Source organism: Lonchura striata, chromosome 8, assembly GCF_050655825.1.
Source record: "Lonchura striata isolate lonStrDom1 chromosome 8, ASM5065582v1, whole genome shotgun sequence".
Classification (NCBI taxonomy): domain Eukaryota; kingdom Metazoa; phylum Chordata; class Aves; order Passeriformes; family Estrildidae; genus Lonchura; species Lonchura striata.
The window spans coordinates 24,404,367-24,692,724 of record NC_140710.1 but is presented as its reverse complement, the minus strand read 5'-3'; the positions used below and the strand labels follow the sequence as shown (position 1 = coordinate 24,692,724).

The following is a 288,358-nucleotide window of genomic DNA, read 5'->3' as shown; positions in this document are numbered from 1 at the left end:
GCACTGTCCTGCTGGGCATTCAGGATCTGCAGGGTCCGCCCACCTGCCAAAGACACCAACCTTTAACAGCACTCACAGCACATTCATTCTTCCCAGTTATTTAAATACTTTTTCCAGCGTATTTCCAACCCTTTGGTCCAAAAGCTGCCCTTTGAAAAGCAGAAAAACTGACTGCTCACTACCATGTGCAACAAATGAGTGCATGATTCATGGCAGTGCTGTGGAGCAGTTCCTGTTGCTTATGGATTCTTGGGAAATTTGCTAACAAATTTCCTCAAGAAATCCATGCAGGGAATTTCTTGAAGATATTTAGCAAAGACTCATTCTTTCTCTGAACACTTGCAGTTAATAAGGTAAGGTATTCATACATCTACAGTAATCCAGTGTTCCCTCTAAAACTTGTTCCCATTTTCCACCTCCATAAATACTAGGGAAAAATGGAGTTCAGTGAGAAATTATTCTAGGGAGAAATTATTGTACTAACTAAAAATGGCAAGCTATTAATGACCTAGAAAATTCCCACCTCATTCTCTTTATTAATTTATATCTCTCTCCATCTAATTTCCACACTTAATTGGAAGTCATTTATATTCATCATTAGCTCATATGAATTTTCCCATAATTTTGCTTGATGGCACAAAAGGATAAATACATAATAAAACACAAATAAACAATCAGTTAATGTGAGGTACTTAAAAATATTGGAATGGGAAGTGCTAGGGAAGTTTAAGAAATCCCAGAATGGTTTGGGCTGGAAGGAACTTAAAGCTCATTCATGGGCAGGAGCATCTTCCACTAGCTCAACTTACTCCAAGCCCCATCCAACCTGGCCTTGGATACTTCCAGGGATGGGGCAGCCACAGCTTCTCTGGGCACCCTGTGTCAGTGCATTGCACTTCATAGAAATATATCCTTTGATTTTTTTAAAGAAGTCTGTACCAGAAAAACACTCAATAAAAGAATCAGGTGTTATTTCCCAATACAAAGAGAGTTTACCTGGCAGAATGCGGATGTTTCTGCTGGACTCTAAGGGATTCCCATCTTTCAGCCAGGTGATGGTGGCTGGGGGGTAGGAATAAGCTTCACAGACCAGTGAGGTGGGGCTGTTGAGGATAACAGTGATATCCTCTGCATTCCCTTGGCTGTCTGCTCCCACAATGCTTGGAGCCACTGGGAAGAACAAAATCAGTAACCAGAGGGAGGAAAGCACCTCTGAAAAGCCCACTTTCTGGTCCCTGTTCAGTCTAGGAATCTGGCTGCAGCCTCAGCTAGCTGGGAGTCCTACAAGTCCTACAAGGAGCACCAAAACCCATACCCAGACAACGTTCAGCTGGTTTTATGTTTTGTCCTGAAGTCAGCAGTGATCCCTAACCAGTGGAATTCACTCCCACCCATGCCTTTGTCAAGCACAGCTCCCCAGGAAGCCAGCCACCACTCCTTGAGCAGAGCTGCTGCTTGATGATCCTGGAAGGAGGGATTAGCCTAGGAACAAGGCTGTGGAAAACAAACTCACCATTGTTTGCACTTTGTTGTGCAATAACCCTCATGGAAAAAAAAAAACCCAAACAAAATGAGGAGTGCAGATGGTTTCAGCTTTTCTGAAGAGATCACAATCTGAAATGCTCTTCAGATGCTCCTTCCTTGAATCACAATAAGCCAAAGTGCTGTCCTGCCCATTCCATAGAGATGATATCCTATGAAGGCTCTCTATGTTCCAGCTCTGCTGTCTAAAGCACAGCACTGGTGTTTCTATTAAATCATTATCACTTACCAATTACTAAGATGCAAAATTCTAGACAGAGAGGCAACCTGTGCACTTGTGTCAAAAAAGCCCTACAGAATTCCAACAGGACTTTCTTCCCAAGTTGCCTGTTCCTCTGCAGGCAGCTGCTCACCAAGCACGTTGAGGCTGTAGGTTTTGCTCCTCTCCCCAGCAGCGTTGGATGCCAGACAGGTGTAGCGCCCCGTGTCCAGGAGCTGCGCCTCGGAGATCTGCAGGGATCGCCTGCTGGACAAGATCCTGGGATCTCCAGCCTCGGCCAGAGCCTGCCCATCCTTCAGCCACGTGACCTGTGGCATGGGGTTCCCTTGATGGAGTCGGGAAAATGGCAAACATGAGTTGGTGTATAACCTCTAGGATATACCAAGATTTCTGAGAAACAGGAAAATACAGTTTCAGGTGTGCTTTTCGTGTACATTCAAGGAGAGAAGGTTTGGAAAAGGCATTCTGAAGTCTCTGAACCACCTGAAGCGATATACACCTCCTCTGAAATTCCACAGGCCTTTGGAGAAGCAATATCGCAGCAACATCCCTCTTGGCTCATCTCATCCAACCTTTGGATCCCACTGAGCTGAAATCCCCTTAAAAACAGGGTGTGCAGCACCAGTAGTGATCTGACCATGGCTTTGATGAGCAAAGGTAAATCATAAACTGTTCTTTTACCTGTCACCTCACACGTCAGGGTAACTCCATGCTTCTCTTTCACTTTCACATCTTCCAGTGCATTTTCCCCCACAATCCCTGGAGGCACTGCAACAGGAAAGGACACAACATCAGCATGGTTTCAGCAACACTGAAACACAACAGGCTTCTTGAGGATGCTGCTAGGAGGGATGAGCCTGGGAACACAGGACTAGGAAAACAAATTCACAACTGTTTGTGCTTGCTTACTCAGTAACTGACATAAAAAAACAGGAGCAATACAGCAGATTCCCAACAAGTGGATGCTGTGCCACAGCTTATCAGTGTTCTCTGCAAATACAGCTAATTCCATGTGAGAATGAACCACTACATATGTCTAAAGGCAACTTGCTGTGGTACAAATTACATTTCTCTAGGGAAGTAGAAGATAAAACACCTAAAATAGCTATCCCCGTCCCCCCCCCACCCTCAAACAGCCAACCCAAGGCAAGGAAACTCCTACTGTATAGCTGACATGTTTCCAAATTATCCTGGTCAGTTTGTGCTTTTGGATGTGGTGGGCAGATTATGAGTATGCTGGGGAGTAGCTGTGCTGGTTAAAAGCTGTGATCAATTATTTCTTTCAAGGTAGATGCATTTGTAGATCAGGCCAAAAGAAACAGGCACTACAAGTCGAAATAGGCATGGAGAATAACAGGTTGAAAAGGAGACCTGTAGTTATTAGAAAGCAGCTCCATCTCCAGGAGATACAGGAAATTTTGTAACAAAAATGTCACAGTAAGGAGCCAGACTTATGTTTTAATAATCCTGCAAAATGCAAACCTTCAGCCTAGAGAGAAGACCTAAGAAGAAAGGAATTAAAATATACTTAACAGTTTATTTGTGATCTCGCTCATTGTTGGAAGCAAACATTTTATCAAAGTAAGAATCATGGAAATATGCAGAATTCATTGTCAACAGAGACAAGAATGTTACATCATATTTCTGATAACTAATGAAAGGTTTAAACTTGAGTGAAGAAAAGAGATGGGGGAAACAAAACTTAAAATCACGACGTTCAGGACTTAAGTCAGACCAGAAGTTACTACTATTGATAAACAAAGACAACAACTCGTTGCTTTCACTCCAAAATAATACAGTAAGTCATCAACACATCTCAATTTCAAAAATATGGCAAATTCAAACCAAAGCCTTTTTAAATATATAAATATTGTGCTTATTACACCAAGCTCTGCCTGCAAACTGCTGTGCCTATGATAATAATCCATAAAAATCCTGGCATGTCTGTGTACAGTCCCACTGACAGTGACTGGTGAGGATTCTCATTCCAGTAACTTTCTTCTAGAAAGACAAATTACTGGGGGGAGGGAAGAGAATACTAACAATGGAATTTTCCACTTGAAATCAGCTTCACTGAGCATTTTTCTTCAAGGAAAACAAAGCCTAATGCAATAGAGATTCCCAGAACCCTCAAGAACACCCTGCTTCTAAAACCCTCCAAAGAAAACAGTCAGACAATGAATGCTTTCCAGTGTTTATCCATCTCATCCATTCTACCACACTTACACTTCCATGAGCTCATCAAATAAACATGAACTGACTTGAATGGGAGTTATCATTTACTGGCTGAATATGCCCAAGTCAGCTGAAGGCAAGGGAAGATGAGGGTGAAAGAAAGGAAAGGAAGGAAAGGAAAGGAAACTGAGAACAAATTCGACACAGTAATGCTGAGAGAAAACTTGCACTGTGCCAGGTCTGACAGTTACTGATAAAAATAACAGTTATTAAATCAAGAAGCAGTGTTTTCTGGGGAAAACACTGATTTGCAAAACTAAGCAATGTGATAGAATAATACATTAATGGTTCCAAACAGCATCTAAAGAGCCTGCTGGACAACTCCTGGTCTAAAACATCAGTAGGACCACCCCCTATTGCATTGGTTTATAACCTCTGTCATACTAAAGGCTCTGCTGACTGAACATTTCCACTGCATTGGAGCTGGGATTGCTGATCCTGGAGAAGAGAAGGCTGTGGAAAGACTCTGGAGCCCCTTCTAGGACCTCAATGGGCTCCAGGAGAGCTGGAGAAGAACTTTGGACAAGGCTCTGGAGAGATAGGACGAGGAAGAATGGCTTCCTACTGCCAGAGGGAAAGGATAGATGGAATATTGGGAAGGAATATGTGAGGGTGGGGAGGTTGTGGCACAGGTTTCCATCCCTGAAAGTACCCACAGCCAGGCTGGACAGCACTTGGAGCAGCCTGGGATAGTGGTGCTCATGGCGGGAGGGTGGGAGTGGTTAGAATGAGGCAGGCTTTAAGGTCCCTTCCAACCTTCCAGGTTTCTATGATTCTGTGTAGAAGAACCTTATCTTTACAACCTAATTTTCTGTCTGTGGTATCAAATGCACTTTTTTCCCCTAATGATGCACGTTTTGGCATAATATTTTTTAAAATACCAGCAAAGTATACCGAATACCCTCCCTCTTACTGTATAAACCCCTCTCTTGTGCTGTTCCAAATCCAAGCAGGTACTCACCCAGAACAGAGAGGTAGAAGTCCTTCCTGGCCTCTCCTGCAGCGTTGGTCACCACACAGGTGTAATGTCCCTCGTCTGCCACGCCCACAGGGCTGAGCCGCAGTGTCCGGCCCCCTGAGACAGCCAAAACAGCATCAGAGTCCTGCTCTGCCCCCCAGCACCACCCCAGGGCTGGGCAGGGCACACACACCCTGCTCTGCCCCCCAGCACCACCCCAGGGCTGATCAGGGCACACACACCCTGCTCCACTGCACGGGATTCATGGATTGGCACTTAGGACATGGCAGGAATGCTGTGCTTGTAACACACACTGCTGGGCAGGAAATTAGGACAGCACACAGTGCTTGAGACAGCAGGGTTTTCAATCACAAGAGTGCTTTCCTGTACTGAGATTCTAGATGAGTATTCAGGAAAATTAATAATGCCTCATCAGTGCTTTTTATGTGTGTACACACAAAAACAAGCTTATTTCTATAAATACCTTGTATTATAAATACCCTTAAGGTATTTTCATATATATAGATAAGGAATAAAATTCCACTTCGCCCTTCTAGCATTTACATTAATTGTGCCATCAATAGTAATAGTAACAGCCGATAATAGCACTGGTTTACATGCAATGGTTTAAAAGAACAGATTCTTCTTGACTCTTTGTACAGACATGCTCATTTAAAAGGAAGATTTGCAAGTATATTTGACCAAAGATCAGGAATATCCCTGCTTTGCCATCACAGAGTAACTTCTCTTTCCTTTCTTTTTGGCACAGGAACAGCAGAACAGACATCAGGGAGCATTTGAGATTGAAGCCAAAGGTGGCAGCCAGCCTGTAGCTTTTCCCAGTTTCTGGTTAGCAGCTCTCCCATCAGCAACCATTCCCTAATCCACACTACACTCGCCCTAGGCAGCTCCTGTCTGTGGCTATCACTGTTGAGACACAGCCCAAAACGTGATGATCCTGGTCATGCACTTGGAGGAACAAACTGCTAAGCTGGTTAATGAATGTGGCTCTACCCAAGGAATCCTGCCTGCCAGAGGGAGCACTGGGAGACTGAGGGAGACTCAGGTCTTCCAGCCTCATGTCTGCCTCATCCCTTCTCCCATCCACCCCTGCACAAGGCCAAAACAGAAGTAGAAACCTGCCTGCAGGAGACTGTGGCCTTCCCTGGCATCACACACCAGAGCACACCCAGCTCTCCAGTGCTGAGGCAGATTTTCTACATTTGGCAAAACAAAAGCTCTTCTCCTTCCTAAAGCCCATGTACAGCTTAGGGCATGGGCTGCATGGGAAGCAGGAAGGGTACAGTGGATTTTTCTTTTCTTTTTCCCAGAAGATATGCAGGAAGGATCATCAAAAGCAAGCATCGGTATTTGGACAATGCTCTCAAGCACTGGGTGGGGTTGTTGGGGTATCCTGTGCAGGGCCAGGAGTTGGACTGGATGGTCCTTGTGGGTCCCTTCCAGCTCAGGATATTCTGTGATTCCATTATCTGAATTAACTGACTAAAAGCTGGCAGCAGTGTGTCCACACACTGAAATGATCTACAATGCCAAGTATGTTTTCAGTCAACAGAACCAATATCTTGGTTTGGCAAAGTATTTAACTCCAAAATTAGAGGAGGATTTTTGTTATTGTTGTTTTTTACAGTTTTACAAGCACAAATAAAGCTCCAAGTGGCCATGCTGGCTACAGTTCACTACCACAACATGTAGCTTTTTGAAGCACAAAGTTTGGAGGAAAACAAAGCCCTGAGCCCTGGCGTGTTTCCCCTCCCACACAATAAACATCTTTTTCTCTCTCCCTTCCTGACTCTCGATTAGGGAGGTGAGATTAGTGTGGGTGTAGAAAGCAACAGGCAGGACAGAACCAACCAAGCCCCGAAGATGTTAATTTTGTTGACGGTAACTTGAGACAGAAGGGAATGCAGAGCAGCTCCCAGAGCCAGGTTCAAACTGGGAAATAATCACACACCCACTTCCTTTTTCCACACACCATATGCAAAAATGGGAAAGCATAGGACAAAACTATGTGTAACATTAAAAGCTGCACTAATTAAAATATCCTGGAGCTTATCAGCTTCAAATGCAGTCTTAGCTGAGCTCTTAAACACCTTCCAGCTCTTTACCTGTCTGATAATCAGTTTTCTTAGGTTCATGATGCAGGCTTTGCAGGGTGGCTATCACAGTGTATTAGAAACTCCATCAAAACTTATTGCCATGAGATTTCTACTTGCCAGTGGCAAATCCAAGGTCAAAGAAACAACACAGTCAGAAATGCTTTTACATGCATTTACATGCCTCATTTCTTTGGTTTCATATACAGACCCATAGAAATTAGAGATGTGCTTTGGTTTTTGTAATTTGTTCTTTCAAAGACTTTTCCTCTTTAAATGGTAAAACAACTGTGAAGAGGAAGAGGTGGAGAAAAAATAAATAGGAGAGCCAATGAAGAGTATTTCTGGGCATGACAAATTGAGATGTTGCCATCTGCCCTCCAGCTTTTGTACCTGAGAGGATCCGCACCGAGCTGTTTAAGGTGATGGGCAACCCATTCTTAAGCCACGTGATTGTTGGCAAGGGGATTCCTGAGGCTTCACAAACCAGGGAGATGGGATTCTTCTCCACAGTACTGATGTTTTCAGGCAGCTGCAGGTAACCACCAATGCTTGGGGGAACTACAGCAAAGAGTAAGGAAAAGCCATACTTCAGAACAAATACCAATTCATTTTGCCCACAAAATGTTGTGTCATCCAAATATTAGTTTACTGAGGGTAAGCAGCAGGGTGGTCTTGGTTAAACCTTAATTTCTCTCTCCAACAACAGAATGTTTCCCATCATGACACTCACCCCAATATCACGTAAAATTGTACCTTATCCTGCTTATCTTGATCGACAAAGCCACTCAGGGTAGATTGATAGTTACAGAAAGAGGGCTACAATTTTAAAATACTCAGGAGTTATAAACCAAGATTTGGGCTTTTCCTAACACTGCAAGTAGAGCTGCATCCGCTGCAGCAGATCCAGGAGGTGCACTGAGCTCCACACCACTGGCACGCAGTGGTGGATTTCCATGTACCCCCACTCACCGTGGACGCTGAGGTCGTACTTCCTGTCGGCCAGGCCGGCGGCGTTGGTGGCCACGCAGACGTAGCGGCCGGTGTCGGACACCTGGGCACGCTCCAGCCGCAGGACACGGCCCCCGGCCAGCACCGCCACGTCCCTGCCGCTGCCCAGCGCCCGCCCGTCCTTCAGCCACGTCACCGCCGGCTCAGGAATGCCCTGAGCCTCGCACTCCAGGGATATTTCACTTCCCTGCGTGACAATGACCTCTGACGGGTGGGGACCACTGCTCGATATAGTTGGTCGAGCTAGGGAGGAACAAGGGACACAGTGTAAGAGTCAACTGGAAGCTGCACTTCAGAATCTTCACCTGCTGCTGAGTCAGTTTTTCAGAGCAGCAGGGCCAGTAAAAGGCAAATCAGCTCCTTTCCCTCTCTCTCACAGCATAAAATAAAAATGTTTTTTAAAATGTTAACTTACAGGCAATTTTTAAAATGCAAACAAGCAAAAAAATTAAATTAAAAAATACTGTCCCCACACTATCAATCCCTACAGATTTTGGAAGATTTTCTTCTCTGTGGGCTTGTTTAAAAATACCTTCTTTTGTTCCCAACAAAAATATAATAAAGTCTAAGGGAATGAAGGGAAATCTAATTTTTGTCAGTTGTCATCACTACTGCAGCTTGAGGGCAAGACTGAAGGGGTTACATCAGTGGATTGTGCAGTTTCAAAAGGGATATGCAATATCTTGGTCAAGCTACAGGTCCAAATTGCCAAAATTTTAATGACATAACACTCTCCTTGAACTACCTCTAAACTGTCCTACAGCCAGCACTCTGTCTCTGGAGACCCTGCAGCTCAACATCACTGCCCGGCTCACCTTCCCATAACATTACTGCACAACTGGTAAACCATGATCAGAGTTTTCCTGGCACTTACTGTACACTTGCAGGCTGTACTCTTTGGTGGCACTCCCAGCCACGTTTGAAGCAATGCAGGTGTAAGATGCAGCATCAGACCTGTCAGCAACTGCAACCTGGAGCTGTCTGCCCCCAGACAGCACCCGCACCCTTCCCGATGGCTCCGGCACCACAGGAGAGCCTGCAAAACACCTTCTGTCACATAAAACCACACAAGCTGCCAGGAGCAAATGAAAGTCATGTGGTGTGAAGTCTACTGGTTTAATCAAAAGGACTGACTTGCACATTTGCCCATTTTAGAAGTACTCTCTCAGTTTTCCCAGAGAGCAGGAACTCAGCACCAGTAGATCCTGAGGACTTTCTCAGTGTTTAGAAATTAATTTAGGTTTCACACTGTGTGCTGTGTGTCACAGGTTCTTCTTAGGAAATCCTCAGCAGAAACATGACAGCAAACTCCCATTGCATTCTCTGAGAGCTCAGATTATCCATTTTCATCTTTCCAACTGCAGGGAGACTTACTGACAGAAGGAATGCACCTGCCATGGATTCTTTTAGAAGTTTAATCTTCATTTCCCTCTTGTGCATTCCCTCTCTACAAAGTGCATCAAAAAAATATACTGCTGAAAAATATACTCTTCCTTTCTAACTGCTTTTCTAGACTTTCTAGCAGGTTTAAGTCTCCTTCCTGATATTAAGTGCACACACATTAGCCTTGCAGTGCATTTACATGTCATGGCTTCCAAGAGATAGGGTTTAAAAAGAACTTCCAAGACACAGGGATTAAAAAGAACTTCCTGTTCTCTGAATATGTTATGCATTGGAAAAAGTGTTCTGTAATTAAAACCTGCTCTTTCCATGAGCCGAAATTAATTAAAGCAAGTACATATTATATTGAATTGTTTTGCTTAGAAAAACACAAATATAAGTAAGATTTATTAATAACACAAGAATTAACACAGAGAAAAAGTAAATTCTCTTTATTTTGCCCTGTATTCTGTCTCCACGAGTGCTTAAAAGGTGCTGAAAATAGCTGGCTTTGTCTTCCAACTCCTAAAGAGGTGTTTGGCGATGTAACTTTAACCCCTAAAGCAAAAGGTGTGCAGACTACTCTTGAACAAGATGCGAGGGGAGAAAGGGTTTTGTGTATCCCCAAAGCAATTACAACTACACACATCTTCACCACTTGGCATGATGCCATGGCCGCAGATTTAAAACCAGCTCAGAGAATCTGTGATATGCAGTGGATCACAGGGCAGAAACTCAAATTCACACCAAGGAACTCCCAGTGACCCTGGCCTTGACATTTGGGACCCACTAACAAGTCTTAAAATCCCAGAATGGTTTGGGTTGGAAGGAACCTTAAAGATCATCTCATTCCACCTCTCTGCCATGGACCTGGACACCTTCCACTTGCTCAAAAGAGAATAATCTGCTCCTGGAGTTCATGTTACCCAATGCCAGGACTACACAGATATCTGCACACCTGAGCTCCTCAGAACACACCATCTAAAATGGACACAAAATGAAAAGCAAACCCACAGATCAGAGTTATCCCATTTGCTTTATAAAACAGACAATTGGCAGTTACCCACCATTCTTTTTCCAGGTGAGACTGGGTGGTGGGATGCCACTGGACTCACAGATGAGGCTAATCAAGCTCCCTTCAGTGACTGTCAGCTGAGAGCTGTAATCTGAGCCAGAAATACTTGGTGACACTGCAAAGAAAAGCCAAATAAGTGCAGCCTTTGAAACAACACATTATCAGACATCAGTAAACCCCAAATTACCCTCATTCAAATCTCTCCCATACAGCTCTGAAGCAATGACAAGGATTGTCTCCTCAATGCTAACCATGCCCTGGGTAGGGAACAATACACATGAGAATGACTGCATCCATCCTTTTGGGCTCCAAGGGCTGCTGCATGCACAGCCTTTATTTTGGGCTGCCTTTAATGGACTTCACTGAACAAAGATGGTTTGGGGAACTTTGTCAAGTGACTCCAACTCTAAGAGCTTGCCTCATTCATGGCCTCAGCTAATATACCCACAGAGATAATCACCAGTAACTTTTAAAATTCAGCCTACATTTTTACTTTGAATTTTTCCTGCATCAGCACACTGGCTGCCACATCCAAAGGCTATGGATCCCACTCCTCTGATCACCCTCCTGCAACAGAAGGATCACTTTGCTTTACAGCTCTGTGACTCTAAACCAGCTGCAGACAAAAGGGACCAGTGTTTTACGCTGATTCTCAAAGTCTTAAAGCACTTTGGTTCAATCCCTAGGGAAGGGCTAATTGCCTCTCAGGAATCAGGGAATGATCTTCATCAGATGAAAATAGAGTAGGTAGAGACCAAGAAAAAGCAGAGGAGATTGTAGGTTGAACTTGGCAAATAAAACCTCCCAGGTGAACAATTTATGCAGCACTTTTTAAATGCATGTGACAATAGCCAGCTTCTCCTGACACCTCCAGCTCTCCAGTAGCAACCAGGTGTGTGGGGTTTGAATCAACACTGCCAAGGGCCTTATGGTACTGCCTACTTTACCCTTTATTTGTCTTGCTTCCAGCCAGGACAAGCCTGTGTTATTCTCTTAATTTAACTCATTGGCTGGCTCGTGGGTCCACACTTAGCTCCAAGGATCTCACAAATTCTCAGAAGGATACATTTCATGGATTTAAAATGTCAAAATATGGCAAGGAGGACTTTGGATGCTGTGGCATAAATGGAAACTATAATTCTAAACAATTATCCACAGATGGCTTTCACAGGCAGCCTGTGGTTTCCATCAAGCTTATCCCATCAAAGCTGCTAACTAGCAAAGAATTATCCCTCCATTCAAATCCTACTGGAATGGTTCTACTGCACAAAGGAACAAATCTAAATCCCCCCAGCAAAGGTCCTGTGCAAAAATCTGGGAGAGAGAGAGGAGAGCAGAAGCTGACCTCCACAGTAACTGACCTCCATAGTAAATGGTATTTGCTTCAGCATAGGAAAATGGCATGGTACTACAACACTAACCTCTAACTCAAATGCCGTGAATCGATCTTTTAATAATGACAGTCATTAAATCTGAACTGAAAAATGTCATTTCAGTGTTACAAACCGTCATACGTAATTCTAGTCTTATGACTCCAAAGCAAGAAATTGATTTATAATAGTAAACCAGGGACATTTCAATTTGTACATGAGAAGAAAATGATGGTGCAGAAAACCCCCTCAAAAGCCATTATTAAAATAATGTCCTAAGCCACATTCATTATAGAGCCATAGAAAAAATTTATTAAAGTTGTTTTTATGATTCAGCACTAATAAGTTTGTAATGCAGCTTTTATTTATCTGAATTTCCAATGCTTCAGCATTTCAGTAAGTGGAAAGTTGGTATGTTACTTTAAATGGCATTAAAGCTATGGATCCAAACCCAGGTATTTATAATAGAATCATGATCACAGAATCTTGTGGGTTGGAAGGGACCTTAAAGATCATCATGTTCCAATCCCCTGCCATGAGAAGAGATGCCTTTCACTAGTTATAGATCTAACTGCTCTTACTCCTGCAAGCTCAAAGGTCTGTAGAGTAATTTGTGTTAATTTAGAAATAAATTAAAGCGATTTGAAAAATGTGTGCACTGTCCTGGGCATGTTCAACTACAGCAAATACAACAATATATCCCTGTATGTGCCTCAGCAACTGAGTGTTGATGAACTACAGAGGATTTCAGTGTCTCAGATCGTAATTCAGCCCTGAGCTTCATTCCCATTTCTGGAATAAGCTTAATAAATCTTACCCCAAATATTGACATTATAGTTCTTCTCAGTTTTCCCAGCAACATTGGTCGCTTCGCAAGTGTAGCGTCCGGTGTCCTGCACTTGAGCTCCTTCAATCTGGGGACAAAAGGAAAACCTTGATTTTTTCTTTGTACATAGTTATTAATGAAATGTCTAGGGAGAGGGGGCTCAGGTTTCAATTTTATTTTTACATATGTCTCCCAGAATATTATTAATAGACCACAGGTCTCTGCCATCCCTCCCTCCACACCCTCTGTTCTCTGCTGCCCCAGAGAGCCGTGCTGTCCCACCCCCACGGAGGGTGCAGCTGCCCAGGAGGGAGCCCCAGCTTGCTGCGTGCCCAGCTTACCCTCAGCACGCTGCCATCTGCAGAGATGCCCAGGCCTGGCTTCTCCAGCAAGGGCCGCCCGTCCCTGAGCCAGGCCAGGCGCGGCGGGGGCACGGCGCTGCCCTGGCACCGCAGCTCCAGCGCCTGGCCCAGCAGCACCGACACGTTCTGCTCCTCGCCCACGATGTCGGGGGGAACTGCACCAACACAAGCACACACTTGGTTACCTTGGAAAAGCCCTCTGAGACCACCAAGTCCAGCCATTCCCCAGCACGGTCCCCAGGAACAACATCCAAAGGTCTTAAATTCCCCCAGGGATGGCAACTCCATCCCTGCCCCAGGCAGATGTACCAGTGCCTGAGCATCCTTTCTGTGAAGAATTGTTCCTAATATCCAACCTGAACCTCCCCTGGCACAACCTGAGGCTGTTTCCTCTTGTCCTATTGCTCAAACCAAGGGACCTTTGGGCACTGAAGATTTCACAGAGCAAACATAATGTGGAGTTAAGGGACTTCACTGTGCAAAGACAAAATGACACACCTTCAGTTACGCATAACTTCAGTTTCCTTTATTCCACAAAAAACACAATAATGATTTTTGTTATTTACAGAATACCTTCCACACAAAATACACACTAGTGAGGTATCAGCTACAGTAAAAAAAACCCTTTAAATGTAGCTAGAAAGGAAAACGCCCAGTACATAAAAATGGGGGGGATGCATTCCTCCAAGAAGAAAAAAGAGCTGCTGAGTGAAAAAGCTCATTATAACATCATAAGATAACAATCAACCCCAGAAGCTGAAAATGTCTTAAGCTGCTCCAGACAGTGCCAAGAAGGATTCTTGACTTTAAGGAAAAGTCTGACCTACAGATAATTTGTCCAGAGATGGCCAAATACAGCTGACAGAATAAGAATTTACATGGTCAACAAGCAAATCAATGGGTTAATGACTTAATCAATAAATCATAATCTACAAGTAGCCCATGTATAAGGTCTGTGTGGGATCTACTAATTATTGCAGTTGTTGGCACTGAGCATTATATTCACATTTGTCCTGCAGTTCAGTGGTAACCTCATTTTTACACTATTATTTCCAAATCAGACAGTAGGAAAATCTCCTTTTGAAAAGAAAGTTTTCTGTGTAGAAACACAAAAACCCAAACCATTGGACACTTTAATTGAAACCCATTAGCTGTTCTTGAACAGTATCAGGATTTATGAAAACACATTTTTCTCCTCATTAAAAATATTGTGTTTCCACAACCAGAAAAACAAAAGTAACTGAGAAGGCAACTGAGAACTAAACCTTGAACACAGCAAGTCAGAAATTTTCCATAGGGAAAGTGTTCATGGCTGCAATCAAAAAGAACACAGGCAAAATACAACCCACCAAGAAGCTGACCAGGACCAAATATAAGAACCTTTATTGTCACATTTCCTTTGTCATTTAGTTTTGGGATCCATGACCCCAGACCCTGAGGGTCTGAGTGCACGGAACTTTGGGGGAGAGAAGGGAGGCAGTGGGACTGTCTGTGAGAGAAAGCACACTAGGTTAATCACACACAGGAGACCAGAATGTGTCCCAAAGTGGCACTCAGGGGACAGCAAGACAAGGTGGCCTAAAAAGACCAGGAACAATCAAGCTTTGTGTTTCTTGCCCAGGAAATTCAGAGGAGAACTGCTGATTTTGTTATTTTGCAAATAAGGAAACTGCTGATTTTCCCTCAATTATTTGCAAACTGATTTAATCAGTTTGTAAATAATTTAGGGAAAAGCTTTGTCCCTGTGGATAAGAAATACAGCAAGTGAAAAAAATCTGTTTATCTTTTTGTCATTCTAGAACTCACAAAGGTCCAGGTTCTTTATGAGTATTGTGGAACTTAGACTTGAAAGCTGATCCATTCTGGCAGAAGGCAAATTTATTTCCGAAGACTTTTCAACCAATTACTTTTCCTCTCAGCAAAATGAATTGAAATGTGCTCAAAAGGAAACTGGGTTTATGACACAGACACTAAAGCACTTATTTCTGAAGGAACAGGTTTTAAAATTAATCTAATTATGCTCATAGTAACTGTACATAACTGAGCTTGTTTCAACTCCTGTCTCAGTGCACATTTCCAACCAACCCAGCTCTAACTCTGCTCCAAATTACTTTCCTCCTGTGGCTTCTTAATTAGATTGCCCTTATGAGGTAAGTCTGAAGAGCAATATTACTTTTTGGTGACAGCCTCACTCAAGCTGGTCCTGCAGCTGAGCTCAACCCTGGCCAGCTTCTAATACAACACTAATTTTAAACATACACAACTCCTAACTCTTTTCATTTCCTCCAGCTAAAATGGACAGATGTTCCAGAAAATACAAGAGGAATAATAAATATATCTATGTCACTTTACACAGACATACACACCTGTCCTCAAACTCCAAAGGACACCTTCATATTCCTTGCTCTAGACATAACATGTTCCAGCCTATATTAACTTTGGCTCACTTGCCACAGCAGAGTCCTGGGTTTCTAACTGCCCCTTCTAGATGCAAAAGTTACCAGGACTTTAGTCAGGGGTACCCCAACCAAGGGAGACAATTCTGAAAGCCAAACTCAAGAACAAATAACTTGCCCAGCTGCCCCTTCTTAGAACTCATGCAAACTCCTAACTTTTCTTGCAAGGTTATCCACAGGGGATTGCCATAATGCCAGAGACTGGCAGAGTCCACTGACCTACTGAAAGCAGAAGCCAAACTACATTTGGAACCTCAATTGTAAATGCCTCTCTACACATGTGGTACTGTAACATTTCTAAAACAAATGTCAGGTTATTGCTCATCCTCATTTTGCTGTTGGACAAATCCTCTGAGGTGTCCAAGGGAACTCAAAACCAGCTACAGTCACACTCCCTGGCATCCCTGCTGGCACAGCACCCACAGACTCTGAGAACACAACATGGAGTGACCTTAGGGACCCTTCCAGTGCCTGAAGAGGCACCAAGAGAACTGCAGAGGGACTCTGGGCAGGGGTCTGGAGAGACAGGACAATTATAAGTGCCTTCCAGAGGCAAGGTTAGATGGGATATTGGGAAGGGATCCTTCCCTGTGAGAATGAAGAGACCCTGGGACAGAGTGCCCAGAGAAGCTGTGGCTGCCCCTGGATCCTTGGAAGCATCCAAGACCAGGCTGGATGGGGCTTGGCACAACCTGGGACAGTGGAAGGTGTCCCTGCCCATGGCAGGGGATGGCACTGGATGGCATTTAATGTCCCTTCCAACCCAAACCATTCTATGAATATGAAAAGGCATCTAATACAAGTTATAAAACATCCAGGATGAAATTCATACAAGTTACAAGAAAGCACAAGAATGTCCTGAGTTGGAAGGGACCTGCAGGGATCACCAAAATCCTGCACAGGACAGTCCCAACAATCCCACCAGGTATCTGAGAGCATTACCTGAATCAGAAGGGAGGATGAATTTACACAAGTTTGGGTAAAAAATTCAGGATTAACTCACTGACAACCTGGAAAACTGACAAACTATAAAACCACTTCTTTCCTGCTCTTTGAAGGAGACAGAGCTGACTGGCTGGACTCAACACAGTGTCACTATTTAGCACTAAGAGAATCCCCTCCATTTAGGGAGGCAGAGCAAGTCTTGGGAATGGCATGGGAACTGCAGCGCTGGATGGGGAACTCCCAGTACCTCTTTCTGGTGCAATAAAGACAACAGAGCACTGGGCCCAAGAATATCTCTCACTTGGCAAATCTATCTGCTTTTACACAAACACGTGTTTTATCATTTGTAAATGAGTTTTTATGCATTCAACTTGTAAATGCATTGCTGTAGTTACATTCCTTCAAGGATACACAGAAGGACACACCCAGACACTTTAGTAAATGAAGGTGGATGTGCATATGTGTTTTAACTTCCATACACAATCCACTCTTCCTCACCTGGCCTTCCATTACAGACTGGGACAATTTCTACTCAGCACTGCTCAGGGTCTGGGCCCAGTGTGTTAAATTAAAGCTTCAAGAAGAGCTCTCAGAACCAGAAGGAAGACATTTGTCACTCACCATAAACACGGAGGTCGATGTCCCTCTGGCTCTCCCCCGCAGCGTTGACTGCCACGCACGTGTATGTCCCCGTGTCACTGAGCTGGGCACTGGGCAGTGCCAGCACCCGGCCCCCCGACAGGACCTGCAGCAGGAGCACAGCACCTTCAGGCACACCCCAGTGTCAAACACAGGCGGGGGAACTCCCAGGGCTCATTTCACAATGGGACACTTGTTTTGCCACTGCTTCCCACCATCTCCCTGCACTCCAGTGTTCTCTTCTAATCCAGACTTGCAAAAGCAAAACTCTCACTTCGTGCCAGCCCCTGGGAATTCCTGGCATTCTCAAGACTTTGCAGGATCTGGACACCCCTCCCTCCCTCCCACCAGCTTTAAACATGCTGTTACACCTTTTGTCTGTGCCCTGATCTGTCCCCACAGAACACAGTTCCCCCTCTTCCCTTTCAAATTATGAAATCAACTTCCACAAACCAACCACGACCTCTCATTTTACCTCTTAAATATCTCCTTATATCAGAGGTTGGTTTTCTTTTCTGAATTACTGTTGTATGTAATGAGCTCCCAGATCTCTTCAGCAGAGGAATCTGGTCCAATTTCCCCTTCTTCCCAGTAAGCAGAAAATTTGTTGATGCAGATTTACTCAGTATGACACCAGGTGAAAGGACCACTTTATTTCAATATATCTCTATCTTCCACTTCACAAAGTACTGGAGCTAAACTCACACAACCCAGACTTAAAGGCCTTATATTATTATTCCAAATCCTCCAACTTATTCTCTTCCATTAAACAGCATTGACTTAAAAGCCTCCTCCCACAACAGGGACCACCATAGAGCAGGATCTGTCCCTGGTACCTGGAGGCCATTGGTGACGCTGGACACAGGGCTCCCATCCTTCAGCCATGTCAGGATAGGGGCAGGAATGCCTCTGGCTTCACACTCCAGTCTCACTGCATTATTGACCACTACTGTCACCATGTCACTGCTGCCAGAGATGGATGGGGGGACTGAAAAAAAAAATCCACAGAAAAAGGGCTGTAACAGCTACATAAGAGTATTAATCACAATGACATTAAATAGGCTGCATGGTTTTGGATGTTATTTCTCTTTTCTCATGTTATTCCTGCTGAACCCTTGTCATGTCTTTGCTCTGTGCCAGATCCTGCTCTTCCCTAGCATGAGCAGGCAGATAACTGCAGTGAAACTACTGTGAGCAAGGTATGTGGGACTGGGCCCACAGCCCAGAGGACAGCTGTGAAACCCAGGAAACACACCATAAAGCCAGAAAATATTCCCTCAAACTTTTCTACTATTCCATTTAGACCTTGTGGAAGACTTTAGGAGTGGTGGGGATTAAAGAAAAGAGTTTACCATATAAACCACATAAAGCAAATCCATACACAGAGTGATAAATTGCCCTAGCAGAGCATATGGAAACGTTTATCAGATTAGACTGCAAAACATCTGCCTCTCTGATGACACAAAACGTTGCAATGGAACATCTAAAGCACTTACTCGAGGCACACAGTCTAGCAAATGTTGTAGGGCTCAGGTAGAAAGGGAGACAAGAATCATTAAAAAAGGAAGATCTTTCATGTATTACGAGAATCAAAACTATTCTAGTTGCTCCTATCAATAATAACTTAGTGATAAAGTCTAGAAGTTAGTATCACACAAAAACTTAATATTTAAAGTCACTCCTGCAAAGAGATGAGAATGGTGTGTGCAACTCATACATATAGCCCTGTGTGAGGGAAGGAAACATGTAAAATTTTGCACTGCAAATAAGATTCATTAATAACACTATTAACAACACAAACTAGTGAATAAGACCAGTAATTGACCAAGGCAGGTGCTAATGGAAATCTAGAGCAGCTTTTCCATAAATGCAGCACAACTTTCAGTACTTGGCATTTGAGCCTGCTCTCCATTAAGAAGTCATTGCTTCCACTGGTAAAGGCAAAATTTTTAAGTTTTTTCTTCTCAAACTCATAAACTCTAAGGACAGTGGATGATGAACCTGTGGATGGCAAATTCCAGCACCTCTCTACTGTCAGCCTGGCAGGACACCAGCTGAATGAAACAGGTTCATGGACAGGAGGTCGATGCAATTAGCTCCTTTGATGCCACTAGTTGTGGCATCAACTAAAGTAACAGCATATACTTTGTTCTAGAAGGGGAAGCTCTGTGTCTTAGAAAATTTTAGTCCCCTAGAAAACTCTGGACATGTTTGCTGAAATTCTGCCACCCCTAAAAAGACACACGTGTACTGAGGAGTTACTTTCTATTTAACTAGAATAATGACCTTAGCTCTAAGAATTTCCTGACAATTAATCACTGGGTGGGGTTAATTGCCTTTGACTGTGTCTTGTGCCATCAGTTTTTCCCATGATGGTCATAAAATTCATGGAAATGCACTGCCCAAGTCATTTACTAACATTAATAGGAACTATATAGTGTGTGTGCATCTCAGGTGCCAAATTTGGGCCACACTTTTGTACAGAAGACTCCCCCAGAAAACCAGCTACATGCACATGCATGTATTGAAGATAAGAATTTGGACTCTGGCCATATTCAAAAGCCACTGAAATCACTGGAAAAGCTCCAATTGGGCTTTTGCTGGGTTCAGCAAACACCCACACTTCCACTTCATCTTCTTAGACACAGTTCTTTTTTCTTTAAAACTCTTGGATTATGAAAGAGCATTTGATCTGTGTTCTTTGTCTACTGTGAGCTTCGAAGTCACCTACAACAAACCCCAGCAACTTCCAGGCCCTCAAAACTGATCAAGTGATCCCTTAAACAGAATACCTCTTCCACAAATTCATCTTCCTAGAAATGCCTTCCCTTGGCACATTTTCCACATTCAAAACACTTATTCTAATGAGAAAACAGAAGAGTGAAGACCATGGAGTGCCAGGACAAGGGGGAATGAGTTTGCACTGCCAGAGGACAGGGTTAAAATGGGATATTGGGAAGGAATTCCTGGCTGTGAGGGTGGAGAGGATCCTGGAAGGAATTTCCAGAGAGGCTGTGGCTGCCCCTGGATCCCTGGAAGTGTCCCAGGCAGGTTGGATGGGACTTGGAACAATCTGGGATAGTAGAAGGTGTCTCTGCCTGTGGCAGGGGGTGACACTGGATGGGCTGTAAGGTCCCTTCCAACACAAACCACCCTGGGATTCTGTGTTCATATGATGAGTGACACCAAGTCTGTTAAGCAGACTGGAAAAGAAGGAAAACAAAGGTGGAGCTTGCATGTACTATTCCTAATTCACAATACAGGGCAAGAAGAAACAGCCTCAAGTTGTGCTGGGGGTAGGGAGGTTAATTTGAATATTAAGACAAGTTTCTTTATGGACAGTGGCACAGCTGTCCAGGGCAGTGGTGGGGTCCAAATCCCTGGAGGGATTTAAAAGCCGTGTGGATGGAGCACTTGGGGACATGGGTCAGGGGTGGCCTTGGCAGCACTGGGGGAAAAGCTGGACTCAATGCTCTCAGAAGTGCTCCCCAAGTTCCAGAAGTGACAGCTCCGTGGTTGTGCACTCACCATGGACCTGGAGGCTGTAGAGCAGCTCGGCCGTGCCCGCGGCGTTGGCAGCCAGGCACCTGTAGAGGCCGGAGTCGGCCACCTGCGCGGCCTCGATGCGCAGCACCTGTCCCCTGCCAGCCAGCGCCCGCCCGTCCTTGGACCACGACACGGCTGCGGGAGGAACGGGGACAAGTCACTGACAGCCCCGACAAACGCGGCACCACAGAGCTGTGACACGGCCTTGGCTTTCACACACACACACACCGACGTTTAACAGTCAGTGGCAGTGTTAGTCGTGATCAAGAATAGTAAAACGTGACAGAAGATCAGGAAATAGGAAGATTTGCTGACTATGCCCCGAAGTTCAACAGGAAATTTGACACTATCATCCACACCTCCCATATATTTATGGAAAAGTGTTCTGAAATTGAGAAATTATCACAAAAAGCAAATTACAGGAAATTTACTTATCTTATACCATGATAAAGAGCAGCTGTTTAAAACCACACAAAAATATGAAGGTGTCCCTACCTATGGCAGGGGGATGGAAGGAGATGAGCTTTCAGGTTCCTTCCAACCCAAACCATCCAGGAATGCTATAATATCCCTAGATATTATAGATATTTATAATAGGAGATAGATAGATAGAGGATTTATCCGGGGATTCGATAACATATATCAATTTTTTTTTACCTTCTACCTTAAATTAACATTACATTAAACTGAACTATGTGGAACAAAGAATCAAAACATAAGCAATCAAATCAAAGTGGAACTGGCAGATCAAAAATCTGAAAATAAAGAGCAGAAAACTTGGTGTTACTGTAGAAGAAAATTTTATATATATATCTATAATATCCCTAGATGATATAGATTTTTATAATAGGGGATAGATAGAGAATCTATCCAGGGATTTGATAACATATATCAATTTTTTTTTACCTTTTACCTTAAATTATCATTACATTAAACTGAACTATATGGAACAAAGAATCAAAACATAAGCAACCAAATTAAAGTGGAACTGGCAGATCAAAAATCTGAAAATAAAGAGCAGAAAACTTGGTGTTACTGCAGAAGAAAATTTTATAGGAAGTTGCCAACCAAGAAAATCTGCAGATTTTGCATCTCAGCCAAAAGATGGCACCATCCATGAGGAGAATGGGACATTGAGGCTCTGCTGGCACCACTTCACTAATGAGATTAAATTCCTGCTCAGGGAAGGATTATCTGTAATACACTGGGTTTTTGGAGAAAGACTCACACTCACACTAAGTGCTCTGGTCTGACTGATAGACAAGACTTGCACACAACTTCTCTCTTTTCCAGTGGGATGCTGTGCTCCTCAATTTCCTGAGTCATGTTGTATCTTGACAATAGGATGTGACATTGCATCACACCAGGGGTGACCAAGCTGTTTATTGCATAAATTATCTGAAATCCATTGTTTTAATTATTGATAATTAAAATAACTGAAAATTTGGAGGATAAAGGAGAAAAAAATTTAAAAGGAGCGTAAGATAGACATAAAATTCTTACGCTAAGATTTTACTACCTCAGTATTTTAATTTTTTCATGTAAGTATAAATTATTCTACAAAATAATACATTGTTGTGAATTAATTCTTAAAAAGGCACAAAATGAGAAGCTGGCTGCACATCTGAAATGTAATAATACCTTTTATCTGAAAATGTTGCTATAATCAGCATGAGAATAATTTGCTATATTAGATATAAGCTCTTAGTAACTATTCCCCCTGTTTTGCCCTACAATAATAGGGCAATTAATACAGCAAACTGCTCTCATAATTATTTATCATTTTATATCTTACCAGGTAACAAAATCCACACATTAAAAAAGTCCTAGACACGAGCATACTTGACAGGCAGAGCCAATCCATGAAATATTGCAGGTCTGCCCTACACTAACAAATACTGAAGTGACAGGAGATAAAAGTGAATGTGTTTAAAGCTCATTCAGTAGAAATCAAATAGGGCTTTTGCCCGTGGACAGGGCATCACAAGTGAATAGATTATCCTTGTGATGTCTTTTCACTCATTTATCAGTGGGGATCACTGAATTCCTCAATCCTTCCTCCATGTCAGCCCATCCATTGACATTTCCCATCACACAGTTTCTAGCTGGTTTAAAATCACACAATTAGGTCCACATTCAGCATATTCCTTACTTTCCAAAGACACATGAAAGTGAAACCCTTGATGAGAATGTTCCCCGAGGTGCACATGGATACCTGGCAAAGGGTTCCCAGACGCTCTGCATTCAAGATGAATTGGATTATTCACCACCACTGTTTCATTTAATATTTTTCCTGCATCTTCCAGACTGGGTGGTTCTGGGAAGAGACAAAAGCAGCAGGTTTCTGTTAATTCAGCCACCCAGCTAGCAGAGCACGTGATGACAAAGCCATCTACCCTTGGAGAAATTTTGGGCAATGAGTTGCACAAGCTTCAGCTGCTGAGTGACAAAGGAATTTCTCCACATTTCACCTCTGAAATGGGAATACTCTCTAATTATATAGTATCATTAGTGGTAAGAGAAATAAAACATTATTTTTGCTAATTTTATTTTTTTCCAGGAAAAATGGAACTTAAAAATTTGCAAGTAAATGGGTACACAACACAGAATAGCAGTTATTTCTTGTGGCAAGCTCCCCTCACTTCATCTGGTGATAGTAAACTGAGTAGTGTAGACAGCTTTTACATCCCTGAAGTTCCAAAATCTGAAACATGACAGAAATGCCAGATAATGACAGTTTGAACAAGAAGACTGATAGCAAAGGAGAGCTTTATGAGCATGGGATTCACAGTGAAGTTAGTTATGATGCAATGACCACAGTCTGAATGTGGCTCCTCTTTCTAAGTCCCATCCACAGAGACTCTGCAACCTCTCCTCGATTCAGTTGAATGTTTTCCAGTTACTGGTTTGGTTTGGCAATAAAAATCAATATAGCCATACTCTGTGAAAATATTGCCACAGTCTTTTCGTGCACCTCCTGAGGATTCTCACACCTCCTTTGAGGACTGGGTCACATCAGCAAAACATAACACTTCGTGACCACTTCTAAGCCAAAAATATGTAAACCATGGTGAGAGCATTTATTAAATTCACATGCAAATGACAGATTCTCAAGTCTCCCTGATTCTTTTCACACTGTTTTTAGCTGCAAAAGAAAATTCCTTTCAACAGGCAGAAAAATCCCCTCACAAGAAAACATTCCTTTCTCAGAAAAGTTATTCCTATAAAAATTTCCCATTTCCCGAGGTCACAGGGAATACTAATACCCACAAAAAGCTTGGATGAAATTAGTAATGCCAGTGGTAGTATATCACACATTGATTAAGAAACACAGAGTACCCTTCTGTGGGGTAGGTTAGAAGGAATGTGTTTGGCTTTTTGGGATGCCTCTGAGCAGCAGAGGTACCTGTAAAGCCATTAATTCATTTCTGTGTCCTTTGGTATTACAGGAGAGAGGCCAAACTCTGAAAAAGCCACTTTTTGCTCTCACTCCTTACCAACAGAGTGGGACAGAGAAAGGGAACTGAGAGATGGATGTGCAAGGAAAGCCAGGTGCCTGGGCTGCGTGGACAGCCCCGTTTGGGCGCGTTACCGTGCACGTGGAGCCGGGTGTGCTGCTGGGCCTCCCCCGCAGCGTTGGTGGCCACGCAGGTGTAGCGGGCAGCATCTCCGGGCAGGGCCTTGCCGAGCTGCAGGACACGGCCCGAGGCCTCCAGCTGTTCCCAAACACAGAGAGGAGTGTGTGACACCACTGCCCCAGCACAGCCACTCTGGGTGAGCGGACACGGCCGGTCTCATCCCCTCCCAACCCCGGCTTCATGGAATGAGGAAACTGCTGGCTCAGACATTTCACTGTCCCTGGGACAGCAGCATCAGGAGCTGTACAGGTGTGGAGACCTGGCTGGCGAGGGGCAGGCAGGCAAAGGAGACTGCAGGCAAGGTACAAAAAACTGCTCCAGCCATGGGAAATCAAAGCCACTGCAAGCACTCATCCCGGAACACGCGAGCACTGGGGAGGGTTCTTCATGGTAAGGCAGGATCTCACCAGGAGAAGGAAATTATAGGTAAGTGCTGCAGTGATCACAGAACTGCTCAGATAATCCCATCTCACAGGGATGAGTGGCTAGAGTCACCTCAAAATAAGCAGATAAGCATTTGACCTTGAAGGGCAAAGTACAACTGGAAGGAGAGATTCTGAATTTCCAGTCATGGACTCTCCTGATATGAGGTGTCTAGTGAGACTCAGCCTACTGAACACTCCTATTACCTGAGACACCACCCTAATCAGATAGAAAGCTCCTCACTCTGCAGGATGGCTCTTAAGCACTTTTGTATTACAGTGTGAGGGAAGCAAAAGGAAAAGAAGCACTAACACACATAACTTACGGCAATTACCTTCCATGGTTTGGATCCCATAAAAGAATCATGCTTACTCTGATATTTCCCCTGGCTGTGTTTACTGGCTGTCCATCCTTTAACCAGGTTATGGAAGGGCTGGGGATGCCACTAGCTATGCACTGCAGTGTCACAGGCTTGTGGAGCACAACTGCTCTCTCGGAAGGCCCAGCTGATTTAATGGTTGGAGGAACTGCAAAAAGCACCAGAAACAAAAACATTGTCTCATTTAAACATGTACATCTAAATGTACCGAAGCAGTATCCCAGAGGTAAGTGCAGCTTTACTTCTACTTCCAGATCTAGTGGAAGGCGTCCCTGCCATGGCTGGTGTCCAACCCAAACCATTCTATGATTCTATTTCATCTAATCTCCTCTCCAGTTTTACAACCTGCTAATGCAAATAAACACGTATAAAAAGTTTGAGCACCTTCCTGCCAGCAATTTGAAAAAAAAGCAGTCTGCTGCTTCCCGCCCACCTTGAGTAACCTACCATGCACTGTAACATCAAATTCCTTTTCATGCTCTCCAGCCTTGTTTGTGGCCACACATTTATAGCGGCCGCTGTCTGACACTTGAGCTTGAGAGATGACAAGTTTCTGTCCATTTAGTAAGACCTTGTGTCCAGCCTCCTCTCCAACTGGCTGACCATCTTTAAACCACCTACCAAAAAGAAAGTTCCATTTCAGTTGAAAAGAAAGGAAGATCAACAACAAAATTAAAATATCCACGATTCTATCAAACAGAATGCCTCAGTAACTCTGTCTGCATTTCTAAGGAAGTCTGGAAGTGTCAGGTTGAATTCCCCTTGTCTGAGTGCCATAGATTGAAGGGTTTATCAGAAGGGAGTATTGGGGAATAGCCACTAAAGACAGTGTCAGAAAGGTGACAGCAGATACCACCAGAGGCAGAGAGGAATCTCCAAAGCAAAAGCAATCATGAGTGGCAGAAGAAATGGCACATATAGTTGCATTAGCAAAGGACTTAAAAGTTTTGTCTGCTCTTGTTTTCTATCCTCATCTCCAGGACATGGACAGTGGCACAACAAACCTAACTACTTTAAAATGAAATCCTGATGTTGCCAAGTGAGTGCCTGATGGTGGAGTGGAGCCAGTTTGTCCTCTACTCATTAACCACCACTGATTAAAACAGGTGGCTCATTAAGCGCCCCTAATCAACCAGCAGATTTATTTATATTTTTTCTACTGTCATACCAGTGCCCTTACGTGATAGTTGGTGAGGGTGTCCCTCTTGCTGAACAGTCCAGCTCCAAAGGGCTGTGGAGAATCACAATGTAGCCCAAGAGCTCATCCCCACCTTCCACAAATGGTGGCACTGTAAGAGAGAAAAATCCACCAAGAGAAACATTTACACATCAGAAATATCAAACAAGTCTCTCCCAAATAGCACTGTTAAACACACATTGATTCATTATGAACAACTGTTCCTTTCTAAACGGAAATATCTGCCCAGTAACATTTTGTGGCTTCAAATCACTGCTCTCACTTTTTTACTGTTTATTGTTATTCTGTCAGAAGAACTTTGTGAATGGGTGGGAAGCAGGAAGTCTTTTGGCACCTTCTGCCAGCAGAAGGAGAAAACAAATGTGCAGAGGATCCTCTTCCAGGTCTTCTTCACCCTGCCTCATCCTCTGTGGGAAGGAAGCACTACCACACAGCTCCTCCCCTATCAAGACCAGTGACATTACCTGCAGAAGCAGAAGGGATGCTCTACATCTGTATTCAGTATTATGTTTAAGTGAGCAAAACATAAAAATCAGTTCTTTACAATTCTCTTTCATGTCAGGAGAAGACCTCAAGACATTCAGAAGGGACTGCTAAGATACAGACTGTGTAATCGATTAAATTACACAGTCAAGAAGAAAAAGAATTTTTTCACTAAAAGGTTCAAAACTTGCACAACACAAATTCAGAGAAAAATGTCCTCTCCCAGAGGCAACTACTAAGTGGTATTTCTAATGGATTTCTGTGATTTTCTTCTGTGAAGACAAATAAGAATAACTTTAGAGGTTTCTGAGAATATTTACCTACCACATTCACAAAAATCCTTCAAGAACTAACCTGAAATACAAGTCTTCAACTGTCGTGTAGCCCTGGACAGAAAAGTTGTGCAGTGCTAGTTCAGCTAGATACAGAGTATGACTAACTCATCTTAATATATTAATACCAACAAAACCATTGGTTTCATGGAACTTTGCTATCTTAGGTTTATGGGAACCTGATAAATCTGCAGCTCACACACCTAAGATTTCAACGTCATACTTGATTTCTTGTTCTCCAGCTATGCTTGTGGCCACACACCAGTACTGGCCCTGGTCAGCTTCAACGGTGTTCAGGATCTCCAGCTGCTTCCCCCCAGCCAGGACACGGAGCTTGTCACTTGCTTTCACAGGAACTCCATCTTTTAACCAGGTCAGGAGAGGGGGAGGGTTGCCAGCAGCCTTACACTCCAAAGTCAGGGAATTGCCAGTAACCACCTGCCTGCTCTGGGCTGTGTCAGCATCACCCTCGATTACTGGAGGAACTGCAGAAAGGAAGAAATATATTGCAAGACATTAATTCTGTAGCCAGAAAATGTATTAAGAGAAAATGGGTTTGTTCCACCCACTCTGGCTCCATCTGCCATCACGTCACGCACAATTTCATGTGAGAATTTGCTGCTGGGGCAAGGCAAGGCAGAGAAGTCAAATTATGTAGCTCAAAATTCAAAATTGACCAGCTGTATAAAAAGAAGATTTGCAGTACTTTGAGAAGGAAGAACTAAACAAGAAGGACTTAAAGCAGTACAGTAAAGATCCCATTCTGAGTGGTTCTTTCAAATAAGTATTGCTTAGCATGCAGATGTGAGATAGAGAATGGATATATATGGAAGAGAAATAGCTGAGTAGAACAAAGCATGGTATCAAGGCCAGTGAAGGGAGGGCAGGGCTAGACAGGGTATTGGGAAGGAATTGTTCCCTGTAAGGGTGGGCAGGCCCTGGCAGCTGTGGCTGCCACTGGATCCCTGGAAGACTCCAAGACCAGGATGGGTGGGGCTTGGAGCAGATCTGGGCTAGTGGAAAGTTTCCCTGCCCATGGCAGGGGTGGCACTGGATGGGCCTTATTTAAGGTCCCTTTCAACCCACACCATTTTATGATTCCACGAAGTCAAGAGCTGTCCGAGAGTCTCATAAAGCAGAGGGTCTAAATCTCCCTCTACACAGCCCCGCCAACAGAGGCCAGAATTTAATCACAGCCGCTGCAGGCAGCAGAGGCTGAAGATCTCTTCCACAGCCGTTCTGCAGGAGCAGTAAGGCAGCCCAGGAACTGTCCCTCACCATAGACATCCACATGGAAGAGCTTCTCTGCAGCCCCCGCAGCGCTGCTCACACGACACGAGTACTGGGCAGAGTCCGACACCTGTGCCCGCGGGATCTGCAGGAACTGGCCTCTGTCCACATACAGAGCCTGGGGGCTGGACATCACACGCTGCCCATCCTTGTACCAGGTGATGGTGGGCACAGGGATTCCCTTGGCTTCGCATTCCAGATTTACCAGGTTGTTGAGGAGCACTGATACCTCTGTGGTAATATTTCCTCCCTTAATACTGGGGGGCACTAGTTCAAAAGACAAAACAACAACATTAAAGCTTTAGACTACAAATATGTGCAGATTTGAATAAAACATTAGAATGCTGTAAGAATACAATATCCTCATCAGCCTTCCAACCCTTCCTGCTCTGTTTTCTTTGTTTCTTTAGCCAGCAGAGCTCAACTATCACCTGTACAGTCCTTCAAGGCACACAGGGTGGAAAGCATGAAGAGAACACAACAAAAAGGCCTCTAGGCTCCAACATGTATCAGGTTAGGACAGCTGGGCCTCCATGCCTCCTGCAATGCATTTGGGCAGCCCTCTTCCCTGGCTCCAAAGAAAGAGTAATCCCTGGATGCCTTGGGAGATGCATCCTCCCAGCAAGGATCCTGCTATTGAAAATACCAAACACACCCAAGAGCCTCCACAATCGCGGTGGGAACTGCTCCATGCTCCAAACTTTTGAGGATGAAGTCAGTTACTTTGAGACTAAGCATGAGCTTAATAGTCTTGCTTTATGCTCCTATTTTTGAAGTTTTTTGGCCCATAGTCATTTCCCTTGCTCTCTAGGCAGCAGGACTCGGATTTTTCTAGCAAACAAGCTCTTGTGTAAATCAGCCAATATAAAGAGTCCGTAAATCTCTATAGAAGCAATAAAAACACAGTGCAATTGGCAACGACTAAATTTATGGCTGCTGAAAGGACCAGACACATCTGGCAGACACATTGACTCCTCTGCTGCCAAACATGCTCAGTACATCCATGGATTCCTCTGACTTCCACAGTGGTCATTGAAAACACCACTGCAGAAATGCACAGCAAAGCACCTGTGAACGGATGGATCCCCACCTGAGACAGGTCCTGCAGTTAGCAAACCACAATGAAATATTTACTAATTAAACATCTTTTGTATCAAAAACCCCAAATCCACTGAATATGCTGAAACACACCCAGTTCAAAGGCGACTGCATGTGTCTATCAGAGATGAGGAATGGTTTTAATATGGTGTTTTGGAAAAATATCAAACCCAAAAGCAGGGCTAAACAGCTAAAACAAAGTAAGAACTAGCAAGCATTGAGGTTCCTCACTTACTCTGTGGGCTTCTGTTTGTCTAGCCAGGACTAATGAGAAATACAAAAGTAAAGAGAAGTTCCATTCTGCTGTCACAAATTCATCTTTCCAGAAGAACCTGAAATAAATCTACTCATCTGCGACAATTTTATCTGCATGGAGGTGGGGGAAGCTGTTTTATTCTTCTAATCTCAAAACAGCCACTACCCTCAATCCCCTGCAAGTCCTCCCAGTATTCTTTCTGTTCCTGACAGAATGGTGTGCAGCCAAATTCCAGTGTCTATGGGTGCTCTGTGCTTTACAAGTGTCCCAGGTGAGGGAAATAATGTACATTAAGTTCACAGAATCACACAAAACGTTCAGGAACAAATCCATAGCAAGGGAGGACTTGAGAGCTAACAGACTCAAATCCCTACCCTTCACACTCCAGGCACAAGAACTTCTGAGTCCCATGAAGTACAGGGTGTATCCTGGCAGCAGGTTAAGAAAAGTAAGACCAAATGTGTATTAAAATCAAAATCTTAATAATCTTCTCCTCCGTATGACAGATCAAAACAATGAAGACAATGTGATAATAAAAATTCAGTTGAAACTAACAGCAGAATTTGAGAACACCCTTCAAGATTTTTTGCTTTCACTAATTAGAAAAGAAGCATACAAACAACATTTCAAGGTGTTTTTTCAAGCCTGCAAAGACTGCATTCATACTTAAATTCATACATACAAATGCCTAAAAAGATCATTTTGCGAACACATAATTATTAAATCAAATTTACACACAAATTTTGTAGCATCAGAGACTTAATTTGTATTTGCCTGAGTATCTCCATTCAAAAAAAAAAAAACCTTAAGAGTAAAACAAGAGGATCTTCTGGGATCAGGCATTCCATAAACTTACCATGGACAATGAGCCTGACCTCCTTCACTTGTTTGCCAGCAGTGTTGGTGGCACTGCACTGGTAGCGACCCTTGTCAACCCTGCGAGCACTCTTGATGTGGAGAACTTGGTCTCTGTCCAGGAGCTCAACATTGGGATCACCCAAAAACAAGGGCCTGAAACAGAGACCATTTTGCTTCACAGAATTCTGCCCCCACCCTTTCAGCACTGATTTAAACTGACAGTAAAAAGAAGAGGTGATTTGGTGACAATAATTGTACCATTCCAGAGTGCCATTTAGCACTAAATTAATAGCATTAATCTCAAGAACCACCCTGCAGTGACAAGTTATTACCATTAACTCTACTCCTAACTTCTAAAATAAATCAAACCACAAAAAGTACTTTTCTGAGACCTCCAGGATGCCAGCATCAGAGCCAGAGTCACACACACACCTGACCTCAGCTCCTTTTCCTAATTTATTTAGTCATGCCAGGCTTTTGCTGATAACAAAATGTCAACTACTACACAGGAACAATATCCATAGCAAAGGGTAAGGAATTGTCACAGCAGAGTATCTGTGAGTCCTGACCAATGCCTATACTGAACTACATTATTAAACATTAAAAACACCCAGCACAGCTGGGTTTTCAGCTAATATTTAAGAATTCTTCTGGTGTGCTTTCCTGGAAGATGAGATGAGGAATGGAAAACATGCAGGCTATAAATGTTTTCAAACATATATATGTACATATAATGTTTCAAACCTTTAATGTATAGATGCAGAACTGCACAAGGCACTAGCCAGCAAAACATCTGATACGAGTTCTCTCTACCAGTGAAAAAATCATCCCAGCTAAACATCTGCATTTTAACTAATAATGTGTGTAAAATAATCCAGTCAGAGTAACGCACAGAATAAACTCAAAGAAATGGTTCTGCTTATCTTGCTTCAACCATCATCTTGCTCCAAAAACCCAAAATCTGCTCTGCAGGTGCCAATAATGGGGAAGTTCAGAAAGGACAGTGGGATGTTAAGTTTTGATTAAAGAATTTACCACCTCACACCACCCCAAATTCTGTGACACTAAGTTAACATGAAGTAGTTACACACTGCACCTCCTTCCTCTCTGCTCTAGGGGAGGAAGAAGCTGACACAAACCACAAAAGCTGCAATATACTCACTTGCCATCCTTGAACCAGTGAATGTCAGGAACAGGGAAGCCTTTGGCTCTGCATTCCAGATGGATTTCCTGGTTGAGGATGACTGCCACTTCACCAGGGCTATCGGCACCTATTATGCTCGGTGGAACTTTAAAAAGACAAACATTAAGGAAGGACTGGTATTTAACCTGGGAACCTCTGCCCTGTGACTGAAGGGAATGCAGCAGTGGATCTTACTATTCCCTTGAAACACCTTTAGTGTTCATTGCAGAGGGAATTCTGCAGATAACAACAGTGTGCCTATAGTGACAAGCACTTCCACACCTGCACTGGTGAACTGTACCAAGGAACACCCCTGTGTCACACTGCACACCCCAAACACAAAACAAAGCACCAAAGCCCAGGAATAAAAAGCAGTATTTTATCTGTGTTACTACAAGAACGGCAAGGTTTAAGCACTCAGTGCTTCAGCAGCCAATAATTCACGGGCAGTGAGTGGAACAATCTATTTATAATGATCTGAAATTTACTGGTTTCTTAAATATCAACTGTTTTTCCAATCACAAACTAAAACCCAAACCAAACAAAAATCAATCCCAAAGCCATGGAACTAACCAAGTATATGGAGGTTAAACAGCTTCTCAGAACTTCCTGCTACATTTATGGCTTTGCATGAATACTGTCCTGCGTCCTCAGTAGTAGCTTTCAGGAGCTTCAGTATCTTCCCATTGTGCAAAATCTGGAGAGCACTGCTTTCCACAACCTTAGAGGAACCCGAGACATTAGCCTTATGTGATCCAAGATACAGCAGCCAAGTATCACAGCTGGATTTTTATAAGAAAATGGTAGTTTTAGTGGAACGATAATCTGTTTCCCCTTTCAGTTTCAGCACTAATCTCCTGCCCTGCTGCAATGTATTCAATATGGTTTGTAGCTCAGCCTAGGGCAGGGAGTGGGGAAACTCCAACCAGCAGCAATGGCCAGCCCCAGGAGCAATGGCCAGCCCCAGGGAGTGCATAAAGGGATCTCTCCTCATCTTAAACTACGACTTATCAGCTACAAGTGGAAACAGAGGACTCAAGGATAATCCTGAGGAATTCAATCTACTCCAAAAGTTCTTATTTATCCATCTATAGAATGAAAAAATGGCAATATTGGTCCCCTCTGCAAGGATTGTCATCTACAATACTGGGGGATTGCCAAGATCAATTTGTAAGGGTATACTGAAAATAAAGAGTTTACATTTGACTTACAGAATGAATGGATAAGCCATATTTAGCTGCCTTTTTGTGCACGTGTTCTTAGAGCACTTGAATAAACATAAAGGCATTTACCTGTATTTAATTTGAATGAATTCTCATACCAAGCCCTCAGAACTCCACAGTTAGATTAATCCAACATACCTGGATATCATCCTTATACCAGGAGATGACTGGAAAGGGGTTACCAGTTACTTCACAGAAGAGACTTACAGGGTGATGCACAACCACAGATGTATTTGTCACCTTATCTTGGTCTCTAATTTCAGGAGGAACTGAAAGAAAGCTCAATATTATGATTTAAGTCTTCCTATTCCAGTGATTTCCCTGTTCTTCCTTTCCATCCCAGTCAGGGACCACTATAAATCAAAATTTCTCAAACTCTTCTCATTCCCTTCCCAACATTTCCATTTGTCTTCAGGCTCTGGACATAATCTCCCTGGTCCTTTCTTCTCTTTGCCAAAAACAGTTCTCTCTTGCTCAATAAAAGACTCCCATGGAAATTCACTCAAACACAAGCACCATCAACATTTTAAGAGAATAATCTTAATCTGAAATTTAATCTTGAAATCTAGTGTTATTTGTTTAGCATATGAAGGAAGCCTATTCCAGAGTCATCCGTCCTCTTCACTGGTCCAGTCATGCCCATGTACCCCATCTATCATTTGTCCCACTATGAATGCAGAGAGAATGGCCTTAAACTGTGGATTAGAAAGTTCCAATCCCACTGAGGAGCCCTGATTGTACGAGATGGAATTCCTACTCTTCTTAAAACAAGGATATAATCCTGCCCAAGCATTAGAACTGACCATCATGGGAAGTGAAAAAGGCTGGAATAAAAGTAGTTTGTAGGGTTTCTATTTCCTAACTAGGATTCTGGAAGAGGAAGAACATCAGCAAATAGAAAATCTCCTAGTCTGTGTTCACTCTGATAACTCTTCTCTCATTTGAAATGCAGATCTAGCTCTCAATCTGTAGCTTCGACGGTAGAAAGCTTCATTTGTTATTCGCATTAAAATTTTCAAGTAAAGCTGGGGTTTCTATTTATAAGATCCTTGAGCAAAACAAGGATGGTTTGTGCATAAAGTCACAGAGAACAGAAAAAAACAGGGGAAAAGAAAACTACAGAGAGTGTCAGAAAAATAGGAAGTACTCAGATTTTATAATTTAACAGCACAAGGGCAGCTTTGGGCCATGTGATTTGGAAGAAGAAAACAGAAGATACTTTCCCAAGGCAACTCCCCAAGGGCTGTATGTATTATTTACCATGGACTTTCAGGCTGTATCTCCTCTGTGTGCTCCCAGCCTCGTTGGCTGCCACGCAGACATAGTCCCCACTGTCTGAGGGTGTGAGGGCAGCTATGACCAGCAGGGTCCCATCCTCCAGCACCGAGAGCCCCGGCTCAGCCCCGGTCAGCTCCCGCCCGTTCCGCAGCCATTTGATGGCTGGCTTGGGAATACCTGCATGGAAAAGGGGAAATGGCCACAAATGCTTCACTCAGCTCAGAACAAGATTGATTCAAACAACTCCTGCTGCTTGCTGGAAGCCTTGCTGAAAGGACAACACATGGGGAGGCCAGCTGTTACAAGATGATTTTAACATTAAAAATCTTAATCCTAAACACTGTCAAATCCTTGTTGGCTAGCAATGACTTTCCACAGGACTTCCACACACAGTGGTTATTTAAATCACTATTACTTTGAATTTTTTCATATAAAGTATACATGGAAAATACTGTGTGAATTGGACATTTTTACAGCAGCATTGTGATCTGCAATGGTCAACAGATAAAGATCCTTTCATCACCAAGACACTCACCTTTTGCAGGGCATGGGAATGAAATGTGCTGGTTGGCCACTCTTTCTTGGAAAGGGCTGTTGAATGGAGGGTCCAGGTCCTCAATAGTGGGAGGCTCTGAGAGAAAATTAAACCCAAAAAACTGCTTGATCTCTGCTCCAAATATAAAAATACAGTCTGACAATACATAACACTCAGTCTCTCATTCACACAAGGTCACACTCCAATAACTCTCTTTACATTAACTGGAATGGGTACTGCACAAGTGGTTTTCATTTCAGTGGGAATATTTAGGAAGTAAGCAGTACAAAGAGGCATTCAAACTAGACAGAAAATAGTTCTCTTTAAATCTTGCTAAATTTATTTTGAAGGCAATGTTTCTGCATAATCTGAAAAATATTATTTTGGTTTTTTCTCCACACATATATCAGTGCTGCTGCCATCTTTGCTCTCAAGTCTCATTTTAAACTCCTCTGCAGACTGAGACTATATGAAGCATATTCTTTATAATTAAATAAAGTTACTGAGAGTTCTTTGTTGCCTGTAGGAAGCATTTCTCAGCATCTCTAATCCAAAGGGATCAGAATGTTGCCTTTAGACTTTTGCAAAGAAGAAACAATTCCTGCTTAGCTTAAGTCAGTTATGCTCCATTGACATCTGTCAGCCCTCAGGTGAGGACCTGCACTACGTATTTAAATTGGCACATTGACCACTTACCCTTTTACCATTTCAACATCATTTTTTAATTTAAAGAGAGTGTGCACACTTCTTTTTTTTATTCCTGCAACCTCTCCAAAGACTAGTTGCTCATTCTAACTCTCCTCAATTACCATCAGAACATAACATCTAAACCAGATGTGGCTTTTGCATCACGTAACAGTGGGAGAGAGAAAGCCCTGCCCTGCAAAGCCCCAAGCCCACACCACTGGCAGGGAGTCCCTGCCAGCCCGGGCCAGGGCAGAAGCATGGCCCCAAACAAGTACCTTGCACTTGTACCGTGACCTCTGCTGTGTCACTGCCGGCACTGTTGGTGGCCACACAGGTGTAGATGCCAGCATCAGAGAGCTGGGCACTGCTGATGCCCAGAGCTCCATCTGGGCTCTGCAGGAACTTCCCCCCATCTGTGGGCACAGCACTTGTGCCTCGGAACCAAGAGACCGATGGAGCAGGGATGCCCTGGGCACTGCAGGGAAGCTCCACTCGCTGCCCAGCCTGCACTTTCACAACTCGAGGCCCATGCTGGATCCTTGGAGGAACTGAGGAAGATAATTTCAGTTCACAGAAATGTTAAAGAAACAACATACAGGATCATTCTTCAGGCTGGGAGAGCTGGGGGTGTTAAACCTGGTGAAAATAAAGTTTCAGGGAGACCATAGTGTACCTTCCAGTGCCCAAGAGGGCTCCAGGAGAGCTGGAGAGAGACTTGGGACAAGGGGGAACTATTTTAAATTAAGAGAGGGTAGATTCAGACCAGGTATAAGAAAAAAAATTTTTATGGTGAGGGTGGTGAGGCCCTGGCTCAGGGTGCCCAGAGAAGCTGTGGCTGCCCCTGGATCTCTGGCAATGTCCAAGGCCAGGCTGGACAGGGCTTGGGGCACCCTGGGATAGTGGGAGATGTCCCTGCCCATGGCAGGGGTGGCAGTGGATGACCTTTAAAAATCACTTTCAATTCAAACCATTTTATGATCCTTTGAAATTCTTTTCCATTTTTATCATTTTAGAAAATGTTCCTTATTTACTGAAATCAAATGCCATCAGGTGACTACAAGAGCATGTTCTCTGCACAGAATAGGATGGGAGATACCCTAGTGCTGAATTTATTTGAACAAGCCACACTGCACAACTCCCATGAGCCCCACCATATTCTGAGCACACTGGAAGAGCTGTGAGTACTGCTTCTTCATAACACAAAACAATTTAAAAACATTTATGATAGAGTTAATCACATTTTCCTTTTGGAATTTTAATTTCCTTTCCCTAATCCCTGATCTTTGTACCTTTCCAAACACAAGTTCAGACAAGGGAGACAAAATATGACTGGAAGTGATTTTGCTGGTCCTACAGAATAATATAAACCCACCATAATTCTTTTGCCACAATATTTTTTTTCCTAAAAATTGTTGGCAATAAAAAGACTTTTAAAAAATGCCTGAAACAATAAAAAGTGACATTTTTCCAGCGTTGACATTGAGTGTTTAAGAGACAATGGTTGGGCAGGAGAGAGACAAAGGAGTGATATGGGATAAAGGTGAGGGGCACAGGTCCTGGCTCGAGCCACTGAACACCTTTATACATACCTATGTATTTGTGGGTGTTTATACAATATTTACTTTCCACAAAATCAATAACTCACCTATGAAGATAATACAACCTGAAAGAACAACAGCTGAGAGGATTTAATGTCAATTAGGAAAAAACTTTGGAAACCTCTTAAAGATGCTCAGTTCCATGTGGACACTTGCAGATGATGAACCCTGGAGTTCCAACTCACCATGTACACTGAGCTTCACTGACTGAGTCACGTTCCCAGCAATGTTTGTGGCAACACAGATATACATTCCACTGTCTGAGACTTGGGTCTCACTGATCTTCATTGACCCTGAGGGGAGGAAAGTGTGTCTGGAAAAGGAGAAGCAGATAAACTGTATAAATGTGTATGGAAAGCTGAATGACCTCTCCCTGCACACTGCTAATGTTTGCTATGAACTAAAACAACACCACTCTGACCATATTATGCAACTATGACTCAGGTTTACTCATTTTTTTCCTAACTGTTTATGAAGCCCCTATATTCAGAATACACAATATCTAATATTGTAAGAATACACAATAGCAAATATCTAAAATTTAAGATCCAAATTACAAAATTTGGTTCTAGCTATTTATAGGACTTACTAAAATATGATAGAGGCAGAGAAATTGAGCTTTTAGCCCCCCTTGTTAAAATGTTTTGCTCAGCTCAGGTCAGCAGGGTCAGAAAGTTAAAACGTTTATTACTGCTTCATGCTGGCAAAAAAGTGATGTTACATTGATTCAAGATGCAAGATAGGATTTTTGATTCAAAACTGCCAGTTCTGGTGTTTATAGGAATTGCTATTATTCCCCAGTAAATAATTAACAGCATTAAGTTCTCCCATAGTTCTGGTCACAGATCTGTAACACCAGAAACTACTTTGGCCAGCTAAGCCAAAATCTTCTGTAGGAGTCAAAGGTAATAGAGACAGGGAAAATAAGTGAGGAGGAAAGAAAAAATTACACTAAGGACCAACAAGAAGAAATTGAAGCCAGGCGTTCAAGGTAACATCCAGAATTGGTGGTAATTGGTGGAATCATCTGTCTTCCTTTCTGTGGCACTAATTAGGACAACGCTATCATGAGGACATAAATGGCAAATTTGGGGATTGCAATAATGGCTGGAAAGATGAATGAAAGTAAAATGTATTTTCTCCAGTGTAAAATCTGTCTGATACTACAATTCCTCCTCTGTGGCCTGTATCTTTCCAAAATTTTTGGCTCTTTTTTTATAAGCCCAAAAGACAAATTTCTGAAGCAACTTCTCCTCCTTGATTTTGTCCAGTAATTACATTTGCTTTCTGATAAAAGTTCCTTCATATCTGATTTCCCTCTCCCTTTGTTTACTGTTCACATTTTTAACAAGGTCTTTGGGTGGTCTCAAACAGTTCTGTTTGGACTAATCTGTAACTTTTGCTGACATCTGTAAACAATTTTATGGAATGGGCTGAGCTGGACTTCTGCTCCTCTGGACAACTTGGATTTCACCACAACAGCCATGAGCAAATACCCTAATTTATCAGTGTCTCCTGAGGTAAAACAAGGACAAGAGACAAAGAATGCAGATGTGTTAGCGCATGCAGCATGCTCACAGGACACAGCAGAAAATCCCTCATGGATTACTGATAACAAGCCAAATCCCTGCACATGAACCTCCTTCAGCAGACATGGTGGCAAAAGATCTGCTGAAGCTGTCACAGGCTCCCTGGAATGCCTCCAAGGTGCAGGTTTGGCCACAAGGGAAAGAGGACCTCCAGTACAACTCCTTAGCTCAGACACTGACAGATTCCATCCATGGGATCACTGGGAGACACCAGCAAGCACAGTGCCAGCCTTGCCATTCCCTGTTTTATGGATACAGCTGCTGCCTGGCCCTTCTGAGGGACCCTGAGGAGCAGAAAGCAGCACTGCAGCTGGTGACACCACCTGGCACTCCAAGAGGGAGCATCCAGGGAATAGTTACGGGCTCATCTCCCCTCTTGCTCTGTGCCACATTAAATGATAAGACAGAACTCCAACACTGTCCAACACAGTCCCCAGCTCTTCCTTCTCTAAAGCTGTCACCTCAACATTTTACAAGTATTTAATTCTGCTTTCACATGTTCAAAAGTCTCTGGTGAGTTTTTGGATCCAAAACACAGTACCCTTGTCAGCACACCCAAAAGTTTATCATCATCACCTGTATCCTACTGGCAGCCCAAACTTCATGTAAATCACAGACAGTCCTCCCCTGAGCATAAATATGAAGTACATAAGAAAAAATAGTTTTTGAACAATTATAATCATGCACAGATGATGTGAGTCTCTGGGAACCACCACAGTAAAAATACCCAGGATCTCTTTCCTCCTCACCTCCTGAGACTGGATATAAGCACATGCTGAAATAGGAGCTGTGCACCAGTGCACATGCTTAGCAAGCTCGGAAAAAAGTTTCAAGACTCAGTACAAGAGGTCAGGCAGGATAAAGAAACACAGTAACACCTTCTGAGCAATCCTGTGGCAGTCAGAAATCACACACACTTCCAAAATCCTGACAGTTCAAAGGCAATTTCAGTTTTATTTAGTTTTTCATCAAACATTGTTACCTTGGAGAGAATGGAGATATGAGCTGCATTTCTTTGGCCCAGGTAATTATGGGGGGTGGTAAGCTCCTCACTTCACATGGAAGTGTGACATCTTCCCCTGCAATTACTGAGACCTCTATGGGTTTATCATGTGCATTTCCTTGCTGGTCTCCAGGCCTGGACACTCTAGGTTTCACTATAACAAGGAACATGTTAAGAAGATGCAATGAACATACATATTTGTACAAATGTAACACCATACAACACCTCTTTTTTTATCAGGTATAAAACATCACAATCCTGTTTTAATGATCTGTCTGTAACAGAGATAAATCACTGCCATGCTGATGGACAGTGCCTGTAGCTCAGACACAGGCTGATGCCCACATGGAACACCACAAATACCAGGAAGCCTGGACTATCCATTCAAAAAGATGGACACAACAAATGGCTGTAATTCCTGTGTGTGCTGAGTTCTGTATTGCAGAGGTAGTTAGCAACCACTCCCTGAGCTGTTACACAACAGCCCCAGTAACTCCAAGCCATAAAAGCCTTGCAAAGCACATCTACACCTGAACCAAATTTTAATAACATTGGATTGATGATGACAGGAAGGCTTGGGACTGGTAGGATTAAGGGATCTTCATTCCTCTCCCAGCAGGAAATCCTACTCCCAAACAGATGTTTCCTATGCACTTCCATAAAGCTGAAATTATGCTCAGCCCAAGGTCCGTGACCTCGAGGTAAGAGGGATAAGGAGGCTTTAAGGGAATTATAATGGCTGAGGGACAGGCCTTTTGTGATCAGCCATGTATAAAAATGTTTGGGGATCCTAAAGCACTAACTAGAGAGGAGTTCCCATCCGTGTGTCTATCTGCCAATGCACTGGATGGGTGATAAGGATACTGCAGCTGAGCTGAGGTGACACCCACCATAGACAGTGAGCTGCACCTTCCTGGTGGCATAGCCAGCAGCATTGGTGGCAGTGCACACGTATTCCCCGCTCTCTTCTCCCCCTGGGGACACCACATACAGGCTTCCATCCGACCCTGCTGAGAACCTCGCGTTGCTGGGAAGGATTACCTCTCCTTTCTGAGGAAAGAAAAATAATTGAAGTCCACAGTGCCTGTATTTTCCAAAATAAGGCAAGTTACAATTATTTAACTCAATAGAAGCTGCTTTTATTTTTTCAAGGCTGAGATGAACAAAATGTTTTATATTAGCCAAGAAACTTGGCCCTAAAATTCCATTTACACAAACTAATTAACTAAAATTAACTTTTCACAGTCCTTGAGTATCACTTTCTAAGCACAAGGATTCTTACGCAGAAAACTTACTACATTTTACAGACTCAAAGTCTTAAAAGAAAATTTAAAAAATAATAGTCAAGAATAATAAAGATTTCAACTGAGCTCATTTTGACATTGATTTCTGATGTAAAAATGAATCTTGTATACATTACACAAACTTGTTCTTAGTCAGCTGCCTCCTTCCTGTCTGTAGTTGAATAAGTGATAAAATAAAGAAAAATAAATCCTCCCATATTCTCTTCCCTACCAAACTAACAGTTAACCATGTTCTATTCCTTCATTGAAACAAAGCTGCTCCCAATGTCCCAATCAGTTACATCTGCACAACTTCTGAGACCCAAAAGTGCCTTCACACCACATCATGTGAGCTGTAAAATACCCCAGATAACTGGTACTACCAAAAATTATACTGTTCAAGGAGGAAAAACCCCCTAAAAATGGCTTTAAGACAAAGTCCCTCAAAGACTGAGGTCCTCCTCAGTGCACATCTTGTCAAGGCCATGTCTGAAAAGTCATGGGTTAACCCCACAATGCCATTGATAATACACTTTCCTCAGAGAAAAAAGTCAGAGCTCCACAAGAAAAACGAACTCTCAGTCTGTGGCAGGCTGCCTAAACTCAAATTATCAACTCAGAACAGGAACAGGAACAATTTCTAAAGTGTAAAACCCATAAAGATACAGCGATAACCTAAGCCCTGCCAAAGAATAGAACACTGAGCTGCGTCAGGACCACGGCCAAAAGTTCTGCTCTAAGAAACAAAAGCAGCTCTGAACAAACAGAGATTTCCAGGTCCCTCACAAGTGCAGTTTTGGGCCATGTTCTTTGAATATAGTTTTTATGACAACTAAATTACGTGTTCAGCCCATTTTTCAGCCTGAACAGCTCAAAGGTGAGGGGTTACCTTAGACCAGACAATGGATGGCTTGGGAACTCCACTTGCTTTGCAGGGCAGTGTCACTGGGATTCCCTCGATGGTGCTGAATATCTGCTGTCCATGCTGAATGACAGGCACGACTACAAACACATACAAATATTAAAGACACACAGAAGACATTCCAACATGGAAAAACTATTATGATAAAGTCTTTATATTCAATTACTACTTCCAACAGGCAAGCAGTTTTCAGGCCTCTTCTCCAAGCCTAACATGGACAAGGAGCCACTTTCCAGCCTTTCAGGAGAGAATAAACCCCTGCTCACTACAGAGCCTGCCAGCCACAGGCTGCATTATGGACATACAGTTTTAAACTAACTGCAGGTATTTCACTGACTGAAATTATTTCAGAAAGTCTTTGTCACATTATCCTCTGATAACATTTTAGGCTTTGCTTCTCAAAATCAGTAACAGGAAGACAATAAAAACCTGAATTCCTTCACTCAGTTGAGCTGCCTTTCAATTAACAGAAAAATAAGGTAAGATTTAAGGGTACAATAGCAAAACCTAGATATTTCTATACACATAAAAATATATTCCTTTTTGTTCTCAAGCTCTGAAACATTCAAGAAAACTAGTGTTGACATGGAAGATCCTATGAGTACTTGCCTGCACTAAAAATTTATAGTCATTCTTTATATAAAAGGAGGTTTCAGCATCTTCAGGGCAGCTTAAAATAAATCTCCCATGATTAATTTAACATGTCAGAACATCTAATATGTGAGAAACCATGAAGTGATTGCGGCCTCACAGAGTTAACACAAATATGCTCAGCTGAAATACAGATGGCTTACCAAAATGCTAACACTTTGTCTCGCTGTCAGTGCAGTTTTTGGTAGGTTTTATTTAAAGAGAAAAAATAAGAGGGAGGAGAATGGGGATGACACCAAAAACAACAAACAAATTATGACTTCTACCAAACTCATAATTCATTTTCTTTCATTCTAATTCTCCCATGAGCTGCGCTTCCTTACCCCAGTTCTGAAACACTCAGACAGCACTTCTCATGGTTTTTCAGCAAACTCCCACTTGCAGCTGTTTGTTAATTAAACTAGACAAAGACTGCACAACCCAGCCTTTGAATGAGGATCTTTTGTGAACACAAAATAGTTTTATTTGATGTTACTTGAGAAGCAATCCTGATCACTCAGCTCCTCCCTGCGCAGCGGTCCCAATCTCCTGCTGTGTTACTTTACAAAGCAGCATCATGAGGGAAGAGGAAATGTGGGAAGCTGTAAGTGCAGCGAAGCAGTGAAAGCTGCAGTGGTGCTGCTCACCAAAGACGTGGACAGTGGTGGTGCTGTTGCTGGTGCCTGCCACGCTGCTGGCCATGCAGGTGTAATCCCCCCCGTCCTGCAGCCGAACCCGCTCCAGGTGCAGGCTCCCGTCGCTGCGCACGCTCACGTAGGGATTGGGAACCAGCTGCCAAAGGAGAGACGGAACCTTTCACTGGGAAAATACTCCCTGACAAGGTGCACTTGGGGATGCAGTATGGCTCTGCTTGGCTATGTCACATTGTTAAAAATTATGTGTTCCTGCAGAATTTTACTAGAGCTTTTCTTACTTTCCGTCTTTCATACAAAGCTAATTTTACTTAAGAGTTTCAGTAGCACCTCGTATTTACTGCTGGAGTGACAGTAAGAACTGCAAGAGACACTCGGCTCTGCCATAGCATATCCTGTGCTGCCCCTCCTGCTTTTAATGAAGCAAACCCAAATTTAGCTCAATTACTTCACTGTATTTTTATTGGTTATTCCAGTAATTGATAAGTGCAATGACTTGTTCTTCTTCCACAAGCAGACTGTTTTCCTTTACAGTTATCAAAACCTTCTAACTTCCATATCCATCAAATAGATTGGCTTTGAAACAAACCATTGTGAAAGAGAATTGCAACTTTCACCAAGGAGTAACCCTTGAAGAGTTATATATCCTACAGCAACATCAAACACCCTGAGCTTGGCAGCACAGCCCTCCCTCATAAAGAGTTGTTAGAAAGCAAATCTGTTCCAGTCACACTCAGAAGCAACTGAATTCTTCTCTAAATATAACTTACTCCAACACTTTCCTTGGAACACAGCATTTCCCAGCAGTTTACAATGACAGGAAACCAGCACTACTAGAGAGAGGAATTAGCAACTCAACAAGGAGGATCCTGCCCGTATTTCTTACAGTTTTGTGTGAGAAATGCTGGCAGAAATACTTCTTGCACAGCCTAAGGAAAAGCCAATGAATTCCCAGAGACACCTAAACTGAGCAAGAAACCTGAACAGGGGTCAGGTAGTACCAAGTTTTGCTTTGTGACAATGCATAAGGCATTTTGCTAGAATATTTTCATTCCAGTTGTGCAGAAAGGGTTTCAGAGAGAAATTAGGAACAAAGATAAAAACCAGCTTCATAGGGTAGTCAGAAATTTTAGTATTAAAGAAGTGAAGTTTCACTCACACAGCCAACCCAGGTGCAGTGTCTACAGCACCTTTCTAGAATCTCCAAGTGGTTTGGGTGAGAAGGGACCATAAAGATCACCTAGATGTGTCTGTAGGAGGTATAAACTGGCAATGGTACATTCCCAAGGGGGAAAGAAAACACTCATTCACACTCTGAGTAGAGCACCACTAGGAAAGGAGGATATGGAACAGGGATGCTGGTATTTAATTCAGCCCATCAGCAACAGGAAAAGGCAAGATGTTAAAACATCCTAAATCTACAGAAATTTTATGGTATGTTTATTTAAAAAAAACCACTTTTGTCATTCTAGTAAGTATATTCCACTAGCATTCCCACATTCAGAGTCCAAGGCTGAAGTTCATGAGCTGCAAAAACGCATAAAACTCCTTTGAAAGCAGGCAAAATAGATGATAAAAGGATAACTCACAAATACTGTGGTTCCAAGTTCTTTTCTAGACCTCCATATCCCCCACTGCCATCTCCTATTCCCTCATCTGTACATCTGGGTCAGAACTTTCCTGGCATGGGCAGTGATCACATTAAATTTGTAAATTAAACCAAGTTGTTATCATGCCTTGAGATGTCAGTTGTAGTTTTTCTCTGCCAATAAATCTCACAGGAAACAAAGTAGTCTTACCACCACATTGTTTTTAATCCACCTCCTGTCTGGAATGGGGTTCCCAGCAAGCAAAACACAAGGCAAAGTGAGCTGCTGGCCCTCAATGACATTGGCTGTGGCCGGGCTTGCTCCAATCAGAGGAGTGACTTTAACAAAAAGGGAGAATGAGAACAAATTACTAGGAATTTTTATACATTCATGTAAAATATTACATTAAATTAGTATTAAATTAAACACATGAAAAAAAGAGAAACAAATGTAGAGGTGGGAGTAGCACAGGAGAGATGGGAAGCTGGGGAAATACACCAACAGTGATCCTTGGCCTAAGGAAGGGAAGCAAATGGAAGATCCTGTTCAGCTGAATCTGGATCCAATCAAGGATTTCCCTGTGAACTCATGTTGCCCTGGCACCAAGTTGAGTCATCATTTTTCCTTACTTGCAAAATACCAAAGAACAGAAGTAGTGGGTTTGGAGAGGACAAAAAGTAAGTTACAATTTCCATTGGGCATAAAATTGTGAAGGATCAGAAGAGAGGTCACAGCCCAGCAGAAAATCTCCACATTCTGTGAAAAGCCAACAGCAAACATGACTGGGCACATGGCTGAGAAATTAAATTAAGTACTGGGCATTGAATAATACTTTTAAACAGGTAAAAAACATGTCTATTAAACCCTACCAGTATTACTGGCTCTTGCAATAGGCTTGAAGTTCAAAAATGGTTTATTTGATAGCAGAGAGACTCTGTTTTTATCTTCATGCAAATGCACACATTCCATTGCATTTATTGCCAGATGTCAAACTGAGATAACAACCAAGCCTCTAACAGCATGGATATTTGAATAAGAGTAGTGTTAGATGGGATATTGGGAAGGAATTCCTCCCTGTGAGGGTGGGCAGGGTGCCCACAGCAGCTGTGGCTGTCCCTGGATCCCTGGCAGTGTCCAAGGCCAGGTTGGACGGGGCTTGGAGCAACCTGGGACAGTGGAAGGTGTCCCTGCCCATGGCAGGGGTGGCACTGGATGGAGTGTAAGGTCCCTTCCAACTCTAACCGTTGTGGGATTCTGTGGTAAAGGCCAGGCATTTATTATCTTCTTGGATCACCAAGATTCCTTCCCACCTATTTCGACGCTAACACAACTGCGTTCATTGCTGCCTTTTTCATTAGGTTTGTTTTTTTTTTAAGATTAATTAAATGGCAGGAACTCCATCATTAGTATTCATCATTACTGTGATTTTTCATTCCTCAATAAATTTACTTAGGAATTAAAAAAAAACAAACCACAGGATAAATAATTTCTTTAAGGTCCAAGCTAAAAGTGCAGGTGGAATTAATTCCAGTTAGTGTAGCCAGTCAAAAAAACGTTCTAACTAGCAAAATCCACCGTAATCAATCACAATGGTCCATGTACATGTTTTCTAATTCAGTTTGTATGGATGACACATAGATACACCACACAGACAGGTCAGCATGTATGGACATAACCCTCAGGCATCCTCCGTGCTGCCCAAGCACCAACAGCTCCCACTGCCACGCACTGCTCTTACCCAGTCCTGTCACTGTGACCGTGGCTGGCCGGGACTGAATCCTTCCAAACTGGTTCTCAGCTTCACACACATAAGTCCCTTCATCACTGACCCACAGATCTACAGGGGGAGGAAAGAGCCAACTGCAGCATCTGAAATGATACTGCCCCTCCTGCCCCACATGACACTGTATTCTTGTCTCTCCCACCTTCAAACACTCAGTTTGAAACAGAGCATTCCTTTCCATCAGTCACCAAGTTCAGAATGAAAATATGGAAAAGAATTAAAATATAATTAAGAAAACAGAATAATATTGCTTAATACAAGAGTGACTGAAATGCTGTAAAATAATCAAAATCACAAATATACTTGTGAAGTTTTTGATTATTATCCAAATTACGACAGATCTAAAACACTGAGTTTGGAACCAATTCTCTATTAAAAAAAACCAAAACAAAAAATCCACAAGACCATAAAACAAAACAAACCCCAACTTCACCAAAACAAAAGAAAACCCACCAAAAAATGAAAATTTGTGGCTCCTCAGGATCAGAGACCATAGCCCATGTGTATTTCAACATAGATTAATAATAATTTGCATGAAGAAGAGTGAAGCTAATGACCACACACAACTGAATTCACAAGCTCACAGCAAAATAAACTGCATGTCAACAACGACGTCACTATCACAAACGCAATCTGTGATAAAAATGCAGTCTTTTTATATAGTTAACTTAATAGAATAATAAAGTGACTTAAATTTCTTGCAAATATCTTCGTTCCTGATGGAATTTTGTTCTTTTAACATTGAGACTACCTACTCTGGATGGCCAGTGCGCCTGTCCTGAGCTGGCTGCTGGAGCTGAGCACGAAGGGCCGGGAGAAGAGGGGAGCCCCATCCAGCCTCCTCCACGTGACCCTGGGCTCAGGGTAGCCCTGCACATAGCACGGAAGCGTCACATTGGAGCCCAGATCCGCGGATTCGTCACCCGGCTCCTGTGTGAAAACGGGCGGAGCTGGGGAGAGAGCATACACAGAAAGTGAGCGTTGTAACACAGCAATCCCAATCTCTAACACCACTGATGATCTCAATTTATGTCCCATTGTGCATAGGCTTTCTTCTAACATTCCCAACTCTAGAAACACTTCAAGTATCAGCGTCACTAAATTCCTTGTCTTCTGCAAGCAGCGCCATGTGTTCAGAAAGCAGATGTGCCTGACAGGAACATTTAATAGGATGCAATGTGTCAGGCCACAGACAGACGGAAAGAATTAGGGAAGGAGGAGAGGAAGGGCTAAATTACAATAACCTCACATAGTAACTCAACTTTCTGTAATTAATTCTCTATTTTAAAATTTTGTTAGGTTGCGGTTTGAACAGCTTCCTCCTCCTGTGGCTCTCTTCCTCCCTATAACTTTTATACTTTGCAAAAGAAGTAAGACTAGGCTAGAAACAGATGGGCATTAAGGTCCCTTCCAACCCAAACCATTCAGTGATTCCAAGCTGGAGTCCAAAAGGGACAAGGAAACTGCTTAACCAACATCACCAAAAGGTGTTCCCAGCACACACGCAGATCTGTTAGAAAGATTTGGGGAGCCAAGGCACCACTCCCTGATCAGTACAGAAACTCAACCATCTGAGTGTGTCCCATGCAGGTTTTAACTACTTACAGCCAACATCCAGAGTTATCTTGCCAGCAGCTCTCCCTGCCTCATTGGTGGCCACGCACGTGTAGTCACCAGCATCCAGGTCTTGTGTTTCCTGGATCTTCAGAAGACCCCGGTGAATATCAATAACAAGAAATGCTGATGCCCTCAACTCTAAGTCACCTAAGTCCAGATAGCAAAAGGCAGTATAACTATTTATATCAAATATATACCTATATTTATCAAAATTATCCCAACAAAACAGTGTCCAAGTATGAGTTAGTTCACAACAAAGCTGTATGAACTCAGCAGATGAGAACTCTGACTCCCACTCAACCAAGAGGAAAAGTTCATTACTACATTAAATCCATCTTTTTTTATTTATTGGTTCTACAAGGCAAGCACAAACCCAAGTATCTCTGGGTAGAGATCAGCATTAGGACAGTGTGTCAGGCAGCGTTTCTTCTTTTCTAATTAGAGGCTCCATGAAAACAGAACAATAAAGGCTACAGAAAAATGTTCTGTGATTTTTGTAGCATAAAGCTAAACATTTTCTGAAAGAACAAACCTTATGTAAACAGGCAAGAGGCTCAGCTTTGTTTTACTGTTATTATTGCCTATGCTACAGTGTGTTAATTCACCATATTTAAATAGAAGCAGGAATTTATGCCCTAGAGGTCAATGCCATTTCTTCTAGATATAGAGAATTTTACAAGTCTGTCACTGGTTGAATACAACATAATGCTCTTGAGAGAAATGAAGCCACTCTTGATCATTGTTCAAAATATTGCTGCTAAATAAATTACTCAATCACCAAGTAATGAGCACACCTTTAAACCATTTCACTTGGGGAGGTGGGATTCCAGTTGTTTTACATTCCATAACAGTCGTGTCTCCAAGACCAACCAGAATTTCACTCTGAACTACGGTCAATGTTGGACCTTCTACAAAGTAACAAGACAGAATAAAATGAGTTCTTCACCCAAATTACAGGTAATTTTAAGATATAAACATGAAAGACTCTCACTTGCTCTTGTTATATGGAAGAATGTTTGCATTAAAAGTCAAACAGACCTAAAAGTAGAAGATAAACACTGGGAAACAAGGAAAAGTAAAGTCTGGTCCAGAGCACCTGAATAATACACAGAATGTACATGAAATATAAGGACAAAATCAGAAAAGTTTCACCATGCAGAAAGTACAAACATGAAACATTCTCCTCCCTCAGCCAGATGTTGGTCATAAAACAGTTTAATACTCTGCTATCAATACTTTAACACAGTATTTTGATACAAAACCACAATTTCTCTTCTAAAGGACTCACTCAGGTTCCAGTCTATCCGATAGTAAGACCCTATTTTAGGGGATTTTTTTTTAACCTAAAAAGATTTTTAACCTAAAAATCTTTCTTTTTAGAAAGAGCACCAAGCTCCAAATACTATCTAACAATACTACTCAGGTTTGAACAGAAAACAAAAGGGCCATTTTTGAGCTGTATAACATATCTTCTGAGGTTTCTGAAATTTCTACCAGTATGTTCTGCAGGGTTCTACTTGTTTTAACTGCTCCTCTGTCCTGATGAGGAATTAGTTTATTTTTTAAATTTTAATACATCGTTTTTCTCGCTTACCGATGTATGTGAGGGTGGATGTCTGTTTCTCTGTCCCAGCTGAGTTACTTGCCAAACAACCATAAATTCCTGCATCTCTGGGAATTGCCTTTCTTATGATTAAGGTGCCTTCTGGGGTCATCCTATACCTGGGAACACACAAGGGACCAAACAAAATTATTAAAAAGAACAATAGTTATATCCACATTCCAAGCAGCCACAGCAGCATGAGCAGATGGTTTATAAATAGGTATTTCTGGGGTTTTTTCCTCATAATAAACACTATTAGTACTATTATATCTAGCACTACATTTTGTGAAAAGTACATAAATTAATCTTGTGAAAAACCTGGAAAAGAGAACTAAAGTGTTTCTTTGTTAGAGAAGAGGTAATTGCAATTAAAGAGTCATCAAAGTAAAGACTGAGGTACTATTTCCAAAACTCACAGACTCCTGTTGAAGTAGTAGACTATTTTGGCACTATTCAAACCTTCTTTCTCACATATGATATTAAAATAAATGGAGACAGCTTCAAGTCCCACCTGCTGGAGCCAATGATAAACATGTCATTGAGGGTCCACACCACCGTTGGCTTTGGGTAACCTGTGGCAGAACACCTGATGGACACTTCAGAACCTTCTGTAAAAGTCTGGTTCTTGGGTGAAATTACAAGCCTTGGAGGTTCTACCAAAATAAATTAAAAACAACAGTTAAAAATGTCTTCTTAGAAAGCACAGGTTATGATAAGAACTTCATTCCCATTTTCAAATAGCTCCATGGTGAGAAAACAACCAAATGAAGGTCAGAGCCCACTTGTTTTCACTGGCACAGTCAGAGTCACAGACTAAACCACCTTTATAAGGGGCACTATGTCAGAATTCAAGTATTGGTTTTCCTGAGATGGAGTTCAAAAAGCAGCAACAGAGTCAATTTTGACAAACACCAGACAACGAGCAATGTGGAAGGTGTCCCTACCCATGACAGGGGTCAGAACAAAATGAGCTTTAAGGTCCCTTCCAACACACACCATTCTTTGATTCTAAGAAATTTATTCAGACTACTGGACACTAAAGGCCACAAACCTTTATGTGGGTCAATTGTCAGAATGTAACCTGAGGATTAAGAATGAAAGTCACAATATATGTGCAGACACACAAGTGGAGGAGAAGCGAATCTACTGTGTTAACAATTGTAGAGGATGTTATGGATTTCAGGGGTGTTTTCACTAGAAAAGCAATTGGTGAACTCAGTAGAATTAATTCATTTTTAACCCAGAGAGGTTATGGACTCCTCACCTCTACAAGTGCCCAAGGCCAGCCTGGATAGGGCTTAGAGCAACCTGGGATAGTGGAAAGTGTTCCTGTCCATGGCAGATAGTGGCACTGGGTGAGCTTTAAGGTGTCTCCAACACAAACCATTCTGTGATTCTATAATCCTTAGATCTCCTCAGTAAAAAATTATCACCAAAGCAGTTCACTTGGGCAGCAGACACTTTCTATGGTATGTGTGACTTTGTCTTACAATGGCAAGAAGATCCACATCCATGGATAAAGTAAGTCAAGACATAAAACTGGCTGCTATGAAATAAGTATCACCGATCTTCATCCTCTGTATTTATGAATTCCTGGACAAACCACAGGACAAAAGCGTTAAGTCCAACTCTCCTGTTCATGAGAGTCCAAGAGGCTGAACACATGGAATGCAGAGGTACCTCACATCTAGGACTGCTCTGCACAGCCCTTCTTTCTCAGCTCCAGCAGGAATTACCTCATCCCACTGGCCCAGGTGACACTTGACACATTTCAGTGGCTGCTAAGGAACAGTGTGTTTAAGAGCCAGCACATGGCAGAAGTGGGCAGGAAGGGGCCAGAAATGGCTACAGAACTGTCCTCAAGTGATTCATGATGTGCACAGCTGGCTCAGCTATTTTTATTTGGTTTGAAATCCTGACAAGAGATGCTGCGGGTATTCTGCATGCTCTGCTCAAAGGAAGGTCTCCTCTCCTGCTGGGATTAGGAAACTGGCTCTGATGGCAATTACACATCATGCTTTGACAACACACTACTGTCCCTGCCAGTATTTTCACATGGTATTAACAGGTAAGCAGAAGATGAAAGAAATTTTAACTTATATTTGTAATAAAATTATTAGAAAAAAGTCAATATACACAGCTGTAACAATCAAGATATTGACCAAAATCAGTGAGGCCCCATTTGCCACCAATTAATCCTCTTGTTTTTCTGCCCAAATGCCAGGGACCAGGCAGGCACATAGAGGGGCTTTCTTGTCAGATCCATTTATTTTCCTTTGCTTTGTCCTCTGTATCTCAGAGGTGAAGATTTATAGATGAAAGGAGAAGCACAAGCTCCTTACAGTGCCCATCTCATTCAAGGCTGCACAGTGAAACCTTTTAAACAGCACAGATCATGTGTAAGGCTTCTCAAGAGACCCCACCTGGAGAGCTGCCCCCAGCTTTGGGCCTCCAACATCAGAAGGCCTCAGAGCTGATGGTGCAAGTCCAGAGGAGACCAAGGAGGGCTACCAGGGCTGGAGCCCCTCTGCTCTGAAGCCAGCCTGGGAGAGCTGGGGGTGTTCACATGGAGAAGAGGAGGCTCCAGGGAGACCTCGAGCCCCTCGCAGTGCCTAAAGAGGCTCCAAGAGAGCCAGAGAGGGACTTGGGACAAGGGCCTGGAGGGACAGAAAACCGGGGAAATGGCTTCCCACTGCCAGAGGGCAGGGTCAAATGGGATACTGGAAGGAATTGTTCCCTTTGAAGGTGGGCAGGCCCTGGCACAGGGTGCCCAGAGAAGCTGTGGCTGCCCCTGAATCCCTGCAAGTGTCCATGGCCAGGCTGGATGGGGCTTGGAGCAACCTAGGATAATGAAAGTTGTCCCTACCCAAGGAATGAGATGGGCTTTATGGTACATTCTAGGATTCTATGAATTAATATTCAATTCCATTTTATTTTATTTTATTCACAAGCCAAGTTAAAGATGTGCAGAAGAACATAAACAGAAAAGTTGTGAAATAGGTTCCTGTTTGGACAGCAAACAGGAGAGAGCCCTGAGTTGTATAGCATGAAGACAGATCAAAACATTCAAGGAATAAACAAAAAGAAGCCTTCAGCATCTATCAGCCAGTCACACTCATCTGTTTTGCTGGCGTCAGCTAAGGGAACCTCATTAAAAAGTAGTATCACCTTCACACATGATCTTGCCTTATTCACTTGCCAGTTGCCTTATTCAGCTACCAAATTCCCAGTGATCCCCTTCACAATCCCTTCTCAACCCCACAAGGTGCAGGGTGTGCTGTCCTGTAGCACCCCTTGTCCTGGTAGTCTGCAGAGGGGCACCCATGTTTTGCAAGTAAAGAAACTGAATCACAGAATGGCTTGGTTGGAAGGGACCTTGAAGATTATTTACTCTATCCCCTGCCATGTGCAGGGATACCTTCCACTAGACCAGACTGCTCCAAAGAACAGCCAAGAGAGAACAGAAGGCCCTAAACTGCTTTTCATTCTTCAGCACAGACACCTTGCATTTAATGAACTTCAAATTTGAAATATCAACTGAAGCAGAAATACTTCAGTTTTATTCCCTTCCCCATTTTCACAGTGTTTAAAGATCTCAGAGCAGTATAACAAGTTCCTCTCTGCCCATTATCACAGTGTGTATCCACAGATCTAAGTGAGCAATATTCACACAATCAGAGAGAGATCTGAAAGACCAGGATGTTTATTTCTGTATTGTATCTTTTCAAAAAAGAGGATAAAAAATTCAGACTTATGCCAAGAAGGCAATTCTCCTTTTATCCATCTGGGCAGTCTCTCCCCTGGAATTCTTCCAGATATTAGCACATTCATGCTGAAAAACACCACAGTCAAAACATCAAGCTTCCACCATATGCTACATTAATTGAGCATAAAAAATATGCAAATAGCAAGCTCATATTTCACCTAACAGGCTGTAATAAAATCAAAATTAAAATGTTTAAATGTTCATGGGATTTCAGTCATCAGTGAGAAACATATTGAAAAATGCATTGGCCAGGAGCATGAAACATTGGTGATCCTATCTCCAATCTCAGCTGCAACATAGTCCTTTAGACACCTGAAAAAGTAAGGAATCCCCTCAAATTCATTTATGTTTCCATACAAGACCAATCTGACGGGAGAACTTGAGCAACTCACACTACATAGCCACTCTTGCACAACTCCAAATTTGAGCACATACTGTTTAGTCCTAGCACTCAGTAGGCATCAAGACTCCTTAGGATTTATCAAACTGCATTCCAGGACCTTCCAGAGTGCTCTGGGCAGTACCCCCAGCCTACAGAGGCCCAAGTTTCACACAGGGCTGTCCCCTACCTGTGTCCTGGTTGTGGGGAGCAGTGAGAGGATGGGGACAGTGTGTTCTCCTGAGCACAGAGCACACAACAGGGACACAAAGTCAGCCCCACGAAGGCTCCAGGCTGTACTTGAACAGATTCTGGCAGAGGAGTCACACCAATGTTCCTTTTCAGAAACAGCAGCATCAAACCCAACACTTTCAAAACAAGGGTTTATTACAACACCCTTCAGCAGGAAAAGCAGATGCTGGGTAATTTTTAGAGCCAGCAGCATTTGTTCTCTGCCTTAACTCACCCCCAGAGAGAAAATGGGGATGAAAGCAGTGTTTATTCACTCATGATCAGAAATTCAGAGAGCTACATGAAGCTTGTCCAACAATAATAAAGGGCTTCAGGATTAATTTAATTTGACATTCTGAATAACTTACACAAAGCATGGACCCATCTCCATCAATTAACAAGACTTGAAATTTCCCCATGTTAATAATGACAAGCCCATAAAGCTGTAGCTCTTACACATGGCCACCCTTTACTCTTTACTGCCAAATAAAAACTGTTTTTTGAAAACCACTCCAGGTCCTAACAAGCACTGCAAGCTGTACATAACAATCACACACTGAGTAGCCTAGAAATCTGATGGAAATAATTTTTTCCAGAAAAATTAAAATTATCACAAGTATCAGTACTTGCAAACCCTTCAGCTTCTGCATGCAGCCATTGGGAAAGCTGGCACTACATTACTTTTTCCAAACAAATGAGGCAGGCACTACTGCAGAAAGCTGAATTCAGCTTCAACTTAATCTTTCCTATGTATTTATTCTGTTCTAAGCATCCTTAAAAAAAAAATACAGAAAACTGAACTCAGACTCAGCTAAGGTTGTCTGAGCTGTCCAAGAGGGTTCTTTAAAACATGTTTGAAAGCTGTTAGCACTACCAGGACCAGCCAAAATGTAACTCCCAACCATTTGATACAATCATTCCACATATATAAGGGATTTGAAACTTAATATTCTGTTGTGGCAGCAGTAAAACTCTGTTAGATTTACTAGGAAAAAAATAACACCAGAGCAATTTGGTTGGTGCATTAAAGCTCCCAGCTGAGCTACAGACATTAGGGAGAAAAACCTAAATCCCAGGAAAAGATGAACAAGGGAGGGAGGCATTTCTGTTGATACCTTTGACATGCTTGAATGAGTGTCTTGATAGAAAAATTCTGTACAATTCAAAACTACATTTTCCAAATGCATGGGGTTTGAGGCTTTTTCATTACTTTTTTCCTTCCAGCTTTGTTAAAAATTTAGGTTAAAGAAATCATAAGTTAGTTAGAAAATAAGTTATAACTCTGCTGTAGCAATCTAAGGGTAATTCAAACACATATTGAAAAACCACACTTCATTTTGCTGTATTTTGTACTAGGCCCTACACAAGTGGTTCCACATCTACTTATGCTACCTTGGAAACAAATATAGGAAAAACAACATCCCTTTAGTAACTTTTAAAACCCCACTTTCAACCTCTGTTTTGGAGCACATCAGGTCAACATATTCCATTCAAAATGTCTTTTTTCCATAATTCTAAGTTTTCTATTAGCTAACAAATTACTAGAATTATATCAGAAAAGTTAATTAATGATGGTACCCCCTTCTACACAGAACATGGCCCAGCAGCATCAGCAGCAGAACTCTGTTGGAATCACCTACAAGGGACAATAATTTTCTTTCTGTAAGATTTTGAGTTCTGTCTCTCTTCACCCATAGACAGGCATCAAAGAATCAAGGTTGAAACCTCCACACAATCAAGGCAAATAGAAAAAAAAAAAAAAAACATCCTGCAGGACTTCAAAATTACAAAAATATTTGCTCCAATACCAATTATCACATTTATATTTCTTTTGCTTTTAAATTTGTTCCTGGTATACAGCAAAAGCCCAGACCTAGATTTGTTTGGTCTAACTCATGCTGCCTTTTTTAGTTCTGACTGATTTTTCGTGAAATGGGATGTTTTTTTCATTAAACACGATGGTTTGGGTTGGAAGGGATATTAAAGCCCTTCTCGTTCCACCCCCTGCCATGGGCTGGGACAGGTTCCACCATCCCAGGTTGCTCTGAGCTCCATCCAGCCTCAGACACTTCCAGTGTTGGGCCTGTCCAAGGCTGTGACCAGCCTGTTCCAACAGCCGCCCTGCCAAGTGAGCTGCAGGCACGGCATCCCACGGTTACCTTGCACGGTGAGGAAGACAGCAGCCGTGGCAGATCCGCCCTCGTTGGCAGCCGTGCAGCTGTAGCTGCCCGCGTCCGACGGCCGGGCTGGCCTCACCTCCAGGGACAGGTTGGCGAGGACGCGGAGCCGCAGCGGGTCCTGCAGGCGCGCGTCGCGCCCGTGCCGCTGCCAGGTCAGGTTGTATTGCCCCGCGCTCAGCACCAGGCAGCTCAGCACCGCCCCGGCCCCGGGCACCACCGACACGTTGGCGGGCACCTGCAGCACGGGCGGGGGCTCTGCGGGAACGGACAACAGCGGCGTGAGACACGTGCCAGCCACCTCTCAGCATCTCTGCATTCCTGATAAACAACTCTAGGCACACTACAGAACAGAAAGAGTTATAGTATTTAAATATTTCATTATTTAGCTAATACGTTAAGGGTGAAAGAATAAATTTAACTGCATATTTAATTATGCAGGTTTAATATTTGGTTTTATCTCCCATTCTGAAGCCACAAACAGAACCCAGGGCAGCAGCCTCATTCTCTGATGCTGAGTTACCTGCCAGGAGTTCACATCACAAGGGCACACCTGGTCTAGATTCAAACTATCACATCCCATAGGATGAAAAATCACATCCTATATGAGAAGGGGCAGCTCTGTGTTTTTTGAGCACAGCCAACAAGGGATCAGTGTGACAGCAACACAATGAAGGGAAGGAGACAGGACCACCATAGGCCTCCAAGTCTAATCTCTGCCCCAGATGTGAGCCCACCTGGTGACATCTGAGCTATGCAGTCGATTTTTATAAGTTGTATATGGCAAAAAATGTTAGTAGGAAATTCTTCCAGCAGCAACAATGGAACCAAGTTACCACCATTAGTGTTAGCACCATTAGTGAGCTCTTTTCATGATGGATTCTATACAAAAATGTGGAAGGAGAAAACATCCATACTCTTATTTGATTAAAGACCTCATGAAATAGGGTAAGAAAAGGGGAGGTAATAAACACAGTATACAGATAGCCCTGACAGACAGACAGCAGACACAATGCCGACAGCCACTCCTCATGCTGACTGAAGGGCACCAGAAGTTATCAGCATCATTGCACAGAAAGGCCAGCCCAGGCTGTGCAGCTGGTAAGGACACAAACCCAAGGTCCCTGCTATGGTGGGGGTGAGGGACAGCTGGCAAACTCATGCAGGGAAGTGAATCAGAGAGCAGAGAAGGGAGGCATAGGCAGGAAGGGGCATAAAAGGGGCCTGTCCCCTGCAAAGCACCATCAGCCAGTGCCCTGTCTGCCCCAGCCCTGGCCAGCACAGCCTGTCCTCTCTCACTAGTAAATCCCTTCTTTAAGTCTCCCAGGGTAACCTCAGTCCTTGTCCCTTCTCTGTATCCCTGCAAATATTAAGTGCCAGCTACTGGGGGATCAGTGTGAGTAGACTGGGTGCCAGCTGCTGGAGCCACACCAGGGGTTTAGGAACCCCATGTCGTGGCACCAGCTCCTGGGGGGCCTGGGGTCCCAGCCCATCTCTTAGAGCCCACAGTGACCTCAGGCAGTGCCAAGCTAGTGCTCACCAGTTGTCCCTGGGTACATGGCATGAGCTCCGGCAGCCAGGCAGGAGGAATTCCTGCAGCTATGTACAGCATCCTTCAACTCTCACTTCCACTCAAATCTCTGGGAATTTCATTATCTTTTCCTGTGCATATTTTATGTTGTTACTCACAGTATTTCTTATCTCCTTTCTACCTGACCATCTGTACAGTTCTACCATGCTCCCAGAAGAAAGCAGATGCAGTAATATTATACCGAAATTAAACTTTGAAACCACAGATGGTTAAAATAGCAGCAGTCATTCTGCTCATCCTTGAGATATTACTGATCAAGGAGGCAACATTTCAAAAAAGAAAACTAATTATTTATGACTTTATGCATTCCCATTAAAAATATCACATATATTCTATTTGATTTTCCCCAGACTGGTTCTTGAACAAAGAAAGCTCTGCAATAAATAATACTTTGAGAGGGACGCTTGTGCAGAAATGAGACAGCTGTAAGAGCAAGACCAAATCTTTATCAGTACACACTAAAACACAACTATCCTAAAAAAAAACAAGATAATGGAGAATTAAAAAAGAAAAATCCGTATTTATTAAGGGTTAAAGTTACTCCTAAGCCCAGAACCAGCCATAAATCCTCCTCCTCAAGGTCTCCTGAGGGGTCTCAGATGAGGTTCACAAGCTCAGTGCTGGATCCCTGCATAGCACTGTGTGCTGGGTGTGCAGCTCTGCCTCCCTACAAATACAGTCCTGACAGCAACTGCCCCCATTGCCAAATCCAGACTTTAACCCATGCAGAGGAGAGTCAGGGAGAGCTACACTTGCTTACTGAATGGAATTTCTCTCCTGTACTTGTAGGTTTGGGGTGTTTGTGAGAAACAGTAAGTATTTACTGCTTTCCACAGGCTTACCATCAAATATGTTATCTAAACTCAGAAAAGAGAGGTGAGGCAGGACTGGAATCCCCACCTTTTGGCACCCAGTCTAGTGGGACAACACAAGTTTTGGACTACCCCAGCCACTGCCCACAGCAGTGCTCACACTCAGCCATCCCCCAGCACTTCACTGGCCCTTCAGTTAGGGTGCTGCACAAGCTAATGAGCCGTTTGACATTTTAAAGATTTAACAGGAGTGAAAGTCAAACTCAAGTGCTCACTTTCTGTGAAATGAGAAAATGTTGGCACAGCTCCAATACCTTTCACACAACAGCTGCCAGAAGGGATTATCTGTGCTATACTGTCTGTCAGCTGGGTAAACCAAGAACACTTGAAAAGATTGTTTACTTTGCTTCAAGAAGAAATTTCAAGTAATTTTCTTGCAAATATTTGTACACAAGGATTTCAAAGCATCTCCCTCCCATTAATCCTCTGCAGGGCTCTGAGCAGAACAAATTGTCATGTTTACACAGTGATTCGACTCCAGGCCATCTCTTGTGCTTTGTAAAGGAGGGGATATGGTATTTTCCCCCTTATTACTCTTGGCTTTCAAGTGCTACCAACATCACAAGAAAAAGGTCAGGATTCTCCTTAACATTTCTCTTTGATGAGGAGAAAAGTTGCAACTTCCAGACTGAGAATCTTTATGCCCACAATTGCTTGCCCTCCAAGCCATGGTCTGAAACAAGCATCTGGGAATATCCTTTCTGCTTGAAGGATTTTTGTGGCTAAAATATAAACTAGTGTTCTAGAACCAGGACTTGGGTAGGACAGATGTTCCTGTTCCTTTCTACTCAGTACTTTGTGTGAATAAAAGGATGCTCCTCTCCTCAAATTCATCCCTTGGTCCAAGAGGACTCTTTCTCTGCAAACTTTGCCTTGCACAGAATCAATGCAATCACGCTAGTTTCTAAGAATTTGCTCATAGTACAATGAAAGGAACATCTTTGCCTGGAAAAGGGAAGGTGAAGGGTTATGGAGCCACTCTCTTCAGCTATTGAGAGGATTGCTTTAGGGAACACACAATTAGAGTGTTCTCAGGGCACAGGAGAGCGAAAAGAAAGATGAGAGTCTTTGTTCATAACATGCAGCAGGGGAAATTCTGACCAGACATACAAAATATTTTCCTAGTGGGGGTAGTTAAGCACTGAAGGCTGCCCATGAACTTGTGAAATCTCCACCCTTAGGGACATTCAAAGACTGATTGGACAAGTTCCTGAAAAACATAGCCAAGCTTGGAAGCTAATTCTCTTTGAGCTGTGAATTGGACTAGGTGACTTCCAAAGGTGCTTCCAGCCTGAATTGGTTTGTGATTCTGTAACTCATAATCCACCTGGAGTGGCTACCTGGAGTAGCTACTGCAAAAGATAAGAGGCAAGACAACTTTAATTTCAAGCCATTAAATGAAACCCTGAGTTGAAATTGTTGTTCTGAGTTCTCCCATTCCTCCCTGTCACAGATGAACTGTTCCAGTGTTTTTCCAGCTCACCAGCAACAGCTTTCACTTGCTCCAAGACTCATATCTGATCAACACCAACACAAGGCTGTACAGAATGGATCTCTGCTACAAACCAGAAATTATTGTTCCCTCTCCCTGTCTGCATTGCAACTGTGAAAAATTAAGTGACAAAATTTGCTATAGTATGGGCAGGGATCTCATCCATCAGCCCACAGACAGAAATAGCCTACTGGTTATTCAAAATTATCTTTGTGATTAGCCCCATTTTTACCTTATTCATTTTACTTCCTCATCTTTATTACCTTGAAGAAATTCAAGGTAATAGGTGAGATTTCCAACAATTTACTGAATTTTGTATTGTATAAAAGCAGAAATTTGAACACAATTTTCTTACTTCCTTGTCTATCAGATAACACATACATACAATCAAGCCAACATATAATTATTATAAAGTGAAATAAAAATAAGAACAGTTGAAATCTGAGATTTAGGTTTTGGATTCTACAGGTCAGATCTACTCTGCAAGTCCAACTGATAGCAGGAACTAAAACCAAACCAACTTTGATATTTAAAACAGGTTTGCTGAATAAACCTCAGCTCACCTGTGCACAAGGGTGAGGAAAAAACACAGTAATTAAAAATACACTTAAAACTGGGAATATATTTTATTGGCCCCATGTGCCTTTCTTCAGTGTTTGAGGCCGTTATCCACCCCAGAAGGGCAGCGGGGACGCACCTGACACATCGAGGAACGTCTGCGCGCGTCCTGTCCCCGCAGTGCTGCTGGCCACGCACTCGTAAAAGCCCTCGTCGGACACAGACACCTGGGCGATGTCCCAGCTCATGCTGGATGATTCTCTGCAGGAGAAAAGGGCAACCACTGAATCCCTCAAGGAACCAAGAGCTACACCAGCTCGGTTTCCTGACTGTGGACACAGGAAAGTTCCACAATTATCAAGAGGCAAGACAGACCCTCTGATGAATCAAACTGGATGTCACTTTATGGATATTTTCTCTTAAGATTTTGCAGAACATCCCACTTGCACATCAAAAAACAAACCTTTAACAAGTCAGCAGTTGTCACACAATACCCAAATAACGTGTATTTGCTGTCAGTCCCTCAGCTGCCTGTGCTCTGTTGTAATTCCCACCTGAGAAGACACATTCCTTGATGCCAGCAAGTTTCTGTGCAGAGCCAGTGTGTGGTACCAAACCCATGACTCTTACCAGCAAAGGCAACAAGGTCTCATCCTCCCACCTGAGCTTCCCAAACTCACAGGTATAGCAATCCAGAGAACCACTGTAGGTTTTCTCTAGATCCCAGCAAGGCCAAGGCTGCTGGGCAGTAACACCATGCTGGTATCACACACAATGCAAAAGCAAGAAGAAAATAAAATTGTAGCTATGTAGGCTGCTTACAAGTGCTTCAATACAAACATTCTGAATTTCTCATGATAGAAAACCACATTTTATAAACTTCTGGTGCTGCAGACACACAAAGGATAACATAAATCAGGAAACCAGTGGTTCTGTAGTATCCCAGTGCTCCCCATGGTCTGTTGCTATGGCACATAAACAAAACTGATAAGCACCAAAATATCTGTAAGAGCTTTGGCAAGTCATTGCCACATTACAGGAAAACACTACATTAATGACCCCTTTGTTTGTCTGAATAGATTGATTTATCAGCCCTTAAAGGATACAGAAGGAACAAGAGACTTGGAATCTGCATAGAAGTTCAATGCTGTAGCATCATGAGACAGACAATCCAACCACACCACAAATGAAAACAGTGCATGGTGACCTTAAATGGCTTTCTACTTGCTCCCTCTTACTTCATACTTACTCTAGATAACCTAATATATCATATTTCAAATCTATGACATTTCCCAGTGCAATGCTGGCACATGGACATGGCAGCAACTGCCAGCACTAAAGAATAAGGTGGTGTTTCTTCCAAATAACGAGTGAGAAACTCCTTTATTTCATGGAAAGTATGTTAAAAGTGAGGTTAGGCAATCCTGTTCTGCTTCCTTCCTGACTCGTGCTACATGCCAGATGTCAAACGTGGAAGTCTTGAGAACAGAAGCACAAAGGGAAATGTGCCCAGGGGCATGGAACAGCTTGGCAAAACAAAGACTTGTGGTGGACTATTAAAGAAAAATTTAGAAATCAAACCAACACCAGCAGCAAGGACTAACACAGATTTCAGGGCATCTGCTCCACACATGGGCACTGGGTGAGGAGCTGTAACTGCACACAAATCACAGCACAAGTCATGGGATAATTCAGCACCTTCCAGCACCAACGTTATCTACCAAGTTAATTTTACTGTACATGCAATCTGCTCACTGGGCTGTTTGTCTGGGCAGCTGGGCAACTAAAAACATTCAAACTCCACAGCCCAGATGACCCCCTGGTTCTCAGTCATGCAGAGAGCACAGTGGTGCTTGGGTTGTATCGGACCTCACCTCCTGGACACCCCCACCACGCTGCTCCAGACCCAGCTGGGAGCTCACCAGCAGAAGGCTACAGCTCACAGGGAGAAACAAAACCTAGAATTTTACTTCCTAGCACATGGTTTGGAGGAATATATTCTGCATAGTTTACTAGACTTGAATAGCAACCACAAATAGCAGCTGATTATCAGTGAATTTTTTAATTATGATGATTGTTGTTTTGCTTAACTACATGAATTTCCTTTCTTATCAGAATTTAATGTCTTATTTTTGCTGGTTCTAATCTCTGCAGGATTAGTGGGATCTGCTAATAATAATACAGATAATATACAGACATTTTAGTGCTCAATTCCCACTGACACTGGAATGAGGTGCTCAACTACTGCTCTTAACCTCCTTTATCATGCTGCTAAAAAAATGCACTGGGATATAAAGCAAAACCCAAATTTTCTTACTACACTACCACAGGATGTAGAAAACAAAGCTGTTACAATTTGACAAAAATTTCTTCTTCCTAACATATATTACTCATTTAAAATTAGGAATTATTACTGCAGCTGATAGTACCTCTAGAACCAAAGTAAAAAAAATTTCAAATTTCAAAGTCTGTTCTCCTCATGAACCCTGAACCTGTAGTCATTCTAAGAGTATTTTCACATAGACAACTGTCACAATAGAAATATGATATTCAGCTCATAAACCATTTAAGTTTTGAAATAAATATTAGAAGAGTTGAGTAAAGACATCTCAACACAAAAACAAAACTCATTCAATGCAGAGGAGGACTACAGTTCAAATCTGCACTGAACTACTAAGCTGGACAAACCCTGCCTGGAACTTCACTACAAATAAGAGGCAAGCAAGCCAAGCTGAATTAGATCCTATTTAACTGTGACCAACAATATTTGGCTTGAGATATGTTTTGTTAAATTAACTTGGATGATGTGTTCATTCATCCGCTCTGTAACAGAAAAAAGGAAAACGCCGCCGAATCAGCAGTGCTGGATGCGTGAAGAACAAGGAGAAGTGTGGGGTTTGATACCTAAGGAATGGAAAACATTACACAGCAGCCCAAGTATGTGCTGTGCTGGGGCTGAATGTGTGTCAGTGGCACCTCATTAAAACCCAAACCACACCAAGCTGCAGCATTTCCCACTGCCAGCAGTGCACAAGGGAGCTGCAGGATGTGTTGACTTGGGTATGCCGTACCTGATGGGCAGTGCAGAATTTAGTCTTCAGTCTGCTCTTGAGGTGTTTTGGGCTGCACAGGAGACTGTTGACACTGTTTGCTAGTGCACACTTCCCTTTTGGTTTTAACTAACAGAATTAAAAGGGGTACTCTATGAGTATTTTAACTAATTAGCCTTTTTTAAAATTATCATTCTCTCACCCTACAGACAAAGGGCACACAATTCTTTTTCGATACAGAAACCTGAAGAGCCTCCTGGTATATCCCACATACATTTTGCTATTTTGAGAGATTTACTGAAAATGAAGGTTTCTACAGCAGGTCATAGGACGTGCTTCTTTGGCATCCATGAAAGGCATTAAAAATCACACTAATTAATGTATGCCCAGTCATCTATGCATCACTGGGGCCAGAGTGAGAAGTGTGTTTAATAAGCAAAGCTAGTTACCAATTTTACACAATGTTTAAATATATAAATTAAAACTATCTGCCTTCTAGACTTTAAGACCCAGTTTATCATAACTTCAGAGCACACATTTGAGGGGAATTTAGGCCAGAACTTTATAAATCCCATCACATGTCCAGAGCGTACACCCTCCTCTGTACATCATATATAGATGTAGCTCTCTCTATATATAAATAGCATCAATATCTCCATAAAATACAGCTTTCCTGATGAAGAGAACCAAAAATAATAGACTAGAAGTAACAGGATGTAGACAGCACATAGCAGCAAATAATAACAGAAATCATAAGCTGTAATTAGGAAATGAAGCAGCATTGTGAAATAAGGTCACTACTTACTTGAAGAACTGATCCACTCCCAGTTTTACTCCATTTTTAGTAAAACGCTGAGTAAAAGGTATAAGGCTGTCAACGTGGCAAGGAACAGAGCCTGGCTGTAAATAATATCCTGGAGTCTTCATGGGCATTGTAACTTTGGGGGCATCTGAAGAAAGAAAACATTCCCCAGAAAGTGTATCAGCAGCTACTAACACACATCAGATCCTTTCATAAAGGGAAGCTCAATTTCTGATAAAGCTCCACTTAGTAGGTATTGACCATCATGAACTAGAGACAGAACTTTGGAAGGAAACAGCACAGAAAGTACTTGCATAAGTTATAAAAGCATACAAGACCTCAATTTCAACTGACTCAGATGAGACAAATGAACAGTCAATTCAAGTTAAAGTCACTTACCAGGAATAATACTAGAAAACAAAACACTTGAAACTCTCTGAAAAAGATAACCATCCTTGTCATAGCCTGTTATTTTAACAAAAAAAGCTTCATCTGGTGGAATGAAGTCAGAAATATTCCACAGTCCATAGGGCTTTCTGTCAGGATAGTATTTCACAGGCAAGGTCTTAAGGAGTTCCCCTGTAATACTCAGAAGCTCCAGTCGGTCTACTCTAGCTGGAAGCAGGATCCCTGTGGTATTCAGCAGCATGAAGGTAGGAATCCCTAGAAAAACAGAAACACACTATTTTAAGTGCTAAAGAAAACAGATAATTAAAACTTGAAAGATTAAATTCCATCAGCATGGCTCACTACCCCATGAATGTACCATTCAGCTCCAGCCCTTACCTACTGAGTAAGGAAAGACTAAATTGTGCTCAGCTGAGCTGTGCTTATTAGCCATGAGGAGACCCAGCTGGGGAGAGTTTAAATTACTGATTTCCAACAGGTGTTTCTGAAAAAGCAGCTTCTTTATTAACTCCTCACCATGCCCCTAGGTCAAAGCCCTTTTCTGAAGCTCCAAAAATAACAGAAACAGTACTGCAATTTTGAGGTGTAGTTAAAAATATCTGTATTTATGTCACAAAGATATGAAGTCCCCTCCCCAGAGTTATCACAAAGCTCGTCATAGAGTTCTACTTGATTCTGGAGGCCTGAAGCTATTTAGGATGGACTGAAGTGGAAACAAACCTTGCACTGGCCTGCTGGATGTTTTCTTGAAGTCCAAGGTGGGCTTCCTGGAGAAGCCAGCCCGGAAATCGATGGTGCTGAGCCCTGTGATGCGCACGGAGTGCCTCCCGCTGCTCGAGGTCTGCAAAACAGCCAGCACAGGAATCAGCCCTGCAGGGACTGCAGAGGTGAGCCAGCCACCGAGCTCAGGGCTAACAACAGCACAGAGAGGAGCCACATGGCTAAAGTGCTACTGAAAAGCACCTTGAATAAAGCTTCGCTTTCAAACCCAGCCCTACAACTGTGGTGTCAGCAGAGAGAGCCAGTTTGTCTTGGAAGTAAATCACACCAACAAATCCACAAGTCCTTGCCACGTGCTAGTGCCTGCAATGGCAGTGGTCTGGGAGTTAGGACCTGACCATTTCAAACTCCACTAGAAAATGGTGAGTGAATCAGAACTTAACACAAAAATCTATGCATTAAAGATGCTTCACTTCCCCAGCCAATGGGAAACAGAGGGTGCACAGGTACCTCTCCCCTCTGGTCTATACCCTTGTACCCTCACCTTATCATTCTGCTACAACCAGCAAAAAACAAATCAGAACATCACCCTTGAACACCCTAAAGCTTCATGCTCTGAAGACTACAACTGATGCACAACTTTCATCTTGAAGACAAATCAAAGTAGTTATACGTTACTTCCTTTGATTCTATGCAGAGAAAGAAAGGTCAACTGCAACTTGCCAAAGCTGCACAGGAACCCATGGCTTTTCCTCCTTGCCTACTTCTACACCCTTCAGGTGTCTGGAAGCTTCCACTGAGCTTTCCTTGGAGTTTTACCCAATCCATTCTCAAATTCCTGCAACTCTCTGGGAAAGGTTACTCCAGAGTAACCCCCCCTGCCATCACTGCATGTAAGTATCAAATTAAACAGTTGTTTCTTCTAACTAACAGCCTTTGGACAGACATTAGACACCATGACAAATCGATGTCTATCTGATTAAAACAACATATTTCCTTCTATTTAGTTAGCCTTTCACATCAGAAATAGCACCACTAAAGCCTTTTTTATATAAGCCAGCTGCTAACAATATAAAGAAATATTTAATTGTGCCAAGCAACTCAAGGTATCAAGCGTTAATTGCTGGTTAAAATTTCACTAGATAAACTCTGTGATAAAGTTCTGGTTTTATAGCTTGGTGCATCTCTATAAGGAGTTTATGGTGTGAATAACATTTTCACAAAGCTTAAGTCTTAAAATCTTTGTGTAAATAAACCAAGCCAGTGACTAAAGCCGAGTAAACAATCCACAGAAAAATATACTAGAAAATCATCTCTCTTTATGAATTACTCAGACGTTTGGATATTTGCAAGTTTTAAGGCCACAATAACCTTATAAAATTTTACCATTTCCTAATAACAATAAACACATCTCTCACTGTCATGTCTAGGAGCTAGGGGTGTTTAGGCAAACACCAGGAATTAGTTTTATCACACAGGACTTCTTTCCAATTATTAACTTTAGTTCTCTTCCCATTATTTGTAGCTGAACATGGATTACAGAGACTATCTACATTAGTGTTTCCCCTCCCAGGCTGGATGAGTATAAGCAAAAGAGCAAGCACGTATTTGTGAAAGATGCTGGTTTTCAAACAACATCAAAAAATTGCCCAAAATACAGGTATCTATGAAGAAATACATAAAATTTAGATTTAAATATTTCAACTACATATTCAAGAGATTTTCTTCATTTCTTTTTCAAACCAAAATGCATCAATTTGAATGTTTTATCCATGCTTTCCACAGAGCTGGAGACAGTATTATGCTGAGCTTAGGAAAAAAAAACCTAAAAAACTCCGTACCCCCAAAAGGCTCCCAAGCCCTGCCTGCAGGAGCAGCCTGATGGCTGGGCAGGGCTGCTGTCCTGCAGCCAGGAGTGCATGCCACCTGTGGCAGCCTGTTGGGAACTGTTGGCTCTGCAGGTGTCCCACCCTGAGCCCAGGACTCCTCCCCAGCAGCCAGCACTTGGGTGCTGGCACACACCAGTGGCTCAGCTCACATCACACAGCCAGGAGCACACAGGGCTCTTCCTGCACTGCCCCTCTGGGCTGGAGAGCACTGGTTATTTGCTGCATTAATCCCTCACCCCAGAAGCCTCCAACAAGTGAGAGAAGTGAATCCCAAGGCACTGACTTGTAGGAAAAAGTCTCGGGATCCAATGTGGCTCATGTTACGTGTGCAGCAGGACCCAAAACTTTTTAATTTTTAACAGCCCAGTCTCTGTACTGGTTTTCAGCACTTTTGGTCACAGAACCATGGAATTGGAAAGAACCTTAAAAAGTCACCCAGTGCCATCCCCTGCCATGGGCAGGGACACCTCCCACTAGCCCAGGTTGCCCCAAGCCCTGTCCAGCCTGGCCTTGGACACTTCCAGGGATCCAGGAGCAGCCACAGCTTCTCTGGGCACCCTGCGCCAGGGCCTGCCCACCTTCACAGGGAACAATTCCTTCCCAACAGCCCATCCAGCCCTCCCCTCTGGCAGTTTAAAACCTTTCCCTCTTGTCCCATTACTATCTGCCCATATAAAAAGTCCATGGCTCTCGTTTGATAAGCCCCCAGTCCTAGACAGACATTCAAACAATTCTCCCCAGAGCTGCTGAGCTCAACATGCTTTTGTGGCTGCAGTTCTGCAGCAGGATCAGCAGCTTCCCCCAGGGCTGTGTGTGAATTGATGATCCTTTTCAAAGCACCTCTGTGCTTAGGGCAGGGACAATGCAGAGCAGGATCCATTCAGCACTGCCTATAAAGTGCCTCACCCGAGTGCCTTCCTCTCCAAAAATTCCTATAGAGTATTTATACTGCTACAATAGAATAGTTCAGTCAGAAAGGATCTACACCAATAGGATTGTTTCCACATCTATTTAGGAAAGCTGGGATCATGCAGCTTTACCTACATAAAGAGGTATACAACAATATTAAATACAAGATCACAGGACATTTACTGTAATACAGACTCAGCTGTAAGTATCTATGATAAATAACATAGCAAATCATTATCCAACACCCTTATATGCTACAGGACAACCATATAGAAGTTCTGCAATAACTTTACCTTAATTGTCCATGTTCCAGGCTCTGGATCTTTTACATTTACTACCTTTGCAGAGTTGTGGATATTTAGCAATTCATTCAGTCCTGATCCCTTACTGAGCTGCTTGCCTGAAAAAACAGAAACAGGAAGTAAATACAGGATGGAGTAAATACAGTATTGCTTTAAAAAACAGAGAGCAAATACAATATTGTGGTTTTGTACCAATGTATTTCTGATACTTGACACTCACTACTTAGCAGTCAATGACATTTACAACAAGTCAACATTCCCTGTAATTCTCTGACAGAATACTGAAAATGTTCATTTATATGTGGGTGATTGTGTGCAGGAATTGGCTCTCTAGAGATCGATTTTGCTCCCTAAAGGCAAGAAGAATCACCAGCCCTAGAACTCATCTGGCTCTTTTACAGCACAGGAAAGAGCAACTGGAGACAGGGATGTCCCAGTGCCCATTTTCAAAACCTACTAGACATGCCTTGAGTAATTTCAGTGAAACCCTGTAGATTTAGATGCATGGAGCTATCTATGAAAAAGGCCAAAAAGAGGTGGGGTCACAGCTTCAGTGCAGCCTGACACTTGCACCCAGGACTTTGTGTTGTCATGGCTTGAACACAGAACTTGAGCAAATCTCTTTCCTGTGAACAAGAATGCTTCAGTGCAGGACAGACCAGACCACGTAGCAGGAACCCATCCTGAGCATAAAATATTTCCTAGGCTACTCAAATTTAAGCTATGCTCTTAGGCAAAAGTCATTCTGAGTATACAAAATATGATCTGAATTTATTTCTTGAGTGCTGTTCCAAGTTCCTAAGGCATTAACATAATAATAAACAACAGATTTGTTCAAAATACCTTCAATTACAAATTAGCTCCAAATCTGTCACTGCGTTCTCTATCATACACTGCTCAGCTGGAGATGGGCAGGGGAGACAGGTCTGACTCTGAATGTTCTCAGTTCAAAAAAGCTAGACCGTGGTTGAACTTCCCTCACAAAAAATCCAACCACTGTGTACCTTAAATGATGGTTCAGGGAATACAAAAACAGATGAAAGGCAAAAATGTCCAGCAATCTGGAATGCAAGGACAAATAGTAACAAAGAAGATGGAGGTGAGATGAAGTGGACAGAATAAGGAAGTTTTCCAGTTTCCTCCAAGTGAAAAAAAAAATCACGGAATATTGGGAAAAAATAAAACATCAGAAAGGATTTTTCCTTCTCTTTTTTTCATTATCACAAAAGAAAGTATAAAGTACTTCACCTAAAGGATTATGAATCTCCATTGCTGGTGAGGGACCACTCAAGGACACTGTAACTTCCTTCAAACTGGGATCAAACGGGATCTGCCAAGTATTTATGGCCATGGACAGATGGTCTGTAGACAAGAGATGAACTTTGGAGGCTTGAACTGCTTCTTCAACCCATTTTAACACCTAGAACAGAAAAGAATAGTTGTTATTACACTATCAGCAGTACTGGCTGTTGAACTGTTTTCTGCTGAAATGCCTGTCTCTACTGTCTTGTAGAGATTCCATACTGATTTTTTTTTTAAATGTGAAAACTTAAAGGAAATGCAACTTTAATAGAAGATACTAGTAAAGCCATGGTCAGCATGGTGTTTAAAGGAGTACACAAGCACACCTGGATACATCTCTACACAACAACCACAGGTAAATTTTAAAAGGAATTAGGGACACAAACCTGTGGACATTTCTGCTCATCAATTATTAGTTGCATGAAGCAACAAGGAAAATTTTCACATCCAGATGTACTGAGTAATTGCTATCTCTGGACTTTTCCAATGTTTTTTTTCCCCTAAAACAAATTACTGTTGCCCAATACAAATTACTGTTAGGCACAGCACAGAGGTGGGACTGGAGGGGAACACATTTTAGAAAGTATGTCCCTGCAGGGCACAGAGGCTCCCACACAAGAAACAGGACAGCAGCCCATGGTGGAGCCCACAGTGAAGGAAGGGAAGAATGTGAGGAGGCAGAGCAGCCAAGAGAAACCCGTCTGTACTGACCACAACTCCATTCCTGATGGCACTAGGGAAGGGAGAAGGAATCAGGGGAGAAGTTGAGCTGAGCAAGTGGAGGCAAAGGTGTTCCTACCTGTCTTTGCTTCCCACCACCTGAAGGAATAGTTGAATATCTATTTTAATTGGCAGCAAATTAATTTTCTTTAAATCAACTTTGTCTTGCCCTCAACAACAGGTGATTACCCTGTCTTTATCTCAACTCAGAAGCCTCCTCAGCCAATTCCTCCTCTGCAAGGGGTGAATGAGTGGCTGAGAGGGAGCATGACTATTAGCCAAGGGAAACCCACCACAACCAACCCAACCTCCCCAGAAACACACCTGGTTTGTCAAACTATATGATTTTGCATCACCTCTGTACATCACAGAGCTGCAGCATAATTTTTAAATCCTACTGAAGTAATATTGGGTTTGTGTAACAACGTGAATGTGACTCACAGTAATACTGAACTGTGACTATAGGCTGCAGTAGACCGTGGTGGCATTGAGAAACATCTTGTAAAGGAAAGTCATCTTTTGGTTATGTCAGTTCAAGACTTAGAATCCAGCAATAAATTAACCTGATACGTTTCCCCTCAGTACTAGGGGCAAGTCCTTTGACCTAGGACCCAATTCAACACATTGCCCAAAAGATCCTTATTCCCCTGATTTATTGTGCATTACTTGCTTACTTTATCTTTTAAAAAATGGAAATATGCCATAGGTTTGTGTGTGAGATGACTTTGTGATAGAAACTAGATTCCAGCCTCCTATAAAAGTGTACTTGCTCTCATATGTTACAGTATGAATACCCAGCAACCTTTGTGCAAAGATGAAATAAGTTAAAATAAGTGAAGGGCATCATTGAAAACACATGGTGGGGGCATGTTTCATTAATCATTCCCTCTCCACTCTTAGGAACATCCCACCTGAGCCATGCTGAGCCCTCCCAGCACAGGGTGAGACAGCACTGACCAGGTGTCCCCTCGCCAAGGGTGTGCATGAGCAAGCTGCTTGGGCATGTTTGCAAAACAGCATACCCAAAAAATCACAGTAAAACTGCCTGTGCTGCTCAAAGCCTGCAGTGACATGGCCCAAGAGAGAACTGGGGTTTGTGCAACAGCTGGTGACACCAGCTAGGGAGCAACTTGTGTTTGCTTTAGACAAGCCTGGAACAGTTGTTCAAAAAGATCCAACTCATTTAAGTTCTACTTTAGCAATTATACATCTGGGCCCAAAAATGCTTCCAAAGAAATTCCAATGTTCTACTCCCAGTGAAATGAACACAACACTTTTTTGTATGAGGTATATAGAAAAGTTCCCATTTAATTCCAGGATCTCATCTCCACAGGTAAGTTTTTAAATGGATTGTAAAATTCAATTAACCCATATGAACTTCAGTTTCTGAGAGTTTTTCAAGATCAAAACCAAAAATGGAAGACAACAGAACAACCCAGCTGTCTGCAGTCTGGCAGCAGCTTGCTTGTGTAAGTTCAATAAGCAATTCTGGGAGATCCATTTCCCAACCCTGTCATTCCAAAGAGCTTTGCAATAATGCTGTAACACTGGTTTAGAAGTAGGTTTTTTCTCCTCTGGGACCTTTACAGAAAGCCCCCAGAAGAACAGCAGCTTTTGTTGTTCTGCCAAAACGTGACGTGATGAATTTTATTAGAGGGGGAAGGGCAAATAGAGCAATGATTTATAACTTTTCCCCAGAAAATTTGCTCTTGCAACCTGCCCCGCTGTCAGGTCATTTCTTGGAATGCATACTGAAACCTGGAAAATCTGTGCAGCATGGCCTCTATTCCCATTTGTTTATTCTGAGACTCAAGAATATTTCTCAAGCAGTCAAAGCAACGGGATTTCAGGTTAACTATTTCATTGCTTAAGTAAATTTACGTTCATACTTACACCCAAAGAGGAAAAATATTCTAATAATGTTTTTAAATGCGCATCAAAAAATATAATTGAGACAGTACATGAGAAAATAATACCATAAAAATAAAACATGAATTATATATATATAACATATATGAAAACCACACTAATGAAAAGTTTTGGTGTTGGATCTCAAGCTCTTCAAAGTTAGGAACCACAAGAACTAAGCCTGACTGCTTTCAACTCCCTTTCAATAGCCCTTCTGCAGTTGCTTTATGACAAAAAGCCTTAGGTACAGGATCCTGGTTTATTTTTTCCAGAGACTCCAAATTCCATAGAAAACAGAGAAAGACCAGCTGTAACTATTTGTTTTTCCTTTCTTTGTTTGGCATTCGCTGTACATTGTGTATCTTCAGAATAGAAGTATTCAGCTGCTTCTCCCATTAAACCATTCCTCCTTTTTCTATGAAAATGGATAATGCCTGTTTGGGACAAGGGAGAAGAAAAGGCAAGAAACAGAGGAATTCAAGAAACCTTCATTCTATACTGTAATTTTGAACTTTGACTTTGTCACTTCCATTGTATCCTTGAAAAGCAGTGGAGGGGTCTTTTACACCTTTAACTGCGTGAAACAAGATTTCAAATTGCTTCCTCTGCAGCATCATTCAAACACACACTGGTCATAGACAGCAGGCACCTGTAACACCAACCCAAGATGTGTTGGTGTAACCCTTGCATTGCTGTCACCTGAGAGGACTAAGAGCCAGCAGAAATGGGATGTTCTCGATTGGGCTTAGAGACCTCTATTTACAGCAGAACACTCACGAGTGAACACCACCAGACCCCATTCCCTGTGACCTTACAGATGATACCTTCTCTACAACAACAACGCCTTTTGCACCATCCCTTCTAAATGTTCTGTCACCAGTCTTGTCTTCAGTCTCCCTTCCCTTCAATCTCGTCTCATCCACAGCATCCCTTTCATTAACAGGCTTCTCATCCAATTCCAAACTCTTGTTTTCTCCACAGAGGTTCATCCAGCTTTCAAGTCACTCAGCAACACCCCCTTCTTCCATCAAAGTCAAAGTTGTGCCCCCATGTCATTCTCAGTTCTTCTCCCATCAATGTTCTGTATATGGAAGATCCATTTCTACTTATTTGAAAAATCAGAAAGATGTATTTTTAGGCAGCCTAAGGACAGGAATTTTTCCCTTCTTACAGAAAGGTTAGAAGTAAGAAAAATCAAGTGCTTCAACCCTAAAAGAAATGGAAAAAAGACCAGTCACCAGCTCAGTCCTTGTGAACTCCCAGCTCTATCCACAGTGATCAATCCAGTTCATCAGACACAGGAATGACTCATATTTGCCACAAACAATCAAAACGACCTGGAGACATGACCTGAACTGCCAATGACTAATAAATCCCCACTATTTTCCACTGCACCATATTCACACTCTCCTGATCATCACAGTTCATCTCAACACCCCCCTGGCATCAGTACAAACTTTTGGGCATCACAACCATTTACAGGAATTTCCTTACAGAAGGATAATTAGGTGTGGTGTAATGTAACTTCAGTTCAAGTCCAAATTAGTACCTTTTGGAAACTGGACACAGTTATGAAAATAGAGAATCTGCTCCTAACAGGGAATTTAACCCATGCTTAAGGAATATTCTCAATGCCATGAGAACAGAACCTGAGGGAAGGGCTGGAGCTGTGCCAGGGAGGGTAAGGCTGGAGATCAGGAAAAGGTTCTTCCCCCAGAGGGTGCTGGGCAGGCAATGGACAGACTCTCCAGGGAATGGGCACAGCCCCAAGGCTGCCAGAGCTCCAGGAGAGTTTGGACAATGCTCCCAGTGATGCACAGGGTGGGATTATTGGGGTGTCTGGGCACAGACAGGGGTTGAATTCAATCCTTGCAGATTCCAAAGATTCCCTCCAGCTCAGGATATTCTGTGATCCATTTAAATTCCAAGCAAGTATTGCAAATTAAGCCCTGAGTCCACAAAAGCAACCAGAGAAATCTCACCTAAAGAAACACTTTTCAAAACCAGGATTCCAATGCTTCGGTAAAGCACTTTGATAAAGGCTTTCCAAGACACTGGGAACAACATTTCAAAATATTACAATCCTATAATGGTTTGTGTTGGAAGGGACATTAAAGCCCATCTTGTCTTACTCCCCTGCTGTAGGCAGGGACACCTTCCAATAGGCCAAGTTTTTCAGAGCCCCAACACGGGCCTTGAACACTCCAAGGGATGGGGCCTTGATTCTCTAACAAGATAAATATTCTTATTTATCTAATACACAGAAATCACAGTGAGTTTGTAAAAATAGGACCTTCATCCCAGACTCTTTAGATGAGCTACCTTCAGCAGGTAAGTGGAGATACATATGTATTTCATGCTTTGCTGGACTGAACCCAACACAACTTTGTCAATCACCAATAATTTTGCCCAAGTTAACTGTAGTATTTGAAAACAGAACATGTTTTTCAGAAGTAAAAACAAAGGCACTAAATTTTCATAGTCCTCTCAGTACACAAGCATTGGATGTGTATCAAGTACTGTTTTGCTGTGTTTCCTCGTATCTATCTTAGAATATTGCTTCATTCTGCACTTAATGCTCAAAGGGCAAGAACAAGAGGAATGGTTTGAAACTTTATATACTAAAAATAACTTTGTTTGTGTTTTTTGGGGGGTAGAATAATCAAAATGTTTTAACAAAACAAGTTGTTGGTTTGGCAGGGTACTCGGCAGGGACTTTGTAGCTATTCCCTAATCCCCAATCCAGCATTGGCTGCCTCTAGGCCCACAACGGTGAGTGTGCTTCAGCATTTATAAACTGCATTCTTTACACATCATCGACTCCTCAGAGAAAAAGGAGGGCAAGCATGATTGTTTGATTGCAGCTGAATCCTGCCTGAGGGCTATCCCATAAACAGCTGATTAGATCTCTGTGAGATGTCCTGTTTGTTTGCATCCACCCACTGGTGGATGTGCTGCTTGGAATCAGTGCTGATCTAGAACTGAAACCACAGAGAAGGTTTTACTGGGGATGGCAGCAATTTGGTCAACTCATTTTCACAATCACTTGGTCCAGACACAGATTTATGTAAGGTCAACAATTACTAAAATTGCAGAGTCTTTTGGGTTTGGCTTTAACACAAATTGTTCAGCAGCTATTGTGGAAGACTTCTGAAAGTTATTTAGGGTTTACTTTTTTTTCTACCTTAGGCAATCTCTTACACTGTTTAAGCATCTCTTTCCAGTGGCCATAGACTGTGTTTTTGCCTCTCTCTCAAAAAAAAATCTGCCAAAATATCACCTACTAATTTCACCCTCTGGTCTTGTGCAGAGGTGGTGAGGCCCTGGCACAGGGTGCCCAGAGAAGCTGTGGCTGCCCCTGGATCCCTGGAAGTGCCCAAGGCCAGGCTGGATGGAGCTTGGAGCAGCCTGGGCTGGTGGAAGGTGTCCCTGCCCATGGCAGGAGGTGGAGTGAGATGATCTTCAAGATATCTTGCAACCCAGGACATCTTTTGACTTTACAATTATTTACTCAAAAGAAATGTTGAGATGAAGCTGGAAGGGGGTGAAAGCAGCTACTGAAACCCCCTGCTTAAAACTTTACCCGAAACTCCAAGGCAGTCTATCCTTTCAGGCAGAAGCTGGTGTTCTTAGAAACACAGAAGTGTCAAGTTCAGAAAGCAGCAGCAGGCAGGCAGGAAAGCAGCTTGTGCCAGCTCTACTCCAGAACACGGTGCTGTCTAGCAGATAAATGGCTTTATCTGTTCACTTCTACCTCTCAAAAGCAGAAGAAAACAAAACCACAACAATCCAACCAAACCTTTACCCTAAAACTGCAGTCCTGGAAAATAGCATTCCCCACTGGCAGTATCAGAGGGTCACAGAATTGGTTGGGCTGGAACGGCCCTTAAAGACCGTATCATTCCATGATGACCCCTTCTGTATAAAGAGATTTCATGGAGTGTCACAGAGAAGTTTTACCCTTTATATATAATAGCAAAATGCAGACCAGGAACCTTCCAAACAGGTCAATTCTTTTCTTCCAAATTTTAACCTAATTTTTGGAGGATAAATCTTTTGTGAAGTTTCTCCTTTTGATCACCTTCACATCACTACCAATAGCTTCTGTCATTCCCAATGAGAACTCCAATTTTTCTAGGCAACAGCTGTAGAAAAATGCAATTTATCTCCAACATTTATCATTGTCAGAATTTTAGGACAGAAAGAAGGAACAAACAAGGGTAAATTTTTATTAAAAAACTACAGCTAGTTATTGCCTACACTGGGAATTCAAAGGGGAATGTTTACAACATTTATAAACAATTCCAGCTCTCCAGATAAATACCATGTGATTTCACCTCTCTCCAAACTGTTTTCTCATGCACTTCCAAAGTTTCATTCCTGTCTGAGACTCACTGAAGTTCCCACAGCAAAGAGTCATTCATAGCTGTGGGTCAGAAACCACAGTTACCAGGAGGGCAGCAGGGGTGGTAGAAGTATCACAGTGAAAACCTCAATTTAAAAGTTACTTCCATGACCCTCTGAACAATGGAAACCTGAGAGTTCACACTATCTATCCTATATCCATTTTTGTCCAGGCTGAGTAACAGTCATTTGCCTGGTCACAGAATGCTTGTTTAAAGCTAAATGTGTGCTCTTGTTTTGAGCAGAAAAGCCACTAGGTTACACAGAGCCCAGAACCGCTCCTTTTCTTAAAGGCTCTTCTCCTGGAAGCCTTCTGGCACAGGCAGAGGGAAGTTGGGCAGGTTCTAGTAAGATGCGCCACTTCACACTTCCCTGTTGTCAATAAAAGTCACAATATTGCATCCTGATATAGAAGATGGAGAAAGGAAGGAAAGGAAAGGTGGAACAGAGTCCACATACTAAGACCAGAACATTTAGCAGTTCCTCTTCTGCTCCCTAACCCACCACCAGGTCTCTTAACAATTTACAGTATAACTCTTGCCTCATTTTCTTCATGGATTGCAAAACTCAAGCAAAGTTACCTCATTGACTTGCTTTTTGTCCAAGTGAAAAACTTGACCAGAACTTGTTGAAGCAATTTCTTCATAGACCTTGTAACCAATATGATCCCTGTCATCACAGTCTCCAGTCAGCACAAACACCACCTGGATTTAAAATAAACAGTAAATCATTGGACGCATGGTGCATAGGTGAGGAAAACACTGCCATGGCAGCATTAAGGCAAGACAACAGAAGAATGTGTCAGTCGAGATGGGTTTGTTACTCTGCATGGGCAGAGGCATCGCACTCAGTAATGATGGAAAAAACAGTGCAGAAGAAAAGGAATAGATGAAAATCCCTTTAAAAATCAATCAGCCCTGTCATCCACATAATACCTCTTTTAGAACAACAAAAAAAAAATCCACGTTAAGTGATAAGCTGCCAAAATCACATACACATTGGTAGAAGATTCAGTTGCATTATTTAATGCACAATAATAAAAGAATATTCCACTAAATTTTTCCTTACCCATATCAGTTAATTCTATTAAAAAAAAATAAATACTTAGAATGCAGTATTATGGTCCCTTCTGTAATAAGAGTTCACCAAGTTTCAGACAGGAGAATTCTACTCTTAGTCATCAAGAAAACAGAGCATTAAACACACAACCCAGGTGGGAATGCAAATCCCCTCAGTACCTGTGATTGTTTCTGTTGGATGAGTTGAAGCACTTCATGGGTCAGTCTGTAATCCTTGGATCGGGCATCAGTAAATACATAGATGAAAGAGCCAGGCAGGGAAATTTCTAGAGCAATCTTTATTGCCCCAATGCTCATCTCTGGACAGTCTCCACCACCCTGTTCACAAGTAGAAATAAAACATACTTTTTTTTCTTTTAAGAAGGAAAACTATACCAACTAAGTTACTTTCTTTTGGGACATTCAAGACAGATACTTCCTCAGCCTCTCATCATTTATTCACCTTTTCTGCCCTAAGGATTGTATGGTTTCTACAGAGTGCTGTAACACACTCAAAAGCAGCAACTGCAACAATTCCAGAGAAATAAAGTCAAAGGAAGAGCCCTGATGTTGGCTGGTGCCACGGTCACTCTTATCCATGTCCTGTTCAGTTCCAGCTTTTGTGACAGCTTCATTTCCCACATTTACATGGGGGACTTGTCAGCTCCCTTCCTGGCTGACAAGTCCCCTGCTCTGGTAGTCACGGAAGGTCAGGGGCACAGACAGATGGGAAATGGTCCCAGGCAGGCAGTGCCGAGCTCCAGGAGCACCTCTGGACACCAGAGCAGCAACAACCTGCCCTGGACTCCACCCTGGGTGGGACAGGGAGCTCAGCAGAGGGCACAGGTGCTGTGTTCCCACAGCTCTGCACTGCAGCAGCTGCAGAGCTGGAGGTTTTTCAGACCATGTGTTCAATCAAAATGCTTCCAAGTATGACTTTATCTTCATAGGAAAGGATTCATTTTTCTCACTGAATTAAGAACTTGGGAAAAATACTGTTTAAATAAAAGCTCACTAACTTACATAAAAATTAACTTGGCATATTGAAGACAGAACTTTCCAAAGAGCTGATACAAACTGTAAAACTTGCCCTGTCATCTACAATAGACTTCTGCATAGATTCAGTATTACATATAAAATTGATTCCTTTTACAATCAACATGCCTTCACACATATGTATATACAAATCTACACATGATAGGAAAGAATAAGGCAAAAAGAGAGCAGTCCTTCATACTTAAGAATTTTGTTCATCCTCAGTGAAATGTTCATGTTGGGAACAACACTGTATTGGTGAAGGACCAAAACAGAAATCAAAAAATGATTAGAAAGGACTGATAGGTCATCTTGGAGTAGAGAAAATGTAAACACTTTCTACAGGTTAATCTATCAGTATCCTTAACCAATTTCAAAGCAAGAATGTCAGTAAGTTTCTCATCTATGCTAAAGAATATGCATGTGGTCACTGTTTTTCCGCAAGTCATATAAGAACCATTGTTCTTTTTCAAAGTCAGTTCTCCTAAATGTAGCCTTAGTTTTATGGGAAAAGCAAGTGGCAGACTCCAGACAGCCTGAAATTCAAGAGAGAACTCTCCGAGAAGATTTTTGACACACGTCAGAACTTTATCTTGGCAATGCCTGTACAGTCCAATGGGACACATCAATATATCCAAATTCTTTCAGCAGAAGACTCTTCCATATAAAGCTTTAATTTGTGGGCAAAGTCAAAAAAATAGCTAATTTATACAGACATCTACTTGGAACAGGAAAATTTCTATTCCCACTTCAAGTCTACTTGATTACCATCTCATAATAATCTATATGGCAGCATCTGTTTTCTACATAGAACAAGAAAAGCACTACTGAGCTAAATGGTTGCTCTGAGAAGCATGGACTTTTTTATTCCTATAACATAGAATAATACTCTTAAAAGGCAGCTGGTAGAACAGCAAAACATCATCATGGAATGGTTTGGATTGGATTGGAAAAACTTTAAAAGCCCATCCAGTGTCATCCCTGCAATGGGCAGGGACACCTTCCACTAGTCCAGGTTGTTCCAAGTCCCATCCAGCCTGGTCTGGGACACTTCCAGGGATCCAGGGCCAGCCACAGCTTCTCTGGGCACCCTGTGCCAGGGGCTGTCCATCTTCACAGGCAGAATTGCTTCCTAACATTTAACAACAGTATTGTCTTTACTTAAATTTTAAAAAGTAGAAAATTTTCCACTCAGTATATTCAGTATTTCCTGCCCTTCTCTCCAAATTGAAATTAAATACAACTACCTTGTGAAGCTTTCTGGAAAAGCTGAGGTGAGTGAATCTCAGGAAGCTTTGTTTTCCCTTCAGTTTGAACAGGCCCACAGAAATACACAAAAAAAATCTGCTTAACAAAAAAACCAAAACGAAACAAAAAACAAACAAACAAAAACCCAAAAAAAACAACACTAAGGAGCCATTGCTGCCCAAGTCCACGTTCTTATCACATTGTCTGTAAGAATGATTCAAAGGTAATTACAGATTAAATATAAGTGATACCTCCTAAGTTGATCCTGTATCCAAGGAATATGTTCTTTATCACTCAGAATGTAAAAGAAAAGGGCAGAGTTTCTGCAGCCAAATGTACACAACCCAACTTTTACCTCATGTCAAATGTCAGCCAAACGATCCCCCAACTATTCTGTGACAGATGAATGGAAAAAAAGAGCCGGGCTTACCGTGATGTCCAGGGAGGACAAGTTGAGCATATTTTTATTTAATATGTTTTATACACAAGATGCCTTGAAATACTTATCTTCACCTTAATTTTAGCTTTGTTCATTAATGAGAATATTTGGTCCATGCCCTTTCTCAGAATGAACTCAGCTCAAAATTTCCTCTACCTTCACAACATTCACTCTTGCATCTTTTATCAGTCATTTTGGAAAAATACTGGTAACAAACCTGTAGAAAGTTCTTTGATTTCCTCTACTGCAAGATGACCTATCAGTCCTGTTCAAATAATTTTTTGATTTCTATTTTAGCCCTTCACCAATACAATGGATAAATACAAGTCAGTGAGAGCCTTCATATAGCAGAATGAGCATATCCTCAAAATAATTATGAAATATATGGTCATTAAAGAATGAAATTTAAAATTATTTAGACAGAAACTTTTAAACAACTTGATTAGAAATTAAGAGTTTGAAATTCCCAAAAGCTATACCTAAATCATCCACCTTTTAGAAAGAGCTGCAATTACTGTCAAGTACAACTGTTGAGGAAACAAGACATGAAAACTGGATGGAGTTTTAAAGCTTCAATTTCCTCATGAAGGAGAAAACTGCAATAGCTATTGTTTTCTCTGGATTTCAAACCTCCTGCCAAGTTTTTAAGTAATCTTCAAGCAATCCGTTCTTACAAGGATTATATCATTTGCCAGTTTCTGAGGGAGAGCCTGTCTGGCACTACTGACTCCAGCAAGGTTCACCACAGGTCAGAAGCATTTTCCTTGGTTAAAGACAGGACAATAGGAGCATATGTTCTGTCAGTAAGGATAACTCCACTCCAGTACTTCCTCCTTTCTTTCTATCACCCGAAGGAACAGCTGGAGCTGTTTCAGGGCAGAGTCAGGCTGGAGCTCAGGGAAAGGTTCTTCCCTCAAAGAGTGGTAAGCACTGCCCAGGCTCCCCAGGGAATGGGCTCGGCAACAAGGCTGCCAGAGCTCCAGGAGGGTTTGGACAATGCTCCCAGGGATGCACAGGGTGGGATTGTTGGGGTGTCTGGGCAGGGACAGGGGTTGTTCCTGTGGGTCCCTTCCCACTCAGGATATTCTGTGATTCTAAGAAGCCTTTGAATCACTAAGTGCCAAGTAATCCACAGCAGGGAAGGCAGTACCTGTGGAAAACCTGATGGGTCTTATTGCCCTCTTGTCTGAATGGTGTTCATGGAATATAATATCCATAACACAGCAGAAGTCCATAAAAGTGTCTGTGGACAAGTGGCTGGACTAATGACAATGCCAACTAAATGTTAGCATTACCTAACTATTCCTTCTTGTGTTATCAAACCAAGTCTCCACACAATGATGTGAACTAAGACAAAGGAATGAATCATAACCCTACGTTAGGATGAGCAAGAAGTTGACAGTTTGTGCAGGCAAAATGACAGAGGTAAGTGATCTACATCCTCATGAATGCTTGCAGCAGGAATATCAGCACAAGAGGAAGAATGGTGTGAGGAAACAGTCTTTGCTAGAACCACACAGGAAACAAGTTACTCACCTGAACATAAAGTTCCCTGAGTTCAAATTGAAATTTCTTGGGATCTGTGGTTATTGTCACTGGACCAATTTCTAGAATGAAATACAAAGAGAACTGAGTTATCCAAAGATACATGGTAGCAAAAAAATGAAACTAAAAGCATTGAACAGAAAGAAATAGTAGAGAATGATATTCCCAGTACTGAAACCAGATTTCAAATCTGGTAACTTTAATATTCCAGTATTACCAATGTTTATGTGCCTTAAACATTTATAGGCACATAAAGCCTTTCCTTTTTGATTCTGATCAAACATTTAATTGTTCTTAGTAATGAAAAGGGAAGAAAAATTCCAAGAACAAATGTTGCTGGACCAAGAAATAATGTATTTTTCCAGAAAGAGGTTCTTTAGACTGGAGAAAACAAGGCTTTAGGAAAATCTCACAGCAGCCTTCCAGCACCTAAAGGGGCTCAAGGAGAGTTGGAAAGGGACTTTGGACAAGGGCCTGGAGGAACAGGACAAGGGGAAATGGCTTCACATTTAAAAGATACTTGATAATAGGGAAGCAGCTCTTCCCTGTGAGGGTGGGAAGGCCATGCCACAGAGTTCTCAGAGAAGCTGTGGCTGCCCCTGCATCCCTAGAAGTTTCCAAGACCAGGGTGGTTGGGACATGGAATAACCTGGGCTAGTGGAAGGTATCCCTACCCATGGCAGAGGGTGAAACAAGATGAATTTAAGGTCCCTTGCAACCCAAACCATTTCACAATTTTGTGATTCTAGGTAAACATGAAGAACACGAAGAGGCCTCTCTGTACAAAACATACATACTTGGCTTTGCAATTTCACTCCTGTAAAAAAAAAAAAAAAAAAAAAAAAAAAAAAAAAAAAAAAAGAAAGAAAAGGCATTTGCCACATCTCTTCTCTGAAAAAAAAAATTGTAGCTCTGGAAATATCCCAGTGTGAGCTCTATCCCCAGTCTAGCTTATCTAGAGCAGCTGCCAGAATGAACCAAAGCAGAAACAACTTCATTCATAGCATTTGTCATGTCTGGCTACTGAGGAAGGGCAGGACATGCAAGTGAAGTTGCTTGGGGTATGCAACAGCAGCATGTATGTGAGCATTTCCCAATCCCGTGGAGCTGCCCCTCACACAGCTGCCTTCCTGATTGGTATCAAATGTGATTCCAGCCAGCTGGTTCCTATGCCATGATTTGCTGCCTGTTCACCTCAATCTGCCTTGGCACCAGTGCCCCCCATTCTTTGCTTGGCCCAGGCAGGCACTGCTGCCCTGGCCATGGGCACTTGCCCAGCTCAGCAAGCGCAGTCAGGGTGCTATGCCAAAAATCAATAAATAAACACACACACACACAAATGAAGAGATTTCTGCCAGTTGAGTGCTCCAAGGCACTGAAAGAGATCAGCTGAGTCCTGACAGACCAAATGGGGTACAATTCTGCTGTCAGGGTAAAAGCCAAGCATGAAATTGCAACGGTGCCAATTTAATACAGCTGCAGCTTACAGGGAAGTGCTGCCTCAGCAGACCTCACAGCACTTTCCAAGCTCTATAAAAGTTAATACACACTTATCTTCCATATAATGCAGACATTTTTCCTTTTTAAACAATCCAAAGGTTTATTTCACTGGAGTTACAACAACTGCCATCACCAAGGTCTACTCTAATCACACCAGTATTTGCTGGGCAAGCTCTATTTATGGATGTCTTTTGGTTTCATTTCTTTGCAAGTCACCCACGAGATCACACAAAACCTTTCCTTGAACATTAAACTGTCCCCAAGGCTTTTTTGTATGGCTGTGAGTCATTTATCTGTGAATGCCATGTACTAAAATGCTGCACTATCATTAAAAGAGCCATTATGTTCCTTCACATACCTCATCCTGCTGTGCTCCCGCTCCCCCTGGCACTATTTGCCTTTGGGTATCCTTTACAGCAAACACCTGTAATAAAGCTACCTCCAAGTTGTTTTGCTTCCAATCTCCCCCTTGCCAAGCTCTGTTCTAAAGCACATCACTGACTGGAGTTTATCCATACAGTAACCCCACTAGCTTCATTATTCCCATCCGTTGAGGGATTCAGTGTTTCAGTCTAGAGCGGTAAATCCTTTGGAAAGGCTTTCTTACCCTATAAAATAAAGATCTGAAAAGCAATACTCCTTCAGCTAAGCTAAAACAGCCCATCAGGTCAGATGGGCTGAGAACTTGGCCTTAGTCCCCCACAGGCAGCACGGGCTGACTCCAGCAGCACCAATGTCCAGAGGAGCCTGGCCAGATTCCTGCAGGATCAGAGTTCCAGCTGCTCTCTGCTGAGAGCTCAGCTGGGAAACAGCACCCGGGCCAAAGAGCGAGGCATGGTCAGCATCAAATGTTGTGGGCAGGAGAGAGCAGAGAACCCTGCAGGAACCGTGCAGGGCAGGTGTCCTCAGCTGATTCCACAACCCAGGCCATGTCTGAATGGTGATGCTGGTCCTCCTCATCACTTGAACACACACCAACTTGCCCTAAAAAACCCAGCAGCTGTCCTTCATGTACTGTTGTGCCACCAGCTTAAGTGACCTGCCTGTCAGAAAAGCTTTAGTAGCCTTCACCAGCTTCAGTTTATTTCATCCTCATTTGGTGACCTACAAGTACAGCCCAAATAAGGCTGTTTCACCAACACAGGTAAACACAGATCTTCAAAGTGTCCAAAATATAAAAAAGAAAGAGCAAGATGAGAAGTGATTTAAATTTACATAACAAGCATAGTTTAAACTGAATATTCACTCAGAAATTACACCCTGTAAACACACCAAGCAGAAGAAAATAATAAGCTTTTCACCTTCATTAGCTCTCTAAGCAAAGCTTGACATATGGAATACTCTTAACAGAATACACAGTCACAGAATGGGTTGCAAGGGACCTTAAAGCCCATCAAGTCCCACCCTCTGCCATGGGCAGGGACACCTTCCACTACCCCAGGTTTCTCCAAGCTCTGTCCAACATGTCCTTGGACACTTCCAGTGATGGGGAGGTGTGGTTTTCCATTCTCATGTTGCGATCTGAATCCATTTTTAGGGACTGATACGGGAATATTTGGAACTGGATCGTTGTGAGAGTCTCTCCATTGCTCACTACTCCAAAACTTTCATGATCACCCAGAGGGAGCTGTGCAAAGGTAAAAAAGCTGACACAGCCCCAGAATGGCAGCAAATCTTTTTGAGGCACCAACTCAATCCTCCGGCCTCACAAATACAGTGTAAATTTCAGCTCTTCCAGACTGACTCAGGAATCAACAGTCAGACTTGCACACCCACAAACTGGTACCAGCCGAAAGGAAACATTTTAAAGGAATGGCTGCACATCCCTGAGCAAAGCCTGGACTTCCAAAACTGAAATCACATAAGTCAACATAGCCACTGTGGCATCTAAGCTTGCACCTAAGCAATTAAACTATGACAACACATGACTGAGTAACACAGAGACCAAGGATTTTTATGCTTCCTTTCTGGGGCTAGTCTTGTAAAAACCATCTCATTGGTAAATAAGGAGAAAAACCCACAGCAACCTAATAAACTGGCCATTCCAAAAGGGTCTGCTGTTTTTCCATGGCTTTCTGCCACACCTCAAATGGCCACATGTTTATGTACAAGCTGAGCAGCAAGAATGTTGGGAAACCCACAGATTTCCCCATGACACACAATCGCACATAATTACCACTGACGGTGATTGCAAATTTGGCACTCCCCTAGTCCTGACCACGGAACACATCTGCACCAAATGTCTGCTTTGGACAGCTGGGTGCTTTAGGAGATCTAGCAAAGGAATATGGAAGTCTTCTGCCTACCTCTCATCAACTCGGAACACTGGATTTGTTTATTCCAGAAGGAATAAGAAAGCTCTAAGTGATATACATGGTAGCTGAAGGAATTTTGGCAGAGATGCTAAACCTTGTGGAGTGCTCTCACCCACAGAATTCCTTCTTCTAATTCACAGCAAGGATGCTTTCCTGATGCAAAGCCATATACAGAATTAAACTAACTAACTAAATAAAGCAAAGATATCCCCCCCAAAAGCCTCAAAATATTTGAATATTTCCAAAGAAATAAAAGTTTCAAAATTATGACACTACAAATGAAAAAGTAAAATAGAAAAAACCAAAATCCCAAAGCCTACCACAGTATAGCAACAAATCCCTGATATTCCAATCACAATATTAATGTCATATTATATATAATATCAAAATAATTACACTATGTTACATTATGCAACTACATTATATACTAATAAAAACTAATATTATAGTTAGTATATTTAGTTATCTCTTCATAACACAGGATACACAGAAAAAAACTGGGTGACAATTATCTTCCACATTCTTTTTTATTTATGAAGTGGACTGACAAGTCTAGCACTGGGCTGTGGTAATTCTGACAGTTTTTGATGTCAGAAGATTGATATTCACATACCCATATAAACAAATCCTCACTTTCCCATTGATACATGTGTGTATATATGTGTATATATGTATGTGTGTGAGTACACATATATCAAATAATTTTCACCACAAATGAAGCAATACTCAAGGATTACGAGTAATCAGATTAGACAGTTTAAATGCCTAAACCAAGATCCCTCCCAAAAAAAGCTGGTGTACAATTATTCCCTAAGAGCCATTTACTAAGGGTGCTGAGCACCAAGGTTTATCTGATTTAATGCTCTTCTCAGAGAAAGAAGAGAACTGTATCCAATCCATTGCAAGGCTCTGCTTATAATGCCTCTGAAGACCTTTAAAAACAGCCACTGCCAAGAACTCAGAGAATAAGAACAATGGTAGAGCTGCTCCAGCCAGGCTCCAGCCAGCTGTCCATCCTGAGGGCACAGAAGCAGAAACCTGCAATTTTCCAACAGCAAATTGGGTCCTGCAGGCTCTTCCCCTACAGATCCCTCATAAGCTGCCACTGGAAGTGCTTCACAGGGCTCTCCTTCTCCTTAAAGAGAGGGTCATCACACAGGTGAGACTACATAGAAGAAAACCACTTGTAACTGACATCTCAAATAATAGTGAATAGTTTTACTCATCACGCAGCTGACAAGTACATGCACACAGGATCAGAAGCTGTTTTATAGCATGATGTTTTAATGCACAAAAAATGCTGCTCCATTTTAACTGATTGCAAATTTCTGTTGTAGACTACCAAACCAAGAAGCTGACTCCACCACATAGTAAAAAAGACCAAACTTAAAGCCTTGTGCTTTGTGCTCTGAAGTGAAGGACACTCTCAACTCCCATTCAGATGATGGGAACTGTGTGATTAGAAACCTTTATGAATTTTTCCAGGAGCACAAGGCAGCACTAGAGATGCTGCCTACAGCCATGGCTAACACCCCATGGCTAATACACATCCCAATGGATTCAGGGAACACTGAGTAAGGCAAGATGCTTACCACTAGAACATGTAATAGGCTATTTAAAGTTTCCTCCTAAATGATATTTCCTCATAACTCAGCTGCTTTCAGATTCTAACCTGGCTATAATGAATTTTTTAAAAAGCCCAGAAACTGCAATGAGCAACTTTTACCAGAGAGAAATGAGCCAAACCAGCCCAGCAAGTTCACATTTCCTTACTACACTCACTTTTTTATTTCTTAAATCATTTTTCAGCCTTATGACTTATGACTACTAAGTCTAACAGGATACATGAAGGAGTCAGACTGCTCACAGTTGTTCACCCAGTTTTTCTTGAGTTGGCTGTTCACAGACAAGCCAGATTATCCTGGGAATTGCAGAGCCCTACTAAGCAGCCCAACCCAGCACCAGTGCAGCTGATGAAGCTCCATCCTCACAGATGGCAAGGGCCACCAACCTCATGCATCAAACTCTTCATCTCAGGACAGTGGCCAGAGCCTGGCTGAAATTCAGCGACCGAAGATGCAACACAAGTTCTACTTGCAATGTGCCTTAGCAAATGCCACATTTATGTTGTTATTTCCCATTGTTTTAATAGTTATGAGCTCATGACTTTTTTTTTTTAAGGAAAATAACAATGACAAAAAAAAGCATTATGCATGCTTCATTTCTTGGAAAAGAAAGCTCTCTTGGAGACCCAGAGTGGATAAAATCTATTATTCTCATCTTTTGTCTATTGCAACAAGCACCAAGTTTAGCTTACAAGCCTCAAGTTGTCTAAAAGTTATTAACCACATGCAGTAAGAAATAATAAAAATCAGGGACAGATTTGCCCAGCACACTGTTAACTCCACCTTCTGAGAACTACAGTCACAAACCACAGCGTGTGCAGAGTAACCTCCTCTACCCAGAGATGGTTAAAATAAATCCAGATTTGCTACAAACGCTCTCTTAAATGGGTGATGCACTGAACAGTCATGGAACTTCTCAAACCCTTTGCATGAGTGGCACATCACATTAACCAAGGAATCCTAATTTAAAAAACTACCCCCTTAGGCTGGAAATGAGAAAAAGATAGCTTCAATGCAACAGAAACACAGGCTGATTATTGCTCTGAGGAAGTAATCCATCTGAACATCTCCTCTAGCTCCACTGCAAGGCCAGAAATTGTTGTCTATTGCTAGTGCACAGCTATGGGCAAAGAGACCAGAAAACTTGAGTCCATGTGGTTCAGATTTAAAGTAATGACTTTAGTGGCTATTAAATGTCCCAAAAAAAATGACACAAAGCAAGTTTTTTTCCTTTCTGGGGACAAACAAATATAGTGAATGCTGAAATCTGGAGCAGCCCCACCTCAGGCTTTTGCAGAGCCTGGAGGTCTGTTCCCAGAGGGGCCACAGAGCTGTGTCTGAGCTGACTCTGCTGCCTCTGGCCAGCCCTCCGTGGATGGCTGCCCAAGTCCCAGCACACAGCCACGGCTGGCAACTCGGCTGACAGGCCCTGAGAGAGGCCAAGGGCTGAGCGAGCCACGGAGATTATGGCAACTCTTTACAACTAGGTGGTCCCTGACATCCAAGCCTTGAGCATGAGCTCCATCCCAGCACTGAGTATGTCCAGGACTGTGCTCTCCTGCATCTCCTGCGTGCCCAGAGCTTTGGGGTTTGTGCTTGCCTGTCCAGCACTGCCACTGCTGCAGGTATTCATGGGGCTGCTTTGCTTTTCCAACAACAAAAGGCACGAGCAGACACAAGGGGAGAAAGCTTTGAGCGATTTGCTTTACTCAGCCTACAGTAAAGGACAAACAGCTGATAAGGACTGCAGACACAGCTTTCTTACTGTCCAGCCTGGGAGCAGCGCTGGATCCCAGGGCTGGCCTGTGCTCCCAACTCCCACTGAACATCTGAGAAGGTCATCAGCTCACTTTCTGTTTGTGTTTATTTCCCCTTGTTAACAACAGGCTGAACAGAGTAAAACTCAGTTCATAATGCTCTTTAAATTCTTTCTCCAGACTGAACTCCAGTTCAGTCCAGGTCTATTTCTGTCTCATCTCTGGGTTTGTGTATTTTGGCATTGCTCCTTCTACACTTGTAACAGCACTGGATAAAGAACGTGCACTGAGGAATGAGGCAGGAACAAATGCAACTACCCATTTCACAGTGCTGCTTTGTGATTAATTACCTTACCATGCTGAAGTGAAATCAAGAGGGATTTAAAACACAATTTTAAATTCACAATTTATATTTAATATTGCACTACAAAATGAATTTTTTACTGTGACATCTAGTATGATTGATTTTGAGCTGCTGTCCACACTGCTGTCGGCCGGGAATATCTGAGCTCCACCATCGGGAGCCTCCTGGCACTGCAGGGTACCACAGCCTCGTCCGTAAAACTCCTCCTTCTTCATGGAACTCAGGCTCCCACCGTGTCTCCAAGTGTATCTCATCATAAGAGGGGTCCAGTGGCTGACTGGCAAAAAAAGTCACAGCTTCTTTTATTTTAAGGATAAATTAATTCAATTACAGTGGCTAATTAAAAGCTTCTTCTGCTTGGAAGATTATATTCCCAGATTGCTTCCTTCAAAGAGATTTGGAAGATCCTTGGAGAGAGCTACCTTACTGAAGCCAAGTTAACTTTCTGGTCTTGAGACATCAGCAAACTGAAAAGCAACTGGCTCTTTCCTGCTGAAAGTGCAGCTGCATTGCTTTCCCAAAGGATATGGAATTACTAATGCAATCAGAACCCACAGCTATAGAAAAGCAGACCCTGTAAGCAAATAAAGTCACCATCAGCAACCCGAACATCCTGGGAGCAGGATAACCCAGTCCTGCTCAGTCTGGGCTGAGGGGAAATATTCTACATCCCCATCATGTAGCACAAACCAAAGTTCCAAGGCAGGAACAGTACTTAACAGGGGTGATTACCCCCGAGTTATTAATAAAGCAGCAGTCAGTGTTTTCTTCAAGAAGCCATTTTCCCAACAAGCTTTATGGAGACCATGGCACTAATCCATCAGTTGTTAAAACTGCCAAGAGACCATGGGAACACAAGGACTTCCCAGAGTATGTTCTTATATTAAACCTATCCTGCTCTTTAATAAGCTTATGCTGGGGTTTGCCTTCACATGGTAAAAGATTATTTTAAATCATCAAAGAATCATAGGCTTAGGTGGGAAGGGATCTTAAAGTTCATCTTGGGGTCCATCACTTGGGCAGGGACATTTCCACTATCTAGATTGCTCCAAGCCCTGTCCAATCTGGTCTTGGACACTTCAGGGATGGTGCAGCTACAGCATCTCTGGGTATCCTGTGCCAGGGCTTCCCCACCCTCATAGGGAACAATTCCTTCCTAACACTTAATCAGTGCTGCCCTCTGGCAGTAGGAAGCCATTCCCTCTTGTCCTGTCTCTCCATCCCTTGTAAAAAGTCTCTCTCCATCTTTCCTGCCTGCTCCCCTCAGGCACTGGAAGGCCACAGTGAGGTCACCGCAGCACTTCTCATCTCCAGGCTGACCAATCCCAATGCTCTCAGCCTTCCCCATAGGAGAGGTGCTCCATCCCCCTGACCCCCATGGTGGCTCTCCATCTGACCATAGATGCACTATGGTGTATTTGGTTTAAATGGTTCTCTGGAGGTTTCTTTGGCTGGAGGGAGTTACATGGCCTGGGAAAAAAAACATCACTGTTGGATATGAAGCTCAGATAGAGTGTGGTAAGTTTTCCCTAAAAGAAACACAAAAAAGTAAAGACTGAGCTAGAATTCCTTCAGATGCAGACACAATCCTTGAAACACTAATTAAATTTTGCTCAGCAAAGTATCAGCAAACCACATAATTATTCAATTAGCCCAAAACAAAGGGAAAAGACAGACATTAAACACAGACCTACCTACACTTGCATAATTCAAGCACTACTAAATAGAGTCCCTTCAGTTTTCATACCAAACTACCTAATTCTCAATAGAACACAAGGAAGAAAAAAGTTTAATTTTGAAAATTCTAGAATAAAACCAAGGTTCTAGGAGATGATCTGTGTGTGCCTGCACACATATACATACATGTGCATGAACATCATGATTCAGATACTCAAAAAAGCTTTAGGATATATCCAGCTGCCATCCATTGAGAATGCAGATGTCCAAGCATAACAAAAATCAAGTTATCTGACGCCAGCTGCTGGGAGAAAGAAGTGTCACATTCAGTACAAAACTCAGATATTCTGCATGAGATTACTCTGTACCTAAAATATTCTTTTATTTCCTTTTTACTACTAGAAATGCATCTGCCTTCTTTCCAAGTAACTGACAGAGTTTTTACTGATTTCAGTTAGAACAGACTCCAGCACCCATCCAAGTATTCCACTATAAACTGAATTGCTAAAGGATTACCAATGTAAAACCATTAGAAACCCCAATCCTGTCCTTTCAGGCATTACAACTATAAATTCAAATCTCTGCATCATTCCAGCTAAGTCTCCACTTCACAGAACTAATCCATGTGCAGCTGACAGAACATGGAATGTTACAGCAGATAACACTGTCCGTGTACAGCAATTATTCACTCTGACAATATCCCATTGGGAATGTTATCCCTAGGGCTCTAACAAGGGTCCAGTGATGCCTCAAATACTGCTGCGAATAGAGAGGCATTGATTAGTTGAAATTAAAACACCCATTTAAGGATGTTCAAAGAAGGGCTGTTATTGATGTTCCAAGTTAACACGAACTTTCTGGTTTGTTTTGGTTTTTTTTTTAATCTATTACTAACTTTCTAAATAAGTAATTTTCTATTTCTACCTATCAGACACATTTCTTACTCCTGGCAAGGCTCTGTTTGAGAAGTTGAATCAGATTATTTTTTTGAGGTGCCTTCTAACCTGGGCTGTTGCAGGACTCTATTGTACAAGAAAGCAGTGGGAAAAAGAAGCAGAAAATAAGACTGCAAAATAGCTTATCTGACAGAGCCAACCCAAGAAAAAGAGGATACTGAAACATTTTAGTTCTATTTTTAAAAATATGTGGTTTGGATTGAAATGCTGATTTAAAAAGAAAGATATAGCAAGTTTTTCATGGCCAGACAAGCCTCTCAAAATCTTCATTACAGCACTGTTTACTTTGGTAACTGGCGAGTCAGCTGGAAGCAGCTCTCTCCCATCCCTTCACTTTTGCCTGTATCATTTGTAATTGTGTCATTTTCTAAATGGCACCAAGAAAAACATTTTTAAACAGAAACCATTCAAGTAAGGGATAAACTTCTTGTGGAAGTCTAGAGAACCAAGGCTGAGAAACTGGAACGCTGACCACAACCCAGGGGAAGGGGAAAGGAGTCGGGCCAGCCTGAGCAGTGTCTCCACACTGCCAGAACAGCTCAGCGGTGACAGTGGTCTCATGTGTCTCCTTGCTCTCCACGGGCCACAGCAGTCAGAATGCCCAGCCTCTGGTTCTTCCCAGCAGCTCTCCTCCCTAAGACAGGCTGCAATCCCTGGAGTTGGGCTGCTGGGAGCCATCTACACAGAGATACAGAGGCTCTTCTCCCCCCTCTGCAGCACTACACTCACTTGATGGTTTTAATCTGCTAGGAGATCTGAAAACCAGAACTTCTCCCCACAGTAGTCACACAACCCGTGAGAATGACTGCTTGGTAAATGAATCCTGTTGCACAGAAGTCTCACACTCAATGCTGCTGAGGGTCTGGCTGCAAGACACACATATTTAATTGTCACTTTGGAAAGGGAATCTGCACGTTCACTGACTTACATACACTCTGTGGTCTGTAAACTATCCCCCAATCCATGTCTAAGCATCATTTCTGCCTAGTCGTTTGTCATATAAAATTGACATCTCATTCAGATAGCAAAACACCTTATAATAAAGAATCATGGAATCATTTAGGATGGAAAAGTTCTCTATGATCATCAAGTCAAACCACTGACCCAGCATTGCCAAGGCCACCACCAACCACGTCCAGAAGTGACACATCCTCACAGCTTTCAAATTCCTCCAAGGATGGTGACACTTCCCTAGGCAACCTGTCCCAATACTTCTCAACACTTTGAGAGAAGAAATTTTCTTAATATCAATTTAAAGCTCCTCTGGAGCAACTTGAAGCTGTTTCTTCCTGTCTTATATAACAATATAGCTTTAAATATCAACTGAGAAAAGACCAGAAAGAAGCCCAAAGCAGGAAGAGCCATGAACTTGTCCAGGAAGAATTTCAGGTTGCTTCTCCAGCTCTGAGAGTTCATCACCAGCAGGTCAGCCAAGAACTCAGAGCATGTCATTGTCTCAGTGTGACTTGGATCCCTGCAGGACTCAAAATCCTAAAAAGCTCACCAGGTCCTTTCTTCAGCATCCTTCAGAGTCTACCTAAACCCTCAAGGGTATGAGAAGTTTTCAAAGCAGATGAGCTGCCCTAACAAGCTGAAGGACTTGCCCTGAGAGGCTGTGGCTGCCCCATTCCTGGAAGTGTCCAAGGCCAGGCTGTGCCCCTTGCATGGGACAGCTGGGGATGGGGGACGCTTGTCCCTGGGGGAACTCAGCATGGTAACCCCTCACCTCCAGTCAAGCTGTGAGATGGTCTTCACCAGTGGACAATGGAGGAAGGTCAACTGGCAGACTTTGGGATGAGTCAAGTACATATAAGAAAAATATTAAAATGCGTATGACCACTCATAAATATTCATGTTGCTGATGCAATTTTCCCAGGTGTATAAAAGGCGGAGCCACCATTTTGTGAACAAGTCCCTGGCATCGAGCCATGCTCCCAGCGCTGTCCCTTTTGCTTTGTGTATTTTTATTAGTTCTCAATAAAACTTTTTATAGCTCATCCCCACTCAGGGTCTGAGTCGTTTACAACAAGCTCCCTTACAACCACCCTGCCTTTTGCCAACTCCTCTACGCAAGCAAGAACTCTGGGCAGCTCGTTACAGCAGGATCTACGAGAGCTTAACTGGGGAGCTGCTAATCCGGGCAGCTTTGCCCAGCCTTGTCTGCCCAGCAGCAGAATCCCAGCTGTGCAGATCTCTATCACCTCCCCACATGGGCCCAGTGCCCCTGCACTGACCCACAGACACAGCACAGCCCACAGGAGCGCTGGTACACCTCACAACAACGGGAGCTCAGCAGCTAGAAGAAAGCTGTTTCAGGGCTTTGGAAGAAGGAAAAAAACAGCATCAGAATATTTCTGCTCTTGATGCAGGTTTCAGTGCTCAGTAGTTTTTAGGAAGCTGTGGAAGAGAGGGAAACATTAAATATTATCTGTGGGTTGCAAAATTCCACGGAGTTTTACTAGTGTAAAAATGCAAGCATGCTCCAAACTAACTCAAAAAGCAGATGTGAACAGGGAGGAGGGAAAGAGGATGAGAACATTAACTTTTTTGCCCTAATCAGCTAAACAGGAATACATTAGGCAAAACCTTGTTTTCTGTTCACTCATCTTATAAAATTTGTTTGAAATAATGCCACTATTTATGTTTAGATAGAAATTAATTTAGACTAACTCATTTGTCTTGAACCTTGTATTTCCCAGTTTTACTCTCCATCTGGCCTAGTCCAAACAGACTGGAATGTACTCAGTTGACTACTGGAAAAACATGGAACTCTCACAGGGCAATGAAATAATCGATTGCTAAATAATTACCAAACTTACTCTAAAAAAATTATTACAGCTTAAAAACAGAAGCATTTACCATGATGATTGTTTTCACTAAACTAGTTCAGCCTGTTTATACAACAGAGAGCACAAAGATATCTTCTATGGGGAATTTGGATCTGGGACCATAAAGCCATCAAGCACCAAAAATCAATGTCACCACCTGACTTGCACTGTTTGTGTAGGTCAATCTAAAGCATATTTTCTCAGGGTCTGCATTGTGTCTGGAAGAAAACCCACTCTCTGAACTGGCAGGTCCTTTCAAATACAGTCTGACAGCTCACACTGGATATTTGGTCAGGTCACCACTCCCCTCATGAGTCAACAGAGTGAAGGGTGAGTGCTAATTCCTGAGCTGCTGCAGCAAGTAGAGTCACTGAGGATGCCACTAGTGAATGGTATGAAATCATGGAATGGCTTGGGTTTGGAAGGGACCTTAAAACTCATCTCATTCCACCCCCTGCCATGGGCGGGTACACCTTCCACTAGGTTGCTCCAAGCCTCTCCAACCTGGCCTTGGACACTTCCAGGGATCCAGGGGCAGCCACAGCTTCTGAGCACCCTGTGCCAGGGCCTCCCCAGCCTCACAGAGAAGAACTTCTCCCCAGTATCAAACCCTGCCTTCTGGCAGCAGGAAGCCATTCCCCCTCCTGTCCCTCTAGGCCCTTGTCCCAAGTCCCTCTCAAGCTCTCTTGGAATCCCCTTTAGGCACTGGAAGGGGCTCTCAGGTCTCCCCAGAAACCTCTCTTCTCTAGGTGAACTCCCACAGCTCTCCCAGCCTGTCTTCAATCCTTCCCTTAGAGACTGGTCCTGTCTTTGCTCTGATGTGCTACTCAGTGCTCAAGCTGCAAACTCTCTCTGGCTCCCCCCTCCAGCATCTTAAACTCATTCACAAACCAACACGGAATTCCTGCATCACTGAGAGTCAAGGCAATTTTCCTGAACATGGTGGCCAAGGAACAAAGATTGCAAGGGCATCACTAATTCTTTAAACAACAGCCTGTTGGGCAGGTTCAAGGCACCATGTTTTTGTACCAACTGCCCACTGGAATGGTCACAGTGAAGACTGTAATTTCATGGAATTCAGGAGCTATTCAGGTACAGACATGGATAGTCATCCAGTCTCTCCTGAAGATCTTGTTCAGGTGTCTGCAGTACAAAAAGGTATCCAAATGATTAAGGCAGGATGGCTCAGGTTTAAATCACCAGTTCTGCCAAACATCCCCTTCACTGCCAGAGGAAAATCTTCAGGCCCCACTCAGGAAAACACTTAAGGATATGTCAAAAGGGTATCAAAATCAACAGGATATATATGAAAACATTCCAAAGTGTTTTGCTTAACTTTGTGCCTGAAATCTCCAAACTAAATGAGGCAGTGTTTCCCATCTCCTATCCCTTCTTTATCCCTAGAGCTGGGGCTGGATATCCTAGGCAGGATTATTTATCATCACATGAATGTAGCAATACTATTCCAGCATAAGCCCAACTGTAAAAATGTTAAGACAAATGTTACAGATTAATTCTGGAATGATTACAAGGCCCCAGACCCCAGTGTCCAGCTAAACTACATAAACACAGATAAAACTGTCCAAACTGCAAACCTGACTAATAAACCCTATTTAACTAACAGAACAGCCTAGATGAAATTCCAGCTGTCCTTCACACATGATAAATTAAAATACTCTGTAAGAAAGTTCAGTGTACACTTCTACAAAGGAAATATCAACAAAACCAGGAAAAATTTAATTAATTTCATTCTCCAAAGTCACATCTCACATTCACTGAGCCCTTCCAAACACGTTACGTTGCTGATTAACAGTAATGCCTAAAGGTACTGATTTTTCCTTTTTTCTGATCTTTGGAGTTAAAAACTGCTTTAAAACATCACTGAGGCACATAATTCTTACTGAACGATAATGTCGGGGAGCACCCTGTAATTTGAAACACTGCACTTCTAATGGACAAAATTGAGTCAAGTAGGAAAAGCAGGATGGATCCAGATCCCAGCCTGAGCACAATCAGACTTCAAACAGAGCTGAAAAAATGAAAACCAGCTGAGCTAATAAAAACCAGACCCTGCTTAAACAATCTTTCATCAAGTAAACTTCACCTATATTGTTACTCTTGGAATTTGGTAAAGTAGGAGGAGCCAGCAAGGTCTGAAGACAAGATGAGAAAGGATATTTGGGAAGGATGTAATATTTAGCAAAATAAGATGGCAGACAACCAAAGCCAGACTCTGAGCTCAGTTGTACTGGTGTAAATCCAAACTAGCATCACTGACTGTAATGGAATTACTCTGGATTTACTCCATGTTAGAGGAGATCAAAACCTGATCAGAGACAGAATACCAAACTGGGAAAAAAAAGGCTTTTATATCTACACAATGGGACATTCCATTGAAAGTAACTAAGCAAGTGTTTAATACTTAACATTAAACAACACAAGGTGAGATGGACTTGGGTTATCCCATAAATACCCACAGCCAAAATTCTCTACAGAGCAAAAAGTTTTATATAATTCAAATCTACCTCTAAGCAAGATTTATGCAAATTAATGAGTTAATTCAAAACATGCCTCACTTATTCAGGGGTTTTCTTATTTGTTTGTTTTGCAAAAAGGATAGTTTGAGATGAACCAAGACTCATCCCCACAAAGCAGTAATGCAACAACATCTCTTCAGTTGCCTCCTTTCCAGAAAGGAATACAGACTCTTACCATTTGCTAAACTGCAGCTCCAGCTCCAGACCGTACCGTATACCTCTAGACTGGGGAGTATTTCTGTCCCTTCCCTCTAAAAAATGTCCCAGCCATAGGTACACATCATATTGGAGGCTGTGCCAAACCACCAAGGCATTAAAAGATTTGCTTGATGTGGTAAAATTGCCATTCTTCAAAATACCATTTAGCCAACAGTCATTATTTTTATCTCCTTATACCATGGCTAACAGAATTACATGGGTAACAGAATTACATTCAGGTCAACTTTGGAAGGTAGAGAAAGGGCCAACATTTTACAGTAATGACATGATCCCCACTTTTCACACCCTAAGCACGAGCCACAGCAGGAATATTGAGAACAAAGCTTGACACACAAAGCAGCCTCATTTTCCCCCCACTGTCAGCATTCACAGAGACTGTCCAGATTCTCCCTCATATACAGATCCCATGTAACTCAGTCATTCCAGTTCACTAGCACTAGGGATGCTCCCTCCCTGCCTGCTGCGGCTCTGCCAGCTAAGCCCTCTGCCAGTCCTGCTGGCCAGAACCACCACAACACAAGCCATCACCTCCTCTGCTCAGCCCCAGGGTGGCTCATGCACTCTAATCAAGATCCCAAACTAAAAAGCTTCTTCAACCTCTGCTAACCTGGACTCTTTGGGAATGAATCTTGGATAGCCAAGCAGCACTCATGGCTGGGGATCAGAAAAAGACATGACACTAAAGGAGAGGGAAGAAGGACTCCGTACAGAACAATAATTATTTTGTCCACAACAGTTACAACTCTAGGAAAGTGTAACTTAACAGATTCAACACAATTTCAGAAAACAAAGTATCAGGGTCAGTTGGTCCAATTTTCAACCAGAGCAAAATCTACAAAAGTACTCACTCCCATGGCCAACATGTGAAGTGGGAATGAGGTGTGTCCTAGCAACCAGCCTCATTCACTCTGAGGCAAACACCACCTGGCAGGTCAGGAGAGGGGATTCTCCCCCACAATTCTGCTCTGGTGTGAGACTCCACCCTCAGCACAAGAAAGACATGGAGACATGGATCTGATGGAAAGAGTCCAGAGGAGGCCCTGGAGATGCTCCCAGGGCTGGAGTGCCTCTGCTCTGGCACCAGCCTGAGAGAGCTGGGGGTGCTCACATGGAGAAGAGGAGGCTCCAGGGAGACCTTACAGTCCTTTCCAGTGCCTAAAAAGGCTCCAGGAGAGCTGGAGAAGGACTTGGGACAAGGACTTGGAGTGACAGAAGCTGAGATTGCTTTGAGCAATCTGAACTAGTGCAGAGTGTCCCTGCTCATGGCAGGGAGCTGGAACTAGATGGTCTTTGAAGTCCCTTCTAACCCAACCCATTCCATGATTATGTGTTCCCTTGCACAAACCTTTTTGTGGGTAACACAGCACCTCTTTCAGAGCAAGAATATATTGTCTTTAGCACCAACACACTTCACCACCAGGATTCAGTGTGTATAGGCAAAAGATACTCCAGACTGACAAGAAATCCTGAGATATGGAAGGCAGTACTGAGAAGGGACACTGAACCTCAGAGGGAAAAGGGTCAGTGGAAACTTTGAGGAAGTGATGTGCTGAATACAGAGACAAAGAAGATAAAAAGATGAGTAGTCAGACTAGGAAAGAAATGAAAAGAAGGAATAAACATTTCAAGGAGAAAAAAGTGATTTGTGGTTTTGTGGTTAACACAGAGAACTGTGACTCAGGGGTAGGTCACATGAATATCCTGTGATTTGATTCAGCTTATGTAAAATTTAAAAAGGGAAAGACATGACCAAAACAAAACAAACAAAAACCCAAGACATAAAAAAAAAAAAACCCTAACAAAATAAAGCCAACCACACAGATATCTGAAATGTCCTAAGACACTGAGAGGTAGGGGTTTAAGTAGATCAGGACTAAACAATCCTGGCCAAGCACCACTACCTAAGCACCTTGTTATGTTCCCCAAATGCTGTAGCAGAGCAGCCAAAATATTACCACAGCCAGTACACACCATGTCTTATTTCAGCAAAGTACCAGGGCATCACCAGGGACTTGGCCCAGCCTGTGCCACACCCTGAATTTTTATTGTGTTTCTGGTTCTCAGGCTCTGGTACATGACAGCAACTAGTGTGCACAGGGATGCTAAAGATCTCTAAAAATCACACCACTATGGTATTGGTATAAGTAACAGATAATTGGAAAAGATCTGCCCAAAGATGGGCAGAATCACAGGTTCTCTGCCTGGGTGCTCCAGCTATTGCTCTTTTACCTAAAACTGTGTGCTGGCCCAAACATTTCCCCTATTCGCAGACTAAAAACCTGTCTCTAACACAGTAGCTTTAAGTCACAATCTCATGAATACCTTAGTAAACAGAAATACAAATTAATACAGGGACATAAAAGAAATTACAGTACTCCTAGCTGTCCTAAGACAGAGCCTATCATTTTTCCTGCACAGTTTTCTTCCTCTTCTGTTCATCACTAAGTTCCAACAGCAAAAGCATACTACTACTCAAGTGAACTAAGACCTTACTAACTAAACAAAAAGCTCCATCCTTTGGAAAACAGACTCGGACATACCATTGCAGAGCTTAAGTGAACTCAGGAAATGTTTCAGAGATATTCAGCATCCCCAGAGACACTTCACTTCAGCTCATGAAAATACACTGGTGTCCAAGGCATGAAAATTACAATGGCTTCCTGCTGACCACCCCAGCCCCTGGGCTAGGAATCTAATTTAAACAAGCTGGCAGGAGTCCAGCAGTAACCTACAGTCACAGCTCAGAGCTCCTATCCCAAGCAAATAGCCCAGACATTTAGCAGGGACTACAGCAACACAAGACATTCCTTCGTTTTCATTCCATGCTGCAAACCCACCCCCACTCACTCCACTTCAGCAGCATTTTTCCAGGCTGAGAGCTGGGGTACTGTTCTGCTTTGGTTACCTCTCTTTGCTGCGCAAGCTCTGCTGGTTGTAATTTATCTTTATGAAGTTGATATTTGGCTCCACTATGTATCAGGCTACATGAAATTGGCTTTTAATGTTGCATAATATTAATTCATTGTACCTATATCACACACGTTTTCATTCATTGTACCTATATCACACTTACCCAAGAGCAAGTGGTAAGGAAGCAACTACTCCAGTGAGAATGGATGAGCCTGCTAACAGGGACACATCACTGTGAGGAAATTCAACCCTTTCAGTTCTCTCCGGTTGCTTGTGGTGTTTGCCACATGCTGGCTCTCTGTCTGGGAATATGTCATCTGCAAAAATCCATACATCTTACCAGTAATGCCTTGTAGACTGAAATCAAGGCTAGGAATGTTGCAGGAGAAGGGCTACAACTTGGCAAAGTGATCAGAGTGAAGAGGAGAACAAAGGGTGCCACAGCAAATCAAGATGGAGGAGCACAGGGATACAGAACAGTAGGTTAATGTTGCTGCATGAACACACAGGGCCTGTTTACATTTGCAGTACACAGCACAAGGCACATCCCAGCCCCTGCCTGGGAATTGTCCCATGGCACTATCGGCCTTGGAGCTGCCAGTGTTACTCCTTCAGCTGACACAGGAGGGGTCTCCCAACACCCAAAGTTCAAACCCTGCCAATAACCTGTGGAGAGGGCACAGAAGGTGCATGAGCTCCTGAGCAGCCCGTGATCAGACATGCACCAAGGCCCTTGGCAAAGCAGACTCACAGGAGCCCTCAGGGTGTGCTGGGGCTGCCCAGTCGGGGGCCATCTTCAGCTGCTGATGGGAGCCAGGAAATCACCATGTGGGAATAACCTATTTCCCCCCCGAGAGCCCTTGGAATCCCTGTGGTAGGATGAAAACCTAAGTGTGAAACAAGCCTCAGGGACTATTACGTGGACAGTCAGCCCAGTGCAGAATGTTAGAAAGCAGAAAGCCTCTTAATTAACTTCCTATGTTCTAAATTCAGGGCTTTGATTGAACTAACCTTTGCTTCCTCCACAGCTAGTGAAAGCAAATGAGATCTCCAAAGAGTATTTAAAAATTCACAGGGGATTAATTGTTCCTTAAGATGCCAGCTTCATTTCACGATTTATAGAAAGAGCCTCTGGGTCACCAGCCCCTCAGCTGAGCGTCTTCAGTTAAGTGCCTGACGTGAACTGTGATTAGTCCTGTCCTCAGTGCCGTGGCTTCATGGATCTTGACATAACATGATCCCATCCAAGTGCTTTAGAAACATGAATTCATTGTGCTTCTCCTCTAGCAAAACCAATTACCAAAGAGTAGGTTGCATATGTTCCTCAAAAAGCAACAAAAGAAGCTTAACCATAGACCACAAGGGGATATGCTTCACCTAAACCATTCACCCCCTTAAAAATGCAACACTGCAAACAATCCCTTTGCAAAATGCAAATCTTGGACCCAGAGTTCACCAAACAACAACGTCATGGCATGAATTCATTGACAGCATCACTGAAGGATCTCATAAATCTGATCTCAGAGCAGCACACCTCAAACAGGAAATCCTAAACACCAGCAACAGTTATAAAAAGCACATTATGTCTAACAATGTAAGTGAGGGGTAAAACATTTTCCCTGGCTGGAGTAATGAAGCACAAAAAGCAGCCAGCCCAGAGCACATTTCATTGAATCCATCCTATTCCTTCTAACACAACTGCTGATTACCAAGTCATGGTGAGCTGATCAAGTAACACCATCACTCTCTTTCAACAGAGAAACTGTTTTGCCATTTGCAAGCTGAAAAACATATGTTCTCAATATTTCCTCTGATGCATGTGTCTCCTTCAAAACCAAAGTCACAGCATATGCCAACAATTAAATCATTGACTGGAAAATATATACCAACTGGCATCTGAGGGCTCTCTGTCTAAAGGGTTCCTCCTGCCAGGCTTAAGGCCGCATTCAAAGTACATTAACTAAATGAAGTATCTGCTCCTTTTCCATAGTCACTAATCTGGTTTAGCCAGATCCTCTACTGAGCAGAATCCATACTAGTATGAATTCCAAGCAGCCTCTGATATGCCCACAAAGGATAAAGCACAAGTAAGAAAAAAGATGACAGAGACTTCAAGTCATAGAATCGCAAAGTACCTTGAGTTTGTAAGGATCCACAAGGATCATCCAGTCCAATCCCTGACCACACACAAGACACCCCAACAATCCCATCCTGTGCCTGAGAGCACTGTCCAAAAGCTCCTGGAGCTCTGGCAGCCTTTGGTCATGACCATTCCCTGTTTTCACAGTACAGGGGAAATAGCTCTAAGGTTTCTTATAAGTTGGCCCAGCAGAATACAGAACGAACATTGCAAGATGCATTGAAAAAAATCACCAACCCAATACAAATTCCTTATGCTCCCCATTGGTTAAGAAAAGCTCAAACACAATTTGTATCAGCACAGGGAGCCCCATCACTCCATGTCCTCTCAGCAGGACAGGTACAGTTCACTCTCTGCAACACACAATAGTGAGCTTTCAAAAGGCACCTGGGCATGGCCTCATGCCTCATCCTAATCAAGTCAGTCCTGCTGGACAGCAGTGCAGCACACAAAGCAAGGATTAAGGATCAGAGGGTCAGTTTCACCAGTTTTCAGGTCTTGGATGGCTCTTTTCCTTCATTCTACCCTGAGAATTCAACTACATTCTCTTCCCTAAAGGTATTCATTCACTATTAATTCATGTCCAGGGAAGGGAACAGAACTGGGGAAGGGGCTGGATCACCAGGAGTGGCTGAGAGAGGGAAAGGGGCTCAGCCTGGAGAAAAGGAGGCTCAGGGGGACCTTGTGGCTCTGCACAACCTCCTGGCAGGAGGGGACAGCTACTGGGGTCGGGCTCTGCTCCCACGGAACAAGGGATAAGATGAGAGGAAAAAGCCTCAAATTGCTTCTGAGGAGGTTAAGATTGAAAACTGGGAAAAAATTATTGACTAAGCATTGGAACAGGCTACCCAGGGCAGTGGAGGAATCACCATCCCAGCAGGCGTCCAAAAGACATGTCAGTATGACACTTGGGGTCATGCTTTAATGGTGAACATGGCAGCACTGGATTAGTGGTTGGACTCAGTGATCTTAAGAGGTCTCATCCAACCTCTTAATAATTAACCTCTCTTAACAATTCTATGATTCTTATTCCCCACCACAAAGACATATTTTTTCCTAGTTTTCCTCACAGATTGGCACTTGAAAAGAGGAAGCTTGGCATTTTCAAGAAGGAAATACTATGATTGGCCTCCTTTTCAACTTTCCTGTCATATTTCTGTGACAATTCTCTTTACGATGAACACTATTGCCTCAGTTAAAGTGAGATAAAAGACGTATCCGATATTCATGGCTCCTTAGTCACTTCATTACCATGCATTATCAGGAAACAGTTGTTTTCTCCAGATGAAAACATGACACTGTATCAGTCTCAGGGAGGGACAGCTTATTCATAGATTAATTGTACTTGAGGATCTGCATCAAATATCTGCTTTTCATACAGCAGTAGGAATTTGATTTGTGTGCATTTAAACCAATCCAGGAGATGCATGCAGCAGCAGAAATTGCTCTTTGCTTTCCATACCACAGAGCTCCCATCAAGACCGGTAGCCAGTGTTAAACAATTACTGCCATGAATAGGATTAATTGGGCTTCTCTGTGTGATTGTGTGAAACACAAGCTGCTGTAACCCCTGGGAGATAAATTCAGAGTGCAGGAAAGACAAGAGGAAGGTGAATGAGAAAGTTTCTTTGTTTAAAAAGTGATTAAGAAACTGAGAGGAGATCTCTCTGTGAATTGTCACATACCTAAAAGTTGAGTTAACAAAGGCACTATGACTTTTACCTGGGACACAACAGGTGAAGTATCCTCCATGCAAATTCCAGCTCTAGGGAAAAGGTGCACACTGCTAACAAACAGCAAGGCTCACCTGATAAACTACATCAGAACTAATTTTAAGGACAGAAAGCACCAGAATACGTTGTTGTTGAGTTGCAAAGCTTCCCTTGGAATAATAATCACTTGGAGCTGAGGAGAGCAAAGCAAAACAAGTAGCTTCTAAGTTCTGTAGGCAACAATTTCAAATGTAACATGAAAAATAATTTGTAATTCAAAGCAAAAAAACATTATGTACTTGAGGCATTATATTTTCTTTTTTCCCAAGGAAAGAATCTCTACTGTATCTTCAGATTAAAACAGGGAGAATAATTCTTCCTCTTGCCAGAAGGATTCAAGAATCAGAGGGGAAATTCACCCTTGTGCATACCTTCTGGGCTGGACACGCAGAGTTAAGACAGCAGAAAAATAAGTTGTAAGTGATGTTTTAACAGGCTTTTGGATCATGTCACAACGTTTTGGCTGTCTCACAGATTTTGGAGCTTCTGGCACTGGCAATACTTGCTGTGTTCTCTAATCTCTATAAGCAGCTACTTTTAGAGGGACCCCAGATAAATCCTTCTAGAGGAACAAGAAAACATCCATGCAATCACAGGGTATTCATTTTATAGATATCACAATGTCTCCATTAAGGATGACAATAAGGTTTCAAATACTCATTTCCCACATGGTCCGTACAGTTATCCCAGAAGCCTTAGAGATGGAAAATGTCTTTAAGTGTTTTAGACTTCATCTTTATCAGCCCAGAACTGTTCACTTACACTGCATTGGTGACAGCCACTCACCTGATGACAGCAACAATAACACTTGGTAGTGGTAACACCATAGAGGAGTTATTGAGCTTTAGGGAAGCAGTATTTTCCATTGAAATTGTCACTTGTGAAATATTAATAGCAATACTTCATCAGTTTTAGCACAAAAGAGCAGAATTCCCAATTATTATACCCAGGTCTGCTTATCATTTGCCCTCAGACATACCAAGACAGAACTGAGCACTTGTGCTTTTACACTGCATCTCCTAAAACACCAAGGAAAAACCTCAGAATTTGGACGTGTGCTCATTATTGCTGTCACTGTGTATCTAAGTCCAAAATAAACCAGCTTCCAAAAAACCCCAAATCCTTACATATCCTTGAGTTGTCAGATGGGATGTTCACAAATTTGAGGCCACCAAACACAGAGCTCTGACAGATAGGATGTCACCAGCTTTAATCTGGTATTTTGTGATCCATCAAAAGAAGGAGATGAGACTTCCTAAATTAGCACTTCCCCCCCCCCCCACCCCCCTTTCAATATTGGTAGCAATATAAAAGCCACCCAACTCTCAAATAAGACAACTACTTGAATTAAGTAGAGAGCATAATTTTCTTGGTCTCTGACCTTACTCTTTCCAAAAAGAATTGAGGCAATTCTTCTCAATTTATCTGTTGTGGTTTTATACTGGCCCAATGCCAAGCACCCACAGGAGTTGCTCACTCATCCTCCCCTACCACAGCTGGGCAAATGAAAGGGAAAAGAGTCAACAAAATCTTTGTGAATTGTGATAAGGACCAGGAGAGAACATTTCAAGAGCAAACTTAAGGTTGGAAAGTGAATTTATTGCTGACAAAATCAGAGGAGGATAATGAGAAGTAAAATAAGCCCTTAAATCACCATTTTTCCCCCCAGCCCCTGCCTCCTTCCCACCGACAGCACAGGGAGACAGGGTGTGGGGGTTTCGGTCAGTTCACCTCCCAGATTTTCATCCTGCTCAGGAGAGGAGTCCTTTCCCTGTGAGACCCTGGGGTCCCTCCACAGGAGACAGTTCCCTGTGAACTTCTCCAGCGTGGGGCCACTCCCACGAGCAGCAGCCAAACCTCACCTGCCACAAGGTGAGTCCCTGCCACAGGCACAGAACCCTCCCAAAACTGCTGCTCTGGGCTCTCTGTCCATGGGCTGCAGTCCTGCAAGGACAGGCTGCTCCAGCCTGGGAGCAGGGGCCTCTCTGCACTGGGGCTGCACTGAACACAGCCTCCCCCAGGGATCTTCCCTGAACACAGCCTCCCCCAGGGATCTTCCCTGAACACAGCCTCCTCCAGGGATCTTCCCTGAACACAGCCTCCTCCAGGGATCTTCCCTGAGTCACAGCCTCCCCCAGGGATCTTCCCTGAACACAGCCTCCCCCATGGATCCCCATGGGCTGGGGGTGGATCTCTGCATCCCCCATGGATCCCCATGGACTGGGGGTGGATCTCTGCATCCCCCATGGATCCCCAGGGGCTGGGGGTGGATCTCTGCATCCCCCATGGATCCCCATGAAGGGGCACAGCTGCTTCACCCTGGTCTCACCATGGCTGCAGAAGAATCTCAGCTCTGGCCCCTGGAGCACCTCCTGCCCCTCCTTCTCCACTGACCTTGGTGTCTCCCTCACATGTTCTCACCTCCTCCTCTTCTCTGACTAGGAGAAAAACCTGTGTCCACTTTGTTTTGATTTTCTTTTTAAATCTGTTATCCCAGAGGCATCTCTCTTGTTGGCTCAGTTTTGGCCAGCAGCATGTCCCAGCTTCAGAGCCATCAGGGACTGGCTCTGCTGGACACAGTGGAAGCTTCCAGGAGCTTTTCACAAGAACCCTCTTTGTGACCCCTCTCTGCTACCAAAAACCAGTTCATGCAAAACCAATACATTATCCTATAAAAACTATGGGATTTTGATACATACCCAGTTTTCACAAAATATTTGCCCACGGAAACTTTACTTATTTCTTCTGGGCAACCTAATAATTTATCTAGTTCAAATAGAAGACAGTTTTCAAACAGTTTTAAGCAGTTTTACCTACTAAGAAAGGTAAGGAGGCCTCCAGAATGTGGTCAGGAACACAGGGTCATATTCCTCTCCCTCTTTCAGCTGTCTTCCTTTTCATTAAAATCAAAAGATCACAGGCTGGCTTCAGTCAGAAGGGATCTTAAAGCTCATGCAGGCTCACCCCTGCCATGGGCACAGACATCTTCCACTAGCCCAGGTTGCTCCAAGTCCCATCCATCCTGGCCTTGGACACTTCCAGGGATCCAGGGGCAGCCTCAGCTTCTGTGATACCAATCTTTTTTCATGCTGCCCCCATCCCCTTTCCGTGGTGTGGGCAAACTCAGATACCAGTACAGAATACCACATTTCCCTTAAACTTGTTCTCCCTGCCTTGAAAACCACTGCTGCAGTTGTGTTTTCCACAGCCACGTTCCTGTTCTTTACTGAAACTAATAACAAGTCTTGAAGCACTTCTTCCACCCCGCAAAGGAAGCAGAGGGAATGCTGAAGACAATGCCCCTCTTCTTCAGGCTATACCAGAAGGGCCAACTGATTTACACACTGAGTTTAGGCACTCATAAATCTGAGAGTAAAGCCAAAGATCAAAGACCTCAAGCGACGGAAGAATGCAAAAGTGCAGGGCAGAACATGGCAGAAGGGCTGTCAGGAGAGCTGATGTGAGAAGAAGAGGCAGGACATCATCTGTGATACCATCCAGCTGAGGGTACAGCAAGGACACAGGAGTGCCTTCCCCTCTCCCTTCATTATCCATCTGCACACCCACAGTACTTTTTCTGTCAGGAAGTATGAAAAACTTTAACTCCATTAATAGCCTAATTTTAATTTCACATAATTCCTCCTCTGGAAAAAACATTACTTCTTCATTAAAACTTCTAAAAAAATCTATCAAACCTGCAAAACCCAAAGTTCCCAGACTTTTCATATGACCTCCTGAATTTGATCCAAGCTAGTATGTGGCTCAGCAGCCTAACCATGTTACAGACACAGCCCTGCCAGTCTGTTAAAGGAGACTCCACTTAAATATACCTATGTGCTTAACCATGTGCATAACTTCACTTCAAGATAGGAAAGAGCTTTACTCTCTCAAAAGAGAAGAGTGGGATCAAGGGAAAGAAAAATTTATTCCCTTTTCTCCTACACACTTACTATGTGACTTAAGTTCAGTACTGTTTTCCCATCTAAACTAAGCATTATTAATGTTTCCCCTTTTCTCCCACAGTGTTTTCTATTTGATTTGTAAGAAAAGAGTCAGGAGATGATCACAGTTCTGTAGATATGCAGAATAAGAACAGGCAAACACCATCCTCTACCCTAGGAAGTCCAGAGGTTATATATTCCCTTCATTTTTCTCCTAATTAATTACTGGAGTTTGGTCTATAGAATAGCCATTCACACTTAAGGAATGCTTGATTAAATCACACAGAGTGAGTTATGACTGGTATAATTCCATTAGCTTTACAGAAAAATACTAGGGATGAATTACTTCTCTCAGGCTTATTTTCCATTCCAAAATTCCTTAATGGCATAAAGAAAAAATAGCAAAGCTGGCCACAGATGTTAAATAAAGACATTCCAAGTCAAATCCCATTTCCACAGGATACAATGGGAGTTAGTAGGACATCAGGACCCACAACACGCAACTACAAAAGCATTCGCTGATCTTCAGCTTTAGCTCCAGTTCAAAATTTTCCTGTGCCAACTCTTCTTAAATTTGGGACAATTTTCCACCCCCCACGCCAGTTTTTCCATTGAACACAAGTCTGGCAAGAGTTTTCTTAGTCAACAGCCCTTTTCACTATCTACAAAGTTCTGTGATCACATTCAGGCATTGAAAGCCCACCATAAAAAATTTCTCTGTAATCTGTTAAAGCACTGCACATGGTTATTCACAAAGTAGAATCCAAAGCAAAAGGTTTTTCCAGAGTTGAACTCTCTGCATCCCACCAGATGGTACATGGTATAGGATGTGAAACCCATGACAAATTTTTCCATAAGCCATAATTCTGTGCCAAAAGCCTCAGGTTTGATACTAAAACTATACTTGTATTCCTGTTTGACCAAAATGCCACTGCAGTAGGGAAAACATGACATCACACACGCCAGTGCATTGGCACATCACAGTCACAGAGTCACAGAATCATTCAGGTTGGAAAACATCTTTCATATCATCAAGTCCAACCATCAACCCAACACCATCACCACTAAACTTTTTCCCCAGGTGCCACATGCCATTTGGTTTTTGAACACCTCCAGAGATGGGGATTCCACCACCTCCCTGGGCAGTCTGTGCAAATGCTTTACAGCCCTTTCGGTGAAAAGGTTTTCCCTAATGTCCAACCTGAACCTGCCCTGGCACAGCTTGAGGCCTCACCAAAACATCCAGAAAATTTGCCTGTGAGGCAGCTACATATAAAGCTCTTTTTTTGGAAGAAGATTTAAGTGAATAACAACACAACTTGTGAAAAAAAATAGCTTAATGTTCATTAATTCAATTGAGCAGCCTTCAGAAAGAACAACACTAGGTAAACAAATTGGATGCTGTGAAATACTTGCCAGGCAATACTTTTATGAGGTTTGTGGTCACAACAGCATTTCTTGCATTTTCTTTTCAAGTGCCTCAGCATGGTCATCATCAGATATATGGTACAGATGAGCAGCAGTCATCTGGACCTTACACATACATAAAATTCAAGACATTGGCCTGTGGTGTGTCTTTCTAACTCTGAGAAAGACCAAATAAATTGTTTTCAGAAACTAGTACAAAATGAAGTTGAAAATTGTCCATCCTCCACTTTGAGAGAGCTCCCTGCCCTCACAAATTACACATCACACTAAGAAGTAAGGCCCCCTCAGGGAAGTTGGACTTCCACACAGAGAAGTGTAACAGGATACTCTGAGGCACGTTTGCCAGCAGCTCTGGGCTGTACAGGTCAGTTCTCTGCAGGTTTCAGTTTCAGTCACTCCACTGAATGAAGTCTAACAGTTGCCAAGGAAAGGGATCTCCTGTGCAAGGAGAGGGAATGGGGGAGGAGGCAAGGAAGCAAGGAGTCAGTGAGTGGGAAAATGTGACTCAAGCAGGGAGCAAGGAGGGGTGGTACAGCAAAGCATGGTCAAAGGAGTCAGTCTGGAACACAAGCAAAGAACCTGGAGAGGCAGTGGGAGCAAGAATGTGAGGAGGATGGGAAAAAAGACCGAAAAGGTGAAAATGTGCAGAAGAAAAATTGAATGAAAACACATGAGATGAGAAAGAAAACAGGAGCTATTGAAACAGATGATGTGAAAGAGGTCTGTGATGAAAACTAAGCACAGGACCTGTGAGAGAAAGCTGAGACTTCTTTCTACTGAGCATACACAAGAACAAAGGACCACCACACAAACCTGCAAACTAAAAGTGCACCACACAAGACCTTCTTGCTCTTGTGGATGGGCTAGTCTCTGAAAAAGAGAACTATCAACTCCTACCCTGAATCCCTTTCTGCTTACTAAAGTGAAGAAAGTGATCATTGAGAGAAATCAAACCAAAACATTCCTAACCCATCCTCTTGATTTTCTGGCTATTCAATTGAAAAACAGCTCCAAAGAGATGAAGTTGATTTTCCAGAAGGATATAAAAGAGTTCTAGGTTCTACTCTTGACCCAAATCTTTCCCTTCTTGGTTATTGCTGTGGCATGATGCTTTTTAAGTCCCATGTAAGTTTGTTCCATAAAATAACAAAAAATGGGGGGGCAGGGGGAACAGAGGGAAAACAAAATGAAAATTACACCAAATGTAGATACAGTAAGGACCCTTTTGTGATAGAACACTGATACTACAATGAAGAGCTCTTTGTAAGGAAAGAAAAGAGAACCTATACAAGCCATTCCTTCTAATTTTCTAAGCATTTGGTTTAAGGTATTTATACCAATAGCAAACATATATCTTGTAAACAGAAGAATCTTTGACTGGGAGGAAATAGAGAGGATATCCATTTTTTTGGTGACATGCCTGCAAAAATAGAATTCTTAAGCATTGAGCATATTCTGAGATATTCCATGGGAACTAAAGCCCAAAAGTAATTTTCAAGGGCTTTTCCCCTTTTCTGATTCTTTTTTCTTTTCTTTTTGAGGGAGTTTTTACTGTACAGTACAGCACACTTCACCAGCCTGGGGCATCCTGTTCCTATTTCCTCTTCAAGTCAACAGAAGAATTTGACAAGGAAAGAGGAAGAGAGCCAGAGAAAATTGATAGGAAGGGAACAAAAAACAGATGCTGGAAGAGAGGAATGCACGATGTACAGCACAAGGGGTAAAAAAAGAAAGAAGACCCAACCAAAAAAACCACACCGTGTTAATTTCACTCAAGTTTCTGAATGTAAACATGGGATAATAAGACAAGAGGAAGAGTGCAACTGCATTGTTCATGTTCTTAAGTGCACTCCCATGGAAGGACATTGGAAAAAAACTCAGCAGCACAGTAACTACTACACGTGCAGTTCACTGACACTACTTCAGCTCGTAGCTGAACAACTAAGGTGAGTATTTGACAGCTTAAGCCACTCTGGTGCACAAAGCGCAATTAGAGCCCACTCCAGTCTATCCTGAAGGCTTTGGGAAACTTTGTAGAGAGACAGGGAGGTGGTGGTCACAAAATGTTACTCGCCCTCGGCAGAGAAACGCGTGCGGCAAGAACGACTAGGATGGGACAGGAACACTTAGGCTCCAGTCTCTGCAAGCGCAGGAAACCCAATCTCTTGCCAGCACTCGGGAGCTCCCTGCTGCTCTTCCCGGCTCCTGCCCGCCGCAGCCAGGTCCCGCTCGGCCCCCAGGGGGAATGCCCTACCTGGGTCGTGGAACGGCACCAGCGCGAAGTTGTACAGCGGCCGCTTGGGTCTCTTCAGCGATGTCTCCAGGATCTTGGATGCGCCCTCGATGACTTGCACCAAGTCGTCGTACATGGAGCCGGTCACATCGAAGACGAAGGCCAGGGTGGAGGCTCCCTCGGGCACCGCCTCGGGCTCGGGCACGGCGCGGGCGCTCAGGGCGAGCAGCAGCAGCAGCGCCGTGCCCAGCGCCCCGCGGCTCCCGGCCACGGCCATCACTGCGGGCACCCGGGCGGGGGAACACAGACACACCCGGAGAGCGCGGGGACAGAGCGGGACGGACCCGGAGAGCGCGGGGACAGAGCGGGACGGACCCGGAGAGCGCGGGGATAAACCGGGACTGAGCGGGGAGAGCGCGGGGATAAACCGGGACTGAGCGGGGAGAGCGCGGGGATAGAGCGGGACGGACCCGGAGAGCGCGGGGATAAACCGGGACTGAGCGGGGAGAGCGCGGGGACAGAGCGGGACGGACCCGGAGAGCGCGGGGATAAACCGAGACGGACCCGGAGAGCGCGGGGATAAGCCGGGACTGAGCGGGGAGAGCGCGGGGACAGAGCGGGACGGACCCGGAGAGCGCGGGGATAAACCGGGACTGAGCGGGGAGAGCGAGGGGATAAACCGGGACGGACCCGGAGAGCGCGGGGATAAGCCGGGACGGACCCGGAGAGCGCGGGGATAAGCCGGGACGGACCCGGAGAGCGCGGGGATAAGCCGGGACGGACCCGGAGAGCGCGGGGATAAGCCGGGACGGAGGGGGACAAGCCGAGGGGAGCAAAGACCGAGCAGAGCGGACCCCGTCGCCCCCCGCCCGCTCCCCCCAGGAGCTCCCCCGCAGGAAGCGCCGCCGCTTTTGTCTGCGCGCGGCTGCGGCCCCGCTCCGCCTTCGCTACCGGGCAGGGCTGGGGCAGCGCCGCCCCGAGGGACAGGGCTGAGCCCCGGCCGTGCCGCGGGGCTGCTGCTGCCAGCCGGGGCCGGGGATGGAGCCGCGGCTGCGGCCCCGGGAGCGCAGGCTGCGGACTGGTCCCGCCCCGGCCCCGCCTCCCGTGGCCCGCTGCGGCCCCTGCCCTCACTTGGGGTCTCCCCCTCACTTCGGGGTCACCGTCCTTACTTTAGGGGGTCCGCCCTCACCAGGGGTCCCTCCATCACCCCCGGGGCCCCGCCCTCACCTGGGGTCCCTCCATCACCCCCGGGGCCCCGCCCTCACCTGGGGTCCCTCCATCACCCCCGGGGCCCCGCCCTCACCTGGGGTCCCTCCATCACCCCCGGGGCCCCGCCCTCACCAGGGGTCCCTCCCTCACCTCGAGGTCGCCGTTCTTACGCCGGGATCCCGCCCTCATTTGGGGGTCCCTCCCTCACCTGGGGTCCCGCCCTCACGCCAGGCTTCGTCCCTCACCTCCGGCTGTCCGCGCTCAGCCCGGGTCCTTCTCTCCCCCGGCTCCTCCCGCCCCGGCCGCAGCAGGACGCGCCCCTCACGGCCCGGGCTCTGTGTCCGCACCTGCCGCAGCTGAGGGTGGCGGTGCCGGCTCGTCCCAGAAGAGCAGGGTTAGATGGGATTTTGGGGAGGAATCCTTCCCTGTGAGGGTGGGCACAGGGTGCCCAGAGCAGCTGTGGCTGCCCCTGGATCCCTGGCAGTGTCCAAGGCCAGGCTGGATGGGGCTTGGAGCAGCCTGGGACAGTGGGAGGTGTCCCTGCCCTTGGCAGAGGGTGGGACTGGATGAGCTCTATGATCTCTTCTGACCCAAACTATTCTGAGATGCTGTGATTTTTAGTGTTTTATTATTGGAAATGTGATACAAGACTGAAATCACTCTGACATGTGCTACTGCCCTGGCTGTCCTTTGGCTTCAGTTACATGTCCACAACTACTACTGAAGACCTCCTCAGTGCCCATGAGCATATCCTTAAATTTAATAGTTTAAAGGGAGTAGGGAAGACTCCAGACTGTGACTAGGACCATGGTTCCAGCCACTGTTAGTTCCTGGTGCAAGAAAAAGCCTGGAAAACAAAAGGGGAGCGTCCAGATTGCAGTTTTAACTCTGCTCAGGCGATGAAAGAGATTAGAGGTTTTATATTTCAGGCCTCAGTTGTTAGGGATGCAGCAATATCCCAGCAGACATCTTCAAAACTCAGTCCTGACCCAATGCCACACAGAAGGGCTCCGTAGAGAGTCACGAGCCAAATTCCCTTTGCTCCAGCTCACCTCAGTGCTGCTGTGTAATCTTCCTTTCCATGGGCTGCATCCTGCATTATGGGGAGTAATGGGACATCATTTTAAAAACCAACTGGGAGGGAAATCCCCAGCCTTTGCACAATGTTCAGTGCAGCTCAGAAAGGTAGAGCATGAAGCAGGAATTACCTCATTAGTTTCCATCCTTATTTTACTAATCTTCAAACTGCTGCTAAAAGTGTGCATTGTTGTGACTGGAAAATAAATCATGTAGAAACATTGCTTATCCTAATCAAGTTATAAGCCTGGAATTGAATTATAAAAAGCAGATGTTTACATTCTTTCTCCCCTTCAGCACTGATGTCATGAGAAGGGAGCACATAACCAGAGCTGTGCGAAGCATTCGCAATAAAACCCCAAACCATGGAAAACTTGTCTCATCTGTAACTCTGCTAGCAGAAAACTAGGACCAGGTTTGTCAAAAACACTCACAAATTGTGTAAAGAGAGATGCACTCACGCCATTAAATGGGACTATGTATTTCGAACATCCCAAGGACTGGCAGCATTTGGATTTAAGGATTGCCTTCAGCCCTTTAGGAAGACAAATTCCTGTTATGTTTTGCATCATAAAGAAAGCCATAGCTTTCTTTCTGTCTTGAATTATTTCCCAATTTGCTGTGAACAAGAAAGAACAAACCTAGGAACTATACGAGAGAATAACTCTCTGGGGTTATACCTACTTCTGTGTCCCAAAACACACATCTCTGAACATGGCTTTTAAGGTACCACATACAGCAAAATCTTTATTTTGTAACAGTGGAAACTGATACTTATTTTGATTGTCTCACACTTTCCACTATAAAATAGCCTTGCAGCTTGGAAGCTCTGACACTATTATTCACAGCAGGCCTTTGAAATCTGCAGAAAGTCCTGTAGCAAGAAGAACAACTTTTTTTGCTTCTTCTCCAATGAAATGGTTTTCACAGTTTGCCAAAGATTCGTCTACTGAAAAAAAAAAAAAAAAAAAAATCCCTGTGTTCCTTCTGACATGCTCTCCAGTGAGGTTTTGACATGATGCCAGAATGAAGCCCAGGCACTCCGAGGTCAGGCCATGGCAGTGTGGGAGTGCTCCGTGGCAGGAACACCTGGGGTTATCCGGGTGGGGGCTGTGGGCAGGGCATGCAGGGGACCAGGCTCGGGGTGCCCCAGAGGGAGCAGCCCTGGCTCTGCCACAGCGGTGCCACCCTCACAAGGTCCACTGGAGTCTCCTTCATACGCACAGGTATTTCAGTTGCATTCACACTTCCTAATTCTGAGCGTTTCTAACTTCACCTTGATCGTCTTTTTGTGCCTGTTTCAGGGCTGGAAATTTAGCATTTGCTTTATGCAATTCGGTAGCATGGAAGAATCCAACAGATGTGGTCTTAATAGTGTCAACCCTTGCCACCACAGTCCTGTACTGTCACGCTGAGTGTGGGCAAAGTGTGGGCCAGCTGACCTTTAGAGGTCCCTTCCAGCTCAAACAGTGCATGAATCTTTCCCTATGTATTTATCCCGGACTGTTGTAAAGTATTAGTTGAGGTGGAGTAAAGAATTAATTAATTCCTTTTTCTAGCTCATCTCAGTTAAAATGAATAAAATTTGTATACTAGCTTAGAAGATTGGGAAGGAAATACTTTTCACCCTTTGTGCTTCTGTCTGAATCTGCTCCATTTTGTAATTTGCAGCTAAAAATAGTTACTGTCAGTGGCTGCTAATGAGGAAAGAGCTGACTGTTTCATCCTCGTTTATAATAAACAAGACTCCTCTTCAAAAACCCAAGTTTCCATCTGAAGGAGAACATCAAAATGATTGTTTTTAAAGCTGATGCTGCTCTCTAATTACAGAGCAACTGCTGGTCCCAAAACAGATGCTTCTCCTGGGATCCCATGGACCACTCACAGCAGGCTGCATCCACCAGAGCTCTTTCTCACGACACCTCTCTCCTGGCCAGCAAGTTCTGCACGTATCCCAGATACTCTGGGCTGCCTTGTCACAGACATTTGACAATATTTTGTTTCCTCTGGAACTCTATAAAACTTTTTAGGCATTTATGCATTTAAAGCTTTTATTCCAACTCCTCCTATAAGTCCCATTCCTCCTTTTCTGTTTCTTTTTTTGTTTGTTTTTGTTTTTTTTTTTTGGGGGGGGGGTCGATTTTTTTTGTTTGTTTGTTTGTTTCAACTTAATTGTGGAAAAGGAGGGAATGGTTGCTGTTTGTTTTGGGCAGGTGGCTTTGGCTCTCCCTGTGAGTAGTGTGTGTATTGTAGAGTGAGATCTCTCCAGTTCACTGACGGTATTTTCTTAGCCAATCTTTAGTCCTGTCTTTGTACTTTATGTATGCAGACACTCTGATCCTGCATATGAGAGTTGCAAATTCACTGCTCTAAAACTAAAAATAACCTTTTTGTCTCAAATTGTTGCATGCAGGCAGAACCTATGTTGCTTTTGGCAAGGGCAGGGTTAAGGTGCCATCCCAGGACAGGAATGTTATAACAGGAATTAGCAGGTAGGAGTCTCAGGAGCCTGGAAGCAGATAATGCAGCTCACTGGAGTTGCTGCTTAGAGATCTGCTAGGAAAGATAAGCAAGGTGCAGAAAAGAGAAAGGGCTGATAGATTAATCTGTGGTTATATTGTTATAATCTTCATATTCATCTACAGAGACCATGAAAAGACCTGCACAGCTTCTGGGGGAGATTTTGAAATGTGAATGCCATTGTATGATGAGGGTTCAGACTCTGAAGGGATCTGGTAACCCCTGACCCTTTTCCAGCCTGTGCCCTGTGGTTTTCAGCTGTGCAGCTGCTGTCACACGTGGACAGTGTGTTTTTAGTACTCATCTCTCCGCTCTGTGGCCAAGGCATTTCACTGGAGATGGTAAAAAGTTGTCCTGCAGACAGAACCAGAGAGCCTTTATACTGAACAATCTCAAGGCCTTTCAGTCACAGAGAATTCACAGCTTCCTGTGAGGTACCTTATCTTTGCCAACAATATAAAAACTGTGATTTAATATAAAAATGGGATGCATGTAACTTATGTTCTACTTCTGCCTTCTGACTCTTCAGAAGGGTAATATATTGTGAGTTTTCTCCAGAATCCACATGACTAGAAACAACCTGCTGTAGTTAAGGAAACAAACCCTTGAATTCTAGCATCTGTGTAAGAATGAATGTTTTTATTACATAGTCCAGATGCTGCAGAACTGCAAGTTTCTGATCTCCACTTTCCCGAAAGGTTCGAATCTGAAACTAAGCCACTAGGCTATGTTCCCTGCTCCTACCCTACAGCTATAAAGAGATAAGCTGGGAACTGAAATCTGTTTTGAAATGTTCACACCTATAGTGTTTGGCTGAATTCTGGCCTTCCTGTGTTTTATGGTTCCTGCTTCCTTTTTAAACTCAGTCTGCTCTAATATTTCGTGGCTTTGCCAATTAATGCTTTACAGCAGAATCAGAGGAGACAGGTGAATGGTAACAATTCCTTGTGTTCTACAAACATTTCTGATGACAGGCAGTTTTTAATGTAAAAGTTGTAAAAATGAGATATTTTAACATGTTGTGTGTTCCACATTGTGAAGAATCTACAAGTCCTGCAGAGACACTTCTGCTATTTTGAATCTTCTTTCTGCTCCACAGAGGTTTGTTTAAATACAAATGTCAGTTTGATTCACAGTTCAACACCTTTCAAACTCTCACATGCCAGTGAATAAGAGTGAGACTCAGGCCTAAGTAGCTGTAGCAACTGGAGTAGTTTGTTTAACAAACCCTGTGCCTGAGCCAAGAGACCATTTCACCCCGCTGTAGCACTGAATCATCTCTCATCTGCAAGATGAAATCACTTTGCTTTTGGTTATAAAACATTTGTTTTATAAAATAGGCCATCCTGTGATCATGACATAGAAGTCAGGGGTCAAAAGTTTTGTTTCTGGCTCGGAAGCAGACTTGCTGCCTTCATTAATACAATTATGGAGCAAGACCAGAACCAAGTTAGGACCTGCTCTGTTGCTTACTTGGAAAAACAAAGGAGCAGATAAACTGACAGATGGAGATTTCAATATATTAAATATTTAATGAGAAAAGTAATGTATTTCTTTATTAAAACACTGGGGAGATTATCACACACTGAAAGCAACAGAAGAACCATGCCATTAAAGTCATTTTTCAAGATCAGCTCCATGAAGACAAATAAATTATGTACTTACATTTTTTAATTCTGCATATGGGGAATTCATGCTAATTACCCATTATTCCAAGCTATTTTTGCCCGCAGCCATGTCATCATGCAAACCTTACTTGTGGTTGTGTATTAAATACAGTGCATGAGGCAGTGTGGGGTTCATCGCCCCTAGAGTATCAGTATCTCCACTGCCCATGGGTGTCCACATCCACCCTAAACACCTGGAGCTCCTTTTCCAGTCCATGGAGATCTCCCATTTGATTTCTCCAAGAAATCCCCATGTATATGCATTAAATTGCACACATGAACTTTACATCCAATTATATTTATAGAAAACTAGATGTATAGATGTAAAAAAACAAGAATGAGAGGAAATGGCCTCACGATGCACCAGGGTAGATTTAGAATGGAGATTTCTGGGAAAATGTCTTCATGGAAAGAGTGTTTATTGGAACAGATTGCCCAGGGCAGTGTGAAGTCTCCATTCCTGGAGGTGTTCAAATAATGTGAGGATGTAGCACTTGGGTCAGTGGGGAATGGCTGGACTCGATGGTCTTGGATGGCTTTTTTCCAACCTAAACAATTCCATGATTCTATGGAAACAGATAAAATTACTACACAGTTACTTCTTTCACCAATTACCAGGAGTAATTGCCTGTTGCATATAGGAATTTTTTGAAAAAAAAAAAAAATTAAAGGTGTGTTAAAATTTTTCCCTTGGCAAGGATTGTATTCTGGAGAATTTCAACATATTCTATTGGCCATGGCAGGATTATCAATACATTTACAATTAGGCAACCAGGCTGTTAAGAAAGCAAGAGGAAGAACAAGAACATGATCTCCCTCTGCTGGTACCTCACAACGAAATGTTGTGAGAAGGGATTAGAGAAAGGATAGATTTTTAGCCTTATTTTTAATAAAGTTAGAGAATATAAAATGAAATTACTTTTCACACGTGAGGTTGAAACAACTTTAAAATAGCAGCAAACATCACAGATACACACAGACCCATCCCTATGCCCAAATGTTTTGTACATAATATTTGCACAAGTCTTTTCTACAGGAAGGTTTTCTGGAAAGTAAATTTCAGTTGCAGAGAGATTCTAGTGATAGAAGAATTCAAAAAGCAAGAGTACTTTTTACATTAGGGGAAAAAATGTATTTACTTAGAGTATATATTTTTCAAAACTTGTCCAATGATAAATTTGTTGAATAACTTGACCAGAGAAAATCTAGCATTTAATACTTTTCTGCTGTCTACTTCATAGTTCTGAATTAATTAAAATGAACTTTGATATTCAGAAAAATCCATAAAAGTTTCATCACATGACCGTTTATAAATGTAACAGCAACTTTGGATACGCAGAACTAGTCTCAATTATTTTATCACTAAAGCAAGTCGTATACACTGCAGAAGGACCTGAGGTTAGATGTTTGATGCAGTGCTAACAGAATTAGTCCAGAACATAGCTCTGCAATCCTTTATCTGTCAGGCAAGCAGCAATATTTCATGGCTGACACCCAGAATAGGTTCTGAAAGAAGAGGAAATTACTTTGAGTGTCATAATCCTGTTACAAAGGGCAGCTGCTTTGCCACTTCGGCTCTACAGACAAAAACTTGTTTTGGAGTCAATGACAGACACTCAAATCATAGATAAAATCACAAAGCATCCCATTCCTCTCATACCTGGAGCTATCCTCTGGAATGCAGTTGACAGATGTGCTTAATTACTGCACCTCATGCCTTGGAATGAACTCTTCTAGTTTTAAATTCTCAGGAGGAGTGAGTTAGGGTTGAGCACCAAATCAACACCCCATGACAGAAATTAGATAGAGCTGTCCTGTGGGTGTGTTCTGATAAAGCTGAAGTGAAAGAGATCCAGGCATCCTTGATCATAAATCATGAAATAAAACTACTTTGTGGAATAACAAACCATAGAATCCTAGAAAGGTTTGGGTTAGAAGGGATCATAAAGCCCATTCCATTTCATGGTGTTTGTGCCATTTGCATAGTAAAGAAGAAAATAAATATTTAGTTCACCAGAGTTGTAATGTTGCTCCTTTAAAGCCTGTCAGAAAAGTATTTTGTTTTAAACCAAACACAAGTCCAGGTTCCAGGCACCTGTCTGGACAGGCTGAGACTGATGAAAATTGCTTGGTACTTCTCTCCCCACCTATCCTCACTGGCATGAAAGTGTTAGCTCACAGTTCCAATCTCAATATTATATTTTTGTCCTGGCTAATTTAAATATTTTTCACATTATTAAAAATCCTGCTTTAGATTTCTTCAGCCACAGAGCACTAAATATCTTCAGGCATGTGAGATGTGTTTTCCTGGCATTTGGAGAAACCAAGTTCACACAATTTATGAGTTCATAATTTTTGAGTCTTTTTTTTTTTTTTTTTTTAGTCTGCAGTTTCAGTTTTTACATTTAAGCCTATAAAGACTATAAAGACCAAAGCATTCTTTAAAATCCTGCCAGACTGTAAGTTAGCACCTCCCCAGTAGTTAACAAGGATAACTTTCCAAGACCTCTAGGTAGTGGAGAGCTAGTTTTACTACCAATATGGATTGTATTCTCCACAGTCACACTCTTCTTGGCATAACAGAGGTATTCTTAAAACTTGGAATGTTTTGCATATAAATTCTTTCATTATTGTCTGTTTCTGTTTCTGCTGTGAAATGTGAGCCTTCTGTCAGGCATAGCATTTTCTAGGATTAAAGGGATGAGTTAAATAAGAGTGGGCTTGAGCCTTTATTCATAATAAGAATAAAAAGCCTTTCATAGGAAAGGGTGATAAAAAAGGTTTCCTCTTACGAAACATAGTTGTTAATGCACACACACAACAGACAGAAATGGCTAATTCATCATTTGGCATCAGGTTTACCTGGCAGCTTCCATTCCAAACCTGCTTTCAGGGCCTTATTTTGTTAGGTTTGTGGTCTGGTTTGAAATTTTCCAGATAAAAAGTCTGCTCTGGGGTGATTTTGTTGGCTTTCCCCCAAAAGAACTCAGGCATTTCCAAGAGCACTCACTGCCCCAGACAAGACCATCTGTACCCTTCTCTGCACTGGTTTTGCAAAGAACGGTGCAGGGAGCTAAATAGTACCCAAAGTAGGAGCCAGCAGTATCAGGAGATCTGCATCAAAGATGGAAGGAATCACGGAATCATGAAGGTTGGAAAAGACCTCCAAGACCATCAAGTCCAACTTTTGACCAAATCCCACCATGCCAAATAAACATATCATGAAGTGCTACATCCATTTTTGAACACCACAGGAACAGTGACTCCAGCACTGCCCTGGGCAGTCCCTGACAGTGCTTCACCACTCTACAAATTTTTCCAAATATCTAATCTGAATGTCCCCTGGCACTACTTGGGACCAGGCTCCTGAGTCAGCAGGGGTGAACTGACACCGTTTCAATCGTGGTGGCTCTTTGGTGACAGACAGTGAACCCAGCACAGAGCAGGGCTCTGAGATGGGGCTGGGTGAGCTGCTGATGTGCTGAGCCTGGTGCTGGTGGCAACACCCAGGCTTGCAGCCATGCAAACCGGAGACCAGGAGCCACAGGTCTGTGCTGCCAGGATTTCAAACTCCTTTTCTGAGACTTGAGAACATCAAATTATTTGCACGAATTCCCATAGCTACGGCTGCAGCTGGTCTGCACAGCCCTGGCAAGCTGCTCAGTTTTACCTTATAACACGTAGCAAAGCCAACCCGCTGGTCTGCAGCTTCAGTGGGTGCCAGATGAGGTCCTGAAGGGATCTCAGGAGGTTGATGAGCAGTGTGGAGCTAAAGCCAGCTGTAAGCAGCCGAGGTCATTCCCCTGTGGTCACCAAATCCCTTGGTCACGGTCTGAGCACAGTGGTGATTCCTGTCACTGCTCTAAGACCTCAGTTTTAAGTGAGCTTTGCCAGTGCCTTTTGACAGGCTGAACTTCTCTTAAAAAGTCTGACTTGCAAGAGAGAAATTTGGGTTGGAACCAAGCCACAGCAGCATGTGAGACAAGCAAGCCCATTCTGCTCCAGCGCAGTGGAGCATCAAGTGATGCTCTGGTCACTGCCTGTGGTTTGTCTCTGCTCCAAAAGAGTGAGCAGCAGATTGACTTCATGTAACTTGATGCCAAGCCCTTTCTGAAGCACCACAGTGAATCTTGATAAATTCACATCATGGATAAATGACATAAGCTGAGCTGGGAAAACTAATTGCTTCTGCAACTGCAGCGGCTGGCCTATGCACAGGGACAGCTCCTGTAAGGAATGATCACAGCTATGCTTAAAAAGACAAATTACTATTTCAATGCTCCAGTCCTGGATAGATTTACCTCCTGCCTTCAAGCTCCTGGGTCTGAGAGTCTGAAAAGAAAAGGTTGTTTGTTATGCTGAAAGGTATCATAAATAATGTTAATTCCAGTTAAATACAAACAATAACACATTCCTGGCCTGAAGAGGTAAAAAGGCTCCTTCACTTCTTTTCCAGCCATCTCTGGATCTGACCATTCCTGTTTAACCAGGCAATGTGTTCAGACCCAGGATAAGCTGCTCCTTCAGTATGAGGCCACACTCCAGACACAGGCAGCCTGATCAACTTCCCCATTTCCCCTGCCTGTGTACTTCATTTCCATTGGAAGATTTTCTGAATTCACTGATTAAGGTGCCATGTATATTGGCATGTATAATAATTCCAAAAATGCAGGGCCTAGATTAGTAGGGCTGCTGCTGAAGCCCATGGGTCTGCTGGCAAAGTTCTGCATGACTGTGCCCAGTAATTAACATTGTAACAAAAGTAATAAACTAATTTTCATGAGTCTTAGAATCCATCAGTATAATACAGAGAAACCTCTCCTTCCCATGGTTTGTAGATAAGCAGAAGGTATGGGGAAGTGCCCTTTCCACGTATGTCAGCCACAGAACATCTCAAAAATGCTTATTGTCTTTGCCAAGCCTTCCTAAGCTGCTGTGAGGATTTTTAAGATACTCGCATTTTAATAACTTAAAATATCAACTTCTGTGTGTACAATAAAATAGTTTACAGGAAGATAATGCATTGTATTTTCTCTGTTACACTTCTTGAATGCCAAGATAAAATGTATTCTTGCTTAATAACACCAGTGCCAGTATTGCAGGGTTTGGGTATGTTCTTGTGATCAAAGCATTTCTGCAGACTTCTTGGAATGCTTGTTACAGTCGTTTAATTCCTGTTGCTTGTAGTTACAGAGTTTTTATTGTTGTATTTTTTGTTCTGGTTAAAGTACTTCTAAATCCACTCCTCAAAACCAGAATAAACAGAGAGAACACACAGCTGAACTGCAATATTCAGCATCCAAATAACCTTTTCTGATAGTGCCACTCTATGATGCTCAGTGTGAATTTCCCAGCACAGGCTCAGGAACCCAAGAAACAGGGGTGGACTTTCTTTGCAGATAAATAAGCAGTAGCAGACAATGTCCTAAATGTATTTTAGAAGCTCTACTGTAGATGGCCTCAAAAAATGGTTCTTGAGGGTCTTCAATTAAAATAAACAAAAAACATGTAGAAGCAGAAGGTTTACAATCTCTTGCCAAATAAAGTACTCTGAGATTTCAGTTTTGGACTTTTATTTCACCGATGCCACAGTTGTTCTGTAGAAGGGACCTACAAGAAAGCTGGGGAAAGACTTTTTACAAGGGCATGGAGTGAAAGGACAAGGGAAAATGGCTTTAAGCTGAAAGGGAGTAGGTTTAGATGGGATATATGGAAGAAACTCTTCCCTGTGAGAGTGCTCAGGCCCTGGCACAGGGTGCCCAGAGCAGCTGTGGCTGCCTCTGGATCCCTGGCAGTGTCCAAGGCCAGGTTGGATGGGGCTTGGAGCAACCTGAGTTGGTGGAAGGTGTCCCTGCCCATGGCAGGGGGTGGGATTGGATGGACTTTAAGGTCCATTCCAACCCAAACCATTCTGGGATTGTAATTTTAACTATTTAACTAACAAATCAACCTTCAGAAAAAGGCAGGCAGTAAGAGTTTGCTTTCAGGGTAAGACATCAGATAGAAACTGCAGCAGTGCCACTATAACTTTTGGGTTAGTGCTTAGAGCTGGTATATTGAATGGAGTTTGGATGTATAGAGCTCTCAGGTAAAACTACTGCTCTCTTCACAAGCATTTGTGTTATTTCATAGTATTCCAGAATGGTTTGGATTGGAAGGGACCTTAAAGACCACCTGTTTCCACTCCCTGCTATGGGCAGAGATGCCACTTACTGGATCAGTTTGCTCAGGGCCCCATCCTACCCCCCTTGGTTACCCTTTTGGGCTCAGAATCACCTGCTACCCACTATTCCAATTTCAAAGTGACACAGCTGTAATGATTACTGGCTCTCTAAATTATTCATTTTTATTAATCAAGCAGAAGCTGCTGCACCAAATATTGCTCCATAGCAGTGTCACAGCTTTGCTTTCAATGAAAGTTTATCTCCCAGTGGCAGGCCACGGTAACAAAGGCAGAGATTAGATTTGCTGTCTTGGGCAGAGACATTTCCTGGAGCTCCTGGGCCAGGACACAGGAGCGTGTGCATAAACCCAAAGGCACAACTCAGTTATTAAACCACTGGGAATTCTTCTCCTGAGCTTTGTAACGGGAATAGTGGGTTAAGAATGGGCTTTTACTGTCCTCAGACCAGGGCAATTTTGCCAGAGAACTGAGAAATAAATTGGGAAGGAAAATGAGTTATCTGTACAAAAATGACAATTAGTTCAATATCTAAGTTGTTTACATTCTCACTGGATTTGGCAGAAAGGTAATTTTGAAACAAATACTTTGACCTGCTGAAGGATAGATAAAATCAAGAAGTGGTCCACGGTTTATTTTCAATTAATATTAGCAATTATAGTATTTCAATTTGTCACATTATTTTAGAAGTAATCTGGCAAAATAGAGGATCTGTTTGGGTTTGATCTAGTTAAATACACTTAAAAGTCTTGATGAAGCTTGTGTTTTTTCTTGTAGAGAGCAGGAAGAAACACACAAGTGGAGACTATTCATATGACATGGGTAGCTTGGGACTTCCAAAGATCAATTTTATTTTACTTTTTAAACAAAACTCTCTTTTCAGAATATATTCAAAGACCTTATTAAGTGGGAAATGAGGATTAGTACAAACCTCAGCAGAACCCCAGCTCTCATGATCAAACAGAGATCTCTAATCTCTGCGGAATACCTTCAGGATCAAACAGCATTTTTTAAACCACAGCTGTGTACAATCCTGAAGAAGCAGCTCATATTTTCTTGGGGGCAGGAGCCAAAGATGAAGGATGTGAGAAAGAAAGAGCAAGTTCTGCTTACAAGGGGTAGCCCAGTGCAGAACCACAGTGTTTGTCCCTCTTGGGAACAGCACCTTTGGGACCTGCCATCACTGCGTCAGAAGGTCAGGCTGAGCAGGGTTGGGAAAGGAAGTGGGAATTCAGTCATCCTCTGCCTCAGGCTGCTCTCTCTGCCACATGAGGTGGCCAGAATCTCACTGAAGTACTGGGGAGAAGAGAGCAGAGGGCAAATCCCATCCTGGGGGCATCACACACAGCCCTGAGCCAGACAGGTCCTGCTGGGCTGAGTGTGGGCTCACCTGAAGCATCATGTGCAGGGCTGGCCCCAACACTGGGGAAAGATGTGCAGGTCCTTGGAAGGTGACAGGGTGGAAGGCAGGTCCTGGGAAAGGCAGCTGAGGGCTCTGGGCTTGTCTAGTTTGCAGAGAAGGAGGTTCAGGAGCAGCCTGAGGAGGGAATGTGCAAAGAGAAGTGCTGAACTCTTCTCCCTGGGATTCAGGGTCAAGATGGGTGGGAATGGTTAAAAGCTGTGCCAGGGGCAGCTCATACTGGATATCAGGAAACATTTCTGTACTAAGCAGGCAGTCATATATTGGAATAGGCTTCACAGAGAGCTGGTGGATGCCCCAGGCCTGTCAGTGTTCAAGACATTTGGACAATGCTTTAACAACACACTGTAATTTCTGGTCAGCACTGAAGTGCTCAGGCAGTTGGGTTGATGTGATCCATTCCAACTGAAATACTCTATTATATTCTAAAATGTCTAAATTTGGCCAGCCATATCTAGTCAAAAGGTTTCTACAAGCAGTTTTCAGTGTCTCCTCTCAGCCAACAGCCATTTACAAAACCAGTCTGTATCTGAACTCTTTGCTGCCATCTGAGGTATTTCAGCTGCTTTTCTCCTTGCCTGAACAGAAAATCATCTGTTCCGCAGCCTGATGCAGTTCTGATCTGCATTTTGAGGTGCCTCATGGGGTGCAGAGACAGGATCACACAGCACCTGGGCATGGCCAGGCCAGCCTGGTGTCTCTGGAGTCTGCTTAAGGTCCGCTAGAGGTTAAAGTGTGCAAAGGAATGACAGCAGCATCCTCCTCTCTTCAACTTCCTTGAGAAAAATCTGGAGGAGGGACATGAAGATGATGAAGGGTCTGGAGGGGCCATACATGGCACTTGGCTTGTTCAGCTGGAGGATACTGAGGGCAGAGCTGCTGGCTGCAGCTCTTCCCAAAGCACAGTGTAGGGACAGCTCTGATCTCTGTGCCTAGGGACAGGAGCCAGGGAAGGGCTGGAGCTGTGCCAGGGCAGGGCCAGGCTGGAGCTCAGGGAAAGGCTCTTCCCCAGAGAGTGCTGGCACTGCCCAGGCTCCCCAGGGAATGGGCACGGCCCCAAGGCTGCCAGAGCTCCAGGAGGGTTTGGACAATGCTCCCAGGGATGCACAGGGTGGGATTGTTGGAGTATCTGGGCAGGGCCAGGGGTCAGACTCCATGATCCCTGTGCGTCCCTTCCCACTCAGGATATCCTGTGACACTGTGACCAGGTCAAAGGACAGCTCAGGACACCGCTGCTTTAACACCATCCCTCACATTCCTCTCACACGGTTTTAAGATTCCCAAAAGGCTGATTAGGGAAGTAAGCAAAACGTGCAAAGCGCCTAGTATGACTGCTAAGTTAAATTCCAGCCATGCCTGGTGTTGCCGGCTCATGGCGCGGCACAGCCACCAGGTGGAGGTCTTTACAACTAATTGCTAATTACAGCAATTACCCCGAAAGCCCCAATGACCTGCCCGAGGAGCCCGGTCAGATCCACGCCGGGACAGGGCAGAGCAGCGCGCTGTGCTCCCGAACACACCGTGCGGCTGGACACGATTACACACTTGGGACAGAGATTCTTGGGGATTGATGTCTTGGGGCCGAAAGCTTTGCTTTTGAAAGCATAGAGTGATAAAATAGTTCGCGTTGGAAGGGATCTTAAAGCCCATCCAGTGCCATCCCCTGCCAAGGGCAGGGACACTTTCCACTAGCCCAGGGACACCTCCCACTAGCCCAGCTTGCTCCGAGCCCGTCCAACCTGGCCTTGGGACACTTCAGGGATGCGGGAGCCACAGCTTCTCTGGGCGACCTGTGCCAGTGTCCCACTGTCCTCACCAGCCAAGAATGGTTTCCTAATAGCTCGTTTAAACCTGCCCTGCTTCAGCTTAAAGCCATTTTCAAAGCACAAACCTCCCCCCGAGTGCGTCAGCTCCATCTTCAGCCTGTAGCTTTGCTGATGCTCTGCCCTCCCTCGGCTGGAGCTGCCTGCCTGCCTTACCAGCACTGACACCGAGCAAACAGCCCACAAACATTCTGGGTCACCTTTTCATCCTTTCAAACATCTTGAGCATATGGCAAACCTTCAAACCATTGGTGTTTTCCCCATTTGAAAAGGCAAAACCTACAGTTCTGAAGAATTTCAGAAGGTTATTGGTTAAATTAGAAACAGCTGAGCCAGCCTGAATTGTTTCAACTTCCTCCATATTTTTGCCTTAGCTTCAATAACATTGTATTTTTGTCTTACATGAAGGGCAGAAAATCTTGTGTTTGATTTTTTTTTTGCTTTGGCATTGAAGCAGATGTAATATCTCTAACTGGGATTGTAAATAGGCTATATATAGGAAATAACAGGCCATGGATCTAATGTAGACTCAAGAATAAAGTATATAAATGTAGTGGGAAATAGTATTTTTTCCCAAATGCTGGAAAGGACTACAGACCTTTGTGCCATAATCTGATTAAACACAGAAAGTTTCCTTCAGGAGGAATAATCTTTTTCAATATAAGTGGTTGACAAATTGGCAAACAAAATAGGCAACTCCTCCAAAGGCTATTAAATATATGGTGTGTGTAATGCACAGGAGATTATTTTTTATGCTACAACCCCCAGAAATCCTGCTGTGACTTCTTCAGGGCCATAAAGTCAATCTCCATGCCCCATTCTTTTGGGAAAAACCTACTGTTCCCTCTAACCCTCACGACCATCTGCTCCTATTCAACCCCAGTGGCAACGGCTGAGCAAACACTTACAGCAAGTCTCTTTATGATTTGGAACTGGTTCCACATCTCAGATTTAATTGATCACATAACAATAAAAATTTTGATAAGTAAAAAAGAGTCCACACTGTGAAGACCTCCAACCTTGAGAGCATTCATATGCTTCCAAAAAATCCAGGCCAACAGAAAAGAAAAAAAAATACAAAAAAGCTATTTTAAAATAGTTGTAACATGCTCATCACTTACTTGTTTCCTGTGTTCTTCCAACTGATAAATCATGGGATCCAAATGCAGCCACATCTCAGAGACAGTCCTCCCAGCCCCTCCTGAAGGCACTTGCAGCAGAGGGCAATAAAGAATGTTCAGTTCCTCTCACTGCCTTTGATTTCCTGAGCAGGTAAGTCAAAAGTTGGAATGTTAATTTCTTAATCAATATAAATATGCTGATGAAGAGCAGTTTTGAGACTACAATTTAATATTTAAAGTCTTGCCCTACTATTATAGTAATAGAAATTTGAGAGAAAATCTCTTGTGTTGTTTAGAGGCACAAACTTTTCTGTAATGCTGAATATTCTGATAAGAAGATATGCATGAAACAGTTATTCAGCTCCTTACAGAAACTAGTTTGGATTTATGCCTTGTGTTTTTCGTGTTTTCCGATACAAAATTTTACTAGTTTTACATGTTTTCCAATACAAAATATTCATCCTTATAAGTCAGCTTTGTATTCACTGACCTTCAATGAAGTACAGGCCTAGACAGGGGTATGAAAATACTATTTTCACTTTAAATTCAATGCAAAAACATGATGTCAGCAGGAAAACCAAGCCACAGCCATACCTGTTACTTTAACTTTTCCAATTAACTGTTTTACGTTGCTGTGTGATGAGTATAACCATTGCACAGAATCAGGCTCTTCCCAGAAGTTCCATTAGCCCCAGATTCCTAAGTGCCCAAATTCTCACCTGCTTGCTGTAGAGAGCAAGGACTGTTCCATGGCTCCTTCACTAGCAAGCAGAAGAGGAATCCAGGAAAGTCCATTTATGAACAGAAATGAACAGGTAAAATGTTCACAGGGGAATAACAAGTGGCCACAAGGTGCTTGTGCCAGCAGACAGGTGGGTGTCTGTGCTAGGCAAGGTGCTCTTTTCCTGAGTGCTGGGTGTGTACATTTAATAAACCAAAGACCAGCCGTGCTCCACAAGAGCCTGGCCTGCACACAACCAGTTTCTCTCCTTTTGCCACCAGCTTTGTGTACAAGACACTTTGTTATTCTAAGCACACAGGGATTTTGCTCAGCATCTTGTTCATTCTCGCAGCACATACTGAAATCAGGAACTGATAAGGTGAGGAGATTTGATATGTACAAGGCTCAGGGTTTATTTAATCAAAGGACCAAAATTCTTTATATTGGCTGGAAGCAGAAAATAAGAGGAATGGGGATAATAAACACTCCAGAGGCCAGATATAAAAAGGCAAAATATAAATTGCTTATGTGAGGTTGAGTCACACTTTGAGAGTGAAGTGAAAATGAAAGATTTTAAATTAAAAGGAAAAAAAAAAATCAACCACATAAAATATTGGCTGAAGGAAACACAGACCTGTTCTATTACTGCCCATTAGTGATGCCAGCAAGTAGTCTCCAAATGACTACACATGAATACAAACTCTCAGGTACACTCCCACACTTGTAAGCAAAGTAACAAGAAATGCAGAGGAAAAGAAAACAGAATCATTTAGGCTAATTTTTAGCTGGTTGAAAACACAGAAATGCAGCATAAAGTGCATTCATATATTTGGGGGTTCCCCAAACAGGTTATGTAGTTCCTTCTAAAAGATTGAAAATATCTATTGTACAACAGGGATAGAACTGAGGTAAAATGTGATAGACACATAGATAAATTTATATATATATATATATATATATATATATATATATATATATATATACATATTTTGCCTCAGGTAGCAATAGAGTTATGACAAAGGCAGCGCAAAGGTGCAGTAAATTTCTAGGACTGGGGAGGATCTCCAGAAAAAAAAATTGATTGCTCAGGATATTATAGTAGAAATTAAATTATATTTCACAATACAACGTCATGCACACACTCTTGGGGTGCAGTTACAGAATTTCCAGCTGGAAGCAAGAAATCAATTAAAAAAATAAAATTAAAATAAAAAGTATTTCTATTAATTTGGTAAAACAAAATATGTCCATAAGTTGCTAATGTGGTGCTATGAAAAAAATACATATGCAAATCCAAACATTTGCATGTTGGTAGCAGCTTTCCATTAAGGCCTGGAAGTATGAATACTAGTAACTGACAATGTGAGATTTTAGTTGGATATAATTTTGGTCATATAAACTTCTAAAATTTTCCAGATGAAAGAAGACCAGACCTAAGTAAATCTTCCTTGAACAAGAGGCTGGACTGCAATGGTCTCCAGAGTTGCTTTCCAGTCTAAATTATTCTGGGATTCAATGACAACTTTATATTTAGATTATTCCAGTACTCACAACAGAAAAAGGTAATTTATGCAAAATCCTACCTCTCTCCTTCTCCCAGGCCTTCTTCCTATATTTTTGCCCAATGCCAAACTCGGCTTTCTCTGGGAATACCTTCAATTTTTCTACTTTAGCTGTGATTAATTTCATTCCCTGTTGCACAGCATAGTTTGTTTTCCCACTTCATATTGCCAGGTGGATATTACGCTGTGGAAATCCCAACTTTTTTGTAAACAGCCTGAAAGTCCAGGCCCAAGGATGTTCATACTCTGCTGGTCCCCAGACACAGCACTATGCTCTGTGAGCTGTGTGTGTTGGGGTTCTTACCTTGGAATTAGGCTAGCAAGAAGTCCCAACTCACCCACTCTTAGTGTGTGGGTTCAGGTGTTATTTACCAGCAGAGGTGTTTCAATTATCTTGCAAACAAGGAAAATAATAATGAAAATAATAATGTACAATATGCACTTCATTAAATAGAAGATAGGCTTGTTAATTGGCTCAGATTAAGGTGCACTGGTAATTTAATTTGTCTCCCTGTTTTCAGATGATACTTTTACATTAAAACATTCTCCATGGTCTCTCTCTTCTCGGAACTTTCATCTATGACGGAATGTTTTTCATTTAGGGATCTAATTTTTTCTGTTAAGATCCTGAACAAAAAAGGCAGCCAAAGGACTTGCAGGAGTCAGAATTTGCAGTTCATTCTTCAAACAGAACCTGTGCATCCAATTCCTTGCTCCTCAGCCCACTCCTCCTCTTTTACAGGCACCTGCCTCAACAGTCAGGAAAACTTTGGGATGGCTGCAGATGTGGAGGGCAGGAAGGGGGATAGGAGCAAACCCTCCCAGGGCTCAGAGTCCTGCAGCTCTTCAGGAAACGTTAATCTTATTCCAGTACTGGAGCAGCTTTGCTTCTGCTTTGCTTCCTTAGAAGTGTTCCTGCATCTCTGCTCATCTGCAGGCAGAATGTTTCCCCAGACCATCCCTGGGGTTGTTTCCTTCCTGACCTGCCTACATCACTCTAGGTCAAAATTTCTTTGGTATCTCTTTCCAGCAGGAAAGCATTTTCTGTCCACTGAAAAACACTGCACATCGGGAAATGTTGTGAAGTAGCAAATAGTTATTGATAAAACAAAGAGAACCTCAATGAAATTCAAATTATTTTGAAAACAAAGAACCCATCACCAGCAGCTAATACAGATTATCTGCACTTCTATATTCAAAGCTGTCTTATGAGTATTAAGGAAGAGAAAGAAATGGAAGGTTCACAAAGTTCACTAAATCCTTTGCATTCCAGAAAGAGATAAATTTCTCTTTCATATCTCCATCGTGAGTTTTATATACAGAGAGACACAGCTCTGCTTCCCATGAGCATCAACATGCCTCACATATCTTTTCTCCCCATTTATGCCAAATCATTAAAATGTGAGACAAGAAACGCTAAGCACAAAATGGTTAGGGATTAACAGAGACATTTCCTCTCTCCAGTTTCTGCTTATGCTTCTCCTTCCTTTCAGACTCCCTCTTCTGTTGGAATTATTTTGCCTGAGGTTTGATGATATTTGAATAATTTAGCTTAGTCTTGTAGGGAGATGGACTCAAAATTTAGTGACATTTCTTTCCCCTGCTTTAATGACTTGCGGATCTCCTGCTAAAAGGTAGGACCTTTAATTCCCTTTACTGGCCCATGGAAAGCTGTCCTTCCACCAGAGGGGAACCTGGCTGCTGTGCCTCCAGCTCTTCCCCAGGTGAGGAGGTGGTCAGAGGAGAGAATGCAGGCTGTCAACACATGGGAACAGGTCAGCCCTCAGTCCTAACAGAAAATATTTGCACCAGAGTCCAATCCCCCCCATCCCCATGCCCAGTGATGAATTTGTCCAGGTAAACAGGTCAGAAATATCTCCCTGACTCCTCCTAAGGATGAGGCTGGAAGCAGAGGAATCTGTAACTCTTCACTTCTTGCCAGATAACTGCAAAGTAACTTCTGGAATAGTTTCCTGCCATGTAGAAAACAATGCTCTGGCAGCAGGGATGTGTGCGAGTGCTCTGCAGGGACAGCATTGTCTGGCGTGTCAGTGTGTTTGTGTACACAAATATTAATGACACAGGGGCCAAACAGGAACTGAACTCTCTCTGGGAACTGCTCCTCCATGGCATACCCAGGGAAGAAGGGAATGAAACATTCAACTGTGCAAAAACTGCTGGAAAACAAACACCACTGTCTTCTATTGTGTCTATCTTTTGTGGAAAATCACTGAGAAATTCCACAAGTGTGTTTATGCTGCTCTCAAGTGGGGTTTCAAGTTGTTATTTTGTGTCATTGCAAGCTCTAACGCGATTCAAGGCCACACAAAATGTTTTGTAATTTGCTTTGGATAATTGTTGGAGGCCCAGAATGACTGGATTCTACACACTCTGGGCAGCCACAGCTTCCCAACTTCCCTGGTCAACCTGTGCCAGAGAGGGAAGACTTTATTTCCCATATCCCATCTAACCCTACCTCTGGCAGCCTGTAGCCATTCCCCCTTGTCCTGTCCCTCCAGGCCCTTGTCCAAAGTCCCTCTCCATCATTCCTGTAGGTTCTCCCCAGGCACTGGAAGGCCTCCCCTTCTCAAACATTGACACCAGAACATCAAACACACAGATGATGTTTTTATACAGGAGCAATTCCATTTCCCCTACCTCACACAGGAAAAATGTGCTTTCTAGGGACAAAAATAAGTAATTTCTTTAAAAAAAGCTTCCTAAAAAGAAAGTGGGTTACATGGTTAGTTTTTATTATAAAACTGATCAAGTGCCAGGCACTGGTCTTGATAGAATGGCCGATGTGCTGAGTGTGAGGCCCTTTTGGAGGTTTCTGGAAGCAGCCACCTTTTAAAAGTCTTACTTTAATTCTGGCTATGATTAGAAATTTTGTAGCTATGACAGCAGTGTGCCATCTGTATAACAGGACCCTGTTAGAGTATCCATCTGGTAAGGAAAGGATTACTTCATCAAATCTTACAGTTTGAAATCCTCATGAGTGGAGTACATATTTACCCTGGGTGCTGTGAAGGGAGGGACACAAGGCAACAGAAGAGCTGGAAATTTCCCTGCCCAAATGACCAGACCATCAGCATCCACTGAGATTTTGAGGTGGCTTAAATGGTTAAAAATGAGCCATTACTTCATTTTTTATTACATTACACCCCCCTCTGGAGAGACCCACCTCTGCCAACAGCATAATGCAAGGCTTGGGTTTTGAAGAGCTCACAGGCAGTACCTAAAAGAATGACAAACTGGCTGCAGAAAAACCTTGTTTTAAAGAGGATGCTATTTCATATTTAATATGAAATACAGAACCCTGAACTCTGGCTTTGTCAGTTTTTTCTGTTCCTATTTATTGCTTGAAAGATCAGGCTAATACTTACACAAAGGATTCATTAGTGAATTTTACAGGAGGATGAAAACACCCAGAACAAGGAAAGGAATCTATTGTGCTTTGAAAAGAAAGTCATGGGGGGAGGAAGAGAAGCAAAAAAAAAGGGAGAGTGGTGTGGCTTTAAAGAGAGGCAATCCAGTGACTTTTTGAATAATAAAATTAATTTTTAATCTTTCTCAAAGAAAAATGAGATAGGCTCTATCCAAGCAGCAGGAAGGCTTAAACATATCCTGTATTGGACTAGTAGTTCAGCTTTAGTAGGAGAGAACAAGTGAACATCTCTGAAAGAGGAAAAGGCAAATAAGCCAAGAGAAGATGAAAAAAACCTGTACAAACCTTTCAGAGAACATCATGGAGAAACCATAGCACTGAACCAACACCAATACCTCCCAAGGCTTATAGACAAGCCAGGATCAGCAGAGTCCTGGCTGGGACACACAAAAGGGAAAGGGCCAAAAGCAGCCCATGGCAGTGGGGCTGTCTGGAACCCTTGGTGAGCTTCCCAGCCAACTGCTTCAGGACCTCCAAATTCACCTGAAAATTCATGCCTAGGTGAACTCAACAGTTGATTCTACATCAAATGCATAGGTTGAAAAAATGCATTTCTACTAGCCAAGCTGCTTGAATTGTGCTCTCAGCAGGTGGCACACACTTACCACATTGTGTCCCATTACTGAAATGGTTTATTTGAATGGTTATTTGAAATGGTTTTTACCAAGATAAAGTATCAGAAATCTCCATTTTAACAAGAAGGAAAGAAATCTACTCCATTCATAATTAAAACATCTTTGGTATATCCTGCCTCAAAAATAATTTTGTTGTCAAGGGTATTATAAAGGGAACATCTTCATGTAGGAGTAGTTCTGCCCACCTGCTGTTCTTTGTAAAGTGAAGGAGAGGAATAAAAAAAATTGCCTGACCTGTGACCACCTTTGGGTAAAGCTTTCTGGCACAAAAATCATGGTGCCAAAGGCAGGATTTCCACTGTGTAGGAAATCTCTGGTGTAGGAGCTGATTAGTCAGTGCCCTAGGAGCAGAAATGATGCAGTGTGACTTCCAAGGCAGGCTCAGGACCCTCCTCATGGACAAATTCTACACTCCAAGTACAATATATTTCCACACACAGATGTTAAACTGAGGGGCAAGCAGGAAGAGTCAGTAAGTACACCCTTCTCAAAGCTTGCTGGTAGGAAGAATCCTATCAGTTCTGTGGGATACAGTTGCAGTAATATTGAAAAATAATGCCTTGGTTTCACAGACTCACAAAGGTTGGAAAAGACCCCCAAGACCATCAAGTCCATCCTTCAAATCCCACAGTGCCCACTAAACCATATCATGGAATGCTACATCTACTCATTTCCTCAACTCTTCCAGGGAATGGGGAAAGGGAAAGGGATTTCTTTACAGCTCACTTCCTGATTAAGAAAGGCATCAAAATGAGGTTTGCTTGGCATGAATTAGCAGTGGTTGACGTGCATTAAAATGTATTATCTCATACACAGACCCACAGGTAACTCTCATCTCTGACCTGTTGCCCCCTGCCTTCTCCACGGGTGTCGCTTCCTTTCTCATCCATCCCAAACCTAAAGAGAGGGATTTGTATGCAGGATTTCAGAAGGAAGGCAGTGGGAAGGGAAGGGGAGCCTTTCCCACTGCTGACCTTGAGCAGTTTACTTCAGTGTCAGGGAAAGAGATAACTGTGTTTACATTTCCATTCCCTGGAGAGATCACAAGATTTAGATGACGTCTAGACAATGCTCTGAACATGCCGAAGAGCCACATAAAGCTCAGCTTTATGAGGAATAGTCTCCCTTTTTTTTTTTTTTAAACTCTAATTTCCAAATACATACAGGCAGCCAAAATGCAGAGCTGAGTATGCCAGCAATGCTGGGTAAATCCCTGGCATCACACATCAATCTGCTCTTTCATGTGAAATTAAAGCCCTCTCTGACCAGAGTGGAAACAAAAGGCGGGCATGGAACAGCCAAAGGAAAAACAGACTGGGGAGAGAGGGATTGGAGCAAATTGAGCTGAGTTAACCTGTCTGCTTGACTCTAACCACAGGGCAGATAAAGAAAACCATTTTCTGCCCAGCTGATGAGCCACAAACATCCCAAGAGGCTCCCCAGCAGGCCCTCACCAACCACATGCCACAGCCAATATCCTTCATTCCCTGTATGCAACTTCCACATCTCCAACCTAAAAATGCAGTGTTACAAGGGTCTGTGGCTCACCCTTATTCAGCTGTCCTGGAGCGACCTGGGAGAAATCACCCATTTTTCTGCACTCCCCATACACACAGCCAGGTAAAATACAATTTACATTCTGAGCTTTGCAATATTTAAGACAGTTTGGATGGCAAAGCAGTTGAATTAAAAGATATTGCAGAAACATTACCCATTTTAAAGTCAAATAATCAATTTATTATTTGGTTTAATTGCCCTGAATTTTCACACATTAACATGCAAACCACATTGAGTGTGGTGCTGTTTCCAATTCCAGCAGCCGATTTATCTAGGATGGAGGTTAGAGGCATGATAACACTTTCACTTGGTTTAACAACCCACCCATTTCACAGAGTCAGTGAAGCTCAGCTCCTCCTCAGTTACACTCTACTTCGATAGCTGTACCCCTACAACTATAGAAGGAAATTAAGAGGAAATTAAGCTGCAAATGGATCTCTCTGTTCACCAAATTCACTCTCCAGTATTTCACAATCAGTATTTCTGTATCATTATCATATAATCCCTTTCTTAATGCACAGAGTTCCCTCCTTCTCCTCCCAGGAAGACTTCTAAGAACCTCATTACTGCTTGGAAGCCTCCATGCAGTTTCCAGCTTATGCTTGGAGGCTTCATATCCTTTTGTCCTTATGACAGCCTCACCTCCATCTTCCCAGCTTTTCCCCTGCTGGCACAGGCCCCCAGCTCTCTCCTTAGACAGGAGTGATCCCGTGTACTCCCACAGGTCCCAGCTCCAGCTGAAAGAACCACAAAGGAAACCCAGAGACCAACCCTGGGATGAGCAGGGAAAGCCCAGTTCGGCTGGATGGGCACCTGGGACCTGCCAGTGCCCTGGCACTGAGCAAAATTCACCTGGCCCTGCTGTGTCTCCTTGGTATTGAATCTGCCTGAACCCCTAAAGGCCTTTTCTCCCTTTCCTCCAGGGTTGTCCAGCAGAAGGAAGCCCCTTCCTGCTGCTGCCTGTGCCTGGGAAGGGGGGTGTGCAGGGTGGCCCATGCTGGCCACACTCAGCAGCTCTTCACCAGAAAACTGAAGGGTCTCTGTGTGCAGCAGCAATTCTGTCCTCAAAATAACACAGCATGTGCTGTCTGCATCTTGGGAACCTCCTGGCAGCCTGTCAGGCCTCAGGTGGGAAAAGGTGAACATTATCAGGACAAACAGCAAGATAACTCTGTGCTGGGGCTTGGGGTGGAGGCCATTTCCCACACATTTGAAGAAAACAATCCCAGGGGATTAAAAAAATTCACAGCTTTTTTTTTTTTTCTTAATAAAATCTACAATAAAACCAGACCATATTAAGCAGAAATGAGCCTACCAGAACTTATTAATAATTTGAATTCTTCCACTGGAGCCTAGCCAGCTACCCTTGGAAAAAATTCCTGTTTACTTTGTAGTGAATGTGAGAGACATGCAGTCTGCCAGAAGCTGCTAGGACAGTAAAAACACAGCCAAGGGCTGTCACAAATGGGGAAATCACAGAGAAAGTTAACTTTTTAACTTCAAGGACTAGATTAAAATAATATCTATTTGGTTAAAAGTTATTTACTTTATCACACAGAAGACTTAAGTTGCCTTTACATGAAAGCTGTTCTAGTTCAAAGGCAAAATTCAGCTGCTTCTTCAATAGTTAGCTTGGTTTAAAACATTTTTATTAGATTTACAAAGGAAATGTCTTTCCTTGTTGTTGTCAGTTGGGCTGAGATTAATATTTTGCCCAACAACTGCATCTTTCTTTCCCCAAGCCTCAGGCAGGGTGGTTGCACTGAGAATTCCTGACAATGTCCTCGCTCAAGGTGCTTCCTAAATCCTTGGGGGATGATTAGACATGCCTGACCTTGTGGCTCCTCAGTAGTTTGATCCGAGAGTGATTCCTACATAAATCCTGCCCTAAGTTGTAGGTCTGTGATTTCAGAAATTGCACAAAACATATTCCCAGTGTCCCCAAGCCTGAGTACTGAGGCCTGGTTAAGTGACAGGCTCTTTGAGAGAAAAAAGAGGGTAATAAGTAGTCTTAGAGCTGCTGTGTTTTGTGCTGTAAGTTGAGATTTCTTCCCACCTGATCTTCAACACAGCTGGATTGATTTCTTTATCATTTCTAGTCCTTTGTATACATTATTTGTATTCCTTATCTCTTGGGAAAGCTTAATGTAACCCTAAATTGAACATGAAGGCACTTTCTACTGTTCATTTATGTTCTTAATTAATCCTTTCATTTTGTCCCACAAAGCAGGCCCATGATCTGCAGATGTCTGTCCTCCCACAACACCCCTGCAACCCTGCTGTCACAATCCCTCGCTGTCTCTTATAAATTTTCCCATTGTCCCTCTCATCCCTTTAAAGCCCATTTTCTAGGCTTTGTTGTGCTTTATACTTGAGACCAAGAACATATTTAAGTCTCTTCCTGCACCCAAATCCAAGAATGGCTGACCTGATAACCCCACAGCAGCAGTGAAAACAGGAGACAAATGTCACCTCAAAGGGACACTTGAGCCTATCTGGCCCTGTCAGGAGCAGGAAATACCAGGAGTCTTACGTCAAAGATTTCTAACCGAAATCTGCAGACCCAAGGGGGCTGGAATGGCTTGAATAGTTTCTGATAAACATCCAGACTTTGTGATGATAATCCAAACTCTTTGGGAATGTGGAAGTTGTGAGGTTCACCCTCAGCAGTACCTTGAGCGCATCCTGCACCTTGAGGACAGCCCTGATAAGGCTGATTGTTTGTCCCCAGCTGCAGCAGCGTTAATTAGATCACGTTGGTAGGAAGCTGTGAACCAAGGGATGCTGCAGACATTGCCAAGTGGCTCAGGAGAAATAAATCAGAGCTGTCCAAAACACGGCCCCATACCAAGCACTGTGGAGAAAATTAACCCTGCTCTAGCCAAAACCAGCATGACAAACTATAAATATTTGTAGAGTAAGAATAGTGGTAATTACTCACTGTTCTAGAAAAGCAGGATCTTCAAGATAGGAGAAAACATTTTGAGCACCTCCTCATAGAAATTTAGGAGTCAAGTAACTTCAATTTGACCTTGGAAATTAAGTCAGCCATATCAAATTAAGGCCAGATTAATTCTGATCACGATTAACCACCTAGAGGCTTAATACAGTCTGACTAACACATGTTAAAATTATATTTTTAGTTAATTTAAATTATTGCCTGAGTGTCCATGCAAAGGTGAGTCTTAAATTTCAACAATATTAATCAGCCAAAAGAAAGGAGGCCTTGCATTTACCTGATCTTTCTCTATTTGTTTCATAACATCTTCATTGTGAAATCTGCTCAGCATAGTGCATTAAAAGACCTGTCAGGCTGCATTGGAAAAACCCTGTTAGTTTGATTAAATTACTCAAGAGAATAAAAAGGACAGCTATTTTCAGAGCTGGTAAAACACACTTGGCTCAAGGATTCCTGCAGGCAGCCTGAGAATTCAGCTGGGGTTACACACAAATGGACTAATTCACAGAATCTTAGGATGGTCTGGGTGAAAAGGAGATTGCCAATTAAATATTAATTATGATTTGCATCAACAGTGTGGAAGAAAATTCACTGTCTCTAGCTTCTTAAAGAAAAGGGAAAAACACCTGAATTTCCTTGAGTCTCAACAGCCAATTTCCATAGAGGTGGGTACTATCTTTAGTGGGCAAAAGTCTAGACAGACACAAACTCCAGTCTCCCTCAGGCTGACTCTGTTAGCAAGGGAGTCACTTGTTGTCTGAAAAGCTGCTCTTCCTTTCCAGCTTCCCAGCAGCAACTCTGAACCATGATGCACCATCACCCACAGACACAGCAATTCATCAACTCATTCCCCCTTGTTCCCTGGCCTTTTGCATCTCCCAGGTATTGTCTAGAGTGTAAACTGTCCAACCTGAATCAAAACTGCTCAGTCTGGAGCCCCTCTTGCCAGTTACTGTCTTTAAGGAGCTAAAAGCCATGAGCAGAGTTGCCTCATCACACCTCCAGAAGGGCCTGGCTGACCAAACCTTTGGCTATTAATCACCGATTACAGTAATTGGTCTCCCAGAGGATATCGACCCTCCCTTCATGTCCTGCTTGCTTTTCCTGGCAGGCAGCTGCAGCTAATTCATGAACACAGACACCAATTACCAAAGGGCTGGTGCTCCCTTGCCTCCTGCTGGGGTTCTCACAGTTATTCAAAACATGCACAGCTGTCCATCACAACACAGCCCCTCTTATCCCACAGAGCAGTGACCACCTGAAATAACCCTAATTACTGACTATGCCCATTTCCTAGAAAGAAACAGCATTTATCATAGAATCCCAGACTGGCTTGGGTTGGAAGAGACCTGAAAGCCCACCTTGTTCCATCCCTGCCATGGGCAGGGACACCTTCCACTAGCCCAGGTTGCTCCAAGCTCCATCCAACCCAGCCTTGGACACTGCCAGGGATCCAGGAGCAGCCACAGCTTCTCTAGGGCCAGGGATTCCTTCCTAGATCCCATCTAACCCTGCCCTCTGGCAGTGGGAAGCCATTCCCCCTCATCCTGTCCCTCCATCCCTTGTCCCAAGTCCCTCTCCAGCTCTCCTGGAGCCCCTTTAGGCAGTGGAAGGGGCTCTGAGGTTTCCCCAGAGCCTTCTTCTCTCCAGGAGAACACCCCCAGCTCTCCCAGGCTTCAGAGCAGAGGAGCTCCAGCCCTCAGAACATCTATATTTATCATCATCATTTACAGTTCTTACCAGTCAGGATTTTATATGCCAGCCCTGCTGGATTTTATATTTTTGTAGAGATGATTGAGAGAAATAAGGCACTATTTACAGAAAAGTTCCCATCAGGGTCCTAACAGGCTCTCATGAAAAGCCATTGTTTTGCTTTCTTATTTGCTGTCCCTGTGGAACTGTAACCCGCTGCTCCAGATTATTCACCCCATCTATTCCTATGCAGCAATCAGTGTGAAGACACCCCAGGCTGGCTGCTGGTGCCAAAATCCTGTAAGGACATTTACTGCCATTTGGAATATTTTTACTTCAAAGGAAAGGATTAATGAAGATTATGGAAATGATCCTCAATGTCTGCGATTCCACTGACCTGCTTTTCCCCAGATACCACAAAATGATTTGTTAAGCTACGTGTCAGCCATATGAGAGAATTGTTAAGTGCAATGCAGAGTGGGAAGTGCAATATTTGAGATGTACATGCCACTTCCAAGGTAAAAATACTTCTGAAGAACAGCCAAACACCACTGGCTCTCAGAGCTGGTGTCCTGGAGTGATGTAGCTTTCTCTGAGGCAATCTAAGATCCCCCATCCCCAATAAATGTGTGTCAGCTCCAACACAGCCCAAGTGCCAGCACTGCAGCTGCATCACTCCAGCCTTGCCATCTCCTCCCTCCTGGCTACTCCCTGAGCTACAGATCCACCATGAATTCATCCATTTTATCACTGTGCTGGTATGGAAGAGTTCAAGACATTATGATGAAAAATCATTTGCCTGGGAAAATAATTAAATAATTCATGACTAGGTTTTGAAGGAAGTTTTTGTTTATTTGATTGGTTTTTCTTTTTTTTTTTCTTTTTTTAAGATCAGCTGCAAATAGAGCAAGCAGTGCCAATTGTTAGAAACCTAAAGGAGAAAGTTATGGGAGAGTCTGTCAGGACTGCCAGATACTTTGATGGATAACCAGTCCCTCAGATATGCTAAACTGTGAAGGAAAAGGGTAGAAAATGTTCCATCAGTCATTTCCCCCCATGGCCTGTTTATTTCCCTCACAATGCCAGACTTGACACACCAGCCTGTTTGGCTGCCCCTCTCAAGCACAGCTCTGGGTGTGCACTGTGCACAGGGAAATAAATGCCCCTTTCCCCCAGGCACAGCCTGGGGCACAGGGAAATGCCCCTTTCCCTTAGGAATACCTCTGTGAGACAAACACAGCAGGGCTTATCCCAACACAATTGATGTAAGGCTGTAAGAAATACAAATAATGCAGCTCACTTCCAAAGGAGCAGAACCGGGGTGCTGTGCAAGTTCCTGGTGCACTCTGTGAAGAGCTGTTTCCATTCTTTAAGCAAACTAAGAATCTTTAGGTACCTAAGTTAGGTACCAGCCATCTCATCCTTGAATCCCAAGTTTCTAACTCAACAGATGTTGCTGGGGAAACACTTGGGCTCTGTCCTGTTTAAATAGAGATGCATTTGCATTTTAAAACAAGAAAAAACACCCATCTGTAGGAGTGAATAGCTGCACAGCTAGTTTGGGACACAGTTACTGCAAGGTGAGGATTCCATCAGCTGCATCATCAGAGCTCCTTGAGAGGGCTCTGTGCCAGCTGGGGGACTCAAAACTTGGTGCTGCCCCAGAGTTGTGCCATCACAAATGTCATACACAAAGGCAAGCTGGCTTTTAATTTCTGATAAATAAGAAATGGAATGAGCAGCATTTTTGCCCCTGCCAATCAAGCTTTATGTACCCTGCAATTACCATTGACAACAGATGGAAATTTGCAGTGACTAAACCACAGAAGCTGGTGTTTTTCTACTTCTAAATTAGTAGTTTAGTGGATTAAGGTAAAATATTTGCCTGAAAATACCACACTGAAAGTATATTAAAGACTGGGTTAGGGAACAATACTATGAGTAGCCAAGGAAAGAAAAAATCTGGAACTAAACCTCTATTTGCAGGTTGGTACCAAGAGATCACAGAGACACAAAGCTCCTCCCACAGAGGAGCTGCTGTGTGTTTTGTTAGAAGTACCATGTGAGAATATGCAAAATAAAGTGCTAATGAATAATTTGCACATGCAAATCTGGCCCGAGCTGAAGTGCTGACTTTTGATCTCCAGGAGAAGAGCTCTGTGCAATGCCCATCCCTCCAGGCCTTGGAGTCACACTGCCAGATTTGCCTCTGTTCCTAATGGGGATTCTTTGTGCTTCCTTTCCTGGAAGACTTTTTTCCACCACAGAAGCTTAATAGGAAACTGGACGTGGGTATTCAATGGCTGAGGAATGGCTCTGTTTCCACCATAAGGTGGGAAGAGGGAGGTGGTATGGAAAACCAAAAGGAAATACTTAGACTGGACTGCAGATCCTGCTGCCAGGAATAGTTATAAAAGCAGAGGCAGATCCTGCCCTACACACTCCACTCCTTTCCTTCCACTCCAGCAGCTAAATAGCCCAGCAAGGCCACAGCAATCCTGCTGCTGCCTTAAACCATGAAGTGCTTTTCCAGTGATCGCTTTCTGTGGGGAGACAAAAGCCACACAGTTCTGAGGACTGTGTTATGTTCCATGTTCTTTGGTTTGACATTTCCTGCAGCCTTCAGGAGGAATCCAATCCAATCCAGAGCCCTTCCTCAGCACACTGACAGCCACCAGAATCCATGGACAGCAAACATCCTCAGTTCCATAGCACCAGGATTAGGAGCAAGCACAGTTCAGAAAGCACCTCTCCATTTGCATTGTACATTTATTCCCTTCCAGTATGCTGATGCTGTCAATAATGCAATTAACATGTTGATACTCCAATTAATATTTCTCTGCTCACTCTGCTAGGGCAGAGCAGAATCCATGGCTGTTTGTTACTTAAAACAAGGAGACTTGCAGGAGAAGCAGCCAGGAGCTGCAGCAGGACTGAGCAGCAGAACACCTGAAAGGGTGAAGGGAAAGAGAAAACTTCTTGGGGCAGGCTGGAGAGAGAACTGAGGCTACAGGAGCCAGAGGAAACAACAAAGTGACACAGGCAATGCAAGTCTAACCTTTGAGTTCAGGGGCTTTTGTAATTCATACCATCACAAATTCTTCTGTCTTGCATGACTCTTAGCTGGATTTACAGGATCCAAGAGTGAAGTGTTGGGGAAGAGACTACCCAAGCTATAAATAACTGAAGAGAAAAGCAACAGGAGATTTCAAGGCTTTGCTGATTCAACAAGAAGGCATGAAATTCCTCTCTTTCACTATTTAAACAGTTACTCAAAATAGAGCTCTTAAAAGTAAGGATATTCCAATATTATTGCCAACAGGATATGCTGACAGCCCTCATACTCTCATTTAGTCCCTATAAAGTGTAAGAACAGGAATGTGCAAACCATAAATTGCAAAGGTAGCATCTGCAAGCCTTCATTCAAGGTTCCTAATTGCTCTGTAATTCAACCAGACATGTGGCTCTTTTTATTTATTATTTGTGCATGTTCAGGCAAACTGGCTGGTATTAGCACATGCCTAGGGAATGGCCTTTTTCAGGGAGATGTTGGCATATTTTGTTTTTAGGAGGTCAGTGGTTTGGGACTGGACTGAAACATTCCAAAGCCAGCATAAACATTTCTTTTCTTACAGATTATCCTCAGGGAAAAATAATAGTCTGGCCATTGCAGCTTTAAGAGTTACAGCCTTACAGCCAGTGCTTTCATCCATAGCTTACACCAACCTCAGTACAATTCCACAACCCTCCAGGTGCACTTCACTCCTCAAAAAGATCAGAGATTGATTTGGAGCTCCAAGACCAGAGGCAGATGCTGTTTGAGAGCCTGTACATGTAATACAAGGAGGACAATCAGTGCTACAGAACTAGTCCTCATTTTCAAGAGTACAGTAATGCTCCAGGTCACTGGCTTTATATCCAAAGATGGGCTTTGGCTGTGGGTTTACCACTCCACAGCCTGTGGTAAACAGTTACCCAACAGTCCCTAGGAAGCAAAGCACAAGCACAAAACCAACTGCAAGCACAAAACCAACACAGGGTGAACCCTAGTTTCAGTTCTCTTCTAAGCCAAAGAGATACACATTGTCATGAGAAGATGCACTGAATAGTCTAGACCTTTCAAAAGTACATATCCAGATATCCACCTCAAGAAAACAATACCCTAAAACATGAAAAATGGGACTCATTTTCCCTGTGCAGGAAACATCCCCCTCTCTGGTGGAATGTGTCCCTGCCCATGGCAGAGGGTTGGAATGTGATGATCTTTAGGGCTCCTTACAGCTCAGAGCAGTCTCTGATTCTGTGATTTTATTAACACTGGAGATGTAACCTTGAGGGATGCTGAGCTCAGGGACCTTGGGACCGCTCTGACTAGGCTGCCTCTTTCAATTTCTGCTAAAAGGCCTTATTATGAGCACTGGGCTAATAAAATCCTTTTGAGTGATCTCAAAAAAACTCTCCTAATTTGTTATTAAGTCTTGGTTTGAAAGACAGGTGTCTGCCAAGGAAGGCGGGAACATCCCTTGGAATGGAGAACACGACCCCCCTCTGTCCGGATTATTATAACTTTGCAATTAAGGGGCTTTCAGGCAAAGATATGGAAAAAGGAATAGCAGTTCTTCAGTAGGATGTATGTGCACAACGAGGCAAACAAACAGCAACAATGACACCAACAAGAAACAGAAGAAAGAAGGAATAAACCAGAAACGCAGGGAATCCCCTCCCGCGCTGCAGTTCCGGACACAGCCGGCAGGGGCGCTCCTCTGCGGGAAGGGAAGGGAAGGGAAGGGAAGGGAAGGGAAGGGAAGGGAAGGGAAGGGAAGGGAAGGGAAGGGAAGGGAAGGGAAGGGAAGGGAAGGGGAGGGAAGGGAAGGGAAGGGAAGGGAAGGGAAGGGAAGGGAAGGGAAGGGGCTGTGCTGCACAAACCCTGGGGCAGCCGGTGCTGGTGTCCCAGCAGCACCCTTGGGAACAGCAAGCTGGGACAGCAGCAAGGAGCAAAGTCGCAGGGTGGAAGATGAGATGTGGCAGAAGCTCCACAGCTGTAGCTGGAGCCATCCCAGCAGGCAGAGGCAGGATGGCTGCAGTGGAGCAAGTAACTCGCAGCAGTGGCAGAGTTACCCATAGTGGGGATGCTGGGCAGCAACAGCCCGGCTCTAGAACAGGGCAGAGAGAGACAGAGACTCCCCGAGAGGGGAAAGGGGTGTGGGGATCCCGGGGTTTCCCCTGAGCAGATGGTGAAGGGTTCTTTCTTTGGTGAGGCAGGCTGCTCAGCAGTGCTGGCTGTACCACACACCAGGCCTCTCTGTCTTTGCTCTCAGCAAGATCAAGTCTGTCTCTTCCCCCTGAGAGTCTCAACACCGTCCCACTCACATGCTACAAACAGTATTACCACACCACAGTGTTATTACACCTAACAGCTGAGGCAGACTTTCTTGCTTTTCACTTGTTCCCAGCTTTTTGAACACAGAATCTCTATTTTCATTGAAAAAAAACTACAAAACACACCAAAACCAACTGTAGCCACATTGTTGAAGACCTGAGCTTGAAAACAAGAACAGGAGACACAGGATTTACACTGATGATGACAGCAGCCAGCTCTTACTAACCTTCAGCAATGGGCTGCAGAAGTCCTTCTCCATGTAGGGAATTGGTGATTGGATCTACAAGAAGACATTTTTCTATGGTCATCCTTTAAAAAGTATGAAAGTGAGAATAGGTGTGGTAATTATAAATTGCTTGAGCCACTTTCAATTCTGGGCTGCAAATAAAAGGCATGTACCCACTTAATGCCAGTTCTTGCACGCAGAGCAAGCCCAAGTCAGTAGATCCACCTGTCAGTTACCAGAGAAAAACAATAGTTTTCCAGACAGATTAACTCCCTCACCTGGCTGGCACTGAAAGCACATGACAGTGCTGCTGACAAGGAGAGGCATGACCAGCAACTTTAGAGAGAGCAGATCTAGTAAGGTATTAAAGGTGAGGCTCTTGTGTGCTTGAGCTTTGCTTGAAGAGAAAGAAACCCCTGATCTCCCTCCCTTGAAATGGAGCCCAGAAAATCACGATATGTATTACCAGCATTGATGTTTAGGTATTCTATGTGTCACTTGGAGATACAGAGCCAGGCAGTAGCTGGAAATAAGAAACTAAATGTGACAGGAACTAGAGAGAGAAGTGGGAGGAGAGGCCTTTGGCCAGCGCCACAAAAGACCAATAAAGAGTATGCCACGAGAGGCAAGCATCTGGAAATGGGCTCAGCAAAGACACTGCATAGAGTAGGGTAAGAGTATACCCCACCTCTTCTAATTCATTTACTCTCTGCTTGAGAACACCTCATTCTTGTTGAAACTGGCCTTTACCTGTCTTGGACTGAAAATATCCACTCAAACATCCACTCAACTAAAACATTTTATATCCTGTACTATTCTATTTGCATTCTAGAACATGTCCTGGGCCTCTCACAGACCCCTTATAGAAGCCCAAATTTCAGAAATACACAAGCACAGCCTGAATCCTGAGAAAACAAATAACAATATTTTCCAGCATATTCAGTGAGTATTACTGCCAGTCCTGCAAAGTCTGCTTTCTGCAAAAGTTAAAAAAAACCCCAACAGGCACAACACAAAATAGGAAAAAACAGAGGAAACCATAACTACACATAAACAGCCTGAACTTCCTCCTCCTTCCTCAGCAAGAGGGCTTTGGTTTTCCCCTCACAGCTGTTCAGATGTTAGGAGAGGTCACTTGAGTGCTCATGCAGCTGAGGGTGATGAAACCCCCTGCTACTCTCTGTGTTAGGGAGTAGGGAACTCCCTTGTTTTCAAGCTGAGTTTCACAAACCACAGAAATTGGGTGCTGAGAGCCTGAAGAACTCTGGATGTGGTCCTGTAGGTGCCAGGAGAAAACCTGCAGCTAGTTTCAGTGGAGAAGGGCTGGATCCAGAACAGAGTTTCACATTCACACCAGCCTTTCCATGCACGAGTGATGGTTTGGCTCAAAGCTGCCTCGTCCTCAGGAAGGGAGGCAGAGCTGAGTGAAGAAAACAGAAATCCTTGGGGGTGAGCAGGAAGGGGAGAAATAATTAATCTCAAGCCACAGAGTAGACAGGGAGAAAGATGTCCAGTGTATGATATGTGCAGCCATGAGTGTGTCCTGTGTGAATGGTAGCACAGACCCCACATTTGACTGACAGGAGCTGTGGTTCTTCTCCTTGCCTTTTGTTACATGTGCACACAGGAAATCCAGATCAGGAGCAAAAATGAAGAAGAATGCTACTGTATTTCAAAACAATTTAATAAGAGGCAACACCATAAGCAAGATATAGTGGTAAATCTGAAACAAATCCAGCTGTCTGTTGGAAAAGATTCCAGGCCCTTTCAAGGCTGGCATGTGTAACACTTGTCTTACCATTGGTGCAAGACACCCATAAACTCTTGTGCAGGAATAGCTGGGGGAAATAAATATCAGAAAACCCTGCAGGCCTCTGTGAGTCTGGGAATGTGAAGCTTGGGGATGAGCTTTCTGGACATGGATACAGGTGTGCATATCCAGAACCATGTCACATATCTGTTGTGTGCAAGGCTGGGACATACATGACATAGGGAGGGGCTGGGGAAGACAAGCTTTGGGAATGAGGAGCTGAAGCCTTACACAACCACAGTACTGCCTGCAGTGTGACCCAAACAAGTAGCTGAACAGTGAGTTATAAATCAGTAAGACCAGCTGAAAGAACAAACAAGCCAAGAAAATTATCCTTACAGCACTCTGGAATATGGAATTTTTATATACTTGGATGCAGGTGTATTTAAAAAAATACCTACTTGCTAGTGCATAGTACAAGAATACAGAATACGTGAGACTTGCTGGTCCATAGTACGTGGTTTAATCACAAATCTCTCTAGACACATCAGCTGATGTGCAGGACCCCAAGCTCTGCCACTCATGCACCCTCCACTGTATCAGTTCTATCTGTAGGACAAGAAGCATTGCAAACACCAGCACAGGTGCACTGATATGGGTAGAAACATTTCACTGATTCTTCAGAGCCTGGTGCTTTCACTGCTTGGAAGTTCTTATCATGCTAAAAATGCTGAATGCTTCTCCTGCTTGTACAGAAACACTGCAGGTAAATTAATCAGCAGCAGGTGAGCAACAGTTTGATTTCACCAACATAACCCTCACCAAAGCATGAATTTCTTGAGCTGGGAAGCTGTATGGGCTTAGCTAGGCCTGATACCCATCTGCAGAGGATGGATATAGATACCCCAATAAAAACCAAGCCCACGTATTAGATGATTCCATAATTTTTTCAGGATGCACAGAAACCTTTCCACACATTATGAACCAATATTTCTAGTTTTGCATCAGAACAATGGGGGACTGAGTTTGCCTACAGCAACTGATGATCCCCAGAGATTCCTGTGTGTGCAGAGCCTCTTCTTGCATTGTCCAAACACAGAGGGAAAACAGGCTGATGTGATTCCAGCCCCCTGCCCCTTTCATCCCCAACCTAGAGCTCTTTGTGTATCCAAAGGAAGAACACACAACGTGCACTCAACCAGACAGAGCTGAACTGCCTGCAGCCAAAATACAAAAGATTGGATAGCTGATTTTTTTCATGTATAATGGATGCACAGGCAGAGTTTGGGCTTTTGAAAACCTAGAGTAAAGCTTTACTTTATTCCTGTAAATCTCATGGGCTTCAAATTGAAGCATTCTCTTCTGTCAGCAGCATAATGCTTAGCAATGAAATTCCATGGCTCCAACAGGACACTGAGGATTTAATTAGACTTGAAAATAGAGTGCTACTAATGAATTTGCTATTTTGAGGGCATATAAGATTCATAAGCCTTAATATAGCTGTAAACCCACCCATAAAGGGTGTGGGAAGGAAAGGACCAAACAGATTACCCCAAAATTCTGTTTTCTTCATTTAAGACTGAATATTCCTGGAGGTCTAAGAGTGGAGGAAGCTAAAGGTTTTGGGGATGTGTGAGGGAAGGGTCCAAACTATCTGGATGGGAAAGAAATTGGTGGATATATTCTCCAGCCCTAAGGAATGAGTTAGACAATCCTTATCAGCCTGCTCCAGGGAAGAAGCAGTGAAAGGATGGAGAGTTGGGGTTTTTTGCTTAGTGGAGGCTGGAGAGATGGGGGGACAGCACAAAGCTTACAAGAAGAGATATTGTGAACCCTCCCTAACCAGAGCAAACAAAATAAATTAAGGTAACAAATATTTCATATGGAAATTTTGTTTCTCTGTCTGACAAAGCTGTTTAAGGCTCATAATGCTAGATATCAAATTACCCCAGCTATGTTGCTCCACCTCTGGAAGTCTCCAAGCCAGGCTGGAAGGGGTTCAGAGCAACCTGGGATAGGGGAAGGTGTTCCTGCCCATGGCAGGGGATTGAATGGGAGGGGCTTTAAAGTCACTCCCAACCCAAACCATTACATATTCTATGATTTTATGTGGTTTCATTTTCCTCCCAGGATATCAGAAATGTTGTCAGCCTTGTTTTACAGAAGGAAAGAGCAGGTGACATGCCTGGGGTCAGCTAGGGGCACAGGTGGGAACAAGGCTGTGCCCATCTTTTTTAGGTGACCTAACTGCAAGGTCACAGCTGCTTTCCTAAATGAAAAACAGATTTCCATAGTGATGAGTCTGAGCTGCAGAGCTCAAATCGTGATCAAAGGTTTGGATGCCTGGCATGTAGGGCATTCGGGCCATTACTGCAGTGTGACTCATGGCACTGGAAGAGGCTGGCTGCAGCAGTCAGATCCAGATTTTCCGGTTTTGATGCGGTCAGCACTGAAATGCTGGTTCTGAAAGCCCCTCCTCAGGCTTGGTCAGGTGCCCTTTGTGTTGCCATAACCTTCACACAACGGATAACAACCCACATGCTCGTGGCTGTATCTGATCCCCCAGGAGCTCCCAGAGCCCCAGATGCTCACTGTGCCTCCCTGCTCCTGTTTGGGGCACCACAATCCAGGAGCAGCACTGTAACTTCAGCTCTGCCGAGCTTTTAGGCCCAGAGAGGAAATTCCACCAGCACAAACACTCTGAGCTATCCAGAAGAGGGAGTGCACAGCATGCACACACGGACATCAGCAGTGGCTGTGCTGTGTCCTCCCAGCACAGGGGCTCTGCAAATATCCTGCCCCACATGGGACTGCCACCCGCTCAGGGAATTCATCCCCAACCCCACACAGCTCCTCCTGGATGTGTGTCTGCTTGAGATTTTTCCAGGGTGGGGGGTGTATAAAACGTGTATTTTTGCTCTTTGATAAGCTTGCTTTACATAGCAGCTCTCTAGTTAAAATTAATTAAGTACATTTGGTTCCAAGTCCCTTGCTGCCTGATTTGATAAGTAACTTGTAGGCAATGTTGCAGAATGCAAACTCAGAGATAATTTCTCAGACTTAGTCAAGAGTGAAGTTTAAAAATTCCCTTTCTGTGAGCAACAGAGTTTTTTCAAGTGGAACTTCCACTCGTGTATATCTGGGTTTGCAGCAGCAGCCCAAAACGGTGCCTGGACACTGCTGTAGGTGCCCTTGACAATTAAAAGTGCAGTCAAGTACAGGAACAAAGCCACAGGCAACCACCCTGTGCAGTGATTAACCAGTCAGACCTGCATTATGAAAAGGAAGCAAGAAGTGGGCAGCAAGTTTATAAAGAAAACAAATCTGATAATGCTTCCATGTTTTTCTCCTTTCTCCACTGACACATCCTCTTCCTCCCCAGCACATGCTGTTCAGCTGTTCTCCTGCTGAATTACCTTCTTTTATATTGGCCTAAATCACTGACCTTAGTTTGACTTTTTTCCACTTTGCTTATCTTTGTCCTTCACTCTAGTTAAGAAAAATCCCACAAGACTTAGCTCTGAAAGGTCTGAAAGGCAATATTAACTCTGTTTAGCTCCCAGTAATACTGTAAACAGCAATAACATGATTCTTTAATGATTATTACCTGATTTTATGTGCTTTCCTTAGCTAACCTTTCTCTTTTTTTGATGTCTCTTACAGATTATCAAGAGCCAGTATTCTGTTGACTTTTGTTATTCATTAAAAATTAAGTTCAAGGTCAACTGATAAATATATGTTGCTATTACAGTTTTGAAAACAAATAACTTCCATTGCAATGCAATGAGAAAGATATTGAAAAGAAAAAGGAAAGAAACTTCCTGCCTGTGCTGCATTATTATGCAATCCTAAGTGGGTTAAAAAGAAATGCACTGCTGTACTTTGAATTATCAGTACGGTAATACACTGCTTTATCTTGCTCAACTTGCACCATCTTTCTGCAGAGAAGTCAAAATAGCAAGTTCAGGTAATAACCTCTGGTTATCTCCAGCAATGTAAATACCTGAGAAAGTAATTGGCATTAACTTGCAGTTTCTTAACAATGGTTCAGCTCTGTTATCAAGCCCTGAAGAGGTTAAGGTTCAAGTGCAGCCCAGATTCACCTGATCCCTGACTGTGTGAGGAGCAAAGGCAGCCTGAAGGAGGCACAGTCTGGGCAGCAGCACAGCAGAGGCACCTCCTGTAATGGTCCTCAGTGCAGAAGGCCAGCCTGGATGGGGTTTGGAGCACCTTGGTTCAGTGGAAGGTGTCCCTGCCCATGGCAGGGGGTGGCACTGGAGGGGCTTGAAGTTCTCTCCCATCCCATTTCTCCCATCCCATGCTGTGAGAAGAGACAGCAATGGCTTCCTCTCACCCATGCCATGTGCTCTGGGAGGGATGCTGGCTGCACACGCTGCCTCCACTGGGCAAAGGCTCCCTGGTGCCTGCCTGCTGGGAACCTGAAGGTGCTCTGGCTGCCAGGGGCTGCAGGGCAGTGGTCACAACCCAACACAGGTGAGTACCAAGGGACAAGGGACTGAACAGCACACCAGGGTTATTTCACAGCCCAGGCCTTGCAGGAACCAGCAAGGTGTCCATGGACACCTGGAGATCAGGTGTGCTCATTGCTCATGTCCTTGCCCTTTGGCAGGCCCAAGGCAGGGGCTGTGAGAGCCTCCAAGGCTCCCTTTAGGAACCAGACTGCAGCTATTCTGCTTGCTGGTCCAATGGGCACTCTGCCTTCTTTCCACAAAATTCCCAAAGCTTTTCCAGCATAAGGATGACTGGGCACACACAACAACTTGCACTATAAGGCTTGGCAAAGACACCAGCTTTTGTTTAGCAGGGTGCAAAGGACTAATAAACCACTTAATGATTTGTGTTCAAACACTGAGTGGAGTCATGACAGCAGCCATCAGCTTTGGGGCTCCAGTGGTGGCTCAGCCCCTGGCTGGGCTGGGAGTTCAAAGCCTGGCCACCAGCAAGGGCTGGAAAAGATCTAATCCTCCTTTATTTATCTGTGCAGTTATTGGAACAAAGGAAGGAATAGCAGCAAATGACATCAGCGAACAACCAGGATCAATAAGAACAGTCATGGAGAGTGGAAAGTTATGGCAGAGCTTAACCTGAGTGGAACAGAGGATTACCCTCACCTGACTTTGCTTTCTTCCAACTATGAGGGTATGTTGGTGGGACCCAGTGCAAGCTTTTCTGCAGGAGTAGAAACATTAGGAGAAAACAAATCCCTATTTATTGCACATTTCTAGACTGCAGTATAGGAAGAACAAAAACACACAGAATATCTTGTTGTATGTTCAGCCATTCTTAGCTTAACACAGGAGCTGAAGCTCTCTGTATAATCATTCCAGCCTTCTGAGTTACCCAAACCATCAACTTCAAGACTTCGTTCCTTCTGCTGAGCCCAAAGGGTGTCTTCAATCACAGGTTACAACAATACCTTCCACAAATGCTTATAAAATAGTTCTGTATTGCAGTTCTGACCTCCTTTAGTTTCTTTACTCCTTGAGTTTTATCAAGGATTTGCATAACCATGCTAAAAGCAGGGCTATTCACCTGCCTGATCTGATAAGAAAACTCATTTCCTGCTAGAGTAGGAATTTTATTTATTTTTTAAATACAAATGCATGATGCTGGCAGAGTAGCCATCAAAGATAAGGAAGTATCCAGAAATTCTGAGCCCCTGACTTTATCCAGGAAGAAAACACTAACACTGACAGTCTGTATCTGTTGTTTTCAAAGTTGTGTAATAAACTTAATGTTTTCAAGGAGTTTAACAGCATATCTGATGTCCTACAGGTTGTTTGAAAACAAAATTTCAATGTACCATTTTTCCCTTTATAGTCTCCAAATAAACACTACACAGAGAGGTTAAACCTTGACAGGGAAGAAAGAAAATCAACAGAAATTCACATCATTTGCACAGTTGCCATTCCACATGTTTAGATAGATCACAAATATTGGGTGAAATGAAGACAACAAGAAGCGCTGCACACTCTGGCAGCTTAAATGCAAAACACAAAAATAAAACATCAAGGCAGGCCACAAGAAAGGTTTTGAAAAAACAATTTTTAAAGGGCAAAGGAGCAGTTATTGACAGAGACAAAAATGAACTGTGACATGACACAAGGATCATGTTCATCCACAGCCTGGGGGCAGATTCTGAAGGATTTTAGTGATCCATCCAGAGGACCTGAAGTCTATTAGAAGTCAGTGTAAGGCACAAGGTTCCTGTGGTCACACTGGTCTTGTAGTTCCCCTGCAACATGGATGACTGGATTGGAACAGACTGGTTTGGTGTTATTTTCCAAGGGTTGCTCTCCTCTACCACAGTTTTACAGTACAGTCTTGATATGGCAAAGTCATAAATTACTCTGAGTAGCTTGCTCGTCTCTGAAATAAAGAGTAATTTCTTCTCCTTTCCTGACATGCTACTTCCTGACAGTGAAGTAGCATCCTGGCAGTGCTACTTCACTGTTTGATTTTGGTGGCTTTAAGGTGACCACATACCAGAGCCATTCAGAGGGCTCCTCTTTCTCCTATTACTTTTGAATATGTATGGTTATGGGTTTGTTCCCTTCTTTCAAGAATTAACCTCCTTCAGTACTGACACATTCTGCCTCAGATTATTATTCAGAACTAGCTCTTCAAACTAATTCTTCATGATTTGTGATGTGTAGAGCAATTAAACAGCCTTAAAGAACCAGTATATTTCACCTCCAATTTATCCTGGTTGGAGTCTGTTTCCCACAAGTTATAAGAAAGCATGGGGTCTTGTTCTGCTCTTTCTTCCAGCCAGGGAGACTGTAATCACCCTGAGAATGAGAAACATCCCAAATCAGCTCATACTGTTCCAGTGAAAGTATCCATCTGAATGTTACCAGCACAGCCTTACACAGTGTCCCACAGGGATAAGGAATTCCTGGGACCAAGGTCACTCAACAGTTATGTTGCAGATGCAGATGTACCCCCAGGCTGACAGAGGCTCCGGCTGTAAACCAGACTCCTGCACAACAGAGACTGATTCTACTTTAGCAAGGCCTTCCTCTGGTCCCTGGGTTAAAATTCACACCAAAACTGGTCCACAAAGATCCCTTTGTCATTTTCTCCTCCTTAGTAGATCTTAGATATCAAGATGAGATCACTTGCTGTCTAGTTACACTTGAGTTCTCTTGATTTCATACAGATGACCTGCAATTAGTTTTGAGGCGGGGAAAAAAATGGTATAAACTTGTTCAACAGAAGTTCAGTTTTACTCCATCCAGGATATTGAGAGCACTTGGGCCCATTGTCCCTGAGACTGTATGCTTTTATGGAATGGTGTTATAATTACACAGAATTTAAATGCACCATAAATTTGTGTGCCACTATATGTATTTCACCTGCTATGTTGACCAAAATGGGTGTGGAAGCAGAAATACTCTTAATACTTGAAAACAATTAAAAAGCAAAAACAAACAAACAAAAAACACCAAAAAAAAAAACCAACCAAGCAAACAAACAAAAAAACCAGAGAGACTAATCAAAGTAAATGCACAAACCCTGAGTCCTGTGAGTAATCCTTTCCCCTGCAAATCATTCACTGACGTCAGGTGACGCTCTGTATGTGAGGCAGGATTATTTACTTGTCCAAGGGCTTGTGAGATTAGGCCTGAACACTGTTCCAGAAAGAGCCCTCAGAGGTCTCCAACTTTATCTTCATTATTATGCCCTCTGTAAAGTAGCCATTCCTGTGAAACTCCCTCTAATAAATTCAGTTTATTCTCTGGGCTTTCTCTTACCTTTGTGTTGTGTTTTAGCTGTTTTCCTGCAGTCACAGTGACTAGAACAGTGACCTGAGGCTGAATTCAGCATTGTGAGGCAATGCTGTTGCAGGAATAGCTTAGGCTGGACTTCTGGTAAAAAGTCCAGTTTTAGCTCATCACTATGAAGAGTCAGCATTCATACACTGATATATAAATGTGATAGATACTGATACATACCCAGTCTTTCACTGAGTTCAAGCAGTGCCAGTACATCAAAGGAACTGTATCAAGCAGTTCCTTTGAACTGCTTGATACAAGATTCCAGTGTTGAATTATCTCATTACAGATGCAGAAACCTGGCTGGTACAAAGCTTTAAAGCTTTTACTATAGAAATGACAAAAAAAGTCACCTTTTGTCATTTCTTTTCAATTGTGTGACTCCACAGGAGAAAAAATGGCCTAAATTGTAGGACATATCAGTAATGTATCATCATAATAAAGTCACATATCAGATTCATCCTTGTTCTTGTGAATTTTTAGCCTCGCTTCAATCTAACATTGTTTTATTGAGTTATATAGTAGAATACTTGGAAGATCACTGCCTCAATCTAAGCTCAATAGTGTCTATGGTTTTTTTAGGTATCATGAAAAGGGGGCAACAGAAGAGTTTTTTAGTTCAGAAGCCATTTTCTTTGACACTTGTTGAATTGAATTGGCCCTTAAAATTGAGTGTATTAAAATATTCATGTACCAGAATACTATAAGGGAGTAAATTATATTGTTGCTCTTGAGGCACTTTGAATCCCTTCTCTTAAGCAATACAGGGAGCTGGCCATGTCTCTGTGTTCCCATCTGGACCTGGACATGGAACACATGGATAAGCACATTTGTACTCTTTACTGGGTGTTCAGATGCACAAGTTCTCCCAGAAATGAGATAGTTTTCAGTTTTTCTGCCTCCTGCTGTAGACCCATCACTCAATTGAGTTCCCCACTGCTGGGTTTAAGATAAAAACAGGAGTTCCTGCTCTGTGAGAGAGCAGAAGTGTGAAGTGTTCCCAGAGCCAGCTTGAAAGCATGGAAAGAGGAAGTTCTACTCGGGTGGATCTTTAGAACACACCTCATGTGGCCTCAAAACAGAGAAGGCAGCAGAAGGTAGCCTTTAAGGGCCATTTTGGTTTGGCTTTAATACAGAAGTGTGCTCTGACATGCCTTACCAATTAACTCATCATCTGCTGTCCATTATCCCCCAGGGCCATACAAAAACTGTGGATCAAGTTTAAGATAAACATAACCCTTCCCTATTTCCAGAACAGCACCAACGGCAGGACTGATACCATTTAGGGTTGCAAGAGAGAAACTCAGACCAATCTGTAGGATAGATTTGAAGCCCAGATTTGCAGCTGGAGGTAATCTTGGTTATTTAGGTCATAATTAATGCTGTTTCTAGATTCAGCATGCACACAGAGGTTCAGTAAAATCCTGCTGTTGTGGGAGTATCATGCTGAGGAGGACTCAGCCTCCAGAATTTTGTGGTGTCCATTTCAAAGGGACAGAATGTGATCCATGATTTTGGCCAATGGCCCATCAATCATTTCTACAAGGACTAAAAAACCAGTTGATGCTGCACAGTCCTACCCAAGGGCAAAAAGGGATGAGTAACAAGGCATATAACATCTTTTTTTCCTGAGGAATTTGAACATAAAAGGAATTCATCTGGCACAAATCCTCATCACTACTACAACAAGCTTATAAATAACAAGTTTCCACCATGGCAACACTGGATCATAGCCTCAGCACAAGCAGCAGGAAAATCCTTCTCAATTCAGAGTCCATACCCATATCAGCTGGATTCCCTGGGCAGTTGCAGCTTACTTGTTGTCCTTAAACCAGATAGGATCAACAGCTAGTTACCATTGTGTTGTGCTGCACAGATCCTTATTCTAAGGATTTTTTCCAAAAAGATCCACTTTCTGAATGATTATTAGACTCTATAACAGAGTTTCATGTACCCACAGCCTACTTGTGACTGGTAAAACACTGGCCTCAGTAGTAAAACATTGGTCTTAGTAGCAAAACTAAGGTGTAGATGTCCAGGTGAGGAAGATACCCCTGAAAATGCAGGGCTTTTCAGTGGTTCAGAGGGGGAAAAGAAATTCCATCTTGCCAGAATGCATCATGAAGGATCATGGCACAATTCCTGGGCAGAGGATGGGGAGCAGGCGCAGAGGTCCTGCCCAACCAGCACCTCTGCCCAGCCCAGTCACTCTGCTGCAGGATGGATTTCTCCTGAGAGCAGCAAAGCACCGGTGCTGCAACTTTCTTCTGATGGGCTTCCCCTGAGAAACAGCATGGAAGTGAGAGCTGCAGTCCTACAGAAGCATCCAGAGGCACCTGCTTGCCAGGAAGTGCTTTTTCCTCTTAGACTCCTGTCACTCCCCTCTTCTCCAAGGGTGGGTTTTAGTGATAAGACCATAGGCCATGACTCACATTTGCACAAACCACTGTGAACCCTAAAGGGAACACAACCCTTTGGGAAATTTTATCAGTGTCACAGAATAAGCCTGCAAAGAAGCCAAAATTCAGGAGTGTCATTTCCAATCCTAGTGTGATTTTATCTCATTTTAGAGAATCATAGAATTATAGAATTGTTCAGGTTGAAAAAGACCTTTAAGATCACTAAGTCCAACTGCCAGGCCAACACTACACCTTGTCCCCAGGTGCCACTTGCACATGGTTTTTGAACCCCTCCAGGGATAGGCACTCCAACACTGCCCTGGGTAGCCTATTGCTGGGCTCTATAGTGGGCTTTTCGTTTTGTCTTGGTTTTTAAAGTACTAAAAGCTATACTCCTGATCCAAATCACAACACTCTCGATGTGTATAAGAGGGGGGAAAATACCACCACGGGCTTAGGGACACTCGCATCCATTCTGTAACACTGCTGGAGCAGCTGGACAAATAATTGAGCTGTTGCATTTTAGCATGAGTCATTTGTTTATTGTCAGTTTTAGCAGATGAATCAGTGACCCTGTGTGTCAAAGTCTCTAATGTTTATTTGTTTTGATATTTTCCTAAAATGTTAAATTGAGCCATCTATTCAATTTGCCAGGTAATCTTGCAAATTATTAACACTGCAATCCATAATAAATAATCAACAGCAGAACAGAAAGGTCTTACCAGGACAAAAACAATGATTTGATAAAGCCTCAGGCTCTAAACATTAAATTATTTCTTTCTAATTTGAGTTGCTTGTATTTCTAGTTAGGAAAATGCAATCCCAAATGTAAAGCTCTCCCAGAGAAGATCAGCAGCAGCCCACTCTCTAGCCAGCATCTTTAACATCTGAGCTTCTCTGGAAACTGCAAACTCCTGCTGCAGGAAGAGAAGGATAACAAGTCTCTCCCAAATCTGTGCTATGTATATCCTCCCAGCTCTAAGTAACTGATAGACAATGAATCACAATGTTCTTTACCTTCCTCCCTCAATAACAGTGTTTAAATTCAACTAAAATCAGTTCAGAGAAACTGTTCATGGACAACTTTTCTGGACCTGCTCTTTAACTGCACTAAAAATTTGTCCCCAAAGCCAGCCTGGCTTATCAGCAGAATAACCCTTTGAGAGAGTGAAATGCACTAAGAGAAACCATCAGACACTGAAAATACTGTCCTTCTGGGACCAACACAGTCATTTATATCAATATAACAAAGAAAACATTTACTGTGAGAAAAAGCCTTCACTATATTATGAACGTAATAAATCAGAGCTGGTTGCTTGGAATCCTGTTTCATTTAGGCCACTAAAATAAATCTGCAAACATTTGCCTGAGGTCTGTTTGTCCTTCCTCTGAGGACATTACTGCTGCAAGATCTAAAGCTCCCACATATACCTCTATTTCTTTCTATTTACCCTTTTAAAGTAGAAATGGTCTGATCAGGAATGCCCTGTGCTGCTGTCCCTCACTTTATCAAGCTCCTTAGGAACAGGCAAAAATCCTAAAAAGATAAGGCTGCACACAGGATTTAAATCCATAGTGGTTTTGATACTGACTTCAGATCAAACACATGAAACAGATACTGACTTCCAAGTCTCTTCTACTCTTTTTTAAAAAGTGCAGGCTTTTTAAATGAGATTTTCAGCTGCCTCTGCTCAAAGTAGATGCACAAATATCTCATTGTGCCATTTCAGGGGCACTGCTGCCAGGCTTAGACTGAATTTTTAGGCTCAGGAATGCAGGAGTGGGCCCCAAAATGCTTCCCTTGTGTTTTGTGAGGATTCATTTGCAGTGTGGCTATTTCCATCCTGAGCACTTGGTCTGCAGGAAAAGCCCACTAGAACTGTCAGTGCCTCAAAGTGAGCTCCCAACTGGGGTCTGCCTGATCCTCACTCCAGCCCCAGCCCAGGGTTCCCTGGGCTGGGGCTGGAGTGAGGATCAGGCAGACCTGATCAGATCAGGCACCTCTGCAGGCTTAGAGCCAGTAAATAGGAAATAGCTGGTACTGAGGATGAAGAGGAGTCATGGCAACAGGTCCCATCCTGCCTTACAAACCCCAAGGAAACACACACCAAGGCTGCTTTTCTATCTGTAGGACCACTGGCTATCAGTGCCCACTGCCACAGGTTTGAACTCATGTCCAGCTGTGTCTCAGACAGGAAAACAGTGAAGAAAACTTCCTATTAGGTGTTGTTAACATCAATTTACTATAAGTGGAGATTTACTATCAATGTATTTTCATAACAGCTAAATCCAGCACCATGGTAAAGGCTCTATCTGCCAATTAAGGGATTTCCTCTGTAAGGCTTAGAGTACTTTAGATTTGTACTTATGTAGTAAAAGGAATATCTTTATATAACTAATTACATTTCTATTTTTGCAACAGTTCACTTCCCCTCACAAAAATGAAAAGCTTTCCGAGTTGCTTTTCTTTAACACAACAAATATGCTATATTTCATCAGACTGAAAGTCTCATGTATGTTGTCTGCCTGCCTATTGGACCTGTACACGTGGCCTATATAATGTGTCATACCTTTTACAAGAGTAAATTTTTAATCCACTGCAGTCTTGGTGACCTCCTTTGGAGCATTCAAAGTACAATTCAGGCTTGGCTTACATATTGATAGCCACTCCAGAACATGATCAGCGAGCCGTGGAGGTGTTTCCACATGAACTATGCTGCCAGCAGTTGGGCACACTAAAAGCCACCCTAAGCACACCCAGTAACAACTCTCTGTTCTGGTGGAGCCTGGCACAGACCCCTCTGGTGCAGGCAGAGCCAGCTGTGCCTCACATGATTTTCTCTGTATCCAGGCTGACTCTGGTCCCTCTTCCTCCTCAGAGGATTTTCAGGCATGCCTGAACACAGACCTGTCACAGCTCATGCCACAGCTGAGACGGCCACAGCACACAGAGTATCATCATACAATTTCAGAAAGCTACAACCCATACACAGCAACACCACACCATTTCAGAAAGCTGCAAGCATCTGCCCTTCTTGTTCTTTATCCCAACCTTTTATCCTCTCATGTTCACACATTGCACTGTGTGCCCTCTGTTCTCTTTGGGATTGCCCAGGGCACCTGGGCACTCCATGGCTCATTGCTGTCAGTGCTGCTTCTCACACCTGTACCCACTGGGAATGAGGCTCCAATTACCACAAACTGTGTACCTACACAAGCCTCTTGTCCAAGAGTGTTCTGTAGATTATGAACCTACAGTCAACTTTGGCTCCCAAAAAACAGGGGCTAAAACACCTCCACTGCACAGTAATAGACATGAAAATGCTACTGAGTTCTTCAGGTATCTGGCAGCAGGTAGTATCTTTGATCCCAGTGGAATTACTTTGTCATAGTGGCTTTACTGATGTACATGAGATACAGGTGAAAATGTTGGTGGAGAGGTGGGAAACACCAAGGAAGGGCAGTCAGGCTGTAGGATTGAAGGGAAGGAGGACAAGCAGAGCTCATTCCAGGCAGCAGTGACACACACAGCACCATTTCCCAGCCCTGAGCAGCAGGAGATTTCCAGGTTAGTTGGAAATTTCTTTTTGGCAGCCTGGAAGCCAGAACTGAGTGGCCCTAAGGACACCACACAGCCCTCAGTGGGGAAAGGCTGCCTGGTTTTCCCTTAGGGAGCTTTACCCTGGGAAGAAATGGAGAAGAAGCCACACATACAAAAAACATATAATAAACTCCACAAAAACACCTACATATTATAACAGTCAATGCTATTAAATCAAATGAGTAAGCATAAACAGATTGACACAAAGACAAGGGGAAATATGAGCACAGTCTCCTCAGAGGCAATCAGAAATTTTCTTTCTGAGTAAATAGATTATTCCTGTTGGAATACTTCTGTCTTGAATGCAAACTGAGCAGAAATATGTTTTTTTCTGTTTGTTGGAAGATCTTCCCCAAATCCAGTTTATTTTATTTTCTAGAAGTTTATATAAACCTGCTCTCCAGCTAGGTAGAGAGATGGATGGAAATCTTGGATTTCCATGGGTTTAGGCAGTTTGTTGTTAGCTACTTGCAAAGTGTCCCAAACATCTGATGAATGGGAAAAATCTGGAGTACTAAATAAAATTGGATCTGCTTCAATGCCAGTTGTCCTGTGCTACCTACACCACTTGTTTTGTATACAATAGATAAATAATACCAAGAGTTTGGGGACATTAGTAAGGGCTTGTTTCTGTGACCCTTCTCAAGGTTCCACAGTATTCCCTCAGCCTCACCCTTCACCTACTCCTTGTGCTAATATTGTTGTTGATGTTTTTAACCATCTGAAATTGATTTGTTTGAATGACCCACATCCCGATGTCAACCTGGCCACAGAATCAGCAAGTTCATAAGAAACTGCTTGGACACAGAAGGTAGGAATCCACAGACAGGAATTTCTGTCTCACTGGCAGGTTTTCAGGGAGAGGTGGCTGTGTCTTGTTAACACAGAGCTGAGCATACACCCTATACCAAGGGGGACATGGGGCAGGCTGAAACCTGTTCTCTGGAACATAGTCAGGAGGACACCCAAACACTACCTTTCCTCCTCATGGTTTTTTTTACAGTCTGAATCAGGATTGCACCCAGACACACTCCTAGGACATATAAACACTCATATTTCCTTTTAAATACTTACAGCAGAACAGAAAACACGAGTTTTACTGCCTTTTCTCCAGAAGTGTGCACAACCACTGTGCAGTTACAACATTAGTGCAGTCTTGGACTTGATTCCTTCCCATCCAGGATCTTTCTGAACCATTTCTTTATTTCACACAGCTCACTCAATGGGCCCTCTCCAATCCAACCCAGTGTCCCTTCAAGGATATGGGCTGTTTGCCTAAGCTTGATAAAGCAGGATTTGACCTGCAGCGTGTTGAGGAAATACACCACTGTCTTTAAAGAGAAAAGGTAGAAGGAAACCTGAGGTAATATATCCTTCAGTCAGCCTTTAATCCCTTGGAAACTCATGCACAAACAAATATGAGACAAGAAGGCAGCACATTATGTCAAAGCCACGCATGTTCTTGGTGCAGCGAGTGGCCCAGGGGCAGGAGGGGAAGCCACAGAGGTTTCTTCCCTTCCCTTGGTGAGGCACATTGCCACAGGACATTCTGGGAAGGAACTATCACTTGGAGTGCAGCTATCAAATCACAGATGTGCAACTTGCTGAAAAAATTCCTCTCCAGACATAGCCATCAGGAGAAGATTTACTGTCAGACCCCAAGGGTGTTGGAAGTGAGATTGAATCATTTAGGGTGAGCCTAAAAGTTACATCTTAATACAGTGACTACAGAGAACAGAGAAATTTTATTTACAAAATTTGCAAGGCAATTGCAGATGATCTGGAAGCCTGGATCAAAACTCAAAGTTGTCTTGACAAAATTAAAATTAGGTCAAAAGGCAAAGAAAGAGGATCCTCAAGAGACTATCTTATCTACCCTCTGACCATAGGATCTGTCAATACAATTGATTCCAGTAGTTTGTCCAACTTACTCTTAAAATCCTATAGCGATATTTCAAGTGCTCCCTCTGAGTTTGGGGTTTGTTTCCAAGGTGTAAGTATATTTACTGCTTTTCCAAAATCAACCCAAATCTCCCTTAATGTAATTAGTCTTTTTTTTTTTTTGTCTTGTCTGCTTCTAGACACAGAAGACATACTGCTTTCTTTCTTTTTGCAGCAGCTCTTTAAGACCTTCAGATTTATGTCCCACTCTCCTTCTTCCAACTGCTTTTAAAGTGAGAAATTTGGGTTGTTTTAACCTTGCCCTGAGAACCATATTTCTTAGCTCTCTGAGCACCTTCAGTGCTTCCCTCCCAGTGCTCCCCAGTCAGCCCATGTCTCTCCTGAAACGTAGCATCCAAATCTGGACCAGGTCCTACTAATGCTGACTAGAGCAGACTTTTCCCAATAATCCTCCTTCTTTCATACCCTCACATGATATTTATCTTCTCGATCCCAGCTAAGCATTATTGATCAGCCCTTGATTGATTGGCTTTTAGACTCCCTCTCCCACCCTCAATTCCTTCTCTGCAGAACAGCTGCCTTGGGCCACAGGGTCAAAATATACCTCTTGTAATCAAACTACAAGCTGTGGGTTCCAAAGCCAGATATCCATATCTACATTTTTCCAGCAAAAGGCCAAATTACAGAGAAGTTATGAGCATGGCTGATGGCACAGTTTGGATGTTTTACAGGATTAGCAAATACTGTTGGGTTTCAGATGCCAGTAGGCAGAACAAGTTTTCTGTTTTACACTCATGGATCCATCACTGTGACATGGAGTTGATTTCCCAAAATGCAGACAGTGCAAGATACCCCCTCTCAGCACCTTCTTGTGCATGACATTTCCTTCTAGCAGCTGCACAAATGTGACTGATCCTGATCCTTTTGGAATCAAAGTGACACCTGCTTCCCAAGGAACTCAATTCATTCCCACCATGTCACCTGACTGCAGTCCATGACCTGTCCCCTGGGGTCCTGCAGGGCAACCTTTGTGTAGGCAGTGCTGCCTTTGATCCCTGAGCTCTGGGCTCTGGCAAACCAGCTGCATCACTGGGTCAGCTGAGGTGATCTTAACCTTTAGATCTGTTCCTTTGCTGTTGTTTCCAAGAGCATTGTTTGGGAGGTTTCTTTTTAGGCACTGCACTGCTGGCTGGGACATTGCCTCTGCTGGCCCAGGCCCTGAGCAAGCAAGGGAATGCACAAGATATTTCTCCCCACTTTGTCTTCCTTTCCTCTGCTTCAGTTCCTCTTTTCTTCCCCCCCTCTACTCATCTCTTTCACTTTCTTCCTCTTTCTCTCTTCCTTCCTATACACAGAATAATAGAATGGTTTGGGTTGGAAGGAACCTTAAGGATAATCTCATTCCACCCCCTGCCATGGGCAGGGACCACCTTCCCCTATCCCAGGTTGCTCCAAACCTTGTCTAACCTGGCCTTGGACACATCCAGGGATCCAGGGGCAGCCACAGCTTCTCTGGGAACCTGTGGCCTGCCCATGCTCACAGGGAACAATTCCTTCCTATACACCCTGACCATTTCCAGCATACATCCCAGCTACCGCTAACAATCCTAAGCCCAACCCATTAAAGACTCAATTATTCAGATATTCTCCTTTCACTACAGCAAGCCAGCATCCCATTTCCCATTTTCAGTGATGTCAGAAAGTCAATGCTTTAAAAGCCCAAAGGCACTCTCAGCAAATACCATAATCCCATTACAGATGGGATTTCTATTTAATTGGAAATAAATAAGTAGGCAAAATAGCCCAACAGCCCTCCCCTACCCCCAAGCCACGCTGTCACCCACCACTATTCCCATTTAAAATCCATATCCATTATTAAAGACATTGGGAAGTGTGACCATGCAAGGCTCCAATTCTATATTTATCCATGGAAAGGTGAGATGTAGGAACAAAAGCCTTTCCTCACTGCCCTCTATGGTCACACCATAGAGGAGGAAGTCAGCCCCTGTCAGCAGGAGGGGTTTTTGTCAGGGAGAGCACTAAGGGCAGCGCCAATCCTGCTGGAGAAGGAAGGCTGGGATCAGTCACTCCCAGTAATCCCTGCTGATCTCTGCTGGCTGACATCTGTCATGCTAAGTCCCTGATGGCTGAGGAGATGGAAATCATGCTGAAACACCCATGGATGGGAACTCTGTCCAGTTGCCAAAGCAGAGAGAAAATATGTGGTGTAAACCACAGAAAGAGCTGCTTCAGCTGGAAGCTTTCCACCAGAAAAGCAGGATTCCAGACATTGCGAAATACACCAAGTTTTACACCAAATAAGACGTTAGCAAATTTCTATTTAAATTTCTTTTGTCCATTTTTTGCATAATAAAAATGTCAGTTTGCCACTTTTTCATTTCCTTCTCTTTTCCCAAAAAGTCTTTGTCCAACTGTCTTCCCAATACTTTCTGTAAAAGTAATGATGTCAAAAGGAAAACATGCAATAGAAAATATATAAGAGATCTAAACTTCATCCTGCAAGCCTCATCCAAAACAAAAAAAAAAAAGTAGAGGGAAGGCAAGGAAAAATGCAAGAATGCAAGAAATATAATATTATAAAAGTCAGATATATAAGACATATAAGAAAACCCAGATCACTTTCAAACAGTTGTTTTATCATAAAAAGCTACACAGGAGAGTAAAAGGAGCACTTCATCCAGGTTTCTGCAGATTTTTAAGGGATCCTTAGCCCGAAACTGCAATGCCCAAGAAGGGAGTACATATAATAAATCCTCCCATCTTACTCCATCAGACACACCAAAGGTTTGAATTTTTTTCTTGGAAGCTTCCAAATCATGCAGCACTGCCATTGCTCAGGTTGGGTTATGCAATCTGAAATTAACAGCAGACAACCAGAAACACTATTTTTTTTTCTTCCTCTTCATTATAGGAAATCAGACAATAAACAGAGCCTGTAAAATTGAGCCAGGAGAATTCTATAGTTCCATTTCACCTGAAGAAAGTCAGGGGCACTGGCTCACAGAGCATCTCATAGAAAACTAAGGGAAAGTTGGGAGAGTAATCAGAAAGCATAAATCGAGAAGCAGTTTAATAGCAACCTCCTTGCCAAATCTTTCACTTCTCCTTAAGTCTTTAGGCACTGGATCCTGTTTTCATTTATTTTATGATGTTCTTTTGGAACAGACCTAATTTATTTAAGGAAAGTGAGGACAGAAAGTGATTTTAATCGAGGAACAGTCATTAAAATTACTAAAAATATTCTAGGAAAGGTTAAAAACAAACTAAAGGTTAAAATCAAACAAAAAATTATGAGATTATCTTAAAGTACAGATCAGCAAGTGCCTGTCAGTGGTGAAATGTTTACAGGAGCTCCACTGAAATGGCAACATTTCTAGCAGCTTTTGTTATTTCTTCTAACTGACCAGGATTTGCAAATATATTAGTATGAAGTTGTATAAAAACTACATACATATACATGTATGCGTATAAAAACAAAATAAGTAGGACCCTTAGCAAGACCCTTATTACTGAGATGAGGAATAAGCATCAACAAAAAGATTCCCTTCCCCAACCTTTTGGTATTGTTTGTTTTAGTTAGATCCTAAAATACTGTGAGCCTGTCAAAAGACAAATATTTCGGGCAGACATTTGAATTGTCTGTCTAAAATAAGAAGGCATTCAAACAACAGAACTGGTATTCTGCATCTAAATTCCCATGAGGACTCAGCCCTTGTTCATAGTAAATACAGGACACCTTCCTCTGTGCTAGAATCAAACTACCTAATTAATGGTTAAGGGGGTCCATGTGGTAAATTATTTGTCTTACTTCAGAGTAACTTTCCCACCTAGGCTTCACTATGTTTATTCTTTGTGTGAGGGGTTCCAGTGGGGTCTGAAAAGATATCTAGAATAAAAAACTGTTTTATTGTTTTATTTTATTGCTTGAGAACCATTTAGATTGTGCTAGAGCAATTTTCCCTTGAATACAACAAACTCATTTTCTAAGCATGACAGCTACTCCTTTCCTTACCTGTGTTGTCTTGGAAACACAGACAAAGGTTAATTTTCTTAAGCAGACCATTTATTTCCTCTCCTGTCTATACTTCACTATATCACAACTGCAAGAGTTGAAAGCTTGCCTCAATGTCATCAAAATAATTGGTAGCAGTAGGTGCTACTGGTAGGATTCTTCCCTTCCTATGCTTCATCCATGCCTGGAATATTAGAATGTAAAAAAAAGAGCAATATACACATCCAAATCTTCACAAATCTGGGGAAAAAACTGCAGCTGAAAGAATTCAACTGCTTGATCCAACCAGCATTTGCTGTTCCGTTTGCCTTTTGCACTGTCCTCTCCTTTCTCTAAATATGAACATGAAAACAGAACAATCCAACATTTAAGATTAAACTCCACAGATTTTCACGCTGAGTTGACCGCATTGGATACTGAATCTGACCCAGCACAAGGAAGCAATTTGTGGATGACACTGACTGTGTTTCTGTTTGCAACAGAAAGAGTGAAAGGCCTGGAAAAGGCCAATATTTCTAGTTTCTCAAGTAAGTGCAAACAAAAGGTTCTTGAACGTTACCAGGTCAGTAAACATGACTGAGCAACAGCATTTCAGAAACCCTGCTATCCACTGTCTGCCTGCTGACTGCTGGCCTGCAAAGGATTCCCAGGTTGTCTGCTCAGTGCAGGAGGGCTACAGAGAAAAACCTCTGTGAATAAGATGAGCATCTACATAAAACATCTGAACATCAGCATTTGTTCCTCCTCAGCCTTAGCACACTCGAGACAGTAGAGTTAACCAAAAATTTGCACTGAATATTTCCCAAAGATAACATCTTTAGTTTCACAGGGCTTGCAGCAAAGAATCACCAAATCTGTTCATTGTATGCTCACAGTAAATACTGGGGACTAAAGAGGAAAAAAGGTTCTGGAAAATGACTGAGATTTAGCCCCTAAGGGGCCACAGAACATATGGGGTGCATGGAATCAAAATACAAATGCTTTGCTTCTGATTTAGGGGAAGTAATGTATAGATGAGCATTTACACCAAGACCTGTAGGCAACCTATGTCTCATCAGGGTCACCTGCAAGAATGAAGAGAAACAAGGCAAACAAACCCCACTGCAAATCTAGTACTGTAATCTTGTGCAATGCAGGTTTAAGCTCATCAGTGGAGCTCAGGAAATTCTAAGTCAGTTTGCTATTTTTAACCATCCAACATTAAGCAGCAGTAAGAGACAGCATTCCAAGGAAAGGTTTATCCATGTTAATCATGTCTCGTGGAACCACTCACAATTTAGTAGGAAAGAACAGTGCTACAGATACCTATGTGCTCACTCATTGCTCACCACTCTTATGAGTCTTTAAACAGGGACTCTAAGGGAATCAAGGCAACTGGAAAGTTGTTTCATCTGTCACTAAGAAATATTAATTTATCAATAAATTAAAAATTAAAAATAATTGTGACTATTAAATGAATCAATGATTCTGTGATTTTTAAAACATATCGAACTCCATGATTCTTGTGGGTCCCCTCCAATTCAGGACATTCTGTGATTCTGTGATTATAAAATCCTTATGTTAATGTGATATTCATTTAACGGTGACTGGTATTTAACTGTAATGGCACACAGGGAAACAGTGCTGCCTTTTGGGCAAATAGGACTTCAATCACCCAAGGGAGTGTTTTATGAATGGTCTTAGGTACTTTGAGAATTAATTACTTCAGGTCATTGCTCATCCCCTGAACATGCCCCATGCTCTGTACCAGCTCCCAGTGTAGTTCCTGATGTGACAGGATCTCCAAGCCCCAGGGAATGGGGACACGGAAAATACCAGCATGTTTTGATTGATTTACAGTCAGCAGTGGCAAACCAGCAGTGACAGCTGGAGATAAATGTAGCCTACATCTGGCAGGGGACACATCGGAAAAACGGAAGTGGGGCAACAAAAGGCCAATCTCAATTAGCTTTTATTGACCTTGTTGCATAAACATGCCAGACAGCAGCCTCAGTGCAGAGGTCTAGATGCATTTTTCTCTTCAGTTGTTTTCCAAAAGACCCAAGGATATTCCATCCTAACTACATGTGGAGCACAGCACGGAGCAACCTTAACACATTTGCACACAGAGCAGCCCAGAAAGTAGCTGAGTAATAGGCTGGCCACAGGGTTGAGCAACTTCTGGGGAAAAATAACAACTACATATTCACAAATGTCAGGAGAAAAGCTTTCATCAGTTCCACAATATTTTATAATGCAAATTCGGTTTTTCCATGTGTTCCCTTACTATGCTTGCCACAGTGAGAGTCCACCACTAATTCTGCTGACAATAAAAATGGCATTTCCAAGCAGATCTGGGTGCCATAGGAGCTATATTCTTTCAGAAGAGACTTGGAAAAAAAAAAGTTTAAACAGGCACTGAGAAGAGGTTGACATTCTTAGAATCATAAAATCCTGGAATTATGGAATGGTTTGGATTAGAAGGAACCATCCAGTTCCAGCCCCCTGCCATAGGCAAGGACACCTCCCACTAGCCCAGGGTGCTCCAAGCCCTGTCTAACCTGGCCTTGGACATTTTCATGGATCCAGGGGCAGCCACAGCTTCTCTGGGCACCCTGTGCCAGGGCCTGCCCACCCTCACAGGGAAGAACTTCTTCCCAGTATTCCATCTAGCCCTGCCCTCTGACAGTGGGAAGACATTTCCCCTTGTCCTGGCCCTCGGGGCCCTTGTCCCAAGTTCCTTTCCAGCTCCCCTGGAGCCCCTCTAAGTACTGGAAAGCTGCTAATTAAAACACTCCAAATTAAAAATAGCCCAAGAGGAGATGCTAACAGTGATTGGATGCTAAACTTATCATCATCTGAGGAACTAACTTCATGACCAGCACAGACACACCATCAATTAATTTTATCTAGCGAGGGAATGTTCATTGGTCAAAATTCATGCCAAACTCTCACTGAGACCCTCATCTGGCCAGTGAAAAGACAAGAAAAGAAGGGGTGACAGTATTTACTGTCCTAAATAGTGTCTGTAACAGATATTAAATAATAAATCTTAACATGGAGGCCAGCAAGTAGAGCTGGGAAGAGTCACTTCCTTAGAGACTTTCTGTTCCATACCTGGAGAGAGCAGCACCCCTCACCTTGTCCACAAGTTCTTTGAGGAAGCTGAATTTTGCTTTTTAATTTTTTTTTAAGCATTCTTTTCTTGACCTTCCTCTCATATTTCACAGTGTTTTCACCCTGCTGATAGGAGGTGCCTTTCTGCTGACGTCCATTCTGACTCATCCACCCCTGACAGTTACAGCATTAGCCGCATTTCAGCTCAGGCACAAAGCTTTAGGTGAGATATGTCAAATACCTGAGGTATGTCAAAAATAGAATGTGCTGCAGCCTTTTCTAAGGAGAAACAACCATCCCTAATGTGCATTTTAATGGCCTCTCTTTTTCCAGCCTGGCAAGGAATTCTCTTTGAAGCAAAGTTTAAAAACAAACAAAGATTTTAGCCACATGACTGTGGAAAATAAACATCTTTAGTAAACATACTCACTGTTCTGAGTGTGTTAAACACGCAACTGGCCTTTAATAGAGCTGCAGCACTGTTAGAACTTTGCCTCAGACAAAAGCTGGCCAATTCTAATTCCTTAATCATCTTAACTGAGATACTTTAAGCCCAAAGCACTGATTTCTTGGCAATATTGGAATTTCCAGGTAATTACAGTAATGGGTATCTGGAAATCAAATACAGACTTACACTATATAGGAAGCAATTCTAGAGCCTGATTCTGATGTTGCACCAATAAGAATTACCCTGGAAATAGCTCTTTAATAGCTATTGACTGCTGAAGAACTGAAAATTACTCACACAAAGGACAAGATCGGAATTTGAATCAATTTCATGACCAGCCATAAGAATATCACTTCTGTGTAGCAGGCAGGTGATGTTTTGGCTCTCCAAAGTGCTTGACATACATACACATTAGAGAACAAATACCATCATCCTGTAAGCAGTAAGAGCATTGTCCATCATATATTACAAGTGTAGAAAACAAATGCAGCAGCAGAACCAAAGTTTATCCCAGCTGAAGCACCATAGATAAGGCACAGTTCAGTCCCACCCTCTGCAAACCAACCATTTTAACTGTGCCCTCAGCTGACAAATTCAGACAAGTTTAGGCCAGCAGGAGTAGTAAAACTCACAATTTTTCTAGTTTTAGGTCCTATTGTCAGGAAGCAATACCAGATAATTATTGTCACAGAATCTCAGGTGCTGATTCTCATACAGAAAGAAAGGTAAAACCTCAAAAAGCAAAATTGGACTGGGAGAAGGGAATCCAGTATTGGATATCTGTGATCCTCTAACTCTGGAAGACACAGCTTTCCCAAATAAGAGCAACTACAGAAACTAAAGGGCAAAATAAGTAAAAAAAAAAAAAGAGGGTGTTCCTCACAAGTACTGTGGTCACTGTGCACCCACTTGCACATTGGGAAGTGTTTTCCTGGCTACCCCAGCTGCACAAGAGATCCAGAAGGATCTCAGAAAGAACTCAGTGGAACTTCCAGAGATTCTTACAGAATTTTCCTTTTTTCAGTATGCATTTCAGAAAACATTGTAGTAAGATTTATATTTTTACATCCAGTGCTGCAAGACACCAAATTAAGCTGTGCATGAGCTTGTGCACTGTTACAGCCAAACAGGAAGTGAGACTTGCTCCACACATTTTCTGCTGTGTGTCTCTGCCATAGCATTAGAGGGGTTCATTAAGAGCCCATTTAAAAGCACATCACTTTCCATTAAACTTCTTGATTCTCACAGAAGCTCAATTGTTTCATACTTATTGAATTCTTGAGAACTTGTCTGTGAGAGTATTCTAACAAAAGCTGACAAACTGTGAAGATTTCAAAGATATTCTAAGCATTAGATTATTTACATCCTTAAGAACACCCTACTCCAGACAGTGAAATTAATTCAAGCTGGCTTGCCCTAAATTTTTTTCCAGCTCCTCAAGAGATTTTGCTACTGGGTTTAACAATATCAAGCTGGTAAAGAACAAAGTACCACAAGATTTGTAGAACAATCTGTAAATTGCATGTAGAATAAAAGTTCATGGAATTAGATCTTTTTGATATAAAGGAATTATAATTTAAAGAATAAAGGGGAAGAGTGATGTTCTTTCCACACAGTAAGTCTAGATATGTAATTGGGTTCCTTCTCTACAAAGTATCTTTGAAAAATATTATTTGACTACTTTTGTCAGCTATAGGTAGGGCTGGGAAAAAAATTTAAAAAGAACACTCATACTCAAAATTGGATCAGCTCCACACAGCATTTGCTATTTGAAAGCCTGCAGAAGGGAGCCACAATATCAAATACATTTTAAACTTGCTCCTTTTTCACCAGGAAGAGCATATGAAAACTCTTTGACAGTGAGAGCTTCTCCTGGAGCAGCAGCAGCAGTCCTGGAGACACTATTGCCACTGCAAGGATCAACAGTTAGTTGATGCTTGCAGTGTTAGTGTTAGTTCCATTTCTGGGAGATGTTGGTATTCCAGGTGTTCTGAGTTTCTTACTGCACTTCTGACTCTCCAGCAACTGCCCTGCCTCATAACAGGAATAACAGACCTTTCTTTCCAGACCTCTATGGTGAAGACATGGCAGTTGCCCAGAAAATCTGCTGCAAACTCATTTTATCATGAAATGCACTATAGACCTCACAGACAGGGAAAACAAGGTAATATCTTTGCCCTTACCACAGGTTTTTTGTCCTTGAAAACTTAGGTTCTTCTTCAGTCTCCTTTTCCTTAAGCAACAGAATTCTCATGCTTTTCTTCACAGAAAGGGTTATAAAACATGAGCAGAGGCTGCCCAGGGCAGTGGTGGAGTGCCCATCCCTGGCAGTGTTCAAAAACCACATGGATGTGGCACCTGAGGACGAGGTTTAGTGGTGGACATGGTGGTGGTGCTGGGCTGATGGTTAGACTTGGTGATCTTTAAAGGTCTTTTCCACTCTTAATGATTCCCTGAAGCCTCAGACACCTTATTTTCCATTTCCCTGATAACTCCCACCACTCAGCTGGGGACTGCTGAGATGGGTCCACCTCCATCTCATTTTTGCAAGGCATATTTCAAACACTGAAAATTGAGCAACTCCCTTGACTGAAGGCCTTGCCAAAGGCAAAAGCTCTTTCCCTGAGACCACTAAGAAAGATTTTGCTATGGGAAATAGAGAACCAGACCTTGGGTTAGTGAGGCTGAAGTAAAGGAATTATGGTCAATTCTATAGTGAGAGAATGGCAAAAAAAGAAATGCCAATATTACTTTTCAGCTGCAGATTTCAATTAGTTGCAAGTGTGTGAAGATGTTTTCAATACTTGAAGGTACCTTGTTGATTATCCATTACAAAGCATATGGAAATGCAGATGGCACAGCTCTGTTTCACATATTGTGTTACACAACTATGATTGGGGTGACCCCAAACTGCCATAACAAGACATTTAACCCTCATTTCAGGCCAAATACAGAAAAGATATTCAAATGCCTAAAGATTCAGATTGAAAGCACTCAAATGATTAAAGCAAATTAAATTCAGCATGCATATACAAGTATGATCTTGTGAGTAGCTGTAATGAAAATACTGTTCATTAGTTTGGGAATTATTAAATCAACATTTTGAACAGCTTCAGGAAAATAGGCACAGCAAGAACTGAGCTTAGATGAAGACTTACATAAAATCATCAACTCAGTGGTTGGCAACTGTCAAAAAGTAAAATCTCAGGAGTGCTCACAAAAGCAATACAGCATGAAACAGATAAGAAGATTATACCCTTATATACATCTGTGGATCTTTCATACTGAGTACTCTGGGAAGTTTTGGTCAAATACAAAACATGCAAAGTGGAAAAGGATCAAAAGAGAGCAAAGATGAAATGTATGGACTGACTTCCATCTGGGGATTGACTGAGCAGAAACTCTGCAGCACAGGAAAGATTTGACTTACAGGGGATATTTTAGAAGGTTATGTATTCTTGAATAGCCTGGAGGAGGTGAGTAAAAATCAGCTATCCTTCTCATGTACCAGTTCTTGTGCAAGAGGAAGGGAAGTTAGCAGAAGTTGGGTTCTGGCAAACCAAGGCTGATGGTCTTTCCAAAGCACTTGTTCAGCTCTTTCAAAGTACTGCCAATTCTGTGCACCTACAACATCCTTTGGTGAAGAGTTGTACAGGTTTACCACAAGCTACAACGTTTCCCTTTGTGTTTTGGATGTGGAGGTCTGCCCAATCAAATCTCACATAGATGTTGTTCTGCATTTTTGTTGTCCTTTCCATTTGCTACCTTTTCCATTTTAAATAAGCAAAAAAGCTCCCAAAGCAACTGGACAAATGCTTAGCAAGGGCTGTGGCTGGAATTATAAAAGTGACAAATCCCATCAGCCCTGCCTAAAAATACAGCTGGGAGATCACATGGGATTAGTCAGAGAGAAGAAAGGGAGAGGGAAAGGTATGATACACACCCTATTTTTACTTTTTTTCTTGGCATCCATCCCCTTCTGGCCACTTGGGTCAGAGTCAAAGCAGTGGGCAACTTGGTCCCAGTCAGCACACGTGTTCCTATGTTGGCTAAAATCAGAGTGAAATGTAAAAACCAAAATAATTTAATTAGACTTTTATCCAATAAAAAACTAAACAGTATTTGTTGTTCTGCCTTGAGATGTTATTTTTAGAGCACCATTAGCTAGGAATTAATTAGTAGTAATTGGCAAACCCTTACTGTGAATCTTGCTGTAGAGTTTATGGTTTATCAAGATGTCTCATGAAGATGCATTCTCATGACTCAGATGTGAGGATAATGTTTTCCTTCAGGACCTCTGCAGTTTCCCTGCCATGACTCAGTGCTCTTATTTATTCTCCATGCTAAGGGCACAGCTGGTTTGTGAGAACAAGTGACCAGCCTGATGGATTCTCACCACAACCAAAACCAGAGGGGATGGCTGGCTTCAACCTCTCACACAGTTTTAATGCTATCACACAAAATGCCCATAAACAGAGCTGAAAGACACAAACAAGTCACTCCAGATTTTGGAGTATGTCCAATATTCTGACACATGGATGTTGTGAAAATGTCTTACTCCTTATCTTTGGTAGGGCATATGCCAGAAACCTGTGATTTTGTGTTATAAAAAGCTGATAAGCACACACAGATGCTTCCTGCTTGATACTGTAGGGTTCAGCAGAGCCCTCAGAATCAACAGACATTGGCAAATAAACTCTTTTATCTTTGTTGGTATTTTGAGTCCTTTGATCCGCTTATTTCAAATCTGGATCCAAAAATTCCCCATTTATCTTTATTTTAGGCTCCTGAAAGAGATCCTTTAAAACCCATGAAACTCCTGAGTAGTGATGAAATTGTGTCTTTAGAAGACATTTTTCAATCCCAGCAGCAATTCTGAGGGTAAGGCTGCGCTCAAGAACAGGACTGCTGTTTCTACAGAAGAGGTAATTCTCTATCAATTCTCTCTCAATACAGGCTCAAACTCGTTGAGCTTTTTTACCCCCTTCCCTGTACAGAAAAGATTAACTTCCACCATCAGTCAAGCCTTGGGGCTCCCCTGTCCACATTTACTCTGCCATTGACACACCAAAAATGACCACCTTCAAAAGAGGAGAGTGAACCAGTGCTTTGGATTTTTTTCTATCAGGAACCCAAATAAAAAAAATCAGTGCTTATATTTGCAAAACCATTTGCTACATCAGATTATAGGCCAACATGCTGCATTTATAAATTCCTTTGCCTGGCAATATTTGGGGAGCAGCAGGAAGAAAACTTTCAGTAGACAAACAAGCTTTGTGTAATCAGGAAGTTAGTAAACCCTGTTGTGGAACAGCAGCAAAAGCTGCATAACACTTCTACATTTCATGACTGACAAACAAAAGAGAATTCCTAGATTTAAAAAGGGAACAACAGATCAAAGTGAATGAAAAATGCATTTGCTGCCTGCCCTTTGGAAGTTCCCTGTCTGTGAGCCTGCATGCATAGGCACCAGCGTTCACACACAGCCATCCAGGTGCCACTATGGAGCAGGCAACAGCAGCACCTCAGAAAACAGTGTAAAAAAACCTTACAAGGCTTCATAGATGCCTTTATTCATAAGGAGACTAAAAGAACTGAACCTAGCCTTAAATCCATCAGCAGCAAGATCTTATTTCGAGTATGAACATCAACGAGTGACATCATGGAAGAGAGACACCTCCAATCCAGTTTGCATTGTCTGAGCTGCTCCAGACACAAACGCCCTGAATTCCTGCAGGGTAACCTCGGAGCAGGTTCCCAGGCTGATCAGCTTGTCTCTGCAGCCAGGCCAGCCCTGCTAACCCGGAGCTGTGATACTGACCTGAGCTGGGCATTTGGGTCACTCCTGGCTGGCCCCGGTGACTCTGCACACGGGAGCCCCACAGCAGCTCTCTCACAGGAGGGGGGGAGCTGTAAAGCCTCTGTGAAGAGCATTCAGCATTGAAGCTAGAGAACAACGAAGGCTGGCAACAGAACCAGGCCTTAGCAGGAAAATACATTGGATGGGTTGAGATTATTTTCACAGAAAGCATGACTAGTCTATTTTTTTCTTTTTTTTTTTTTTAGCAAGTTTCATGTGCTATTATAGAAACCTAAAAGCTTAATTCTGATTTTTTCCTGAGCTGAAAATACAGTATTTCCCCATCCTCTTTATTCAAAACTGTCACTTGCAGTCAGAGACTTGGGAAACACAGCAATTCCCAAAAGTCTATGGAAAAGTTTATTTTTACTTTGCCTGCTCGGAGAGTATTTCCCTTTAGCCCTGTCATACTGCTCTTTCCACCAGATGGTTTGCTGGTTCCTAGCCTAGCTAAGAGGGATTTAACCAGCTTGAATTAATCCTTATAGTTGTCATCGACTAAGTGTTAATGCTCTGACACTGCTTTAATCCTTAGGGATTTCTTTCCCCTCTGCCCCCACCCTGCTGTGTGCCAAAGGAGGAGGGAGGAGGGCACTGAGGATGCTGAGCCGACAGAACAGCCCTGTACTCCAGTTCAGTGACAAGGTTACAGGCACTCACCTGGATAATCCGTCCCGAGACATTCGTACGGGAGATAAACACCGCCAAGGAGCTCCAATTGCTGCAGGAAAACTCAGTAATTTCAGTAGTTATATGTGAAGCAGGAGCACATTACACATGTAAGATTTGGCTCACACTTTTTAGCTTACTCGGGGTATTTTGTGTCTTCCACGCTGCCCAATTTTTTTTTAATTTTCAGCTTTAATGTATTCCCTGTTTTCTGAAAAGTAGAGTCTGATACAAAGTAGCTTTCACCCAGGTGTGGGGTTTCCTCCTAGAGTCCATGTTTCCTGTTGCACCGCTGAGCTCAAAACCTGGCGCACCTGCATGCCCTCTGTGTGCGCTAGCAACAGCGCCTGGAATTTGGGTCATTAGCATATCGCTAATCTCCACAAAGTCATTATTATGCGCACACCCGATTCACACTGACCTCTTCACCCAGCTGCACCACTGACAGACTCCCACCTTCCCCTTCTCACCGTCCCTCAGGAAAGCCTGGATTACTGGGTGTTCCCAGGAGGCGCAGGGATCACCTGGCAGGCATTTACCATTCTGGAATAGATGGTAACGTTTGTCACTTGTTTAGCAACAGAAGCAAATATTCAGGGGGAAAAATTAATTCAATTAGAATTTAAGAAGCCTCTTTGCTACTGATGGAGCCTCTATGGCAAACCTTGCCTCCAGAAAACATCTGAGCTCCTTCTGCAGGGCTACAGACAGCGATCTGGGAAGCATCCATTGAAAGTTGGCTGGTTATTCAGGGGGACACTGTTCCCACTGTCCTTGCAGGAAAGCTACACATAATAAGGAAATTATTTGGACTATTACATCAGAAACCATTTACTAGAGGAGTGATTTGAAACCACAAAGTACCAGGTCTAATTGTGACAAAAGAGTCAGCCTACCACCCCTAGATTTGAAAGCAGCTGTATTTGAATTCTTTTGAAAAATTCTTTGAGAGGCTTATAAATTGTCTCAGCAGCAAGCAGACAGCCCTAGACATGCTACATTCAGTAAACTAAACATGAAATAATTCAGGAGAACTTAAACCATGATCTCACATCCACTGAGCTTAATAACCATTCACAAGTATGAAATAAATACTTTTAGACGTTTGCAGGAAAAAGGTTTTAAATAAACATTTCCAGGTAGTGAACAATTTCAAAAGAAAATATAAGCCTTCTCTGGTTAGGCTGGGATGCCAAAGGGGCCATTCATAGTTCCAATTTTATCTTTTCTGTCAGCTGGTTTTCTGCTTTTTGCATTAGCATTTTAAGGAGCATAACCAAAGTGTTTTTACAAAAGAAGTGTATATTTATTCTGTTTTATTCTACTTTTCTGCAGTGCTTTCAAGAAGCAGCAAAGGATTTTTTGCTCAAGTTTTCTAAGCTAATTCTTCAAGCAGCAACAGGGTGTGCAGGAGGTCTACCCAAAAATGAAGCACATGGAATCATGCTGGTATAATGGAAACCTTAGCAAGGCTGCAGCTGTCATGACCAGCCTCCAGTGTTAAGAGTTTGGGTTATATTTATATTTCTCTGTCTATATAATTTCCAAAGGGCCTTCCTACCCCTCCACATGTTTATACACTTTGTGCATTCCATTTTTTCCATATGCCCAACTTTACCTGGACCACTTTTCTTCCTCAGTGCACATGTGGGCTCTGGCCTCTCAATCCTTCCACAGAGATGATGAACTAACACAACTCAATCCACTTCTGTGAATTATGGTTCCAGGATTTATACTTCACATTATTTTTAAGCAAACTCTCGAACAGAGATACTGGAAGATAAAATGATATATAAAATGCAATTAGAAATGGGGGGAAAATTTAGTGAACTGGGACAGTTTATAATCCATTTTCACACTACACCAAAGCTGCTTGTGTACTTTTAATTTTTTTTCCTGTTTCTCTGTTCCACATAATGATAGAAACATGGAATTATAGAAAGGTTTGAGTTGGAAGGGACTCTTTCCACTCCCCTGCCATGGGCAGGGACACCTTCAACTATTTCAGGCTGCTCCAAGCCCCATTCAACCCAGCCATGGACACTTCCAGGGATAAGACAGCCACAGCTTCTCTGGGCAACCTGTGCCAGTGTCCCACCATAATATATAATTATGTATATTATTAAATATATGTTATAATATATGCAAATATCTACAAAAGTGCAAGGTCCCAGAACAGCAAAGCAGGACTGCTGACTGATGTTAGTGTCTCAGAAGGCCCAGTTTAAATTGATTCACATTCACAGCACTGTGGGATGTCTGCAGTGTCTGCATGAGGCACAGAAATCATGAGTCACCTCCTCTCAGCTTACTGATCCCTGGTTCCTAAAACTGAAAGTACAAATTGAAACATTAAAGGGAAAACTGGGGCTTCAGTCTGCCCTCCAATTTGCACACACACAGAGTCCCCACTGTCCTGGGGACAACAGTGTCTCTGCAGCACTGCCTGTCCTCATCCACCTGCAGCAAGAAACCCAGTTTGACACAAGCTACTGCAAAGTGATCCCAGGAAGGGAATCATGTCCCTGGTATCAGGGCAGCCAGGCAAAGGATTCCCACTTTGGATCAGTTTTAAAACACTGACATTTTGCTTGGACAAAGACACAGGGCCACGTGGGAATGTGAGTTGCACAGATATTCACTGTATGTCCCACCACTGAACTCCCCATGCCCATTAAATACTGTAAGACTCTAAATAAAAACCAAACAGTAGCAAATAATCACATTGTAAATAATCACAAGAACTGATGCTCTAAAAGTTATCATTTCTACATTAAAACCTTTTTAGAGGTTTTCAGGCAGCCAAAAAAGTGAAAGGTAAAGTAAAATGTGTGGTTATTCTATATCCCACTGCAGAAAGCCAGCTCAAGTCTCGGTGGCAATAGTTGTGTCTGACAAAAGTGTTGAACTATTGGTTGATTTAGGAGGATCTAATATTTAGGATTTCTCCAAAGTGGTTATGGGAAGACCTCCCCTTTAGAAGGATTATCCTTTTCAAAAATGACCTATCACCTCAGGCTGAGTTCCTGACCCTTGTTCTTCTCTGCTGTGTTCCAGAGGTTGAGCAGACTTATTTTGATTATTTATAATACCTTTATTTGCTTTCAAATTTATGGCCATGATTCTTATCCCCTAAAGACAGTTAATTAAAAAAATCCATTCATAGCAGCATTATTTTGCATGATGTCAGTGATTACCTCTGCTCTTACTCAGGACATCTTGTGCAAACCTGTGCCTCACAATTAGTAAGACAGTACTCCTGGTCAGAAAAAAAAAAAAAAAGGGAGGCAACAACTGTTTTAATCACATCCTTCAGTAAATTTAAGCCCTGACATGTACTACACCTGCTCATTCTAAATACCTCTGGTTATTGTCTCTTCACCAATTAAATATGAATGTCTATTACTCTAAGCAAACACAGAGCTCTCAGTAGAACATGTAGCAACCAAGATTGTTGGTCGTGTTGTGACCTGTAGTGATCACCATGCTTTCCACCAGTCTGGTTTAATGTTTGCTTTGATGAATATTTTCCCCTGTGCCCACCAATTAAAACAGCAGGAGAGTTCCCCTGGCCCAGTGGGTGCACATGGTCCACACACTGCCTATCTTCCATGGAGAGGCAAGGACAGGGACAAAGGAGCACACAGCAGGGCTGTTCCACAAAGAAAAGCTGCAGCCTCCCCATCAAGCAGGTCTGACAGAAAGGAGGAGCAAAGGCTTCACAGAGCAGCTCCCTCCCCTGTAGAGACGACAGGGATAAAGAAAAAGCAGCAACAGAGCTATTCTTGCACTGAGGGGACTTACAGCCTGTTCCTCTCAGCTGGACCTTGTAAATAGGAGTTGATGTCTTCTCCACTAAACCCACCTGCCTGACCTTTATATATTGATGTAATGGATACTAGCAGGAAGGAAACAGGAATTCTGCACTTGATATTGTAAGCCTCTCTATCTGGAAAATCCCTGTGCCTGGAGTAGCTGGCAGACAGGTTGCTCCAGGGAAGCCCAGCACACCATCCCCTTCTGCTCAAAAAATTCCAGTGGACTCAGTCAATACTCTGATTCAAACTCTTTCCCAGACCTCTGTCCTTTCTCCCTCCATAAGGTTTCAAAGTCTCACAGCCCCAGGATCTGCTTGGGCTGGCAAGTCCCTCGTGGCTCTGGACTAACCAGCTACTCACAACCACCTACAGCCCTTTTTAGAGGTCCCCAGCAAAAACAAACAAACAAAACAAAACAAAACCAAAAAAAAAAAAAAAAAAAAACACAAAGCAAAAAAAAAAAAAAAAAAAAGCAGGTAAATGAAAATGTATGGTTATTCTATATCCCACTGCAAGTACTGCTGGAGAACTGCAAATTTAGCAAATTTAATCTGGTGGAATATGCTGTGATTAAACCGTGCCAGATTCCTTGTTCTGTCAAGTTAACAACAGCCTTTCCATCCATGGCTTTATTGCAGGAATTCAGAGCTCTGCTTTCAAATGAAATAACTTTAGACTTCATCACATATTCTACCTCCATATGGGGAATAGATATAAAACTCTTTTTTTCAACATATCTAGGAAAACTGAGTTGCTGTCAAGGCTGACATAACAGTCTGCTTTATCTCCTCAGTGGATGAGCAGACTAAAATAGCCTTTTCCTCACAGAATGCTAACACAGTTCTTTTTCTATATATAAGCCTATGGATTTATTGCAAATCTACTGATAAAACTGGCACTAAGTAACTTATACAGACTACTTGGGGATTTTTTTCTCTTTAGAAAATTAGAATATACTAATATTTTTTTCCTTTTAAATCTTTTAATAAGCTGTTTTAGGAATAAACTTTATTTCAGTGCATTTCCTAATTTGACAAGCAGCTCAGAAAGCAGACATGAACCAAACAATGGTAACTCATATCTTTGGGCTGCCTCTCTCAGCTTGGAAGGGACCTTGAAGGTAATTTCATTTCACCCCCTTTATCACACCTTCCACCAGGGCAGATGAAATTAAATATATGCCTTAACTTATCAAATGTCCATCTAACATACTGTGGCCAGGTGAATTCCAGCTTTGTTGGCAGTGGTAATGTCTGACCCTGCCTGCTCAGATCTGACCTGGTGGCTAGTTTTTGGGAGGCTGCATTCTACTGCCAGTCACATGCACCCTGCCAGCTCCCAAACACCTTCCTGTTTTTATGCTTTGCCTGCAGCAGTAGGAATTCTTCCTTTTAGACACACATTCTGTATAATATTAGTAGCTGATGGTATGTCATCTTCCTTCTCCTCACTTATTTCCAGTTCTCCAAACAAACATTTATGCAATTTTTTTTTTAGTTGCCTAAAAATGACCTCAAAGGTATATTCCAGCATAAATGAGTATATGAAAAAAAAAAAAAAAGCAAAATTGATTATTTAGGTAAGCATTCAGCAGTTCTTCTTATACTTCTGAACTTTCTTCTATCTGCTGTTGTTACTGGCAGGTTCCAGCTACTTCTGGATTCAAGTTCAAGACCTGATGTAATTCTGACAACAATAGACCACACCTTTTTAAGGTTTCTAAGAAAGGTGTGGTCTAGACAGTTTCTAAGTTGTGGTAACTATTTGTGTGTCTTGTGCTCGGAGGAATGGGCAAAGGGGTGAAAGGCAGCTGCATTGGGAAGTGCTATTATATAATGCACCCAGCTTGAGCTGCAATTATCCAGTAACACAGGTGTTGGTTTTTTTTTTTTTTTGTTTGGTTGGGTTTGTTTTTTTTTTTTGTTTTTTGTTTTTTTTTTTTTTGTTTTCTTAAAGTTCTTTTTTTTTTCTGCTGTTAAATCAACATGGGCTTTAAATGTGAGAATTTTCCTTTAACACTTTGCAGCAACTGGTTTCCATTTCCTGGTAATTAGTAGGTGTTGGCCTAGATATGCCAGAGCTATAGAGAACAAAGGAGACAGAATCCTTAGATGAAGCCAGAGGGGAGGGGGGGAATGGGTCTTGTATTCTAACTCAGCAGCTTGCTCCTGGCGCTCTCTTCTTTGCAGTTTCTAAGGGGAGTTTAGGACTTATATTTTTTTCTTTTAATGATTTGATTTTCTCTAAATGCAGACTATGGGAAATGGACTTGTAGAAAGTTTTTAGGGTTTGATAGAAGGCTTACACATTAATGTAATGATATCCCGTTCATATGTATATATATATGGAGAGCTGGCCATCATATCTCATTCATATGTATATATATATGGAGAGCTAGCCATCAGCTCTCCATGTTCACAGCAGGTGGAAGCCTGCACAGAAAGCCTGGGTGACCCAGACATCTGAAGCAGATGGAAATCCAGGGGAAGGTGGGGTGGGCAGGGTCAGATCTGATACAGTGACACTCGCATCCTCCTTTATTACTCACACACTGACTGCTTAGAAATCCTTTGTAAATAGGATAATTATACTGCTCTTCAGCTCTGGTGTTTTCATTTATATTCTCCTATGTCTTGCTCACCTCCATTTACTGAGATGTCACTGTTTTTTTAAGAAGGGAAGTTAAAAAGCTGTCACAGAAACTGAAGCTGAGTCACCCCGGAAAATTCAAGATATTCCCTCCCTAGGAAACACAAAGCAAAACAAAAATTAATACCAGATTTTACAGCCCAGTTTGTATTTCCCATTATTATTATTTGCACTCTCTGCATGTTGGGTATTGCAAGGGAAAATAAACAGCTCTGAAAGCTCTTTTCATTGCTCCTGAACAGTCTAGTTAGTCTCATTAGTCAGCCAGACACTCCTACTATTTTCACCTCCTTGCTTTGTTTACCCATGATAGCATGATTGAATATATTTCTCCCTTACCATGCAAGTAGGTGTTATAATTTATGCTTTGTTTTCTCAAATAACCTCCTACAACAGACTCCTTCCTCTTCAAAATATAATCTCCACTGCACTTCTATTTTTTCACAGGCACCAGCTGAGGTACCACTAACATTGTCATTGCTGAAACCTCTGAAGTCTGATCCCAACACAAGAAAGATGTAGACCTCTTGGAATGAGTCCAAAGGAGGCCACAAGGTTGATCCCAGAGCTGGAGCCCCTCTGCTCTGGAGTCAGGCTGGGAGAGCTGGAGGAGTTCACCTGGTGAAGAGAAGGCTCCAGGAACACCTTAGAGCCCCTTCCAGAGCATAAAGGGGCTCCAGGAGAGCTGGAGAGGGACTTGGGACAAGGGATGGAGGGACAGGACACAGGGAATGGCTTCCACTGCCAGAGGGCAGGGTTAGATGGAACACTGGGAAGGAATTGTTCCCTGTGAGGGTGGGGAGGTCCTGGCACAGGGTGCCCAGAGAAGCTGTGGCTGCCCCTGGATCCCTGGAAGTGTCCAAGGCCAGGCTGGACAGGGCTTGGACAGGGATAGTGGAAGGTGTCCCTGCCCATGACAAGGGATGGGAGTGGATTGGCTTTGTTGTCCCTTCCAACCCAAACCATCTTGTTATTCTGTGATTCTGTAAGTGAGGCTGCCTTGTTAGAACTGGACAGGACTTTCTCAGGACTCGCTGAGAGCTGCCTGTCAGCCTCTCAGCCAAACCTTGATGTAAGAAGCTCATTGAGGAGCTGTGGGGAGACAGGAAGAGATCAGTCTTCAAATCTCTTCAACTCTTGTCCTTTCTATTGAACCTCTTAGGAGAAGAAATCCTTGTCTGGAACAGAACAACAAATCACATCTATAATCTGCCAGGCCAAATTATATGGTTTTTAGCCCATTCCAAACCTGAGTGTGCACTGACAAGTTTATAGATGAAAATAATAAAATGTCATCCTTCAAACCAATGATTCTTTACCATTGAATGCTACATAGAATTAAATCATTGTGTTCTGCATGTCTGCCCACACAATTTCAGGTTGTAGCAATAATACTGATCTGGATTCTACTGTTTTACAAGTCAAAATTACAAAAATCTTCATTATACAGTACAAGAATTTCCAAACCAGCTGAAAGTTATGAACCTTTGTAGAAGAAAAAAATGTTACTTCAGAAAAAATTACTTACTTGACATTTACTGCTGAATAAAGCAGAGTAAATAGAGGAGGCTTAGTACACTGTACTCACTATTGGATACACAATTCTCAATCAGGTCTGCTATTTCCCAAATACATGGATAGTATTTACATTACAGATTAACTATCCTTGGAGTGAAAACATTATAAAACCTTGACACTAGGTAAATATCTTTAAGCTAATTGTTCAAGTTAAATTTCGAACTCCTTTGTCCAGTTCATTATGTTCTACTGGACAATGTTTTTCTGTTAAATATCTTGCTGAATTGGTTTTGCTCTGGTTCATTATTCCTAAACAATCTTGAGGAAGTTCACAGGATAAGGACTTAGCGTATCTTTCCAAATACAAATGCCTCTCTTAAACTGTGCTGTCATAAGAGTCATGAGGTCTCCCAGCCCTGTTAGTGTGCATGTGGTGAGAAACAAGAAAAATATTGTACTTACAAATTTTGGAACTTAAAAATAGAAGCACAGCTGATCACAGGCAATTAACCCACACAGCCTTGCCCAGAAAAGACCTGCTCTGCCACAAGAAAGTGAAGAGACCTATGTCAAAGCAGACAAGTACTTTTATTTCCCTTTATCTTCAGGTGGAGTTACTTGACCTCCTCAAGAGGCCACTAAATATTCCTTGTGTATAAAATATGCTCAGGTTTACCCAGAGTTGCTATCTTGTAATGTAACCTCCTCAACACACTCAAAGAATGAAAAAAAATGTTGCCATAATAAGACAGAATCTTTTTTTTTCTGTTAGAAAGATCTAGCAAGTTTATATTGCTTAATCAATATAAAATAACTTGGACTCAACTAAAACTTTTGTAACCCAATGTGTAATATATCTGTTTCATCAACATAAAGTGCCATTAATAATTAGATATCTCACTCCTCTGACTATGAGAATGAAATTATGTGTACCACATAACATTCTTCTTGCTTCAGAAATATTTTCATCTCTGTGTTAGTTATCTTTTCATCACTGTCATTACAAAAATGGATATGGATTTGAAAATGGGTCATGCAAAAAGTAAATATTCCAGAAATGATGCCCCAAGACATAATCAGAACCCTTAAATCTTTATATTTCACTGGGTTCAGTGGAGCTATAGTGACTTAAGTAATTCTTTTCATGGTAGTCAGTGATCAGAAAATACTTCACATACAATAATGCTTCATCACTCATTCTTTACACACTATAGTAGTTTATTTTTCAATGTATACTTATGAGTTTCATCTCAGGAGGTTAGTGGCACTTTCACATATTCATATAAGCTCTCAGTTTCTTAAATGTAGTGTCATGAATAATTGTCATCACCCAAGAGGGATCTAAAACCTACCAAGATTTAAAAAAAAAATTAAATAACCCTTATCTCACACCAGGGATTTCTTGGGTTTAAGTGTCTCCAATTAATTACTGCTGCCTCATAGATTCATAAGCTATCCAATATTTCCTGGAGAAACATAGAGGCAGAATTTCTTCAGAGAAGCACACCCAGAAAATATCACTCACTCACTAAAGAGAATGCTCCCAACTGACTGTGCTAACAGACAATGTTTCTTACATTTTCAACAGCTACAGTCAAGGAAATATTTACAACTTTTTTACCTTCCCTTCCCCCCCACCTTTCTCATGGTGTCATGTGAGATCTGACTGTGTATCATTAAGTTTTCAAAATGTCCTGCATATCATTTGGAGCTGGATTGTTCTCATGTGAAATCATTTTAATCAAATTTGAGTAATAAGCTGTTACTCCATCTACTAAATCTGGTTTATTTCAGCTTCACCTTTCAAACTGCCCAAATGCATGACATCTCCCAAAAATTTGTGGTGATCACCTCAAATATGAGGCAATCACCTCCCAAATATGAGGTGATACTCAACTTAGATTGTGCTATGGAAGTCTGATCAGTTCCCATAGAAATAATTTAAAACATTGTATTGACTAAGTGAAAACTGAATTTGGACCTAGAAGAGTGAGACTCTGCTTACGTGAATAGAGACAATAAGGCATTTCTTTCACTGCTTAAAGAGAGAATTAAAATTCAGGAATCTCTTATTAGAGAGAAGGAGAGAGATAAGGACATAATTCCAGTGAAGTCAGCAGAGATGAACTGATAAAACTGCTTTCAGATGAAATCTGGTGAATGATGCAAAACCAGAGTAGCTGTTACAGCCTCAGGTTAAATCCAAGACACAATATAGAGATGTTTCACAAGATAGAGACAGTGCTATGTTTATGAACATAAGGACCTACATTCAGCCCAGCATTTTCATCTTTTTCCTTTCATACTTGCAATTATGATCTCATCTGGGTTTCCTGCCCTTGATTTCTTAGCAGTCATAACCTCTAGGGACTCTGTGAGTTGCCCTGGATTGTTCAGCACCTGTGGGGCACTGCAGCAGCACTGCCACCTGGACTTTTTAAGCTCTTACACTACAGCTTTCGTATTTTGCAAACTATACTTCATGTAGGGCTAAAGAGTTCCCTGAAAAACAAGCCTGCCCACCTCAGTCGAGGTTCAGAGGTCTTCCTGTGCTCTGCATAGTCTTCTAAAGTTTCTGACATGCTTTGGCTCCCTAGCAGCTGAAAAATTTGAATTAGTCTGTGTCGGACTGGGCTTTTTGGGGTTCCTGCAATGAGCTCTGAAACCCTTTCTGGAGGCTTCCATAGAGCAGAGACCATGCAGAAGCTATTACCACCTGGTGGGTGTGAAGTGAAGGGGCACCCACTGCTTTCCTCCTTATCTAAAACTTGGCAGCATTCATCTCTAGTAGGAGAATTCCCGTGTATCTGCACCAACCCTGGAACAGTGCTTAGCCTTCAGAAGTGAACAATGATCACCAATGAAGTGCTGAAGTAGCAATTCTAAAAGCTTTAAATTCTTTTATACTTAAAAAAGAGCTGTATACTCATGTAGAATCTGGATTTTTGGAAAATCATAGATACATAGAGTGGTTTATCTTGGAAGGTCATGCAATTTTACCCCCTGCCATGGGCAGGGACACCTTCCACTATCCCAGGTTGCTCCAAGCCCCAACGAACCTGTCCTTGGACACTTCCAGGGATCCAGGGACAGCCACAGCTTGTCTGGGCAGCCTGGAATTCTACTTAAAGATGAGTAACCTCCACTACTGAAAATAAAGTAGGTGGGCCTCCAGCCACATTAAATGCTTTGTCTGTTTAATTGATCTGGTTTTGCAAGTGAAAAAGTGTATTGAATGTTAAAGCCTAGCTGCTTTTTGGTGGGACAGTTTCCATAAGTGAGAACTACAATGAGAGAAAAAAAATTCCCATGTTCATTTCAACACTGAGGTTCTTCATCAAAACAAAAAATACATTAAGCATGGAATATAAACACTAATTTTAGAAGAAAGGGCAAATGAGGCACTGTTAATAAAGACAGTGAGTAAGGAAACATAGCTGAGATTGATTTGATTAATACATTAGGAATGACAAAATAACCCAAGCAATGTTCAGTTTCCCAGCACTAAGTAACCTTAATTACTTTCTACTTCTCTAATATATGTTTGCCACAGGGCATCTATCTACCATGTTGAACAGAAAATTTTTGTATCTCTTTATGTAAGTCTCAGTATCAGCAGCCTCTTTTAGAAAGCAAAGTTAAGGTCATGCAATGTTCTATATTTGCAGTCTACAGCCCACTGGAGCCAGATTCAGTTTCCCACTGAATCCCCAGCAACCATCCTGAGCCTGGTTAATGTGAGATTTTTTTTTTTTAGTGTAATTGTTGTCTGGTCTGTCTGCCACCCACTGAAACAGTACATTTACCACTTCTTGTAGAATGTGAGTACCAAGATTATGATTTAAGGTCTCTACCAGGTTTTACAGCTATATGTATTTTTATATATGAAATTTTATCTCCATTTTCCAGAGGCAGGTAGTGATAGAATGAGGGATGATGACTTTAAACTGAACAAGGTAGATTGGATATTAGGAAGGAATTCTTCCCTCTGAATTTGGTGAGACCCTGGCAAAGGGTGCCCAGAGAAGCTGTGGCTGCCCCATCCCTGGAAGTGTTCAAGGCCAGGTTGATGGGGCTTGGAGCACCCTGGGCTAGAGGAAAGCATCCCTGCCCATGGCAGGGGATGGCACTGGATGGTCTTTAAGGTCCCTTCCCACTCAAACCATTCTGTGATTCTGTGACATTGCCAGGAGGTTGTGGAAAGCAGCAGTGACAAGGGAAGATTGCTGCTGCCCACCCCTCATCAGCCCAATCTCAGCCAAACCTGAAGCAAGGGCAAAGTGCTCAGAGTTCCCCCCCTTGCCTACAGCTGGCAGTGATTTTTGTGCCCATGGATGTTGTGTGTGGAGGAGCCAAGGGCTGCACTTGTGCTCCCCAGCTGGGCTGTGTCTTTTCCCCCTTCCCAGGAGAAGGGTGGCCAGCCCAACACTACTGTCAGAGCTTCTGCCATGGTTCTTTAGACACAGCCTGCTGCCAGGTGGTCAAAGACCCCAAATGAACTCTGAAAAAAAAAGAGGGATAAAGGAAGACTTAACACGAAACATCTGACACCGCATTCCCCTATTTTCAAATTATCCATATATTTTTCTCTATGTAAATTACCTGTAGGGGGAAAGAGATAATGGCTGTTTATAAAAGTGCCACTATTTGTTATCACTATGAAATAAGAGCAAATTCTGAAAAAAGTAAAATTATCTAAATTATGAAAGAGGTAGTTAAACCTCACAGTGGTGACATTTCAAACTGTAAATATTGGAATGAAACAAACAAGTGAATAATCCCTTTCCATAAAACATTGCTCATAATAGCTGACATTTTCTAGGTCCTATTTTACCACCTTGCTGTATGTCAAATACTACTGCCACATTAAAATATAAATTTCAACTTTGAAATGTTACAGAAATAACTCCTCACTAACCTGAGGAAAGATGTCACTGTCAAATCAAACCAAACTAATTCACTTGCATAAACCAGCTTGTCTTCCACTGTGAATGGACTGCAAAGAAATAAGATGACATTTTTTAAAAAGACAAACAGAATTGGAGTAAGGGGCCTGAGTACCTTTCAGGAGGAATCGGATGGATTATTACTTTACATTCCATTTTGTCTGTGTTGTATTGAGCACATCAACCGCTGTGCATCCAGATTTATGCAGGGAACATCTGAGTTTTATTCATCAGAAGCACTTTTAATATTTACTCTGCTACAACCAAAAGCAGTTTTGCATTTCAAAGATATTCCTTGTATTTATTCCCTCATTAAACAACCTATTTTTCAGCTGGAGACAGGTTTCATATAGTGAAGTGTTAATATTTAAAACTAACATCTTCTCATGTTGAGGATGTTACCTACTGGTTAAACCAGGAATTCAGTTCAGCTAGGCAAGTTCTTTCACATCCCTGAGATATCAGCACTCATGGGATCAGATTGATAGCCATCTCCTCTGTGGAAAGATGGGGCAAGGTTTATTAGCACTTTGTGAAGTTTAGATTAAGGATATTGATCCTGAGATGTGAGGAAGATCTTGCTCTTCCTCCCAACCCAGCATAAAATTTAGGTTTCACAGTCTGAGCTTAGGGTGGCTGGGCTGTGGCCTATTGACCCACTGATAAGCGGCATGTAGGTGAGCATTTAAACATCAAAGCCCTGACTGGGAAGGGTAAGATGATCCAGGTTAAGCAGCTTCCATGAAGTTTAGCTTTTGGGCTGCACAACGCCCCTTACATACGAGGCAGAGCAGCTCAGTTGGATTTTGGCAGTCAAAGGTAACTCCCTTCAGCCTATCACTACACTGAAGGTCAAGGTCCTGCTACTCTGATGCTTTTAGGGCTTAGGAGAATATTTTGGTTTTGCATTTGTTCTCAGGAAGAATTTGCCCAAGAGTTTATGAGCATGGAAATGTACAAGAAATGTCTGGATGTGGCACTCAGCGCTCTGGGCTGGGTGGCATGGTGGAAGATTATAGTCACAGATTGGACTTTATAATTTTGGATCATTTTGATAACTTGATAATTTTCCAGCCTGAATGATTCAGGGATTCTCTGTTGTTTTCCACAGACAAGGTGTGTGAGTTGATTCTCACATTGCTTTTGAACTCAGGAGACCTTTTCCTGCTCACCAGTTATATCTGAGCTACATTCCTGATCCCAAGCTCAACCAAATAAGCTAATTGCTAAGACACTTGCTGTACACAGATTTACTAATTGTAATTAGGGTATCACACACAAGAAGGCTGACACTAAATTTTGCCATGTGGTCTCCATCAGCTCACATGGACTGGGGCTGTACACTTCATTTCTCATCACATGACTTTCCTGTGTATTCCATGGTAGTCAGCCTTGAAAGACACCAGTTATAATCTACAAGCCCCATTAAATTTTCACAAATATTCAGCTTTGGTGGTGATCTCCTGAACACCCTGTACTTGATGTTATCTTTCACCAGGGAATAATTTCCCTTGATAAACGTTGATGAAAATGCAGCCAAAGTTAATTGATACGATTTCCATTTTTCACTCTGAGCATAGTTATGCTTGAGTTTGCTCTGTTTGCACATGCCAAGGATCAGTTGTCTTAGAGAGGGACTTACTATGCCTGAGTGACTACAGCATCTTCCCACAGGCATTTGTGTGACAGTTTCTTCCAGTCAGCCAGAAGTCTTTTGCCAGCCTTTTCAGACTCAGGACAGCATCAATCTCATGGTGGGAAACCTTATGAAACTGAAAGCTGCTGTCACCATCAGCAAAACAGACACCCTCCCTCCCTTTCACACAGCAGTGTGATTTCTCTCTGAAGAGGTATTTCCCAGTAAACTGATGTTTCTCTTTGAACCAGAATTATTTTAAAAGGTACTTTTCAGAAGTTTAACTTATCTTTTAAGGGCAGTGGTATCAGAAGCATCATCACAAAGTCTGGCAGTGTTCCATGTCTCCTAAATGGAACTGATAGCACTGAACTGCCTCTAATCAAAGCCCATTTGATATTTAGTGACAAAACCACCTTAACTTAAAAGTTACAGCACAAATTCGTCAAGGTTTTTACAACATTTGATATCATAAGTTCAAAACAGGAAGATAAACAGCAAATATAATGTGGTTTTGTTTATTACCTCTGATGGCATCATGTCCGCAGACTGCTTTCTGCAGACGTGCCTCCATCTTACAGATCATTTCCTTGCTCAAATCCCTCCAAAGATTAGTGACTATGTCAACATGGATTTGTACAAGAGCAGCCCTCAGGGCCAGAGCAGGATAATTGTAAAGTTAGAAATGCTACAGCAAAAATGCCTTAAACATCTGAGTGTGTCACTCTGTTCTTAGTAGAAGTTAAAAAGCACCATCATTCTATTAAGAATTCCAAATGTTTTATGTCCCCTGCTCTTTTACAGGAAAATCATCATCCAGATCCTAAAGAAAGATTCAGCTATTTCCAAAAGCTTCTCTGCAAAATTTCCCATTTTGTTCTTGTCCATTTGCCAGGTACCTTTGCTGTTTCCTTCTTCCTGTTCTAGCTGTAGCAGGAGAAACCAACCTGGTTGTGTTTGCATGAACAAGACTGTGCAGAGGTAATCAGACACACAAACCTGCTGGGGAATGGGCAGGGTCAGAGAGCATCGGGAAGATCTGAGGATTCAGTTACCTGATCTCATCTTCCAGCTCATGGATTGCTGCAAGGCCAGCTCTGCTGAGCTCCTCCTGCTTTGGGAGTTAGGATGTCTGGGCACCTCACATCACTGGGCTCATCATGTGTAGGTTACCTGTGATTAAACCTTAAGGGAAATCATCCCTGATGCACGTAAAAGGAAATAAAAAGACAATTTATCTTTTCATTCTTGTTACTGGAATTGTACAGCAAACTAATCCATTCCCTGTTCTCTTCTGTGAGGTTGGTGAGGCACCAGCACGGGGTGCCCAGAGAAGCTGTGGCTGCTCCTGGATCCCTGGAAGTATCCAAGGCCAGGCTGGATGGGGCTTGGAGCAATTTGAGATAATGGAATGTGTTCCTACCCATGGCAGTGGAATTGGGCGAGTTGATCTTTAAGATCCCTTCCAACCCAAACCAGTTGGGGATTTTGTGATTCTATTGATGGAGTTTTCAAAGCAAAGCCAAAATTTTAGTACCCAAAGTTGATATATTTACAATTAAATCCAGGTATTTGAAAGTATTTAAGCCTTGAACAAAAGGAAAAGCTTCATGTGCTTGTGAAAGAGATCTATTTTTCACAAGTTTCCATCAGCCTTTTTTTGTTGTAAAAGGCACAGAGTTCACTCTTTTTGCCCTAAAATTTCCAGATCAGGATACGCAAATAGTGGGGCTTGGCTGTCTTGTTCGCCATTTGGGGAGAATTTATGCTACTTTACATGGATACTGGGCCATGATGAGGTATATTGCACTCAAAAAATATAGCGAGATCCACAGAAAGACATCAGTCCCTAGGAATTTACCCTACAAACAGACGGGGATGTCACTTAGATGCCTAATGGCATTTTCAAAAGTAACTTCATAGATTCAGCATCTACTCATGCTGAGATTTAGGTACCTCATTTTCTTTTCATTAGATTTTCCTTTGAAAATGTGATGTCTGAGTGCCAACTGCATTTCTAGAGATACAATGATCTCTGGAAATTTGGCTTTAATTAATTTCCCAGGCAGCACATGGTATGCCAGTGAGCAAGTGCAAGAGCTCTCCATGCTGCTAGCTGTGGCTCTGTTAGAAGCTCATCCTTGGGCATTAATGACATTACAGTACATGAGAACATCTGACTGACAAGAACAAAAATACCAGTAAATAAAATATTGAAATATATCCTTATAGAGATATATTATGAAATATTTTTTTATATATAATACAGATATATTGAAAAATATATCCTAGGCCTCTCCATTCCACATTAAGTGGAAGAAATAACATGTATTTGTACTTCCAACCATGGAAGAAAAAAGGAAAATTTTAAATCACCTTAAATTTTGGCTCTAAAAGACTGAGTTAAAATATTTTTACCTCCTCTCCAGATCTTATTTGTTTCCTATAGTGGCTGAACTCTTCCTGTGCATCCTATTATTTCCTATTTATTTATTTTTAAGTCCCTCCTTTAGGGCTGTGCATCCTACACTCCCTCTTATTTTTCATGGAAATTTTTACCATGAAAAAGGAGGAGCAGACAGAGTTAAGGTAAAGAATACATTGCTTAACTTGGCCTCTTCCTGGACCTAAATACTTGTTTATAATTTGCAAGGTTCCTGCTTTCATCCAGGCAGAAAATAGTTGCTAAGAAGCAGCACTGCTTTATAAAAAACAGAGCCAGGGGTTGATCCTGCCCTGACTTGTGCTTGTGGCTACTCCCTCCCCAAGGGAGGGAACCTGGATATACCTCCCACCTATGCACTAATCTATGTTCTGTACAGCTCACAGTGTCCTGGTTTGGGCTTGCATAAAATTTGGACACATGGGTATATATGTGTAAATACACACACAGACACACACACAGACACACACATATATATATATATATATATATATATATATATATAGAGAGAGAGAGAGAGAGAGAGAGAGAGAGAGAGAGAGAGAGAGAAAAAGAAATTATATTTTTGTTCCTGTGTGTATTTCTGGGTGCACTGGTACAAATTGACTTAAAACTTAGTGTCTGCCTTCTTAAATGCATGAGTTTACCTAAACTGTGCTGGTGTGAAGCTGGTCCACTGATTTTTGCCTTGGAAAAATCCATCTTAAAAACCTTGCATCAGATTTTTGAGTTTCTTGCTAGATTTCAAACACAAAAGTGAAAAGCTTTGAAACAATGCAGAGAGGTTTGTAATATATACAGAAACTGTCTAATTATGTCTCAGCCTTTTTTGTATTGTCATGCCTCTGCCATTATTTTTATTAAAAACAAGTCTTTTGTTGAAATTTATGCAAGTGTGTGAGGTGCATAAAACTCTAGAAATGTTTGGAGGTTTTGTTCATTAACTCTCACTGCATTTTTATATTTATATTATATTTACATATTTATTTTTATTTTTATACTGCTGCCTACAGCAGCCAGTAGGTTGCTTCTTGCTTCTCAGCTCAGAAAACAGACCAAAAGCCTTAGAGGAGATGAGTGCAAATATACAGAGTTTATAAATTTATCACAGAAATGTAATAGGATATGAAATGTGTATATCATCTAATCAGTAATGTGAATTCATCTAAACTGCTGTAAAGCCACCATCCCACACAGACCCAGAACTAAGACTCACAGAATCCTTGAGGCTGAAAAGTTCTTTTAAGATTGTCATTCCCCCAGCACAAGGCTACCACTAACCTGTGTCCCCAAGTGCCACATTCACACGTGTTCTGAACTTTCCACTGGACAGTGACTCCACCATTTCCCTGGGCAGCCTGTTCCAACACTTGATCAGCCTTTCCATGAAGTAATTTTTCCAAAACTGGGGTGCTCTTACTCTTCAGGGTGCTTTATACAGGTTACCTGATTCCCAGTATTGCTCCTGAGACAAGTCCAGTACCTGCTTGCTGGAAGCACATGTGGGAAGCCACGCAAAGCACTGCAGTGCCTTCTTTAAATCCACAAGACTGAACTGGATTGAGGAGAGGTGCCATAAATTCCTGACTTGATAAGCCTGATGGTAAATAGGCTGAACTTCAACCCCTAAAACTTAACTCCTGAAATTTCCTGGGCGTGGCATGGATTGCCAGGTGTCTTGGGGCAATTTGCAGGGATTCTCCACACTCTGTGTGTATGCAGAGGTCTGGATCTCAGCTGGGAGGTGCTGGGATCACAAATGGGACAATACAGTCATGCCCAACTGCTCTTCCTTGGGATCATGGCAGAGACCCAGGAGAGGAGTGAGAGGATGTTACTTCAGGAGAGCACAGAGCTCCCTTTGGAGGCACAGCTGGTCCAGGCTAGATCCCTGACACCAAAACAAGGTTCAAAAGCAAGTACATGGAGACCAGGTTGTTACTGTTCTGAAACACCACAGAGAGGCCAAGGAAAAGCGGGGCTTAGTCATCAGTGGTTGTTTTGCTGATCCAGCTGAGGTTACACAAGGTACTTCAATGCGAATTTCAGTTGCACCCTCTACCTGTGTTTATTATTTTTTTTTGTTTAACCATTTTCATAGACCTTAATATTTAATTGACTAGAAAGGAGCACAATTCCCAAAAAGTTAGAGTGTAGCCTGTGAATCTCAATTTTTCCTCAGTGCTGCAAACATTAATTTCTTTTTCTATTGATTAAATAAGACAATTCTAGAACCTTCAACATGAATTTTAGATGTATATAATCAGATGTACATCTCCCATATTCTATAATATCAGGTCAAAATCAGAGTTTAACACAACTTCTCAGCACAACTTTTCTTAGCATATAAAGACTTAATGTTTTGCCCAGATCTTCAGTTCTCAGGAAAACTTGCTGCTTTTTCTCTTTGGTATTGAAAAGCAAAACTGATTGAAAGTGTATTTTTAAAAAGCCAGTGGGAAGCTAAAAAGAGAAGTCACACACGACTCATGGTCCTGGAAACAGCTGTGCTGCTTTTGGTGACAAAGGGCTGGGCTTTAGGCCTTATATAACTCCAGGAAAATCAATATGCAGCAAACGTACTGAGCCAGAAAGAAATCTGAGCCTATATTTTAAAAACCATACAGGCTGTCTTCTCTCATGTCTTTATATGAGGGTTCTTTATCCCCCAAATACCTTGTTTGCTGTCATGAGTGATGCATTGGCAGTAGATTGGGTCAGTTGTAGGTGACAGGTTCAACATTAATCACTGCTGTATCTTGAATGCTTAACAAAATGAGGTGTATGTTGATCCATATAAAAATGCCAAAATCCAAGCTGCACTCTACCTAACTGCAGGCATCTTCAGAAGAGATAAAAAGGGCTGCCTGGTACAGCCATACCATTCCCCTGGAAAATCAGACTCCAGAGATCTCTGCAAGTCCTCACAAAACTGTTCCTTTACATGCCTTGAAAATATCCAGGAAACAAGAGAAGGAATGCTGGGTGTCTCTTTAAGGCACAAATTCTATTTGATACCAAAATTTGTTACCTTGAAAGAGTAAACTCCTCCTCAGCACGTACTTGAAATGGATATTGTTGTGCCTGTTTGTTTCCCAATCTTCCTGACAATGTTTTATCTGGTGTTTATGTTTACAGTAGTCTGTTCACAGATTTTTGGGTATTTACTATTCAAAAGTAAAGTAAATGCAAATATATGGGATACATATTTAGCAACCCCAGGCCTATTTATATAGTGCTGACTCAGGCAAGCCCATGAGCCACTTCCTGTGGTCTTTCCTAATGCCCCCAGTGGGAGGGTCTGTGTCACTGCACATAGCACTGCAATCCTTACCCCATGGCCCATTGTCTGTAGTAGCAAAAGTAGGTGCAAGAATCACCAGTCCCTGCCCATTCCCATGCAAAATCAACCTGCTGAATTATTCAGGTTGAAAACAAGAAAAACTCCTCAGAAAGTTGATTCCTAGGTTAGGTGATTTCATTGTGCATTGGAGTGTGTCCCAGCCATAACTGAAGTGCAAAGGGTGATAAAAAGCACGGTGGGGCTGTAGGGATTGCTTTTCCCAACCCTTTGTTTCTGCAGTTGCGTTTGCAGAACTACAGAAACAGTGTTAACATGTAATGACTGTCATATTTCTATTTTCTTAGAAACAGCTCTAGATCCTCCTAAAAAACTCTCTTCTTTCTTTGTTATGAACAGAATTACAGGTGACTGTAGAATCCACTTTACTCCCTTTTTACCCTAATCTGCAGAACCCTGTAAGTCTGTGTCTAACTGAAGTGTGTCTTGAAGTGCTTGCCCCATCAACCTTCCGAAGTTACTGGAGATTTTGGATTTTTTTTTCCTCTGGTTTGGCTTGGCTTTTTAATTCTGAAGTTCAAAATCCTGAAAAGCTTGAGAATGTTTCCTTCTTTTGTTCCACCAAACTTTTCACTATGACCATACCATTACCTATTCTTTCCTGAAATATACAGTTTCCCAGTCCCAACATTTAATTTTTCACTAGGATATATAGGAGGATACCTGCACAGCAATACCTGCAGCCAGACAGTTATTTTGGCCATCAGCCTCTATTGATGACTTTAAAAAGCTGAAGTTTTTAATCTTATCTAAATTATAATAATCTTTTTAGATATTTCCTCCCTAAGATCATACAGGAGATCATATAGTTAATCATATTCATAAGGTGGTCCTCTTCTAAATGGTCATACAGAAAAGACATGTTACATGCATGAGATATTGTTCTTTCCTTCACAACAGAACAGCTTTAGGGTGAAAGTGTTAATACAGGACTTGGATGATCCCAATTTAATTCATAGTTTTGCTCTATTCTTCCTTTGTAACTCAAATCAATGATGTGGCCTTTTTAGGCCTCAGCATCTTAAGCTGCAAAATGAGGTCTATAAATCTCTCCAAGCTGCTGTAAGACTACAATCATTCCTCTTGGTGATGGGATCAGAGATTACACTGGGGAAAAATTAAAGAAAATAACTACAGTAGAATTCTAAATAACAACAGGGCATAAGCCTGATTCACTCATAAAAAGGAAGTGACCACAAACCCAAGAGGGATTCAGGTTTCACTTAAAGATTTTAAAGGGAGTTTGTAAATGGTTCTGCCATTTCCTCTTTCCCATCAAACACATTCAGATACCCTTCATGTATATGCAAAAGGAAAGATAAGGCATCCCACAAAAGTGTCACAAGGTAAAGACAGTGGGGATTGTTCTCTCTACCAAAGACTTGGTAATTTATCACCTTAGGTTTTGCCAAGTGGCATAAAAGCAGGCAATGGAAATTACTGAAAAAGGAACATTGAGAAGACAAGACATAAATGAACAAGATGCAAAATTTCAAGAGATGATTCTTCATCCCTTGAATTTTCTGTCTTCATCTTCAAGACAGGAAGAGAGATTATTGGTTTTGAGGAAAAGCAAGACAACAGTCTCAGTTTCTTTTTAGAACTTTGGGCCTCAGCAATACAAAGTGGACTGATATAAAATTAATATCTATTTTGTTTACTCTAGTGCCTACCAGAATTGACAAAAGCTGAATACATTATCTATTTTTTGGAGTGCCTGTTTGACTTTTTGGTCTATTATCTGTGTGTATTATCTGAACATGGTAGAAAACCTCTAATGCCTTTTTCTCTTTTCCCTAAATACATATCATTCCTGATATGGGAGACTTTCATGGTAATTAAGATTGTAAAACTTTAAATAAAATGTGCTGCAATTACCTGAGTAATTTGGTTCAAATCAACTCAGAGATTAATGAAGTAAATGCTTCTGCAGTCAATTATTTCCTACAGCTCCACACTGGGTCGGTTCTTATACCAACCAAGTTCAAAGGAAAACCTGCCTCTAACTCTGACAAGAGCAGGAACTTGCTGTTGACTGGTAGGGATGGATGGCTGCAGAACTTTGAATCTGGAACAAAACACACAAGGCCATCACACACCAGCAATTGTCTTGACACCACATTTACATATCAGCATGCTACACACTCTTCATTTTATGTAAAATAACTGAGACCTTCATGTGAGGGTCAATGTACAGTATTTCATCTTAATAAAAATGGAGTTTCTTGTTTAACTTCCTCTCCTGACTATCCTGGTACATACAACATGTAAGAAGGGCACAAGGAAATGCACAGATACATAAACCTGAGTGCATCCAAAGGAGGGCAGTTAGGTTGGTGAGGGGCTTGGAACACAATTCCTGTGAGGAACAGCTGAGGGAGCTGGGGGTGTTCAGCCTGGAGAAAAGGAGACTCAGAGGTGACCTTATCACTGTCTACAACTCCCTGAAAGGTGGCTGTGGTCAGGTGGGGTTGGTCTCTTTCTCCAGGCAGCACTGACAGAACCAGAGGACACAGTCTCAAGCTGCATCAAGGGAAATACAGGTTGGATATTAGGAAAATGTTTTGCATGGAAAGGGTCATAAAGTTCTGGAATGGTCTGCCCGGGGAGGTGGTGGAGTGTGTCTAAAAAAAGACTGGATATGGCACTTGGTGCAAGGGTTTAGTTGAAGTGTTGGGGCATGGGTTGGACTTGATGACCTTTAAGATCTCATCCAACCTAGTAATTTTGTGAATTCTGTGAATATATATTTAAAGAAATAAGCTGGGCATTTCCCTGCAGTGATTGGGCAGCCAACAACACTATTAATACTCCAGAGTAACACGAGGCAGCCTGTCGTGGTTCTCCTTCTCTGTGCTAAAAGGATGGAGCCAGAAAGTCAGATGCATGACCTTATAGTGGAATTTGCAGTCCTCAGGAGAGCAGATGACATTGCATGTGCGTCAAATATTCTTGTTGCATCTAGTCCATCCCCATTGGCAGCCATCAGACTGAAATTTTAAATCTCTCCAGCCTTTTTGTCCCCTCACAAGACTGGGCAGTAATTCAGATTCTGGAAGGACACTGGTACTGCAGGAAAAGTATTTCCAACTGCAAATGTGTCCCTTTACGCTTTCCCCCTGTGCTGCTCTACCTTCATAACCCTTACAGTGCTCATCCTGTTTGCACTCAGGTGTGTATCTTCAAAGTGCACTGCATGTTCATTATGAAGATCCTCTGTGCCTGCATTACAAGGTATTGCAACTTGAGGTTGCTTCTGTGCAATTAGTGATTCCTGATGATATAAAAATATGTACTGACTAGCTCTAAAATAAGACCACTTTGTTCCTGTTTACTTGTATTTAAATGGAATATTCTTGTTAAGGAGAAACTTGCAATTACTTGTGTCCTTTTATTTTAATGATGATGATTCCCTTAGTATAAACAGGTCGTACTACAGATATTATACACAAACCTCTCCCCCTTAAATTGTCAGAGATTTGCTCGAATTAGCATTGCAACCAGAAGCTCCCAGCAGAATATGAAACAGGAGCTGGAAGCAGTGACGTGCTCTGTTTTCAAAGGCAGCATGCACACAGAGTGGCCTCAGCTGCCCTGGCTCTCCTTTCACCCAGCCATTAAAGCGAATCCTGCTGCAAAAGGGAGTAAAATAAAGTTCTTCTCACATTCCTTACCCAGTCCCTGTCCCCCATATCTCTTCTGGTGAGCCCTAGCCTCTTCTAGGCTCCAAGGAGAGCAGGCACAGGCACTTACCTCCCTGCACTTAGGGGGAGAGGTAGGCACTGAAGATCCACCCCCACACAGATCTCATGAGGGAGCACTTGGGTTGAAGCAGTTTAGCTAAAAATTGGGTAATTCTGTAATCTGCCCTTAAATAGCATTCACATTATCTGCTTTCTGCTGCAGCTCCCTCTCTTTACTCCCTCCCAGGTATCATAATCATCCCACGCATCAGACACATACCATATGCTGCACTTGCAGAAGTCCCCCAAAAATTCTGACGAGTGCAGACTGCCCTGATCTTCCTTTCACCATATTCTCTTTAGATTCGAGAGCTGGAAAACTTCATTTCTGTCAGCAATGCTAGTCCTTGCACTTCAGTTGTGTCAACCAAGTCAGACAGCTCTCTCCATGCAGTTCACTCAGCTGTGGAAACAAACACCACTGAAAAGTGAAACATAAATATTAAATAGTTATCTTCTCCTATGCATTTCTATGCTGCAGAATTAATTTACCTATAGCTCTGAGGTCTTCAAACAGAAAGTGTTACAGAAATGCAAGATACTTTTAGTTATGTGAAAGAAATAATTTCATCACAAGCTCTACCTTCCCAAGTTCTATGGAAACTTTCCTCAGCCCTATCAAAACTTATAACCTATGACAGGCAGGGTGTGGCACTCACTGATGCTTCTGGAAAAAAATCATACCAACAAAAGACATCTGCCCCAAATGTTAAACATAACCTCCCTCCAGTGCTGAATGTCTTCCTGACATTGGTGAAATCAAAGAGGATCCATGTATCAGAGGGTTATTTTTTCAGACACTGCAAGCTGCATCATAATACAGAGTGAGCACACAGTTACAATAAATTTCTCTGTTCTTTGGAATAAATTATGAGGTTGAAGATTAATTCATTTCTCTTGATCATGAAACAGCACAGTTCACCTTTGGCTTGCTCCTGTGCTCATCAGCAAACCAACCCTCAAGGCAGAGTTCTCATTAACCTGCCTTTGTGTTAGCAGGGCTATACAGTGGGAACAGCTTTCCTTTCATTGGACATAAGGGTTCTTCTACATTGTTCTTCTCTTTTTAAAATTAAATTACTCATAACATTACTATGGCTGGAACACATAAGTGGTGTTAAAGTGACATCAAATCTATTCTGCTTGTGCAGAGATTACAAATGCACAGTCTAACTCTTAAGTAATTTTGTCCTTATCACTTATTATGTTAGTATTAATTTAAAAAGCAAAATTGAAGGACGCTGGGTTCTTCTGTAAAAGCAGAAATAAGAGTTCTGTTTGAAAAAAAGAAGCCTCGCCACAGGAGCTATGGACCTCTCAGTATAAATTTTCAGTCATTTTCTGGAACACTTTCTGAGCTGATGATAGAACAGGATGCTTCATTTGCTTTTACTTTCCCACCAGAGCAGCTAAATCCCTACATGGTCACCCTTTATGTTATTTTAAAACTCACCTCAGAGCAGGGAGGACAGGAAGTATATCCCTCACAGCCACAGGATGTGTGGGAACAGGCCTGTCCCCCAGTCTGTTGGTGCCCTCAGCCTGCTGATGATGCTGAGTTCTGGTGTTCCTAATTACAGCCATCCCTTAATGATCACAGCAGGGATGCAGGAGGCTGAAGAACACACTGTTGCCAAGGAGCAGCCTCTTCCAGCTGTGGTGGCCTGACAGCAATTCCTGATGCTTCATCACAAGAGGGTTTACATATTTCCCTTTCCTTCCTTGGCATGACCCAGCACAACTCTTCTTTGGGATAGAGGCAATCAGGTCTCTGTTCATTTGTCTTCCAGAGATTCCTCACTGTTACCATTCTTAATTAACATTCTGATTTTTCACTAGGACCCTGAGTGAAAGTAATGATGCAGCTTCAAAGGGAGAAAATGAAAAAGAAGAAAAAGCAAACTGGGAGCTACCGGGCTCCAGTACAGCCAGTGAGCACTTAGTGAATGCAGCCCCAAGGACAAATAGTACAAAGCTCTTACTTGCGTGCACAGTCAGAAGCTGGCGGAAAGCTGAGGGGTCAGGAAGGCAAACAATTCAAGTGCAAAGTGTTTTATTGTAACCCTCTGAACAGGATGTTTCAGCCAAAAAAACTATTGTCCTTACAGAAGCAAGAAAGACGTACAGGTGTATGAAACGAGTCAGCGTTTTTGTAATGTACAACTAGAATATATTTGCAAATATTGCCGCCAAGCAACCATAAATTAATAGAGCCGAAAAGCTTTTAATTTTAACTAGGTTTCCAGTCCTAAGGAAACAATAACAAAATTTCAAGTTCTGCAGGAAAGCCACAAACTAGAGAATTTTTTAAAGAATTATTCCTGATCAGGAGCTCTTGAGCATACATGCAAAGTTAAAAGGATCAGACTTTAGCCCACTCTCCTAAAAATCATAGAATCCCAGAAGAGTTTGGGTTGGAAGGGAAACTCATCTTGCTCCCACCCCTTCCACTATCCCAGGTTGCTCCAAGCCCTGTCCAATCTGGCCTTGGACACTTCCAGAGATGGGGCAGTCACAAATGTGTCACCGCAAACATTTGGAATCAGATCTGAATATCAGCTTTAGATTTGTTTGCTTCAAGAATGACGACAGGATAGGTACTGCTTTGTGAACACATCCATACTTCTGAACTGATGTTACATCTGGGTTAAATACTGGCCCAAGCCAAGGAAAAATAACTTAATATAAATAAAGGTAGTATCTCCCTGCCCAGAATGGATCTGCTGAGAGTTGCCTGGGGAGAACTGTCTTGAAAGAGTTAGGAAAGCTGTACTTTTTTCTAAAATTGTAACTGTTTTCCCTGTGCAAGATATATCTGCAGCTGGGAGTTCACATGAGGCTTCATCCCAAAAGCTATCTTTGAGATGGAAAGATTGATCCTTCAAGGACAGGTAGTCAGAAGAAGGGTTTTTTGAATGACCTTAACTTGTGGCTCTATCAGAATCCTCTGAACACTTCCTATGGACTTCACCCAGTGGAATTAATTAAGGAGACTTCTGTTTGCTTAATGGAAATAAGACATAATTTATAACCTTGGTATGGCAGACAGTCTCTGGCTTTCCGTCCAACACAAATCAAGGAAGGTGACTGTGGTGGAAGAATGTTGTCTCCTCAAATGAAGGAGGGAAGTTGTTTACATTGTTCAAGAAACAGAGATTTGATAGAGAACCTGTCATTAAAATCTAAGGCCATGGCTACTCAACCTGTGTCTTTTAATACTCCTTCCTAGTGCTTATAAATGTCCTACATTCTTTGCTCCTATGTAAAGAATTTATCCAAGACTATCACTGCTTTGCCACAGAGAAGGAAAGGAGATGAACTGCCCTGCTCAGAGTAGCTCTTATCAGCCAGCCAGATGGCAAATGATGTGTCAGAATATATAGGGAAGAGTCCAACATGGACTATTAATCCCAACACAGCACAAACACCATTAAAATGTCACTGCTAAGAACTAAGGCACTGACAAAACCTGTTCTTCAGAAGTACTTCTGCAACCAGAATGAATTATCAAAAACCTTTCTAAGTACTGGAAGGAAAAGTTATGGAATGAGCAGATTGGTGTAAATTATAATTACACAGAACACAAACAAACTTCAATTGTAATATATATCTCTCTATGTATATTTTAAATATATACATGATAAAGGATATTGAACTAAATAGTATTTGGTTTCACAAAACATTCTGTTCATTCATAAAAACAATTTTCTATTTGAACTAAGAGCAGGGACTGGATTCTCTGGCTGGTGGTGCTGCACTGCACTGAGCTGTGCTAGTCTGTGTCCACAGAGAAACACTATGTGACTATGAAATTAAACACATTTTATAGAGCAGCTTATGAAGAATTAAAAAAAAAAAAGGCCTTATTCTCACCTCTAAGAGTGACATTTTTTCTATATTTCCTCCATTTTTAGTGCAGCAATCCAAGCCACATATTTTGCTCTAACCAAACACAGTATTTTCCCCTCTCAGGTGGTTTTAATGACAAAGCTCTATAGAAAGCGGAGTTTGATGTTATAACATTAAGCCTTTGTATAGCCAGAGACATCAGATATTTGTATGACACATGGTGGAAGCCAGCAGAAGAGCCACACCAGGAACACCTACAAGCACCTGACTTAGGAGGAGCACACAATTTGGATGACAAGTAAGAAACCTTTCTAGGCATTAGACTGTATTTTCCATGGCAGGAGACAACAAGCATGCAGAACATTCAGAACCTCCACACAAATAACAATTAGTTCTGATTCAGCTCCCAGTAACTCAATCACTTGGTATCAACTCAATCCACTAGTCTTTTTCCATAATGTGTTCTTCTTTACAAATCAATTAAGATTTAGCACAAGTTGTACTGGGAAGTTTTACAAAGTCTCTAGCCATTTGAAATGAAGGTATTTGCATGTCACAGAAGCACCTTCCATCAGCATAGGATTTCATCCAGAGTAAGGGTGTTTTAATGATTTAAAATAATTTCATGTTGATTGCACAGCAAGGAGCGGAGGGAATAAACCCTTTTTTTCAGTGGGAGTGAGTTTGGGTGATCAGAACACAGTTGGGCCAAAGGAGAGCTGAGCTTCTGGCTTAGCCCTTGCCCCTGTTCTGCAGGGGGTCCATGGGAAAAGAACTGGGAACACTCATCTGCTAACTGTGCTGTAGGGAAGCTGCTGCTCCTGCTCTCTGACATCACATGTGGTGGCTGACGGTGAAAATTGATGGTGATTCATAAAGGCATCTCCATCCCTAAGAAAACTGGAAGAGCAGCTTGCGTAATCTTGAGATTTACTTAATTAAGTAACATCCCAGCACCATTCTATTTGATCATCATTCCTTTAGCTCCTTCTCCCTCCCAGCCTTGATTAACGCAGCCCTGATAAGAAACTTCATTCAAAAAGAAAGCAGGGAGTGGGAAGGCAGCCTTGAGGTGTGGCGAGTGATTTAAAAGCTGAAAAGAGGCAGTAAGAATGTCTCAAGAGAGGTGGGAAGTTGGGATTGCCATTTGCTGCAGGCAAAGTGAGAAGCTGGAGAGGGCTCAGCTGCAGCTGAGATGTATGTGCAGGTGAGGAGTATACCTACAGCTTAATGACTCTGCCTGCTTCTGATGAGACAAGATCATTCTTTTCAGTATTTTAAAGCACTTTATGCATGAAAACTCAGAATGGCTCAACTTTAGTGTTTTGAAACATGCTTCTCCACTGAGATTTTTGAAGAGTGTTGGAGAAATTTTATAATATATGGCAAAATATCACATACATTGCACAGCTGAGACACTGAAGGTGTATCTAATGTAATCTACAGGTTTCCTGTTTCCTGACCAAGACGGCCGCTTGAATCCGCAGGAAGCACTCAGCCAGGGAAGTGCACGCTGCCTTCCAGGTGACCTTGGCACTTTAAATCAGGAAGCAAACACGGATCCTCAGACTTTACCCGGCCCATGGATTATTTATGATGATCTTGCAGCAGCTCTCGGCCCAGCCATGAATCAGGAGTTTGCATGCAAACACATAACGAACAGACAGGGCTTCAAATACCTCTCGTTTATCAGCAGGGATGTTTAAAAATTAATTTCCCTGGAAAGACAGAATTTATCCTGAAGAATGCATGGGTGAATTTCTCATCCAGCTGTTGAAAATGCTGTTCATCTGGAAAATGCTGTTCCCAGAGGGACTCTAGGGTGATGGGGTGAGGTGAGATGGAGCTGTCAGGGGTCTCACACAGAGAATAAGCTCCCAGGGAGAGCTCCCAACATTAAACGCGGTATTTTTTGGTCAAACAGATATGGTACCTTGAACTACAGCCCAGATTGATGAGAGAGTGCTGTGGCTGAGGGGGTTCATAACGGAGGCGGGAGCCATGGCTGAGGGGGAGCCATGGCTGAGGGGGTTCATAACGGAGGAGGGAGCCATGGCTGAGGGGGAGCAATGGCTGAGTGGGTTCATAACGGAGGAGGGAGCCATGGCTGAAGGGGAGCAATGGCTGAGGGGGTTCATAACGGAGGCGGGAGCCATGGCTGAAGGGGAGCAATGGCTGAGGGGGTTCATAACGGAGGAGGGAGCCATGGCTGAGGGAGCAGCATGGCTGAAGGGGAGCAATGGCTGAGGGGGTCAAACGGGTGAGGGACAGTCGTGGCTGAGGGGGAGTAATGGCCGAGGGAAACCTGTAGCTGAGGTGCTGACAGGGCTAAGGGAGAGTCACGGCTGAGAGAGTGACACGGCAGGGCGGATCTCGTGTGTGAAGGGGTGCCGTGGCCCGAAGAAGAAAGGTCACTGAGCCAGCTGTGCTCGCGGCTGAGTACCGTGACCAACACCAGCAGCCGGCACGGGCACAAACGGACACGGCGGTACCGGCTCCGCCTCAGCCCCGAGGGGCACGGCGCCTCTTCCCGCCGAGCCCGAGGCGGAGGCACCCGGCGGGCGGGGCGGCCGGACTCGTTTCGCGGCCGAGCGGAGCCGATCGCGGCCGCCCGGCGCCGCCTCCTCCCGTCCCCGCGGAGGCGGAGGGTTCGGGACGCAGCGCTGTGCGTGTGTCCGCAGCTCCCGTGGCGCTTCCCCGCTCCGCTCCCGCCTTCCCTCGGCAGCGCCGCGCCCTCCGCTCTCCGCTCCCTCTCTTCCTCCGCTGCTCCTTCCCGGCCAGCCGGGGCTGCGCCTGCGAGTCTTCTTCCCCCGCATTCTGGAGGCTCCCAATATGTTCAGCGCCGTCCGCGCCCAGAGGCACCAGGTAGGGCGGGCAGGGGCCGTGCGGCCGCGCTTTGTTGGAGGCTGGGGAGCGGGCGGAGGCGGCGGCCCGGGGAGCCGGAGCCCCCGCGGCGCTTCTGTTGCTCGCTCGGGGCCCGTTGTCCGCATGGCCTGAAGGGCGTGAGGCCGCTCCTGGCGTGCCGGGGCGCGGTGTGGCCCCCGGCCGGGAATGGCCGGGCTCCCCACGCGTGCGGTGCGGCGCCGAGGTCGGGCTCTGCCTCTGGAAGCGCCACGCCGCAGCCGCGGAGTGGCATCGTCCCAAACCGTGCCGTGAATGGGGGCGGGGGGTGGAAAAGAGAATCGCGGGAATCCTGGACTTTGAAGGAAATAGCCCCTCCGGGATGAGCAGCGTGTTCTGATAGCCATTTGCCAATATGACCTTCCCTGTCATCTTCTACCCGTTCTAGGAAGTGGGAGATAATAAAGCAAAAACAGTGGCTGTCAGCTCGCATTAGTGCTTCTGGGGAACGCTGATGAGAGTGAATGACCAAAGTTTGGTGTGGTTTGGGTTTTTTTTTAGGGTTGGTTGGGGTGATGTACATTATTTTCTGCCTGCATGCACCAATTTCCAGAGATTTTTAGAATTTTCAGAGGCGCTTCAAGGTAGAAAATGCCTTTGCATTGGCACTTTTGCCGTTCCTTCACCCAGCACTCCCACAGATAATAAAACCTGAATTGGCTGTAATTTCATGCAGGGTAGAAAAATAATGACAGTGAGAGGCAAAACAAACATATGAGTTCTTTCCTAAGGAGATGTGTGGTGATAGACTAATGGAAATACAGTCTCACGTCACTCCTTATTTGTGTGGTTTGTGAAAGGAGGACTTTTTTTTTTTTTGTTTGAAGTGATGGGTGTGTAGACACTAGATCTATTCTCTTCTGTCAGAGAGATAGAAAATAAGAAAGCAAGCAGGAAGTGGTGCTTTGATGGTGAGATTGGTTTAATTTTCAAAAGCAGATTTTTTAGCCACAAGCCTGACTCCTGGAGCACAGGATGCAACACTCAGGGACTATTTTCCAGTTAGGAAGCTGTGTGTTAGCTGCTGTAATTAAGTCTGATTTTATTTTAATCAGCTTCAATTCTTAAGGAGCAGGAGATGGAGAAACACAAAAACTGGCCAGAATGGGGGTGGAAGACAAGGAGGACAGACAAAACTCAGTGATTTGGTTGTGTGACAGATGTTTGGAGAACTGTGGGAAGTGTGTGTTAATAGAAAAAATATAAACCCAGAGGGTGGGAAAAGGGGAGGAAAGAACTCAGATTTTAGTTGAGTGGATGTGAGGCAGAAGGTTGAAAAAGAGATGTAGATAAGGACTGTGACAACAATAGCAAAAGTATAAAGTGGGAAAGGAGAGGAAAGGAAGAACCAGTGTGAAAAGGGGAACTAATGACCAGAGCTAGGGCTTAGAAGCGTGGGAGGCCAGTGCTGAATGAGCAGCCGGAGTGTTACAGCTGAGGGTTGTCTCTGGAACAGCAGTAACATTGAAGCATGAAGCTTGCTGCTTATAAATTTTTTAAGTCTGCATGCATAAGTATGTTTGGAAGAGCTCTCTGAACTTGCTTTCTATAGAGGGCAGTCAAAGCATTGCACCTTCTATGGCTGCATGCAAGAGATTTTGGAAAATGTCCACAATACTCTGTCCTTCAATTCCTAACCAGTGATAGCAAAGATTTAATCTTCCCTCTCCCTGTCCTCACTGTTGGCATGGGAGCATGACTGAGGTTGATGTGCAGTGAAATAGAAAAATTTTGTCTACAAGTCATGGTTATCAGTGAGATTTAATCTTTAGTGGAAAGCAACTGAAAAGTGAATAAGCGAAACAAAATTGTTGTAAATTCTGAGTCTTACTTTAGATTACTGGTATAAAGTTGAGCCACTTTAGTAGTGTAAAGTATGTTAATAAATGTCTTGTCTTTGGTGTTTTGCCCAAATGCAGACTCAGACATGAAAAGATGATGTGTTTTTACCATAAATAAATGCTAGTGTATGAAACAAATGTTTTGAGGACCTTTGGTTTTGTATTCTGATACAGATAATGGACTGTGAGCAGTCGTAGGTGTGACCTACATTTCTTCTGAGCTGGGCCGTCACAAGCCAGAAAGCTCTGGCTGGGTGTTAAATTCCATTTTTGTTTCACAAGTGCCAATCAAGTGTCTGTCATTACATCAGCAAGTATTGACTTTAAATCAAAATATTATCTGGTATCTCCCCCAAAGTAGTGCTTTACCTGTGAGTTGAAGAAGTACATTAATTTGACTAAAGGGTTTGTGCAGAATTGGCACAGCAGATACTGCTCATGCAAGGTGGGCTGTATTAAAGATGAGAGGTGAAATAAATGGTTCCTGTGTTGTTAGGTCACGGGCAAGGTGACTCTGTCTCTGGAGCTTCTCTTGGTGGTCACTTGAGACCACATCTCCTGCAAGAGGCTCTGCAGGGGAGAGGCCTGGGGCAGCACTGGGGATCACTGTGTCTCAGTATCATTGCTATTTAGGTGAGTTTTCTTAAATGTCCCTTTAAATGGGCAGCAGTGAAGTAGAGGAGTTGGAAAGGAGGGAATCTCCCTTCTGGAAGTCAGAATGAGGATGTGCAGTCAGTTTATCTCTGAGTGCACAGTGAGCTGTGACTCTCTCACGGTCCAGTGGTGCACCTAGGTGGCAAAGGAAAATCTCAGTGCACAACAGGAGGTGTTCAGGAAACAAAATTACTGCAGCAAGGTTGTGTTTAAAATGGAGCAGCTGGGCAGACATTTGAATCCTTGCATTCCTGTGCCTGGGAACAGCTGGGGTGCTAGAACAAACCATGTGGATGTTTATGGAATTCAGGCCTGCCTGGGCCCAGTGACTGGCTCTTGATCCAAGGGGGTTTCCAGCCCCACCACCAGTACCAATCCTTACTGTTAAAATTACAACAAAAATCCAGAGTTTACACATTACTTTTTTTTTTTTTTTTTCATCATTTTAAAAGTATGGGAATAGCTACTCTCAAGTAGGAGTTTTCTCCAATGGAATGTATTGTTCTCATTCTGGGATGATCATTCTGTAGTTTGAATGTGTTTGAAGACGTGCATTTGGATGGAGCTTGAACAGTGATGGTCTCAGAGGCACCAGGCTTTACCTGGCTGACAGTCATCTGGGAACATCTCACTTGGCTTAAAAAAATTAAAAATCCTGGATAATTATAAAAAAAATACAAGAGTTCTCTATGTGCTGAGCTAAAAGGGAATATAATGAAGGAGGGGAAGGTAGTGACAAAGTGATTTCGAGTTAAAAAAATAATTTAAAGGAAAGAGTTTGTTTGCAGTACCTGTTTATGACCTTTAACGCAGAATAAGCAGTATTCTTGACTTTGCAGTGTATTTTGGTTGATAGCTTGGGTTGTGTTCTAGCAGCAGTACTCCAAAATACGGAAAGTTGTGAATCTGCTTCTGCTATTTAATGCTCTTTTGAGTAATAATATTAGCCATGATACACACAACAGTGTTGAAACTCTGTGGCAGTAATTAAGATGTTCAACTTCCTAGATATTCAGATTCCACAATACATAAATGCATCTGCATGGGACTGGTGTCTTACAAAACGGAGAATTTTAACAGACAGACAAATCTTCCATTTCAGTCCAGAACTATTTTGGATAACCTTTTTAGGTCTTGAAGGTCCCAAACAATTATGTATGGCAGAGTTAGAACATTGGAAATAAAACTGATGTTTTACAGCAGAATGTGACAAGACATGCCCAGAAATGTAAACTGAGCGAGGCTCTTTGTAGGATTTAATTAGAATAGTTTGACTAGCTGTCCTGTGACTTGAAATGTTTTGATTGAGATGAATCTTTGGGGAAGGTGTGGACATCAGGCTGTTGGGTTCTGTTTTGAGAAGTTTGTTTGCTTTAAAAATTGCAATGATTATGCCAGTTGTACCAATGGGGAAGTGTTAACTGCCAAATGCCTAATTAAACAATATTTGTTAAATAGAACTTCTTGACTCACCTGTACGATTACAAAAAGAATATACCTTAATTTTTTATTCTTTAATGTCAGTTTTTTGTGAGATTTCTTTCCCACCGAAGCAGAAAGCATTGCAGTCATTGATGGAATTGTGTGCAGGGGTGCTGTGTTCTGTGATGTGGGATGCTGCTGTGCTTGGGAGCAGGTGTTCCCTTCTCCAGACTGTGTGGCTGTGCCTGCTCCAGAGCCTGCTCAGTTCTCTGCTGGCTGGAATCTCCTGTGTGCCTGGCTGTGGGAATGGAGGCAGTGTCCGTGGAGCTGGTACATGGTGGGATGATGCCCTCTGCTGCTCCCGGGAATCAGCCTCCCGCTGGAGCTGCTGGGCACCGGGCAGGTACTGCTCCTGCCAAAGTCACCCCTGGGCTGAGCGCTGGCCGTGCACCACGGTCACAAGGTTCTCTCCCTGCAACGGAGAGCACTTTTAGTTTTTGACAAGGAGAAATGAGCTGCACCTATTTTTAGGAAACCCAGTTCCCAATGTGGCATTTATTCTGTGGATACAAATATAGTGTTGGAACTGAAGTGATTGATGTTTTCCTGAGGTGGCACCAGGGTCATGGAAAGTTCCAGAGTGAGTGTTTGTTGCCTGTTCCCTCCCTGCTGCTGCTCCTCCTTCTCTTCTCCCCTCCCCGAAAAATCTCAGCATAAAGAGCTCACCAGCATGTGAATTCCCAGCAAAGCCACCTCAGTCTGCACTGCCAGTGCCGAGCTCGACCAGAACCCAAAAGGGTCTGTTCCCAGAGTGGCAGAGAGACCTTTTACCAAAGAAAGCTGTCATACAGATTCCTGACTTTATAAATCTTTCTGGAAGTAGCGGAGACTGGAGACATGCCCAGTCATTTCAGACATGTCCTTAATCCATCTTCAGACAATTTTAGGCATTCGGTAGAAGAAGGCTATAAGTAGATGAGCACAAGAAGAGCCGAAGGTAGGAGGCTTGTGGACTGTGTTCTTTTAGAAAATGGAGTAATTTCTGTTGCATTACTTGTGAGTTACCTACTTGTGGAAGGAATAATGATAATAGGATGTGCTGAAGGGCAGAGTTGCTAAGGGGTTGACTAAATATGGGATTTAGCTGTTCTAACTTTTTTCCTAAGCACTGATTTAGACCTTTTCTTGTCTCCGGGGTTATAGCGATGATGTGCTTGATCTCTTATTAGGCATGAGGATATATTAGTGTCAATATGGAATTTTTCAGGCTGCTTGCTTTTTGTGGGGAAAAAAAACCCAAACACCCCCAAAAATCAACAGCAACAATAAAACAACCCCAGCTTGTTTGTGAAAAAAAACTTGTTTGTTTGGGTCAGGACTGTGAATCAAATTTTATAATTTTATGTGAAATAACGTGGCAGCACTATTTATTGTCCTTACTTGATACCTTCTCCTTTATTGCAGGTTATGATGCATGACTATCACAGAAGAAATTCATGTCTATAGCTGACAAGGACTATATTACATCATCTTCAAGCCTGATAGTTTTGGAATCCATATTGCAGCTGCAAACACACATCTGCTTTTGCATTTCCACAAACATCTTCCCTATCAGGAGATCCTGACACTCAAGTGCTCTGTTCTAACACAGTGATACCATTGGGCTATTTTAAATTTACAGTCATATATTTGCTTGGTAAGTTGTTTCATTAATTTGGTATACAGTAGTTAATACTTCTGCTGAAATTATGTAAATTTTAAATCTTTTTGTCTTTTATTTAATAAAAATCAACAAATGAATGTTTGTAAGTAAGATTATTGTTGCCAGTTTAGGGTTGTATACTTGCAGTAGTAAGTGAATTTAAAATAGAGGAATTAACACTAGAAGTATTTTGCAGGAGTCTTGGTATTTTCGTTACTGATTTTTACAATCCACTTCTTCTGGTTTGGAGTTTTCTTATTTAGTGTGATCTTCAGAATTTTCTTAAACTTGAGATGGGAATAAAAATTGTTACAGGTAACATTAATAGAGTCCCACATATACTCTAGGGTTTTTAAGGTAACTGTGCATCTGTGTATGGTAGCAGCTCAAAATTACAAATCTGTTTTTTTGTTTTAAATTACTATTTGAAATTTATTAAGTCACATAAGGGTAATAGTTTCCTATTCTTAATTGGCTTCTTATTTAGAAAGTGGTTAACTAAAAAAGAATCAATTAAAGGAGCTATGGAATAGCTTCCAGATAAAAAATTTAAAGTCCCTGAGGTGATACTTTTGTGTATGGCTGAGGTCTTCAGGGGAAGTTGTTCTAGCTTTGATGACTAAAAATACATGATTATTGTTCAGAATCTATTCAATTATGTCTGTTTTGTTGGTCATAATGTTCTTTCATGATTTCCAGCTGCTCTAAAATACTGAGTCATTACTATAAAGTTAAACAGAAAATGTTTATCTATTCTACTTCACAAACTACTTTAAAATTCTCAGTTCTTATTTTTCAATGTAGCTGGATTTTTTGTCTGCAAAAAATGCAGCTGAACCAGAGTGGTAGAGAGTGGAAAGCGGTGATGAATAATGTTAGCTGGGAATGGATCTACCAAAAAATATCCTTAGGGAAGAGAATTTGTGTAATCCAGTGGCTCCCAGCTTGCTCCCACAGAGCTGGCACAGATTCAGCCTGTAGTTTTGAACCCAGTACCTGCTGAAGTGATGTGGATACATTAAAAGTTGTGGCCTCAATCCCTGAAAATCATTAATCCATTAATGCCCCCTGCGTGTTTGTTTGCAAACAGTGTTGCTAGTACTGCTGCACTGAAGCAAAATGCTGTGTGTGTAACCTTTGCCCATTGCATGTGCAGCCAGACCAACACCAAAATGATTCCCAACGGATATTTGATGTTTGAGGATGAGAACTTCATCGAGTCGTCTGTTGCCAAACTCAACGCCTTACGGAAGAGCGGTCAGTTCTGCGACGTCCGCCTCCAGGTACCTGTGCCCTGCCCCCGTGGGGTACCTGAGGGGATGTGGGGGTTGCACCATGTGAAGCTGTTGCTTTGCAGCCTGGGAGATGTCAGATTTTAGAAGCCCATTTTTCTGAAAAATGCATACTAAAAAATACCCAAATGGGGTGCACTTGGAGAGAAGTGATGGTAACTTTGAGCTGGAGACCGTTGATACAAAAAATTGATTTGAACTGTGGCACTGACCTGAGTAGGCCTGCATATTGTGAAAATACAAAGGTAATTAGAAAAAATCCTCACCGGCACATGGGCTTGTTTTTGTTTGACATAAAGGTGTGTGGACATGAGATGCTGGCGCACCGAGCTGTGCTGGCATGCTGCAGTCCCTACCTGTTTGAAATCTTCAACACTGACAGCGACTGTCATGGAGTTTCTCATGTGAAATTCGATGATCTCAACCCAGAAGCTGTTGAAGTTCTGTTGAATTATGCCTATACTGCTCAGTAAGTAGTTCTCACAGTAACTAGAGAGATGATAGACTTTGATTTGAAAATTCAGAATAATAAGAGGCAAATTTCTCTATTTAATAGGTTAAAAGCTGATAAAGAGCTGGTAAAAGATGTATACTCTGCAGCAAAGAAGTTGAAGATGGAGAGGGTTAAGCAGGTACGGTTCTCAGCTCTTCTGGAAGTCCATTCTGCCTTCACATGCTGACAGCATTGCACCTTTTGCTGTTAACGAGCCAAAACCTGATGCTTCTGTGGAAGAAGTGCTCAGCACAAAGCTACTGTAGATGCTCCTTAGCACTGTATTGATTTGGTGCCAGCTGGATGTGTTGCTTCCACTTGAGCTGTCTTGGTGCCAGGGTGTTCCCTGAAGTTACGTTTTGTATTTGTGCACCTGTATAAGAAGAACAGCTTTAAATCTTGGCTGATTCCTTACCTTCAGGTCTGTGGCAGCAGTGCTGTGCTTGGTTGTGTTGGGAGTGTGAACAAACCTGTAAGTCTGTTAGAAAAATAATAATTCACACATTCCCAAACATAAATTTGGTAGTGATTGACTTTGGAAGTACCCTTAGCTGCAGATAGGGGTACCCTTTAAAAGAGAATTGGGATTATTAGCTCACCTGACTGAAAACTAGTTTTGAATAAGTGTTAAGTAGAAAAGCATGGGGTCAATGTAGATGCCAGTAGCTTCCAAAAGTGTCTGACTTTTTCATTTAAGAGGTGCATACTCCTATGGAAGGCAACATTCCCTTTACAGCACTGGCATGGGGATGACAGCAGAGCCACTACTCTGCAGTTAGAAGCTGCTGTACGTTGGGATAGATAATTTCAATGTATAAAAACTGTGTGTTTGTACACTAAGCTGCAGCTGTTTCATTGCCAGGTCTGTGGTGACTATTTGCTCTCCAAGATGGACGTGCAGAGCTGCATCTCGTACCGGAACTTCGCCAGCTGCATGGGAGACTCTCGCTTGTTGAACAAGATCGATGGCTACATTCAGGAACACCTTGTAGAGATTTCAGAACAGGAGGAATTTCTCAAGCTCCCACGGTTAAAGGTTAGCCTAAGTTTGTAGAATTCCTTCTGGTACAGGATTTCAAAAAAGCAACCTGAGGAGCAGCTAGGGTTTTCTTCCCTTTTGGAGGCAGGAAAGCTTGGTGTACTGACTGCTGGCAGTAATGTAACAATTCTGGATCTGTGTGCTATTCTTACCGCTGTCAACCTTAACTGTAGAGAGCACATGCTGTCACCCTTTCCAGGTCTAAAAGGTAATTGTATTTAAATGTGCTTCCTAGTTCCATAGGCTGAAAGTTCCTTGTGGTGTTTTCTGGCTCTGTGGTAAAGAGAGAGTTGTGCTTATTTTGTAGAGTACAGCATGCTACAGGGTTATTCCTAGAGAGTGAATAATCTTTTCTCTTCTCCCTCAAGCTTGAAATAATGCTGGAAGACAATGTTGGCCTACCCAGCAATGGCAAATTGTACACAAAGGTAATCAACTGGGTACAGCGCAGCATCTGGGAGAACGGAGGCAGCCTGGAAGATCTAATGGAAGAGGTTAGTCTTCAAGAAAATGGGATTTTGGGATTAATCATTAAAAAAACCCCAAAAAAGCCAATATGAAGGATGATCCCATTTTTTTTCTTTTTGTTTTTTTTTTTTCCTTCACTTTTTAAACTGACCCTAAAGAATTTAAATTTTGCTGTAGGTACCCCTAAGCTGAGAAACTGGGGGGGTGTTCAGGTGAGCTGAATGCACTGTTCAGTCTGGTCTTCACTTTCCTTTTTGCTCCCTATTGCTGTATAGTAGCCTCAGAGTGGCCTGTATCTGCTTTAGTTTGGGGAGGTGGTACTGAGACTTGCCATAGATTGGTGATGTTTTCCTTTGCAGGTTTTGCTTGTAAATGCACAGTAGGTAAAAGCTTCTAATGGTTGTTCCTCCCCGTTGGTTTATCTCCCCATAGGTTTATTAACAAAACTAGGATACCAAGGCTGAAGAACCAAGAAGAGCCTCAAGTGTATTGACACGTACAGAAGCAGCAGTCCTGCCCCAGTGCTCCTAAGAAAATCCGCTGTGGGCAGAGAACGATCATGATGATTTAATGGTGTTTACTTACTCCTTTACAGGATGCATTATTTTGAAACTTATGTGTTGTTAAATGGCTTTTCTCATTAATACTAGTGGTAGATGTAGCCTGGGCAGTGTTTAATGGCAAAATTAGTGGGGAGACAAAATTTTTAATTGGCTCCAGCAAATGGACTTTACCAAATCTTGTTAAATTCCTCAAAATTTTCAAAATCTGCTATTACAAGCACAAAAGATCCCCAGAAACACTTGTCTAGGCAAAAGTACATGTTGATGCTGTCATATAATCTCAAGTGTATATTTCCTCTTTGAGAAACTAATTTAAAAGCTTTGATCATGTTGAAATTAAGATGCATTTCATTGAAACAGCTGCATCTAGTTTCAGTGGTGGACAACAGTTTCTTCCAGAACTTAAATTTGTGTTGTCTTCCCTCATTCCCATACCTTTCTTTTAGAGTCTGTTGGCTTCTCTTGGCCTTTTATGATGGAGATAAATATGTGTATTTTTCATAGCAGAAAACTTGTGTGCAGGGATAAGGAAAATGCTTGCATGAGATTGTGAATTTGTGTAACTGCAAATTAATGTGCCTTTTGCTTGTCTAATGTTTCTGTGCTGGGAAAACAACAGAAGCCCATGGAAAATGAAGATTTCTCTCAAGCTGAGAAAGTAAGGAACCTTCACCCCGTTTGAAGATTGCCACCATGACATCTGCTTCCTTTTAGTTTTGCCACTGTGCGAGCTTGAGATGAGCTGACGAGCAGTGTGGTGCCTGGGGTAATGTGCCTGTAGCTGAGGAGCACAGAGACAGCAGCCACATGGGTGTTCTGTTGTTGTTTTTGCAGGTGCAAACGCTGTACTACTCAGCTGATCACAAGCTGCTTGATGGAAATCTGCTAGATGGACAGGCTGAGGTGTATGGCAGTGATGATGACCACATTCAGTTTGTGCAGGTACCAATTGCAGACAGTCTCAGGTAACCCCAGGTAGACTGGAGCAGTTTACAGCACACCTGAAGTCTTGTGTTCTGCTGGCAGAGAAGGCAGCAGGTGCTGTAGTGGAGAAATGCACCAGGAGAAGGTGTCTGGCTGGGAGCTGCTGCAGGCCATGATGTGCTCTCAGCTTCTGTCTCTTTGGCAGGCTGGGCTGACTCTCAGCCTTTGCACAATAGAGTGCTCTAATTCTGACTTCAAAATCAATCCTGGCTGTTAGAAGAAAGAAGAGGCAGACAAACACTCAGCTGTAGGAAGTCAGCTGGGACATTGTAGAGTTCCCAGAGACTGTAGAGAAACACAGGCTGCTTGGCTTGCAGTGGGGAATGTGTTTGGTTAATTTTGGCCCAGAAAAAGATTCCAGATCCAAGTTCTAATCCTTCAGCTGCCAGTGTTCGCTTCTTTTGTTCAGCTGCACTGGTGATGTAGCTGCCAAATCTCTGAGTGCAAATCACTCCATCACTCCTGTGCTTTTTGAGAGGTTGTTTTTTTTTATGGTTTTATTTTGTATTTCTTACCAGGTGTAATCCTTCTGAACTCCAGAAAACCACATGGCTTAGTACAAACACAAGCTAAGATAGAAAGAATAAAAAAGTACTAACAGTTGTAAATTATCAGTTGCTTTATACAAATTAACTTGGTTTAAATTTATGAATTCGAAGCAAATACCTTGTAATATTTTATAACGGTGAAACATGTTGATACAAAAAGTTTTCCTTTATGAAATTCTTAGCTAATGTGTTGCTAGTCCAACACTGTCCGTCCCAGAATGTGGATTTTAGAAATGAAATGAGAGGAAGAGGAAAAGCCAGCCAATTTTCCAGTTTGGTAATTGTTTTTAGAAAGCCTTCACAGGGTTCTCCACCTCTGGATGCCACTTATAATGATTAGAAGCAGAGACATGAGTGTTAAGAAATTTCATTTTCAGAATTAAGACTAGGACTTGTCAATGTTTTTCTACAAATCCTTTCTAATGAGAAAAACCACCAACTTCAGACATTCCTAAACAGTTGAAGGAACTACCACTAAAAATCCCCTAGATGCCAGTCCTAGGAAAATTGTAACTTTCACATTACAAAACTTTGTATTTTCTGTTGCTGTCAAGGCAATTTAAAGATAAGTGCTTAAGTGGTTAATTGGATGAAGGTTCAGGAATAAAAAAACTCACTCCAAGTGCACTGCTTGTCACAGTGAGCTGAGCTTAGCAATCCAGCTCCTCTGTGTGAGGTTATCTGAGTTAGGTGATGTGTTTCTGAAGTCTTGTGACAGTTTCCATGGAGATCAGGCTCCAGGGAACTGTGCAAGCATAGAAAACTGGGGACTGTGGTCATAAACTCTGCTGCTGAGCAGTGTAGACAGCACAGTAACTTCTGTGCTTCGGGAAGAGCCTCAGCAACCCAGCCAACTATGCTGAAAATGGGAATTCTGAGTTTTTTCTTAATAGAGTAAAATAATGTAAGCTACAGTACAAATTTAAATGGAAATGAAAAGAAAGAAGAAATCTCTTGTTAGTGGAAGTATCAAGGGAGAAAAATCCAAGAAACAGCTAATCTGAGCACAAAGGGGAACTGAGGTGAAATTAGTTTGTCTTCAGGGAATGAAGTGAATAGTTAATTCACTTCCAAACAGCATTATATAATTAACTCGGGTTCCAGAAGCAGAGCTTGGGAGTGAGGTTCCTATGTGGTAGCTCAGTTCTTTCCAGCTGCATGTAGTTCCTTCCTTACATTTGTAAATCCTGCTAGAAATGCACACTTGTTTCAGGGATTTGCAGTCCTGCACCGGCAGTATAAAGCTGCAGTCACAGGATAAAGTGAGTTCCAGGAGAAAAGTGTAGGGTGGTTTTTGGCCACTGTTTCTGGGCAGGCAAGATGTTCTGCTGAAAAATAGGTGTGCTATAAATGCTGCTCTGCGGAGGTGGTAGGCAAGCTCTGGTGTAGCTACACAGTGTCTCAGAGAAGGAGAGGTAAAAGGAGCTGTAGTTTCTGGCTAGGTGTCTGTAGCTGCCTTTTGATTTTGCAGAAGAGGCCACCACGTGAGAATGATCACAAGCAGATCAGTAGCAGCTCCTCTGGAAGTCTTTCTCCAAATGCTACTGTTCAGAGTCCTAAACACGAGTGGAAAATCATTGCTTCAGAGAAGACTTCGAGTGAGTAACACGGGCAGGGGTTGTCTAACAGATGTGTCTCCTCTCGGGTACCTGCCACCTTCTGCTCTCTGGGGATTTCCTTCACATCTTTGAGGAATGCTGAGGTGTTTCTTCTTACTGATGATACAAGTCAAGTAATTTGTAGGGTGCTTCAGATGTACCTGGGCCAAACTGAGATGACATACATTTCAGTTCCTTATCAACTAAATCCATGGTGTGTCATAATTTTCCCAGAAAATCCTAAAGACACAGGCAGTCCATAGTTAATTAACAGAGCTGTTTGCACTGTGTGTGCAAGGAGATTCCCAGCACACGTTCAAGTTGCTGTCATAAGTCCTTCGAGCACTCTTTTAGCACAGTTCTCAATAACGAACGCTTTTGGAACCAGTAACCTGAAAAAATGAAGTTGCTGTATTGCCAAGGGGAGTGGCACAACCAGCAGAGCCCATTTGGCATCCAGCTCAGTCCCCCTTCAGGCAGCACCCTGCTGACGGTGGCGGTGTGCTGTCCCCGCAGGTAACACGTACCTGTGCCTGGCCGTGCTGGACGGGGTGCTGTGCGTGATCTTCCTGCACGGCCGCAACAGCCCCCAGAGCTCCCCCTCGAGCACCCCGCGGCTGCTGAAGAGCCTGAGCTTCGAGCTGCAGCCCAGCGACCTGGTGGAGAAGCCCATGTCCCCCATGCAGTACGCGCGCTCGGGGCTGGGCACGGCCGAGCTGAACGGCAGGCTCATCGCTGCGGGTGAGCCGGGGCGCGGCCGGGGCTGGGGCTGGGCCAGGGCCTCTGAATGTGGGGCCAGTAACCTCTCGCTTGCAGGGGGCTACAACAGGGAGGAGTGCCTGCGCACCGTGGAGTGCTACGACCCTGAGAAGGATACCTGGACGTTCATCGCGCCTATGAGGACGCCGAGGGCCCGGTTCCAGATGGCAGTGCTGATGGTGTGTGGGGTGGGGAACAAGCCTGTGGGACCCCACCTGGGCTGAGCTGAACAGGGCACACTGAACAGGCTGGCTCTAGAAATTGTTTCTCTCTAGTTCCATGGTTACCTGAGTGCTCACGAGCTGACTGGTGTGCTGAGAGGTGACGGGTGTTGGCTTGTTCTCTCAGGGGCAGCTGTATGTCGTGGGTGGGTCGAATGGCCACTCGGATGACTTGAGCTGTGGAGAGATGTACGAGCCTGAGATCGATGACTGGACCCCTGTTCCCGAGCTGCGGACCAACCGCTGCAACGCAGGTGAGGCCTCTGCAGCACTCAGCTGGGGGCTGGGGACTCGGCCTGTTCTTACTCACTTGCCATTCTTCCCTCTATCAACAGGAGTGTGTGCCCTGAATGGAAAGCTGTACATTGTGGGTGGTTCTGATCCCTATGGCCAGAAAGGACTGAAGAACTGTGATGTGTTTGATCCTGTAACAAAGGCTTGGACGAGCTGTGCTCCCCTTAACATCCGTAAGTTTGCTGGGGAGCTGGGCAGGGATGGGGAGAAAAGGGCAACAGCAGAACTGCACCAAAGCAAAGCCCCTTGGAGTTGCTGCTGCTGTGGGCTGCTGCTGGTGGCTGACTGTGCCAGCTTTGGTTGCAGGGAGGCACCAGTCGGCTGTGTGTGAGCTGGGGGGGTACCTGTACATCATCGGTGGGGCCGAGTCCTGGAACTGCCTCAACAGCGTGGAGCGCTACAACCCCGAGAACAACACCTGGACCCTGATGGCGCCCATGAACGTGGCACGGCGCGGCGCCGGCGTGGCTGTCCGTGATGGTAGGGCTGGGGCTGCTGCTTGGGGCCTTTCATGTTTGTTCTGATGCAAGTAGAATACAAAGTTGTGCTCCTTTATGGACAGGAAACAATAGAGTAGGAGCCTGGTTAAATGCCCAGTTTTAATGAAAAAGCAAAATGCTCTTGGTTGTGGGGCAGTCACCACCCCTTTGTTCTGAAAATGCCACTGTGCAGCTTTCAGAGCTGCACCTGTTTGAATTTGGGCTTTGCTCTTCCTGTCAGCTGTCATGGGCAGAAGCCCCAAAGCAGATTGCTCCTGTAAGTACAGACCTTGACCAGGCAAAGATCTGCAACACCAGAGTCCCTTGGGGCTTTGTTTGGCCTCCTGTGGGAGCACAGGGCCAGCTGGTGCTGAGCAGTGAGCGTGGCTCCTCTCCTCACACAGGCAAGCTCTTTGTGGCTGGAGGGTTTGACGGCGCGCACGCGGTGAACTGCGTGGAGATGTACGACCCTGCCAGGAACGAGTGGAAGATGATGGGCAGCATGACCACGCCCAGGAGCAACGCCGGCATCACCACCGTGGCCAACACCATTTATGCAGTGGGGGGCTTTGATGGCAATGAGTTCTTGAACACACTTGAGGTCTATAATCCAGAGTCAAATGAGTGGAGCCCCTACACCAAAATTTACAAGTTTTAAGTGAATTAAATTCCCTTTTCAAACTAACAGGCTTAGTGATGTAATTGTGTTTCAGTTAGAGGTACACCTGTGAATAGGGGTGGGGAGGGCATAGATGTTGCCAACAGCAACACAGAGCTTTTGCATATTGCATATTAACGTGCTGTATATATTTGTTTTGGAAAAAATATTGATATGAAGGGGTTTTTTGTGTATTTTAGAACTTTAAAGGTTTTGGTTTTGTTTTAAGATTTTGATGATAATGCAAGAGAAACTAGATGGCATATCATTTCAGGAGCTTCCCCCAGAATTTGTCAGTTTGCACATTGGATGACTTCTTGGAGGTGTGTTCTTGGGGCAGGAAGGGTAACATTTGTGGGGGATAATGTTTTTTTCTTTCATCAGGCCTTGGTTTCCTTCAGTAACTGGAACAATCTGTAACAAGAAGCCTTATTTAAATAGATACAATGGCTATTTTTTTTATTAAAAAAAAAGCTGACATGCCTCTGCTAATACCTTATCTTTTACAATTGCCTTTTTATAACAGTTTTTATATACTCAGCAGAGTATTTTGTCTGTTGAAATGCAAATGGCAGATAAATAGTTATTGAAACAAAGAGACAGCCTTGGAGTTTCTAGAGCCCGAGTGGGACAGTGGATTGCCCCCACAGGTGAGCTGCTGCCTCTGCTGCAATACTGTGAGTTAGTCTGCACCACCTTCCTTAGAGCTGCATAGGGTTTCTGGACGTGACACACCCAGACTTTCTAGGGGTGGGAAAAGGATTCTGGCTCCAAGTGTTTTAAGGAGAACGCAGAGCATGCTTTCTGTACAGCAGTTTTGTTACTCTGGGTGAGCTGATCTTTGTACAACAACAGTTTGGGGGGGTGGGTCTCCTGGGTTTTAAACTCTTGCCAGCTGGCAAAGAAAATGTGTTGTAGTACCCTGTCTTAAGTTTATTTTTCTAATATTGCCAGCTGGAAGTGTGATAGAACACAAATAACTTGATTTTGTATGTGCTCATAGTCCTGTTTTAGTTCACTTTCTCTGCTCCTATGGATCAAACGTTGGGGTGGGATGACTTGGTGTCTAATGTGTAGTGCTGCACATCTAACTCTGAGTGCCAAAACTAGCACTGACTGCTTGCTGCTGCTACAAACACATTAAAGGTACCTTTTGGGAAACCCTTGCACCACAGGCGTGCTCTGACCTGGCTCTGTGTCCTTTTCTTCAAGGAGGCGGTGTCCAAAGAGGAGACACTAAAAGTGCCTTTGAGATGGGTGTAGGCACAGGGCCAGGGGTGGAGTGTCCGTGTCCCTCATGCCTGCAGTGGAGGCAGGCTTGCTGCTGGAGGGAGCAGGGCTCGGAGCACCACAGCCCCTGGGAGTGACTGGACCAGGCCTTTCCCTGCTCAGGGGCTGTGTACAGAAATTCTGCAGGTTGGGTGGTGCCCCACAGGGACAGGGGGACAGGGGCCACCCAAACTCGCAAAGGCACAGCAGAGGTGCAAAGCTGCACCTGGAGCTACTGCTTCACCTTCAGGGATGAGCCACACTGGTGCCAGGCCAGGTCCTGTGCAGTGGGGCAGGAGCCTAGCTACTCCAGCTTCCCCTGGGAGTGGGAACACACACCGGCCCCTGCAGGCAGACTCTTCCTCCACAACAGCACCACCAGCCAGCATCTTAGAGCACAGCATCACCTTTGAGCCAACATCCCCACACCACTCCCAAGGCTGGAGAACCCCCATGGAAACAGCCCTGCACAGTCACTGTGCTCCAACAGGAATCCCACCCCACTCCCTGCCACTGGGGCCTGGGCAGGACTGCACTGCACTTGAATCCACAGGGACTGGGTAAGCCACTCAGAATTAACCACTGTTTAATGTAACAATAAATTACATTTTTACAATCAAGGATTTACAAATACATCCAAAAGTTAATATCAAAATAGACGCTTCAACTTTGCCAGTCAGCTCATCTCTGTACAAATAGATACAAGAAGAGGTAGCATTAAAGGCCTTAGAAAATGGCTTTTGGAAAGTTTCATGGACTATTAGCAGTTCTGGAAAGCAATCACCAGTGCAGCCATAGAGGGATGTCAGCTGGAGAGCAGGAGGGACCCAGGCCCACCTTCTAGAAGGATGTGGCAAGAGCGGGATAAGGAGTTTCCCCAAGAGCACTGCTAGCAAGTTTCCACTGTATGAAGATAAAGTGCCTGCTTAAACAAAGCAGAAATGCCTTTTTCCGCTGAAAAGGGGTATGGGACAAACACCTGCATGAGGGTGGGGAGGGTGGGTCGGTCTGCTTTGTCTTTAAGGAAAAACAAGCATCAACCTGCTCCTTTGCCATTCTACATCCTCTCTGAAGCCTTCACTGCACAGTGAAGTCTTCACTGCACAGGACACACACACACACGTATCTGCGGGTCAGTCCTTCATTCCTGGCCTTGCACTCAGCTACTTCCTACCCTTGGGTGACACAACAGATTCCTTTCTCTCACCTGTGACTTGTAAAGTAGCAGCAAAACAAACAGAGGGGCTTCCTATACAACTGTTAACAGCTCAGTTCCTAACATGAGTGTTGGATGCTCAGAGCAGCACAGCACAGCTGCTAAATCCCACACCAGCCCTGCTTCTCCTGGCTATCCATGGCTATCCAGCAGCACCTCACTCAAGACAGAACATTCTAGTAGTGAACAGAATTCTCAGCAGAAATCCCAACATTTAATGTCCACGTGAAACTGTGTTTTCCCTTCAACCCAAACCAGCACCTTCGAGAAGAAAAGCCGGCAGGGCTCTGGCTCCTCCAGCACTTCTCTCCTCCCCTGGAGGAGGCGGAGCTCAGGCGGCTGAGCCCGGCTCAGAGCCAGCCCCGGCTCTCGGCTTCCCTGTGCACGGACGCCCGGCACTGCTCCAGCGCCTGCTCCAGCTGTGCCAGCTGGCAGCACCCCACTTCCAGCCTTTCCCTGGGAAACAGGAGAGAAAGGTTAGCAGGACACAGCACAACAGGAATCTTTACCAATACTCCTTAAATTTTCAAAGATGTTTCCATCAAACTGAAGCAGCAGCAGTGACTTTCACACTACAGCTGCTAAATCTGAGGAATTCACATGAGCTCCTTACTACAGCCAACCCACAGCTGCCACAGGCAGAACTCCCGTTCCCTTCTAGGGCACGTAAAGTGGAACAATTGTCAGGGAACAATTGATGTCACTGACATCAACCTTCTGCAGAGATCTGGGATTCTGGAAGGTTCACTTCAGCCATCCTTCATACACTGACATATCCTGTACTCACACTCAAAGTAAGGATCTGGATACACCCCCTTACGACTTAGACCCTTTCAAAAGAGTATTCTCGACCTGATCACATGCCCTTAGAATCTTTTGTAAACATTTCTCAAAACACCATTTAAAAGCTGCTCCTCAAAAAAGGAAGAAAACCTCAATCACTGAGTTCCCCAAGCACAGCCTGAGGGCTGCCAGGGAAGTCTCCAGAGTTTTACTCTGCAGAGCACAAATTTCCACACAGTGTTTTTTTATGCCTGTATCCATACAGGTCTAGAACTGTCAACTTGTGGGCGTAAAGCTTTTAAACTATCTTTTATTACTGATTCACATACTGAATGTCCCCCTCCCTGAATAACTTTGTTTCCTGATCTTGCAATCTGCACATTGAATCTCACAGAAGATTTAGGAACCCAGAATGAATCCAGGCAAAGGGAAGCTTTTTAGAATCATTCACTCTCCAGCCTTTCACTCAGCCAATCCTGGCCAGTGAGAGCTCATTCAATATCCACAAACAACAAAATCCAGTTACCTGTCCTTTATTAGCCAGCTCAGAATTATTAAAAATCCATGATGGCATTTTAGAAACCTCCCAGAGCCTGGACTCACAAACCTTCAGTGACACAAATTCCTAAAGAAATGAGCCAGAAACCACTGGCAGAGGAAAGAGGGCTCAACACCTCCATCAGCTGAAAATAACCAAGTAGGCACTGATGCCTCAAGTCCAATTTAATTCCTGTCCTCTTATGCTCTGTGTTAATCAGGCATTAAAATTTAAAAAGGAATTTAAAAAATCCCTCATTTATTTTTCCCTACACTATTCCTACCCAGATGATTCCTCTCATGGTACCTTGGTTAATACAGGTGAAAAAGCTGCCTCAAGCCCCCAGTGGGGTCAGTAACTGGCTCACCTGTAGAGCTCCTGTGAAACACATTCATACAGCTCCTCAGCAGTGAATTTCAGACTGTTATTGATCTAAAACAAAGATGAAAGAATTAATATAGTCATTCATCAAGTATCATGTGTCTTCTACAATTATACAGTAGGAATAGCAGATACAGTTCATGTATTCCCTAGCAGGCTCTCATGTTGAGACAATGCATTAAAAAAGTTATCCTGTAATAAAATGCAATATTATAAATTCCATCCCCATTTTCTAACCACTTCTGCACAAAAAATAAAAGATCTTAAGTAATTTTTCTTTCCCCTCTTAAATTACCCTACAGTTTTATTTACATATACATATATATAGATATATGTGTGTGTATCTCAAATTAAATAACCTCTGACTTGCATCAATTCCAAAAATATATGTGAAGGTCCAAACCCCAAATATATTTCCCTGCACAGCAGAGCACTGCAAGCCTGAAATATCTAACATATTAAACAGAAATATTCTACTGAAAACATTAATTTCAAGGCTTTTTACTCTCAACAGCAAGTCATTCACACCAAGTGAGCACTCAGCAAATCACACGAACAATTCAAATAACTGTTCCAATCCAACCAAAATCTATCTTTATATTCAACAACTAATAAATAAGAGCAAATAATCAAAATTCTTAATGGAAATACAGTGATGAGACATGACCTCAGAGCTTGAATTAAAAGCTGTATGTGAAGTGATCAAACACCAAAAAAAGTCATACCTCATGTCTTCTGAGGAAGCTATAGAGGGTCCAAATATCTTGGAAACTGCTGGTTGGGGTTAAAATTCTGAAAAGAAAAGTTTGGGGATGGCTTTAAAGAAAGTAGAAAATAAGTCTATGAAAGAGTTAAAAAAATAAGTCAGAAATCTTCAAGGGAAAAAAATTACTTGGACAAAATGGAAATTATGAACTTTGAACAATTTTCCCTGCCACTACTCTAACAGAATTAAAGAGCTTATTATTTCTGTGAGGACTTTTCTGGAGGCTTTTTCTAATTAAAAATTCCCTCCATGTCTTTATGAGGCATTTCTGAATGAGGGAGGAGGGAAGAAACCCAGCACTAATTGAAAGGCTTTTGGTGCCCACCAGTGAGGCCCCTGGGCTAATACACAACATTCCCACCCCAGCTTTAACTCATTCCCTTCAGATTCCCATGTGCAGCCCAAATGCTTCAACTCACTTTCCATTTTTGCTACTTTTAATAATCACCAGTTCCCACCCAAATACTGCCAAGGGCCAATGGGATTAGCAGCTGAAGAGAGGTGGCTTTCAGGAAGCACCTTGATGGACACCCTTTTCCACAAGCTCCAAATCCAATCCAGTAAAGAAGTTGTTTTTTAACAAAATTAATTATCCTCATCTATTCAGGCAGATACAATTCAGTTCCACTTTAGTGTAACTTCATTTGCATTTACCAGGAAAAGCAGAACACTCCTAAATGCTGCAAAACATACTTTAAAATCAACACAAAATTAAAACACAAGTAACACCTTATATATATTAAAAATACTGAGAAAATTCTGGATTTTTAAGTCTTACATAGTTAAATCATAATTAAGATAATGACTAAACTTGGAAAAATAAAATCTTTTGGGGAAAGCTCTATTTACTTTCCCATGGGAAAGTACCCAAATTCTCTCCTTCCTCTTGCAAGCTGTAAGATTCATTTATAAATGAATTAATTAGGAATTGAAAAAAACCAGGAAAGTAACAGAATAACTTTAAAATACCAGTTAAAGGACCCTGTGTTTGAAGCAGGCTGGAAGACCATGACACAGCACAGGATTTACTGTAGAGTCCACTCTAAAAGCAGAGTATCCACTGCTTTTTCTCATAATTTTTCATAGGAATTGTCACCAAAAATTAGTCATGCATTCTTCCCCCCACTTAAGAAGCAGTACCCAAAATGTTTGCCTTAAACCTGCCAACTACAAGTCAGGAAAGGAACCAACTGGCTGCTCTGCCTAAAAACACCTCAGAACCTTCCCCGGGCACCTCAGCGACAACTGGCTTTGACAGCAGAAAACCCCAGCACGAAGAAGCTGCCAGCAACCCTCCATGGAAACGCTGGGAATCCTGGCAGCTGGAACTGCACAGCAGCTCCCATTCCTCCCCAGCAGCTCCCATTCCCCCACATCAGCTCCCATTCCTCCCCAGCAGCTCCCATTCCTCCCCAGCAGCTCCCATTCTTCCCCAGCAGCTCCCATTCCTCCCCAGCAGCTCCCATTCCCCCACATCAGCTCCCATTCCTCCCCAGCAGCTCCCATTTCCCCCACATCAGCTCCCATTTCCCCCACATCAGCTCCCATTTCCCCCACATCAGCTCCCATTCCCCCATAGCAGCTCCCATCCCAGCTGCTCCTCTCCCCACAGTGGTTCAAAAGCAGAGGGTGGAAATCCATGGAACCACTTGGCCTTTCCATCAGCACAGCCTTGCAGAACCACACTACAACACCCCCATTCTGTACTTCAGCTTCAACCTAAGAACTCCAGTGTGGTTCTACAGAATTTTCTGGAAATATTGAGCATGTGAGGTAAATAAAGGAATGTCACAGAAAGACCCATTACTATGGATATCTGCCACCAATTGGAGGTTAAATGCTGTCTTGGGGGCAGGAGGAGAAAAGCAGACAGTCACATTGGGTGATTTTATCTCAAGTGCTTCCCAAACCACTCCCAATGTTTCTTTATTTCCTGTCCTGTCACTCATCTCATGCCAAACACAAGGTGTAAGATACAATAATAAATAGAAATGGATAGGATATAGATCAAAATGTGCACAGAGAAGATCTGTGAGAAAGCAAAGCCTATCTGGAATGGACCAGAAATGAACTTATCAAGTAGAAGTGAAAAAGCCCAGCCCACAAGCCAAGTGGCAGCGAAGGCAGGCCAGCCTTCCAGGTGTTCCAAGACCCCATGAGGGCAGGGACAAGGGAGGTCTGGTGGGACTGTGTGCAATCCCCTGTGACACCCTGGGGAAGCTCTGCCCCCAGGGCTGTCCCACTCAGCTGTCCCTCTGTCACAGCTCAGGCTGGCAGAGCTGGCACAGAGCCTTAACCACTTACCAAACCCAGAGCTCCATCTAAAAGGCTGGCACCTGATGGCAGAAAAGGCAGCCTCACCATTAACAGCCCCTTTTAATCTCACTGCCTGAACATCAAGGAAGCAAAGGAGATGGGAAATGGGAACCCCAAAGTTCTCTGTGGCCCAGTCCCAACTCCTCACTGAGCTGCACCAGGGCCTCCAGTGGGGTTACAGCCACCAGCACAGGCCAGGGCTTGCTTCCACAGCAGCCAGCTGGGAAATCCACCAAAGCCAAGCTTGTGCCTTCTATCCCTGCAGAAATGTCCCAGCCATCAGCCCCTGCTGGCACCCCTGGCTCTACAGGCTCAAAGCACCATGCCTTCTACAACCCCATGTTTGAGAGCTTTCTGCTTTTCAGACTGCTCTAAAGGCACCACAGTGTGAGCAGCTGCACAGCACCACCTCTGCCCTGCCCCGTGGGGAGCACTGCCCACTCCAGCTCTGTTTGAGCTTTGTTTCTTGCAGCTGTCATTAAAATTGGCACAACAGAACATTTCAATTTGGGCCTGACAGCAAAGAGGGCTGCAGGTAAGTTCAGTTTCAGGTTTCACCTAAATGCATAAAACCATGAAGATCACACAAGTGGTGACTGGAATGTCTGATACTTTTTGAACAGAGAGCTAATCTCCATTTTACTTTCAAAAAGAGACTGTGTGCAGAGAAGATTAAAGGCAGAGCTCCTCATACAGCAACTTTATGGCAGAAATTATTAACTGAGACAAGAGCCTAAGGAAATGAAGGCAATTCTCTATTGAGACATCAAGGAGAGGAGACCTCAATTCCTCCACTGACCAGCTGAAAAAATAAAGAGGTCACTTTCTCTGCATCTGAGGAATTCTGTACTAAAGCTTGTAACACTGCAGAATTGTTTTTAAATTATTTCAATTCAGTGATCAGTTCTGATATAGTAACACTCTCCTGCACTACTGAAATCTTAAGAAATTACACTTTTAATTTACAAATGTTTATGGAGTCCTGGACTAAGCCACGTATTTCCAAACCATTGGGAGTGCAAGAGAAATTCAATTTAGATATAATATTAGAAAAGCAGAACTCAGGCTCCTTATGCAGTCAGTAACAGACAAATATTTTACAGGTGACAGCATATTAGTATAAATATTTAAGAGGCCTGTATCTAAGTGTATATGCTATAATCTGTGTGTGATTTTCAAGTTGGCATATGAACAAAAAAATTCTTTCTTAGACAAGAGATGAAAAGAAAAAATCCAACTTGAAATAACTGCATCAATTCACCCAAGACTGAATTTTCTTTCTTTCCTATGAACAAGGATTTCTTATATAAAAGAAACCTGGCAGGAAACATGAAGACAATGTCCAATTCCCTAGGGCTGCATAAAGAAGCTTAGAATCACAAGTTCTATTCAGCTGAGGGTAAACATCAGCTTATGTAAACCCTTATTTTATTTTAAAGAGTTAATTTAAGAGACCTTAAATAAGGTGCCCCAGTTAACTGTTTCGAAATAATACCCAACCCAAATACAAATATAAACCACCAGTGAGAACACTCACAAATCCTCAATCCAAAGTTATTTAAAATCATGTAATGGTTTCACAGTTTTACTGGGTGCTAAATTTCACAGGTTTCATAGCTTTGCCCATTACCAACAGTAAAGGGATATAGTTAGAACATGCTAACTGTACTGATTAGTCTTAATTTCAGAGCTGTCATTGCTGGCATGCGGAATTGTGCAATACAAAACCTATCTGCTACCAGTCCTGTTAGAGGAAGAAATCAAGACAAAATAAAAAAAATCTGCAGAGTGTTACAGAAATCACCAGAACAGGGTAACATGCCAAAAGCTGTTACTGACACATCTTCAATGAAACAGCTTTTTTTTTTTTTCCTTTTCTGTACCTGTATTTGTCATTAACATGTTCTGGCCATCAAGACTGAATAGCTGGAGTAGTGCCACTGGTGTAGTATTTTTTTATGCTTAAGGGTATCATTATATTTATCTCAAAAAGCATTATCATGTTTTTCTAGTTGTTTTTAACAATCTGAAAATCTAAACTTTTAATGCAGTTGAACTTTCAACATAATTTACTGGTAAAACTTCCAAACTTTCACAAGATATTTTTTCTCTTCTTTGTTCTGGACAGCAGGGATCAGAAGGAACCACAGAATGAGCTGTATTTTATCACTAAAAGCTGTGTTACCTCCAAATATTCAAGACAGAACTTTGTCACTATTTTTTCTCCAGTGCCCCCTCTTCTGCAATCATGCCATTAGATTAAGTCACTGACATTTCTTCAAAAATCAAGAAAAATAAATATGCTGCAAAGTCAGTTTTAGAGCAAAATGAAAGTGAGGTGTCTCTGCCCATGGCCATGGCAAGGGGTGGAAAGAGATGAGCTTTAAGGTTCCTTCCAACCCCAGCCATTCTGATTCTATGAAAATTTCTGAATTTTTGCTTTAATACTTGGTAATAATCATAAAACTACATTGAGACATTAACCTGGCTCCTGGCTCTTTGGAAAAGCTCCTCAGAACTCTCCAACTCCCTTAAATTCCTCTACTCAAGGCCAATGCAGCAAATGCTTGGTGCAAATTCTCCCTTTTTCTTGCTCCATGATGCCACCTACTGCAAACCTGCACATCAGAGCAGGCATTTCCAAAGAGTCTAGGAAAACTACTCCATTCCAACAATCAGCCTGTGTTTTTTTTATTTATTATTAAGAGCTTTTATTTTTTCGGAGCTCTCCCACGAAGAAAACCAACAGTTGTCAATGAAACACCTCTGCAACACAAAAATAACCATTCTGAATATTCCATATTCCCATTTAATCTCATCCACCACATCTATAAACTGATACCACCGGATCTGTTGCAAAACCTTTTGTATCAGAATGAAGAGAGCAAAGTTTAGCAGTAACCTACTTTATTGTAACAATTTCCTTAGAGGGAAAAAAACCCACCAGCAATAAATTGAATCCATCAGCACTCAGCTGCTTAAACTCTCTTTTCTACCCATATTTTTCTGCTTCTGCTTTTATAGAATTTTGATCATTTACATTTGAAAGAGGGACTGTAATTCTTTGAATGGATCTATATTTCACTGTCATGAAAAAAGAACTAAGCCAAGACAACACAGGAGGTTCCTTATTCTTCCTGAAACTTCCAATTTTTTTGTGCTGTAAAAAAAATAGCACAGGGATGGGGCTCCCCCTACCAGAGGCTAGGGTTAGATGGGATATTGGGAAAGTATTGTTCCCTGTGAGGGTGGGCAGGCCCTGGCACAGGGTGCCCAGAGAAGCTGTGGCTACCCCTGCATCCCTGGAAATGCCCCAGGCCAGGCTGGATGGGGCTTGGAGCTACCTGGGATAGTGGAAGGTGTCCCTGCCCATGGCAGGGATGGCACTGGATTTTAAGCTCCCTCCCAACTCAAACCACTCTGGGATTCTGTGATTCTGTGAAGACAGAGGGAATATTATCTTGCCTAAAGAGAGAATACAGCTGATTGTCATTGTTATGGCTGTCATGAAGAGCACCTGAACTGGGAACAGTTCTTTACATCCCTCACTCTATTGGAACTTTGCCCCCACCTGAGTGGGCCTCACATTTGAAACACAAATGCCCTGAATTATTCAAAGTTCCTGCCATCAAAACTGATGCATTAATCATAATCATTAATAGCTCCAGTTACACCTGAGGAGAGGTGACTTGCTGCTCAAACTGGAAAACAAATCCCAGGCATCGAAGGCAATTCCCTGCAAGAGATCTCCACGTCTGCAACACTGCCATGATCTTTTGCTACCATTGGTTCAAGGCAGCCTTGACAGCAGGATTTTTACTGCAAATGATGTCACCAAGCACACTAGAATGAAGAGTGGTTTGGTGCTGAAGTCTTTGAGACTTCTGTGACTTCAGGTGCCTGTCACACATTTTGTGCCCAGCTGCAGTGCTCACCTGCCAATGCCCTCTCGGATGTCCTTCACTGCTGCCAACAGCTTCTGCAGGCCCAAAAAAGCCTCCTCAAACGAGGCCTTGGCAGCCATGGTCACTGAACTGGGGTCCAGCTTCTGGAATAGCTCAATACTGAAATTCAAAATAAACAAAGAAGAGACAGAAAAGCAGTTAAAAAAGCTCTGACATAATAATTTGCAGGCTCCCAACTTTTCTGTGACAGGTTGTCCAATTTTTTTGACCAATTTTTTTTTGGTCAATTTAGATTAATTACGGGTAAAAAAGCAGAGTTTCTAAAGTGTGCTTGTTTGAAAGTTATCTAAGGTCATGTGTTTCTGAGTCCCTTTAGCAAGCTGTACCTGTACAAGTTCATGGTGTTCCAAACACCTTCCAGGACCAACCAGATTTCCTGGTGCCTGTTTTCCTGAGCCACATGAAGGCTGGGCTGTAGCTCTTTTTCCTCAGTTCTTTGCAGATTAGGCATTGTGGCTTCCATTTTTTCACACGCAGCATTTTCTGAAAGAACCATGATGTCTTCTGATAAATCCTGCTCACTGTCTGCCCTCACCTTATAAAACAGTTCAGCAAACAAATAATCAATGTATTTGGTTCCTAACATCAGAAAACCAGAATCTACACACTTCTACAGGTCTTTTTAAAGCAATGCTCAAGAAATCAAGGCTGAACTCTTTAAGTCACCTTGGTTACTGTCTCTGCATCCAAAGCCTCTCTTGACAGTTTGGGCTGGAAAGGACCTTAAAGCCCATCCAGTCCCACCCCTGTCAAGGGCAGGGACACCTTCCACTATCCCAGGTTGCTCTAAGTCCCATCCAGCCTGGCCTTGGACACTTCCAGGGATCCAGGGGCAGTCACAGCTTTCCTGGGCAACCTGTGTCAGGGCCTCCCCACCCTAACAGGGAGGAATTTCCTTCCTGACAAGTTTTCAAATTCAGACAGAGCCCGATTCTCATGATAGCAGAACATCAGGTTCAGGGCTGACTGCACTGCACATAGGTCCCAGCACAGTTGACTTCTGAGCTTTCTTTCCCTTTCATCCTTTCCAAAGACAACAAAACTCTTTACAGCTGTTCTGACCTGTCTTCTTTCCCATAAATCAAAATATTTCATCCATGCTCATGACTCCAGTTTTTATGTCATTACATACAGAACTGACAGTAACCATAAACCAAGATAGTTGGAATTTCCTCCACAGCAACTCAAGAGCTGAGCTGGGAGTGAAGACCAATTTCTGAGAACACAAAAGGGGCCAGGACAACCACCACAAACCATGTGATACAAGGGAGTCCCTTCTTCAGCTACAAAGACAATGAAAATTGAAATAACACACTTAAGATCAGCAGTATATCCATGTAATACCCATGTCATAAGAAGAAACAGCAAGTTTAACCTCTAAGGCCCATCAGATACAAATGCAATAGAAAACTAAGACAAAATAATGGCTTTCAGTCACTATTCCAATACTAACACATTTATTAGGGAAAAAAATGTATCAGCACATATTCACTGCATGAAAATAAAAGCTAAAGTCAGGGTTTCTTCATTTTGAAAACACCCCAGAAACATTTCCTAGAATAATCAGTGGAAGTTATGGGAAAAATTAAGAAATCTAAGCCAGGTTTGGAGCACAGAACAACTTGAGGATGGGGTGAAGTGGACAAACATCAAAGCTGCCCTTACCCCCCCGAGGGTCTCACACAGTTTTGCCACTTCAGCATAAGCCTGGGGCAGGACACCGTTGTAGTCTGACCTGCAGCTGAAAGCATGGAGCAATTGTTTGGATTCCTGGAGTAGGATATGCACTGTTGAGGAGTCAAATGGTTTATCTGATGTTTAGACATGAACGTAAGAGGGAGGAAAAAAAAAAAAGTAAAGATTTAACAGTCTTGGCAAGCAACTTTAATACTCCAATACCTAGACTAACAGAAACACATGAAAAGCCTAGGAAAATGGTTCAGAAGCATCAGGTACAACAATCTCAGAGAAACGTGCATGAGATTGCTCACTCCTTAACCAAGTCCTCCAAATTTATCCTGGGATCTTGCACAAGGATTAAGTGGCATATCTAAAATAATTCTGCAGAACAGCAATATCCCAAGGAGGTAGAACCAAGAAATCACAGGATATCCTGAGTGGGAAGGGACACACAGGATCCTGAAGTCCAACCCCTGGCCCTGCCCAGACACCCCAACAACCACACCCTGTGCTTCCCTGGGAGCGTTGTCCAAACCCTCCTGGAGCTCTGGCAGCCTTGGGGCTGTGCCCATTCCCTGGGGAGCCTGGGCAGTGCCCAGCACCTCTGGGGGAGTTCAACAGGTCTGTCTGTCCAAATCAAATGCTCAAAGACATCTTTAAACAAATTGAAGGTTTGTGGGGGTTTTATTTTTGTTGGCTACTTTTTAAAACAAACCTCCCTGCCCTCACATACCATATTAAATATCCTTTGCTCCTCCATACATTTTTTGGTAAATGCAGATAATTTGGTCACACAATATGGGGGCAAAGGAGGGAAAAGGATTATTTGCTTTTTAAAAATAATTCAGACTTTGGTGACCATTAATACACACAGTCAGTTCTACAACTCAAACCAGAACATGGAGGCTTTTTACAAGTTTACAATTAACTTTCTCAGGGACTTACCTGCATAAAGGTGTTTAGAAAGACATTCAATAGTTGAAAGTAAACTCCTTGGCACCACATAACCAAAAACAGCCATCCAGTGTTTTTTATAACATTTCAGCAGGTTTGCTAAGGTCCATGGTGGCTTCAGATAGAGGATCTGGAAGAGAGTATGGTATAAATACAAAGGCTGGTTTTCATTTAGACATATTTCTGTACATCCCACAACTGCTCTGTTCTTCAAGAATGTGATGATTTGTTGACTGCTGAAGGAGAAATTCAGTGATTCCTCAGAAATAAGACCAGATTTAAACAAGTTTACCTATTAATAAAGATTTCATTCAGCAGCACCAGGGGTCAAACAGTGATGATGCTCATTCAGAAGTAATGCACAATCAGTCTCATGATTTGTGGTTCCCCATGCCTCAAAAACTCTTAATACTTTTTATGTCAAAACTGATCTAATGAGTTACTTGTGCACAAAAGCCAACAGTAACAAGAAAAAAAAGAACAACAGTAAATATGCCTTTGATTTTCCAGTAGTGTTACAAAATAAAAATAAACACTGTGACTATTTACACATGAAGTAACATACTTGTATTGCAAAACAGTTGAGAATTCACTACTATCAAGTGAAACTAGTGTGTGAAGATATGTTTTAAGAAATTAACTAAGTGAATAGAGAAGTGATTAAAATCTTAGCAGCTAATCAGGGCAGCTTGGGAAACAACAGTCATCTCATGATTTTGGGGGATTTTTAAAGCCATAGAGGCTTATCTGCAATAAATGTAGTTTTAACAACACCCCACCAGCTATAAAATGGAATCTAAAGTAAAGGATGGACGATTTGAACGTGCCTTGACTTAGTACATGGGTATTTATTTTCTGCAAACCATACATTTGCAAGCATGTTCGGAAGTCTCATTAGTACCCTTGTCATTCTGTATCTGCACTGGAATCAATTTAGTTGTGACCAGTTTCACAGTGGGGAGAAACAGTTCTGGTGGGAAAAAATGCCTGCAACAAATACCCTGATATTATACAGAACATGATGGAATGATTTCTTGGAGGATGTATTTACAGTGTAGGGTTTTACTTGAGTAGAAAAGCTGAAACAGAATTTTAATGCCACTAAAAAAAAGAATTCTGAAACTTCACATTGAGAAAACAGCAGCCTATGTTACTATGTCATTAAAATTCCATTAAAATACTGCACGGGTTGCACACTAGTGGTCAAACAGGATAATCTTGCTATAAAATGAAATATTAGAAGTGAACACTGAGCTGTTCCCTGTCAATTATATCAGGGACCTGGATGACTTGGGTTTGGCTTGGCACAGGTATAAATAGCAATAAAATACCAAGGACATTTAAACCTTTCAATAATCAAAATATCAAGCAAGATGATGTAAGAAACCACCTCCATCCACAGGTTTCCAAATGCAAGTTTCATTTCAGTCTCCAAAATACAAGACAAAGCTTCTCCTAAGTTCTTTTCAAGGTCTGGAAGCACATTTGGGAATTGTGCAGTAAAATCAGCATCAGCTCTTGTCTTTCCAAATTCTGTATCTGTCAAACCAATGACACATAAGGTATTTACTGAAACTATTTATAGCTATAATTTATTGAAATTATTTATATCTAATTCATGTTGATGGCACATAAAGAACCAGTCCCCATAAATAAAGACAGACTGCTGATGTGCTACACCTAATTAAGTTCCAAGTATTTCTAGTTATACCCACTTGTACTGTGTATTTTTAATTAAGAGCTACTAACCAAGAAGGTTTATTTCCCCAGAGTATTACTCATTAGTGACCTCACTCCACATTTCTTTTTTCCTTAAATAATTTAGATCATATACAACCAGCAGGATTATCAGCAAGCACAAGAGGATCACTTCTGATCTCTGTGAGCTATAACTGTATCTTTGGAAAATTGAAAAAAACCTTCTTCAGTCCCAAAAAGTTCAGGACTCCTGTTAAATTACTCTAAACACAGGAAATTAATGCAAAGGTATTTTCTATAAAATAAAAATACATCTTATTTGAATTTCCTAGAACTCTGAGACAAATGGCTTAACTAATGTCTCAAACTTTCAGAAAACCTTTGAAAAAACCTTCCCCAAACAAAAAGCATTCCTAAGGATTCAAAGCACAGGAAAACTGAAGGTATAGTAGCAACTGTTCTTCCTCTACCCCACTGATTTTTACAAACTCACAAACCACCATATTCCACAGACTCACCCTGCTCTGGCTGCTGCAGCTCCTCAGAGTTATGGGGCCTGTTTGCATTCACATTCTGCAGAGCAGTGACCAGATCAGCTTTGCAGAATGCCTTGACCTCACTCACAATGGCTTTATTACACAGATTTTTATCATCCCTAGAAAATAATTAATTGCTGTCAACAAAGGAATAAAAGCAGCACACTGTATTTGGAAAACTTATTTTGTGAACTTCATTATATAGACGAAGTTCTCTTTCTCAAGCAATTAGAAGCAGTTCAAAAATTAAACCAGAAAATTAAGTAAAAATGAGAAACATACTGAGACGTGTTTCAGGGTCTAGGTTTAAGAAAGCAATAGCTATAATTACTGCAGCAGTGATTACAGCAGTAATGCTTAGTTGCTATGATCTCAGAAAGCAAACCAGGCAGTAATTCTAAGACAGTACTATCTTTTCTGATGGCTACAGTCAATTCTCCTTGTTGAGACCCTTTTTAACTATTCTGTTGGCCAAATCTTTATCCCGGATGCCACTCTGAGGTTCTGCTCCAGCAGAACTATTTTAGAAATCCAGGACAAAGTTGCACACCAGTACTTTCTCAAAAATTCCCATTGCTTATATTGGTAGAGGATAAAGGGATTTTTGCATGAAAACCAGTTCTGAAGTCACCTCCTGGTTTTCGATCAGTGAAACCTAAAATCACCATCACTACCCTATGAATACTGTGACAAATGGCACTTTCAGCAGCCACCTCTGTCAGCCTGAACAATCCAAATGGTGCTCAGAGTTTTAACCCCACTCATTGAACAGTGCAGGAACTGGTTCTAGCCAAGACCAGAGCAAGAAAAGCCAAGGAGTATTAGTCCTCCAAGCTGGCTTCACCTGCTTGTATCAAATTCAGAATCAATACCCAGAGGTCAGCTGCTATCCTCACAAACAGGAACAGCAGCAAATCCATCCCCAGCTTCCCTCTTTCTAAGATTAACCCCTTCTTTGCTTCTGCTCACATGGCTGGGAATGGAGATAAAGTCTCTAACTGGATCTCAATCCTTAATTCATGTATTTTTTTCTGTTTTGTAACTTCAGCAGTATTTTTTATGAGAAGCCAGAATAAAATTTGAGAAACCTATGCTTAAACAAGTTTTAAAATTGAATATTGAAACAAGTTTTAAAATTGAATATTGAGTAAGGTGAATTCTATTTCAGGCCTCAACCTCGTGAAGGTGTTTCCAGCTCCAATTCTAGTAGTTTATATTGTTCTACTCTAGCTTTTAAGAGGGTGATTGCCCTTCCAAGAGCTTACTTCAGAAAGTGCTCTTTCTTTAAGCCCTGATTTGCAAGCAGTGTGGGAGGAGAGCTAAAGGCAGCCAGGAACTCACGTGCACAGGACGACAAGAGCTTGTGGGAAGAGATTCTGGTACTGCAGGCAGCACTGCAGGACACGGTCATCATTGTTCTCATTGCTCAGCCCATCTGCAAAGGCAGGGCAGACACAGCTGAGGGATGCGGGCACAACTCACCCTCACAAACACCTCAGTGCACTCATGGTGCTCTTTGGACATTTAACACTCCCCACACAAGAACATAAGTGTAAGGTGAAAGTGAGAAACAACTGGTAAAACAACAGATAGTGGAGACATTCACATGGCACAGCCTTGGCTACACTCTGAAGGCTGCTGTAAGAAATTAGCTCATTTTAATTAGTGAACAGCAGAGTGAAGAAGTCTCCATTAAACTCAGAATTCTAAGGTTGCCACTAGGTGACATGCAAGGATGAAGTACCCAGCACAAATGGATTGCACATATATTACATATTTTTTGAGAAGCCAGCTGCATGGATTGCCCCCACAGTTTGGAATCCTGGCTCTTGAGACACTTGTAGATGAATTGCACTGCAGGGATGGCTTTGTCCCGAACATGCTGCAGCATTTTCCCCTTCTTCAAGTTGTCCAGCTCTTGTAGGACGACCCAGGGAATTATTAATGTAAGTCTATCAACTCCTGGAAGGAAAAAAACCACCACCAATAAAAAAGGTATTCGCAGGAGTGACACAAACTATTACAGAGAACTTTCAATTCAAGCATCATATTTATGCAAGTTCACAACTTTTTCCCAGTAGTTTTCATAGTCCTTGCTCAAGTGAATCTAGTATTTGAAAATGAGCTGAAAAAGGCTAACTTCCCTCTTTCTAATCTAACCTCAATCTGGCACGACACTGATTACATAGAAAAGTGACAGTACCAGGCAAACAAAAGGGAGACAATCTTCATCAGCAGAATACTTTGACAACATTAATAACACATATTTGCACCAATTATCTTGGCACACACCCACCGTAAGATGTTGCAGCAAGGTGAAACAGCAGCTGGAATACCAGGCTGCACACACCCAAGTGACCACAGCAGTCACTGTGCCAAAACAAGCAGTAAAACAAAAGCAGCAAGGGCTTGTGCTCATTGCCAACCAGCACTCCTAAACCAGGAAAAGAAAGTGTGGATATTGGACCATGGTTTTATATTTGTAGGTAAGTATGGCCTGAACTTTAAAGTTTTTATATAAAATGCAGGGGTAAATCAGAAGTTTAACAACTGTTCTGTTGGTCTCCCCATGACAAATACTTCAACTGCTTTCTTTCTCATTCACATTATGAGAAGAGAATTTTGAAAAAATGCATTAATAACCACCTGCTTTACAATAAATAGGGTGGGAATCAGCAGCCTTCTCAACATAGTGGGTCTGGTGCAGGACCAGACACTGGGAGTTGCAGTATTCTAAAAAGGCATCTCAGCCTATATAAGACAGCAGCATTCCTAACCTGGGAGAAGAAATACAGCCTGACATACTCCTGAAAATCACTCAGGACTTAAGGAAAGGTATTTTCCAGGTGGCTGGAATAAGTGTATTCATTAGCTGAAACCATCAAAGCACCCTAGGCATTCTGACAGATTCCAGATGTGCCTACCAAGAACTGACATGCACAATCCCAATCCTACAGACATCAAACAACCAACAGCTTTCCAATAGATCAGAGGCAAATATTAAAGCCAGGGTCTGCATTCTGAATTCCTGAGAAATTGCTCAGTTCTGCCACCTTTACCAAGACAGAAACAAAGCACTGACTGACTGCCCAATGCTTTTTACATTGTTTTATATTTCTAGAAAGAGAAATGCTAAAAGTAGATTAGGAAAGAGTTATCACTAGTAAGGGGTTGAATGCTTAAATTACGTTCTTAGAAAGTGTTAAGACTTATTTACTGCTAAGAATTCAAGCATATTCCTGGGAGTACCTGCCATGATTCTCTGCAGGTACATGGGCTATAAGCACAGTAGGTTCAGCTTCCACAGCTGAGGTTTCCCTAAGATGCAGTTTGTCTGGGTTCACAGAACCAGGCTCTCGAGTGTGTGCTTCTGCCTCTGCATGAAACCTGCTGCCTTTTTAAGGAGCCCAGGGCTTGGTTTCCTTCAAGTAGCCTGAAGCTGTTACAGCATCTGTTTTTCTTACATTATCTTAGTCATCGGAACATATTTACATACCTGGTATGTCCTCAGATTTCAAGGATCTCACAAACTCAAGGTGACTAATCATTATATTTGTGTCAATCACCACTAGGATGTTCAGACCAGAACTAAAGGCCCCTAGGGGAAAAGAGGAGAAAAAAGAGAAACCAGCAGAAAGAATCAGTTGTGTGCTCCCTACTCATACCATCAATAACTGTAATTACTTGTTGCAACTAGAGAGCAAAGCAGATCCAATCATGACACACCAGAAGAAATATTTAAATCCTGTTCTGGAAGATCTATCTCCATGCTTGTAAGCTCTCCACAGGTCTGTACTACAGACAGGGCCATCCTCTTCTCCACACGAGCAACGTGCAAGTCTTCAACTATTTGCATCTACAGTGAAAAAATGAGCATGTGTATAATCCATTGGGAGGGATCACTTCATCATTATTCCCCAGAAAGAAACTTTTGAATTAAAGCTGTTAAAATTGCCTCAAAATGATGTCTGAAAAATTTTAAGTCAGTACAGGAAATGTAAATCCATGAGAACTTCTACATATTCTCCAATAAAGACATCCAAAACATGGCCTAGAAAGATTTATGACCTTTCTACATGGTATTCAGAAATTTTGCTGTATTTTTTTTTTTTTGCTAAACAAAGTGCAAATTTCCTAACAGACACTTCTTAAAAAATATGTCTTTCTTCCAACTAAAAAGTTAGAGGATGAAAAATGAGATAGCTGGAGCACGTGAGCAACTGTGAAGGCCCTTTTGCTGCACATGGTAACAGAAAGACATTCTTTATCTCAGAAAGTTCCTGATTAGCAGCACTTCAGCAAGTTTGCTTAGTTTCTTAAATAAATGCTCCACATTTGAGTGTAGATCATGAGTCAACAATGCCAAATACTAGGAAAGGTCATGGAATTGTCCAGTTACACAACCTCGGTGCCCATGGTCTTTAAGACAACACAGAAGCGTTAAATCAAAGCATTACCAACCTCTTGGTCTGTTTCTGTGCTCTGACTGTCTTGAAGGGGTGGAAAGTCTTCAGAGCTCTGTAGGGAGAATTATAAACACCACAAACACACATCCCACCAACATAACAAAATATCAAGGAATACCGAGGTAAAAGGGATCCCCATGTCAGGAGTTTTGGAATACAGCCATATGGTATTAAACAAGTCCCTCACTCACCTTTGGGACAGGCACAGGCTTTCTGACCTCACCTCCCTGGTAGGAGTCAGATGTGCAGGGGTCCTCAACATTCTAGAAACAAGTAGGAACAACACATGCCTTAGAGGGCTTTTTAGAGAACACTGGATACTCCCAAGTGAATAGGGAACATAAACTACAGTTATTAGCATCTACAGTATCATTTTAATAGGGCTTTGATGCATGGCTTTCTTTTAAATAAATAACAATGGATTACACTGCAAATTCCATTTGAACATTAAGCCCCCCCACACATTTTTTTTTTTTTTTACATTGAAGGTGCTTGACCAGGCTGCCTAGAGGGGTTCTGGAGTCTCTATCCTTTGCCCTGGGCAATGAGCTCTGGCTGACCCTGCTTGAGCAAGGGGGCTGGACTGGATGATCTCCAGAGGTACCTTCCAACCTCAATGACTCCCCAGCTCTGCCTGTAATACCTCCTAGCATACACACAAAATGTTCACACTACCCTAACACAAACTGGAATCTCCAGAGATGCTGGGTATTTTCACCAGAACAACAGCAAAAAACCCCCATGCTCAAGATCCAGCTTGTGTTTGGTTCTGCATCTCAAGCTAAGCTTAGAAATAAACCTGTCACAGATAAAAGGGAAGTTCTGCAGCACACATACCAATTTAGTCCCACATCCACCCCAAACTCCCCAGGCATCACTCTGCTAAGCAATGCTTTGTCTGGCAGCAAGTTTTCATTACTTCAGTTTATTAATTCAAAAAATGAAATAACTGTATCAGCTCAAAACAAAAAAATCAGCTGATTTATACCTAAACTGAAATATTCCACACCCCCAGCAGCAAAGCAAAGCCATGGAAGCATCTGTGCAGACACAGTCCCAAGACCTTTACTCTTCTGGTCTGTTTAACATTTAGCTGAGGAACATGGAAACAAGGTTTACAATAGGATCAGAAAAATCCACCTAGTTAGCTATGAAACCTGTCTGGATTCTGTAAAAAGACAGTCTGCTCATATAAGAAACTATCCTGAAACATCTACATAATACAAAGAATGGGGTTTTCATTACCTGCTTAAAACACAATGCTGGGGCTTCCAAGTCTCCTTCTTTAGTTCCTGAGCGCTCAGGAGCTTTAGGAGAACCAGTTCCGTGTTTCTGGCGCTTCCGAGAGTCCCATCGTGGTGGAGTCTGGGATGAAGAGTGCGATGATCTGTGTTTACTCGTGTACCTCTTTTTCTCAGCCAAGTCCTTATATTCTTCTTCCTCCTCTTCTTCCCAGAAGCTAGATAATGCACTTTGTGCCTTACTGGCAGGTCTATCACCATGCCTAGTCCCTGCAGAGCTGTGAGGTGGCTTTTTGGGAATTCTGATATCTTCACACCGCTTTTTTGAGTCCTCTGCCTTTTTATGTGGTACCTCGTACACAGAGGACTTAAACTTTTCTATCATATCTTGTTCTGCTTTTAGCTTAAGTTTACAGAGTTCAGCTTTCTCTCTCTTTTTCTTTAGTGCCTTGTCCCTCTGAAGTTCAAAGCTGTACCAGAGCCTTTTTTCTTCTACTCCATCACAGCGACAACTTTCCTTGCTGGTAGTTACCACATCAGGAGTGCGGGTGGTTTTGCCATGTTTGATTTCTTTGGCTTTAAACTGGATCACAACTTTCTTCTGCTTTTCAATTTGAATTGAAGAACCATCCGGGCTCTTGCTTCTCTTTGGAGATTTTTCCTGGGATCTTCCATCAGCATCGTGAAAAGCACGAGAACTTCGGTGTCGCTTCTTCTCACGCCCATCTTTCTCTGGTTTGGACCTACAGAAACATGATCAAGAAAGCAATGTAATTTAGCTCAGTTAATGTAATTTAGCTCAGAAAAGAGCAACAAAAAAGGCACCTGCATTTGATTGAGACAGAGCTAAGCATTTATGAGCACCGTATTCCTAAATATGAACTTGAAGCAACAGTTGTCCTTCAGACTAGTTTGATACGGCATTTTTTGGATTTACCTTTCTCCACTCTGTACAGCCATTTTAGCTTTAAGAAAATGGAGAAAAAACTTTTTCTGCATTCACTGTTGGTTTGAGAGACACCCTACACAGTTGAGTTTCTTCTTATCACACAGTTGAGTTTAAACAGCTGTTCAGTGATAAAGGAGGTGTGTTACCTAAAAGCTCAGCTTGGTCACACAGTGCCAAAACACACAGCTTTCAAACTGCTTATCCTGCACTGACTGGGGAACTAGGAAAAGGAACAACAGAGGGGAATATAGTAACATTCTACAGAAATCGTGAACTATATGAAAAATTATTAGGAAACTTTCTTATAAGAGCAGAGAAAATACTCAGTGATTATATTGACTGTGCACTAGGTTTAAAATCTCCAAAGAAATACCATATCTTATTTGGTGAACAGGTTGAAAAAAAAGTTTTCAGCATTAAATGATCTGTGAATGTTATATTTTTAAGTAGTTCTATTTAATGACAGACTGAGGATTTACCTCTGAAGTTCTGTTTCTCCTTTCACAGTGTGCTTGTAAGATCTTGTGTCTTCAGAGTTCTGGAAAAGAAAACTCAGGGGCTTACAGAGGAAACTGCAGTTGAAATAAAAAAACAACCTTCATAAGACAATGTCAAAACTGAGTGGTTTGGCTGTTCAGAGAAACACTAAGGTCAAAGGGTGCCAAGGTCTGCATGCAAAGATAAGGGTGCAAAGGGTCTAGTAGCACTAATCATGGAGCACTTTAATGCTTACAAAGTGATTCAACAGGGTCCACTACAGCAGTGACAATTACAGATCTGAGACAGTAACATTCCTACCATGATCAATTCACAGGCATTCACTCAGGTAAAACCATGTGTCCACTTGTAGTTTTAATACACCTCTGGGTTATACAACTCAGTTTTTCCAAAACCACAGCAAGATGTAGGAAGTTACAACAGAGAACGGTAACGCGTGGATTATTTTGGATAAGGAAGCTCCAGACAGTTCATCCTTTCACAAATAATTCACTCCTTCAATAACTGGGGCTTGCTGACTCAGTGAGGCCATTAGGTCACTGCTGCAGTTGTTTTTCCTACCTTAGCTGGTTTACTTCCACACTGGAGAACACTTAATGCAAAAATCAAAGGCTTGCACAAACCAGGGGAGTCCTAAATTAAGGCAATTCTGAGAACTTCTGCCTGTGGCTGGTTCTGGAGCTGCAGGACCAATACCAGCAATGCAAAGAACAAACAGAATGACAGACAATTCCAAAGGCTCTCCCGGGGGTCACATGCACCCCTGCTGTCCCCAGCAGCTGGAAAGCAGTGAAGGAGTTCCCTTGGGACACGTGGAGCTCATGATGCTGCTGGGACAACTTCTGGTGATAACAAAACCATTTCCAGCTGCTCATTTCTCTCTTCAAGGCCTATTCCCTGACAACTATGAGTTTTCAGGACATTTCTAATATTTCTTTTCAACCTATCTCTTCATTTTCTCAAAAGTTTTCACTTAATTTAATCATCATAAGCAAATTTTCTTACTGCTCCTCTCCTCCCAGCACGATCAGTTTGGGGTGTAAAACACCTCCCACCCATGCTGGGATCACACTGCAGGACACTTGCTCCTGTTAAGAGATTTCCTTATCTTTTTGCTGTTAAAGCTGTATTCTTCAAACTGGTGAGGCATTAGCAATGGCAATAAGCTACAGTATGGGGTTTTAAGCCAAGTGTTTACCCTTTGTATTACAGAAGTAAAAAATCCCCAAACAATAAAGCATCTTAAGATAAGTTAATTTTAGAAGACAAATTGCATAATAGTAAGGAAATCAAGGCAAGAAATAATGGTTACAAACATTTGACTTTGAACAACATTTTTTCTATGATCAGAAAGCTTCTAACATGAATAATTCTGTTCATAACGCCATAATCATGCTCATTTTTTAACAGTTTCAAAAAGTTGTTAAGAAGACAAGTAAAAACTCTCTTACTTTATACACATTCCTTGAAAAATCCAACAGGAAAAAAAATCTAGCAAATTTAAGTGTGGATTTAATAAACTACTGATTTATCAACTATGTATTGCACTTCTGAGTGCAAGTAACTTGTCAGAAGTGGACATATACAATAAAAAATAATAGGAAGCGACACACAAGTATGACCAAAAGGTGACAACTCCTGTAGCACCTGCATTTTACAAGTGATTCAGTGAAAGCTGACTCACTACATACAAGTATGTACTAGAATATGCTGAGAATTTTGGTCATTAATTTATGTCCCACTGTGTACAAAGAAATGCACGAGTCGCTCATCAAAAGTATAACTTGTGGTTAATCAGAAAATTAGGATATATGATCCAAGATACAGAACAGTCCAAGAAAACAGCACTGGTTCCAGGACCAGTATTAAACCCAACTTTCCTCAAACAGAAAGATACACTGAAATGAAAGAGTCTTTTATTTTCTGATACCCATACTATTCACAGCCTCTGAAGAAAAACACATTTATGTGCCCAGCTCAACCCTCCTGCTGTTCTTTATGATGCTGTCTTTAGATTAGACTCATCCTTCTACCACAAGGCTGCTAAAGAATGTTCTCTTGAATGTAGGAGATTGAATTAAGATACAAAAGTAATAATATTTCTGCCCCTACTTTGTCATCCTGGCCATCTGAAGAGACTTCCTTTCCAGATAACTTCTTCAGCTTCTTTTTAGACATCTTCAAATCCTACAAAAAAAAAAAGGGTGTTGTCTTTATTGCTTAAGTTTTTAGATCCAGATGAGATAAAAATAAGTTTTAACTGCACAGAGAAAAATACTTTATAATAGTTCTCTTTTGTTTTCTCATTACAGAGACACAGCAGATCTCAACAGGGTTAATTAATTATTCACATCCGAGGGGACACCAGAGCAGAAAGGACAGCAATTACACCTCCTCAGAGATACCTATTTTGTACCAGCAAACAAACAAAAACTAGCATTCTTCAACACTGAGTCGTATAACCAAGTCTTAAGACCATCAGACATTGTCAGCCCAGGGCGGTGTTGGAGTCCTCATCCCTTCAGGTGCGCAGAGAAGGCCTGGACGCGGTGCTCTGAGCTGTGCCACGCTGGGGATCGGGCACAGCTTGACTCGATGGGCTTGTTGGGCTTTGCCAGCCCAGCTGCAGCTGGGACTGCCTGAGGCAGTGCCGACTTGCGGCTGCCACCTTCGGCCCCTCCCGAGGATGGAGCAGTCACACTGACACCCCGACACCCCGACAGGAAGCTCAGGGGAGCTGTGGAAGGCTCCACCCGGAGCTCCCAGGGCCCGGACCCGAGAGGGGAGGCCGGCAGCGGCTCCGCCCTGAGGCGCGGCAGCCCCAGGCTCGGAGGGAGCCTCCCGCGGGCGCTGAGGGGCGGCGGCTCCTGCCCCACTCCCTCCGAGGGGACAGCCCGCACGGCACCGGGGGCGCTGCCAACACAGCTTCCCTGCCCTTCCCTTCCTCCTCACCGCGCTCGGCCGCTCCCCGGCGGGCCCCGCGGCGGTCGGGGCCGTTCGGGCGGCTCGGGCCGTGCCCGGCACGGCTCCGCGGCCCCGGCGCGGCTCCTCCTCCGCCGCGGTGCGCGCCGGGCCGGCCGGGCGCGCTGGGAAGTGTAGGCGGAGCTGCTCTGCCTCGACGAGCAGCGGGAACATGGCAGCGCTGGAGGCGGCGGAGGCCGCGCTGGGGCGGCGGCAGGAGCACCGTGAGGAAGAGGAGGAAAGCCACAACCATGACCGTGAGGGCGGCGGCGAGCCGGCGGCGCTCAGTGAGAGCGGGCGGGGATCGGGCGGGGAGGGGAGCCGGGCCCTCTGCGCCGGGCTGCGGGCGGGCGGGCGCCATGCGGAGCCCGGCCGGGTTTGAATTCCCACCGCGGCCGGGGTTGGATTCACACCGCGGCCGGGTTTGGATTTTCAATCCGGGGCCGCTTCCCGTCTGTCCGCCTGCGCCGGGGAGCGCTGTGAGGCTCCCGCTTCTCCCGTTCTCCCGGCGCGGTGCGGGGCCACACGTGTTCCCGCCGGGCCTCGCTACGCTTGAACCCGCGCTCCTGGCGCCTCTTTCTTCCCCAAGCCTACCGATACTTTGTCTTTGAGGATCATTTGTTATTCCGTGAGGTCCCCTCAGGGCTCAGCCGCGCATCTTTCTTCGCAGATTTTTCAACCAAAACGTGTTTGCGCCATGTACTCCAGGATGAGCCTGCTGGAGCAGCGAGGTGGGACCACCGTGGTCCTTCCGACCTGACCCGCTCTGGGATCCTGTAAATTGGTTTTTGCTGGACTTCCAGCTCCCAGAGTGAGCCCTTGCTGCCAGCCCTTTGCTGCTGCAGCCTTACGGGTGGTGAACTGACTCTTCTAAGTAATTCTCTTTCTCGTGTAGGTGTACTTTAGGCTCTCTAAAGAAGAGTTATTCTCTTTGTGTGTGATCAGTGATTCCCGGTGGGCATTTAAAAAATCCTGACGTCTTGGCTCGGTAGCAGCCTGCCTTTCTTCATCATTCAGTGTGAAAGTTTACTTCTTTCCTTGTTAATTTACATATTAACTAGCTTTTTAAAAACATATGCGTATTATCCTTTTCAACCATTTTAACCTCTCCACGTGCTCTGAAGATGCAGACTGTCCAACTCTGCTGGTTTTTTGTCACTGCTGTACTCTCACTATACATTTTTATATCTGTTTCCACTTTCCCCACAACTAATCAATAGTTGTTAGGAATTTCTTACTAAACTTGTTTTTACTTACTCGTTTTCTTTCTATCTTTATATTAATAAAGCACGTAGAAACTATCACCAGGAATTCTGCAACTTTTTAATGGAGCAGTAGGCTCCATGCAAATCTTTCTTAGGTGAGTTCTCATCTTAAAACAGGTCTGTGCGGAGCACAGCAACCATTTCTTTGTAACAATGCACCTCCTGATAGATTTTAAGATAGGTAGAATAATTTTACTTTGTGCTTCTGTTTTTACAGGTTTTTGAGCCCCTGTCTTCTGGTATTCCTGTCATTTTCTCTTTCTGTCAGTTTTCATAATAACAGATATTTTTACCCAACAGCAATGTTTAAAAGAAAACAAACAACACTAGGCCAGGGGAATCTGAAGAATTGCTGTAAGTTCCTTCCAACCTGTCTTAACTTTTGAAATAGGTGGATAGAGAAGACCAGTGAAACCAGAGAATCATGGAATGGTTTGGTTGAAAGGAACCTTAAATCCCATCCTGCTCCAGACCCTGCTATGGGCAGGGACAGCTTCCACTATCCCATGTTGCTCCCTCCACATCCAGAGAACAACCATCCATTCCTGCATTCTCTGGAAATAATTTCCAACACAAACCAGTTTGTAGGTCCGTATTTTCTTCATGAGGTGGATCCCAGTTTCTGTGTCAGGACAGACAGCTTGTGGCTCCCTTTGTGCTCTCTCTGCACCTCCTGTCTGTCCCATCAAGGCTGGAAAGCCTTGGCCTGCTCTGTTGCTTCTCAGTAGTTGCAAATCGATGCCAGAGCTTTGTTTCTTGTTACCCATGGTTGAAACTTCACTAGTTCCACTTGTCCCCTGGAATCTTGCTGGGAGCAGGACAATATTTGTAGATTTATGTGGCTTTCTGAATCCTTTCCTAGTGCTTCCTTATATCCCTTGGAGAGGGGTCAGACCACACCTGGGGATTTCCACCTTTTCCTTCAGTTATTTTCCCCGGGTTTGACTATTCTCATTCTTACTTTATTGCCCCATCTCAGCCTCATTAAATGCTGGAAATTCTTCACCAGGCCCGCAGTGTACTGGCCGGGGAAGTAATTCGTTTGCTAATGCTGATGGCACCAGCACTTACCCTGATCTCTGCCTCTGCTGATAGCACATTCCTGCCTAAGTCCCTTCTTTCATACTGTGTGATTCATGAACTAAACTTTTACCGAACTTTTTTAGCTGATAGTAAATTGTCTGGAGAATTTGGAGCTCTTCTTGCCTGCTTTGCCTTGCTTCACTGCAAACAACGTGTAAATGTTATTTTGTTCATCTTAAACATCTGATACTGATGTGTGAATAGTCATTTCAGCTGTCCAAAATGACATTATTCCATAGTGGTTTCCAAGGATAATTGGAATGAAGATTCATTCCTACATATTTTTTTTTCCTTCATGTTTATAGTCAGCACCAGATTATTGGGAACAAATGAACATGTTTTTATAGTTTACTTACATCAATGACATTTTTACTGTGTTTTTGTTTGATTTTAAGATGGTTTGGTGATCTCTGAAAATGTGAAAAGCAACAACATTGGTGTGAAAATTCCCGAGTCAGAATTGGAAGCAGAAGACAAAGGAGCAGAGGAAGAACGCCCAAGGGAATCTGATAGCAACATTTTGGATGTATCATCTGATTACCCACGAGGTTTGTTAATAAACTCTTTAATATTTGTGCCATGTGCTGGAGGAAAGGTAGAAACCCTAGGTAGGAAAGGTAAAAAGAGTGTGTGAAATCTCATTTTAAAACTCACCTCTGTATCCTGACCATGTGGATCAGTTGTTTTGTCTGGCATAAGAAAACCTGAAGATTTATGCTGTAAAATCGTTATAAAGCTGCAAGTTGCTATAGAATCTGTGTTACAGTGGACTGGGAAGTTCTGTGTGCTGGAATCAATAAAGCAGATTTCAACCCAATTTTCTTGGTATTGGCAAATTCTGACTGATAAGTTGAAAAATCAGGCAGTAGATTTAAAGGTTAAATGGTTTACTAATGGTTCTTTACTAAGGGAAAGGAAAAAAAATGGTAGAATTTAATGTATGCTGGCTATGCAGTGAATAATTGTTCTTAAATTTGGTCCACTTATAGTTGATATTTAGTCTTTCCAGTGAGTTCATATGATATTTTTGTACTGCTTTTGTGCATGATTTGCATTCACTAACAATGCTGAACAGTAAAAACAGGTGTAAAGGGAATGTGACTTGATCTTTTCAGCTGGTTATTTAAAATTAGAGTCTTTCTATCTTGGAAAGTCTGTGTGTCAGTATTAAAAGGAAGTAGAAATAAAATACATGGATCTTATTAAACAACTATTCTGGAGATAATTTTTGCAGTCATTTGTGCTGCCATGGAAGTAAAAGGACAAAAACGAGTATTTCAGTCACTACTGCAGTCATTCTCTAACAGTGCTAGGTTTGATATGTTGCATAGAAAAGTAGCAATAAACTAAAAGCAATCTTTAAAACTGTTTAACTTCTAATTATATCTGGATTTTTTTTAGACAAACATATTTCGATTCAGAGGCATCTTGCTGATCTAGAGAAACTGGCTGACCTGAGAGAAGGTGAGTTTTACACAGCAGCGTCCCAGAACACAGATCTTTGTGTTACAGGTATTTACATTTTCCTTTAGGTTTTATCTTTATCACACTACATATATTTATGATATTTAGAGATGAGGGGTTTTGTAAAGAAGGGCTTTATGATTTATTCTCTTGTTCCTCTGCTAAATTCTTCCTGAGCAGTTGTTTGACATTCAGCTAGTTTTTATTTAGGTTACTGCTTCAAGGGCTTCTACACCTTTGTACACAGCCTTGCCTTTGCTTTTTATGTCTCACATACAGGATTTTCAAGAATTATTTTATATTTTTCAAAAATATTTTATACAGGGTGCACTGCCTTATTTTGCAGCTTAAATAGATATCAGCTGCTTGTTTTGTCCAAAAGATCTAGGAGTTAGAACAATAAAATCTTTTTCTAACCTCACAGTTTGTTGGGAGTCTCGGTTTGGTGGGTTTTTTAAAACATTTCAAGTCTTTGCATGTCATCTGTAAAGTTCTGTTGTTCCTCAGTACTTTTCAGAACCTTCATTAGCTTCATGTTGCTGGAGTAAAAAATACTAGAAACCAAAACCCAAAGTTTGTAGAAGTTAATAATTTTTAAAGCTATAGTGATTTTGGTCTATAGTCTATGGAGCAGAAAGAGGCAACACATAAATTAGAAGTTTGTGCATGAAATAGAATGTTCCCTGAGGATTTAATCTCTAACTTGTGTTGATTTTACTTTAGCCTTTTTTCTCTTGTTCTGCATCTCAGCTAACACAAGTGATAACTGCATTTCATGTTTCTTATAGTTTTTAATTGTATTTTCAGATAAAAGGAAGCCTTGTCCATTGTGTCCTGAAGAGAAATTCAAAGCTTGCTATAGCCACAAACTCCATCGTCACTTGCAGAATTTGCACTGGAAGGTTTCTGTTGAATTTGAAGGTAATGGCAATTGGGTTTGAATAGTAAATACTAGAAGAAATTGTGGGTATGTTCTGTGTTTCATCTTTCAAAATTCCCCTTGACTTAAGCATTTTGTTACCAGCTCTGAATTAGAACCATATTTTGACAGAATTAATTTTGAGGTGGGCTGTAAAATGTAAATGTGAAGGAACTCTCCAGCCAAAATGGTTACAATTATGCATTTTCTCTTTAGAAAAACACCGATAATTACTTGGCATGTCATGAAAATTACAATAAAATTTAAAATATGTGTCATGAAAATTACTTCAATACAAGTTTTAGTTATATATTAATAATAATCAGACACACACTGGTGATCAGTTTTGGTGGATCATAAAGATTCCATGTGTTCTGATAAACCCTTGAAGTCTTTATGCAGAAGATGCATTAAAATCCCTGCAAGAAGTTTGGGAGGGAAAATAAAGTGAGCAGTGTGTGTTCTTTAAAAATCCAGGTGTATGGGTTTGTGGGAAATAAAGTGACTATTCAGAGGATGGGCAAGATAAAGTTGAACTATAAATGTTCCAAGTGGAGTATCATTTTAGTTTTCTTTAATTCATTTTAGTTTTCTTTAACTGTGCAACATCTGTTTATAGGAGTCTTCACACAAGTCTTTTAGCCAGGTAACAATATTTTTGTGAAAGACTCGCAGGTATTTCTGAACTGGAGACTTGGTGTAGCTTTATAAGATGCTCAGAGACTTCTTTTAATAAATTTTAAATTCTTTGCATTTTAAAGTTTAAAGTGTATAATTAGCTGATAAATTTCCCTGTGCAGGGAGTGGATGTACCAGATAATTGGTGATGTTCTTTTGTTGCTATCTGGTGAAATCTGAAGTGAGAGCACATGGTGCAGGCCACAGACATGCTGTTCATTAACTGTTCTGGGATGGCATTTGTTTTCCAGGGTACAGAATGTGCATCTGTTACTTATCCTGTCGGCCAGTAAAACCCAACCTTGTTGGAGACCAGGTAAAAATGCTGAATCACAGAAATTCTTGTTACTGTACAAAGTGGGGGAATTGCATGACTGACGGAACTTTTGAGATCTGCTGAGTTGCCAAATACAGCTTGCTCCTCTCTGTGTGATGCCAAAAGCTTGTTGGTCCAGGATGTGTGGTAGAGCCCTTGGGTAGCTGCATGTGGTTGTACCTCTTGTTGTGGGTAACAGCTGCCTACCTCAGCTCTGGCTGTAGATTCCAGATATTTTGAATGCTCTAGAGGTAACAGACAGATGACTTCTCATATGCCTGTGTTCAGTTCTACTTCAATCATGTTTTCTGTATTCTGAAACTACATAAAATACACTATTTTACAGACATTGTCAAAGATGGGAGCTCATTACCACTGCATCATCTGCTCAGCAACTATAGTACGAAGAACTGACATGATAGGTCACATTAATCGTCACGTGAATAAAGGAGAGACTGAGTCGAGGTTTATCACAGGTGAGCTCTGGCTGACAGGAAACATTCAGTCTTTTTCTGTCATACACCATGTGCAATAACTGTGACAAGGGGTGGGAGACACAGGAAAAATTCAGAAACAGTTAGCCTTTCTAATGAAAACTCTGCCCTTAATATTTCAGAGCTTATGTCTCATCAGAGGTATAGCAGAGTTGTGATATAGTGTTGCATTCAGTCCCTGTGTTCTTATTGAGAACACATATAGTGTTATAGTGTTCCCCTCACCCTTAATGTTATAAGCACCAGCTTGTGTGTCTCCAAAAGAGTGAGGATGTGGCATCCACAGAAAAAAAAAAGTCTGGAGTAGATCTTTCTACAGTATAAAAATCCTTAGCTTTTTATCCAGACTGCACCAGCCTGGGTTCCCAAAACAAGGTGATGTTTTTTCAGTCTCAGAAGATCATGATCCATCATGTGTCAGTAGTTCTTTGGTAAATTGCAATCCTACCTGACTTTGACCAGAATGAGGCTTTGGTTTCTAACTTGCATAAACTAGGTTAAAAACATTTTAAGTAATTGGAATGCCAGTAGTTTGATGCCTGGGCATCAGTTTGCATGTCTGAAAAGTGATAGTAGTACCACATTCCATGTCTTTATAGATTTTGTGCTATGAAATACATTAATGTCTGTGTGCTTCCCTTCAGAGTTGTGAGTAAAGAATGGCCCATTTAGCATTTTTTAACAAAATGCATGAAACATTTGCATTTCCTCGGGGAGGAGAAATCCAGAGATTTTGTGATCTGTAGGCACTTGGCAGCTCTTGGGGCTCCTGAAGGTGGAGCAGATAAACCATGTGTGTGTTTGACAGCCCTGAGAGAGGCAGGGTGAGCACTGGGACATAACCAGTTGGTACAAATTTTTCCTGGTTGTTCCTAGGTACATTTTAGCCTCGGGATGAATTGCTCAGAGGAATGGCAGCCTGTTTACAGTTGTCAGATATGAAAGCTTGTTTTGCCACAAACAGTCTATCTACACAGAGCTCTGATGCTGGAATTGTCCATGTGCTTGTGCTGTTCATGAACATTTCATGGGGCTGTTCAATAACTTAAAATAGATCAAGGATTTTCAGGGATTTTTGTAGTTCATTGAGACACATTCAGGACTGTTAACAGGGTTTTAATTAATTAGTAATGTATTACGTTTAAACATGCAAAACAAATGTGCCAAGCCTCAGGCTCAGGGGCTGGCTTTTTTAAACTGGAATGGATACATAAGAGCCCAACTGAGAAACAAGCCTGGTATTTTATAAGAAGAAAATTGCAGTAGAGCATGATCCTGATTTGCCACTTGAGATTAGAAGATGAATTACTGCCTGTTTCTCCCCTCATCCTTGTAAAATGGTCCATGTGCTGGATGGATTGCAGCATAACCCAGACTTCTTGCATTATGGGAGCAGTTTTTCCATGTTACTTACCAACTAATAATATTAATGTTAATATTAATTTCAGTTCTCACCAGTTCTTTCCTTCTGCCACAATTACTTGTTTCAGTTCGTGCTCCCAAGTCGTCTTACACAGTGGTGAAGGAGTCAGCCACAGATGTGCAGGTTCTTCCCAACCACTCCACGCCCCAGAAAACAGATTCCTATTTTAATCCTAAAATGAAACTTAACAGGTGAGAGAGCAGGGAGTAGGAGGATGCATTAGAGGGGATGGGGAGTTTGTAGTGAAAAATCTGTTTTGAAAGGCAAAACCTCTGTTCAGAGGGCAGGGGAAAAAAGCTTCTTATCAGAAAACACTTACTGATAAATAATATTTATATCCAAAACCATTATATGTGAAATAGTGTTATTTCTGAAGTAATTGTTTTCCTGTAATTAGTAGATCTTACTTTAAGAATACCTTGCTGTAGAATTCAGCTTTTCAGCACACCTGAGATTTTTATTTACAGTTCTTCCCTGTAGAAAGTGGAGTTTAGCTTAAATATCCCACTGTTAGTTTAAAGGGAAGTAAATAAGGAAAAGGAAGCAAAATGTTCTCTCAACTGACAGACTATGGCCATTTTTATCTTCCAGGCAGTTGATATTCTGTGCACTGGCCGTACTTGCTGGGGAGCGCAAACCCATTGAATGTTTGGATGCTTTTGGTGCCACTGGTAAAGTCCATTTCTTTAATATTTTGGTTAATATCTAATAGGAGGAAGCAGCAGTAACTCATAACTGACAACACATGCTCAAAAATAACTTGAGGTAAACAATAATTTTCTTTCTTAGGCAGGGAGTCCTGAGCTTCCATAGAAAAAGACAGCTGTATTAAGGCTTAAAAAGGCTGTAAGAATATTAAAGTTCAGTGGTCTTCTTAAAATCAGTTGTCTTACTGTCCTTAACTTCTGTTTTTCTGCAGGTATCATGGGATTGCAGTGGGCAAAGCACCTCAGAAGTTCTGTGAAAGTTACAATTAATGATTGTAATGAAAATTCTGTGACAATTATTAAGGAAAATTGTCATTTAAACAAAATGAAGGTGAAACTGAGCATTAGGGAAGAAGACAATGGTGAAACTGTGGGAAATGGAGAAGAAAACAGTGACACCATTGAGGTGACAAAAATGGATGCCAATGTTGTCATGCATTTGAGATCATTTGATTTTATGTAAGTATTCAATGTTTTGTCAGTTTTCTGGTTTGGTAATGACACAGCCCACCCTGCTTCACAGTATATACTTATTTAGAGAAATTGGAATGATAGAAGAATCAACCAGCAGTCACTTGAAATGTAATTTTATTGTCCCAGAAATAGTGAGGGGACAGAACTTTAATCTTAAATGTTTCAGAAAGTGCTGGAAAAATATTAGTCTTTTTGACGCTCAAATGGACTATAAAAATACATGAAAATTTTAACCCAGGCTGGGTTTTTTTTATAACTTCATTGTCAGTTTGCTGAAGGGAAATACCAAATGAGTTTTGGGGTTTTTTAAAACTTATTTTAGTTTAAAATACTGGTTTTTGCATTTATTGTTTTTATGTATTTTGCAGCATATTAACTTTGGATTAAAGCAGGTTGATTCTTCCAGGTTGGGTATATAGATGCATGCACTCAAACCCTCTACAGATATCAAAATAAGTGATGGGATTTTTTTATGTTATTAATGACTAACATCCAGATTTAAGCATTGCTGGAAGTTTTAGTCCTGTTCTTTCTTTCTGTTTTAAATGTGATCATAGGTGAAGGTTATAAAACAGTGTTTTCCTCAGTGTAAAGCCAGACTTTGGAGCATTTATAGACACTCAGTGGTACATCCTTTCTTTTCAGCCATTTGGACCCCTTTGGAACTTCTGTGAATTACCTGGACTCTGCCTTTAGAAATGTGAGAAACCTTGGGATTGTGTCAGTGACATCCACAGACATCAGCTCCCTCTATGCCAAGGCTCAGCACGTGGCCCTGCGTCACTACGGCTGCAATATTGTCAGAACAGAGTACTACAAGGAGCTGGCAGCCAGGACTGTAATTGCTGCTGTCGCAAGGTACTGCCAAACCATTTCCAATTAGGGTAAAAAATTATTAGGTAATTATTAGAAATAGTGAGGCTAAAATGCATCAGCAGGGTAAGGAGGATGGGATGGTAATGTGACAAAAAAAAATAAACTGACTTGCAAACTCTTCTATTTCTCTATCAATTTTGCCATTTTAGAACTCCATAGGACTTCCTAAAATACGAAACAAAATGCTTGAATGGCTTCTAGCTAAGCCTTTCAGTTAGATTTGCTTCAGTGAAACCTGATGTTCACTGCAGATCCTCATATTTGAGGTTAAAAAGATTGATATAATTACTGACTTGTGAAATCAGTTATTTGCATATAGATACCCTAACTAAACACAGTCTGTTAAAGAAATGAAGACCTAAAACCTAATTGGAGAAAAAAGTGCAGGCAAGAGGATGGAACAACTGCTTGGGAAAGATGAGGAAGAAATTAAATCATCAGAAGTTTTGAGAATGCCAGAGCATAAATGCTGAGTTGAACATGTTTAGATTTCCCTTGTCCTCTCCCTGCACATGTGATGGTACAGGTGGCAGACCACTATTTCTAGCTGTGATAAGAAGAAATAAAATTAGATTTGTTTGGCCTGCCAGAAAGGCCACAAAATGAGGCACTTCAGAAAGAACACTTCCTCCTGATCTCTCAAATCTTCAGTACCCCTCTCTAGGAAGTGGATGGGCTGAAGAACTGTGCAGCAGGTTCAGGTGTCCATGGCAGTGTTTGAGTGCTGAATTCAGTACAATGTGGTTTTTGTGTGTGTTCTCCCCCCAGAGCTGCAGCTCGCTGTAACAAAGGCATTGAAGTGCTGCTGGCAGTAGCTCTGGAACACTTTGTTCTGGTGGTGGTCAGAGTTTTACGGGGCCCAACCCCTGCAGATGACTCTGCAAAGAAGGTCCGATACCTCATCCACTGCCAGTGGTGTGAAGAGAGGGTTTTCCAGAGAGAGGGCAATATGGTGGAAGGTAAATGGCTTTTATTTTGCAATTTGTCTCTGTTCTGTCCTTGTTTATATTTACATCCCATTAGTAGCAATTCCCCTGTTTGTAACAATGAGTGCTGTGTGCGAGGTGGAGAGGGCGCTGTGCCTCATGGCCATAGGCTGGATCAGTTGTCTGCATGGATTTTCCTGTAAATGGACTGCATTTGTGGCACAAATCACTCAGGTTGTGGCTGCCCCATCCCTGGAGGTGTCCAAGGCCAGGTTGGACAGGGCTTGGAGCATCCTGGGCTAGTGAAAGGTATCCCTGCCATGTCAGGGGGTGGCACTGGATAGGCTTTAAGGTCTCTTCCAACCCAAACCATTCCGAGATTTGTTTCTACACAGGACATCCTCCCAGCCTGCTCTAGCTGCTGGAGCTGCCAGGATGCCTGGTATGTCCATGGATCTGCCACTTCAGGAAAAGCTCTAGGATAGGGGTGTAGCCTTTGATACTATTGGGTTCCTTCAGATGGCAGCAGCTGGATAGCTTTTGGTGTCAGATTGCTTTTCTGCTGCATTTCAGTTCCTTAAAATGCAGTGGACTGAGCAGTCTGGCTTTCCCCTGCTGTTGTTAATGGGCTGTCCCCACACACAGGTTAGCAAAGACAAGAGACAAAATCTGCACTCCTGGAGATGTTGGTTTAAATTAATATAAACCCTAAGACTGTTTCCAAGTTAGAGGTTCTTGCGTGGCTTGCTGTCAACTCATGGTGTTTTTGCCCTGTTCAGAGTCAGATGCATAAGCATACAATGGGCCTGGTATTAAAAAGTTGCTGAAAAATCAGAAGTTTAAGGATGGGGATGAGTAGCTGAGTATAGTGTTATGGTAGAGATCTTAAATTTGTAAGTCAGTTGTAACGCCTGAATTGCACAGGGTTTACAAGACTTGTAGGTGGACTGTGTTTTGCAGATGTAACTGGCTGATGTTTCAGATTCTGTAGTTGGTACTTACTGTTCACCTGGACAGCTGTTTATGTAATAGTTGGAAGGCAGGTATTTTCCTTGTTTCTTGAAAGAAACACAGGGAAGTTACATTGCTTTTTTTTTATTTTATTGCTTATTTTTTATTTCAACCACTAAATCTCACCATGAGCTGCTTGGCAGAAGTGAAAAGAGTGCCACACTTCTGCTGTTGTCCTTCCAAATACCTCACTGAAGTGAGCCCCCACTGCATCTCTTTCTGTCTGTGCAGTAACACAGGCATGGCTGGCTGTTCCCAAACAATTTAAATGCTGTTTTTCTGCTGCAGAAAACCCTTACCAGCAGCTGCCCTGTGACTGCCACGGCAGCATGCCTGGGAAGACAGCAGTGCTTCTTGGTCCTCTCTGGTAAGTTCACATCACAGGACACATTGGGAGAGTCACTGCAGGAGTTCTGAAGCTGAGCTGTTCACACCATAACCGTTTTTATATTAGCACTACAAAAGGAGGTACAGCAATCAGGAGGATCTCAGGAAACTGAATGCAGATTTAAATTTAGTGGGGAGTTCAGATTTTCCTTTTGTTCAGACCAGTTAATAAATAGTAACACTGTTCAAGTTTTCACATTCATTGCACTTACAGAATATAGCCTGCATAGGAGAACCTGCCTGTGTTCCTCTGTTTGCCAGAAGTAACTCCTGTTGTGGAGAATTTATTCAATAAATCATTACATGTGCTGATAGTAATAAATACTACATGGCATGTTAATTAAGATTTGTAGAAACAAGAATAAATCTTGTTAAGTATTTTAGCCATTTCAGATCAGTATTAAAAACGGTTGGCAATCGACAGTACCTTTCTTGTAGGGTTGAATGACTTTCTCAACATCTTGGGGCAGAAATAAAATGACTGGTTTTGTGATCTTGATTTTTTAAATTATTTTTTTAAACAAGACCAGTGTTGTTGTCATAGCAAAAAAATCAATTCAGCGTAACATAATTGCCAATCAATTTGCGCAAGAGAATTTTGGAACAGCTTCCATTAAGAAGCCTTAACTTTTGACTTCTCTTGTGTTTTGTAGGTCAGGAGCCCTATTTAATACTGGATTCCTCAGGAGAATGCTCCTGGAGGCTGTGCAGTATGGCTTGGATGAAGCTCAACCACTTCTGAAGACATTAGTTTGTGAAGCAGAGTGCACAACTCTGAAACATTTTTCTACCCACAGTCCTGGTGATGAGAACAAACAAGGTAAGAAAAGGGGCAGCCTGTTCACAGAGAGGACTGGCTTTGTGGTGATTTTTAGAGATGCTGATCTGTGATAAGTTACTTAACAGCAATGTATCCATAGATTTGAACGCATTATTGAATAATTGAATTATTTCATTCTGTGTAATTAAAGCATTTTGCCACTTAACAATGGAATTAATTTTGCCTTATAATTGTATTCTAGAAGAGTGTGGCGTATATATTAAAACATCAAATACTTCTCCAGAATCCTACTTAGTACATGGTAAGTGGAGCATTTTGGTGTAGCTTTTTTTATATTTAACAGTATTGCACTGTGGAGTTTTTTCCCACCCAGTACTGATTTTATTTTATCTTTATCCAGAATCATATTTATTGGTGAAATCAGAATGCCAAATACTCTATGAAGGCTGGTTTAATTTACTTGTTAATACTGAAAATGGCCTGTTGATTAAATTCAGGCCCGATTTTGCAAACACCAGCTTACAAAAGCAGGCACACAGCTGAAGTTGCTGCATGGCTTTGTTTTTGTTTGTACTGTCTGAGGCTTTGCTGGCGTTTTTGGGGTGCCTGTGAGTACTGAGTGGTTTCTGTGGCCTTGTTGTGGTGCAGGCAAGAGGAAAAGTGAGGAGGTGCTGCGCGGTGTGGCGAAGCGCCAGCGGGCCGAGCACAGCGCCGAGCAGCCCCCTTTCTACTACAACGTCCACCGGCACAGCATCAAGGGCATGAACATGCCAAAGTAAGTGTGGCTTCACCTTCCAGCCTGGTCTGGCACTGACACACAGCTTGTTCTGAGTCAGCCCTGACAGCACCACGTTCGTTCTAAATGCAGGTGTTTGGTTTTGCTGCCTTTCTTCCCAGGTTAAATAAGTTCCTGAACTATCTGTCAGAGGCTGGATATCGCGTCAGCCGAACCCACTTCGACCCCATGGGAGTCCGCACCAACGCGCCCCTGGCGCAGTTCAAGACTGTTCTCATGAAGTACAGCACTCCTACCTACGTGGGGGCACAGGCAGAGGGCCCTGTGCATCTCCCTGGAGAGATCCAGGTAGGGGAAGAGGTTCCAGCTGCTGCAGCAATCAAGGTGGCGGAGGCTGAGGTAGCAGAAGATGATAAATCTGGGGTTGCCACTGCTGTGTTCACAGAGTCCTACCCCACTCACTGTGCTGCTGAATAATGCAGATGGGTTTGTTCATCAGGATGTTAGAGACTTCAGCACACCCTGTTCCAGTAAGCCACTCCTTTCTCCCAAGATGGAGTTTGACCCTTTTGAGCTCCCTGTTGTACTTCAAAGGGACAGTTTAGACTTAGGTAACAGAACTTAGCCCTGATCCCAGCATGGCTGTGGTTGCAGAACCAGCAATGTGGGCAGGCTGTGGAGTTACCTGCTTTTATGCTCACTTCCTTTTCACACTGAAGCATGGAGGCTGCTTTCCACTCTGTCCAAGCCCTACTACCAGCACAGCATCCAGGAGGTGGGACAGGGACAACAGTGTTCAGTATTTTGGAATATGACATTATTGTGAAACAACGTGTTCCTAAAATGCACCATTCCTAAAGCCTGGCTAGCTATGATCCAGAGAGTGGGCACGTTCAGGTAAGGTAACAGCACAGGATAAAATGCCCTCTGAGTTAAAGCCAGGCAGTCCTGCCTGGGTGCAGCTGTTGCTCCAGGTTGCACATGTAACTCTGCATTCAGGTCTGTTTCCAGGGTTCTGCCTCCAGGCAGGAGCTGATCCCAGGAGAACAGGAAGGAGCGGTGGCATGGCTGCTGCCAAACTTGTTTGTAACCGAATTGTAGTGAATTGTGTAGTCACCCTAGGTAGTTGTCTGCTCAGAGCTTACAGTGGTTGTGTGCTGCAGAAAGGTACAGGGACAAGGGACCACAGTGGGCGTTCAGGTGAAGTTTGTGGTGAGTTAATAGTAGCTCTGAGCCAAGATCTCTTCTGTGAACAAGCAAAGCTGCCAGGTGTTGGCAGTTCTGGTTTCCTTAAATATATGGCAGCATTCCAGCCAAATGAGCTTGCCTTTGTCCTTTCCTTCCCTCACACTTAGCTGTGGTATCTCTATGTATTCCACTTGAACAGCTGTCAGCATTTCTCCCAAGTTTGGTGTTCAGCATGGCCCCCAGTGTTAGGTTTATCTAAGAGCAGAATATGAGGGGTTATCCTTACCCATCTCTGAAACTGTACAATAGAAGTAACATGACTAATACACTCTGGATGATGCAAAACATCCTATGCTCCTGTCAGGCCAGAAGTTGCTGCCTCTTCCATTCTCTTCAATTCCAGATTGCTTTGGTGGAGAGTTATTCTCGAATTTCAAAAAGGAAGAACCCACTGAAGAGTTATTGAATCAGTGATACAGCAACATTTCCTTGAAAAATGTACTTATTATTACAGTTCTTTTTCAAAAATCACCTGGAAACACATTGGAAAGCTAAATGGAAGGAGAGAATTTCAGGATTCTAGTGGCATTTTTGGATTTTTAAGTGGATAGAGTGTTGGCAGACATTGCTTGCAGGTAACATACTTGTGTTAGTAGAATAAAAGCAGTCCTGAAGTCAGTTACCTGGGGCAAAGGATTGTTCTGATTACAGTAAATTAGGTTAAAAAGAAATTTTAACTGAAGCCCCTTGTGGGAAATACTTTTGATTACTCTTGAAGCTTCTTGTAAGAAGCCAAAGGTATTCATTATCTTTTCCAAGCCAAGGCAACTATTCCCAGGTTGGAATAATTGGAATTCCCAGGTCTGGAAGGGCAGAAAAAGTGAAACTCAGACTTGGCTATACAATCTGGGCTCTTTTCCTCTGCCAGAGAGTTAGAAGCTGTTGTAATCTGGAGTGGGGTTTTGCCTGTTGTCAGGGACCAGCTGAAGGAGTGTTTGTAACTCAGGCCTCTGGGATTCTCTTCCTATTCAGCAGTTGTCTCTGCTGTTGACCAGGTAGGGTCAATTACTGCCATTACTGTAGGTTAGAGTCTGGAGCATGAGACATCTTGTTCCTCCTTGCATGGATCCACATGGCCAGGAAGCTTTCTGGAAGTTGAAGCTGTTCAGAGGCAATTTGGATAAGCAGTGGTGGCCCAGAGAGCAGCAGGATCTCAGTCAAGAGACTGTTCATGTTCAGTGCATCTCAAGAAGCCCTATACTGGCCATACTCAAGCATTGCCTCTTAACTCAAGGTGCATCTTCTGGTTAAATGTGGTGAATATAGAGAGACTGCAAGGAAAGGAACAAAACTTGATCTCTAAATAATGCACCTCAGCTGAAAGGGTTCATTACAGTTGCTCTCTGCTCCTATTGACTGAAGCTGCCTAATAGTTAAATACACCCAAGGTTGCTGGGTTTAACCTGAGTGCTATGAAAAACCTTCATCCCCTTCCTCAGGCTGCCTGATCTGGTTGGAACAGCAGCACCTGTGACAGGTCAGTGGAAGAGCTGATAACCTTCTGTGTGCCCCTATTTCTCACTCAAGGCTCAGGAGGTGAGCTGGTCTCAGGGGTCTGTAACAGCCACCACTGATGGAGCTGAGCTGCACCTGCACAGTGCCAGGCATGGCAACACAAACACAAACACTGCCCAAAGGGGTCCTTCATCAACCACAAGAGGAAGTAGCACTGCAATTCCCAACAAGTTGTTGATAACATTTTTGCTTTTATTGTCAATTTGAGCGTTTCAGTGGGACTTTAGTTGGATAGGAGATACTTTAGTAGAATATTAGGCTTACCCGTACGTAACACACATTATGTACTTAGAAAAGAACATGGCTTTAAAAGGGGGAAGAATAATAGCATTTTGAAAATAAAATAGTTTATAGCACTAAAGAGTCACAGTGCAATCAATGATTTAATCAAACAACTACATTATATATATAATATTTAAAGAACATAAATATTCAGGAAATTCACTACAACATGAAAATAAAAGCTTCACATTCTCTCACGCTTTTCAAAAGAACTGGAGACAAAGTGACAGCTCCTAGACAGACTGCTCAGCTTCACAACACTGCTCTTGCTTAAGGGACTGTCCCTCCCCTTAGCTCCCCCCAGGAGGGATGCTGGCACTAATCTAGAAGTTCTCCCCAGTAACTTTAAAGCATTTAGCACAGCCACTCCCCCACCCCCCATTATATTCCATGGACATGCACTACAGTCTATACAGCAACGCTTCACAAAGTCAGCAAAAACAGGTCCCTAATAGCTGCCCCTCTGTGCTCTGAGGCCTGAACTCTTCCATTTCATGTCACAAAAGCCCAAGGCTCTCCAGTCAGAGGAAATAATTAAGTTACTCAAAGAAGCCGGTGCAGTTTCCACAGCGGGATAAAGCTGATCTGAACAGCAGCCAGAAGGGACAGTATTTACAAGTGCTAGGAAAGCCCAGAGCCAGGGAAGGGCCAAGTCCTTCCCAGGAGAATCCCCGAGCAGCAGAATACTTTTGTATCACATGCCAAAGCCAGTGGGAGTTCAGGCAGGACACAGGAGGAGTGTAAACCACACCATGTGCAGTAAAGCCTGGTGCTTCCCACCTACCAACTATTAGCTTCAAGCCTCAGGGGCAAACAGGGGAGGGTTCATCAGCAAGTCTTAGAGCAAAGGGAACCTCGTGGTGATAGCTTCCCTTCAGACAGGACGTGGGACAGGTCAAGCTGCCCCCTCAGAGCCACAGCAAGGTCCAGAACATGTACAAGGGCTGCACATGCAAAATGACCAGCAGCTACCAGGCCTGACAGCACAGCCCACTGCCACGCTGGGAAATGAGCCTAAATGTAAGACACTAAATGGTAAACTTTGTCAAGTACTGAAGTTGTCTTCCAAAGTGCTAAGCCATGTTTGTTAAAGCTATGGCAAAGTAACAAAAGCAGAATCTTGGAGCAGCTTACAATCAAAGTCTTCCCTACTCACCTGACACTGGGAAAAGGTCCCTGCTGGGGTGGCACAATTCCCCAAAGCAAAGCATTTTGATGGTTGTATTGCTGGAATTTAGGGGATTTGCTTTAACAAAATAATTTTCTGAACAGTTCTTTACAGCACATTCACAACAGAGATTCTACTCTAGGGAACAGAGCAGGACTATGAAAAATCCAGATTTCCTTCAGTTCAGCTGTGAGGACAGGACAACGCTGCCAGGCAGGAATCAAGACTGGCATGTCCTGCATAGGGAAGAGTTAGGGGTTTGGGGTGTTTGTGTGTTTTTTGACTGAAATAGCCATTAAAAACAAAACCAAACCAATCTGATAAACCACTTTGCACTGAAGTATTAAATTAAGCCTAGTAAACAGCAAGATTTTAAAGTGTCAGTTTTCTCACTGCAGCTCTCTTTGGAATCCTAGAATCCCAGGATGGCTAGACTTGGAAGGAACCTTAAACACTGTTCCAGTCCAAGCCCCTGCCATGGGCAGCAATACCTCTCACAAGATGCAAAATTCACCTTTGTTCACAAGAAAATGCCTTAATGAACCTTTCCTAAGGAATCAGATTACCTCTAGCTGCAAGACTATCCCAAATCCATTCCCTACCAATCATTCTTCAGATGGATAACAATCACCAAATTCCAACATTTAACACATTCCTTGGCATATGCTACTATTGAACAGACTTCCTTGGCCACCCAACACTCCACACTTCACAGAGGCTACTAATAACTGTGTCCGATGGAGCAGAAATCCAGATTTACCTGGACAAAATGAAGCCATTCCAAACCGGAACACTGGATCAGATATCATGCATTAGGAACAAAAAAAGCATCTCAAACACTGGAATGCACTGGAGGTCATTTAGTCTCCTAGGGAAAAACCAAAAAACTCAACCCAAAGACTAAATTAAATACAGCCCAGAATACTGTCTAGTCATATTACTGAGTATAGTGAGAGCGCCTGAAGGCACCACATGTGTTGTCCATGAAGATACTGGGGGTGCCTTATTTTAATATTAAAGAAGTCATAATTATAAAAAGAGTTAGTTCCATCCGAGTTTCCCAGCACTTATTTGTGCTCCTTGGTGGGGGCATAGTACAGTTCCATGGGTTTGTTCACTTTCCAGTACTTCTCACTGACCAGTTCCAGGGAAAAGGACCCATTTAGTACCTAGAAGAGAACAGTAAAATGGGAACAAATGAGGTAATCTGGTGTTGTGCTGTAAAAGAGGCTACTTAAATCAATGCTTAAATGTGTTGACTTGAAGGAATCACCAATAATGTGGCACAAGTTACAAGATAAAAAACATGCAAATTCTCAAGTGAAGTAATGTTTTTCCCTCTTCAATTTTTATTGGAGAAGAATGGCATAAGCCAGGTCATTGTTGGTGCCATCACTGCATTTTCCCCAAGTAATTTCCATGCCTCCTTTTCTACCAATCAAGTTTTTACCAAAAAGCAAGCGATCTGCTGCTAAATAAGCTGGTGCCACGAGTTTTCCCCTGAGGCCAGCAGAGTTTTGAGCAGAGGTGCATGCAGGGCTCGGTGCTTACGGTGAACTGGCCGGCGGCGGTGGCGATGTAGATGGTGTACTGCTTCTCACTGGCCGTGTCCAGGTTCATCTGGTTGGACTCGCCTTTGCTCCGCAGCTCCTCCAAGGCCAGTCTCACTGCCAGGTACTTGGACAGGTGATCAACCGTGGCATTGCCCGAGGTCTTGATGTACCTGCGACAGCAGCCACACAGATCATCGATAATGCACAGCAGCAGCTGTGGGAAAAGCCATCTGCAATGCCCCAAGTGTTAAAGGTCAGCTGTGAAAAGGCCTTTAGAGACAATTCCCAGCTGAAGCTTTGCACAGATTTACACACATCACAGAGAGATGTCTCATCAGCAGAGAAAGCCAAGAAAAGACCCGAGGAAACACCAGAAAACTACTCTTTGCTGTGAGTCAAAACTTGCAATCTGTGCTTGGACTGGATTAGGAACAAAAAGAGTCAGAAAAGCTGCCAGCCAGCAAATCCTACTGACACAAAGCTGCTCTGGAAACTGCTGACACTTATACAAGGTTTGTTTATTCCTAAAGAATCTTAGAGTAAGTAGAAAGGGGCTGATATAACACCATCATCCCACTACTGAACTGCAATGCTAGAAAACCTTAAAAACATCTTTATTTGTGATCAAAGGCTTAAAACAGCTTGTGGCCCTATTTTTTGTAATCGTTGAGCAGTAACATCTACCTGACTAAGAACAGAAAGAAGGGGAGAGTGTTTATTTACATCTGGCCTTGGCACAGGTTGCCCAGGGAAGCTGTGGCTGCCTCTGGGTCTCTGGAAGTGTCCAAGGCCAGGCTGGATGGGGCTTGGAGCAAGCTGGGATAGTGGAAGATGTCTCTGCCGTGGCAGAGGGTGGCACTGGATGGGTTTTAAAGTCCCTGCCACTTCATCCTGTGGTACAGTTAAACAGGATGTGATATGACTGAAGTAAATTGATGTTCAGAAGCCCAAAGAAGTGATGGAAGACCGATCACCAGGAAACAGCAGCAGAATACCTGGAGATGGCAAGGGGCCACTGACCTTGTCTGTGCACTGTCATCATTCTCCATGAGGGTGGGGTGAGGCCTGAACACCAGCTCGATCTCACTGGCCCCATCCATCACAGGATCTATGGCCACAGTGGTGTTGTTGTTGTCCAGCTCCAGCCCAGAGTCATCCGAGGTTTTGGTCCTCTTGTTGCTGGGCCCCGCTTCCTGGTTGCTGTGTGTGGAGGCGTTGCTGCAGTGGGAGCTGTCGCCGTTGTCCTCGGCCCCGCTGCCATTCTCAATCTGCTGCTTCTTGCCCCGCTGCAACCTGGCCACAAACAGGCAGAGATAAACCCTGACCCATCCAGAATCCAGCCAGGTCACAACACACCTCCTCCCCAAGTAAGCCACGTGCACATGCAAGCACTGAACATTTCAGAGAGATTTAAAGTTAAAAAAATTACTAATATTAATTCTTTAGTAGAGAAATATACTCATAGAAAGAACTATTCATTTTTTCATGTCCCTCAAACAACTTTTAGCTATGTTTTAAGACTATTTTAACTTCACACAGCTGTTTTTCTGGCAATTGCAGACCATTATTTTCATCCAAGCATGGATTCACATGTGATTAGAATTATTAAATCACACCATGCTTTATCATGCAAAGTTTGGGGCCTCTCTCCCAGCTGGCTCTCTTAGGTTTAAATGCACATCTGGAATTTCACCACCGTGTAAACACCACATATTGCAGCCTGTGAATTAAGACAAAACTAAGCCCCAAATCCTGGTATTCTGCGCATTCATTGGCATGTAAGGGCAGAATTTTGGTACAGGATTTATGGTGTTATGGTTTCTTATCTAAGACATGACAGCCATAATTGGGTAAAGCTAAACTGAAGTTTCTATCAGGCTGTCACAGAAGTCACAGGGAATGATACAGAGATTTCTGACAGTAGATAAAAGGTTAAAAATCCTTTTGCCAAAGGTTAAAAATCGTTTTGGCAGATATCAGTGGAGAGGAGAAGATTCTCAAGCTCCACAGGGCATGAGGACAGGCATTGTATTTTTAGCCTAAAGGCAAATGAGGTGATTATGTACCTGTTCATAGCCTGAATCTTTAATCCTTCCTCGATGCTGTGGCTCAGGGCTTGCTGGTTGTTGTGCTTGCTGATCCTGGCCAGCACCCTCTCCTGATGAGCCTCGTACTCATCCCGGCTCGGGTAAATCTTACTGATGAGTGCGTCGAAATTGGGGTCTGGCCGCAGGGATCTTTTTGAAACGAGCTTTTTGCGACATGTGGGACATTCTTTGTTCCTGGACATGGGCAAGGAGGAAGCAAACAACACTTAGCTCTCCAGCAGTAACAAAACTCTGCCCTGTTGCTTCCATTCTTGGTCAAGGTGCTCGCTAAGACTCACTACTTATAGTAAATCTAGAAAGGGGCTTCTGTCTCTTGACAAATCAGGTAGCTGCAGATATTTAAACAAAGATCTCAAACATATCTCTCCCTGCTGCTCTTTTATTTTAAAGTATGTTTGAACAAGCTATTTAGACTGAAGAGATCAGAAGTCCTACATTCCCTTCTCTTCATTTTCTGGATAGATTTTTACCTAGAAAAAATGGATGCCTAATGGAAATTATACTGAGGCATAGTCTTAGGAGGAAATTCTTCCCTGTAAGGGTGGGGAGGCCCTGGCCCAGGGTGCCCAGAGAAGCTGTGGCTGCCCCTGGATCCCTGGCAGTGTGCAAGGCCAGCCTGGAGAGGGCCTGGAGCAACCTGGGACAGTGGAAGGGTGTTCCTGACCATGGCAGAGGTGGGACTGAATGGCCTTTAAAGTTCCTTCCAAGACAAACCATTCTGGGATTCTATGATTCCATGATTTCTAGCACTCACAAGACACATAATTTGAAATGGCTGAAGGCCACGTAATTTGAAATGTATTGTTAGGAAAAGGAAGAATAAGGGAAATGAAACCCATTTTTGTCAGCAATGTGTATTTTTGCTTTACTGTTACTGGATCTAAGGGACAAAAAGAATAGAAAAAAGGACTTCAACTCCTTGTAAGAAACAGAATTATGAAATTATTTGTCATGAGGAAGCAATTTGATCTGTCTTCCAGAGATGGCTGAACATGGAAAAACAGGGTTTAAAAGGTGTGCTGCACATTCAGAAACTCCCAGTGCACTGTCCCACATCAACCCCTGACCAAGGACACTTCCACCTCACGTGCAATGGACTGTCCAAGCCTTCTTTCCTCCACAGTGTTCATCCCTGCCCCTGGCAGCATCCCATCCCTCTTCCTGGCAGTGTCCCATCCTTGGCAGTGTCCCCTCCCCAGGCCTTGGCAGTGTCATCCCCACCGCATCCTGGCAGTGTCCCCTCCCTGGCAGTGTCCCTTCCCTGTCCCCTGGCAGTGTCCCTGGCAGCGCTCACACACCCGCTCCTGAGGGCAGTGATGATGCAGTCGGCGCAGAAGCGATGCAGACACTCCTTCGTGGTCATGGTGTTCTTGAGCATGTCCAGGCAGATGGGACACATGAGCTCACTGTGCAGGCTCCTGGGGGACACCACGATTTCCAGGCCATCTGTGATGGCTTCCTGGCAGCAAAGAAGGGAAAGGTTCTTTCCTGGGATTGAGTTCCTTCCTCGTGAAGGCGGCATGTTTTACTCAAGGGAACACAGCAAAGAGACAGGACAAACACACACAGCACACAAAACCCCAGTGCTGCCAGCCCTGCAACACACAATAAAAACAAGGAGCTGCTGGAGAGGGTCCAGGGGAGGCCATGAAGCTGATGAGGGGTCTGGAGCATCTCTCTGATCAGGAGAGACTGTGGGAGTTGGGCCTGGTCAGTCTGGAGGAGACAGGACTGAGAGGGGACTCTCATTATCTATGTAACTATCTCCAAGGGGTGTCAGAGGATGGTCCCAGACTCTGTTCCATGGTGCCAGTGACAGGACAAGGAGAAATGGCCATAAACTAAAACACAACAAGCTCCACCTCAACACGAGGAAGAACTTCTTCCCTTGGAGGCTGCAGAGCCCTGGAGCAGCTGCCTGGGGAGTGGAGTCTCCCTGTCTGGAGACATCCCAAACCTCCCTGGACCTGTCCCTGTGCCACCTGCTCTGGTGACCGTGCCTGGGCAGGGGTTGGGCTGGGTGATCTCTAGAGGTCCCTCCCAAGCCCAGCAGTCCCACAGCTCTGGGATTACCTGGGGTGTTCTCTGCAGCTCGTACAGACTGAGCTCCCAGGTCTTGCTCAGAGGCTGCGTCCCGTTGGTCTGCACGGCCTGAGACATGGCTGGGGAAAGAAGGGACACGGGCTGAGCACTCAGGTGAGTCTGGCTCAGGATCCTCTCCCTCCCAAGCCACAGCAGCGTGTGTCCAGCCCAGCAGAGGCTCCAGGGAACACCCGTCCCCCCACGTACCAGGCTCTGCTGTGTCACACAAGGATAATCCCCTGCTTGTACCACTGCAGGAGAACTGGGGGAGCTGCTCAGCCGTGAACACTTGGCAAAAATCAATTGAGTTGTTAAACAAAAGTGTCACAGAACTGAGGGCCAGAGAACATGGGCCACAAATGCCACCTGATGTGGAAAATATTCCTGAAACATCCACTTCCAAACATGCACATGGGTCAAGCAGGGTCTGCTTCCAACACTGAGGGGAAGGGCAAAATGAGACACGACACAGCACACCAGTCAAATGTGCTCACTGGAGCACACCACGAGGGCTTTTCCTCCTTCTTCAAAACACATCCCATGGGCTTTCCCATCAGAAGTTTGAAGGATGCTGAAAGATCAAGAGAAACCCAGTCACTGCATAATTTAAATAATAATAGTAATTTTAAAAACCCAGAGAAACTGCAGTGCTGTTCCATCAAAATTTTAGTATTACTGTATGAGATGAGGCAAAATTACCACAGAGTCACTGCAGATGTGAAAAAGTCTGCAAAGAGATAGAAGAAAAAAATATTTCTGAAAATACTTTTATGCTGGGGGAGAGGAGGCATTGCTTCCCATGACTCCAGAAGTGTCTGCCTTGAGCAGGAAAACTTATCCCAGACAGTGGAATGTTTTAAAAAAATAATTGTAACTATGTAAGTGGCAAGACTGCAATTGCAGACCTTTTTTCTAGGTGGAAGAATTAGAAGTGCTTTCTTTTATACCTTTTTTAAATCTGGGTTTCCAGACCCTTCAATTCAGCAGCCAAATGCATTTTCTATTGGCATCTACCACATACATTATAATCTATATTCCAACTCATTAAGTTCTTTATGAAAAAGCCCAAACTCTCTGGAGAACAAGGTTACTATATAAGCTTTAATTAATTGTGAAGGGAAAAGCAAGATAAGCTGTGCAGAGCACTAAATCTACTTTCATCCAGGCACAGAAATCAGAGTTTTCTCATTTGGTATTTTCCTTCTTTTTGAGGAAGGAGGGGAAAAAAGCCCGACATAAAATAGCCACATCCACTATTATGTCTATTAAGTAGAATCACAGAATCCTGGAATACTTTGGGTTTGAAGGAAGCTTTAAGATCATCCAGTTCCAACCCCTGCCATGGGCAGGGACACCTTCCACTGTCCCAGGGTGCTCCAAGCCCTGTCCAGCCTGGCCTGGGACACTTCCAGGGATCCAGGGGCAGCCACGGCTTCTCTGGGCACCCTGTGCCAGGGCCTGCCCACCCTCACAGGGAACAACTTCCTCCAATATCCAACACCAACGTACCCTCTGTCAGTCTGAAGTCCTTCCCCCTTTTTCTGTCTAATTCCTCTCAGAGTCCATCTCCAACTCCAAATTTACTGTGTAAATGTCGTGCCCTGAAACTGCAGTTTACTTGTCACAAGAGACAGGTTCCTCTGAGGGATCAGAGAAGTCCCATGTCCAGTTAAGACCTCATCACCCCAGTAAAGGTAAGAAGCCCCAGCTGCAGACTGAAGCACTGGGCTGTCCTGTCAGTGTTTTATTTCACTTATTCGGTGGTATGAATTTAATGATGGTATTAAGTGACACATCTCAGCAAAGAAGGGAAACACTGTTTCTCTGTGTTCTAATTTCCACTAATATTTAAGGCAATTCCAGGTGTACAGGAAGCTAAGTGCTCCAGGATAAGGATTTTTTCATGCTGTTCTAATAGAGGCCAAACATCATTCTGTGTCTGCACTGGATACCACTCTTGTGTGCTTTTAAAACTGACACATTCAATTAACCATCATTTCAGCAGCTGAAAGAAATTAATGAAGCTGCTAATCACAACCCTGGCCAAAACCTGCTGGAGCACATGGACCAAGACAGCAGAGCCCCAGAGGATCCAGCCTGTCCTAGACAGGAGCCTGCTCTCCACACCCGAGTGAAGGGCTCATCCCAGCAGCTCCTGCCTGTACAGGTAATTCCTCACCTGAACTCATGTGCTGGCTAACACAGAACAGCAGCTCTGGGGCCAGGTCATCACCAAACCCATCCATTGCACAAAAACCACATTAACACCAGCAACCTTAGACCTTTTATCATCATTTTACCTTTATGACTTGCCTGTTCCCTCTGGATATAAGAGGAAAGCAACCAGTCACACAGCAACAGGCTAATTGGGGTGAAACCACATTTACAGAATCACAAAACAATTTGGATTGGAAGGGACCTTAATGATAATCCAGTTTCAACCCCCTGCCACAGGCAGGGACACCTTCCACTAGCTCAGGGTGCTCCAAGCCCCATCCAACCTGGCCTTGGACATTCCCAGGACTGGGACGGGCACAGATTCTCTGGGTACCCTGTACCAGGGCCTGCCCACCCGCACAGGCAGAAATTTCTTCCCAATATCCCATCTAACCCTGCCCTCTGGCAGATTAAACCTCTCTCTCAGAGCCACCAAGTAGCTGTTTGGATTAGTCCTGTGGCCAGAGGGCCATTCTTGTCAATCATAAAGAAAAACACCTTAATCACCTGCAACCCTTCAGACTGACTCAGTCTTCAGGGACAGCAAAAACCCTAGGCACAAACTCCATAATTACAGGGTACACATATCTGTCACAATCAGCCAGAGCTGACTGATAAACCAATGTACTACACCTCAACAAATTTGAAGAAAACCAGTTGGGAATTTAGGAAAGTAAGTCTTGTTCCTGAAATGCTGGAAAACAGGCAGTTACAGGAAGAAATAACAGTAAGGAACACCCTGTCTGAAAGGACCTTGGATCTCCTGCCTGCTCACTGGCTGCGGAATCTATGCTGGGATGTCCTTCATCCAAATGTGCTTGGACAAAAAACTCCAGCAGACTAATATCCACACTTGTTACACACCACATCCACTTTGCAACCTCTTACACTGAAATATACTTAATTATTTACTCCAACGTAGTCATGACTGAAGTAGGGTGGGCATTTGGCTATCCCACTCCTGAAACTGTCCAGTAAAAATAAAATCCAGCTGACAGCACTTAAGAGCAGACCAGTCAGATCTGTTGGCAACCAAAGCAGGAGCTCAGCACCACCATTTCTCTGCTCCTGCCCTTCCCAGCTTACCTTTCACAGGTTTCCACCCTCACATCCACCAAGGAGTTAACAGCTCCTTAGTTCTATTGCTGAAAATTAGTCAGTTCTGAATATATAACTTTTCCTCTAAGCTCTAGCCCAGCACTAACCTTGATGGTGGTCCTGCTTTAAACAGGGAGCAGGGGATGCCATCAGGGATCCCTCACAAACCTGGATAATGCTCCAGAATGCTTTGCAGGTCCTGTTTTAGCCCAAACAAAGGCTAAAGAGCATCTGCAGTGTGGTTGTGTCAGCAAACCTTGAGATCAGAGAAAGGCTGGAATGGTATCAAGCACCTGAAGAGAGAACCCATATACCCAGCTCAGGTGTGACCATAACCACACCACCCCCATTCAACTTTCTGTGAAACTTTCATGAAAAAAAAAACAACAAAACTTATGAGGAAAAAGTTGCATCAGGCTCTTAAAAAAAAAAAAAATACACACATTTTTAGAGAGTATTAAAACCTTAGAAATAACTGAATTCTATTCCAAGTTGTAAAAGGTAAATATTTAGACTTAAAACAGTAAGACAGTTAGACCTCTATTCAGTGTGCCAAATTCAACAGCACCTTCAAACCATTTCAGGGTTTTCTTCCTAAGGATTAATTATTTTAAAAACAGGTATTCATAGTGCAGTTACTTGGAAGTTTAACAGGTTTAGAACTTTAAGTTTAACTCTCTCACACACCATGACTAGTATTTGGAACAGACTGCACATTTTCACAGAGTACTCAACCCAATAATTCATTTCAAATTATTCAATTAAAGCACTCTGAAATTTAAGGTATTTTCTGGTTTTACTTATTGGCTTAGAGCTTGATTTGAAAAAAAAAAAATCCACACAATCTGGAAGACACTATTTGAAGGAATTAACCTCCCCTGTAGTTACCTGGCAGTTCAGATAGCTTTACATCCAGGACAACTGGTACTAGATTATAATCTAGTATGTTCAGTATTCACTCTGAAGTTATGTTCCTCTCTGGATCAAAAATCCCCCAGGAAACAGCCAAATCAGGTTCTGGCTTGGAGCTCCTTTTGTTCCCTGCTGTGAAAATCCCTCCTCAGTGATCCTGAACAGAGATGTCACCGCACCGGGCTGTGCCTCCCAAACTGCCCACCACTCCTCAAAGTGTCTCTTGCTGAGTTTGTATTGCACTTAGTCTAGTTATACCCTGATCTCTGAAGGGGCTAAACTCAAGCGAGGAAGGTTCTGCTGAACTGGGTTTAATTCATTCAGCCATCAGGATTATGATCATCCAATGCCATCCCCTTGCCATGGGCAGGGACACCTTCCACCAGCCCAGGTTGCTCCAAGCCCCATCCAGCCTGGCCTTGGGCAGTGTCAGGGATCCAGGGGCACCCACAGCTTCTCTGGGCACCCTGTGCCAGGGTCTGCCCACCCTCAAAGAGAACAATTCCTTCCCAATAGCCCATCCAAAACTCCTCTTCCAGCTTTACAACCATGTGGCCCTTTTCTCTTATGGACCATGGATCCATGCTCTGTGAGAGAAAGAAACCATCTCAGCAGCCACTCCTGGGCAACAGTGTGGCTGGGAATTAAGAAAGGGATCAGATTCATGCCAAGGCATGATCATGTCAGGGATCCCTGAGCTGGCTTTGATAAGTAGCGTTTAAAAGCACCTGCATCATTACAGCCCTGACTGCCAGCAATGACTTTGTGTCATTCCAACTTCAGCTACAACTGAAGTGATGCTCACTGAAAATTAAACACTCTGACAATCCCAATTTAACAGTGTTTGCACCTGGCTCCCTGCCATCCTATTTTCCTACTTTATTTACAGAAGGAAATGAAGAGATTAACATTCAAATGTTTCAATCAATTATATCAATACGGCCCCACTACGGCTGAGAAAACAATTTAACTAAAATAAAACTATAAAATTAAGACACAAATTGTACATCTGAATAGGTCAGCTCTCACTGAATGTCAGATACTGGGTGACTGGCACAATGGAGAACTTGCTAATGCAATAAAAAAAACTATCTGTAAATACATGAATGGCAAATGTTCCCCACACTCAAGACCGTGCCAAGTTCATTTAAAATGCTGAGAAATCCAAGGTTTGTCACTCTACAAAAAGCAGTTAGCAAAGAGACCCAACCTCAGTGCTGCCCTAGAGCACTCCCAGCAAGGAGGGAAAGATGTATCATTAACTCCAGACCACAGACTCAAAAATGTCCCAAAGCAGTCAATAAAATTGAGGAATGCAGAAAAATCCAAGGCAATGATGCAGTTTAACAGCCCCAACAGTTGGTAACACCGAAGACTTTTTCCCAGCATGACTGTCCCTCTCAGTCATACCACAGCAGGGGTTTGCATTTTCCTAATAACTAGTCCCAAACTCCCATTTTCCCATAAACATAAAAGCATTTTTCTTCAACACTGAAAAAAAAATCCTCCCTTGAAAAACAAGTAGCAACACCTAATGCTGTGATTATGGAATCCCTGGAAGGCTGCTGGACAGATGACATCTGACTGAGGGAAAAAATAATAATGGCATTTCTGAAACCCATGGGCTTGGAAGCACATGGTGTTTTACAGTTTCTTGGCAGTATTTACTCTCCTAAGAAAGTGTTCTGCTTTTGAGGTATGGAATCTTCCAGCTAACAGCCACTCACAATTCCCTGGCCCTGAGATGGATCAATCCATGGAGTTGGGCAGCATTTCCAATCTGGCTGTGAAGCTGCTGCTCCTGGCTGAGAGACACTGGAGTGTGACCTCACACAAACCATCTGCTGTGCATCTGGACACCTCTGGAAGGGCTCCATGAATCTGATGCTGACAGAAGTGTCCAAAGGGAGATAATCCTCCTGGTTTAGATGTCAAGGGCAACAGGGGGAAATTAAGTACCAAATTAAACTGCTGATCAAACTCCAGGCTGTTTTATGAGTGTTGGGAACAGCCATATGCTTCTGGACATGAAACAAAGATGTGATTGATTTTAGGTTGGTGCTTCTCTGTATATTTATAGCAGGAAAGTATAGCAGCATTTAAGCACCCTGAGCCCAGGTACATCCCTCCTGTGGAGCTGAAGCTCAAATTTCAGTTTATTCTAACAAGGTCTGTACTCTGCATGCATCTGGCCTTTTCACACCACCTCCCAGATCACACCACTCTTGTCAATAACCTTTAGCCCTCAGTGTCAGCTCCTCATTCCCAGTTCTGTACCCTACTCTCCTTGACATCTCCTCAGCTAAAAAAACTGGAATACATAAAAATACCATGACATTTCCAGAGAACTATCTATATCATCCGTTCCTCTAAGGTGTCCAGAACTCACCTGCTCAAACTCATCAGATGTCAAACCCAGGCTATTACTAAATTATAAAGCTTAGAATTTTTTTAAGGGTTAATTTGAAAACTTTTCAGGTTTTGGTACACACACACATACACACACACACACACAAAAGCAAACTTTGCCTGCTATTGTAATGCATCAGGCAGTAAGATAATTTTAATCATTAGAGCTCATATCCTGGAACTTAGCCTTTAACATCACCTGTATCTCCTCCAAAGTAGTATTAAAGTATGTTACAACATTAATGCCTTCTGCCAGGAGTAGAAACAAACCCCAAAACTGTTACAGGAACAGCAACATCTCACTGTTGATGTGGATCAATAGATCAGGCAAACACTTGACCTCAAATGTGCCAAAGACCTTTGCCAAGAATTCATATAAAAAGGAAAACAGCCATTACCAAGCTATAATTTAGCCCTGTGAAGCAATAATATTAAGCAGAACTCTGGGGGAGTGAGTTGAATTGTGATTTGATCTGCTGCTTGTTAAATTTTATGCCAAGTTTTTCATATTATGAAGCATGGTACTGTATAGTATGCGTGTGACTACCCAGGTGAGTTTCAAAAATGAAGTTCTTTATCTCTTAAATTAACCTTGGACTTCAGAATTAATAACAGCTGGTAAGGAGAAAAGTCAAATTCCTTTCTAAAATTAATTTCAGTGCTGTATCAGATCAGAACGGGAGGGATAAAGGACTGAAAACTTTTGGGAGCAAACGAAAGTAAAGCCTCAAACTCTAGAAAAGTTGAATCCATCAAGCAACTAAATTGTGCAAACAATTTGTGATATGTGCTGCCTTAGGATATTTTTAATGAGACTTAGTTTTTCATTTTTCCTTGCCCTGCTCTGCTGGCACATTTTTTTGAGGCCACTCTCTTGCCGTGTCCTTGAAGTAACAGCTGCCAAAAGCAAGACCAGAGCACTTCAATCAGTAAGGTAAAGTTTAATCATTTCAGTACCTCTGTTGTGGCCTTTAAATTTTTTGTGCATCTAACAAAAATTCTGTGAACATCCATGTGCTACAATTCAGAATCTTTTGCATCTTCACAAATGCTGTGACTGGTTCTGCCAGAGGCATGTGTAGGATTCCAGGTTCCTTCCAAGAGCTATGTTAGAGAGCCACAAGGATTTCTCTCCCACTTGGCAGTGAAGCCACAACCAACAGTGATAGAATTTTCTTGATGAGAACAAGAAGACAGCTTGGTTATTAATAAACAGAAAATAAACTCCCCCACAACACCTGATAGACAAAAAGACTCAAGCAATTTTATGTCTGATTGACTTAATTGCTGCAATAAACATATAAAAGAAAAACACTGAATTTGGCAAGCAGGCAGCTCTCACCTAAAGCTGGGCAACTGCAAAGAACAATTTCTGTTTCAAGGACTCCCTCGCAAGTAAAACTGTCCATTTTGTAAACAGTACTACAGGAGCAACATTTAACACAGTTTAAACCAATACTTACACAAACCAGTGCAATGTTATCCCAAGAGGTGAAGAATAAAGAATGATTAGCTTTTAATTAGTTAACAGAACACTACTGCTAACTCCCTGCTGTCTGCAACAGAGCTCCAGGATGCACATGTTGGGGGAAAGCAGACAGGGGTAATTCCTAAAATATTTCTCCACTGCAACAAGTCTAAACAGCTCCACAATATCAAATGCTGCTCATTCCTTCGAAAATTAAGAATTTAAGGTCAGCTCTGACAGCCAGTTATTTGAATCAACAGAAAGCCAAGCAAAAGCAAGCTGAGGCTCAACAGCATCTCTTCACCAATCTCTTTATTCTCTGTCTGCATCACTATTAAACTGCTGATCTATTCAGAAAAAAATAGGTAGAGGGTATTTAAGGAAAAAGAAAGTGGAAGGAATTCCTTTACTCCAATGCTTCTTTCATGCATGTTCCTAGAGCTGGTGCTTCAGTAAGAGGAAATCCAGTGCTCCTAAGAAAAATACAACTGAGCAGTCACAGACTGGAGTCTCATTTTTAAAGCTCCTTTCCCTCCTCCCATTACTTTTTTTTTTTTTTTTTTGGTAAGCAAGCGAAAGAGTTAAAAGAAAGATGAAGACATTCACTTAGCCCAACATCTATTTCACATATAAGACTGATAGCTTTCCTGTAGCCTGAATTTCTATTCAATGACAGCAGAGCACTGAAAATGCCAGAATTCTGCTCCAATCACCCAGGAGGCCCAACCAAGTCCATACTCAACCCATTACCACTCATCACTCCTAAAACACAAAGCATCATTGACCAAGGGAAACCCATGCAATTTATTTTGCTGGCACCTGCATATTATTTCACCTCTAAGACGTGACAGAAAGTGCTTTTCTTGGCAGTTGCAGCAAGGGTGGTGCTTCAAAGCTTTGAAGCCAAAGGCCAACAATTTTAGCCACTGAAGAAGTGAAAAAATACCTCCAAAACAATGTCTGTGTCCCTCTATTATCATAAACTTGAATGCAGACAACAATATTATTAAACACTGTGAGTGTGCAGTTATTAAACACTGCAAGTGACAATGAATGGGGGCAGTGAGGTTTAAAGATGCTCGCGATTTGTCTGTCATTGCAGGGAGGCACTGTCACAGTCACACCCAGCCACAAACTTGTACCTGACACTGCAGCTAGTGAAAATTCCTCCCTTCTCCAAACAACTGATAAAGCTAATCCTTCCAACAAACATTTCTAATGCAAAATATACTGCTTATCCGTATCTGCTGCTGTCACAGCCAGTGCCTCTGTCTTCGCTGACAGCTGAATGTCAGCTGAGCTTGACATGATATATAAGAAAGTCAAATTATCTCATTACACAAGTTTTTAATGGAAACACAGATGAATACAAATCAGAGCACCTCTGCAGGGAACTCCTATGACAAATTGAGTCTTTGTCACTGAATGAATGACACTCGATGAAAGAATTCTCCCCAAGCAATAATAATTTCACCTGCACACCAGTCATATTTTTTCCAAACACAAGCAATTCTCTTTAATCCTTAAAAGCCCATGTGCAGTGCACAGTTATCACTCAGCGCTACGACCATTTCCAAACAGGGCAGGTTATGAATTATCATACTGGAAATCATCTTTCTCTACTAAATGTCCTCTGGATTTCTGTGGAATTAGGCACTTGATGCAATTATTTTCCATAGAAGAGGGTCTGAAAAACAAACAGCTCACAAAAATCCCGAGAAGACTATTGCTTAGCGCTTATTTCATATACACACAGTGCCATAGGGCTGGTGCAAGGAAGGCAAGAGCTCCAGAAGAGCTACTGCAGAATGTAAAACTTGGCAAGAAGCGAGTGCTAAATTCGTACAGAAGGCAGCGGGAGCGATGTGGAGGGAGGAGACACATCCTCAGCTCCCGGCACAGCGTCCTTCTGCACCTGCTGCCCCGTGGGAAGCGACATTTTCCCGGGAGCAGCCGGCTCGCTCCCAGCCCAGCTCCCGAGCATCCCGGCTCGCCAGCACCGCTCGGCACGGGCTCCGGGACAGACAAAAGACCGGGAAGGCCGAGCTATAAATCACACCCAGGGTCGCACCGCTCAGAGCCAGCGGGAGAGCTCGGGGCCGTGTCCGTGAGCTGTCCCTCGCCGGGGATGGCAGCGGCGGTGCCGCGCTCCCGGCTGGTGCTGCGGTACTGCGGCCGCGATGGAGCCCTGCCTTCTCCCTCTGCCTGCACACATGCACCTACACATGCATCCCTACGTGCATGCATAGGGAGACAGCCGCGTACATATAGGTACGCGTGTACAGATGGTTATACCCGGCTGTTCTGGGCTCGGCAGCCCCACGCCGGCCCTGCGGGCGGCTCGGTGCCCCGCGGCCCCGCAGCACGGCCGGGCTGGGGCAACGGGGGCTCCAGACTGCCATGGGACCGCTGGGCACGGCTCCTCCCGGACGCCGCGACCCCCGCCCCGCCGGAACAGCCCGGCAGCCGCCCCGCCGCCTCCCGGCCGGGGCCAGCCCCGCTCGGACACCGCGCACAGGCACCCGCGGCTCCGCACCGCCCCGCTGCCGCGGGACAGCCCCGGCGGGACAGCCCCGGCGGGACAGCCCCGGCGGGACAGCCCCGGCGGGACAGCCCCGGCGGCGCGCCCGGCCCGCGCTCACCGCCCGCCGCCGCCTCGCTCCGCGACCGGCGCCGCCGCCGCAGCCCCCGCAGCACAATATGGCGAGCGGCGGCTCCGCAATGGAGCTCGGGAAATAGAGGGGAGTTACATATTCATGGCCGGGGCTGGGCAGGGGGAGCGCGGACGGGGGCGCCGCGCCCGGGCCGCCCCGCGCCCTCCTCCGCCTCCACAGCCTTCTCCCGTCCCTTTCCCGGGATGCGGCCCCGCGTCCTGCGGGGCTCCCTCCGCACCACTGCCCCTCTCCACTGACCGCCCTGCGCGGGCTGAGCTGCACCAGGAGAGGTTCAGGTCGCACATCTGGAGGAATTCTGCTCGGAAATGGTGATGACACATTGGAAGGGGCTGCCCAGGGGGGCGGCGGGGTTGCCGTCCCTGGAGGTGTTTAAGGAAAGGCTGGCCGTGGCACTTGTCAGGCACAGGTTGGCCTCGGCGGTGTTTCGCAGCCGCGGCGCTCCGCGGTTCCGCGGGCGGGTGGCGCTGGCCGGGCCGGGCAGGTGAGCCCGCGGCCCGCAGGGGCCGGGTCATCGTGGCCGCCCCGGCCCCGCACCGCCCTCAGGGTGGAGGCCTGCCGGGCCGCGCTCCCTGAGCGCCGCTGCCGAGGGGCCGCGCCCGGAGCCCCAGGCGGGGAAGCAGGAGCGCCAGGCAGCGAGGCACCGAGCCAGCCGTCCCCACACCCCAGCGACGAGGGACAGGAGCTGGAGCAACACTTGCGGTGTTTCTCTTCCCTATACACCTGTGGTGCTCTCGAGCATCTCTAGCCCGCTCTGCGGTCCTAACGCGAAGTAAACGTTTGTCTCCCCGTGTCTGCGTTTTAGCGTTTGGTAAATTAAAACTGTATTTATGAGCTTCGGGCCTTCAGAGGTGCCTCTGCTGGTCTTGGCATGAACTATTTTATAGCGATAGCAAAGCAGTACACTTTGTGTAATTAAATCTGGTGTGAGTAAAAAGTGAACAGAGATCAGACGTGAGTTTGAATTAATACTTCAGTCTTTAATCATGCAGCAACTTAATTAAGATTATTCGATAAGGAGTAGTTAAGGCAATTCAATACGGAGTATTTAAGGCAGTTCAGTATTAAATATTTTAAGTTTTCCTAGACTGTTATAGTTAGTGTTCTCATAATTAGAATATTTTAAAAGTCCTGGTTTGGACCTTCACCTCTTCTTGCAAAACTTCACATATTTTTGAGAAATTCTAGCCTAAGTCAGGTTATTCCTAAGTAATTGTTTTTATGGAGTAGCTTTCACTCCCTCACACCCTTTATGCAGCTTATATAATTGATCCTTACAAGACATTGTTAAGTTAGTCAGGAATAACATCTCTGTTTTCCAAGTGTGATCAAATATCTCAGAGTCAGCTGAGGATTTAATAGGATTTAATAGTCTTTTTTCTTGATACGGTTTCTTAAAAAATTATTTTTCTGAAGTGGGTTGTGTTGAGCTCTTTCAGTGTTAAAATTCAAAGCTGGTACAGAATGGAATAAGAGATTCTGATACACTCCTCTCTTTAGATTGACAGTAGTCAGAACTAATGACTGAAATTTCCATGAAGTTTCAGGTGTTCATCAGTGCCAAGGAAAGGAAAATGTTGTCTGGCAAGTTATTGTGGTACCAGAAGTGCCCTTTGGTAAAAATTGCTTCACTTGTTAATTGCCTGCAGCACTGAGGTGAGTGAAGAAATTCTGATACTAATATACCACCATTAGTAACATTTGTTCTATGTGAGAAAAGCTTAATGCTGCAAAAATAAGATTTGCAAAATGAGAGCATGCAGTTTTAAGGAAGGCAGATCTCCAAAGGCAGATGGAGTGCAAGGTGGGTTGGAATCACAGAATCCCAGAATGGTTTTGGTTGGCAGGGACCTTAAATTCATCTTGTTCCAACCCCCTGCCATGGCAGGAACACCTTCCACTATCCCAGGGTGCTCCAAGCCCTGTCCAGCCTGGCTTTGGACACTGCCAGGGATCCAGGGGCTGCCACAGCTTCTCTGGGCACCCTGTGCCAGGGCCTCTCCAGCCTCACAGGCAGAAATCTGGTATAATACAAAACTATAAACTGGCATGTAAATTAACAAACTGTAAACATTTCTAGGAACCTTTTGCTGAAAGAGACGCAAAAAGAAATTCAACACTTTTAAGCTGTGCTAATGGTGTCCAGTTCATTGTAAGAATATTTACTTGATTCTGTTTTATATTTCCTGCATGATTTAATAGCAGCACCTTGGCTCTCCTCTGCGATGTGGTGTTCTTGCTGCTTTTAAGGATGTGAGAAAAGGCTGCCAAGTCCTCTCCAAGTGCAGGCTGTCCTCCTGCCAAGACATCAGCAAGAGGGTTTTGTGCTCAGGGCAGCTGTGGTGCAGATGCAGAGCTTGCTGCCCTGCAGGAGCCCTGCTGGCACAGGGACACTGCTCTCATGGCCAGGGGACTGGG

General features: G+C 43.0%; 5 protein-coding genes and 1 long non-coding RNA gene across 21 annotated transcripts in view; 2 read left to right on the top strand and 4 right to left on the bottom strand.

The window, feature by feature from the left end:
- Positions 1-113,770, bottom strand: part of HMCN1 (hemicentin 1) — a 166,013-nt gene extending 52,243 nt beyond the window's left edge. For both annotated transcript variants that reach the window (XM_021525146.3, XM_085586606.1), the window contains exons 1-51: positions 112,839-113,770; positions 82,607-82,677; positions 78,529-78,687; positions 77,872-77,994; positions 70,205-70,376; positions 68,948-69,054; positions 65,857-65,977; positions 65,128-65,391; positions 64,732-64,876; positions 61,016-61,137; positions 56,346-56,621; positions 50,322-50,463; positions 49,802-49,929; positions 49,002-49,115; positions 48,196-48,354; positions 47,346-47,540; positions 46,546-46,644; positions 45,018-45,145; positions 43,213-43,357; positions 41,903-42,015; positions 40,621-40,780; positions 39,710-39,884; positions 37,324-37,451; positions 35,816-36,088; positions 34,854-34,949; positions 34,301-34,495; positions 33,179-33,309; positions 32,391-32,538; positions 31,797-31,923; positions 30,633-30,787; positions 28,411-28,689; positions 27,336-27,617; positions 26,300-26,408; positions 25,567-25,736; positions 25,113-25,267; positions 24,272-24,395; positions 22,895-22,996; positions 20,662-20,814; positions 17,970-18,121; positions 17,116-17,239; positions 13,073-13,248; positions 12,723-12,819; positions 10,528-10,650; positions 8,955-9,116; positions 8,042-8,323; positions 7,463-7,630; positions 4,959-5,072; positions 2,444-2,530; positions 1,896-2,087; positions 997-1,170; positions 1-43 (exon numbers count right to left, since the gene is read on the bottom strand). The exon at positions 1-43 is cut by the window's left edge and continues 71 nt beyond it. In XM_021525146.3, the coding sequence (XP_021380821.2) occupies positions 1-43; positions 997-1,170; positions 1,896-2,087; positions 2,444-2,530; positions 4,959-5,072; positions 7,463-7,630; positions 8,042-8,323; positions 8,955-9,116; positions 10,528-10,650; positions 12,723-12,819; positions 13,073-13,248; positions 17,116-17,239; positions 17,970-18,121; positions 20,662-20,814; positions 22,895-22,996; positions 24,272-24,395; positions 25,113-25,267; positions 25,567-25,736; positions 26,300-26,408; positions 27,336-27,617; positions 28,411-28,689; positions 30,633-30,787; positions 31,797-31,923; positions 32,391-32,538; positions 33,179-33,309; positions 34,301-34,495; positions 34,854-34,949; positions 35,816-36,088; positions 37,324-37,451; positions 39,710-39,884; positions 40,621-40,780; positions 41,903-42,015; positions 43,213-43,357; positions 45,018-45,145; positions 46,546-46,644; positions 47,346-47,540; positions 48,196-48,354; positions 49,002-49,115; positions 49,802-49,929; positions 50,322-50,463; positions 56,346-56,621; positions 61,016-61,137; positions 64,732-64,876; positions 65,128-65,391; positions 65,857-65,977; positions 68,948-69,054; positions 70,205-70,376; positions 77,872-77,994; positions 78,529-78,687; positions 82,607-82,677; positions 112,839-113,094 (7,895 nt within the window). In that variant the 5' untranslated portion in view covers positions 113,095-113,770. The remainder of the gene's footprint in view (positions 44-996; positions 1,171-1,895; positions 2,088-2,443; positions 2,531-4,958; positions 5,073-7,462; positions 7,631-8,041; positions 8,324-8,954; positions 9,117-10,527; positions 10,651-12,722; positions 12,820-13,072; positions 13,249-17,115; positions 17,240-17,969; positions 18,122-20,661; positions 20,815-22,894; positions 22,997-24,271; positions 24,396-25,112; positions 25,268-25,566; positions 25,737-26,299; positions 26,409-27,335; positions 27,618-28,410; positions 28,690-30,632; positions 30,788-31,796; positions 31,924-32,390; positions 32,539-33,178; positions 33,310-34,300; positions 34,496-34,853; positions 34,950-35,815; positions 36,089-37,323; positions 37,452-39,709; positions 39,885-40,620; positions 40,781-41,902; positions 42,016-43,212; positions 43,358-45,017; positions 45,146-46,545; positions 46,645-47,345; positions 47,541-48,195; positions 48,355-49,001; positions 49,116-49,801; positions 49,930-50,321; positions 50,464-56,345; positions 56,622-61,015; positions 61,138-64,731; positions 64,877-65,127; positions 65,392-65,856; positions 65,978-68,947; positions 69,055-70,204; positions 70,377-77,871; positions 77,995-78,528; positions 78,688-82,606; positions 82,678-112,838) is intronic.
- A 6,173-nt stretch (positions 113,771-119,943) lies between these two features.
- LOC146766782 (uncharacterized) lies at positions 119,944-207,295 on the bottom strand. Of its 4 annotated transcripts, none has more exons than XR_014957105.1 (6): positions 205,140-205,349; positions 203,907-204,089; positions 179,564-181,345; positions 129,836-129,978; positions 126,862-127,008; positions 119,944-123,622 (listed from the first exon to the last, which is right to left on the bottom strand). It is a non-coding gene; the product is annotated as an uncharacterized LOC146766782 (long non-coding RNA). The 4 variants fall into 4 exon arrangements; XR_014957104.1 differs by lacking the exon at positions 119,944-123,622 and having other exon boundaries at positions 126,299-127,008; positions 179,564-179,624; positions 181,191-181,345; positions 205,140-207,295; XR_014957102.1 differs by lacking the exon at positions 119,944-123,622 and having other exon boundaries at positions 126,299-127,008.
- Positions 207,296-210,164: 2,869 nt separating this feature from the next.
- IVNS1ABP (influenza virus NS1A binding protein) lies at positions 210,165-226,612 on the top strand. Of its 3 annotated transcripts, none has more exons than XM_021525137.4 (15): positions 210,165-210,400; positions 215,818-216,049; positions 217,212-217,338; positions 217,647-217,816; positions 217,904-217,979; positions 218,703-218,876; positions 219,248-219,373; positions 220,745-220,852; positions 222,914-223,040; positions 223,557-223,781; positions 223,857-223,978; positions 224,148-224,274; positions 224,356-224,487; positions 224,621-224,794; positions 225,198-226,612. In XM_021525137.4, the coding sequence occupies exons 3-15, from the start codon at positions 217,228-217,230 to the stop codon at positions 225,449-225,451; spliced, it is 1,926 nt and encodes a 641-aa protein (XP_021380812.1). In that variant the 5' UTR covers positions 210,165-210,400; positions 215,818-216,049; positions 217,212-217,227; the 3' UTR covers positions 225,452-226,612. The 3 variants fall into 3 exon arrangements, with proteins under 3 accessions (XP_021380812.1, XP_021380813.1, XP_021380815.1); XM_021525138.4 differs by lacking the exon at positions 210,165-210,400 and adding an exon at positions 210,648-215,350; XM_021525140.4 differs by lacking the exon at positions 210,165-210,400 and adding an exon at positions 210,648-215,409.
- Positions 226,613-227,289: 677 nt separating this feature from the next.
- On the bottom strand, positions 227,290-251,771 carry SWT1 (SWT1 RNA endoribonuclease homolog). 5 transcript variants are annotated; one of them, XR_014957101.1, is made up of 19 exons: positions 251,660-251,771; positions 250,820-250,894; positions 248,689-248,747; positions 247,265-248,003; positions 246,211-246,282; positions 246,015-246,071; positions 245,280-245,409; positions 245,050-245,151; positions 243,327-243,515; positions 242,895-242,988; positions 241,536-241,672; positions 240,710-240,858; positions 239,311-239,449; positions 238,351-238,496; positions 237,012-237,168; positions 236,656-236,784; positions 230,364-230,430; positions 229,625-229,689; positions 227,290-228,392 (listed from the first exon to the last, which is right to left on the bottom strand). XR_014957101.1 is itself a non-coding variant. In XM_021525131.4 (19 exons), exons 2-19 carry the CDS (start codon positions 250,883-250,885, stop codon positions 228,287-228,289), a joined length of 2,655 nt encoding a protein of 884 aa, XP_021380806.4. In that variant the 5' UTR covers positions 250,886-250,894; positions 251,660-251,769; the 3' UTR covers positions 227,290-228,286. The 5 variants fall into 5 exon arrangements, 4 of the variants coding, with proteins under 4 accessions (XP_021380806.4, XP_085442728.1, XP_085442725.1 ...); XM_021525131.4 differs by having other exon boundaries at positions 237,012-237,220; positions 251,660-251,769; XM_085586602.1 differs by lacking the exon at positions 238,351-238,496.
- Positions 251,772-251,802: 31 nt separating this feature from the next.
- Positions 251,803-279,516, top strand: TRMT1L (tRNA methyltransferase 1L). Of its 3 annotated transcripts, XM_085586604.1 has the most exons (18): positions 251,803-251,955; positions 253,151-253,287; positions 254,412-254,564; positions 255,418-255,480; positions 256,288-256,401; positions 257,329-257,393; positions 257,740-257,869; positions 259,378-259,501; positions 259,902-259,981; positions 260,230-260,476; positions 261,137-261,349; positions 262,136-262,326; positions 263,593-263,671; positions 264,345-264,511; positions 264,714-264,773; positions 265,121-265,247; positions 265,370-265,556; positions 277,167-279,516. In XM_085586604.1, exons 2-18 carry the CDS (start codon positions 253,236-253,238, stop codon positions 277,362-277,364), a joined length of 2,250 nt encoding a protein of 749 aa, XP_085442730.1. In that variant the 5' UTR covers positions 251,803-251,955; positions 253,151-253,235; the 3' UTR covers positions 277,365-279,516. The 3 variants fall into 3 exon arrangements, with proteins under 3 accessions (XP_085442730.1, XP_085442729.1, XP_021380811.1); XM_085586603.1 differs by lacking the exon at positions 253,151-253,287; XM_021525136.4 differs by lacking the exons at positions 253,151-253,287; positions 277,167-279,516 and having other exon boundaries at positions 265,370-266,530.
- On the bottom strand, positions 268,143-286,398 carry RNF2 (ring finger protein 2). Of its 4 annotated transcripts, XM_085586605.1 has the most exons (8): positions 285,911-285,963; positions 275,372-275,735; positions 275,156-275,244; positions 274,381-274,541; positions 273,041-273,256; positions 271,995-272,267; positions 270,973-271,144; positions 268,143-270,590 (listed from the first exon to the last, which is right to left on the bottom strand). In XM_085586605.1, the coding sequence occupies exons 3-8, from the start codon at positions 275,240-275,242 to the stop codon at positions 270,489-270,491; spliced, it is 1,011 nt and encodes a 336-aa protein (XP_085442731.1). In that variant the 5' UTR covers positions 275,243-275,244; positions 275,372-275,735; positions 285,911-285,963; the 3' UTR covers positions 268,143-270,488. The 4 variants fall into 4 exon arrangements, with proteins under 4 accessions (XP_085442731.1, XP_077641635.1, XP_021380820.1 ...); XM_077785509.2 differs by lacking the exons at positions 275,372-275,735; positions 285,911-285,963 and adding an exon at positions 286,181-286,398; XM_021525145.4 differs by lacking the exon at positions 275,372-275,735 and having other exon boundaries at positions 285,911-286,051.
- Positions 286,399-288,358: the final 1,960 nt, after the last annotated feature.

Coding starts and splice junctions, on each gene's coding strand:
- TRMT1L (XM_085586603.1), top strand. CDS start 251,841: ATGGCAGCGCTGGAGGCGGCGGAGGCCGCGCTGGGGCGGCGGCAGGAG. Junction 257,870..259,377: donor TGAGTCGAGGTTTATCACAG/GTGAGCTCTGGC, acceptor TACTTGTTTCAG/TTCGTGCTCCCAAGTCGTCT. Junction 259,982..260,229: donor GGATGCTTTTGGTGCCACTG/GTAAAGTCCATT, acceptor GTTTTTCTGCAG/GTATCATGGGATTGCAGTGG.
- RNF2 (XM_077785509.2), bottom strand. CDS start 275,242: ATGTCTCAGGCCGTGCAGACCAACGGGACGCAGCCTCTGAGCAAGACC. Junction 273,257..274,380: donor ATCACTGCCCTCAGGAGCGG/GTGTGTGAGCGC, acceptor GCCCATGTCCAG/GAACAAAGAATGTCCCACAT. Junction 270,591..270,972: donor CCGCCGCCGGCCAGTTCACC/GTAAGCACCGAG, acceptor GTTCTCTTCTAG/GTACTAAATGGGTCCTTTTC.
- SWT1 (XM_021525131.4), bottom strand. CDS start 250,885: ATGTCTAAAAAGAAGCTGAAGAAGTTATCTGGAAAGGAAGTCTCTTCA. Junction 238,497..239,310: donor TTCTAAACACCTTTATGCAG/GTAAGTCCCTGA, acceptor TCTAAACATCAG/ATAAACCATTTGACTCCTCA. Junction 228,393..229,624: donor GTTTCACAGGAGCTCTACAG/GTGAGCCAGTTA, acceptor CCTGTTTCCCAG/GGAAAGGCTGGAAGTGGGGT.
- IVNS1ABP (XM_021525137.4), top strand. CDS start 217,228: ATGATTCCCAACGGATATTTGATGTTTGAGGATGAGAACTTCATCGAG. Junction 218,877..219,247: donor TCAAGCTCCCACGGTTAAAG/GTTAGCCTAAGT, acceptor TTCTCCCTCAAG/CTTGAAATAATGCTGGAAGA. Junction 223,782..223,856: donor CGGCAGGCTCATCGCTGCGG/GTGAGCCGGGGC, acceptor TCTCGCTTGCAG/GGGGCTACAACAGGGAGGAG.